General features: G+C 41.5%; 9 protein-coding genes across 12 annotated transcripts; 3 read left to right on the top strand and 6 right to left on the bottom strand.

The window, feature by feature from the left end:
* The first annotated feature begins 10651 nt into the window (after positions 1-10651).
* CLEC3A (C-type lectin domain family 3 member A) lies at positions 10652-15533 on the top strand. The gene is made up of 3 exons (XM_054269555.1): positions 10652-10766; positions 12389-12469; positions 15142-15533. Exons 1-3 carry the CDS (start codon positions 10652-10654, stop codon positions 15531-15533), a joined length of 588 nt encoding a protein of 195 aa, XP_054125530.1.
* Positions 15534-25951: 10418 nt separating this feature from the next.
* On the bottom strand, positions 25952-45989 carry TDRD12 (tudor domain containing 12). Its single transcript, XM_054269510.1, has 30 exons — positions 45944-45989; positions 44929-45087; positions 44506-44642; positions 43280-43399; positions 42621-42676; positions 41769-41854; positions 40669-40870; positions 40414-40490; positions 40077-40135; positions 39318-39378; positions 38557-38661; positions 37991-38173; positions 37413-37566; positions 36342-36469; positions 35621-35809; positions 34770-34898; positions 33831-33948; positions 32956-33089; positions 32645-32865; positions 32356-32455; positions 31009-31196; positions 30486-30693; positions 29870-29962; positions 28895-29064; positions 28116-28225; positions 27048-27102; positions 26761-26874; positions 26527-26680; positions 26367-26433; positions 25952-26037 (listed from the first exon to the last, which is right to left on the bottom strand). The coding sequence occupies exons 1-30, from the start codon at positions 45962-45964 to the stop codon at positions 25952-25954; spliced, it is 3684 nt and encodes a 1227-aa protein (XP_054125485.1). The 5' UTR covers positions 45965-45989.
* A 3421-nt stretch (positions 45990-49410) lies between these two features.
* On the bottom strand, positions 49411-54437 carry NUDT19 (nudix hydrolase 19). Its single transcript, XM_054296224.1, has 3 exons — positions 53616-54437; positions 51704-51911; positions 49411-50650 (listed from the first exon to the last, which is right to left on the bottom strand). Exons 1-3 carry the CDS (start codon positions 54435-54437, stop codon positions 50424-50426), a joined length of 1257 nt encoding a protein of 418 aa, XP_054152199.1. The 3' UTR covers positions 49411-50423.
* Positions 54383-108748, top strand: ANKRD27 (ankyrin repeat domain 27). 2 transcript variants are annotated; one of them, XM_054296222.1, is made up of 29 exons: positions 54383-54464; positions 76469-76599; positions 77568-77678; positions 78322-78478; positions 80010-80164; positions 80476-80535; positions 80629-80682; positions 80768-80833; positions 80912-80988; positions 81350-81471; positions 82364-82442; positions 83249-83381; positions 87883-87975; positions 88770-88897; positions 89346-89428; positions 90172-90287; positions 91021-91113; positions 91485-91682; positions 91993-92052; positions 92180-92299; positions 95860-95904; positions 98810-98932; positions 100768-100965; positions 102049-102168; positions 102520-102681; positions 103500-103608; positions 105084-105165; positions 105696-105768; positions 107519-108748. In XM_054296222.1, exons 2-29 carry the CDS (start codon positions 76498-76500, stop codon positions 107813-107815), a joined length of 3216 nt encoding a protein of 1071 aa, XP_054152197.1. In that variant the 5' UTR covers positions 54383-54464; positions 76469-76497; the 3' UTR covers positions 107816-108748. The 2 variants fall into 2 exon arrangements, with proteins under 2 accessions (XP_054152197.1, XP_054152198.1); XM_054296223.1 differs by lacking the exon at positions 102520-102681.
* RGS9BP (regulator of G protein signaling 9 binding protein) lies at positions 64045-65970 on the bottom strand. The gene has a single exon (XM_054296225.1). It carries the CDS (start codon positions 65885-65887, stop codon positions 65174-65176), a length of 714 nt encoding a protein of 237 aa, XP_054152200.1. The 5' UTR covers positions 65888-65970; the 3' UTR covers positions 64045-65173.
* A 1165-nt stretch (positions 108749-109913) lies between the features above and the next one.
* On the bottom strand, positions 109914-114749 carry PDCD5 (programmed cell death 5). Its single transcript, XM_054296380.1, has 6 exons — positions 114656-114749; positions 113125-113165; positions 111973-112034; positions 111450-111541; positions 111143-111214; positions 109914-110864 (listed from the first exon to the last, which is right to left on the bottom strand). The coding sequence occupies exons 1-6, from the start codon at positions 114719-114721 to the stop codon at positions 110817-110819; spliced, it is 381 nt and encodes a 126-aa protein (XP_054152355.1). The 5' UTR covers positions 114722-114749; the 3' UTR covers positions 109914-110816.
* Positions 114750-128446: 13697 nt separating this feature from the next.
* On the top strand, positions 128447-187698 carry LOC128932721 (neural-cadherin-like). The gene is made up of 33 exons (XM_054269402.1): positions 128447-129455; positions 143233-143430; positions 144498-144723; positions 147161-147365; positions 149046-149157; positions 150958-151207; positions 153952-154094; positions 156429-156601; positions 157583-157751; positions 158532-158702; positions 159234-159406; positions 160404-160571; positions 160766-161015; positions 161113-161240; positions 162095-162281; positions 163036-163179; positions 164280-164563; positions 165079-166693; positions 167755-167848; positions 169036-169220; positions 169434-169663; positions 172532-172803; positions 173589-173803; positions 174803-174930; positions 175451-175578; positions 176887-177010; positions 177571-177751; positions 178626-178792; positions 179570-179834; positions 181445-181625; positions 182571-182815; positions 184304-184458; positions 187333-187698. Exons 1-33 carry the CDS (start codon positions 128447-128449, stop codon positions 187696-187698), a joined length of 8541 nt encoding a protein of 2846 aa, XP_054125377.1.
* Positions 187699-194130: 6432 nt separating this feature from the next.
* On the bottom strand, positions 194131-227557 carry DPY19L3 (dpy-19 like C-mannosyltransferase 3). Of its 2 annotated transcripts, XM_054296217.1 has the most exons (19): positions 227432-227557; positions 226191-226333; positions 224743-224876; positions 218263-218353; positions 217276-217397; positions 216930-217075; positions 215110-215233; positions 214531-214665; positions 212727-212858; positions 211645-211746; positions 211121-211194; positions 210719-210877; positions 209033-209155; positions 208568-208679; positions 207983-208039; positions 203667-203749; positions 196995-197127; positions 194863-195021; positions 194131-194308 (listed from the first exon to the last, which is right to left on the bottom strand). In XM_054296217.1, exons 2-19 carry the CDS (start codon positions 226291-226293, stop codon positions 194147-194149), a joined length of 2151 nt encoding a protein of 716 aa, XP_054152192.1. In that variant the 5' UTR covers positions 226294-226333; positions 227432-227557; the 3' UTR covers positions 194131-194146. The 2 variants fall into 2 exon arrangements, with proteins under 2 accessions (XP_054152192.1, XP_054152193.1); XM_054296218.1 differs by lacking the exons at positions 194131-194308; positions 194863-195021; positions 196995-197127 and adding an exon at positions 199897-201551.
* Positions 227558-231986: 4429 nt separating this feature from the next.
* Positions 231987-251815, bottom strand: ZNF507 (zinc finger protein 507). 2 transcript variants are annotated; one of them, XM_054269467.1, is made up of 6 exons: positions 251767-251815; positions 246992-249144; positions 245267-245372; positions 240360-240474; positions 234929-235063; positions 231987-234801 (listed from the first exon to the last, which is right to left on the bottom strand). In XM_054269467.1, the coding sequence occupies exons 2-6, from the start codon at positions 249116-249118 to the stop codon at positions 234438-234440; spliced, it is 2847 nt and encodes a 948-aa protein (XP_054125442.1). In that variant the 5' UTR covers positions 249119-249144; positions 251767-251815; the 3' UTR covers positions 231987-234437. The 2 variants fall into 2 exon arrangements, with proteins under 2 accessions (XP_054125442.1, XP_054125441.1); XM_054269466.1 differs by having other exon boundaries at positions 246992-249123; positions 251767-251803.
* Positions 251816-260684: the final 8869 nt, after the last annotated feature.

Below are 260684 nucleotides of genomic sequence, written 5' to 3'. Positions count from 1 at the left end.
GGTGAGGAGGAGTGAGAGGATGAACGAGGGGGAAAATGAATTGTGTGCTCTGCCCAAGAGAACAAGGTAGGAGGATTTGAGGCATGTTTTGATTCATGTGTCTGCTTGGAGGCCTTTCTCTGAAGGGGTTCCACAGTCCCTGCAATACTCAATCATCATGGTTGCTCTCTGGTTACACTTCAGGTGTTGGGAGAGTAGCTAAGAATTGGAAAAGTACAAGGCCGTGGCTAATTCCAAGTTCTGAACCTGCAAGATAGCGTGTCCTTGGGCCTAGCTGTAGTATGATAACAAATAGTGAAAGAGACATGAGAAAAGAGAGATGTAACCCCTAAGGAATGGGGAAGAGCTGATGTTGTGGTGTGGCCAATGGACGGTGTAAATTACAGAATATTCACGAGCTTATTACTTGCTGTAAAAGTGTCTGATGCTTTCTTCAATAAACAGAGCTTGCTGAACACCCATATTGAGGGTCTCGAGCCTTCCCTGCACTGAGACAAATGGCTCATTCTGCAACATACAGGAATTATTTTTTTTTTACCTTCTGAAGGATATGGGTCACATCCACTTCCATTCCCCATAAAGAGACACAGAAACTCCAGGTAGACACAACACATGTGGATTAACCCTTCTCATAGGGAAAGCTTTCTTCTCACTTATGGGAACTGCAGGCATTTTGGGCAGGATGAGGGAAAATAGGGAAGGAACAAGCACTGACAGCCCTCATAGTGATTGTCCTGTCTCTTAAAAACTGCTACACCTGCCATCATGTAAGATCAGCTTTCATTTAGGAAGGAACAGCCTGCACAGTTGGTAAAAGCTTTAAAACTGTCTCAAATGAAACACAATCTAAAAAATCAAAGGAAGATTCTTTCAGCTTCTGAAGCCTCATGATGATTAATGCTTGATACAGATACCACCATTCCCACTGGGCACTCAGGGATTAAATGGGGTTCAATTAAGAGATGCCACTGGCACTTGTTAGTTTAGGACCAGCAGCTCCCAGACACTGAAAAGGGGATGGGGTGTGTGACTGAGGGAGGGCTGCAGGGGTAGGGACTTGCTTCTTTTCCTTCAGAGATTAGGAGGGCTTTGATGTGTCTGGAAGAGTTTTTTTTTCCTTTCACAGTGACCAGGCTGAGATGTTACAATTAGCCCAAAAGAAGTGGGAAAAGTTCTGAAGGAAAATCTGTTTTACTGAGAGTGCTGAAGGGTTGGGGAGTAGGAGTTGAGCATTTCCCTGGGGCAGGTTTGCTCCTAGAACCACAGGGGTGAAACACCTGGGCCTGCCATGCCCAGAGCTCTGCAATGTGACCCTCCTGCCCAGCCCAGCTGCTCTGCCAGTCCTGCTCCATCAGCCTCCAGCTCTGTGCTGCTGGAAGCGCCTCTGCTGTGCCTCTGCTAGAGCTGGAGATGGGCCGTGTTCTGCCAGCCACTGCCAAACATCACCTCCCTGAGAAGCTGCAGTACGAACCCTGCTGTGCCTGTCTGCTGGGAATCTGTGGAAATGTGTTTCCATGAGAGCTGGGGCTCTCTGTGTCATGCAGCAGGACATGATGCAGCATCCTCCTGGCCTGGAAGAGCACAGTGAGATGGCAGAGATGCTGGATGCATTATCTGGGGTAAGGATTTCTCTCCTTGGCTGGCCAGGTGACAAGCTAATAACCAAACATTTGTAAAGGCTGGCGTGCCAGGTTTGCTGAGCAGTGGCTGCTGTGTCTTCTGTTGTGACAGGCATTCTGTGGCCTGGAGCCTGTGAGATCAGTGATGTTTTCCAGAGGCTTCTAGGAGAAAACATTTCTTTTGTTGCTAATGCAGAAGAGAGATGATGATGATAAGTGAAGTGCTTTTCTAAGTCAGTTTGACTTGGCAGATTATTTTTCTGTTTCTCAGCTGCTGTTTTTTTTCCTCCTAGTGTCTGCATTTCATATTAGAAATATTTTCCCACTGTAAAAAAAATGAAGTCTCCTGCAACTCACCATGTATCTCTTTGCTTGTACAAAAACCATCCCTTTGAGTTTCTGAACCATTTCTGCTGTAGAAAGGAAACATAAAATTATTTGTCCAATGCTGTAATACTGCCATTTGGTTTAAGGATTTATAGTTCTTTGGCATTCTATTCTCCATTTATCAAAGGAACCCTGATTTTGGAAGCTTTGCCTGCATGGCTTACAGCTGTGTCTCAAATCATACCTGCTCCAAAACAGTGGAGGTGCACAGAATCATGTTCTAAATGCCCTCTGCTAGGGCCCAGCCAGGAAAGCTCTATAAAAATATAGGGGTTTGAGAGAAAATAATCAAAATTTTCCTTGCTTTCCCATCAGATAACTCAGAGCACTGAATGTGGCCATTAAAGAATTTTCTGCCAGTTTCTGGATCATTCTCTCCATGCTCATCAGGATGCCTCTGGTGAGGGCATCCCAGGGAAAGGGAGACCCCCAAACCCAGCAAGTGCCTGGATTCAGAGGAGGCTGCAGCTCCAGCCCCTCTGGCTGATCCTCCCTGGTGAGTAGAGCTGAGTTTGTTCCATCTGAGGATCAGCTGGGAAATGGTATTGCAGAGAGGGATGGAAAACATGCTGAAGTCTGATTGCCAAGGGATGCTGAACCCACAGAGCAGGGGGTGTTTGGCAGGGGGGCACTGGAGAGGGCAGTGCCAGGCTCAGGGCTGCAGATTTACACAGGGTAAATCTTTAAGGTAAATCTTTAGGGTCTCACTTAAATGATTGATCTGGAGCCCCTCAACCAAACCTGCTGGGTGCCACTGGTTGTCCTGCACCACACTTGCTCTTTCCACACACCAAATGTCCCAATTTCAATACTGTATTTCTTCCAGCACATTCCCTGAGGTGTTGGTGTAGCTGCATAGAGCATGCATAATATGGTTCATGTGAGATCTTAGATCTGTGTTTTTGTTCAACATGTCAGCTGTGGATAAAGACATTACAGGGTTCTGTTCACTAATCAACCAGCAAAACAGGAAAATAAAAGGGTAATTGTTGCAAGCTTCCTTCCTTATTTTCATTATGATGGCAAGCTCAGCTCAGGCTGGAATCTCACAGGTTTCATGCCCCTGGCTTTGATAGGGACAGCATCACTGATTAGTCCTCTAAATGAATCCACTCATAGCTACAGCATTAAAAATTCAGCAAGCAATATTTATGTCCCTGCTGTAGCTTATTTGGTGGGGGGAAAACCCACAAGATTCTTTTTTAAATCCTTGCTCAACTCTCCATGTTAAAATACACATTGCTAAACCCAATTATCTTGCTTGAGGATGCAGTATTGGTTTATACTTGGTGGGTTTGAGCCACTGGGGCAAGTAAATGATCTGAAATGTAAAATCCTCACTGTCAGAGGACCTCAGCTGTGGATCCTTGCTCTGGGATGGACCAAGAGCACATACATCCCCTGTGCTGGGGATGTACCTTGTCACTTTGTTACATGTTCTATTTATTCCATGCAGAGCCCATAGTATTGTTATATAAAGCACTATTGACAAAAGCAGGACAAAGTATTCCCAATTCCTTAGTACATTTCTCCAGCATTGAAACCCCAGCTGTACAGACATGAGTGACCTGATGGGTGTCTGTCTGCAGCTGCTCTTCCAAGAGTAGAAACACCTGGAAAATGTAAAATCAGCCTGAGCCTGATGCTTCACTGGGTAACACTGGTATGAGGCTGTAGAGCAAAGGGGATCTACCCTGAGCATTGAACAGGCAGAGGAGAGCCTGCTCTTTTCTCTTTTTGGATAAGCAATATAAAATCGGAGCTGTCCTGATCATTCCTAGGGCACTGAAGACACCTGCTGGAAATGGGAATAAACTGCAGTAAGAATGTGCATGACAGAACGAATAAGGAACACTTCTGAGAAGTTTATATTTACACAGTGCCTAAATTGTTCAGCAAATGCTACAATATTTTCCATTTGAAAGTATTATTTAAACACATTGGAATAAATAGCCTGCTCATTCCTGCTGTTCTTGTTGCCACTGAGGAACAACATTTCAGCTTCTAAAACCTGCAAGTCTGAATGCAGTCTCTGAATTCCCTTCATCCCTGATGTGTGAGGTTGTGCCACAGTCATACATGGACAATAAGTGGTATAATGTGCTGGCACTGGGTTCCAGCTTTAAATGGATATAAGATGTTTCCAGCTTTAAATAGATGTAAGTTGTTTGTATCTGGATACAGAACAGCTCACAAATCTCTTTCCATCTTTACATACAAATCTTGATTCCAAACCAATTTCATACAAATCCTGTTGTGACTCCGGGTTCTTTTGGAAGCGATGCCTCAGGTTTTAGATTTTCTATTTTTCAGATTCTGTGCTGCTTTACTGTGTAGTTCTGAGTTTCATATCAGGGGGATGGTGAGCTCTCTGCACAGAGTAGGGAGACAAAACAATTCCTGCTCCAGCTGGGCACCAAGGACAAATGATCCAAATCTCAGCCCAAGAGCACAAACACCGTGGGCTGGAGAGAGAAAAACAAGCAGGATGGGACTGCATGGGCTAAAGCTGGAATGGGACAATGAACTGCAAGATGCAAATGGAGCAGAACTGATCACAGTGACAGACCCCCTGACCAGTCATGCATTTTGGGACCATTTACATTCTGTAAATGTTTCCATTTTAGAGAATGGCGCTTTATTTGGGGTACATCCCAAGCTTTCCAAGCCTGGGGCCTGGCATAGGAGCTGATTATGCCTGTGCATGGATGGGGGCAGTGCTGCTCCTGAACCACAGTGAAGCAGGGTCCGCTGCTTGCAGATCCTGTGACTCAAGCTTTGCTTTGGCAAGGCAGAAAACCCCAGCCCTTGAGGAGAACCTCCAAGCCCTTGGTGAGGTGCAGCCACCAAAGGCAGACATGAGCACACTCCTGACAGTCTGAATTTCCATCCTGATGAGGAAAATCCAACAAACATCTACATACCCCAAAATATAATCCCTGCTCTGCCCAGCCCTCCTGGCAGGGCTGTCTGGAGAGTTTCACGGGGCCCAAACCAAGGCTTTGTGCAAATCAGTTTGTCTGGCACACGTAAGGATGAGCAGAACCTGCTGAGATCATGTTCATGTCAGGCTGGAAAACCTCATATTAGGGCAGCTATGATGATCAAAGCCAAAACATTTAAAGGGAGAAATTAAATGCCCAGGATGTCTTCAGGTCATTTCCAGGAAGGTAAAAATGCAGCACGCATTACAAGAGAAAAAATAGCACAACAGGTAATTTGTGTTTACAAAAGAGAAAGAGATACATTCTCACACATATCCTGAGGGCTAAAAGAGCTGAGCTGCTGCCAGGAATTTCCAGCATGGAAACTCTGCCAAGTCCACAGGAGTAGCATTTTAAAGGACACCATTCAACTCTTCTATTTGCACCTGGACTGCAAAGAAACTGATTTAAATTTTCTCCTAGACTCCCTTATCTTTAGAGACACCAGAGCCAGCTGATCTGTAAAAGGTCCCTTTTTTGGGAGGGATTGTGGTTTGCTCTCTGTGCTCATTTCCCATATCCAGCAAAATATTTATCTCTAAATAAGCACCTATTTCTTTGGGATCCTTCCTGACTCAAAAACCAGGCAATGACAGGCAGAAAAACACTGTGCACCTTCTTATCTTTGCAGCTAAAGGCCTGAAGGAAAAAAGATTTGTCAGCTCTGTCATTCCTTTGAGGTACCTGAACACCATCAGAAAGGACCTGTGCCAGTGCAGAGTGCATTGGACAGGAAACCTAAAGAAGAGCTCAGTGGCTTTTCCCTCCTTGCTTTGTGCATGTTTGGTGAATCTCTTCTGCATTCTGACCTCTCTGGCCTGGATCAGCTGTGTTTTCTCTGTTGTAAATCCACATCCAGTGTCATTGCAAGGGAATGACAGGAATACAGGTGAGATGATTTGGTCACATAGACAAGATTATGCTATTTATCTTATTTGTGTGGTAGATGTAAGAGAAGCCTTTCTGCTGCATTTCACAAACCATTTCCCCTCCTCTCTGCTTGCTGAGACCAGCTGTGAGATGCTTTGTGACAAAGACCCCAAAATAAGGGATACAAAAAGCATTTATTCCAGAAGCTCAAAATACTGCCCTGATTCATCTTTTCAGTTCACATACACTATTATATCTCAATTTTTTTTTTTGACTTGTATTTACAGCATGGCAATTGAAAAGCACCTGTAGGACCTGTAGGCAGTAACAGCTCAAATACCACATTGAGTAGCAGATTTATTGATCAATAAGGAACAGGCCACAGTGCCAAGGTGAGGCATGTGATTGGGAGAGCAGAATCACATATCTAAAGAAGACATGACTGTCCTCATTTCAAAGCTCACTGACACTCAGTGCAGGTCACTGGTGGGCAGCCTGGTCCTGCAATAAACCTGGAATCACCTTTAATTCTGTTAGACAGAGCAAATCACTTGTACCCAGCAAATTTCCTTTCAAAACACCAAATTAGCATGACAGAAAAAAACTTGAATCAATGGTAAAACCTCAAATTGTCTTTAGTAAGTTTCAAAAAACCTCACATACCATAAGGCTAGCCCTTCACTTCTCTAAACACAGTTTGTTTGTACAAATTGCCCCAAAATAACTTTGGTGTTGGGATGTCAGCCATGATCCTGCCTCATGCCTCTCAGGACTGAGATCAAATCCTTAAGAAAGGCTTTGCAAGATTTTCAAGGCCAAAGAAACCAAGCATACAGTAATTTTCCAAGCACTACATAATGCTTGACTAGGAGGGTTTGAAAAATTTACTACCTGAAATTGAAACAAATAAAAATCAAGCAATGGGTCCCATTTACCCAAGGCAGTCATAAAACCTGATGTATTGGAGGTGATAAGCCTTTTACTAACCTTTGTGTTAAACCTTTTACTGACCTTTCTGTTACCTACTTTTATTGACCATCCTGGCTCTTCAGATTGCCTCAGTTGCAATTCCTCAGTCTGGCAACAGCTCTGATGTTTTCATTTTCTCTTTATAGTCTCAGTAGAAGGGGCAAGTAATTACTCACCTACTCACCAAATAAATGGCTTCATTTTCCTAAAGCTGAGCTGAATTTTCTAGAACTGAAATGCTGCAAGAACAACAGTTTGCTCTGATTCCAGGAGCAGACAGAGCCCATCCATTTCCCATTTGGTGAAACATCCCACAGCACAGATAGCTCTGGAGCACAAGGGGACTGTAGGTTTCAGTAAAACACAGACAATCTACTGGCAGTGCGTGAGCAGTTCACTTCCCAACAGACTGCAGCACTAAATCTTTTTTAAAGCTATTTTTTACAAGTGCTGCTGGACATCTGCAGCCAGACCTATTTCAGGAGCTCAGCATCCAGTCCTCATCCCACACTGGCTTCTCATACTCTGTGCCCCATTGCATGTTCTTTCCATAAACCCAGGGGTGGCTGAGAATGGAGAGGAAAAAACAGCTGCATGAAGGCTTTTCCTGAGCCAGTTTAGAGGAACATATAAAGGTAGAACTGTCTCTGAAGGGAACAGGGTTTTACCTTGAAGAGTCTCTGTGGAGAAACTGAAAAAAGCCTTTTACCAAAGGATGTTTATGCTCTGAATGGTCTGGTTGTCTGAAAGCAAATGGAATGAGGTGGGGAGATGGGAGCCAGAACCCCAGTGCCACTGCAGCACAGCAACTCTGGCTTTTGCAAGATGTTCCTTATCAGACAGGGCACTTTGAGAGGGCCTCAATGTGAGTTAAGCACTTCAAGAGATACCACAATTCTGTCTGCATGCACAAGCTCTACTGTAGTGGTGTAAATAAAAAAAAACAGAGTCCCATCCTAGTCTGGATGCAGCTCTAAAGCAATGAGAATTGCTTTATATTAAATATTTATATAGGATATATAATTATTTATAAATATTTGTATTTATAAATATATATTATATATGCTAAAAATATTTATATTTATATAGTATATTCTGATAAGGAAAGTGGAATAATTAGTTTCAGGAAAAATTACTTCTATCAGTGTATAATTGTGTTCACTCCTTGGGCTATATTATATTGCTGTAACTGTGCCAGTAAAAGAAAAATTCGACTTCCAAATGACATTATAATGCTGATTTCAAGCCCGTTCACAGCCCAGGTACTCACTTCAGGGAGTGTGTCACTCTGTGTGCCTCCATTTCCTGCTTCCTCACAGCAGCCCTGCAAGGCTACATCTTCTCAGCAACATATTTTGGCTTTTCTCTGGCTCTCCTGCTCACACACTATACCCAGGAAGTTAAACCTGCTTCCCCAGCTGCTACAGGTTAGTTGGTCATAAATGTGGAAACTCTCCTTGGGTACTCCAGAGGAATCCTAGCCCCTATATCCTTGTGGTCTATCCCAGTAGCTGCAAGGGAAGGTTTGTGATTCACTTTTTGGGAGTGAAGTCCAGCAGAACTAGTTGTGGACTGGAAAACTGCTCAGAGAAAATACTGAATAAGGGAGATTAAGCTTTCAAAACAGAATTTCAACTCTGTTTTTGCAAGGACATTACACGGTGTACTCCAAAAAGTAGTTTTTCACCCAGGCTCTTGGCCAAGAACTGTCAGAATACCAAATCCGTGTTTTCTTTATCCCTCTGTTTCTAGTGACTTGTGTGCTGCCCCAGCAGAGTACAGATCTTTCTCTGTCAGCCCTGTTTCACAGGAAGAAAAGGAGCCTGTGTTAGCAAGCACAGGTTCCCTGGGGCAGGAACAAATCCATCCTGGTGCTGAGACCTTGGGCACAAACACTAAAGGGCCTGTTGACCCAGCTACTGCTCCAGCCCCTCCCAAAGCCTGGGGGACAGCTCCAGAGCTTTGCAGCTCCCATACCAGGCAATCTGAAATTAGCACAGTTTAATTTGTCAGGTTGAAAGCGGCAGTGGTTCAGGATCAGCTTCATGTGCAATGCCACAAGATCTGAACAGGCACCAAGTGAAAAACTAACTGGAGGCAGTTATTGATTCAGCCATCTGCCCTTAATTAACTTATATTGATGCCCCAAAACCATTGGGATAAAGTATGGATCAGGCCTGAACTTAGGGCTTGTTCTAAAGGACAGATTAATTCTTGAACTAGACCCTTGCAAAGCTCCTGATTTTCCTCTCTGCCAACTCACATTTCAGCTCTGGAGTGCTGGTAGGATTGCCAGCCCTTTCCACATTTACCATGGACTGAAATTTGCAGCTGTGTGAGATGTTTGGGGCAGTTTTGGGTGGGTGGGACTCACAACAGCCATCTCTGATGTGCTGTGCTCCAAAACAGCTCTGAGGGCTGAGCAATGTTGATCCAGAAGTTTCCCTACACAATCTGTGTTAATACTTCAATATTTTGGAGCAGGACCACTAGAACTAAGTTTGATCATATCAGGATGCATTTATGGAAAGTTTCTTAGCTAATGGGTAAGAAATGTTTGCTAATTGCAAACTATGAGAATGCAGGGAGTTGTTTAAAGATGTCCAGTACAGACAGGGCAGGTGTGGTTCACACTGAAAGTACTGAAGTGCCTCAGTGGGGGTTGGAAAAAGCCAACAAGTGTTCATGCAGTACACCAGCATGTTCCTAAATCCCAGATTTTTGAAAATAAAGTAGTAAATCCCTTGATCTTACTGTCCTGATTTAAAAATGTCAGCAATGTGAGCAGAATGTAATCAAGGCAAAGAGACATGGCAAAGGGATGCCAGGAAGAACAGCTCTGAAGGACATGAACTGCACCAGCCAGCACCCAGCAATGGCTCTGGTGTCCACATTTTAATCAAACCCTCTTTTAATGGGGGAAAAAGGAAAAAAGTGAGATGGATGGGAATATTTTTTGTGACAATTTCATTTGTTCACCAAAATCAGAGAGAAGTTCTACTTCATATAGCAATCCCAATTAAAGGCAGCCCCACAGAAGCCCCCACAGAGCCCAAGAGCAAATGAAAGAGATTCAAACTCAGAGAGTTCTCCAGACTCCAGGGAGACACTGTGCTGCTTCAAGAGCCTTGTGCTTTCCTCTGACTCTACAATCAGAACTTGGGAACCCTTGGGAGATCACTGCTACCTTTTGTTCCCTTTACTAAACCCTGCTGATTGCTGTTCTCAACCAGAAATGCAGTCATACCTATCAGGCATTAATCAACTCTTCATAAATCAATAAATGCACTCCTCACGTGATGTGATTTTAATGTATTTATCCTCGGTGTGGGTCTGTAGTTGCAGTGCTTGCATTTACTGAGGGAGCAGCATCCTGGCAGTGCTTCAGTGGAAGGTGGTGGCCATGTCCTGATTTAACTAGGCTGGGGCAGAGCCGTGCTGGGCCAGGCCCTGGCGCTTGTGGAATCCTCTGGCTGCCCCTCCTGGAGGCTGGCAGAGCTCAGGCACCGTCTGCTCCTCCCCATTTCTGGCTCCGGGGTTAAGCTCACGGTGAGGCAATCAGGGCAGTGCTCAGGGCTGGGACAGCTGAGCTCAGAATGGAAACAGCACTTTCAGATGGGATGGCAGAACAAGGGGGTGTCTTGTGCTAGGGCCAGCTCAGGCATCAAACACATTTCATAAGCACGGAGAGCAGCCCAGGCTGCCAGCACACCTTATAAAGCTGAGCCCAGGCAGTCCCTGCTGAGATGGCTCTGGGTGGCCTCTCTCAGAGCTGCTGAAGGGAATCTCCTCAAGATCCTTCCTAGGGTCTTTCAAAGAGACATGGCACAAACTGGACTTTGGATTTTTCTACTCATAAGCTTACTACTGCTGGACCAGACCATCAGCCAGGCTTCCAAATTCAAAGCCAGGAAGCACAGCAAACGTAGAGTGAAAGGTACTGGGTCTGAACTGGGAGGAGGGATTGAACCTTATAGACTATGCAAATTTACTGTGTACTTTAAACAGCACTGCATGAACCAGAAACTAGCATTACACTAATGTTTATTTATAAAGAACACTTGAGTCTATATCATATCTGTCTTTTAAATATTTTTATGTGAGCTAGCAAAGCCACAAATAAGGTGCCAGAATGAATTATGAAAATAGAGCCATATAACAGCTGCAAATATACTGCTCTGCTCTGGCTGTTCACCTCTGTCAACATTATTTAGAACTCACAGGTACAGCTGAGAGAGGACTCTGGCTGATCATTCTTAGTAATGTCGCTATATTGGCTAAGATCAGAAAAATTCAAATTTGTGTATATGGGGGAAACAAGCAGAAGTATTCAGGCTCCAAGGATTATTGTTCAGATTTTTGCACCATTTCCTAATGTTAACAGAATGTCTGTCTACTCTTTGTGGAAAATTACTCCACTTGTATGAAAAGCACTGTGAAATGGCAAGTCAAACTAATTAGCAGGTCAACATCAATGAATTAGCAGAAGAAAAAGCATCAGTAACCACAGCAAAGCTTAAGAGTAAATAAAAAACCACAGAATGTCGTTTAGAAATGTCTGTGTATTTAATTTAAATATGTATTTCTAATAAAAGCAGGTATGATGGAGGCTCACTGATGGCAAGTATTTGAACTCCTATTTAATTTAAAAAAATGTGGCTTTGATAAAGCCATTATACAAGAAGATTGAGCTGCTCTGGAGCCACACAGTTTAAGAACTTCCTTCTCCTTTGGGATCTCTAGGGTTTTAAGTTTAGGGGTCCTAAGGACAGGCTGATTATACATTTTTTTGTGCTAGCACTGATTGGAGAACAGAGAATTCTGCCTTGGGGAAGAAGGGAGCCCTGAAAGATATTATGATGATTTTAAAAAAATGGGAAAGACAACATGAAAATGGAGTTAGGGGCAAATTATCTTTTTTTCTTGTGCCATCATATTCTTGGTGCTTTTTTAAGTGCTACAAAATTCTGATTCAGAGTGATTTTGTGTGACTGAAGTCCCCAGGCCCCCTCTGTACTGAGGGACAAAGGCTAACACTGGCAAGTAGAGACTGCAGCTCAGCAAGCACACCTGCAACATTCAGACTGTCAGGTTGGGCTTTATTTATCATTCCTCCATGTGCTAAAACAAGAGTTGTGTGAAACTTTCATGCTTATATAAATAACATTGCTCTGAAGAAACACAACTTGTGTCCTGCTATTTTTTGTATATCATGTCATACATCAGAATGTAGTTTCAAAAGAAAAAGGGACATTTTCTGTAAATTACGTACCAGCTCACTAAATAATGATTAGCTGCAAACAATGGTTTTCAAACAGTTTTTAGGGCAACATCCATTATAAAATATGAGAAGGAAAGGTAAAGGTGGGTTCCTCATGTTTTTTATAGAAATCCTAGAGGAATATTTTCATGAAGGACAAATCTTTAAAAATAATCAAAAAGCATTTTAGCAATGCAGCAATATCAGCATGATCTTTTGAAATAACTTTTAACATGTAATTTTAATTTTTTTTTAATGTGTGCATATTTGTTAATCTATATATATTCTTTTTGTGTAAGAAAAAGATGACCTGAAGACCCAGATTGACAAACTGTGGCGAGAAGTAAATGCTCTGAAGGAAATACAAGCACTCCAGTCAGGTAAAGCAGCTCATGCTGGTCAGTGGCTTCCAAAAGTTCTCACTGCCTCTCTTCTTCACCCCCACCCCTCTCTTTAAGGGGATTTTATGACTGAGGGGTGCAGCTCCATAAAACCATGGTGTGCCATAGCTTTACCAGACAAGTGTGGAAGGAAACAATCAAGTAAAATCAGGGAATGAGTGGTGATTCTTTACAGAGAGCAAGAATTACTTTTGTCTTTGCTATGCACAACTTGAAGCTCTGAGTTTTGTGTCACCAAAGGCTGCACAGTGAGGGTTCCTGGGTCTGGGAGTTCAGGTGGTCAGTGAGTTAAGTGCCCAGCTTTGATATGAACATATATTCAAATGTGAATGTTGCCATAAAATTTTAAAGTTATATCCACTGTGAGTTCAGAAATGTTCAGGACCAATGTGCAGAGTCCTTTAAGTATTTCAATAACCAGATGGAAATTTCCAAACAAAATAAGAAGGGTAAATACACATGTACCTACTAGACAGTTGTGCTTTTTCACAGCTGTTGACATAAAACCTGGCATTTAAACATGTACAAGAAGACATTACAGAGGAAATTACATCATTCTCATGAAACAGAATGTATTTTCCTTGAGGTTGGTAATATCTGGGTTGTTCAGTTTTATGTCTTGGGTTACATAGAGCTTTTGGGGCTCTACAAAATATTTTTATTTCAAATGTCTTATAAGAAGGCTTCAGAAGTTTCTTAAAAGAGGGAGCCTGTTCTAGACAAGTAACTCTTGTTTAAAAGTAATTCTTGTGTTGCTTCCAGAAGGAGTTTGAGAGGAAGCATGCAGTGGCTTAGAAATGAAACCAGAACTGGGAGACTTTCTCTCCTCAAAACTTATTTTGAGCTTTATTCTAAATTTATAACCCACACTGTGCAACTGGAATCCAAATCTGGTAAAAAGACACCTATCACCCCCTTAGATCTGACTGTCTTTGTAAATGTCCTTGTAACAACTGAAAAAGGGAGCTCAATTTTTGGCTTATGAACATTTCCAAGACACAACATAAAAATCTGATTTCTTCTTTTGCTTGAACTTCCTGAGCCTCCTTTCTACATAGAGTGAAACATGAAATGCTGCCACACATCATTTTTCAGCACATCTTCCCTCCCTAAAGACATCCAGTTCTTATCATTGCTGAAGTCTCTCTGATCTTTCCCGTAAATATAAATTTGTTAAAGAGTTCCACATTTAATAAATAGGTTCATTACTCAGGCCATTGGAAGGATTAAAATTTGAAGGTTAAACCCTAACAGAAAGTTATGACTCTGAAAATGCAGCTAAGGAATGCAGTGAATACTACAACTGGAAATACTAAAAACTTGAGACAAAGGATGTGGTCCAAAGTGACTTCCATATCCTATTGATCAGACACATAATTATTTTTTTACAAGAAGAGGATGACAGGAATTAAAAACAGATTATAGAAATATCAGGACAGAAGATGTACATAAGTACAAGATGATCTTAAGCAATAAATGAAATAATCTGCAAGTAATAATATGCAGGATTCTAACACTAATTGTTACAGGAGTCTGTTCCAGGCCTTTGGTACCTTCCTCAGCTCCGAAGAAACACTCCACCAAGGAGGGTTCACCTTGCCATCATTATTTTTCTTGGGAGAATCAGTTTTTCACAAATCTGCATTAGGAGAGCAGGAAGGCCAAGTTTAAGGATTCCCTCCTGTGTTCCTGCCCCCACAGACCTCGGGCTGGAACAGCCCCAGCAGCAGCTCTGCAAGGCAGCTCCAGCGACAGAGCAGCTGCCAGATTAACCCTCTGGTCCATTCCGACTTTACATCAAGACTTCCCCAGCAGAAGTAAAAGCAAACAGATTTATAAATTCAAATATTTAGAAAACTGGATCCAGACTATTGTGTAAGCTCAGTAATAAGTGTGCACTTTTTTAGTGCACTTTTAGATTTAAGTCACTTTACCACATTTGGATTTAGAGTTTGAAGGGGAAGACTTTGCTGGAAAGAAAATAAATAAATTCCAAGGGAGGTGAATATCCAATCTTCTACAGGTAGAATTACACTTTTAGTAATCACTCAGAGATTTGTATTACGAATTTCAAATCAATATTTTCCTGGTGAACAGGACACATTTAATACAGCACATTTCTGTCCTGCCTTTGCTTGCTGGAGACTGAGCTTAGATAAGATGTGAAAATTTACTTTACTTAAATATCACCAATATTAAAAGATATCTAGATCTGTCTCTGCTATAAAGTCAAGTACAGATTTCCCAATAACCAAATTATCTGGCAACAAAACTAGCCTCATCCATTCTACCAGTCTCAGGACTGCTGAAATAAGGTAGAAAACATGTGAAAGCAGCACTCTTTGGTAAAAGGGGCACTGAGGACAGGCCTGGGTTATATTTCAGCAGTCTGTTCCCAAGGGCACGCTGATGTGCTGGCTGCACACAGTGTCCTACATGAACTGGCGCACCAGCAGGTAAGCCTGACCTTACTCCAAATTTAGGGCCCACTCTGTGGAGTCAACTTTTCACTTGCTGAAAGCTTTTCACTTGCTGAAGGATTTGTCTGCTCAAGTTCCAAGGTGCTTTTGGAAAATATTCATTTGGAGAACCATCACTGAAAGCTGAGGCCCAGCCTGGTACTGACTGTGCAAACCGCTGTCTGTTCACAGTGTGCCTTCGTGGTACCAAGGCCCACAAGAAGTGCTACCTCATGTCAGAAGGCCCCAAGCACTTCCACGAGGCCAATGAGGACTGCATAGCCAAGGGGGGGACGCTGGCCATCCCCAGGAACAACGAGGAAACGAACATCCTTCGCGATTATGGCAGGAAAAGCGCGGCCGGTGTGTCTGAGTTCTGGCTGGGCGTCACCGACATGGCCCACGAGGGCAGGTTTGTGGATGTCAATGGCATGGCTCTGCTCTACTCCAACTGGGACCGTGCCCAGCCCAATGGGGGCAAGAGGGAAAACTGTGTCTTCCTGTCTCAGGCAGCCCAGGGCAAGTGGGTGGATGAGGTGTGCCGCACTGCCAAGAGATACGTTTGTGAATTCCTGATCCCATAATCACAAACCAGGCCATGTTTTGGGTTATCAACACACACTTTTGCTTAGTAACCCCTCCCACTTAGAGAGTGGTGAGTTAAAGCTATCCCTCTCCTGCCTTGAACTCACTCTTTCCTGAAACACAAGTTTTCTCTGTTAATTTATTTTCTATTCATATGCTAAAAATGTTTAGTGAGTACTCTCATTATGTACAGGGATATATATTATGTTTTGGCCTATATTGTATCATATTTTGTCATATTACTTCAGCCTGATGTTTGGGCTCCTTCACCTCCTATTTCTGCACTTTAATTAGAAAATACTGCTGCATGGTAACCCTTTCTAGTATGAGCAGAAGGGATTCTCTCTGTTCTAAAGTTTAAGAGGGACTCTGGGATTATGTGAGCTCCTGTGAAAAACAAAGATCATCCTTTACAAAGTATAATTGGAATAATCTGTGGCCAAGAGTTTTACCTATGGTTAAGAATGCTGTATGAAACAGAAAAATCTGGTGTTAATTGTTTAACTACATGCAGTTCACAGTGATACACTGCTGGAAAAGGGGGAGTAGCTGTTTTAAAACATCAGTTAGTCTAGACATGTTTGCCTCTAAATGTCTCAATTACGGTTAAATATTAGATGTCATTTGGAACATTCCCATAGAGGAAACCAGCCTGGGACCAGATCACGCTCTGCTGTGTGAAGCCTTGCTAAGCCTTGTCTCCTGCGGGCTCAGACAGGCTCTGCCATTCACAGGGAGCTCCAGAAAGCTCCAGGAGGGAGACAGGAGCTCCCTCCTGGCACAGCATTCCCTCCTCTCCCATGGGAAGGGCAGCACACCCCAGGGACACAGCAGAGTGTGGCCAGACCACATGCAAATCTTCCAATTCAACACCTGGCATTTGAAAATGAAGTAAAATGTGCTGGCTGCTTTTGGCTGGTCAGAACTTCACAACAGAGATTTGCCTTCATGTCATAAATAGCAGTTTCTCTCATTTTGTTTAAATATTGAAATATATTGCTGCTTGGAGGATAATTCCTATTTCTTACCTATTAAACCTGCACGATTTTCTTAAATTATGCAATAAATCTGCAATTACCATTATTTATTTGTTGTAGTATTTTTGACAGCTTATGCACCCCTGTGAAGGCCATTCTTTCTTAGAACTTTTCTTGAGGATTCAAAAAGGATACTTTTTTCTACTATTGTACTCACAGGATCAAATTTGGATCCTTGCTGTATAATACAGCCCAAAAGCTCTATAAGATCTATCTACTCAAGGCCTCTGCAATGTGTTGTGTTTAAATTCATTTTCCATCACTTAATGTATTTGTAAAATAATTTGATGCTGAATTCTCTCATTTACTCCTGAGTCGAAATAGAGCAGCAAAAAGGGCCCAAATATATGCAATTTTCTTTCAAAATCTACCAGCATTTGCTATGGTTGAGATAAAAATTTTTGTACACTATTAAAGGTCTGTATGGCTTCTTTACCTCTGATTTGTCTGAAGTAAGTCAGTATCTCAGCATATCCCTACAGCTACAGTCAAAGTGAAAATTTACCACAAATTCTACACCTTGTGTAACTGGCACAGGACTACATTTTCATGGGCTGTTTTGCTGGTGTGCCCATTCTAAAAAACATAAGCCACTACATGGAGTTTCTCTACAAGGTATAGAATTATCACATAAAAATCTTTTTTTAAAAAAATGCTTTCTGGTTGATCCTGTAAGAAAACATTCCTCATGTTAAGATTGGCAATAAAAGCAATCCTGTGACAGTGGATGGTGCTTGTGGAGAATCCAGCTGAGTTCCTGGGATCAGCCCTGATTACACTGCAGAACCCTGGAATGCACATGGAGGTCTTGAGATCAGAGACAGGTAATGAAGAAAACATCTTCATCTTCCCTTTCTATCCTCTGCTGTAGAAACACTGTGATAAACAGAAGACAATGCACTCATAGAAATTTTATAAGCATATAAACCTTCTCAGAATTTTACCTGCACAGCATTATATTTTTATATATAAAAAATATTAAATATGTTTGCCAATATATGGTAATTAAGTAGCATCCACTGGATCTTGCTAACATACATGGGGTGTTGGGAGACTTGCCTACCAGAGACAAGCTTTGCTGTCTTTTTTCAAAATTTTAAACCCAGATTTTTCAGTCTTCATTAGATGCCCTATGAAACTTGAAATTCTGCTAGTGTTAAAATAAAATGAGATGGTTTCAGAATGTCAGAACTGTACCTGTTCCCACATGTGTATGTTCAGTAATGTTAATGACTACAGCCTAAGTCCATGAGGGCACTTCTAGGAAGGGTTAATGAAGAAGTTGCTAATAGCACCACCCTACCTGAGCAGTGCATACCATAAATCACTGTACCTCAACCTAAACTCTGATGGTTTGCCAGACACCACCAAGCAGGCTGCAAAATGGTCTCTCCCCTTTCAAAAAATCAATCCTATGCACACTACCAAACAATCAAGGCAAAATAAAGAGAGATCTGTTACTATGAATAATAAAAATATAATAAACTCATATGAAACACATTATGGCAATGAGGTACAAAATACTCCATTTCCACAAGACCAGGCAATCAGCATTTTGCTCAGGATAGTAGGTGGCCCTTGGTTTTCAGAAAGGTTGAGAAGTACTCTAAGCCCAACAGAAAACAGCTTTTTCTAGCTATAAGCAATTTATTGGTTGGCTGGTCCAAGTAATAACTATTTACTAAGGAATACATTAAGCACTCTGTAACCTTTAACAAATTATTTATAAGTGCTAATTAATGAAAACCATCCTTTTGTTAGCATGCTGTCAGCATGATTAATCTGTTCTTAGTGTCACGAAAGACAGATGCCCCCAATAGTCTCATTTGGCTTTCTTGGCAAGTGGGAATAAGTAGGAGTGAATAAACAAGGTTACACAGGAAACACTGATTAGAAGGAAATGATTACCATATGAATTGGGTAATTCTGCTGAAATATTGAGGGAAGGTGACCAGAATAGAATGTTCTGGAGACTCCGCCAGGTTTCTTTCCCAGGCGCTGAGTTTGTAGTGTTGCATTGAAAGAAGAGAAAAAGGCCTTTGGTGAATGGGCAGGGAAATGTCAAGCTTTACTCAAGGTACAGATGTTCTTCATTATGCAGGGTACAAAGAAATCTTGGAGAAAGAAGCTCATTAGCAGAGCTGGGTGAAGAATGGATTGTCTGGTTTTGTGGTCAAACAAAAAGAAAATAAAATCGACCATAAGTCTCCCTTAGCTTACATGTCAACAAGATAGTATTAAAAGGTGATTTTAATACCTTTTTTTTTGTCATGATACAATAAACTTTGTCGCAGTGAAGAACCCCTGCTTCTCTTACCTGTGTTTCTTGCCACCCCCCTGCTTGGCAGAGTATTTACACTGACAGGCACCTCTGCTTCCCTCTTGTGTCAGGAAACAGGGCAGGGTCCTCATTCTTCTGTCAGATCAAGACACAGCTGACTTTTATTGAGGAAAAATGAAATAGTGCCTAACCAAGCTCTTCGCCCAGAGGGAGGACACTTGATGCTAGGAGTTAATGAATCATGTGAAAAACATTCAGGAATATGATCTTTAGCTGAGATCTGCTTTTTAACACTCTTACATGCTACATTTGAGTATTCCAACTAGTCCCTGAATATTGTAGCAGAGGATCCCCATTAGATGATTGTGCGTAGCTTAGGGCTACAAAAGTGTGTGCTTGGAGGTATTTATTAACATACTTTGGGAGTTTCTTGTTACCATCAAAGACAGAATAATTGTCAAGAGTTTTATCAGTTTGATCAAAGAGTTAAAAGGCTGGATTCTCTCCAACAATGGAATAGGGGTCCACATAGAAATGCTTGTGCCAAGAAAAGCAATTTAGAAGTGAGTAATGAGAGCACATTGTTAACCATTACTCTTAAAAGATATATTTTTCATTTTTAAAGGCTGCACAAGCACAGATTATTTTTGGAAGTAACTCTCCCTTTGGTCCCTCTTCAAACCCAGAGAAAATATATATATTCTCATTCAGTAAGAAAAGGTCAACACCTTAAATCAAACGTGTGCAATCAAAGCAAGACTTTCAAGGGAGCTCATGACCAGGTTTTAAGGAGTATAATCTGACCCACGACCCAAGGTCCAACAGTGTTCAACACTCAATAATTGAGCCCTTTTAAAAGTCCAGCTACTTGGTGCCAACATGATATTCTAGGCATTGGAAATTTTTCTCTCTGATGGAGCCATACCAATGCACTGTGTTTTCCAGGTCATTATGTACCAGCTGAAATGAAATCCAATGCAGCCATTAATTTGCACTTCCACAAATACTTCTTTTTTTTCTTTTTAGATCATCTCTAAATTAAGTTAGTAGATTAGGCAATTGTGACTGGTTTTTTTTTTATTACTGAATTACAGGATCAGTAGATATCAGGAATGTAAATTACTGTAATGGTAGCCTTTTACTGAATTCAAACTGATTTTCAGGCAGAACAAGAATTAGCTGGAGGTCCATGAAATAGTCCACTGAATTGTTAGCAACATGCATAGGGGAAGAATTCCCACAGTCTTACCAAGGAAACAAAATTATGACTGCAAAGCAGATGTGATGTGTTTTACTGGCACCACAGAGATTCAGAGAAAGATGGAAAGAAAAGCAAGATCAACAGATAATTGTGCACAGTGATCCAAAGGGAAACAAGAGGGGGTGTAGAATGACCTATGGTAATTTTTTATGCAAATGCATTACTTAAATGATTTGAAAATACAAGGTGGATTCAAATCCTCACAAGTGAAATGTCACTATGTCAGTTGTTAATGGCAAAATCAGAATCAGGTCAAGATTTTTCAGAGTATTTAAAAATAAGTTTACTGCAGTCCATACTGCACTAACTTCTCTAAGTCTTGTTTTCCTTGACCTAATGCTGCTGCTAGCCTGTGGAAAAATAAAAGCTCCACTGAAGTGTTTTTGCAGAATTTAACAGAAATATTGTTTTTCTTTGTAATGGTAAAGAAAAATCACTAGGATGCTACCAATTTACCAGGATATGGAGCTGACAAGCACATCCCATGCTATGTTACCTGATTTTGTCTCAAACTGCTCCAAACTGAGACTTGACAGGGTTTTGTGTTGTCAGTGGGTAGTGAAGCCAAACTGAACACACAGCTGAGGCTGCTGTGAAACCCAACTGCAAGCTGCACTCTTGAAAGCAGACAGCAAGCAGAAATGGTGTCAGATAAACCCTGACAGCTCTTCCAAATGGTTACATGAAAACTTGTAGTGATCTTAAGTCTGGTTGTGTTAATTGGTAACCCTAAGTGCATTAGGGTCTTTCAGAGGAGGGGAGAAATTCTGATAATATACAACAAATATTATGATATTTCTCTATTGTGATTTCTTCATTACTTGGTGGGTTTGTAAATGAAGTTGTATGGGTTTTTTTCCCCAGAATATTTTCATGTGTAAACTACCATCTTCAAAGAGAAATGTGTCATAAAGGAAAGTATTCTGCACTGTTGGCTGGGCACCTGCTGAAGGGCTTTTGAAAATCAAAATGGATAAAAATGGTTTGTTAAAGAATTGAAATACAAAGGGCAGAGACAGGGAGCTGTCAGACTGCTTCTAGTCCTCGGGATCCACATTCTCAAAACAATTTTGCCATGTATGAGATAACTCCTGCAGGAGGGATTCCAAAGTGTCTAAAGTGTTAAAAAAAAATTAATTACAAACAAGCTACAAGAGGATCCAAGAGCCCAGACTGTGCCAATTCAGTGCTTGCTGTCAGTGAAAAGTGAACTGAGGTGAACCCAGGTAATGTCTGAGACTTTGCCTGGTGCTACAGGAACTACACTGCAGAAAATCTCCTGAGCTTCGGGGGCACTTGGAGAAGCAAAGCAGCAGCAGGATGGAAAGTCAGGGCTGTGGCTTCTGAGACATCCACTGAGACTCCAAAGGGTCTAAGGGCATTGAACTCTGGTCAGAAACACCCCATTACCTGCTGAGGCAGAGCAGACAGTGAGGTGGGCACTAGCCCAGGGTACTCCAGGAGTGAAAGACTTCTACTATTCACTACTTTCACTATTTCACCTCAGAGCAGGTGAGTTCAGAGCCCCCAGGGGCAGCAGCCCAGCTCTCCTCAGGGATGGCTGGGGAGCTGAGCTGCTGGAACCCCATGCAGGGAATACAGCATGCCCAGCACCTCACAGGATGCACTGGCTGCTGCTCCTGCAGGGACAGGCTTTGCTTCTCCAGGGGCACAGCCTGCTTCTAACAGCTTCCAACCCAGCAGCACCCCAAACCAGAAATAACCCCTAGACCTTGGCTGAATCACCCAAATCTGGGAACAAAGCCCAAAACCAGATGCACCCCACACCTGGCAGCACCCCCCAAACCCAGCAGCACACATCTGACACACACAGAAACACCCCCAAACCCTGAAGTTTCCCCCTAGTTGGCAGCACTCACCACATCCCCAAAACCTGTTGACAATCTCCAAACCCATAAACACCCCCAAGCCCAGGGACACATCTTACACCCACCAGCAGTCCTGTGCATCCAGGAAGAACCACAAGACATCACCGCACCAGGTCCCTTCCCCCAGGGCAGGGAGCACCCCAAAGCTGGCAGCACTGCCCAGCAGGCTGAGGCTGTGCCATGCCTCAAAACTGCTCCAGCCTCAGACTTGACAGGGTTTTGTGTTGTCAGTAGGTAGTGAAGCCAAACTCTGAACTCACAGCTGAGGCTGTGCCATGTCCCCCAGCCAGACTCCCAGTCCAGCCAGGACAGGGAAGGCACTGTCAGTCCCAGGGAAGCAGAGAATCCAATGGTTCCATGCCCTAATATTGACCTCGAGAAAGGCAGAGGAGGATGGCTGACAAATGACAGTGGGGTCACCCGGTGCAGATGAGAAGACTTTACTGAGCTGGGTGAGAGGGGCCCAGCCCCGGGGCCTGCACACGGCTGCTCCGGGGCTGGATTTCGGGGCGGCTGTAGGGCTTCCTGTCCCGCCGCTCCTGCCGCAGGACGTGCCGGGTCCGGATGGGCCCGAAGTGGGAGCAGCCCTCCCTCCTCACGGCCCTGGCGCAAGGGGAGCGGCCCCAGGCAGGGTCCTGCCGCACCATTGCCGATGGCCAGGGCGGTGGTGAGAGCCTGGAGAGCCTCTGCCCAGCCAGAGGGAGCAGCAGGACACGGGCGAGGCCTCAGAGCCCTGCAATGCCCTCCTCCCTCACAGCCCCGGCAAGCGCCTTCCTCGGCAGCCCCCCCTGTCACCTGTGCAGGTCACAGTGACACTCAACATCCTTCCAACACTGCCTCGGGTAATGATGTCACAGTGGCTGCTGTGACACGGCCACTGCCCATCTGTGTGCACACAGTGCCCCCAGTCTGCGACAGCTCCAGTTTGAATTTATTTTATCGATTCCTTGTTAAGTGGTTTGTTCTGTTTGTACCCCCATGTTCTCCCTGAGCTGGCTCACCCCTGGGTTTTACCCTCCCTCAATGCTGTCCCTTATCCCATTCCCTGCCCCTCCTTCCAGCTCTTTCCCTGCCTGTCAAGGCAATCCAGCCCCTTTTGTTCCCGAACCTTCCCTGCCACTGTCACCTTGGGATAATCCCTGACTACACCATCTCTTTGGAATTCCCCTGTTCCTGGAGACCGCATTGGCCCATGTGAGCCATCCTCTTCACCCCCTACCCCAAGTGGCCCCAGACACTTGATGTAATCCCCTCACTGCTCCCCTGAGGAATCCCTATTCATTTGCTGTTTGTATCCACCCCCTTTAAAAAACTGTACAAAAGCCCTTGCACAATAGTGCTCAATGCTCTTTCATCCTGCGTGGTGTTTGCTGGGTCCCCAGGACGGAGGGAGGAATTGAGGAATCTGACTCCATGTTCTTAGAAGGCTAACTCATTATTTTATGATACTATATTATATTAAAGAATGCTATACTAAGCTATACTAAAGAATAGAGAAACAATACAGACAGAAGGCTACAAAGAATGATAATGTAAAACTTGTGACTGACTCCTCAGAGTCCGACACAGCTGATGATGATTGGTCATAAAGTAAAAACAATTCACACAAAACCAAACATGCACCTGTTGGTAAACAATCTCCAGACCACATTCCAAAGCAGCATAACACAGGAGCAGCAAAATGAGATAATGTTTTCATTTTTCTCTGAGGCTTCTCAGCTTCCCAGGAGAACAAATGCTGGCGAAGGGATTTTTCAGAAAATACGACAGTAACAGCCCTGCTCTCTTCACCTGGAGTAAATCCATCCCTGTGAAACCTCAAGACAGACAGCCTCCTCCTTTATCCTCTGCCTGGTCCCTGTCGTGGCTTATCTCTTGCACCATAGAGCAAAGTGCTCTAAGGATTCTGCCTCTGGTAAATGCCCACCCTGAGGCAGTTCCCCACTCCGGGCACAGTGCTGGTGTTTCAAGGGCCAGCCTGGGCTCCAGTGGGCTGTCAGGACAGGAGGCGTGTGCTGGCAGGGACCGTGGCGATGTTGGGCACGGCTTAGTGGGGAGCACAGGGACAGCTGTGCGGGATGAGAGAGCTCTTAGAGGGGGGACCGGCATGTACCAAGCAGGCAACTAGGAACCTTGAAAATGTTGGGGCTTGGTGATGTCAGGAAAATCCACAAACACCAGAAGTTTACATCCAAAAAGGAAACTGACTTTTTTCTTCAACTTTTTTCAAATAAAGGAAGACGTTTCCTCTGTCTGGGTTTCGGAGGACAGTGCCTTCCTTTATCCCAAACTCCTGGCAGCATGTTGCTCTGCTGCTCTCTTCCTTTCCCTGTTGGCCGAGGTACTAGCAAGGTACAGCCTTCCCAACTGCCTACCCCATATTCCCCCTTGAACCTACTGTTCTACCCCAAAGTTCAGAAGTTCAGGCTTGTTGAGATCCCCTTATCTACCTCAGGATCCAGGGCCCGATAACAAACCTGCTGCCCAAAGTCACTGGAGACATTAAGACCCATTTCAAAGACGTTAACACCCATAATACCCATCCAAGTATTTACAAACACTAGGAAAGGTGTGTGCTACCCATGACACGGAAGTGTGCCATGGGCCCATGCAGGCAAATAAATTCCCCGTGCTTGGTAAGCTTGAGGGTCAGCAGCTCTGTGCGAGTGGCGACATGCCGCTGTCGCGACAGGGCTGGGGCGGCTCAGGCTGGGGCGGCTCCGGACACGCGGCAGGGGAGGCTCAGGGAGCGCCGGCGACACGCGGACGCGGCCAGTACCAGCCCCAAGCGTGACTGAGGTCCCCGCCCGAGGACTGCGTGGTGCCCGGAGCCGCGAAGGCCGTGTCGAGCTCCGCCCCAGGACCAGCACCCCCGAAGCGGCCGTGGTCCAGAGCCGGCACCCCCCAGTCCGGCGGTGCTCCAGGCCCGGCACCCCCGAACCGGGCCGAGCTCCAGGGCCCGGAACCCCGCCCGGCCCGGCAGCAGCAACGCGGCGGGCGCCGCTGCGGTACCGGACAAAACCACAGGGCGGCAGCACCCGCTTTGAGGCGCCCGACGCTTAGGCTGTTAACTCCGCAAAACCGCTGCCAAGGTTCTTTAATTACCACAGAAGGATCTTCTTGCAATTTCAAGCAGAGTTTTTGTTAATGTATATGTACAAAAGTTGTATTTGTACTTTCAAACCCGATCGATCTAGGAAGTGTTGACTATTTAAAACCCACATATATAATAACGAATAAAAGGCTATTTTAAAATCGATTTATAATAAAAATGAGAAACCTTAGTTTTTTTCACCTCTCCCTCCTATGAACTGTCAGGCATTTTGGGGCTACAACTTCCTTTTTTGACAGACTCTGCATGACACCCCTTTCCTCACCTGCTTCTCCACCCTCTCACTCCCTCCCACTGACATCAGGGTGCCCTTTGCATGCATGTATATGTATGGCTAAACCCACTTTTTGCTTCTACTTCAAAGAAGAGGCCTTGTTTTTTTGAACAAAAACTAGAGGTAACTTACACCTCTTAAATAACCCACTAGAGACTGATCTACCAGCCCCCAAAAAAAAATCCCCAAAAAAACTCCAAACACCTTACATTGTAGTTAGGTATTAAACAAGTCAAAGAAGAACAGAACTGAGAGAAGGCAAACATCTGCCTTCTGGTTTTTTCAAGTAGGTAATTTCTGTTGTCATCAGAATGCAGAGCAAGACCAGAAATAGATTACATCAGCTCTTAAGTGTTTTTACTCCAGGTACTGCTTTGCCAGTACCTCTTCTCAGGTGAAGGTTGTAATTAAGCACAGTGCCTTTAGAACCTGACTGCAACTAACATTTTTAATTAACAATTACATGAACAAGCCACAATTACATCAACTATCAACAATTACATCAACTGTTTAATTCACAATAACACAATTCTTGTCAGAGGGGAAAGGAATTTCTCTCTGAGTTACTCATCACTTTCTGTATCGCTGTCTTCTGAGGACTCAAACCACTCCTCAGATCCTGCAGGAGGGTAGTTCAGTTTTCCAGAACCTGCAAGTGATTAACAAGGTGTAACATCTATAAACCAGGAAAAAAGGAGCTCCAGAACAAATATATGGTACTATTCAATCCAACCCAGCAAGCCCCAAATGCTTTTGACTACAAACTGGACCAAAACACTCAGAACCAATTCTATCTGCCCTTAGTCTGTGCTGACAGAACAGTGCCCTGCTGCCTCTAGTTTGCTCCAGAGGTCCCCTCAGCTCTTTTTAAAGAATCTGAGTAACCTGCTGGAAAAAATTAGTATTTCAGATGAAGGCAATGCAAAGAGAGAATGCTGATCATTTTAGGTTATCAACTCAGATTCATACAATCCTTACCAACTGTAAAAGGCCTTTCATCTTCAGACTCTTGCCAGCATTCAAAATCCAAGGACACATGAACGTTCTGTTGACAAAACCAGAGTTTGAAACACCTGCTCTGATGCATAGAAAACATGCTCAGAACATTCAGTAACTCTCAAATTAATTTTCACTTCACCTTGTTCTTCAGTAACTTGCACCATGTTCCTTTCTTCTCTTTTACCAGTAAAATCACAGCCTCTGTATCCTTAACCACACATGTGGACTTCTCTGCAATTACTGACTGATACAGCTCCAGGTCAGCCACGTAACGTTTCCCTTCTGAATAAGCACTGCAATATACAGTAAGTTTAAAAACACTAAATCCAAACAGAGACATTTTTCTGATTATACCAAAGTTTCTTAAACCTACCTGAAAGTCACCTTTTCTCTACAGAACTCACATCTACTCTCAGTTGCCCTCAGTATCTGTACCTTCAGTGTCACACTCACATCATCTTGAAACCACTTGATTAGTGGATGACAGCTGAAAGAAAGTTCATTTTATAGGTGTTTTCCAAAGCAGAAAAGCACTGAGGTTTAGCCAAGCTGTCTCACACAGAGCCAGAATTTGCCCACCAAGTCACAACTCAGTCAAGAGGCCTGGGCCATGGAGACCTGACACCAGCACAACATGGGAATGAATCACTATTTTCTTACCCCTTCTGCTGATGCACAGTAGAGTCTTCTGCTTCCTTTGTTTGAATTACATAATCTAAAAAGACATCAAAAAACATCTTTTATACTTCCTTATACTACAGAAACCAGATACTTCCAGAATTTCCCTATACTATCACAAAAATAACTTGCTAGTAACCAAATTACTGTCTTTGTCTTTTATATTGTGTACTTCCTATCCTGAATGATTTCATGAAGTTAACAATTCAACTAAAAATTTTAATTATCAAAAATACTCTAGTTGGTGTTACAAGATTTAAAAACACCTAACCAAACATGCTATTTTCCAGGTCAGGTAAAGGTTTTCTCCAGTTTCAAAACATTATTTGACACCTGAAACAGTTCAGGGAATTAGTGGGGAGTTTCAGGAATGAAATGATTAATGGTGGTGTCAACACCACAGCTCAAAACATGGCATCAGTGTGACTATTAATAGGGGAAACAAACCTTCTACAGTAAGCACTTCAGTCTTTTTATCTGCTAGAACTTCCTTACCTTCCACTCATGTGTCAGCTCCTAGCAGGTAATCCTGTCCCCCTCCTGCTATGCCTAAGCATTTCTAAACCTCTACTGACAGAAAAGTAAACACATCCTTGAGATTAGATGAAAAAGAAATGAGGGGGAGCAACATTTCTGCCATTCTCAGTCTTGGGAAAAAATTACCCTGAGAACAACTTTATTTCAACAGATTTCAATTCCCTTCAATCCTGTGGCCTTGGACAGCAGAGCTCTTGTCCCCTTTACAGCAGAGATGTCCTGCTCACATGTTCCATTCACAGCCAAAGAATTCCAAGCTCTCAAGGACAGAGCATCCCCCAGACAGCCACACAGAGTAGCAAGAGTCACTCTCAGCATCTCCTGACTGCTCACTGAAGGCAGCTCTGGCTGGCTGCAAACAGCAGCCACATGGTGCTGCTCTGTGCACCCAGAGCAGTCTGCAGCTGCCAGGGTGACTGTTAGGTTGGTATCAAGAGGTTGGTATCAACTTGAACTCACATTTGAAAACTTGAATTCACATTTGAAAACTTGTGGAAAGAACTGAAGACTTACTCCTTGGAGGAGTCACAGGACTGTTACAGCTTTCAGCAGAATTTTCCTGTGTCAGTGGATCCTGTGGTCTGGGCACCTCCTCTAGATCAGTTGTGTCCTCTTCTGTGCTTCTGAACACAGGACAAAGCAGTTTTAAAAGAAAACCCACAAATGACAGCTTCACCTTCCTTTGCCTTCCCCTACTTTAATCTGTACCTTATTAGCAAGGCCTGTACTGCAGTTCCCAATTTTTCAACAGTAGTCTCAGGCTCAGCAGGTCTGTAAAAAAATGATCCAAGGAGTTGCATTACATATATTTCAGCACACAGCATCACAGTAAAGCTGTCTGGTCCCTAGCATTAAATGCCTTGGTAATGACATGGAGGATCCTAAAGCTCCTTTCCCAAGATAAAGGAATAAATACCAACAGGTTGTGCCTGAGATATCAGATACTGACTGACTGGTAAGCACCCAAACCAGCTACTGAGCATCATAAACTGGAATCTGAATTCAGACTCTGTACTAGCTATGAAGTTCGTAAGTTAAGAGTTACAGAGTTAGGAAAGTCACTAACTTGCCTGTCTGCATCAAATTCCAGGTTAGTATTTCCTAGAATTAGAATTTTCTTTTCCTTGGTGTTATGGGGCTAAAGAGTAGTTAATGGGAGGTAGACACATTGCAAACACAACTGTTCCTGCATTTAAACGAACATCACTGCCAGTAATATTATTCATGTTCAGTTAAATACAGTTTTTCTCTTAATAAAATGTAAGCTGAAAAAAAAAGTTGGTAACACTTACAAAGGCTCCAAGCTCTGTCCATGATCCACAACTGGTATCTGTGTGCACAGCTTCTGAATTTCTCCTACATGTTCAGGATTGTCAGTTCCCAAACCCATTGACAGAATCTCAGACCGAATGTTGTACTCATTGATCCACATCCTCATCGTGGGAATATGGGTAACCCCAACCTTGAATTACACGACAAAATAAAGGGAAAGCACAGCTCCTCAATGGTCCCCCTCCAACTCACAGCTGCTCTTTTAGTCAGACTTCAAACGTAGCCCTACTGACTTACGCCTACAGGCAATTTGGTTTTCCTGATTTTCAGACAGGAACCTCCCCATGTTCAATAGATGATAATGGCTGCAGTAACTGGCTGTGTGCCCTAACAGAACCAGGATGGCACTTAGGTAAACAGTGCCAGCCCTGACCATGGGACAGCCATAACAGACCTCAGGCAGTACAGAACTGAGTCCCATGCATCCTGAGAACAGCTGAGGGGGTGGGGGACACAATAAAAACCCCAAAGCCTAGAAACTGCTGAAAGGTTGAGCTACACCATACGGGAACTGAAAAGAATGACTTCCAGATAATTTTCTCTTTCCAATCCAATTTTCACTTGACTCACTCCACAAAATCAAGGAGTCTGCTGATGCTAATGGATGTGAAACTGAAAACAAGAAAACTCCAAGAACAAGAGCAGCCATTTTTCCTGTTATGATCAAGGAAATGAAGGAGCAAAGTTTTGACCTTTTTTTATTTGCAGAAAAATGTAGATTAAAACCAACTACAAAGTAGTGTAAGGGCTGTAAGAGTAGAATTAAGAATTTGTAAACAAAATAAATTAAGTCTACTTCTGCGGAACTGATTTCACAAGACAAACTACTGAACACCAGCACCTCCCAAATACACTTTTTTTACTACCTTTGTGGAACAGTCCTGGACCATGTGCAGATATACTACGACTTCCCAGTGCTGCTATTCTGTACCTACCATTGGGTCAACCCAAACTGTCCTTCCCAAGGTTTGCACCACTTTTGCATGATGAACTTTTCCTTTAATTTTGTGATTGATGTGATCAGTCACCTAGGAAAAACAACTTATCACAGCACTTGAGATGTATGGATACCAACACAGCTTTACAGTCACTTTAACTACAATGGAACAACATCTTCTGAGCTTAACAATGAAAAGGGTATTGAACAAATACAGTTTTGAGTAAACCAGTGGCACACTTTAACTTAACTCTAAGTTAGAACAGTACAAGCCTTCAAGGATAATGAAAGATCACTCAAACACAGATCAATTCAGAGAAGCTACACATCCCGTGTTCCTCCCCCAGAATCCAAAGCAGTGAGAACCTAGTCTAAAAAAAAGACATTTAAATCAGAAGAAAAAAAAATCCCATTAAGTCCCCCGTATTATTTCATAGAAAAATAAAAAAAGAAAATTTGCCTTCTTAGAACCTGCCCCAATTGCAGGTAGTGTCAATACTAGTAAGCAATGCAGTTTGGTACCCAAGCTTACAGTTTGTAACTGTTTTCCCATAGAAAACAGAAAGAGAAGGTAAAGAATGTAAAGGAGATAGCATGCAAAACCAGCTTATTACCTTTGGATTCCATTCAACTTCATTATCTATGGGTTTTACCCTACAAACTATAATTTCCACAGCCTGAGGTGGCAGATGCTGAAACTTGACAGGCAAGTGAAGCAGCTGATCACTATTCACTTGACTTGTCCTGCCTTCATCTATGTATTTAATTGTGACCTTACAGGCATTTTCTTCATCTTTTGCTGGAGTCTCTACCACCTGAACCCTTCATACAGCAGGAAAAGAAACAGAGAATTATTATTCATGTAACCAGGTGTGCACGACATTTTTTAATACTGCTCTCATTTTAAAACTGATATTCCTCCAAGCCCACTCTGTAACCAAGTGCATGTGTGGGGAACCATCTTGTTTGCCATTCATGAGCTCAGAGTAGGCAAGAGCTTTTTAAAAGCATTATTGGCATAGCAGTGGTTTTTTTGCTGCTTTTGAGGACTTTTTCTTTACCCAACAGTCAAATTTTTTTAAAATCTTTGCATAAATACATGCACATGAATCAAGTAAAAAGCCAACAAAATTTTACCTGTGGCAAACGGCTCCCTCACGTAACCCATACAACACTGACTTCTCCACAGCAGTCACAGAAATCCTGTGTCCTGGTACCTTGAAGTAATCATTCATTTCTTTAGCAAGAGCTGTATACTGGTCCTTTTCTTTCCTGACTATTTGACCAAAGTACTTTGTTGCATGTACAATGAAGAGAGGCAGAATCTGAAAGGATCAAACACATCCGCAGAAAGGAGGGGTGGGTGATTTCTCAAAGCAATGAAATTTAAGTGATTTAAGTCTTTATATACAGATCACATACCTCTTTCCAGCCCCAAAAGGTGACAGATGTTGTACACACGTAGTTCAGAAAACACTGAGTTGTTATTATTCTCAATCCTAGCTGGCCACAGTTCAGTCAGCAGGACAGCAATGTATGGAACAGGAGCTGTTGTGTCAGGTGATGATATTCCACCTCAGTGAACACCAGTGAGTTCTCACAATTGTCTGCCAGGCTATTAACCACTCACATGTTCTGCACCACTCCAGCTCTGCTCTGAACACTCCCCAGCCTTACAGGGAGAACTGACTGCTTTTTTTGCACCAAAAGGACTTAAATAAAAGCCTACAAACACACAGCTGTGCACACCAATGTGTAAAATGCTGCTTTGAGAGCACCTCAGCTAAAGCCCAAATCTCAAATTGAGCTGGAGACACAAACTCTTACTGGGACATGAAGAATCACTGTAGCAAAGTCAACCCTGTAGCCATGAAGGTTTCATGGATGTGGAACTGCTGAAAAAGAAGTCTAACTAAAACAGCACCCTACAGCAAAAATCTTCCAAAGCACTGATATTTCTGAAGGAAATAACTCAAATGTTCTACCTACAAGACAGGAGCTCCCCATTTCTTGGGCATACTATAAATGAAGATACATTCTCTAACCCCAAGACCAAAAAATGCTCAGTTTTCAGCCAGTTTGCACAAACATGTCCACTAAGAAAAAAATCCTTCCACTTCAACTTCTCCTCACTCCCACAGATTACTCTGTGTTGCCTCTACAAGAAGTGCAAGTTTCTATAAGCTTCCATCTTTGTTAATCTTGATATACAGTCTCAAATTATAAAAGGAATGAATACACAGAACACAAATCCTCTTCCCAAAAAATGTCAATCTTCCAAACAGGAAAAAAACCTGAGGTAAACTCAGAATTGCCTACAAAACACAACACAAAGAACATCTGACACACTGATTTATGCAAGGGAGAGTACATTAATCCTACTGCAGTAGGGTTAATGGAATAAAAAACAGTAAGTAACATGCTAAGTAGCTGTTTAAGACCTATTTCTCTTGGTACCCAAGCCCAAGGAAAACTGTAACTTACTGTCACACGTTCAGGTGTTTCTATCATTTCAGCTGCAATATTCTGGGCCATGTCTACTGATAAATTAATTTGATGACGATCTGGACACTCTGTTCTGTTCCTACATTTAAAAAAACCACAACAAGTTTAGGAAAAAGTTCTTTGCTTTCAGTTGTAAACTCCTGTTAAGTGACTTGCAACAGGCAACAGAAAAAAATCAGGAGCAAAACCCCTTTAAGATAGAAGCATCCAACAGGAAAATTAATCAAGGAATCAGCAGCAATCAAACAAAACACTGACACTCTCTTACCTGCAAATCCCAAAGGTTTTCAGAGAAGCACACAGGGGTCTTGAAAATTTCTCCTCTTCCTCAGATTCCTGCACCCTGGCAGTCAAATCATAGAGTTCTTCTGGAATTTCAGCTTCTGCATGCTTTAAGTAGTAGAAAATCTCAGGTGCATGACAGGAACTGTCCTCTGTCAGCAGAATGATTGACTTGGCCTTCGTGTCTTCCTGATCTACAGCAGAATCCTAGAAATAAAGAATAATATTTGAGGAAACGTTTATGTATCCATCAGTAACAACCCAGTGTGGCACTACCCAGTCAAGGTTCACCCAGACCTTTATGCCAGGGCAGAAGTTGTCACTCATGCTTTGCAGGCGCTGCCCGAAGACTGCTGGAGATGGGAAACTGCAATGGATCACCCAAGTTGCATCTGTGATTCCCAGGGAGGGCAGGCAGTCATCTGTTAAAACTAAGCACAAGTTTCACAGATATGTAACTGTAGTAACTCAAACATGGGAAGCATCACGTCACACACACCACAGATGATATCCATCTCTCAACTGGAAGATGGATTTTATCCCAATACATTTCTATAAGGCTTTTTATTTCCCCAGTCAATAAATCTCATCAGCATATAGCAGACACAGCATTTCATGCCAAGCTCACAGGACTCTCCATTTCCTGTCAGCACCACAGAATACAGAGAATTGAGCACCACTCAGTAATTCACAGGAGTAAGACAGCAGACAGCTGAAATACAGCAGGAGTTCACACAGATCTGTGCAGAGCTAAGTCCACTTTCTTGTTTTTATATAACATAAAGAACAAACTGAGTTTGAAAATGGATCAAGGTCTTTGTTAGTGCAAAAAATTTGAAGAATAACCATAATGGAAGTTAAAGAAAATCATTACAATAAATCTTTGTAGTTTGGAAATTATTTCAGACTTTGTATCTCCTCTGCAGCAGAGGAAATTGTAAAATGATGGAAAATCTTCAAATACATTCATAGTTCTTTAAACTAAGCAGGGAAAACAGGAACAGGAGAAAAGAAAAAAAAAACGCAAAAAAATAAGAGCCTGTAGCATTAAGAAGTAAACGAATTCATAGGGATCTGCCCCTGTGGAAGTGTGAGATAACCCAGTGTAAGCACTTGGTGCAGATCTCAGCTCTGCATTAAGATACAATCCCAACCAGACAGAGAATCCTCACCTAACACAGCAGGAGTGCCAGAACTGTGCATTTTTCTCCACCTCTCCAAGACACACTCAGCATTACACTTGCTCTCTTTATGCTTTTTCAAGGAAACTATTGAGTTGCTCTTCAGTGCCTGCATGGCAAAGTAAAAAGTTACACATTCCTGCAATGCTGTAGTACTTGCTCCTATCAAGTCTAAGAGGCAGCATCTCTTACCAGAATTTAGCACATCTTACTGTAGAGATACAATGAAAGAACTAATGAAATTTAGGTTGCTTATATGAAAGAAGAACATATTAATGGAGATAAGGTTCATTAATTTCCTGTATAAAAAGAAAAATACAAGCTCATGTTCTCATGTTTTAATACATTAGACAGACATTTAAGAAAACAAAAATGTCAAGCTTTTCCCCTCATTAATGTGTTCTCTCTGATTCCATGATCTAACAACATGCAGATTCATGTTTCAGTCTCTCAGAACAAACATTCTTCATCACGTGAACTCTTGAAATATTTTCATAGGCCACGTAAAAGATCTGAAGTTGGTCTGCAAAGAGTTCTTGTCCAACAAGAATTACTATGAAGAGATTCAATCCTCCTTTAACATCAACAAGCACTTTTTTTGAAGTGGTGGCAGGGTTGGTTTTGAAACGCTTGAACCCTCAAATATTCAAGGGAAATGTGTTAGAAAGTTACAATCCCAAACCAGATTTGCTTCCATTAACAATCACCAAAGAATAAACATTCCAGATGCACCACTATTTACATCAGAAATGAATCCTTTAAGTATCACATGATCTATGTCAGCTATTTGTTGACAGTCAGTCTGGGGTTACTTTTAGCAGGCATGATTAACTTCCAAATTCACATCCCACCTTTATTCTCAGAAGCCAAGATATTTTGTTATCAACTTAAAAAAAAACCCTGCTTATCTAAGTTTAAATGCTTTCTTACCTTATAAATCATCTCTACTTCAGTTACTGAGTCAGTGAAGACCAGCACTTTCTGAAGATTCTTCTGGGTAAAATCCAAGATTTTGAGTAACTCAGCAGTTCTGTTGCTGCTTATGCAGGGCTGCACCACCTAAAAGCAAATACAAAACAGAGAGCTGCTACTTCATATAACCCATACATATTTTACCATGTAATTCTTCCTAATCCTAACCTCGATGCATGCACACATTGACACTTTCAGTTCTGCTCAATCATTAAGGCTTTTCACTAAAACTTGGGGGTTTTCAGTTTCTTACATGCCATGGGTATCTACTTTTGGAGATTTCCCAACATTCAAAATCCACAAATGATGCCATGCTGAGACATGCTGTAATTCAAATCAAACTTAAACCATTTTGTGTTACTCCTCAGGGCTATACCACATTGACTGGAAACTAAATTAAAAGATACCTAAGAATATGTAATAGGCCTTCTAGAAATGTGAGGTCAAGAGTTTGGTATTGGGTGAAAGCAGCAAACCAAATGCTTTACTTGATCTGCCTTGGCACTCCTTACCTTGTAGTTCTGCCAGCCTCAGCTAACAACTGCAAACACATTCTGGTCAAGAATTCTACTGTTTGCAAATACACCTCAAATTTAGACTCATTTGCACTAACCACAAAATAGTCAAGGGACTGTCTTCATTTCAGTCCTATAAAAGCAAGTAAGAGACCTGCAGCTTGTTCAGTGACTCACCTGCACATGATTTCTAACTTCAGCTCACACTGGGAGGCAGCACTGCAGCACCCCCTGCTTCCAATAAACCAGCACCAGCCACATATCCAAGCAGTGACACAGTTTCCTAAGTTTTACCTGTTGCACATTTCCAAAGATGGCAGCCTCTTCAATAACAGTTATCACAATGTGAGGATCATTCATGAACTCCTTTATCAAGGGTGTGATATGTTTATTCCACTGAGTTCCCACAGCAATGATCTGATGTGGTAGATTCCCCCGTGGCCGAGCAGTGGCCCTCTTGTAACAATCCAGTATGGTAAACACCTAGGAAGGAAAGAGATTTTTTTTTTTCCTCTCCTCTCATAATATTCCAGCAAAACCAGAAAAAAACAGAGTTTGAGAACATTGTTTTTCCCAGTCACAAAGCCATTACCACAGCAAACTGCAAGTCTCATCCCTCAAAAGAACAGTTTGGTATGTACACTTTTATCCTATTCTCTGCATGACTTCTGAAGCAAAAGAAAGCAACAAAACAGCATATCCATGTGCATGCAGGATTCTGTCCAGAGAAGATGGAAATCTCAAGAAGATGATGTGTTGAAATTTGCAGTATAAAAAGCCTCCACAAAGACTGGAGAGGGCAGAGACATTCAGCAAAAACTAGGTGATAACTACAAGACAAGCCCAACCTGCCAACACAGTAATTTGTAAATACAAAAATAAAAAGTAAAATAAAAAAAGGGGTTCACAATAAACCCACTTCCAGGGTTTTTTTCCTCAGTGTGTGCCACTGTTCCAGACTCATGCACAACTGGAACAGCATTTTGCCAAGTGGCTGTGTAAGCCATTTATTTACCTGTTCAGAAGTGTCAGAGAACAGCACCTCGATCTCATCAAGAACAAGATGGCAAAGCCTACACAAGAGGCCAGGGTTATGTTCCAGCAGTCTCAGGAGGTTGTATGGTGTAGTCACTACTACTTCACCTACAAGGTAAAGACTGTTACTATTAACTTACTACTTTGAAGAGTATTACTGTGACAACAATGGACATGTCAGCTTTATTTAAAAATTATCGCATTTGTATTTCAGATTCATCATTCATCATCTCAAAACTGGGGAGTCTGTTTTTCTACTCCTGCAAGTTTTCCAAGACATGAGTGGGTGAGGCTCTAATATTTTGAAATCCAGTGAAATGTCTGAAGGTTAGCAAGTTTACAAAGCAGGATGGCATCTCATTTTCCAGTAAGGTACTGGAAGTAGAGGTAATAACTTCAGAACCAAACAGCCAGAAAGGAAATATTTATAAATATATGCAAGAGCAATTTCAGGAAAGTTCAGTTTCAAGAGCAGAATAAAGCACACATTGCAGCTTAGGAACTTACACAGATGTGTGTGCATGTGTATCTATCTACACATAGAAATAAAACCACACAAATCTTCACTGGTGCAATTACACCAACAGCTCTGCTGCTTAAAGGCCTGAATTCACCTGCCACACTCAAGCTTGAATGATGGATGAAAAAATACCAACTGCTGAAATGGAGTTTTACACAATTCTTTATAGTTCTGTCCATAGCTCTTAATCCCCTGGCACAACCAAAGCCACTTTTGAAAATGAAGGTATCAAACAAAGGTACCAAACCAGAACACACCTAAATGTTTTCAGTACATATATCCAGGCAGGGCAAGTCTCCCAACAGCTTTTTCATTATTTCTATGCTGCTTCTCTGTGGAGCACCCTGAGCATGCCACCGAGTTAGATACAATAAATGCTCAGTACTTTGTGTAACAGCAAATTGCAAACCACCATTTAAACAAGTAAATCAAGAACCTGAGAAGGAGAAATTGTTCTTTCACATGCTCCTGCAATTAAGGCAGCCCACACTGCCTTCAGGCATAACAAAGATGATGACAAAGTGTTCTTACAGCCTCGGATTTCCATTTGGCTGGCTGCTTCCTTGTTCTGCCCAAGGGTTATCAGCATGGGATGAAGGTGTCTGCAGCCCTTCCTGTATGTTTTCAGCAGGTCAAAAACAAGCTGTGCCTTCTTCCATCCAGGACATAAAATCAGCGCTAGTGGCTACATACACAGGTACAAAAATTGACAACATTTGTCAGACAGAAGTACAGAACCTTAAGAATCTTGTCTTCCTAGGGTTGTAGTGGGCCATTTTCAGAGGTCCCTTACAACCTCAGTAATGCTATGATCTAACAGAAGCTAGAAAATGCATTGTAGTATTTGAAACAGCTAATACCAATTTTAGTTTAATAAGTATATATTACTCATGCAGAAACAAAGCTCCATTGTGTATTTAAGTGCCAGGGCATGAACCACTTGGTGGGGATTGCTTTAAAAGTAAGTTTGAGACTTGCCCCATTCACAGAGCCCACCCAAGGCCTCACAGAAACTGGCAGGCATCATGAAGATACACTGAGATGACATTAATGTATACATTCCAAACATTCAGACTAGTAACAGGTTCTCTGGTCCAACATATACATACCCCACTCATGTTTGGCAAGGCTTGGTAGTGACTTTCCTGCAGCAGTGTAAGAACTGGTGGAATATATAACAAGGGATCATTTCCCTCATGGGAGATGGCAACGACATCACAGCCCCCAGCCACTGGTGGCCAACAGTAGGACTGGGTGAAGGAAGGGCCTGAAAACTTGTTCCAAGCAAGTTCCTACAGAAACAGAAATCAAGAATTTTCCCCTAAATCAGTGTACTTAAACAACAACAGAACAAGACAAAGTGTAACAACAAGTGATTTAAAAGCTTTTGACCATTACATAATAAATGTCCTTAATAGATAATATGAAAAACCATCTACTGGGCTCAGCTGTAACATTACTGTTTTAAAATTTAAATCCACTTGAAGCAGTGACTAATATATCAGAAAAAATGTGTAAAATTGTTACAGCATTTCTCCAAATCTTCATTTATTCAACCATATGAACCTTGTACATTACTCAATCAAACTAAGGTATTACTGTAATATTTACTATGGTAATTTGAGGTATGAAACTTGTCTTAAAAAGATAATCAATGTAGTATCATCACCTCTACCTTTTTCAGACCATCAGAAAGTGGTGCTGCTTCCAAAACTGATGATGGTTCAATTTTCTTGCTTAGGAACACAAAGTTTTTTTCTTTCCCAACATCTTGTAAACTCTAAAACCATGAGACAAATAGATGATAATGGCAATACTTAACAAAAGGAGTTTACAAAACTCAGAAGCATTCACTGTATTTAAAAAAAAAGGAATTTTGATGTAAATGAATCAAATTCTAAATTAAATTTAAACATGCTTTGTACATACTGATAGGTTACACAGACCAAGGGTGAGATAAAAACTGTTAATTATTATTCTTGAAGGAAGAAACATGGTCTTAAGTGTCTTAAACCCCTCAGGAGATGCAGTGGACACTCTGGGTACAGCTGGCACTCGGTCCCACAAGGAGCAGCACGAGGCAGGGACAGCAGTCACAGTGCAGATGGCAGCTTCTCTCCATTGCTCCTTCTCTCCTCTCTGCTCCAATGCAGGTCCTCCACAGACTGAAATCCCCTCAGAAACACCTGCATGGAGCTCCCTCTACTCCTCTGACCCTGGCATTGACTGTTTCTCACATTTTTTTGTTCCCTTCCCTGTGTTTTACACTTTCTTAAATGCAGGGAGGCACCCCCAACTCGGCTGGCTCAGCTCTGGCCTGCAGAGGCCAATGCAGGAGCAGTCAGCCCCTGATCTCCTTCCACAAAGACCCAATGCTACCAAAGCCAGAATGTTTGCAGCACAAGACAAATTAAATAAAAGTAATGTTTGAAATACCTGTTGGTCATCTTCAGCTGTGTGTGTCTGAAAGGAACTGGAATTTAGGAACTGTGGAATCCTGAGAAACAGAGATATTAAAAACAACATAAATTCAAAAGAAAAACATCATTTATAAATACCACCAGTACTTCCCAAGTGTCATGAAGCAATTCACTTCAAGTATTTCTGACATATCTATGCCAATGAGAAAAATCCTCAATACAACAGCAGAAATCAAAACACACCCCTGGGAAAGCAAAATTTAGTGAAAATAATCTTTCAGAATATTTTTCAAAATTAAGTTCCCTGACATTAGAAGAAAAATAAACTGGACTGTAGAAAAAAAAAAGACTTCTTAAAGTTCCAAAACATAGAACAACTCATCTTTGCATCAGCTAGAAACTGACAGAAGAAACACTCCTGAGGTTTACTTCATATGCATCAACTGACCTGCAGCACAGTGAAAGCACTGCACAAACTGACCCACTCATATTTCATTAAATCCAAAAACTTTATAAATCACACCAAAAATAAAATAAAGCAAATTAACACACTTAGTGTGTAGAAAAATACCTCCCCACCACATGCCTGTTGTCAAGCTGCTGTTTAGAAATAACTGGTATTTTTCCAGGCTAACTCCTTCCCCAAAAGCACGTGTATGGAGCTTCCCTTCCCCTCTGCCCTTTAGAGGCCCAAGAACAGTAACTGCAAACACACTACAGCTCCCAACTGTCTGATGACAGAATCATTCTGAATATTGAACAAACTGCACCACACCTCTCTGTCTGAACTGCTTTATCTTCCTTGGAAGGCAAATCTGGCACCGTGCTGACCACCTAGAAATGAAACACATTTTAAGCACTATGATACTGTTCAAAAGTAATATTTAGAACACAAAGTTGAACGTGTTTTTCTCATGTGGGATTCTCCAAATATTTTGCAGTATTCTTTTCCAAATTCAAAGTTGCTTTGACTAAGGCAACAATTTTGATGAAACAAGCTTCAGGAAACTGTCTAAAAATAACAAGCTGGGTGACTACAGCACTCCTAATCTGGCCTATGTATGTTTATGTTAGCTTGCATTTCACAATTCATTACAAAATGTAATACTTACAGGCACTGTATTGTCATTTAGATCTGTGTGGGACCTTTGGGATGGCTTTTTAGGAACAGAATTACAACCAGCAAAACCTAAAAGGTAAATAAAATGGAGATAGCCATTTCTGATTATCTGAACACACAAAAAGCCAGAGATGGACACCATGTGCTCCGGTCACTGTGATCCAAGACAGGACATTCCCATTCCCCACATCCAACTAAACACACCAAGTGCTGCATGCAGGACTGTCCCCCCAGCTGTGGGTCCCACCTGGCCCAAGATGTGGTGACACCTCCTCCCCAAAGGGCAGTTTTGGCCTGGCAAGAAACGTAGGACCAACAAACTCCACTGGAACACCCTCAGCATTTAAGGACACTTCATCATCAGAAACATCTGAGGAACTCCCTGCAGTCCCTTCATCTTCCTTGTAATGAGCAAAGTGCTTTGCAACCAGATCATCATTAACACAGATCTATAAAAAAACCCAAACAAGATCTTTTTTATTCAGTGTCAACAAGCAGTAAGCTACACCAACACATATTTGTTTAAAATTTATGTGAAGATTTAAACAAAAGCAGTACTTTTAATTATGATAAAAACCCCAAACAAAATCCAACTAAACAGAACCCCAGACATAAGAAATACCAACGAATGCTTTCTGTCAAATACTAGTTCTAAAAAAAGCAAAGTCCTATCTTCATGTATATTCTTTCAACAGGTGTTAATTACTGAGTTCCAGGTTTCTGGCCAAAATTCTGTACTGAATTAACTCTTTCTATGAGCCTTGAAAGAACCTTCTGATCCAGTGAAGCCTCTATTTCTTTTAGATTCAGCACACATCAAAATCTGGCAAAAAAAGAGGCAGTATTAGGCCTAAAACAACTTCTATCTACTATACAGCTGTGTAAGTCTGGCAGTAGCTACAGCAGAGATTTGACACAAGTTACACATTTTGGCAAGTGGAACTAGACTTGGTATTTTTTCCAGCTCCTGGAGGACTCATCTGTATGCAAGAGTGTGAAATTTTATTTATTTTTACAGTATGATGCAGCTGCCTTACTGAAACATCTTCAAACATGATACCACACGACGTACACCAAATAACGCACACAGTTATCCACTTAAATACTGGCTGGACTTCATTTGCTTGTCAATGATGAAAAAAAAAAAAGGTTAATGCAGAGAAAAATACAAGTTCTGCCTCTTGGAATTTCTCCAGAGGCTTACAATGAACATCATGTAATAAAAACCTCCAATAAGTTAATGATTTAGCTTCTACTGTATCTGAAAAAAACTTGAAAGCCATGCTTTCCAATCTTAAACTAATAGCAAAGTACACTAATAGAGTTGGAAATACGAAAGTATCTTACCTTTTCATCTTTTATAGACACAAAAAGGAACACCTCTAACACTTTATCTTCTACTGTCTGTATTGTGGCTTTAACCTCGGTAGCCTCTAAATGCAGTAATGAACACAAGAAAAAAGATTAGACCCCATCACACTGTCAGCATTCTTTACCTGCACTGAGACAGACAAAATCAGGCATCACAATTAAAAAGGTGTAACACTTGTTATTGCACCTAAGTGAAATGAGGAATTTAGCAATAAAAACTTAAAAGCTCCAAAAAGGAACTCATCGTTAGTCTTTGGAGGAGGTCTGATTAATGATCAGATTAATGATCTCTGGAGACAAACCATTCTTAGTTCTACACTGAAAGTCTTGGTTTGCTCTTAGACTCTGACAGTCTGGGGCACCAGCACGTGCTTTTCAAGTGAGACATTTCCTTTTCGTGAAAGAAATTGTATTTGCACATCTGTACAGCTTTGTTACACTTCATTTGGGCAAACACAGTTAATCCAAGTCCTGAAGCACCTCTGTACATGCAGGACAGCTGTGATGCACATTCAGTCTCATGCTGAATACACAGAATGGGTCCAATGTTCAAAACAAATGTGACATGAATGCTCCCTCAGTCAGCCTAATCTAGCCTAAACACAATTTAACTACCAAAATTTATGCAGCATGGAAGCCCAGAGTTCCCAAAATACAGCTCCAAGTACTTGTGCCTTAGTCACATCATACTTAGGCAGCTCCTTTCTCATTTTTTTTAACTTACAGCATTTATAAATATAATCAAGCATACTCAACTATAATCAACTTGTACACAAGTACTACATTTCTCTAACAACTGATTTTTCCCAAAACTGAAGTGTTATTTACCTTCAAGAAGCTTTCGGAAATGCTGAATGGCAGCAGTATCCCATCTTTTGGCTGGTCTAGGAAAATAAACACAACCAGTTTTTCCAGATTATCAAACATGAAAACAGTAATTAAAAAAAAAAAATTCTATACAAGCACAAAGCTCTAAATCATGGAAATTCTTACGAAGTGCACAGCTACACAAATCAGCAGAATCTGATTACTCAACACATCACTTTAGTTTGGTAATATTGTTCCAGTTCACCAGTACTATGAATTGATCAAAATTAAAAGATGTTTTTTCAAAGTATCATAGCTTGCACTAAATATAAGATATGAAGAAATCACAGATTCATTTAGGTTGGAAAAAAACCCCAGGATCCAACCACTAACTCAACACTACCAAGGCCACCACTCAACAATGTCCCTTAGTGCCACATCTATACACCTTTTAAATCCCTCCAGGGTTAGTGACTCCAGCAGTTCCCTGGAGAGCTTTGTCCTCTCAGCTGGAAGAGAGTTGATTTTCCTCTTAGTAGCTGGTACAGTTCTGTGTTCTACGCTTACTGTGAGAATACTGCAGGTTTCCCCTTGAAATATAATCCCTCCTAAAAACTTCTACACTGAACCCTCCCACTTCAGAAATGCACAAACAGAAGGTATTTCCTAGCTCTCCTTACCCTATTTTGGCAGTGTTTTCACAGTAGTCAATATGCAGTGTCAGTGGCTTCGTGCAGTGCAGCCGGCACTTCTTTGCTCTGTGTGGGATCTTTGCAAATGCTCCTGGTAAAACTCGAATGCTGCAAAACAAAGTGGAAATTATCTCATTTTACAGGGCAGAATTTGTTCTCCAGAAGTCACTGGTCTCACAAACCACCTCCTGTTACCCTGAATTTACAGTTCTTCCAAGAGTTTGGATCCCACTGGCTCCCTCTTTGAAACTACTTACTCTAAGAGGTGCCATCAGGACCAACAGGTCAATGGGATTGCTGTTCTATTCATTATTAATACATATTCTAGTTACCTGGAATCTTTCTGATCTGATCCTTTGCCACTGCAGCAAGTCTTCTTGCTACTCATCGTCTAAGTATCTTCATGGTATTTTACCCATTATCAAGATATCTTCATGGTACTTAACCCACTATCAAGTTGTTTTCCAACAAAGCAACAGTTGTTTTTCAACAAATCAACAGTCAACTTAAAACATTATTTATTTTAAAATACTTTAAGATCTAATTTTGTGGAATACTACCAAAACCAATTTGGTGAAGTTTCTTGTGCTCCAAGTTGCATATTTTAATAGACAAACTTTAAGAGCTGGACTAGCTTGCTCTGAAACACAAGAATATATTTTTCAAGATGTTAAAAACACAAGGTTTTACACTCATTTCATCAAGAGCTCAGAACCTGTGAAAAACTCACCTTTTTTGACACCATGGCAACACAAACTGTCAGCTCTTAGTAAACAAGCTGTTCAACTGCAGTGGGAAAACCCCCACATATTTCTGTTTAGACCTCAAAAGCTGTTGCAGTAAGTGAAACCCTGCTTCTGTAGATGGTTTTTATGCCTAAACTTCATTGGCCACAATATTTTTTTTTGTATATACCAAATTACTAAAGAAGAACAGAATATAAAGGTAAGTTTTAACTAGCAATCACACATCTCAATCACAACAGACTGACACTTCTATTCTAAATCTTCAAAAAAGCAAAACCTAAAACGGAAAGCATCTTTATCACAAAACAAGGACTGGTTTGCACTTAGTGTATCATTTGGTGAGCAGGTTCTTGTGGACGCAACCTACACCTCAATTAACTAAAAAAATATTAACAGCAGCTGTATCTACTAACAAACGTATTACATGTGATATATTAACAAATACATGGCAATAACAAAAACACATACCTCTTTGATGGAACATAGCAGTACTTGGCATAATCCACGAGGAAACAGCTGAGCTGGTAACCATCTGCCTGGCACCACACTGACTGCACCAGAGCCCTGCACCAGCACTTCAGCTCCTCACTGAAAACCACATAAACCTGAGCAGAGACAAAGAACAAGACAGCAGCTTCTTTCACATGGCCCCAGTCACACTCAAAGGCAAGGAAACAGTATTTATCACACAGCCTTCCATTTTCTTAGCAAAATGCAAACCTTATAGCTCACAGTTAGAAGGCTTACAGATGAGAAAACACAACTCACAGAGATGCTATTATCTGTTTTTGTGTGTAGAATTAAAAAAAACCCAAACTAACATATACTTGATTCTTCACCACCAAACAGGTTCAAATAAGAGATTATTTCTATGTAGAGCAATGATCTTACCTGGCCTTTTTTTATCTCCTCTTGTTTTACTTCATCTGTATCTTTGTAACAGGTATAAAACTGTTCCATTTCAGCATTCAGGTTTTCATACACAGTTTCACCAACTACACCAGGCACAGGTTCTTTCACAGCAATCCAAAAGCAACTTGGATCCTCAGCCTGGGCCAAGGAGCAGAGAATACATAATACTGACTTTTAAGAGTATCTGAGCAGATGTAAAAATAAAACTTGATTTTCACAGGGCGTCTTCAAAATTATGGTGACTGACATTGAGATACAGAATGTTAATACGTGAAACATCTTTCACCTTCACAGCATTAGTTCATGAAATGGCTTCTCAGCTTCCAACTTTCTCGAGCACTGCAACAAACACCATGGGGGGGGGGTCTACAAGGGAGCAGTATTATCTAAAAAGTTGGTTAAACCAAACAGTGGAAAAAGTGCAAAGACAAAGGTTTTTACTTGCACATGAAGTCCTCAGGCCTGGAGAATATCAGAGCAGGAAATCCCATCTATTATGCTTACTGCTGTTGATTGTCTCTTTTGAGCAGCAGAATTTGTGCAGAGGTAATACAGGTGTTTGGAGAGGCTTGGAGGCACTCTCATGGACATGCTGAGCTACATGTTGGGAGAAAGATCAAAGCTCAGAGATCATAAAAAGCACAGGGCAGCTCACAGGGTTCCTGATGAATCCTGCTGGGATGGGCCGAGCCGCCAGTGTCCACCTGGGTGTGCCCCAGATCCTCCAATTAAATAAATTTACTCTCTTTATTTCAGCTGTGGTTTTGTGGTTTTTCTGGCTGCCTGCCCGTATTAATTCACACTCCAACTCACACATTTTACAACAAAAACAATAAAATAAAACCTAAAACAAACCCAAATATGACTCCACAAGTGCAAAGAAATGCTGGTGAATGGAAATACACAGGCGACATCTTTTTTGTAAATGTGACCTCAAGAAAATCACATGGAAACAGACATCAATCCTTTAGATTAAAAATAACGAACAGCATACCTTTAATACTGCGACTTCCATGTTTACCTCCTGTGTCTCCCTTATCACTACTGTAAAAGAAAAACATTTGATGAACCATTCTGATCCCCATTTTTTTCAAAGCCTATTTGAAGATCACACACCTAAAGCAAACCTATAAATTTTTACTACTCATGTCAGAAGTACTAGTTTAAACAACCTATTGTTATGAATTACACATTTCAAAAGGTTCAAACCAGCTTTCTTAATGAGGGACTATGTTAATTACAATCCATGCTGCATCTCCTCCATTCAAAGGCCAGCAGAAATAGGCTGATCACAGACAAGTGCGGTTACAACCTACCTACACGATCAAATGAACAGGAACACCAGAAGAGAATATTTACAACTTTAAAAAAATCCCTCAGCCTAATACAAAAGAGGAATCCAAAACTTAGCAAACAAGTTTAATATCACAGATTTTTATTAGTATTTCACACTACGTCTGTCTGCAGTGGTACATACCAGACCGAGGAGTTACAACAGAATAATGAAACTTCCAGCAAATAACTGGCAATTCATTTTGGCACAAACCAAAACACCGTGGAATCACATCGTGGTATCATCACCGCAGAGTCTAGCTTACAACTTACAAGAATTTACAATTGAAGTAGATGCCTAATTAAATATTTCAGAAAAGGAAAGTGAGTACATTGTCCTTCCATTTCCAAAACTACTGCTGAACAAGCCAGAATCCAGCAGCAAGAGAGCTACCCTAAGGTGACACACGGCGACAAGCGGTAAGCGACAGCAGCGACCATTCCCATTCAACATGACAATGGAACAGCCGAAACGATTGCAGAAGCTTCACCCAAGATCGCTTAACACAAACAAAGCTCCTGAGTTACGCACTTGTTTCGTACCCTGCACCGTTATACTGCACCAAGAGATTATCAGCGCTGCCTTCGATATTTAATGTAGACTTTTCTTTCAGCAGTAACAAGCGAAGGCCATAAATAACTTCAGCTGAAGTCTCAGGTTAATTTGTGCAAACCCACTAAATAGCGCACAAACGTGGCAGGGTTGAAGCACAGCCACACACAGGACTAGCTCTCCCAACCCGCTCCAAGTAACATTCCCGCTTTGTTAAGAACCGAGAAGGGAAACAAACGCTTGCTAAAATCCCACACCTACCACGAGACAGTACTTAACCTGTAAAAATGCTGTGCATTACTAAAACCCTCGCCCCACCTGCTGCACTAACACAGACCTAGGGAAGGCAGAAGGAATCTCTGCAGCCATCCCGGGGCGTGCAGACACTCCCGGACACGCAGCCCTTTATCTCTCTGCCAGCCGAGCTCCACCAAACCCCTGCTCACCCGGGAGGCGCGGAGCGAGGAACAGCGCCTTCAGAAACACCTTCTTCGCTTTACTCCCAATTCCCAGTCCCCATTTCCCCCTGTCCTGCCACAACTCCACGCTCTTTCCCGTAGGAACGAGCCCACTCACCGCGTCCTCCAGCAGCGGCCCGGCCGCACAGCCGCCCGCTTCCCGCGGAACCTTCCAGAATCCGCAGCGCTCCCGCCCCCAGAGCTGCCCTGGGGCGGGTCGGAGCCCAGAACAACCCATCCCCGGCTCCATGGGATGCCCTGCCACTCCCCGCGGAACCTTCCAGAACCCGCAGCGCTGCCGCCCCCAGAGCCGCCCTGGGGCGGGTCGGAGCCCAGAACAGCCCATCCCCGGCTCCACAAGCCGCTCTGCTGCCCGCGGAACCTTCCAGAACCCGCAGCGCTGCCGCCCCCACAACCGCCCCGGGGCGGGTCAGAGCCCAGAACCGCCCATCCCCGGCTCCTCAGGCCCGGGTTGTGGCCAATGGCAACGCCAACTATTCTCGGCCGTAAAAAACACCTCAAACGCTGCGGGAAATCTCACAAAGCGCAGGGAAGTCCGTCGTCTTGCTTTTTGTATAAAATGGGAACCAAACTCATAGCGGAAGAATGAAAGCCTTTGTTACTGCAAGCAACTTGAAATCAAGAATATTCTACTAGGATTTGAGGGAAATTATTACAATGAACCTCTGGGATTTGGAATTTATTTCAGTCTTAAAGTCTCTGTAGTAAGGCAATGGTGAAGTAGTGGTAGTTCTTTGGAAACACTGGTAGTTCTTAACTAATGGAGGGACAACAACCACAGGGAAAAAATGAAAACAAAACAGGTGTAGCACCAAGAAGTAAATGGGTAAGTGGAAAGAGCTCATAGGCATCTGCCTCTGTGGAAGTGGTGAAATAATAGTGTAAGTCCTTTGTGTAGTTCTTAGCTCTGCAGGAAGACAACTCCAAACAGAGGGAGAGCCCTCACCTAACACAAGTGCCCAAACTGCATTTTTCTACACGCCTGGCATCACCCCTGCACACCTCCCCTGCCCACATTCCCATATCCTCACTCTTGCTGTGCTCGAGTGCTAAATGATTTATCAAAAACATTTTCTCATAATACTTTCTACCATAAAAGTAAACTGGTAGAATAACCATGAGGCAGAACAATAAAAGAAATCCTTTGTGTATTTCAATTTGTCATTTCAAGGGATATGGTCCAGATGAATAAAATAATAAAGTGAAGTTTCTGGGAGAGCACACTGTCACTTGTTGAAGGCATTACTGGATGAGAACTGGAAACTGCCCTCGGGGATAAAGGAGCAGGAGAGAAGAGAGCTGGCAGCTCTTTAAGCATCTTTTCCTTGAAGCACAAAAACTCCTTGATTCTCATGTGTAAGAAATCAGGCAGGAGACCAAAGAAGCAGAGTAAAACCCTTCTGTCTGACTGGAGTTCAAGAAAGAAATGAACTGGCACTGGAAGCAGGGATACATATCCATAGGGGAGAATATAGGAATGGTGCATGGGGATATAGGAGTGGGATCAGGAGAGCTAAGGCACAACTGGAGCTGAATGTGGCAAGGGATCTGAAGAAAAAAACCAAAAAACTCCCAGAGATATTTTGATTAGAAAAGGAGAACTTAAACAAATGTATATCCCTACCCCAATGCTTCAGTAATAATGCACATAAAGAGAGATGACAGGGTTTCTTTGACATTTGATTTTATGGCTCAGTTTTTGCTGCAGTCATGCTGCCCATATTTTCCATGTCCTTGAACTTCAAGGTGAGGAAATTAAGTGCTTTTTGTTGTAGGAGAAAACCAAGTTCAATATCTGAGAAGCCTGAACATAGACAAGTGCTTGGGACTTGATAAGATGCATCCTGGGGTCCTGGGGCACTCTCCATTGCATTGGAGAAGTCAGGGCAGGCAGGTGAAGTCTCCAGTGACAGGAGGAAGGGAATGTCACACCCAGCCAGAATATTCAGGTGTTCTACTGCACAATACCCAGTGCTCTGCTTACGTGCTCATTGTTCAGCACAGTTTGCAAACCTCAACAAGGTCTGCAAAACCAGCACCAGCCTGGGTATGTTCTGAGGGAGAAGAGAAAGACACACCTTTTTTTCAGCGTTTTTTAATCCAAATGAATGCTACAAACCAATTTAATCTAATTGTAGCAACAGGTTTTAATTGAAACAGAGAACAAAACCTGGAACAAAGCTTTCTGAACAACTTTACTGACTAATCTGAAGTCATCATTCATTATCCTTCCAGATAATTTACAAAACTGCTCCATTGACTCCACTTATTGAACAAAAGAAAAGACAAAATCAAACCAAACATTAAGCAGCAATCTTTCCTCTGAAGTTCTTAAATCTCAGTTAAATTAGTAAAGTAGTTAAGAAGCAAAAAGTGGGATGTTGGAATATGGAAGTGGGTATATCAGGGAGGAATATTATTCCCTCAGGTTGTTGATATCTTTTTGGAGCTAAAAAATTACACTTTTTATTTTTTTAAATTGCTTACAGCTTGAAGATAAAAAAATATATTGATAAAAAGAATGCACTCAATTCCATAGATGACTTCCTTTAAGCTAAGTCTACCTTTGAAAATGGTAGTTTTGAATTATTACCATTAGTAGAAAGAATTTAAGTATATAAAATATAAAAATTAACTTTATAATATTCTTTTTAAAAGTGCATTATAGTTAATTTATGTATATATCTATATCTATACATACATTGCTTGTCCCCAAAATGAAAGAAAGAATAAAATGGGAAATGTTAACAAATATGGAATGGGAGATTTTGTCCATTTCTAACATTACAGTTATCTAGTGGATAACTTTGGGAAGCATAATAAAAGAATCCTTCAACTCTTCTCTTCTTGTTCTAATCATAATATAGATATATATATATAAATTTTCAATGAGAAGAAGACCTTTGTGACTCAACAGTGGCACAAGTGCTCTGTTTTTAAAGACTCAAGAAATTAGATACACATAGATGTGACTCCACACACATACAGATATAATGCTTTGGCAGGACAGAGAAATATTTTCATGACTATTTGGCAACAGTTAAAAAGCACCAAAACCATAGTGAGCATATATGCAATTAAAAATATTCTAGATTTAAACCCAAGACATATTATAATCTGCTGTTGTAATCTGAATTATCACACTTTATCATCAGTGGATTTATATGCTTATATTTTGCTTGAATATTAACATAAATAGCAAGATTGTTGATGTCTTTCATTACCATCCTGTGAAATACCCCACCCTCTTTCATGAGATCTTCAACCTTCTTATCTGTTGACATATTAATTTTCTTTTCTCCAGTATAATCTGGATCCTCTGGATATAACTCATCTCCTGGGGGTAGAAAAAAAGATTTAGTTATAGATAGCCAACCTTATTTTTCAGCCTTTTCACAGGCAATTTTTTTAGGATTTATCAGTATATGTAAATCAGTGGAAATTTATTTTTCAATGCAAAGTAAATTGCCTCTAAACATCTTCAGATTTAAAGACAGAATCATAAATTTCTGAAGTATGTCCATGACACTGCAGTGCACATTGAATGTTCCAGAGCTCCTGATAATATGCTATTAATATGCTGTAATGACAGCCTGGGCAGACAAGAGTGTATATAATAGGTGGAGCACAGGACAAGCACTTCTTCATGGGTATAAAGATAGGACTAAGAACAGAAATGTATTTTGTTCTATTTTGTTAATGTAAATAATTGATTTGTCATATCAAGGCATTATACTCTTGTGCAAGACTGACAATGAACCCTAAATACAGAAATCCTAGAGGTCAATTGTGATCAAAAGAAAAAAAAAAAGGAAAGCATAATGAAAAACAAACTAAGAAAAGCAGAAAATAATAAATAGTATACACAGCTTTTCTTAATGCTGCATGTACATGATTATGAAATGAGAGAGACTTAAGCAGGAGAAAGGGCAGGAGGAAGATGGCTGAGTGCATGGTTTTAGTCTAGTGCCTTATCACTGCAGCTGGGAGGTGTGAAACTGCAGCTGTGCTGGATTCCCATCTCCTCACAAAGTGATACCTGAAGTAAAGGAGAATTCCCACTGAAAAGGACTAAAGGAAGGAGTTTTTAAACATCCTTCAGATTACACAAAGTTGAAATGCTGGAATTTCTTCACAAATACACATATGATGACAATGGTGAGGCAATGAGATTAGGAGTAACTGAGAAATAACTGTGCTGTCTGATGCCCTGGCTTGTCTCTGACTGCAGCCACCGTCACAACTATAGCAAACAAGGTGGAAACAGCATGCAGTAACTTGACTTAAAGAGTATTTTCCTTCAGTTAAGGATGGTTTATGCCATGTGGCTTCAGCACACAGCATTCAGGGGATGCTGTGCATTCAGGAGAAGCCTCCAGTGTGTCCTTACCCGGCAGCAGCTGGATGGCTCCATCTGCAGCACTCAGCATCACGGGCATCCAGCGCTCACAGCCCTCCAGAGCCCGTGCAGAGCTGAACTGCTGCAGCTCCTCGAGGGAAGAGAAGTTGCACAGCCTGCAGAATTCATAAAACTGAGGTGGAGGAAACCAGATCTCCTGAGACTTAAAGCGTTCGATGGCTTCTGCAGGTGACGACCACTGGAAGATGAAAACAAGTCTTGAAATAATAGTGTCAGCAGCAGATAGGAAGTCTGAATAAACTGAAAAGTCATTTAGCAAGGAAGTCCATACAGCAAAGGAGCTTGCAATGGACCATATTTCTGAATATAATAAAAAACATGTATAAACTACACCAAAGTAACAACAAAGACATTCTTAAAACTGAAAAATAAACAATCGATAAAAACTACTTATTTTTTCCCAATAAAAGTAATTTTTTATTTTACACACAGACATGCCAGGATTAAAAACTGACATTTGTTTTAGGGGCATGACTGAAAGTTTACTGAAACCAACAGAAAACATTAAACTTGCTCTTGCCAGAAGCTGCCACTGATGCTTTGAGATTTAAAAGTACCTCTAAACATCTGCTCCTTAGAAGCATTGTTTTCAGAGCATGAACACCCAGCTATTCATCATAATTCTGCATGTTTAAAACTACTGGTAATCTTGATTTCATCTCACATGGTGGATTTAATAATATATGCATAATTGTTTGCAGTAGATTTATGGTATTATTAACAAAATTACAACATGAGCTCTTGAAAGTAAGGTTTCAGGTACTTTTAAATTTCTGTAGCAGAATTTGTTAAACAAATAAGTACAGGAACATCAGAAATACCAAAATTTTAAGTAGGCTTTTACAGAACTGTCTGGTTTCTTATCTACTTCTAACTTGTAATCAAACTTTCCAGAATCCTAGAAAAACTTAAGGACTCTCATGTACCTGACATTAGAGCTTCTTCATGAAGTTTGTTACTTTTACACACTCAATTAAAAAAGAAAGGTTAAAAAAATAAAAAGTCAAAATTTTTACTGGACTATTTCAACAAGTTTGCATATTACTTAAAATATTCCAAGTAACTCCAAAAGACAAAAATTGCTAGCATCTCATGCAATGCTGGAATATACCTGGATATACTACATGGATCTCTCCCAGAATCCTGAGGAGGTGTGACAACCCTGCTATATTGCAGGAATGAATGTAAAAAAAATTGTATTTGTCAACTGCCTTGGAAAGAGACAGTAATTCACGGTGAAAGGGACCTGATGTGACACGGATCATGTCAACAACCTCACAAAAAACCCTCTGGTGATGGTGGCAGCTCCAGGAGTCAGGGGAGAGGGTGCAGGTAAAAATCTCTTCCCTTGCCTCAAGGAGCTTTATGAGGAGGACTTGGACTGATCTGGAGATGCGACAATAGTGTGGAGACCTCACAGCACCTTCCAGTATCTGAGGGGACGGCAGGGAAGCTGGAAAGGGACTCTGTCAGGAACTGTAGTGCCAGGACAAGGAGTACAATAGGTACAAATCGAAAGAGAGGACTGTTAGATTAGATATTAGAAGGCAGTTTTTTTACTGTAAGGGTGGTGGGACCCTGCAAAGGGTACCCAGAGAAGCTGTGGGTGCCCCTGGATCCCTGGAAGTGTGCAAGGCCAGGTTTGACAGTGGGGCTTGGAGCAACCTGTTCTGGTGGAAGGTGTCCTGCCCATGGCGGGGGTGGGACACGATGACCTTTAAGGTCCGTTCCAACTCCTATCATTTTATGATTCTACGCCTGTTCGAAGTGTAAAAGGGCACAGTCTCGGCGGAGCCAGGAGCTCGGGCAGGAGCGGCCGCTCCCATCTCAACACCCGCCGGGCCGGGCTGTGCTGCATGCCGGGCACCCCGGCCCCTCTTACCAGGACGGCTGTCACCTCTTGGTCATCCTGCGAGACGTGTGGCGGCCGCTGCTGCAGGCAGCACAGGTAGAAAGCCGTGTCATAGCGGCGGCCGCCGGGGCCGGCCCTGCCCACGGGCGTCAGCCAGTTGCTCCACTCGTGCAGCGCCCAGATGTTGGGCGCGCAGCCCAGGTGCCGGCACAGCCGCAGGAAGCAGGACGCGTCCGCCCGCACCCGGCGCCGCCACTCTCGGAGTTCGGCGGCGGGCGGCAGGCGCTCGGCGGGCAGCGGCGGGGCCGGCCCGCGCCCCGGCACCAGCAGCAGGATCCCCGCCTCCTCGAAGGTCTCCCTGAGAGCGCAGATGCGGAAGGCGACTTCCCCCGGCAGCTGCGAGCCCAGGCTCTCCCGGTCGGTGGCGAAGATCGGGGCGCGGCTGCAGCCGGGCGGCGGCGGCTTCACGGCGCCCAGCCCGCAGTGCGGCGAGGCGGGCAGCAGCCCTAGCCACTCGGCGGAGAAATCCGCCGGTTCCGCCAGCCCGCCCGGGAACACGTGGGCGCCGGGCATGAAGCCGCTGCGGGAGCTCCGGCGCAGCAGCAGCAGCTCGTAGTCGAAGGGGCCGAGCGGCGAGCGCGGCGGCCGGCCCGGCGTGCCCGCCGCCAGCAGCAGCGTGGCCGCCTCCCGCCAGTGCCGCAGCCGCGGGTTCATCTTGGCCAGGCGGAGGGCGGCGGGGCTCCCGCGGCGGGGCGGGCCGGCACCGCCGCCTGCGCCCCCGGAGGAGCCACTGCAGCCGCGGGGCGGGCCTGCGCCGGGGGAGGCCCGCGGGAGGCGGGACAGCGCCGGCATGCCTCGGCCCCCCTCAGCCCTAAGCCGGTAAGTAGCGGGTGTCCTCAGGGGGCGAGGGCTTAAGGAAATACAGCGGGTTTAAGGCAGCGATGGCCGGGAGAAACGAGGCGATGGCTTTAAGTGGTTTGGGAAGCTGTGGCTTGGGCTGGCTCGCCCTTGCTGAGGGCTCGGAGCACGGAGCGCATTCACAGCACCGCAAGGTGTAAATGTGCAGGAGCTGCCCGGGAGCCCACAGCCGCCCTGAGCGCGGGGAAGGGTCTGGTGGCAGCCCCGGGAGTCAGCGCGGGGTCAGCAGCCAAGGACTCGGATTTGTGTGGCAGTGCTGCTGCTGACCCGCCAGCTGGCCCCGCGGAAATCTCCTTATCTCAATGCCACAGCAAGCCACGCTGACAGCAAAAGTCATTTTAGGTCTGTAGTTAAACGTGACGTTTGCCAAGTTGTCTGAATTTTTTCTAGTGCATTCCAGACGGGAAGAGTATGTAGAGTTTCAGCTTATCATTACAGAGCTCTTCCTGTTTTGAGGTGTTTAAGTACCTTGTTAGCTGAAAAACAAGTATTCAGCAAGGTAGCAAAACCTTGAAAGGTTCTTTGAACCTTTAGGAAACATTTTATTTTGTTAATTGATTTTGATTCCTCAATTTTCTTTAATTTGTAAGAAATTTAAGCAGAAAAAAGGTGATGACACAGGTTGAGAAGTTTTGAGAGGAATGGTATTTACATGTAACATGGAAAATCCTTCTCCCATCCGTGATCCTTTTCTTGCCAGATTGCATTTGGCAAATACCCGCGTACCTGTACATGCTTCTGACAACCTCTCTATTTGATTTTGTATTTGAGCTTGTACTTGATGCCTGAGATGTGTGTCACTGGAACTGCAGTGAAGTTTAGAAGCAGCTGGAGCAGTGGGATGTTGGATCATGTCAATTGACAAATCCAAAGATGACCTTGAGGTGTGCCCAGACACAGCTGGGCCATGAGCTCACCCTGGTGCCTGGCTGCAGTGGGCAGGGCAGGTCAGCCAAGGCAGCTGAGGCTGCTAAAAGGAATGGCCAGGCAATAGACAAGCCTGCTTCCCTCTCCTTCCCTTGCTTATCACTGAATATACAAGCAAAGCCAATGATATCTGTTAACCTGAGCAGCCCTTTCCTCACTACTTAAATCCTTTTTGCTCACCAGTTATGCAGTTGAAGCACAAGGTTCATTAATTTGTTGTTTTCTACTAAGGTACTTTGAATCTAAAACCATGACATTCATCTTGATATTTCTTTGCCTCTTGCACTCTTTGTGTATTTAACTATTTCACTGTGTTAAGCATACATCTTGTTAGGAATGTGCTTTGCCTAAAAGCTGCTTTACTGGTGAAATATTAATAAACTACTGAGGTTTTTTAAGATTTAACATCCAATGAGCCTGATGGCAGATCAAAAAGATTTAGGGTCCATTATGTCAGATCATTTCAGCATAAAGACATTTTAAGTAGAAAGTACTCATGTACCAATAATGAATGGTGTCACTTTCAAATCAGATATAATACCCACACATATACAAAACTGTCTTAGTATGGCAGAAATGTGATATCTGATATCTGGAACATAATTTCAGAACATATCTAGGAAAATCTGAAACCAGAGAATAGCAGTGATTATAGTGTTAAGTTTCTAATTGGAATATTGGTTTGGGTTTTTTTGTCTTGCACAGTCTAAAGGCTCCCAAGTACTGGTATGTATGTAAAGGATACCCTGGCATATGAAGCACAGGATCATAAAATGGTCTGGGTTGGAAGAGACCTTAAAGATCACCTGGTTTCCCCCTGCCATGGGCAGGGGCACCTTCCACTATCCCAGGTTGTGCCAAGCTCCATCAGATCTGGCCTTGGGCACATCCAGGGATCCAGGGGCAGCCACAGCTGCTCTGGGCAACCTGTTCCAGTGCCTCACTGCCCTCACAGGGAATGATTTCTTCCCAATATTCCACTCTCAGTCAGTGCGAAGCCATTCCCCCTTGTCACTCCAGGCCCTTGTTAATTGTTTCTCTTCACCTTTCTTGCAGGCTTCCTTCAGGCACAGGAAGGGCACAGTTAGGTCACCCCAAAGCTATCACATTTGCAGGCTGAACAATCCCAATTCTCTCAGCCTTTCCTCCTAGCAGAGGTGCTTTATCCCCCTGATTAAAACTCCCCTGGTTTCATTGGCACCCCCTGGTATTAAACCTCGTGGGTCTGGTTCCCAAGGCATTCCTGCAGGGCAGTGCAGATGGGATGTGTGGCTGGCACGGTGCTGTGGCCTCAGACCCCAGAGAATGCCAGGGCTGGTGGTACAGCTCTGTTCAGGACTGAGCTCAGCATCCTGAGCAGTTCCTTGGGCCCAAACACAGCCAGGTGCAAGCTAAGGTAAACTTTCTTCCCTGCTCCATTTGCTGCCTTTTTCCACACAGTTCTGCAGTAGAAGTCACCTGAAAAGAAGGTTCCATTCCTTACCTGAGGGTCAGCAGATTCACCCTATTGCTGGCAGGTTTTTTGACTTCTTTCAGAATTGTCTTAGGAAGATTATTTCAGTATCCATTCACTGCAAAGCTGAAGTCATCTCGTGTGAAATTCCAGGAGAGTTTGAGTCTCTACCTGACCCAGTTATCAGGGCTGGAGGTTGCAGGGGGTTCTGAGCACTCAGAAACTCTGTGAGCAAAGATAAAGGATGCAAAGGGATGTTCTGCCCCCTTCCAGTTTCTTGCTAAGAAAGGCAGAAGATCAGCTCTTGGAGTGTGTATCTGCCCCCTCAAAGCCGTAGCTGACCTGCTGGAGGTAGCTCACATGAATATAGAATAACTCTTAAAGGCAAATTAGGTGTAAGGTTATCTACAGAGCATATTTCTTCATCTCCAACTTAGATGAGTTTTTCTTCAATATATTCTGCTAGAATGCAGCGCTTACCTCTCTTTTACTTAGAATATGCTATAGCTTTATGAGTGATTTCAGGAAAAAAAAAAGAGAAAATCTGAGAAAATCTATCACTAATCCTAAACCAAGCACACCAGTTTGTGACATTGCTGTGTGGAAGGATTCCAGTACAAGGACATGATGCTTCTAGGGCCAGTTGTAGGCTGGGAATCCAGGGCACTTCAGTGTGAAGAGAACTCTCCCCATAGCAAGAATTAGCTAGATACATGTGTGAGAGTAGAGAAAGAGTCAGAGGTCCCCTCCAAATGAAATTATTTAAAAAAAAAAAAGGTGTTTTTGCTAAAAAGTAAAGATTTCAGCTGTCTTTCTAGTTTCTTGTATGCCAGAATATAAAACTGTGTACTTACTGGGCCCCAAATAATTTTGTATTTCAGGTTGTTTTCAAAACCAGATTGTATTGTATTGAAAAAGAAACCCTTCTGAGTGATGCAAAAATTACATAAAATAAAATACCATAAAATTATTGCACTGATAAGAATTCTTTGTGGCATCATGTTTCAGCAATGCAGGGGTTACTTCAACATTTTTCTCTACAGTTCAGCTACTGCTTACAAGAAAAAGTTTAAAAAAAAAGGTTTAGGTCACTAGATATATGGAAATTAATCTCAAATTAATTTTCTGGGGTTTTTTTCTGTGTGATTACACTACTTAGCAATCAAATTACTTCATTCCTTCTGTTACATCATTGCACAAATTATTTTGCCCAGACAGGTCAGTGCAGATTTCACCACTGTAATAATTAATTTCAGATGAAAAACAAGGTCCATCAACATTTCATCATTTAGTTTAGTTTCCATGCTATCCTGGAGTTGGAGATGATTATACTGAGTCAGGTTTAGTTCAGTTTAGATGCATCTTTGTCCCCATGCAGATGCAGTGTCTACAATAATGAGTTGTGACAACTTCAACTATAAAAAAATGCTGAGATTTCTCTAGGTTTGTCTACTGCTTCTCAAACTGGCTTATTTTACATATTGTAGAATCACAGAGTCATTTAGGTTGGGAAAAAACCCCAAGATCATTGAGTCCAACCACTAAACCCAGCACTGCCAAGTCCAGCACTAAGCCATGTCCCCAAGTGCCCCATCTACACATCTTTTAATTGCCTCCAGCTATTTCAAATGGTATTTCAAATACCTCCAGGTCACTTCAAAATGACATGCTAAAGCTTTTAGATTGTTTAGCTCATATAATATCAACAAATAGGCAGACTTAATAATTAATATGAAAAGTAAATAGATTATTCACTGTATTGTTTCCATATTGTGAATAAATGTCACATGTAGGAAATGCAGGTTTATGATTATAACATCATTATATAGAGTAAAAAGAAAAATAGAAAAAAACCCAGCTAACCTCGTACAAAGTATGATATTCCAACAAATTAGGCAGATGGGAAAACTAGGTTACAGATAATATTAACAACTGGAACTGTTCTACTTCCATCATCTAATCATCATCAACAGGCACCAAATGGATTACACATTTTATGGAAATGGAAATTATGGTTCCAATTCTGCAGCTTTTAGTTATGTGAATGGTTTTCACACATGTAATTTCTTGCCAGACTGAGTACTGGTGGCTTGTTTGAGGAATCATTTGGAGCACACCTTCCAAGACCCAGAATTCAAATGTGTATATCTTAAGTTACACCTGCAGTTAGCATATTAGATTTAGTTGCTAAGGGAGTATCATGTTTGCTGTCTCTGGCAGTCCTCAGTCATTTTATATGGTATAAATAGTTAAGTATTTTCTTTTGCCTTTTTTTTCCTATTTCCCCATTCTTGTGGTTTTTTTCCTCCCCAAAGTTTATGCTATTTCTGTATAGATTTTTCTGGATCACACAAAGAAATTGCATTTAATTATTTTTTCCCAAGACAATTGCAGATGACTGTAAGGTAGGAGGTTTATTATTCTTTCAAAAGCCCCATGATTTTTAAAGTCAGTTGTTTGGCTGTGTGGTTTCTTAGTGCTGTGGCACATCAGTGAGTTCAACTGTGTGTGTTACTTGAACATTTATTTGTGTGTGAGACAGACCTGACTGACCAGAGACTGCAGTGTAATTTCATGCACAGTGGAAATGATCAAAACAACAGAGCACATTTATACCACAGCTGTGACTTCATTTCTGTGCAGCTGAATTATACCTAGCTCTGAGATTATTTGTGAGTTTGTTTAATTTGGTGGAGATTTAAGTATATGATAAATAATGCCATGCAATGCAGCGTAAATAAAACATACAGTCCAAGGAAAGAGAACAAAACAAAAACCCACCTGACCCTGTGGAGGGCTGAGAAGTCAGTTTCTGTCTCTCTGGTAAATCACAGTAGATATTCTCACAAATGGCTGGAACTGAGAAATAAACAGAATTGCCTTTGGTGAGTGGCCTCTGTGGGTGGCGGTTTCAGAGAGGTTGTGATGGGATTTGTGTTTGCAGTCACATTGCTTCCAGCATGGAGCACTCGTGCTTGGCTGCCTGAGAGGCTCCACCAGAGCCCTGGTGCTGGCTCAATGCCCTGGGATTTTTCACCTTTGCACAGGTTCTGCAGAGGCAGCTGCTAAAGCCACATCCCAGCTGCACCCTGTAGCACAGCAGTGAGCTGTGAGGATGGGGATGGAATCTAGCCATGTGGCACTGCCTTCCTCCAGGAGAAAGTCATTGTAGTGTGGAGCTGGGGGAGAGAAGGATTGTCTTCTGTAAAATGGATAACAGCATGTAGCACATTAAAATAGTTTTACTCTTACTCTCTGAGACATAATAAGAGAATGGAGTCAGTTCCACTCAGGGATATTTTATATCCTCTGTCCCACTGGGCATAAGATATTCCTTTGCTGTAGTTTAACTTTGGGATGCTGCTGTACATAACAAAAAGCAAACTTTGGTATTTACTACATACATCCATCTCCTTTCATATTTTTGTTGTTCCCTAAACACATATGGATAATTTCATATGAAAGACATTATTTTCTAGTCCCACTTTTATTGTACACTTACTGTAGCAAATGCTGCTCACGTGTGAACTATTTTGTCCAGATCTCTTCCTGTATTAAAAGACTTACATAATCGTATTGAGAGAAAGCACTTAGAGATCTGTAATCCACTGGTCTTACTGAATGACTTTTTACATAATGAAAATCTGTGAAGGGTAAATATGTTGACTAGGAGTTCCATTAGCACTTAAATAGAAGGTATTTCTGGAAAGCAAACATAAACAACACAAACCTTCCAGAGAAGGAAAAGCAAGCCTGTAACCAATCCTCTCTACAAACAATAAGCACATGTTTAATTTTTAATCTGAAAGCTAATTACATCAGTCATTTAGTCCAGTTTTAAATAATTGCATTACTGTAAAAAACATTTTCGTACTTACATGAAGAATTTTGAAACTAATTTTATTTTATATTCATAGTGCTGAAATTTGATGTTACATTGCTTGCAACATCAAGAGAAACACTTTAATTATGGTCCTGTATTTCTAAACTAGAAAAAAGGGTAATGGGTTTTTATGGTGATAGACTGGAAATCCTGGAATGAAATTACAAATTGCTGCATTTAACAGACTCAGTTCTGATGGTTTGATACAACTGTTGATCATTGTTGCTACCAATAGCACAGGACCAAGTTTCACACTCCTTAGGTTGTGTAAATCTTTGCTAAAGTAAATGCCAGCTTTGCTGGCTGAAAGAGACAGTTTGCATCCTAACACAAGGAGATTCCAACTGTTTGTCCAGCCTAGTCTGGTTTTCAGGTTGTCCAAGCCAATGGTTCTGTACTTAACTCTGGACATCCAGGGCTGAAGGCAGAATCATCTGTTAGCCTAAATGTTATTGTAGCTGTTTCCTAGGGCAGCATTTCCTGGCTTTCCAGACTGCTGCTTCCCTGGCAGTGTAAGCTGCATCACAATTCAGCTTTGGGAGCTTGAGAAGGCTGTGTTGATGTTTACAAAACTAATGAGAGGGCTTAGCACGTTACTTTTAATACTGTGGTTGAAACAGGAACTGTAGTTTAGAAAAGTCTAGTACAGATAAGCTATATTAATATTCCAGCTTTTCAAAGGGTCATAGAATGGTTTAAAATGGAAGAGACCTTAAAGATCATCTGGTTTCTACCCCTGCCATGGGCAGGGACACCTTCCACCAGACCAGATTGTGCCAAGCCCTGTCCAGCCTGGCCTGGAATGTTTCCAGGGATGGGGCAGCCACAGCTTCTGTGGGCACCCTGTGCCAGGGCCTCACTGCCCTCACGGGGAACATTTTATTCCCAGCATCTCATCTGAACCAGCTCTGTCAGTGGGAAGCCATTCCCCCGTGTGACTCCATCCCTTGTGAATAAGCTCTCTCCATCTTTCTTGCAAGCTCCCTTCAGGCACTGGAAGGGCACAATTAGGTCACCCCAAAGTTTGTCTTCTGCAGGCTGAACAGTCCCAATTCTCCCAGCCTTTCCTCACAGCAGAGGTGCTTTATCCCTGTGATACCTTTGTGACCTCCTCTGGACCTGCTCTGACAGATTTTGTTTTATTTGAATTACTACTGCAAGCAAACCAGTAAGTTATAAGGAAGTACTTTATTTTAAGTTAAATAAATAGTGACAGTAACAGGTTTGCATTATTCAAAGTGTAGAAAATACCACCCATGCACAGGCAAAACCAGTGTAATTCAAGTCAGGAGTAAGATTTTACCATACAGCAAATTTAATATGTGTATTCTGTGAATAAAGACAAAAGAGCTGAAGTAGATCAACACTGATATTAAGCAATGACCATCTTTTCTTGTACTATAATTACATTCTCACCAATCAATATGAGAGTATGTGCTTTTTTATCGTGCTGTTTCAATATAGAGTATTTTAAAGTATGAATTCCCATTTTTCATTTACAAAGCAGCATTTCCAGTCTCCTTCCAGTTGCATTCCAGTAGGGGGGAAAATGAAGACTGCAAATCTATATCTCTATTTCTTAATTTAAAGGAAGCTTCTGTACTTTTGGACAATGGAGGTTTCATTTAGTTTTGGTTTTGTGCAGTGTCGTGCCAAACTCTGTCACGTGGAACAAACACGTGTAGGAGATGAGTGGCAGCACTTTATCCATGTAGACAGTGCCAATCCTCTGTTAGAATTCTACTTAATCTATTAATTTCAGATAGATAGGCTAAATATAAGATGATACAGATTTTTAGGAACATACTAATGATGAATTAATTTGCAGCCAGCTTTGTCTTAAGATTTGAAAATTCTTTTCCAAGGCCAATCCTTTAAGTAGTAATTCTGTACATATTCATAATAATGCAAGACTTCATACTTATAGGCTATTTATATGAATTCTTTGAGTCCTATATAAAAAATCCAAGTAAAAAACCAAAACTGCAATGGACTGAAAACATAACAGTTTACCAACCCGCTGAGGCTTGCTTTCAAAGATGACTTATTCTTAAAAATTCTTCTACACAACTAAGCATGAATAAACTGTTTATCTATGGTTAGGTGTGTGGAAGATACTGAGATAAAAGATAATGAATGTTGTCTTTGTTACCATTTACTTAGCCACCAGAAAACAGACTTGCTTTCATGACTTGGGGGTTTGAGAACATGTGGTTAAATGGTCTGATTTCACAAGGTTGATGGAGTTTTCAGGAAGCACAGAACAGAGCCCAATGGCTTCTCTACCTTCCTGTGAACTGAGAGTGCAAAAAGTGAAAACATCCACAGGTCCTTAATGACAAGAGGTGGCAATACAATAGGTACATTCTTCTGCAGCTTTTACTGTATTTTCCTTAAATATGTTTACTTATTGTGATTGTGAAGGAGATCATCCAATTTAAATGAACAGTCAGCAATTCCAGCTTGTCTAGGCAGGCTGGAACTGTAGCACCGATAAATACAGACCTGGCTTTGTTAGAAAGCTGTCAGGGATCTCTACAGACAGAGAATAACTACATTTAAACCATATTCTATGGTATGAGTGAGACACAACAGAAAGGAATGTGGAGTTGTCTTGGAACACTCTGAATTCCTGAGAGAATGGAGTTAGACTGGACCAATGTACAGAGCTCACATTATCCTTCAAAATGAGGATAATCTACAGCTTTGAATTCAGGCCTCTGCCTTCTATTTTTTCCTCACCTACAAGTGACTAGATTCAAATATACTTCCCCCCCATAAATCCAGTTAAGTTTTAAAGATTAAACTGTTTGCTGCAGTTTCTTGAAGTATGTTTAGTTCTTAACTCAAAAATATTAAAAAATATGCATGTTGTCAATTTTATTTAACAAGAATGAAGACTGTTCACAAAACATGTCTGATTATTACTGATTATTTTTGATAATGTTCCTGTAATAACCAAGAAAGAAAAATAATTTCTTAAACCCGCAGTATTTTGGGGTCTTTATATTTGGCTGTGGAGTGCCCCATACACCTATGGCACTGTAGCACATGTACCAAGCATTCCTGAACAGACAGTGTGTGTTCACAGCACGAGAAGGTATTTCCAGAAGTAAATAATAAATACCATAACACATAAATCTTTTTTATAAAATATTGTACAGCTTCTCTGCTAAGTATGTTCCCACAGTTTTATGTTTAAATGTTGACAATTCCACAGGGAAGAACTAGAAAGTTTAATGCTGTTGTATTTCCCTTCCAGAATTGTAATTTTATCAAATGGAACCAATCCTACAGGCTTCCCGTTTCCCAGATGATTAATCAGAAATGACTGAGATATGAAACTGAGACACATTTTTAACTTTGTCTGGATTTCTGCTGTTTGGGAGCTTGCAGAAATGTGGCTGTACACATACAACCATCAGTCCCTCTGTGTCAACAGGAGAGGGGATCCCATTGGGAAAGTCTGCTTTAACTTCACATCATTTCTTTTTGCTACAATCTATTTTCCCATGTTACTGCATCTGCTGTGGGTAGATTCATTGCTCCTGTTTTCATAATTAATCACAGAGTACAAATTGCTGCTTCAGAAAGAAAAATTAAAATCAGTAGCAAGAATCAGTCTTCCTGCAGGGAAAGCTAAAATCGTGGTAAATGTGAATGAAAACCATGAGGCTTGCTAGTATTTTTCTGAATATGCAACTCTCCCTTTTTTCTCTCTGGATTTGGAAAGCGATTAGTCATTGACATGTGCTGTGCCAATTCATGCAACTGGGTTCCGTACACTCCAGTCGAAATCAACAAACAGTACTTGGTATCAAACATCGTTCTGTTTTCTCCCCCCTCCCCAACCATTAACTTATTTAAAATAGAGCTGGGTTACATTCTTGTATTGGGGTTTTCATCCTTAGCCCTTTCCTCTGCTCAAGAAATACGTTTTGTATTTGATGAATTCTATTCACTTGGTCAGACAAAACACCCATGTTAGCCATCAAATTTATGTTACCCTCCTATACTGTAAACAGTGACCAGCAGCAAACACCAGAGCCTAGTGAAGAACAAAAACCACAGGCTTCTGAGAATATTGACCTATTAATAGCAGGCAAATCCCTGTTACAGCCAGTAGTGATAATACCCTGGTACTTCGCTTAACTGTTCCAAGTCCAGTAAACGAAGACATTCTATTCTGCAGGCTGATTTGCATCCCTTTTCTTCAAAAAGCATAGAAGAAACAAATAGTGCATTTTAGGCTATCCAGAGGCAAAAGTTCGGCTTTGTTCTTTCAAGTGCTCGTTTAAAATTCTCAGTTGATCCAAGTAACACACTTTGGAAGTGAAGGTGAGGCATGAAACACTCCAGAGACAGGCTGGAGAGGGGTCGGTCGCTCGTGTCAGAGCTTGCACCACCCTAAGACAGTTTTACCACGCACACTGCCAGGACAATAGCGATAATGAGCACAGCAGTGAAAATAATCCCAGCTAGAACCTTGCTGATATCGCAGAAGGATTTATTTTCCTCCACAGAGATCATGCCAATAGAGGAAGCGCCCACGCTGATGGTGGATTTCAGTTCAGCCCCTGGGTCTTGCTTAGCCTCTACTGTCCACTGGGGGACATTGACCTTCATCTCCATCTCGTACATCATCTCTCCTACCTGGTTGATCTCGTTCTCGAGGTCTTTCAAATCCACCACGTCTATGTTGTGCTCAGCCTCGTATTTCATGTTCTGGACGCTCATGGCGCGGGCGGCCACGCCGGAGGTTCCCCCGCTCATGCCCGTCTGGATCAAGTGCTTTTTGGGGACGTTCAGAGGGAACTCGTGGCCCAGCTCCAGGGCTCTCCTCATATCGATCTCCAGGATCTCTAGGCACGTGGAGAAAATCACCCATAGCCTCTCGAACTCGGCTTTATCTTCCTTACTCACGCTTTTGTCCTTCAGGACCGTGGTGAGCTTGTTCCTGTTGGCCACCGCCAGCTCCTGAGCTTTCTGCCGGGTTTTCTTGAGCTCCTCCCGCAGGTTCTGGGAGTCCGAGGTGCCGCCGATGGTCAGCACCATGTGCCGGTAGCAGGCGGTCACCTTGTTGAGCGCGTCCAGCAGCGCCTTGCACTCCTCCTTCACCATGGTGGCGGCGGGGGCCGTGCCCGGTGCCGCCCTGCCCGGTGCCGCCCTGCCTTACCCGGTGCCGGGCCCCGGGCGCTGCCACAGCCGGGCGCTACCAGCACACATGGCAAGCGCTGCCTGCGGATCGCGCCTGCATCCAGCGCCCCCTTCCCCGCTGTTCAGGCGGCTCCGGGAGCCCGGGCGGGCGGCGGGGAGCCCGGGCGGGTAGGCAGCATCGCTCCCCGCGCCCCCGCCGCCTGCAGCGCCGCCGGGGCGGCTCGGTCCGCGCCGCGCTCAGCGGGGCGCTGCTGTTTGAAAAGTGCCCAACGCCAAGGATGGAGGAGAAAAAAATAAGAAATCAAAAAAGCCAAGGCTAAAGCTCTGGGGAGCGGCAGCCGGGCAGCCGGCGGTCCCCGCCGCCGCCACTTAACTCGCCCCAGCTGGGCGCCCGCGCGGTCACATGGGGGGGGAGCGCCCGGCCCGGCCCTATAAGCCCTCGCAGGCTCCGCCTCCGCAGGCAGCGATTCCGCCGTGCTCCAGGCTCTTCGCCCGCTCCCTCCCGCCTCTGCCCAGCCATTGGCTTCGTGCGGCCGCGCCGGGCCCGCCCTGGACCCCGGTAGGGCTTGGCCGGGGCGCGGAGCGGCGGGGGAGGCGGGCGGCAGCGGCTCTGCGGCCGGGGAGCCGGGAGGAGGTGGTGTCGGTGTGAGTAGCGCTCTCGCCCCGGGCAGCCTGCGGCTCCTGCTGGGACCGTCCCGCCGGGATGGGAGCGGGGAGCGCTGCCGGTCCGCCGTGCCGTGCTGTGCCGTGTCCCGGGGACTGCTCGGCCGCAGCCTGAGCGGTGACGGGGCCGTGCTCGGCCTTTGCCCGGGCCGGAGTGCGGCGGGGTCGGGCCGTGCGGACACATGGCCTGGTCAGTGACTGCCGCGGCAGGGCCGGTCCTCGCCGCCTTGAGCCCCGCTGTGCACGGCGGGTCGGCCTTGCCCGGCCCCCCGGTGTCCCGTGTGTCGCAGACCCGCCGGGACCCGGCCGGGCAAGGAGCTCGCTGCTGTTGTCATCCTTAGGAAGGGCCGGTGTGCGGTCCGGGGCACCTGCAGTTAGCTCAAGTCAGGCCACAGCACGTCAGGGATCTCAGGACACACAGCAGATGTCACTGTCAGCAGCGATGCTCCGCCGGCTGCCCTCGGCAATGTGCTGGGTATGGTACGGCACGGTGAGCCCCGGTGGGCGCTAGGCCGTTCTCGGTGTGCAGCCAGCAGCAAGGAGGTGATGTGTGTGCTGCTCAGTGACCTGAGCTCTGCTGGCCCTGGCACCTGGTGTGTCTGCTCAAGTGTGCTTCTGGAGAGCTTGCTTGCCCCAACATATGCTACCACATAGGCCCCAGCGTTTGTGGGGAGCTGAGTGGTTTTGTGATGCTACAGTGGCCTGAAAAAGCTGTGAAGCCACAAGAGTCCCACAAGAAGGGAGCATGACCCAGTCCCTTATCTTTTATCACTGCCTTTGCAGGGCAGTGTGTGTTGTGAGCAAGATAGTTTGCTAAGAGGAACAGAGTCCAGGCAAACTGGCTTTCTGCTGCTGAACCCAGCTTGAAGAGTCTTGTCTAGCTTGTGTTCCTCTTTCTGGATTTTGGTAGCTTGGACTCCACTGACTGGGGATTTTTTGTTTGTTTTATCTTGCTTTTATTTTGGCCCTAGTTCCAAAGGCTATGTAGCTTCTGCTGCAGGTTACTTACTACCTGTGGAAGAAATGCCTCTTAACTTTGTGTAGATTATCTAGTTACTACCAACTAAACTGAGTAGCTCTGCCAATTTGCATGGTGGTAGCCTAGAAGAAGCAAATCAGTCATGCCTGTTCTTTGTAGGAATAAAGAAACACAGGATGATTTTGATCTGATTGTAAGTGAAGTCTTGTAATTGCCTAATCATTGTCAGGTGGAAAAAGGATTAGGTCTGGGTTTGAAGCTGGAGTCCTATGTGATGTAAGCGTTAAGCTTATTGCTGACTAAATTATGCATATTTGTGTCTGTTTTAGCTATTTTTAAAGTCTGCCACAGAGCACTAAAGTTATGTGAGAATCTGGAAGCCACTTCTGCAGATGTGTCTGGGAAGGGGAGAGAGAGAAGATTGGTTCAGAAACATGTGACTATTTAAATCTGAAGGTAGCAGCAGTCATAATCTGTATCAAGTAATACCTATGTACATCTTTAGGTGTGTCATGTGGGAAGAGCCTGTTATTTAGATTGCTTCTAATTTAAGTTCAGCTGCATGCAGTTATACAACTTGCTTATGTTGTGGGAACTCTTAAAATTAATTTGTTTGTCAGTCAGGCACAATGTTCTGAAAATCCAAATCTTGATACTGCTTTCAAACAAGATGCTGACTAGCAAAAATACTGTCCTGGGAAAACTATTAGGATGGAGGTAAAAATCCTTAGAACTGACTTAGGAAGCAGCATAATGAGTAGTAGAATAAATGTATTTCCTGGTTCTGTGGCAAGGCTTTCTTGCACTAGATGTTAATGATAATATTCTTTCTGTGCAGAACTCTTAAAGCTGTTTGCAAAGTACTCTGTGATGCATCTTGAACATTACTAATTAAATGCTATAGTCTCATTTTAATACTTTTAAGTAGAATTTTAGGTAAATGCAGATTTATTTTGCTTTAATGGTTGGTAAGCCTTGTCTGAGGGACTTGCTTTTAAAGTAAGCTCATATACTAAGTTGGGTCTGTAGACTGCTATGGCTTGGCAAAGTTTGAAGCCACTATGAGATGAAGAAGGAAAGTAAGGATGAAATACAGTGAAAATAAAATGTGACATCAGCCACTTCTCTCTCCCTGATCACTGATAAATTGTGAATTCTTTGAATTCTGTGGTTTGCTTTTTGCTTGTAGAGGTGAGAGGATTTGATCCATATGAAGAATCTTAATTTATATTTTGGGGGAATGTTAGACTGATACTTCTGTATCATGATGTTTACTTTCAGGAAGCTCTTAATTAGCTTGGGCTGTTATGTGTTGCATTGTGTAGTATTTATAACACAGTAGTGGTTAAAATAATTTATTTTGCTTGTTAGAGCTTACCTGCTGAATTTTCCAGCCTTCTAACCCTTGCACTGGTGCCTAAATAAATAAAACATTTGGCTTAAGCAAACCTCTGTGTATTTCAGCTCCATAAGAATTTACCCCCTGCCTCCACCAAAGAAGGGGAGGGAAGTACCGAAGTACTGAAACCTCTGAGAGCCTGAGGAGGTGGTGACATTAATACAGCTCACTGGTGTTTGAAGGAAGCATCCTTGTTTGAGAAGCTGTTGTGGAAACTTTGTGTTTGCTGTTAATGTTCTCCCTCTAATGTTCCTTGTAACTCTTGGTGGTTCACTGAACAGCCCTTGCACTTTGTTCTAGGGCTTGCTTGGAGCAGCTCAGGGCTGCCCATCAGAGAATGAAATGTAGCTCAGCAGTGGAGGCAAGGAGTGAAACTTCTTTGCAGCCACTTTGGTGGACTTCTACAGCTGTGAGAATTGGGAATCTAGGGTCTGCCCTCTTGTGAAAAGAGGATGCAGCTGCTTCCTGGTGCTTGGCTAATGACAAGCAAGGTGTTTTTGAATGTGTTGGAGTAACTGGGTACAAGTGGGAAGCTTGGCTGTTGAAGGATCCACACACATTGAAATGTGCTTCCTCTGGAGAAAAGGAACAAGTGATGGGGGAGACTGAAACCCCAAAGTCTGGGACAAGTAAGGATGTGCCCATGTCAAACAATAGTCCAAATGCACTGCTAAAATATAAAGGATGACTCCTCTCACCACTTCTCACGTGTGAGAACTCAGTTCTGGAGTTGGAGGTGGGGCTCATGAGAAGCTGCACAAGGATCTGGTACAATCCTGTGTGCTCAGTCCTGTCCAAGGAGTGGAGCAGTGGTAGCAGGGCCAGAGCTGTTAGGCTTAGAAAAGGCTTGGGAGCTCTTGGGGAGAGGCAAAACCCAAGCCATGAGATTTGTGCCAGCTCTTAACCCTGCAGTGGAAGAAATGTGTGCCTGGGAGGAGATGCTGAGAGAAATTAGCATCTTCCTGGAGTGCTTGTGACCCTTCCTTTCCAGACTCTGTTCCATTGCTGTCAGGCTGATGTTGTGGGATAACAAAACTTAGTTTTTCACTGGTTGCTAGTAAGCCTTGAGCTGACTGATGGGAATTTACCACTCACCACTCTATCATCTGGTAATTTGAAGGTGCTACTATTGCATACTTCTGTTTCACAGAAGTCAGTACAAGCTGAACCTGAATCTAGAAGGGGTGGGAATAGATTTACTTATTTATTCCCTCGTGGTGACCAAGGCATACTGGAATGTGTCAGGTGTTTTTCACAGGATGCTCAACACTCATCCTTTAGAGTTTTCAAATGCTCAGAAAAAGAAATTATCTTCTGTTTTTACTTTGAGGTGAATGCTGATGTAGGGCTAAAGTTCACATGGTAACTTTTGCCCAGAAGCAGAGTAACCAAGGAGTAATAGTGCTGTAAAACAGGAACTGCTGTGGTAACTTGAGTTTTTGGACTGAGTCTATTTAAATTCCACTGTTAGATTCCTGTTTGCTTGTCAAGAGCTGTAAGACATGCTTACCTTTGGCTGTTCCTTCTACCAAGTGCTGCTCTTAAGGTGTGTGAGGGAAGTGCTTCTGTTAAAAAAAACCCCATAAGTTACAACTGAGGAGCAATTGCTTCCTTCTACTTTTGTGTTTTTGTGGATTTTGTGGGGTTTTTTGAGGAGCTGTGTCGTTTTGCTAGAATGATACATTTCTGATAAAGTTTGTATTGTATTTATCTGCTACTCTGAGATAAAATTTTTTTAGTTAGGTAATGAGTTGGTCCTCATTTACAAAGCCTTAGTTGTTCCTGTTGTAGCTGTTGGGAGCTAAGGTGAAGTTGGTGTTATCATATGAAACTTGACAATATTGATACAATAAAATTGAGTGAATTTATGCTTCTTGCCATGCTATTGGATCTGGTTTTGAAGGTTTTGGAGAACTTGGCATTCTGCTCCCTTGAAGCTGGATGTGTGTGGAGAGGACACTGAGGTACTTGGTGTTAGTGTCCCAGTGCAACATCCCAACTTGCTGTCCTGGAGACAACTGAGGTTACTGAACTTGGCTAAGAATTTTTACTGATTTTAGTAGCTGTTTTTACTTTCTAATAATACTAATAAGCTAATAACTTAGTTCTGCTAAATTATTATTAAAATGCCATGGTGAAAACACAGAATATTGTGCTGCTCAGCATTGACTATGTAGTGTTTGTATACCCCATCCCTCATGCTGGTATGAAAGGTGTTTTCTCTGCATAATGTTCTGTTTAGTCTTTAGTAGGGATGTAGCAGAAGATGAGGCTAAGGTTTGAGTAAGTAGTTGTACAAGTTGAATGTGGACAGGAGGTAACTGCTAAGTAACAATGCAAATACAGTGACATCATCCACTTTGATGGCTGTTTCTCTAAATTTCAAAGTACTTCTTAAAAGGAACTGAAACTTGCAAGCTCTGGAAGAGGTTCCTTACTTGTCCATCTCTAAAGGAAAACACCATCAATGAGAAAATGAACTCTCAGAATTTATTCCTATTCACTGTTTTCCCTACCAAAGGTAATTAGGCCTCACTTCAGTGTTTTAGAGAAATCAGTGGTATGCTTAGGTTGCATGTTTTTCACTTGAGCTCTCCTTTGTGCCATAGCTATATTGTTAAAATTATCACTCAGCTTTTGATCTAGAAAGGATCAGTCTGTTGTAAGATTATGATTATAGTTCTTTTTTAAACTGTAACATAATGCTTATTAGATTGTCTGATCCAGCTAGCTTCTGTTCTTCCAGCAATTTGAGCTATTTCTGTGTTTACAGGCATGAAGCCATACACTGAAGTGATTCTGTTTAAACCTTTTATATAACATTAGTGCTTGAGTATTGCTTTACTGCTCAGCATGATAGAATTTGGTAAACTTCATAGTGCATATAGCTGGTGAGAGTTTTTAATGAGCATTCTGTTAAGCATTAATCACTTCTGGTAATGTATATAAGGCTTTGTGCATTTTCTGTTTTTACTGTAAAGCTAAAGCTGTCCAAGGTGCAGCTACAATAGTAAATCTGTATCACCCCCAAGTTAAATTAGGTTGAAGCTGGGTGTTGTGTTCTGCCAACAAACTCTTAATGGAGAATTCTAATGTGTTCCTAGAATTATAGCAATGCATTAGCCAGTATTTTCAGATGCATTTAACTTTTGGGGTGGAAAGAAATTGGCTTAATCTCAAAAAAATGCCTGAGCTTTGGGGAAGCTTTAATGTACTCTCTTGAATCTGTAGACTAAATTCCTTTGGTATGGTTTTTCTTGATGACTTAAATTGCTTCTACATCCACACTTCTGTGTCTCTGGAGAATGCTGTGGGAAGGTGATGGAGGGCTAAGTGAATACACTAACTAAACTGCTTGGGGTAATAAGTATGCCACCTGTTGTTGTTCATAGCCACGTTTTAATCAGATGTGATACCTAACCCCTAACGAGACACTGAACAGCTGCAGGGGTGAGGGAGAGGAGAAGGGAAGGAAATTAAAGTTGTGATTCTCAAAACAGTACCAGTGTGGCCAGTGGGGGTTGTTTCCTGCTGTGCAGAACATGCATGTGAGGAGCAGTGCAGAGCTCCCATCTGCTCTGCTCAAGGAGGGTGACAAACTAGAAATTTACCTTCCTTCCTGGGGTGGAGCACATCTATGGCACCTTAGGGGCTTTACAGTTACTGAAATCCAGAATTTAATGTTTGAATGCAGTTTCTTTTCACTCCTTGCTGGAGTTCCAAGTGTGATTCAGCCCTGTCAGTAGTTTTGTAATAAATGAATCTGTGGCTGCAGCTAACAATCTGTGGCTGCACATCACTAAGTTACTTGTGGTGTGTAACTCATGAACTGGAAATTGAAGATTATAATCTTCAAGCTCTTCCTATGATGGTCCATCTTTAATGATTCTTAAAGCACTCCAGTTGTTCATGTTTTATTTTTTTTTCAGATACAGAAAGTGTTTTAAGAGGACAGACAGACAGCAAGCTTAATGAGGTCAGGCCTTCTGTGGGAGCTTCTCGTGCTCACATCAATTTCTTACACCTTTTATGCCAGGGAATGAAGTGTTACTTTAAATGTTGGTTGGGGGTTTTTTTTGATGATGAGGAGGATTTATGGTATGTGTTCTCTTCCCCTCCTGCTATGGGAAGAAGTCTTTGGACTTGAAGATTTATTAGGCTGAAAGACTGGCAATAAAGCTGTTGGAGACATTTGTGCTCTGCAGTTTTAGCACTGCAGTCTGATGCTTGGTTGCCTCCTTGTGTCAATATGCCTTTTCCCCTGGCAGTGTGTGGTGTGCTAACAGCTTCTCCATTGCTGTCTTGGGGAGGATCTCAGCAGTCTCATCATCTGCTGCTTGGGCAGATACACAAATGCACCAAACTAAAGGCAGATGAAACTGCCTCAGTGGGACAGCTGCGTTAATGAAAGCTTGGTTTGGAAAGTGTCTCAAAAGGCCAAATCATCCACCCTCCCAGCTTTATGTCCACTATCACCTCTAGTAGAGGTTTGTCTGACACATTCTTGGAGATTTACAACATGAGAGACTTGATAGCTTTGCCAAGCAATCTAAACCATGTGCTTACCTTCCCTTTTGGAAGCTTTTCCTGATCTGTAACCTGAGCCTGTTTTCTTCAGTTAAGGCCTACTTCTTAGATGTGGGAAAAAATGCCCTTCACTGAAACCTTGATCCACCTGTGGGGAAAAAAAATCCTTACCTGCTTCATGCACTTTTAGTTATAAGCGTCACTGCCTTCCATGGATGGGATTCTGCCTACAGGGCTCCTTTGCCTTTCTTACTTCAGGCCAGTTTATCTGCTGTGATGAGGACAGGAACATCCAAAACCATCCCTAAAAAACCCCATGTAGGATTCTCAAGTCTTGCTGTGGCAAACTATTGTGCAGGTTGCACATGTATGTACATACAGCCCTGCTCAGTGCTTGACTTATAACTGAAAACAATTCAGTGTATATACTAATTTGTCACTGAGTCATGTTTGGACTGCAAGCTGCAGTCATTCAGACTTAGTTGGAGTTGTGGCCTAGCCAGATGTTCAGCAGGCAGGTTTTCTGTAGCTAACTAGTCCTGCCCATGAAGTCTCAGCCCTGCTGTTGTGTGGATCAGCAATCTGTGTTCCTGCAGCAGACCTGGACAGGGCTTATGCTGCCTCTTCTCTTCCCTCTGTGCTGGCTGAGGAAGGAGCCACAGCTTGGACTTGGATTGCAGCTAAATGCCAAGAAACCTTCATAGTAATCATGTGGTGGAATTACTGGTGATCATCCTGTTTACCCAGACACTGTGGCAGGACAGATCAGGGATTATAGAATTGGTTGGTCTGAGTTGGAAGGGACCTTAAAGCCCATCTTGTTCCAGCCCTGGCTGTGGGCAGGGACACCTTCTACCAGAGCTGTCCAGCCTGGCCTTGGACACTCCAGGGATCGGGCAGCCACAGCTTCTGTGCCAGGGCCTCGGCACCCTCACAGGGAAGAATTTCTTCTGTGCATTTAACACAAATCACCCTCTTTTAGTGGGAGGCTCTTGCCCTTGTCCTGTCACTTCAGTTCCTTGTCAGAAGTCTCTCTACAGCCAGTTTAGGTACTGGTGTGCAGCAAGGTCACCCTGGAGCCTTCTCTTCTCCAGGCAGAGCCCCCCACCTCTCTCAGCCTGTCTCCAGAGCTTGAAGCATCTTTGTGTCCCTCCTCTGGACTTGCTGCAGCAGCTCCATGTCCTTGTGCTGGGAGCCCAGGCCTGGAGGCAGCTCTGCAGGAGGGGTCTCACTGAGCAGGGCACAGGGACAGATTCCCCTCCCCTGACCTGCTGCTCATGCAGGGGGATGAGCCCAGGACATGGGTTGTTTTGGGGCTTCAAATGCAGATTGCTTGTGTTGAGCCCATAATAAGCTGGACTTTTTATAGGTTCACAGTCTTTAATTACTCAACTTGGTTGGTGTTCTGAAGATGTTAATGAGCAAACATTTTCTTCCTCACTGTATTAGCAAACTGTATGGCTGTGCTGATATGGGAGCCCTGGATAAGAAGTCTTTCATGGAAGCTCTTTGTGTTACTGTATGCTTTGAAAGCAGAGGGACCATTTTGTCTGGCATTGTGCAGGAAAGCTGCTTGAGGCACTTACCTGCCACTGCCAGACTTCAGTGGTTCAGGCTGAGGTTGTCCAAGCTCTAGGTAACTGGTGATAAATTTATAGTGGAAATGACTTCTACTTTAACTGGTGGTGTTTGTGTTTAACTCTTTAAGGGGACTCTGCTTGTGCCTGGTCAGGGGATGGACCAGAGCCCAGCTCAGTTAGCAGGCTGCAGATCAGCTGATAGCATGGCTGAAACTCAAAGGCTATCTGGAATCCATGGGAATTGGGTGTATATTTTTCCACCCCCTTGAACAGTGAGCTCACACTGAGGAAATGATGTGCTAAGAATAATTCTGCTTTGGAGGTACTGATTGTGTAAGGGTGGTGTGCTCAAATTCAAGTCTCTAGCTGTGCTCACCCTTTCTTGCTAGATACAGCTGAAATTGCATGAGGAAATTCAACTTCTGTTGATTACTAAGGAAACCTGCATGAGGGGAAAGATAGAATAAGCTTGTTATTTAAGCATTTTTATGTCTGTTAATCTCAATTCTTGTTAAAAAAATAAATTCTGAAGTTACTCTAGGAGGGACCTGTTAGGGTTTTTCCTGCCCTTGTGTATGATATGTTACAGAGAATTGGAATTGAGAAAGCAAGGAGGTGAAGGTCTGATTCCTTAGGGATCATCTTCTCCAGGGCACTGTGACACCTGGTGACAGCATTTCCAATGTTTACAGGTTGGATTTTCACTCTCCAGTTGCTCTTTTGCTCTGTTTAGCCAAATGTTACTCAGCAGCCTGACCTCAAATCACTGAGAGTCTTTTCATGGGAGTAGAGATGACCACAAATTATGATAAATTTCACGGTGGCTTTTTAATTATGGCATGGATATTCGTATCTCCTTGGTGTGCCTCTAACTTTGCCTGGAAAGTTGAGGATTGCCTTACATGAGGGTTTCTGTTACACTGTCTGAGTGTCTCATTGGTGTGTGTGAGCAATCCTTATACAGGTGAATATTAAGACTTACATGAGCACAGAGCAAAAGCATCAATGTCCTGTGGTGCAGTAGAATCTGCTGTGAAAAGGCTGTTAATTTATCTCTTGGCTTTAGATCTCAGCAGGAGAAGCTAGTTTGTATATCAAAGTGGTAATAATTTTGATCTTAACTTCTCTCTGATATTCACAGTTAGACTCCAATACCTGGAAGGCCTAAGGAGACATTGAGGAGGACTGTGTGATTGGAAATGTATAATCATGAAAAATATTCTGTCTGAATAACTTCTTATCCTAGTTTAGCAATGTCATTGGCTGCTTACATCAAGGCCTGAAACTGCTTTTCCCTTTTGTACAAGGAGAATCAAACTGCCCCTAGGTATTCCCAAATATTATGTTTTAACAGATACCATGTATGATACATCAGCCATTCTCCATTTGTATTTTAGAACATCTCCTTGGAATATCTGAAGTCCATATGGCTATGTATGATGAAGATATCTTGAAAAATCCCTTTTATTTGGCCATTCAGAAGCGCCGTCCTGACCTATGCAGCAAAGTTGCAGAACTCCATGGTATTGTAAGTATGAAAAAGTATATTTAAAAGCTGCCTGGTGAATAGTAGCTGTTTGAACTTATATTTTATGTCTGCTATGAAACATGTAAAGATTATTTCAAGCCTACAAAACTTGGAAATGAAGCAGAACCATTTTTAGTTTAAGCTGCACGTTATTTACTAATATGGACCTCTTGATATATTGCAAGATAGTAAAAAGCTAAGGTTGGTGTTGTTTCTGAACACTACAGGAACCTGATTTTCTTTTCTGTGAACTGAAGTTACATATTTTCCCACAAGTTTATAACTTAAATGAGATTGACCTTTTGAGATGCCTGGTGGACAAGCAGTTACTCATTTGACAGCATTTTACATAGCAAAATAAAGCTATTAAACTGACCTGGAATAAAAACTTCAGTCCTTAATATTTACTAATCTGAGTGTTTTGCAATTAATTTTCATTCACATTTAAGTGTGTAGAGACTCCATTAAACATGGAAATTATTGTCACCTTTTGATAAAATTTGTTTCTTTCTAATTAGGAATTTGCCCCAAATTGCCAATCTGCTGGCCTAAACCCAAGATATTTATCCTAGACCTTTTTCTGATGGATTTTTATTTGAGTTTGAAAATATACTTCACTTTTTTATTAGCTGCTTAATTTTTAGTCATCTGTTGTCATTTTAAATTATTTGTGACTGGTGCTAAGTAACTAAAGATTTCATTTACTTCCCTTAGTATTATTTGCTTCAGTTGCATGTCAGCCTTTTCCAGATAAGTTACTAAGTGAGATTTCTGGGTTAATTATCAGGCTGTGTGTCTAGTGATAACCTCTCCTTTTTTTAAAAATGAAAGCACCTATAGTTCCTATATGTTTGCTGTAAATATTTAAAAGCCTGATTTAATTGGTTGCCTCATAAGGACAAAAGGTATTGATAAACAGCTGGCAATACACAGCATTTCTCTCTTTAACATGATTTAACTTCTTTTAGGTGCTAGTTCCATGCAAAGGAAGCCTTTCAAGCAACAGTCTTTCTACCTGCCAGTTTGAATCTTATGTTCTGAAGCCTCTGGAAGAAAATTTTCAAACCTTAAATGGAAAGGTATTTCTGTTTGATATCTGAATGTGGCTTGGGGACACTCCAGGGAGTGATTCACTGCTGCTGTGAGTGATTGTGTGAACTGATGGTTACAGACAAGGCAAGCAGGGCTGACACTGCATAGGATCCAGGGTTTTCATTTCTAATTTTGCAGTACAGGCTGAGAACTTGGGCATACAGCTTGCACTAGAGATAGTTTGCAGGCTGCCATCAGGATTTCCAGATGTCCTCACTGGAGCTGCTGGGGAAAGAAAGCCAGGTGTGAGAAATGCACACAAGGTGTGAGGTATTTTTCTGAGCCTGGGATTAAGTCCTGTTCTTAAGCTGCTGGGGTTTTTAAATTTCCTTTCTGCTAAAAGTGCTCTAAAATCTGCAAACAAGACCTTGGTGATTGTCTGAAACCTCCTCCAGCAGTAGACTTGTAAAACAAATTTCTGTAAGCAAGGTTCAGCCAGCCACTGCCCAATGAAGGAGCCTTTGTTTCAGTGTCAACACAGCATGAAAATGTGAAATTTCTCCAATTTGGAGCTTTCTCACCTTGCAAATTTCTCTTCTCCCCCTTTGAAATGTGACTATACAAGGCAGAAGCCAAAGAGCACTTTTTTTTCTAGTAGTTTCACACTTGTTCTGCTTTGTCTTGTTTCAGGAGATCTTCATTCAAGGCAACCTCATCATTCTAGGAGCTGGTTTTAATTACACTCTCTCAGTACCTGTTCTCTTTGAGGAAACCTTTTACAATGAAAAAGAAGAAAGCTTTAGTATATTGTGCATAGCTCATCCACTGGAAAAAACAGAAAGCTCGAGTATGTATTGGTGGCTGCATATTTTCAGTTTGGTGGCTGCCTTGGCACAGTGAGCCAATTAGCGTTTGTGTTTAATAAATGTGTTCATTCTGGAAAGTGTTGGCTTGGTTAAAAACCCTTGGCCTTTATGAGCTTGCTGGGCCAGATATTGGTGTGCTGCTGCAGAGAAATGCCAAGTTGCTCCCAGCAAAACTAGTGCTGAGAATGGGGCATAAATCCTGTAGAATTAAGAATTATCTGTGGAATACTTAATCCAGCATGATTTTTCTTAGCTGTGCTCAATTTATTGCTGACTGCTTAAAAAAGGGATTTAATCCTGAATGTTGTCATATGTGTCTTGAGATGCAAGGTGGATGCACAAAAAACTGGAGAGGTAAATTCTTTCATGATTACTTTGCAGGGGGATAGAGGTTGTCTGGCAGAGTTGGGTAGCAGTCTGCTGATGGTGGCCCCATTTATGAAGTGGAATGTCTCAATTTTTGTCCTGCACTAAAAGTGTTCCTGAGGGCTGTGACTCTTTCCAAGACTGCAGTCAGTACTGTGAATGTTAACAGCATGTCCTTGTGAACTTGTATAACAATCAATGTTTACTAATTAACAACAGAAGCTCCTTAAGAAGCTTAGAAGCTTCAGCTTTTTCTGAAGTAAAAACATTAGTCTTCCTAAATAAATAAAAATATGTAAAACAAGTGAATGTAAAGAGAGGTAGTACTAGGGTAGTGTGAAAGTATTATTGTGAGGGAAGTATGGAAGGCTTTAGAAAAACAAAACAACCCCACTGCCATTCTTATAGCCTTAAATTCTGTATGTGTTAATGTATATCTCAAAAATTATTCATGTGATACTCTTTATAGCCATTATGTAATATAGTCATATCACAGTCTTTCAGAAGTGAATGAGTTTCTAATTTCAAAAGTAATTTGAAAATAATGATTTAAGCCTCTTATTAGCTGGCTGCCTTTGATTGAAGATGAAAGATTTGCCTAGAAATGCTTTTTGGAGAAACAGCATAATTTCTAAGTGAGGGATTCAGTTGTTTTAGTCAGGAAAAAAAGTGGATTTGCTTTAATGTTGCTTCATGTAACTTTGCTCTCCCATTCAGAGAAAGCATGTCTAAATAAAGAATAGCTTATGTAAAAGTCCACGATGGGATTTTTGCAGCTCACTTAAAGCACCCTGACTTCCTGCACGGTCACTCTGTCAACACTCTAATGTGCTTTTCTTCTGCTTCCAAGCTTGACTTACACAACTCATAAGCTGAGTGCATGTGGTAAGAAATGATCCCAGTGTGAAAAAAAAAAAAAAAAATAAGGGAAATCTGTGTTAGCTATTCCAAATAAACACTTGACATAGAAAGCAGGGGAGCCTGCTCAAATGTGACTTCTTAAATTCTTTAATTAAAGGCAATGTGTCTTGTTAAAGGTGCAGTCAGCTGAGTTCATGTTTCAGTGTACACAAGCTGGCTGTATATGTAGGGACCAAATGCATACATATATTAAACCTGTGTATTAATTCTTGGCTTTTGTTTTAGGTGAATCTACAGCTTCATCAAACTCCTATTCTCTTAAGAACATTGAAGATGTTAGAGAGTTCTTGGGAAGGCACTGTGAGAGATTTGATAAATACATAGCATCTTTCTATAGAACATTTAAAGAGCACGAGAGGAAAAGCCTGCGCCACTACATAGTCAGTATCTTCCTTCCTGATGTCTAATGTGCTAAATATAATTAGCTGCACTGGTGCTGTTATCTTTGCCTTATTGAGCTTTTCTGTGTCAGAGCAGCCTAGAGTTGTGAAGGGGGAGGAGGGAGAAGTGGTAATTTACATTTAAGAATTTCACTATCTGGACTGTTTAGTAAATGCAGTTATTATTGCTGAAACTCTTACCATACTGTACACTTCTGAGACAGGGAAGAACTTACATTACTTATTTAGGCTTTGCTCCTTCAAGTCCCATTAACCTGAACCTGATGGCTTTTATCTTTTCTCTCTCCTAGGATTCTGTCAATGCACTTTATACCAAATGTCTGCAGCATCTTTTGAGAGATTCGCACTTGGTAAAGACTTACTCCCCTAAATGCATAGTCCAGTGTTACTTAGGCAATAAATTATCTGACTTTCTCTTGCTGTTTATGGCTTTGCTTTTCTAGAAGATGCTTGCAAAGCAAGAAGAGCAGATGAATCTGATCAAACAAGCAGTTGAAGTAAGCATCTGAAATGAAGGAAAATAATTAGCAAGCTGTTTTTAATTCTCCCTTTCATGCCTAAAATACTGTTTTTTTCCTACAGATGTATATCCATCATGCTATTTATGACCTAATCTTCAAGTATGTGGGGACAATTGAGGCAAGCGAGGTAAGTTTCTTTGATTGCTCCATACTACTGATACTCATCTAAGGCATTTGAAAAACCTGTTGCCTTTCTATTAATTAGGATGCTGATTTTAATAAAATCACGAGGAGCCTTCAAGACCTGCAGCAAAAAGACATTGGAGTGAAGCCTGAGTTCAGGTGAGAGAGATGACTGTGGATTCTTGAAGAGTCACTGAGATCCTGTCTTAAATAGAATCATGCCAGCCAAAAAGTGTTTTCCTTCAGATACTAGCAAGTTTTTTTTATACTTTCATTTGAGATGTAAAATCAAAGCTTTGCAAGTGTCATAGGAGGACAGTCTGTGCATTGATTGTTGACTCCTTTACTTTTATATTTTTAAGCCATCTAGAGGATACAGAAATGCAGGTGCACTTGGAGTAGAAGTGGGCATATTTTGGAACCATTCTTTAACTCAGCTCTGTATAGGTTAAAACTTGGGCTTTGGACATCCTGCAGAGGAACTCTGTATGCTAATCATTCCTTTCTAATTATTTTGTAGTTTTAATATACCACGTGCAAAGCGGGAGCTGGGCCAGTTGAACAAATGCACTTCCCCTCAACAGAAGCTGCTTTGTCTGCGTAAAGTTGTACAAATTATTATGCAGTCTCCAAGCCAAAGAGGTCAGTAATTAGTCAATTCATAATTTTAAACTTAACCAGCACACACAGAGCACTTCAGTATATAAACAACTGTTTGGGTAACTCTTGGGGATCAAACACAGCTGAGCTGGAGTCTCTAAGGTCTCTGAACAAGGCAGAAGGGAAGGGAAGTGAGGTAGGTGTGTCAGCACTGGTTCCTGTGGGCTGGGGTGGGGTACTGGGTTAGCTTGTGTATGTTTTACCTTGGACATGTAGGAAGCTCATATCTGCCAGGACACTGAGGGTGATCCATTTTAAACACTGGAGATTGTTGCTGGATCATTCTTGTGTATTTGTCCATGTTTCTCTTAACATCTTGAAATTGAGACTCTTGAGATGCATCTTTTGCAAAATGCACTGTTGGTTGGGGCCACACAAATGTGCTGCTGTGGATTGCAGACATGATTGTGTGATACAAAAGCACAGTCCTCTTAACCTGGCACTTTATCTAGCTTTAAAAGAGAAGGTACTTCTACAAAGCAAATAGAGTAGCACAGCGAACTCATGCTTTCCCTACTTCATCTCTTCTCTAGGAAGACTGCTGGGTTATGGAAAAATGTATCAGCTGTGAGCATAGTCTTTGCCCTCAAGAATTTCAGAAATCTTGAGCTAATGCTCTGGCCCTTGCTGTGTGGGAAGGGAGGGATTCTAGTCAAATATTGCAGTGTGTACTGCACAAACTGCATCTGTGTGTTGGCTCCTGGCAGACTGTTTCAGTGAGAGATTTGAGAACATTTGGAGGCCTGCCCTGGGCTCTCCATGCCTTCTCTACTAGTAGAGCTGACCCTTAGTCTTAAGAAGCAGAATTTTAGAGTTACTACTCTTGATTTGAACCATGACATGACTAATACCAAATGTGAATTCTTTTTTTTAGTTAACATGGAAACCATGTGTGCAGATGATCTTCTCTCTGTTTTGCTGTATTTGCTTGTAAAAACAGAAATCCCAAACTGGTATGTAACTGTTCTAGCTATATAGAACTTGTGTAGTGCTGCTATAGAGACAAATGTTTCTGAACACACAGTAATAACTTCCTGAAAGTGTAAGAGGTCCTGTTGAAATGCAGAAAATGTTTTATAGGATAAATAACAGAGATGTGTTATATGTAACTAAATGAAAGAGCAATCAGGGATGCGCCTTTGTTTTGATTCTCAGCCTAAAAAATGTTGTAGTGGGAGGCCATCTCTCAACCAAATCTATGTGTCAATACAGCCTTCACAGATTGGTTCTTTCATCTGTGTTGGGAGCTGTGACACCTTTATGCTTGTCAAGATTTGGTGCATTTCTTACAGAGAAACTAGATGTGAATGTTTCATTACTTCCTGCTAGCTTGTGCCATTGTGTCTCCTCATTTCCAGTAAGAGTCTGTCTAAACCTTCCAGCTGTAGCTGAACTGATTGTCTGTGCTGTTCTGTCCTGGATCTCTGAGATCAGCATTTGGCCTTTAACTTGTAGCTATCACTGTGGTGCTTATGGTGCTGGAAGCATTGCTTCACTCACTTCAAAGATGTTCATCTCCCATTATTGCCCTTATCCTTCCATTCCTTCCATCTAGTTGATAACTCCTCATTGAATATTTAAGAGATCAGTAGAGTCACTCTCCAAGCTCAGAACAGCCATCTTGCTGGCCTAACAAGCTTTGTAGAAGTTTTTTCCCAACTCACCCCATTGTCTGCCTGGATTGCCTCAGGTGAGCTGCAATATGCCATGCTAGTGTCTCAGTTTCAGTGATTCACAACTTTAATTTTTTCCTTTTCAGGATGGCCAACCTGAGTTACATAAAGAACTTCAGGCTGTGCAGCTCAGTGAAGGATGAGCTGGGGTACTGCCTGACCTCCATCGAGGCTGCCATCGAGTACATCCGCCAGGGCAACCTCTCGGACAGACCCACAGTAAGCTACTCAGAGTCTGTCACATGCCTGCTTGATACACTGTAGTACCTTTGTGGGTGTTAGTCCTGCCAGGGGATACAAGTAACTAACTCAAGAATTTCCTTCTTTTGCTTAAAAAAATGAGTAGAGGTGACTACCTGAAGCAAATGCTAAATTTACCTAAATTATTATAATGAAGTCCTATAAACCAGAAAAACAATATTTTTGTTCATTGCATACTTCTTGAGGAAGTACTTAAATGTCAAGTCTGCCTCTTTATATGGTTAGAGGAGAAATGGCAGCACTGTTTTCTACAGATGAGTCTCCAGTATGTTTATGTCCTGTACTCCACCATGATTATGGAAATGCAGTACTTGGGAGGAGGCACAGCTTAAATTTTTGTGTAATGTAAAAAAGCTTAGCTATGCTAGCAGAATGGAGATAGCAGTGTAATTTAGAATTTTTCAGTAGATCTTCATAGTGGAAGAATTCCATGTGTTTGCAGTGTGGGTTCCAGTGCTGCTCTGAGCTGATGGCTTAGGGGGTGCAGGGCTGTGATAAGGTGCTGTTTGAAGGTCAGTTTGGCTCTTGGGATCTCTGACCTAGCAGGGGCAGGAAATCTGTGGATGCATGAGAGATTTCCTCCTGGACCTAGACCTGCTGTCCATCTGGTCACATCCCTGCAGGCCAGTCAAGGGTGATGCTGATGTGACTTTAGAGACTTCTGTAATTTAAGAACTTTGTAGATTTAGTCAAGGAATCCAGTCTTACCACTCCTGTAAAATTTTCTACTGTTGTAAAACTAGGTTTTCCTGAGCTGATGTGGACATCAAAAGGAGTGAACGTGGGACCAGAGTGAATTCAGTGTGTCTCAGTCTGCCCAACTGCAAAGCACTGGAGTCTAACTGCAGGGGCCAGAACAATGGTTCAGTGTGCAGGGCTTGGGATGGGACAACCTGGGGCACAGACTTAAGAAGCACTTAATGTAACATTTTGGCCTCTTGATATTTCTGGTTTTGTCCTTTTCTGGGATTTTTCCATGAACTTGTATGAGTTTGTTTTGTACACTCAAAAAAAACCCCCAAAAAACAAATCAACACTTCCATATTGTGCAAAGAGAGTGGTATTTCTTGTCTGTAATTGAATTATATTAAAAAAAATAAAAATGTTAGTTTAAAAGAAACAACCTGCTATATGATTTTGCTTCCTGCAGTCACTTGGCTGTCATTCACAATTAATACACAAAGAGCAAAGCTGGTGCTCTGAAAGGAAACTGAAACCAAAGTAGAATCATCTTCTACAACAATACCAGCAAACTAAGATAGAATATGATGCTCTTGAATTTCTAGAATAAAGACTGTTTCCTAATAAATGTCTGCTCCTATCCCTTTTGCTGTAGTTGAGGATAGCAGTTTTTATACTGGGATTGCACTCAAATGTTGTACCTTAAGTGCCACTTCCATTAAGGTAGAATAGGTTGGGAGGCACCCGTCTTGAAAGACAAACTGTATATTTGAGAATCTAAATGAGGAATTCAGTGTCTGCACCATGGGAAGAGCAAGCCATTAGTGTTTCTGCCCATACTTCAGCTGGATCAGCTCCAGACCCAGAGAACTTTATCACTTCAGGGTGAATGTGCAGCACCAAGTCCTCTTGCATTTCCTTTCCTTGGAGTCAGCGTGGCTGGAAGGCAGCAGAGCCCTGAGGATGAAATGAGGGACAGGTGGAAAGGAAACAGCCAGAGCACCCTTTGCTCCTGGGCAGGAGAAGGTGGCACACAATGAAAAGAGACTGAGGTGGAAATGGAAGAAGAGTAGGGAGGAGTTGGAGGAGCATTGCTCTCCCTTCATGAAGTTCCCAGTTGAGAGTTGTCCTTTTCTCTCTGGTAAAGGGGATGAACTTTGAAGCAGCAGCTGTCATCTTGCTGCCCTGTGATTTCCTTCTCCAGATTGTGCTGGAAGGGGTGTGGGATTGAAGTGAGCAGGAGCATTGCTGTGCCCTGGGGCTTCATTACAGCCCCTTATGTGGTTATGCTTAATTTTATAGCTGGCTTCAGATGGAGCTGCTGGCAGCTGAATGCTGCTGTCCAATCCCTAATGAAGATTACTGCAGAAAGAAACTCAGCAGGGGACTAATGTACCCTGAGGGATAATGGGCACATTCTCACCCTCCTGTCAGTAAGTGAAATGCACTCAGGACGTTCTTGCCAAATCCCTCCACCCAAGGTCATGCAAGTCCTTGTGAGACACTTTGTGGGGAAGAGAGGAGCCTGTAAAGCATGAGAGAGTCAATTTTATTTTCTGAATTGTCAACATTATTCAATTAGAATTCCTGTTAATAAGTGTTGGATACCAGCTCATTCCTTTGCTCAGCTAATGTGTAGTAAGACTCTCAAGTTCAGAGGGTTCAAGTGAGGTATAAAAAAATAGGGAGTCAGAGCCAGCCATGAGGGAATAGGCAGCATTTTGTTTCATGTGTGGGAAGAGCTTCAGATGGGACATGATCCTTACTTCCCCTCCTCACCAAACACTTCACTACCCTTAGTTTGTGCTCAAGAGTTCCTTTTCTAGCTTCTGCCACCTGTATTTTCTCCAAGTTATCAGTTGTAATCAGGGGGAATGACTTGGGATAGATGATTACAAAGGAGCACTCTCATAGATACAAATACTTTCTTTTTCTGCACATTGTAGTATTAGATTAAAAAGGTCATTAATGTTTGAGTGTGTATTTTCTAGGCAACATACCCTTAAAATACCTGAAAGTCTCACTCCAAGCAATCTATTTTTAAAAGAAATACAAATTCTTGGGCTGTGAGTAAAGCTGATACAAGTGGATTCTGACTTTGAAAGCCCAAACTTGGTTAATCCTTCAGTGAATATTTGATTCTTGTCATTCTATATTTCACTATTGAAGCTATGTGGTTTCACCTGGGCTCTTTTTATTCTGTTTATATAATAAATATGTAATACTGCTACATTAGGGTTGCTGTCTCATATGACTCTTAAAATAATGATTCCACTTGGGGAATGCTTCCCTTGAAGACACACACTGTGGAAGGAGCAGTTCTAAAATGGCAGTATTTCTTGCTAGTGGTTACTTAGATTCTCCACAGTGAAAGTATGAAGCTGTCTGTGAGCATCCATGCCAGAAATTCTGAGTAGGGATTAGGGAAGTTATTCCTGTTCAGAGTGAAGAATCTATCTAAGGAGACCAGTGTTACATGCCTTGCAATTCTGAGAAGATATGCTTGGGTATCCTTAGTTAAAGTACAGAGATTTGAAAAGATTGGTGAATGTTTGTCACCTTCATGTATCTAAATACAAACAACTTCCTGTCAAGTACAGAGAAAAACTTTCATCTCCAGACCTCACAAACATGTTTTAATGACGTTATTTGCTGAACTCTTAAGGGTTTTTTGGGCAGCTTTATGAGAGGCATCTGTGTTGATTTTGAAACATGAATAGTCTTAATTTCTAGAAAGTCTGAATCAACTAATGTTGTTTATTTGCAGTTTATGAGGCTCAAATTTCATGCTGACTTTCTAATGTAAGAGTGGAGTCAGACTGGTTTTACTCATTTACATCTGGTCTTGATAGACTTTAATTGCAAAAGCCATAGCCCAGATCCTAAACCATTGAAGTTTGCCTGATACATGGGTGTGTGTCTTAAATGCAGTGGTTTTCTGTTTTATGGAGGCTGAAGTCTTTCCATTTCTGGAGAGCCATTATCCTGCAACAGCACCACTGCCAACCACAAGCAGCTGTGGATCAGAACCAACCACATGCAGAAGTTTCCATCTGCATTCTTAGGAAGTGTTTTCCTTGGGTTGTTGTTTTATTTCATGGGAGAGTCAGTAGTGCCACCTCAAAATCCACCTCCACTTAGTAATTTTCACCTGGCTTTAGAGGCATTTATATTCTTTAGTGCATCCTGAAGTGTATCTTCAGCTGTCTCCAAGGGCTGATGCTAGGTTGCAGCTGTATCTGCCTGGCTCAGACCAAGTAGGAAATTGCACAGATGGATCTGCTGCAGAGCAATGCTTTGCCTACTGCAATCTTCTATTTTTCAGCCAACAGCAGAGAGTTAAGAATTCTTTGAGTCAGAGTTGTATCTGGGTCGTCTTTTTTAGTAGCCATCAGTAGACATATTTCATGTGAATTTCCCTAATTTCTCCTCTTGAGAAAGCTGTGTTCTACCTCTTACAGTTCATGCTTTCTTTGATATGTATTTTTTAATTTTGCTGTGTTCTTTTTTAGATGGCACTGCCATAATTTCATTAATGTTAATTCACAGTGAATTTCAGTAAAGAAATATTCTGGTAAACATTATTATTTCTATGGGTGCCCAGTCTTTTAAGTCTCAAAATCTTAAAAGTGAAATTGATTCAGATTTCCCATGTGTCTGATAATTCATGCATAGTAAATACATGTTTCATATTTTTAAAAGTTAATTCCCTGTTAAGGTTCTGCCCTTTTCCTACAGATGACTGTATAAATAATCAATCTATCTGTTTTATTTTCAGGAATCTGAGAGTCTGTGTGACAAGCTGCTCTTAAGACAAAGGATGAACTTGTTGTCCCAGATGTCTGCTGCACCAATAGACTGCTTATTTAAGGTTAATAACTTTTATGGCAGAATATGTATGTATTTGCACATTTCATGTTTATATCCCTCCCTTTCTGCAGTTTTCTGGAATGTAATGAAGGGTTAATTACATTAGTACTGTGAAATGTTCTTTAGTAGATGCTAAAAGTGTCTTTTGAACAGAGTACATCTCTGTGCCAAAGCCTTGCTAACATAATATAATCTTATGGATTTCAGTATGTCTTATATGAAATATAGAAGCAAATGAGGATGAAATGCTACTGCTGTTGGTATTGTGTGGCCCATTTAAATCACAGATGTGACACTGCTTGTGTCTCCCAGCTTTTAGTGCTTCAAATTGGAAGAGCTTTCTGAAATAATTTAGATGTAGTCACCTGACAGCTACTTCATATTATCTGTTAATCTCATACTGTCATTCTAAAAGAATTTTGCTTATACAAGGACACAAAGCAGAGCTTCTAATTATATGTTCACAGCTTATGGCTGGAGACTTAGTAATTTTATAGACATGTTTTTGCACAGAGGGAGCTCAATTTCATGATTGAGTCTAAAGGGGACAATAGGAATTGTTTTAATTTTTTTATAGAAAGTGAAGTAAGCCAAGAACAGTTTCTTTTTAATAGTGAATGCCTATTAGGGGGTTTTGTGCTGTGACATTGTTCATTTCTGCTTTCTAATGCTTGAATACGTCTTTCATAATCGAGTCCTTTCATTTTGTGCTTCAGTAAATTACTCTTGGCATTTTGTCTTAAAAGGAGGCCTTTTATATTGGTTTCTCATTCTCTCTTCTCTTGTTTTTTGTAGCACATTGCTTCAGGTGATCAGGAGGAGGTGGAGCGGCTGCTCAGTCAAGGTGACAGTGATAAGGACACTGTACAGAAAATGTGTCACCCGCTGTGTTACTGTGACAAATGCGAGAAGCTGGTTTCTGGGTGAGCACCCTTCACCCCATAGATGCACAGAAAGCTGTGTAGAAGCCTTTATCTAAGATTTCCTTCAGGAAGTATGCTGCTTTTGGTTATAGAGGAATTTGGGAGCACTTGAGGATGTAGTGGAGAGCATGTGGGTGTGTGTGGTTTGAAGTAACAGAAGAAATATTGGGAACATACAGAATTCTTTGGAACCCACCCATTCTGTGATGGAGCCTGTGTGGGCTTTGGTAAACATGGTGTTTCTTCTGTTGAATCAAACTTACAGATCTGGGACTAACCCACTTCTCTTAACAAAATGTAAAGTTCTCTGTGGAATAATTTGTCAATGTAAAAGGATAAAAAGTTCCAAAATAATTTTTTTGCCATCCTTGGCAGCTTTTCCCTTTCTCTCCTCCTTCCTGCCACCACCTGGGTAATTAAGCTGCTTTCAAACCATTGTGTTTTAAAGGAAACTGAACGACCCTTCCATTATCACCCCCTTTTCCCGAGATGACCGGGGGTACACTCCACTTCATATAGCTGCTATTTGTGGTGAGTGGGCTTGCTGTTCTTCACCAGTGTTTCCTCCTCCTTTTGCTTTTGTGTCTTTATGTCAGTCTGTTTCCCACCTTTGTATTAAAGTTGGAATTCTGCATTAAGTTGTTTTTTTGCTTCTTTGCTATTGAAACTTTGCTGTTTCTATCTGAGCACAGACTGAAGTTGTAGTGTATTCTTTTAAGCTCAGTTTCTTATGGCTGAGTTAATCTTTGGGTTTTGACTCTATTTTTGCCATAGTGGTTACCACAGTGGTGCTTTCTTCAGCTTTGAAAAAAGTAAAGATTGTCCTCAGAAATCAGTCTTGTTTTAAAGGACTGGCAGATTGAGAAACAACTTTTCTCTTTCCTGTAGTTGGCTATGCATTGTAGAGCTGTAACACCTATATTATAATGGTCATTATGTAATTGATTTTCTTTTTATTAGAAGCTGTATTATTTTCTTAGTGGGTGGTTTCTTATCTATAATTTCCTTTCTTGTTATTATATTGAATCCAAATATTTTATTTTGTTACTTGTAGAATACAAATATAGCTTGCTTTTAGCTGGAGGTTCTTTTATGGGGCTTTGAAATATCTGCCACAAAAAAACCCTAAATACCAAGGCAGTGAATATGCAGTATATAGAAACATAGTATGCAGAAACGCAGGGTCTCTTGGTTTATAGTCACTGTTTGAATTTGATAAGTAGCAGTGTTCTTGTACAAAGTTTACACCTTTCTTTGCATGCTTATTTTCCAAGGTCAGACTTCCTTAGTGGATTTACTGGTAGCCAAAGGAGCCATTGTCAATGCCACAGATTACCACGGTTCAACTCCCCTTCACCTCGCCTGTCAGAAGGGATATCAGAATGTTACAGTAAGCACAACACCTAACCTAAATAATAAATACATGCCTCTTACTAAGCTCTGCTACTGTTACTGCCATTTAGATCTTCTGGGGAGCTTTTACCAGAGCTGTGTAAGCTGTCAGAATGGAGGATCTTCCGTCATTGGAGTTTGCAAGATATTTTATTTTTTCTCCTACTGGAATGTTTTCAGCCATTGGTAATAACCAGCTGGCAGCTCTGCATAATTCATCCACTTTATTAACCCAAATGTCCAATACATAATGCAGATGGAGAGCAACTCTGCTCTTGCTTGAGACAGAACAACCATTGCAGCCATTGGGCTGAGTTAAATGCTTCACACTGTGTTTAGGATAGACTGTGTAACTACAGTAATTATTGTCTGCTGGAATTTAATGTATGTGATATTCTTCAATTAGCATTGTTGAAATAAAGTTGTCTTCACTTGCCTAGGCTCTTGAAATGTGAGGTAGATGATGTAGTGAATATATTGCACTGTTTGCTGCAGTAGAGATTTCATTTTTTTCAGTTAAAATTCTGAATATGTAAGAGCCTTTGTGATTCTCAGGGTAGGGCACAAACAGTGCTGCAGTGCCAAGAGGGTGGTGTCTGAAACAGGAGGCAGAGCTAGTGTCTCATGGAGTGCTTCATCATGCCAGACCCCTAAAGGAATCTGCAGAGCAATAATTGTTTGTACATTAATTTTTTAGCTACTTAAATGTCTACTTTTGCTTTTCTTTTAAGCTGCTCTTATTGCACTACAAGGCAAGTACTGATGTTCAGGACAATAATGGAAATACTCCACTTCATTTAGCCTGCACTTACGGTCATGAGGATGTAAGTAATTGTTTTGTATCAAACCAAATGGGCATTCTAATGCAATGGAATTAAACTGATGCAAATTAGCACTAAACTTATATATTTTAAATAGTAAATAAAAATATTTGAAGGCTAAATTGTTTAATGCTCTAAATGAGGACTTTATTTGGTAGTTTGTAGCAATTTTTAATATGACTTCACATTAAAGATAGCAGTGCTTTGCAAATCTAATTGTTTAACTCTATTTAATGACACTGAACTACTGAAGCCTTCTCTTTAGGTAATGGCTTACATAAGCAGCAATAAAAACAAACCTTTCAGGATTGTGCCTGTTGTCTGAGCTGAGACACAACACCATAATTTATTGATAGCTTTCCTTTTTTTCCCAGTGTGTCAAGGCTTTGGTGTACTATGATGTGCACTCCTGCAGACTGGATATTGGCAATGAGAAGGGAGACACTCCTCTGCACATTGCTGCTCGCTGGGGCTACCAGGGCATCATTGAGGTGCTCTTGCAAAATGGGGCAAACCCAGAAATTCAGAACAGGATGAAAGAGACTTGCCTGCAGTGTGCATTGAATTCCAAGGTATTCCTCTTCGTCTTCCAGCCTGATTTCTTTCTGATGCAACACCACAGAGGTGGAGATGTTCACTGCTAAGAGGGTTTCACTATTAAAGAGAAAATGTGTGTTTCACTCTTAGGAAAAAGGGTCCCATTTTAATTCCAGCAGTGGGAATACACTCTGTGGGATAGAACATGAACTTGTAAATGGTTACTTCTAATCTGCCTAGTCATATTCTGTTCCTAATTATTAGGTTGTCAGCTCATTTGTGTTTCAGTCAGTAGATTCCTCTATGAGTGGAGTTACATTGGTTCTCTCTAATATTTTTGTGCAGATTTTGTCATTGATGGAAGCAAACTACCTAACATTTGAAAGAGGACAGAGTGCTTCTGAGGTAACAGCCCATGCAAGCTAAATTGTTACTTGTCTATGCTTAACCACCTTTATTTGATATTTCACCTTTTCTGGTTGGTTGGTTGTTTGATTTATTGATTTTTTATTTGTTTTTTTCCAACTGTAAGTCACCACTTAGGTCTCCTCAGCACTCAACAGAAACTTTCAGCAGAGGATCATCTGTCTCAAGCCTGTCATCAGCATCAACTGATATTAGGCAAGAAGAAGCAAAAAACAGTTATAAAGAGGTAAGATTGAGGTATAGGTTTTGACAGTAAGCAAAGTGAAGGAAGCTAGAAGAGTGATAATTTGCCACAGTGTTTTAAACTGCTTCTTCAGGAATAGCCTCCTGTCTGGTTTGGAAAATGGTAACTGCTGCCCTCAGGGGCTTTGTCATCTCAGTGCTTATTTTTGTATGGCTTCAACTGCTCTGTTGGTTATTTCTGGGGGAAAATTGACACCATCTCTGAAGTAGTTGTTCATATTTATTGAAGTTAACTATGTAATTTAGAATTTGTTGAGGTTTACCAAAGTACAGTAGCAGTCAGTGCCCCAAGGCCCTGGCTGTCCCATCCAGTAATTAAGTGCCAATGATAGCTTAGAAAATCTGTCAGAGAAAAGAGACTTGTACAGCCATGCTGGCCAACAACAAACTGGAAGGTTAAGACATAAGACATGCTTTCAAATAGGTATGGGAATCAATTTTGTAACGAGTGAAGGACTACAGATATATTAAATATCTTGCATGTGTGTGTTTGCTGATTTTGCTCTGTCCACACCAGATGGCATCCTCTGAATTTTTTCCTGTGGGATCTCAGATCCACACTTGTTACCCCTTCCCAAGTCTCTCATATCACCACTGATTCTGATGCTTCTTTTTGTTTTTCCTAGTCTGTCTTTTCATTATTTTTTTCCAAACTGACCTCCTAAGTATGTTTGTTTCTCTCAACATCACCACTACATTCAAATTCTTCCTTTTCCTGGTATTAAAAGCTTCTTTTCTTGCCAGAAGTTTCAGTTCTCTAAGAATATTGAAGAAACACAAAGATGCAAATTTTGACTGTCAATATGATTTCACATTTGAATTGCTCTGTGAGAGGCTCAGTGTAGGGCTGGACCTCCCTGTTTGTACAGAGTCAAGCACTTTAAATAAGTTCTCCTCGTAGATTGAGGATTTATTTTTCTTTGAAGGAACAAATTTATCACACCCAAGTGCTAAGACTGTAGTTCAAACCAGGGAAAAAGATTACAAACTGCTTACACCTGAGGTCCTTGGGGTTAATGACCTTCTCTGTAATCCAGCTTTAGCTGATTTCTGTTTGCCAGGTTTCACCTGGGCTCCCTGCTCAAAGGGGCAAGAGCCTGATGCTGAGAGAGCTCCATGAAGGAAACACCACTGGAAGTAATGGGAAACTGATACAGTCAGTTTTCCAGATTTCAAGGTTTGCACCTTGGATTAAGGGGATCCAGTCAGATCTTGATTAATTAATACTGAATTAAACTCTTAAATGAGCCAGTCACAATGGCTTGTTTATTATGACTTAGAAGAGAGCGAGTGAAAGAGCCAGGATTGTAAATTGGGACCTGCACAGTTTCTGTTCAGCAGCTGAAAAACTGGCCATGCAGGTGAATTGTAATAGATTTGTTTCTTCTATTTTTACATTTAAAGGAAGGTTCTGTTCCATGCAAGAGTGAGAAAACAGACTGGAAAGATGGGGAAATGCATGTAGCAGACATTTTGCCCTAAGTACTCTTCATAAATTATCTATAAGCTGCATAACAAATGTAGCACTGCAGGGGCCTGAGACAGCTTTTAGTACTTTAAGAAAGTTTTTATTTTTGGAAAGAAATTATCAGAGCTTGTGGAACACTGCTGTTACTGTGAGGCATCTTGTATGGCAGAAGGTGACTCCTGAAAAATCCTGAAGACCTCTACATTCTCCAGTGGCATTATCCTGTATGATCAGGGGAAGTTTAGGGGAGGCACAGACCTCCCTAGTGTATATAGTCCATTTTAGCTGTATATGTGGAGAGATTGGGATTCAGCCAAGTTCTGGAAGAAGTTGTCTTCACTTCTGACATCTATTGCCCCTCCTCAGTCAGTGGAGGGAAATTCACTTCAGGGAGGAATTAATCTCAGACATGCTTAGTTTGACCTGAGTTGCACTCAGGTGTTATTTGTTGACTGTATTCTGTTCTGTAGTTACCAGAGAGGAAGTTTAAAAATAAATGCCTGTCTGAGGTTTAGACAGCTGACTTTCAGACATTGAAAGTTAGGAGAAAAAAAAAAAATCAAAGAATCATAGATTCTGCCCAGAATGACCAATTTATGACTCCAAGGACCTTCATCCTGTATTAGAAAGGTGGTAATAAACCCAAACTTAGCAGTGTTCCTAAGAGATAAAAATGGAGAGATTTAATCTGGCCTCTGGTCTTTCAGGTGTTTGTGTCTGTTCTTCATCTAAAACCCTGAAGAAAGAGATCAGAGCAATAGAACACAAATTTCAGTCTTCTTCTTTGTTTGCCTTGCCAAACATCACTGTCACACTCAGCAAGGTGGTGATTTCCATATGAAGATGGAAATGTGACTGAAGCTGTCACTCCATGACAGCTTGCAAGGTGTTCCTCACTATAGAAACAAGTGTGTTTATCCATTAGCATCTTCAGTGATTGTAGCACAGTGCTGGAATAATTTGATATAATGCTAAAACAGACTTTCACAAAGCTTATTAAATGATTCTTGACACTCTGCAGAGGCAGGGGAATTGTGAGAGGACTGATGGACTCTCCCTGCCCTTTTACTGGCACCTTTCCCATTCTATCAGGTTGGATCTCAACTCCTTCATGTGAGAGTAGAGACTTAGAGAAGAGAAGAGACAAGTTAATCTCCTTCTCCTGCTTTCACAAGCAGCCTGAGGGCTCAGGGGAATGGCACCAGTGCTCTTCAGAGCTCCTTCCACCTCTTCTTCCCTCACATGTCTGTTCCCCTGCAGAGCTGTGGACAGGCAAGCACCTTCCTTCCCCAGCACTGGGGCCCTGGCCTCACCTTACACTGAAGTGGGCTAATTCTGGTCCCAATGTGTACCCTTTAGTATTTATACTTTTCCAGATTTTAAGTAAGAAAACAAATTTCATATTTACAGTCAAGTTGGATTTGTGAATGTTTGGTTTTAGTGCAGGATTAAACCAGTTATCTGCAGCTGTAAAGGTAACAATTGGAAAGCATCTTTTTCATCTTAAACTGTTGTTTCTCAAATAGCTTTGTGTTCCTGTAATTACACTGTTCACTCTAATTATAGAGATGGGCACAGGAGTAGTGTGTTCAGGTTTTTGGGAGGCACTGGTACAATATTTTGGGAGCTGTGTGCTGGATAATGAGAGCAGCACAGAGCAGCTCAGCAAGAGTGCAGCCAGTGTTGGTGTATATTAGGGCAGGAATTTGCCTTGAGCAGGCATTTTTAACATTAGGTTCACACAGAAATGCACAGGGCAGTTGCTGCTGGAGCAGCATCATCAGATATATCAGCTTACATGGCTTTGTTTATGGGTGGGCCACATATCCTCAATTTAGATAAATACTGTTTAACTGAGCAGGTCAGAGATTATCAAATGGCCACAGGCCTTGTACAGATTCTCTATTTCATAAAGGAGGAAGGTTTTTTCTTTAAAACTTTATCAATAAATATGAAATGGGCCAGCAGTAATCCTACTGCATGAGCTTAGGAGGTTAGCAAAGGACACAGGATTTTCTGTGTTCTGCTTAATGCCCATACCAGCAAAGCAAATAAATAATTTTCTTCATATATAGGTGGAAAAACTCCTGAGAGCAGTGGCTGATGGAGACCTGGAAATGGTGAGTAGTAATGTGGCTATTGAATATTATTGAATTCCATTTATCTCACTCAAATTGAGGAAGTTGCTTGTAAGTAGTATCAAGTGGAGAATGCTTTGGGTAATAATCTCATGTAAAGAGGAAATTCAGGTGACACAGAGATGCTATTTGTGGGGCACACAACAGCATGGAGTTTAGATTTCACATGGATAGCTGATGATATAATAATGCCAGTTTCAGATGTGATGTTCTGTAATTTGTGGTACCACCTGTCTTGACTATTCTTTTATTTATTGTTGCCTTTATTCCTTAAAAAATGAGATACTGCCAGTGTCATTCTACTGAAAAATTGAAGATTACATGGGAATCTTTAGGAGTTTTGCTTTTGGAAATGTGTGTAAGGCTATAGATTTCTTGCTTTTCTTGTAGTTCACAGCAAAAAACCATAAAGCTGTGTGAGAGTGCAAGTTTAATCTGCTGGGTGCATGTTCTGAACAACCTGTTTGGGTTTGGTTTGTACCAGGAGTAGCAAATACCAACGAAGCCTCATAGAGTCATCAGAAAATAGAAAACTCATGTCACAAAGTATGTGCCATGTTAATACTGTTTCTCTTATGTTTTATTCCACTGAGATGATGGAAATAATTTATCTGCTGATAGAGCAAAGAACTGTTCAGTTGTTGAGTACATTTCATTATCCTAGTTTACAGTGTGATTTAATATAAGTAATTATTTCCAAGCCAGCCCTTAAGTAATTTCCAGAAGCAGTAACATGTGCAGTGCTGGTATTTGCCATTCTCCTGGCCAGTGGTAAATGTGCATGTATTACAGTTCACTTTTCACCCACTTTGTGAAAATCTAAACTTCATCAAGAAAATTAAATGCAGTGCTATAACTTGCTGGGAAATTAGTATCTAGCACTGCTCAATAGATACCAGCAACGAAAATCATATAGAAAAAAATCATGTAGAAATCCAGTCTGTGCATTCAGATGACAGAATTACTTTCTCTTATGTGGCTTTACTTTCCTCATTACTGAAGTTCATGTGAAGCTGTTCAGAAAACAAGAATCATCCAGCTGGATTACAAAGGTTACAGATTGCATATCTGTTAAAAAACCACAAGTATTTAAAAACTCTGACCTTGTTCTGACAGCCTGAAGTCTGTCTGCATAGGAGCAGCCACAGCAGCCAGGTCATTAGGGCTGCTCGAGGTGTTTGCTGTGACAGCCAACTGAGCTTTGCAAGGAGGAGGCATTAAAAAATGCTGTGAAACTGGAAGATTAAAAAAAAAAACAACACATTATTATATGATTGGTGTTGTCTCAGCACAGCTAGTGGATTTGGTGCTCTCCTACCCAGTCTGTCCAGTGGGAAGGATATGTGCAAATCTACCACAGAAAAACCAAATCTCTTGTCTGCAGTGAGTGCTGTGGAGCAGCTGAAATGTTGGAATGAGGGTACAGAGACCCAGAGTGCTCAGCTGAGTATTCCAAAGTAACCCAGCAGTGTAAAGAACCTTTCAGATGACAAATTACCTGGTGAATGGAACTGGGCAATCTCCTGAGGTGGTTCACTGTGTGTCTGCTTGAAAGCACAGTTAATATTCTGACAAAAAAATACCTTTAAACCAAGAAGAATGGCCACTGCACTGTAATTATAAAGAGATGGGCACAGGAGTGTGTTCAGGTTTTTGGGAAGCACTGGTATCAATATTTTGGGAGCTGTGCACTGGATAATGAGAGCAGCAGTATTTGGCTGTCCCAGGAGGAGGAGGAAATCAATTGTGAGAGTCTTGGTGAGGGTGCAGGGAAAGGGGGGAGTGAAGTGACAGTTCTGCTTATTTTAGACATGTACAAATGTGGCAAGTAGTAAAGCTATGCTGAACTGGCCTTCCATGAACAGGCAGGCTTGAGAGAATATTTCCTTTGTTCCAGAGAACAACATGGAGTTTGCAGGGAAAGCAAACAAAATATTCTGTAAAAAATACAATATCCCTTTTCAGGTTCTATTATGTCATCATTCAGAATCAGGTACAGGGCCCTTCCTGGCTTCCCAGGATTTGTTGTAGCTGCATGTGTTTAAGTGGCTGAGACATGGGTGTGTTGTTTTCCCAGAGCTCAGTGGTGAGGAGCAGAACCTGTGACAAGTGTGAGAGTAAACAGAGTGGGAGGAATGTCTCAGAAATCCCACTGTCCCCATTCCCTGCAGCTGCAGAGCTCTTGGCTTGGTCCAGTAGTAATGGAGGCTTATACACTCACTGCTAATTCTAAAATGTCTTTAGTGAAATTAGATTAATGAATTTCAAGGTAAAAATGTACTGCTTAAACATTTTTTTTAATTGAATGAAATGTAAGGTAAAATTTAAATGCCCTAAGCATCACTGCTTGCAGATTGCACATGAATGCCCTGAGCCCTAAGGCTTTACTGAAGGGCCCCTCTCTCAAAAATGAGGCACTGCACATTGAGGAAAAGTCAAACTGTCCAAGCCCTAAGTGACAGACCTAAGGAAAGTCAGTGCCCCTGCAAAGTTTTGGCTATCATTAAATGTTGTCATCCTTGTCATTCCTTATGTTCTTTAAAGCAAAAGATGAAGCAAAATTCACATTGATATGAGCTGGCACAAATCATCTGAGCTGCAAGGATGTGGAGTGTTTGAGAGTGGGTGAGCACTGCAGTTGTGATTAGGCAGCAGGAAGTCATTTATAATTCACTTCACTGTACTTGGAGAACTTCCTAGCTGCTTTGTCAACAATAACACTTGATTTTTTAATTTGCCTGTGGGCAGCTGATGGCAGGAGGTAGCTGTGTGCTCTCCCTGAGAGAGTCACAAGTGTGTGTTTGTCAAATTTGACTTGTCCACATGTGCAGATCTGGTAGGACATGGAACTTTGGGACTCTAAAGAAGGATTTTCTTTTTATGCCAGGTCCGTTATCTCTTGGAATGGGTGGAAGAAGACTTGGAAGATGAGGATGACACAGCCAGTACATCAAAACCAGAATTCTGCCATCCATTATGCCAGTGCTCAAAATGTGGGCCAGCACAAAAGGTTGGAATATTCATTCTGTAAAAATAATAATTTATATTCTTGTAATGTAAGTTTTTGCTTCAGGGAAATAACATTCATATTGCCCAGCACCTCTGTCTCTCTTCTAAAAATAACTATATACAGATTTTCAGACTTCATCTGATGGTATGAAATTGGTTTTTTTTAATGGAATTGTTGAAAATGTTGGATACAGGAACAGTGTTCATGGACTTGCACAATGTCTAAAGGATTGAGAAAGCTTCACAGTTTGTTTTTAGGATATGTGGAGTGCTGTCAGGAAGGTTTGGGCCACTTTGAATAAACATTCATTCTTTTCTAAGCCTCTGATTCTCCTCAGTTTACACTGCTACTGGCACAGCATATCTACTTACCTGTTAGTAATCAGTTCAGCAAGGAATACCTGCTAATCCCAGAATCCATGTAATGCTGATAAAGTCTTTTTTTAATTGCATGGCATCTTTTCTACCAGCCATATCTAAAGCCTCTTCAGAGATCTGAAATAATCACAAAGATTTTCTTTTCAGTTGCAAAGATTTCCTTTCCCCTAAATTACCACACTCTGTAGAATAGAATGAGGCTTTGCAGTAGACTCTTTCTGTGGGTTTTTTGGTTTGTTGTTTTTTGCTTTGGGTTTTTTTTTTTTTGGTGGTTTTTTTTTTTGTTTTTGTTTTTGGGTTTTTTTTGTTTTTTTGTGTGTGTGTGTATGTGGTTCTGGTTTGGGTTTTTTTGTTGTTGTTTTGCATAAGGAACAATCCCAGCTCTTTGGAAATAGAAATTCCATACCTTACCTTGCAGGAGGTGTCTGAAGGGATAAATCATTGCAAAATAAACCTAAGTACAAATTTTCACTTTATTGGCTGCTTTGGGGCTAACAGGACTGTGAGATGGCTGAACTTCTGAATTCCCCACTGCCACCACACGTTTATTTTGTGCAGTCTTAGAGTGTTCTGTTGTCCTCGAAGGCTGCACATTCACACTGTGCTGTGTTCTCTGGTAAGGGTTGTCCCTGTGCCCTGAGGACAGGGATCAAGTGCTGAAGATGCCAGAGCTGGAGTCCATAAAGCTCATTTTATTGCTGGCAGGGAGGGGAATGGCATCTGCTGTGGAATTTACTTGTCTGCTGAGTGAGAAGAAGAAGGAACTTGTTAATTAATCCTAACCCTGTGCTAGGCAGGCACACGGATAAAGCACAGGATGAAAGAAAGGCTGTGCACCACTGCAAATGTCAGGCAGGCACAGATTGCAAGAGGAGTGAAAGAGGATGTTCTGTACAGCTGGGTAAACTGTCCTCCACATGCTTTCCTTATCCTGACTCCCCAGGGGAGTCTGTTCTCTGGGCCACTCTTGCTTCCAGGTGAATTAAATTAAATTAATTTTAGTTTGTATCCTTATTACTCCAAGCTTCATGTAGCATTGAGGTGTTTATTGTCTGTTTCAAAGAGCATAAATATCTGTATAAATCAAAATAACTCATTAACACTGCCTCATATCCAGTATGAGCATCCTAGCAGCTGTATAAAAACTTTCAGTTTTACCTCTCTCTCAAACTGTGCTGCTTTAGCCTCTTTTTAATACTGTGAATACTTTGTCTAGAATTGCTCTCCATGAAGTTATCATGTTGAAAGAAAAGAGGTAACAATAAAAGTAATTTTCTGTTGAAAAATACTGCCAAGCTGCTCTTCTTCACTGACTTTTTCTGAAGGCCTCAAATTAGGCTCCAGCAGAATTCTTGTAATGCCCATCTGCCCGTTTTATAAGAACTTAGCAGGTATTTGGCTACTTCATTGATTAAAACAAAGCCTGATTATAGTTTCATTGTGTGTTTTCCTCAACAGAAGTTTTCCAAGATCTGTGCCAACGGGCTGGGGGTGAATGTGTCCAACCAGGATGGTTTCACCCCCCTGCACATGGCTGCTCTGCACGGGCACAGCGAGCTGGCATCGCTGCTGCTGCGCCACGGTGCCAGTGCCAGCGCCAGGAACACACAGCTGGCATCTCCCCTGCACCTGGCCTGCCAGAGGGGGCACTCCCAGGTAACCCTGCCTGCCACTGAGCTCCCTGGCACCTGGCACCATGGAAAGCTGCCTGGGGAAACGAGCAACCACACTAAGCCAGGAGCAGAGAAAATGAGTTTGGCGGTTCTGGTTTTTGTTTTCAGCGTCTAAAATCTCCAGATGGAAAGGGGAACTTTGAGCTGAAATCGTTTCAGAAGACACCTTTTCTTTAGGAAAGCATATATGACTTTTATATATAAGCATACATGACTTAAAATACTGGTTTAATGCAAGGGGTGCAAAAACCTTCATTGTATTTCAAATGCTTTAAACATGCCTTGTGCAGCTGAATCTTCTGTGTATGTTCCTCTGTACTTTCTTCTCTGGGTTATGTTTGTGTCTTGGTATCTTCAGTAGCCACAGTACTAAATACTGTGGATTCAACTGTTACTGTAGATTCAACTCCTCACTTAGATCATGAGGCAAGTGCAGCTTTGAGGCAGCAGATAATTCATCCCTCACTTCAAGTCAGGGAAGCAAAAGCAGTGAAGGAGAAGCATGAGCCCATGGGGGGTGGATGTCAATACAGGAGAGAGAGTAAATGAGACAGGAAAATAACAAACAGTTTGAAAAAGCAGGGGGAAAAAGGCAAATGGAAAGATGAAGAAAAGCAGAAAATTAGGAAAATTAGAAAAGCGGAAAATTATTTAAAAATAAGGAGCTGAAGACTGCAGGAGGGAAAAGAAAAGGTTGTTGGAAGTGATAGGAAGACAAAGTACTAGGGAAGCAAGAAAAATCAAGAATACAACTCAGAGTTGTAGGCTAATTTATGGGATAGTTGTAGATTAGTTCATGGGGTAATTACAGTATAAAGAACTCCTTCCAGGTGTTGTGATGAGTTTGGAAAAGGGTGCTGCTGCTCTGGTGGTTTGATTTTGATGTTTTGTTAAGTTACTGGTTATATTTGTTTTTCACCCACCTTGAGTTTTATTTTCTGGCCTTTCTTGTAGTTCCTTACATTTTTCTTTTTAAAAGTGGGTGTTAAAAAATGAAAATTAGTTTCATACTCAGTTACTCAGTACTCACACTCAGTAAGACTGAAGTTGTTATTTCTTTCAATAGGTGGTAAAGTGTCTGATGGATTACAATGCAAAACAAAATAAAAAGGATATATATGGAAATACTCCCTTAATTTATGCATGCTTGAATGGTCACTATGAGACTACTGCCCTGTTGCTGCAGGTAAGATCACTGCAGAGTGTTCTGCTGGTATTTCTCATGTGATTTTTGTGCTTACCCAGTACTCAGGATCAGTATTTTTAGTTATGCTTTTCTCTGTCAGAGATGTTAGATAAATTTTAGATGAATATTACCTTGCTATTAGATAAATATTACCTTGCTATTGTACGGGTAGCTGTTTTTATGGAACTTCTGTGTGGCAGGTGGCAGGGATTCTGTCACATCGGGTTGGGGGTTTCTAAAGTATGTCTAAAGCTTGGAGTATGTTCTTGTGGCTCTTGGCGCAGCTGCCCCGGGCCCTGTGCAGCTCTGGGGCTGCTGCTCCTTTCTAACCCGCTCTCCTTTGCTGTGCAGCACGGAGCCTCGGTGAACCTCTCCGGCAGCAGGGGCAGCACGGCTCTGCACGAGGCCGCGGCGGGCGGCAGCGAGGCGCTGGTGGCGTTGCTGCTGCGGCACGGGGCCCTGCGGCACCTGCGCGACGAGCGCGGCTGCACCGCTGCCGACTGCGCCGAGCCCGTGAGTGCTGCAGGGCTGCCAGGGGAAAGGGCCCTGTGCTGGCACTGCAGGGCTGCACACACTGAGCTGCACCAGCTCGTGGGGGTATAAACACTGACATGCTGCTCCTTGTGCAGCCTGGCGATGGGGCCTGTGAAGCCGGTTGGGTTTCCAGAATAAGTTATCCTAGACTAAAAGGATGGGTCCAGAAAGAGTGGAAGCACAGACCTAAATAAAATGAACATTAACATCTCTGTAATGGCAGAGAGAGCAGAAGTTGGATGTAGGCAAATGAACACCTTGTACTAATCAGTTGCTCAGGCAGCAGTGTTCGTTGCCCTACCCATTATCTTCTGTCCTTCAAGGCTTTTGATTTCTTTTATCTTGCAATAGATCACTCTGACCTTCCCCTTTATTAATAGCAATAACATTATATGTAATATTAAATGATACAGAATTATTTCACTCTTTAAAGGACTCCTTAATATGCTTAAATGGCCTCTGAGATGTAGCTTAATGACCACAAAATTCTGTACTGAATCAATTTTGGTATGTATGTTACCATTTAAACTGAAATTGGCTTAACCATAAGTAATACAGCTTAAAATAAGAGGTCAGGACTCCAACATCATCACTGCATTACAGTGTAACTTGTGGAACGCTGTTTTTGCCCTACTCAGAATGATATAATTTTGTTTGTATAATGAGTTCTTTTATGTGTGTTCTATTGATTCATAGAAGCATTAATTAACATGCTCTGCATAGACTGAAATACTAAAATGTACTGTTGTTTTTCTTTTTCTTTAATAATGGTGAAAATGGAAACCCTTAAAATCAAGAACTCAAACATCATGAAGTTGCTAGAAGCAGCACCAAGCTGTCTCCCCACATCAGCAGAGGGAGAGAAGGAGAGTGAGCAGCATGTTACTGGCAAGATAAGGAAAAAAGGTACCTATGATATTTCCACTGGTGTGAGTAAAAAGGGATTTAGGAATTCACTGGTGACTATATAAAATATTTTATGTAATTGCTATACATACAATAATAGAACAATTATTTTTCATATTTATGATAGGTAACACCTAAAACACTGTAACTAAATGCAGCAGACTTTGTATTCTACTCATGACATTGCTTTAAACTTAGTTTTCACCTACTTTGGGGTACGTGTGTGAATTTTACCTACAAAAACATTTCAAGGTGAAAACACACCACATTTGAGATTATATAACTAGCCATGTAGGAGCTGTGCATATCAGTGCAAAGCAAAACAGATTTAAGTGACTGTTGGGTGTCATTTATATGACAATTATATTGTCATATAAATGACACCCAACAGTCACTTAAACATTTATATTGCCCTAAAACAGGTCAGGGAGTGACTCTTCATTATTACTGTCATGTTTTGGGACAGAAATGAGAGCTGCAGAGGTGACTGTGAACCTTCCAGCCCAGTTTGCAGAGGGCTTTGAGCAAGTGGCAGGAGGGGCAGTGACAGCACAGCTGGGCTGCAGCAGGGCCCTGGTGCCTTGGGAAGGATGAGTTACCATCCCTTTGCTACCTTTTATCTTGCAGTTTAAACTCTGACCTTCCCCTTTTTTAATAGCAATAACATTATAAGTTGTATTCAATGATGCAAAGTTATTTCACTCCTTAAAGGATTTGACACATGGCCCTATCTTAATGTGCCTAAGCAGCCTCTGAGATGGAGCTTAAGGAGATTCTCCCTCCTCACCTCTCACCCCCAGCTTCTGATCTGCCTTATCCACTGCTCCCATTATGCTGCCTCAGAAGTTTTTCAGGTGAATTTTCAAGTTCACTGCCCTGGGGATGTAAGAAATGCTGTGCTCCCTGAGCTGGACAGCTCAGCAAAGGACCTGATGCCACCAGGGCTGTAGAAAGAAAACAGGGAGGCTACAAAGCAGGAATCAGGGTAGATGAGGAGTGTGATTGCCCATTTCAGCACCCATGAGTTTTCAAAGTAACTCTTGCTTCCTTCCCTCAGAAAGATTGTGAATGTCTGCTTAATAGAAAATCACAATTAATCACAGTGTGCTGACACCTAAAATTGAGAATAGTTCTTCCAATATTTTGAATAGTTCTAAAAGAGCAATAGAAGATATGAGTAATACTAATGAAGAGGTGGTTTAGCATCTGTGTGTTAATTCAGATTGGTAAAAACTGGAATTCAGGGCCTCAAAGTCCAGAATTACAGTCTCTTCAGAAGCTTGGCCAGTTTTATCTGAGGAAGAATGGTTATATCTGCAACTTAAATTTTTAAAAATTTCCAAAGATAAATCACCACTTTAATTCAAGTTAGCACTGTTATAGTTTTATGTTCAATTTCAAATCAGAATTGTGTTTTTTAATTCCTAAGTGAGACTGAGTTGTAATTTTAGCTGCCTATTCTCTTAAACCCCCAGTGCATCCTAAGCCCTGTGAGAAAGCCGATGATCCCATAAGCAGACAACTCCAACTGCTCCAATCAATTCACAGATTTAACAAGTAAGCACAGAGGCTTGCTCAGAGTGGGTTTGTGTTCCCATAAGCAGAGGAGAAGTGCAGCTGCTAGCAAAGGCCCAGAGTGGGTCAGGGCTGGTTACACCTGGCATGGTGGTGTGCCAGTGGGTGTTAATCCTGCAGGGCTGGCACAGTCACATCCCCAGGCAGATGTTCTGGGCATGACAGGCTCACTGGGGTGGAGAGGGAGGGCTTGGAAATGTATCTAAAATTGGGATTGCACTAATACTTGGTGTACCATCAGTTAAGCATTTCAGAGCCAGACTGCTTATAATACTGTAGTGGTGTTCACTCCTTGGTTGGGTTTTGCTCAGTATCTTTTTAAACCCTTATGTATACTCCATAGTAAAATACAGGGAATACAAGCAGGCTGCAGTTCTGGAGAGGATGTGTTGTCAGGGAGCTGCCTGTCTCTGGTGAGACAGTTCCACCTCGTGGAGCTTCTGAGAGAGGCTTTTATGAAAGGCTTATGCAAAGACATGTAATTTCTTTGATTTCTTTAAAATTTTCTTTAGAGAAAAACACCTACGGAGAACAATAACAAGAGATAAAAGTGTCCCTAATTTTGACTATCACTTACTGCACCAGGTAAGTGGAAATACTTGCTCAGATTATTCTTATATTACAGCAATGTTTGTTTGCTCTGCTGTCACTCTGGGTACATGTAAGAGAAAGTTTACTAGTGGTGATCATTGAATCACAGAGGTTTTGACCTGTTTGCCAAATTGATCGTTTCATCATTGTTCAAACTTCAGTGGTGCTTCTATGACACCTCTTGAACACTTCTTTCTTTTGAATCTCTTAAACCTCTTACTGCAGGTTTCAACTCTGTCTTATTTTCTGTGTCCTGTGCACCAAAACCTAAAACTGAAAAGCTCTGCAGCTTCTTGGAGCTGTATCTTGCTTTGGCAAGAGAGATATTTTTCAGTAGATTGAAATTGGGGTTTGCTTTCTAAGAGACTATTTGCAAGGGTTGACAGCAAGCTGCATTTGCGTTGGCAGCTGTGACACAAATATATGTGATAGATTCAGCTTTGCTTGGGATGCAGTGACACCCACACCAGCTGCTGGATGCTGCCTTCCCCAGAGCTTGTGCTCTTCCTCCTCCTTTGCACTGGCTGTGACTCTCCTTGCATCTTCTGCTAGGCCATTTCAGAACACTCAATCAACAGAAAAAGGACCTGTCCAAAACAAAACAGTTTTTACCAGGTTAGTCCAGCAGCTGCCCATCATTAGACTGACACAGCTTGGAAAGGCAGACTCTGCAGCTCTTGTCCTTCTGGAAAATGGAATTCTCTTCCTTTTCCTACAGCCCTTAAAAGGCTGAGTATTTGCCAAAAGCCTTGAGAACACTAAATTAATTCTATAAAGCTGTAATATTTTATTAATTCTTTCTAAATGATAATATTCCACTGCTTAACCTGGGATTTACATTTTATAACTGGATCACTGAAGGCAGTATGTCATTTCAGTACACAGGTGTCAGAAAACTAATATGTGACCCTGATACAGAGCACTCCAGCCCTGTTCTGTGGTTGTGAGTTCATACAGCTGTGGCTGAACTAATTCATGAGTCCCTACAGCTCTGAATTGTTAGTGGATTTAAAATTTTTGTGGATTTAAATAACCTCTGTCTGCAGCTTTTTCAAGACTGTTGCCATTATTTCAGTAAAAAAGCTACTTTCTCCTTTTGTTCTTGTCTTAGAAGATCTGTCATTAGCATGCTTGCATTCTCTTTATTTCTTCTGGTTATTTTAACATTTGCAGAGTGGCAGTAATCCAGACCAGCCATCCACTCTGTGCAGCAGAAACAGGAGGAGGTGTGGAAATGGAAGATATGAATAGTGGGATGACCGGAAAGAGGCACTAAGGGGCTGGGGAGGGTGGGTGTCTCTACCCTGACAGGTGACCTCTGGAAGCAGGGAACACTAAAACTGCCTTTGCCTTCAGCAGTACCTGGGTCACCCTGTCTGTTGCTACTGCCATTTTTCTTAATAGTAAAAGAAATGGCTGTGAATTTCAAGTGCATTGAGACTTGCATTACAAATGGTGTTTAGAAGAGCTGGGATGCTGTTGGGATAGTGAGGGGAAAATAAGTTTTGGAATGTCTGTTTTCAGGTCTGGTACTGATGTGTGTGTAGCCTGGGGCAGGCTGGCCTCTTGTTTTCTCAAATGTAGCCCAAATAGAATTACTCTCTTACAAAGTATGCTATTTTAACCTTGGCTGTGTTCTCAGTGTCATGAAATTCATGTGATAATAATGTTCAAGAAACAATATATTAATGTTCCTTCTTAAGAAAGCAGATGCTTTTAACGTACCATTTCTCTCTCCTCACAGATGGCTATTAAAAGCTTTGATAAAAGCAAATTGAAATCTTTTGGAATGCTGGAGCAGAGCACAGCTCAGGTCACGGACTCGGGGTGCAGCGGTGAGTTTGTGGAGGATGATGATGACACGGCAGCTCCTCCCCGGAGTAAATTACTGCAGCGCAGGCACACGGTCACTGTGCCACTGCCGGCAGAGGGCAGCGACAGCGACAGCGGCTCCTGCCACAGCCCCGGCGGCTCCTGCAGCCCGGCGGCCCCAGCGGTGCCGCAGTCCCCGCACTGGCAGGGCTCGGGTTCTCACCACTGAAGGGAAGCACGGAGCTGAAGCCCGGAGCTGAGGAAGCTGGTGCTGTGAATTTCAGTGGCCCTTCACTGTGTGTTACTGTCGGTGACATTGACACCCCCAGCTCAGAGCAGGCGCAGGCTCTGCAGCACAGCTGGAATGTTCTGGCACCTGGGGCCTGGCTCCTCTGTTCGTGTTGGAGGTGACCACACAGCCAGATCATTACTGATCTCACTAACAGGGATGGAATGGGGTAAAGACAGCAAATTACTTTCCTATTATTATTAAAAAGTTCTATGTAACAGTAAACCAAATGAAACCCTGTATTGTATTTTTCAGCCACCCACTTTGTTTTAAAAGTCTTTGAATAATTTTTGCATTTTCAGTTTTTATCACTACATTCAGAATTAAATATAAATATATTTATATATATAAAACGATATATTGGATAACAAGGTATTTATTGCCAGAGGTAATTGAAAGTCTCTATTTTTATTGTAATGTTACAACCATTATAGTGTATATTTGTGTATATTTCAGTAGCTGGGCAAACAACAGTCCATAACATCTGCATTACCAATGTGAAGGGATGTGATCCTTGCTAATATCTCAGCAACGCTCCCCTGTACTGGAGCTGCAAGATCAAGTTCTTACAGAGGAGCCAAGATACTGGGGAAAAGTGGAGAGCCCTTGACAAAGCTCAACTTTGGGCCTGCTGTTCACAGCATAATAAAAAAGCAGAAGCACAAGGTGCTGCTTGTGTTTTATTGTAGCATGCATTTAAGTTGCTTTTCCCCTCCTCCAAAGGAAGTAACGCAAAAATGCACAATTACTCATGATTCTGATCCTGGGCAACATCCACAGACAAAACTGCTCCAGAGCCTGCTCTGGGCTGCTATTAAAGAGGTGAAATTGCCATTGTGAAAGTACTTCTCACCCCAGTGAGCACTGGCTGCAATAGGCCAGATCCTGCCCCATTGCCAGGGGGGATCACTGAGGAACTGAAAGCTGAGGGAACCACCCAGGGGCTGCTGAGATCTGAAGTTCATTTTCTACTGTTCAGTTATGGGAGGCCAATCTGTAAATAGCACAAGCCAGGTTTTGCTGTGTAGGATTTTTTTATTCTTGGCTCATCACATCCAGCTTACATTTTATTTCATGAACTATTTGTATACATAATTCTCTTTCTTTTAACTGTGGTATTAGTAAATTACCTGGCAAAATACAAAGCTGGAAGATAGAGTGCTGGGTTTTTCAGATAACTTTTTAATCTAAGAGGTAAAATGTCAAATGACATTTGGATTTGAGGGTAATGTGTTTATTTTTCTAATAATTTATGAGTTCATCTGATTTTCTGATGTGCCTTGGATTTGTGCCAAATGATGGAAAGAAAAACTAGTAAACGAACTCTTGAAAATGCTGTTTCCTTTGAGTGCTTTTGTCCAAGCATTGAGTCCATTAAAGATTTTCTTGCTTGGCTTTGTAGGCATTTGAAGACTTTACCTTGTGTTTATTCCTGGACTTTCCTTCCTCCTGCATTTACAGATAATTTTATTAGATTTTTATGCATAGAGGTGTACAAAACAGAACTGTTAGTGAAACTCAGCATTTTCACATAACCTCCTTTTCTAGCTCTATGTTCAAATTTTAAAAAAAATGTTCAGCTATTACAAGTCAAAAGCCACAAAAGGAAAGAGGTAAAACAGGTTTTTCCTTCATGTGACACTATAAAGATGAGTCAGAGTAAGTCATTAGTCCTTACCTGTGGCAAGAATAATCCAGATATTTAAGATCTAGGAGACTATTATAAATCTGATTTCCAAATAACAGAATGAGAATTTTGCTTGTGTTTTATTGTAGCATGCATTTAACTAAATGAATTATTCTTCAGATTTCTCAACCATATAGATAAGAAAAATCAGTTCACCAAACTTTGGCTTCACTCAGTAGGGGTTGTAAGTCTGAAGAAATTTGGCACACTCAGGGTATCACTAAAGCTAAGGCATCCTAATCACAAACACAGAGAAGCAAAGTGCACAGTCTAAACCAAATGAAACAAAAATAACAAATGTTTCATATTTTAACCACATTCAGACAAGATGAAAAACACACCCACTAGTGCTCACTTGAAACCAGTTTATTCTGTTCCAAAAAACAGTGCAGTTGGAATCATACACGATCCTGTTAAATTATGTCAGATAGGGGGGTTGTGGTGGGAGAGTTTATCAGCACATTACAGTATTCATCCTACTGATTTCCATAACCATATTCTTGAATAAAAGTACAGCACAAGTTCAGTTTCACTTTAAGCATGCAGGAGTTGCAGAGTTTAGGAAAATGGTCTGTGTTTTTTTTCCAGGTAAGAAAGTCTCCAGCCATCTGATAAAAGTGGAGGTAGTTGTAAGAATACACGATAGCAGGTGTGTGAACAGTGCTGTGTGTGACACAGGTAACTTGCTTTGTGTGAAAGCCCAGGAACTGACAGGGGAACAGTTCTGCTGTTTGCTGGTAACGTTTCTCTACACAGACTGCCTGACAGGAGTCCCTGAGCCAAACACTATTTGGATGCCTTCATTTTTAAATTTCCAGTAAGGCCTTGGGAGCCAGTGGCTGCTGGGCAGGCATCCTTCAGGGGCTCAGGGAATCTCCTTTCCAACACTTCTGTGCCAGTCTGGACACACTTTAACTCTGAGTGCCTGTGCCCTGTCTCACCTGGCTCCTGGGTTTGCACTCTCCAGTAACAGCAAGTTAAGTGTGTGCAGTGGCTGAAAGCAGAGCTTACAGTGAGGAAGGGGCAACAAAACACTCATGCTAATGAAGCCATGGGGAACCCCACACTGCTCAGGCCTCTTATACTACAAAACTTGAAGTTATAAAATCCCCCTTCTCAGATTTATTTTACAAGTTATTTGTTGGCCTTTTATAATAATAAAAAAAAAGTCAAGAAGCGTAAACATTTTCAGATCCTGCATTCTGCCTGCTAACAGCATTTTCCAGGCTATTGTTTGGCAGCCTTACAGTAGTATTAATAATCATCCTCTTCATCAGAATCCAAGACTTTCCTTCTGTTGAACTAGAATGAAATAAAGTGAGAATTGAAGGGTGATGGTGGATGCAGGCTGGCACAAGCCTTTCCCAGTCCATGCCCGTGGCAATGAAGGCCCTGCCTGGCACAGGGCACAGGGCAGAGCTGGCCAGGCTGGCACACACCAGGCTGGCCCCAGAGTGCTCTGATGGAACCCAGCAGGGCAGGGCAGGAGGTGCAAATCCAAACTTCCACCCTGAACTGTCCCACAGTGCAATTCTGCTGCTCTACTTTATACAACGTTACATTTAGGAAACAAAACTCACCTTCACTGTTGTTTTCTTTTCTGTTTGCTGACTCACTTTTTCAAGAATTTCTATCAAACCTTGTTCTGATACCTAGGAAAGTCAAACAAAATGTGGATAAACACACTCTGAGAGTATCAAACTGAATTGCCATTTCTTTTCTTACAAAAGCTTTTTGATGGAATTACATAGTCCTTAAAGGAATTTTAATAGTCTTTAGGAGCTATTTACAGTTAATTTAACTTATATCTATTATAAACATATTTTTGTAGAGTTAATTTGGTTTAAAAATAAATATATGTGAGAAAGAATTAGGAAACATACTCACCTTTCCAGCTAGCTGTCCAAATCTTGCCATCTGTATAAGATAATTCTCTACTGCTTTTGCTTTGTCTGGTTTCACAAGTGCTAAATTGCTTACTGCAACAAAAACAGGCTCTGTTCATTTGGGGTTAGAACATTCTCCAGTACCTTCACTAGTAACAAAAAAGTGACACATGTCCCTAGGAAACAATCTTCTTCATGCCAGGGTCATGAAATAAATTGAAAAAGGCATTTTCATTTATGCCAGGTACAAGACAGTTACATTTCTTACTTTTAAATATTTGCTCCTCATTAAACAACTTTGACTCTCCATATAATTCCTTCTACTAATTTAAATAAAACCCAAAACATGAACATATTCAGATACTCATCAGCCTCTCCCTGCTAATCACTGATTAACCAACTGAAAAGCTGCAAGTTTTATCTTCTCAGCAAAAGCAGTATTTTTCTAGTCTGGCCTCTGTACAACACTTCTGAGGAGTCACTTAGCTGAGTATTTTTTATGAGGAAGTTACTTGGATACTCACATCTTGCACGAGCTGCTTGATCAAGAACTTGAGCTAAAATAGTATTCCTTATCTCTGCCTCTCTGTAAGGGAAAGTGAGGCACACATGAAAAGTGGGATTTCAAACACCTGAAATAACATGCACAGAACAGCAAAGCACAGAAGATTTTTGATTCATGGAAGTGCTTCTTGAGGTCACTTCAAACCTCTCATTTACATGATAGCTTTTACAGCATTTCCTGTCCTGGGAATGTCCTTTCCTTATGGACATTTCCCATTTCCCATCACTGAATTACACAGCTGGAACATCTTCCAAGAAATCAAGGTGGAGTTTCATCCTTACACCTTCTCACTGCTCATGATGACATTTTAAAAGACAAAAGCTGTGCTACCCTTTAGAGCCTGCATTTATCCATGTGGAATTCACTCCATGGTAGAATAGGCACAAGGAATTGTCCATGCAATTCCAAATCCAAAGCAAAGCTCATTTGTGTATTTAGAACTTTCACATGGAGACTTCACTAAGTCTCCACATATTTATAATATTTGATATAAATATCTGCAAAACTGCAGCTTTAGTTTATGAAAGTTTAGTTCATACAGGCTTGGACTGTGCACAGTCAGCTCTTCACACACCTGTTTACAATTTTCCCCTTAGCACAAATACTGAACTGTTCCCCCACTGAGCTTCCAGAAAAATAATTTTGCTTCAGCTTTTTAAGTGGAATAGTATCCCAGAAAAATCCAATCAACTGGGAAAGGCTCTTCCCCCTGCAATAGCAGCCAAACCCGACCCAAACTCAGCACTGACCAAAAGCACCGGTTTGGGAGGAGCTCTGCCAGCCTGCAGGACTTGGATGATAAACTCCCACCAGCCCTGAGGAGCCAAGGTGACAGTGGCAGGGGTGATGCTCCCCAGGGCACCCTGCTGCATCCCTGCAGCTCAGGAGGTCACTGAACTCACACAAGGGCCAAGGGACATGAGCTGCTGCTGCTTCCTCATCAGCCCTCCCACCCCAGCAGGGCTCAGGCACTGTGGGCATGGCATGGCAGCCACACCTGCAGCAGATCTTTGATCCATTTCAGCTCCTTTGGGGGTGGTTCTCCCAGCAACAAAACAAATAGTTAAAGATGATGAGATGCAAGACCAAAATTCAACAGTGTCATTCATACCTCTGCTTTGCTTCCTGTTGTGATGGATCAGCAGAAGGATCCTGAAGGAGATCAGAGCAAATATCACAACCCAGAGTCATTCCACACAGGACAGAAAGTTCAAATATTCCAGCAGTGTTGATGGAAGATAAAGCTGCCTGCTAAACCTGCTGCCCATGGATGAGATCCTGGAAATGGGAATCTGCTGCCCTAGCACATAAATGTGCCACCCTCTGCTCTCCTCACAGCCAGTCCTGGCAGCAGTGGGGGAGCTGCTCCTGGGGCTGGGGCAGGGAGAGCCTTCCCTTGGCTCCAGGGTAACAGGCTGCCCAGAGCCCAGGAAAGGGACAGAAGCATTACAGACCCATTGGAGTAAGTTAAGGATAAGTAAAATGAAACAGAACACATTCTCAGCATGGCAGCTGAAATCCCAGAATCACAGAATCATGGAATATCCTGAGCTGGAAGAACCCACAAGGATCATCAGGTTTAATTCCTGAAACCAATGAAAAGTTAATGAGGGGGTTCTACAAGAGCTGGTTCCTGCATTAAACACTAATACATATGAAAAACAAAATGGGGCAAATTTCCAAGTCGCTATTACTGGTGACTTTTTAGAAACAAGTAACAAAAAACCAAAAAAAACTGAACTTTATATGGAATCAACACCTCAGATGTTACAGGTAACAATTAAAGGTGTGAAAGGATGGAAAACCACACGGACAGGAAATGGGGATGGCTGGAGGCAGAGTTCCTTCACAGGAACAACAAAATTGACACTTCATATAAATCCATACATGGATTGTATCAGAGGATGGTGTCCAACTCCTTTCAGTGGTGCCCAGCAGAGGACAAGGAGCAGTGGCCATAAACTAAAACACAAGTTTTACTTCAACACGAGGAAGAACTTCTTTCCAGGGAGGGTGGCAGAGCACTGGAGCAGCAGCCCAGGGAGGGAGTGGAGTCTCCGTCTCTGGAGACATTCCAAACCCACCTGGACATGCTCCTGTGTCAGCTGCTCCAGGTGACCCTGCCCTGCTGAGAGCTGGACTGGATGATTTCTAGAAGTTCCTTACAGCCCTAACAATTCTGTGATTCTGTGATTCAGCTCTGAAAACTGACATGGCTGGAAAGGCTAGGGAGGCAATCCATGGAACAGTGAGTGGTCGGGGGCGGGCACGTTCCTATACCGAACCTCCCGGGGCAGGGGCGGAGGGAGGCGGCGGGGCCGGGGCTGCGCTCGGCGCCGCTTCCAGCCAAAGCTCGGGCACGGCCGGGCCTCTTCCCGCTTCCCCCGGCCTCGCACCCGCCCCTGCTCTTCCCCTCCGGCCCCCGAGAGGCGCCGAAAGCGCTGCGGGCGGAGGGGCAGGCGCTGCCTCAGCCCGTGCTCGGCCCTGATCCCCCCGCCCCCTCACCCCGTGCTCGACCCCGATCCCCCCGTCCCTTCAGCCCGTGCTCGACCCCGATCCCGCCGTCCCCTCACCCCGTGCTCGGCCCTGATCTCGCCCGTCCCCTCACCCCGTGCTCGGCCCTGATCCCCCCGTTCCCTCACCCCGTGCTCGGCCCTGATCTCGCCCAGCCGCCGCTGCCGCAGCGCCTCCAGCTCCTCGTCCGCCATGGCTGAGGCCGCCCGCTCCAGGCGCTGCCAATCCACCGCCGAACGCCGTCCCGTCCTGCCGCGCCCTCGCCAGGCGAAGCCAATCCACCGCCTATGCTCGAGCCCGCGGAGCAGGGCCGGGTCACTGGAACAGGGGACACAGGGACACGTCCGGGTGTGTTTGGGATGTGTCCAGACAGAGAGGGGGTCTCCACACCTCTCTGGCAGCTCTGCCACCCGCAGTGTAAAGAAGCTCTTCCTCATACTGATGTGGGATCTGTGTTTTAGATCACCGGTATTGCTTCTCGCCCTGTCTCTGGGCTCCACTGAACAGAGCCTGGCCCCATGTCGTATGGACTGGTGAGATCCCTCTCACTCTTCCCCAGGCTCACGTGTCACAGTCCCTCCTCATCACAAAGATGCTCCAGATCCTTCCTCATCTTTATGGTCTCTGCTGGATCCTCTCCAGCAGCTCCTTGCCCTTCCTGAGCTGCCGGCGGGACCGGGACGGGGCCAGCCCGGAGTGCGCTGTGTGTGAGGGAACAGCGGGACCGGTCCGGAGTGCGCTGTGTGTGAGGGCACAGCAGAACGGGACCAGCCGGGAGTGCGCTGTGTGTGAGGGCACAGCGGGACGGGACCAGCCCGGAGTGCGCTGTGTGTGAGGGCACAGCGGGACCGGTCCGGAGTGCGCTGTGTGTGAGGGCACAGCGGGGCCAGCCGGGAGTGCGCTGTGTGTGAGGGCACAGCAGAACGGGACCAGCCGGGAGTGCGCTGTGTGTGAGGGCACAGCGGGACGGGACCAGCCCGGAGTGCGCTGTGTGGGAGGGCACAGCGGGGCCAGCACGGAGTGCGCTGTGTGGGAGGGCACAGCTGGACGGCGCCATCCCGGAGTGTGTGAGGGAACAGCGAGACGGGCACGGTCCTGCTGGGCTGCTGGAACACCGAGGCTCTGCCGTGTCCCTTTTTGCCAGTGACTGCTACAAATCTCACCATGGACTGGTGGTGACCTGGGCTCTGAGTCTGCCACGGGCCCTCCGACTTCCCCTAAAAAGCAGTGGGGACGCGATTCGGTGGATCATCCCACGGGAGCAGCAGCGAGTGGCGCTGCCCCCAGCTCTGCTCTGCTTTCTGGGGGTCCCCAAAAATGCCTCGTTGTGCTGAGCCCCCCTCTCCGCAGCTCGGTCCACAGTCTGCAATGGGGACTAAATCCTGACCTGCAGCCACAGCCCTGTCTCTGGAATCAAATAGAAAAAAAAACCCCGCACTCCCCCAAAAAGCTGACAAAGGTACTGGCCTTCATCAGACTGGGTACAAAGACACTTTAATAGCGTCAAAATAGCAATGCAGCTATTACTGGCACTCTCATTTAATAGCTTCAATCACGTTTAAAAAGGAACTTCCACACCTCAAATTTCAGCCTTTGTTGTTGATTGGTCACACTCTTATTACAGGCTATAGGTTTTCCATTCGTACTTTAAGATTTAATTTGCCTGAAGAAAAACCCCAAAAGCTGCTCTGTAAGGATGAATAAGCCACAGCTCCCTTACCACAGGGAAAATAAATATTTTTTTACCAAGTATTTCTAGTCTAGTTTTAAACAGTAACAAAATGTGTCAAGTGCTTACTTCTTTAACAACTTTGGCAGCGAATGCAGACAAAATTAGCAGAGTGGAGTTAATTTATTTTGGATTTTTCCATGTCGCACCTTCCAGATGGACCACAGGAGCCCATCCGTCCTGCCTGAAACCCTCGCATCCACCCTCGTGTTCTGAGAAGCATGTTCAGACCGATTGAAAATCTGGGGTGTTTCGGCTATTTAGCGGTTCAGAAGGTAGGATTTGGTTTGTCCTTCCCCTTGGGCAGCAGAGGGAGCCCTTGTTCTACACAACAATAAAGGTGCTCATCGTTAAACCAGAAAACAAAACAAGAAATTGTTTGGGTTATTTTGGGGGGTTTTTTGTTAGGTGTTTTTTGTTCTGGGTTTTTTTTTTTTTGTTGTTGTTGTTGGTTTTTTTTTGTTTTGTTTTGTTTTTGCCGCGCAGTATGTTCTCCCAGATGAAGCTTTAATCTATATCGTACATCTCTGCTGCTGTAAATTCATGCTCCATTATGCCACCATATGCTGGGCTTCGCTCAGAGAAAGCTGCAGTAATCCTAATACTTCATCTCGCTTTATAGACATTTGTGTTGCGGCTTTCACTGCATATTGTTTGCTCACACACTTAAAGGTTATGTCTTAATAAGTTGTTCTGGGTGAGTTTATTAGCAGGGAGCTGGCAGCTGATGAGTTTTTGTGTTTTGAGAAGGTGTCGTAGTTATTGCCAATTACGATGTGAGGCTCAGGGAGCAAAAGAGTTTTTGGTTCATTAAAGAAATCTGGAGGCAACAGTGCTTTAAGCTGTGTGTTGTTTTTGGCTCCTCAGATGCCTGGTTTGTTTTTCAGCTGCTCCCAGGTACAGATCATTCCCTCTGCAAACAGGGCAGCTCTAACTGCACAAGCATGGAAGGCTGGACCAAGGCTTTTCAGAGTCAGTTGAACCATTTATTCTGTTCAGGACCTTTAGCTGTAATGCAGAAATAGTGGATTCCTGAAAATTCTCAACATTTTTGATATATCCACAGAATTCTGTCATTTGTATTGATGAAGGATGATAAACAGAAAAGAGATGCTTTAAAATGACTGTTTCTTCTATTTTTTAAACTTATACTCTGTATTATTTAGGAATGTCAGCTGTCAAAAATGCTCAGTATGTATTGGTCTGCAAGTAATAATGCCCTATGTGTAGATTAGTAATTCAGCACAGTTCTCAGGACTACTTGAGATATGTGAAAATCTCCAGGAGATCACTTTCAATAAGCAGGATCCTTCACAAGTCCTTTGAGGCCCAATTTCAAACACTAGAGGGATCAAGAAAAGCTGCTGATTTTTCCCCCAGGTTTTAATCACTATAAATGGTGTCTTTATTTAAGTAATGCTCACACTGACATTGTTATCACCCTTGGAATGACACCATATTGGAGTCATAACAGAATGCATGAAAAAAGTCATGAACAAAATGTCCCATTCCTCAAGCAATTGTAAATAAAGCAAAATCTTGATGGTTGTGACAGCACTCTGCACACTCTGTGTTTGGCACTTCTGCTTGGAAGATACACTGGAAATCCTCACTTGATGAAATCCTTGCTTAGTCATCTCTGGCCTAAATTAAAATTTTAAGAAAAATTATTAACAGAAACATTGCTATAAAAATTGGCAGACATTGCAATGTCTTCAAAATAAACATTGCAAGATTTTTCCACCTTACAGAAGCTGAAGATACTATAAGAAAAGTAATGTTAAAAAAAAAGAAAATTGAATTGTATTTGATGAGAAAGAAATTAAGAAAAATTTACAGCAAGAGTAGAAATTACAATATTCAATAATTAACAGTGGTTTTAAAGCATCTAATTAGTAATTATGCAATAACACTGTGCCTGTTCCAAATCTTACTGAAGCCATAGAAGATTTCCCCTTTCATTTCCATTGTCCCATAAACAAACACACCAATGCAGAGAAGGATTATTTACGTTGCAACACTCTGAATGGTGCCTCAGCAGTGGGCTCTAATAAATAAATAAATGTGTCCTGAGAATCATTGTGCCCAGGCTGGATCATGGCTTTACAAAGAGTTGTATGCAATAATAGCAAAATAGAGTAGAATGGATTTGGAAATAGAATGATGTCCATGTGTGAAGAGATCTCAGATTGTAAAAGACAGGAGTGAGAAAAGGAAAAATATTACTCTTTACAGTTTTATTGACAGACTTTAAAATTACATTTATTTTCAAAGACTAAATAGCAAATGTTTTTTTTGGAACATAATCCATATATTGCCATCAGATGTGAGGAGCACATTCAGGTGTTTCCTTATGCTATATATATATATATATATTTATATATTTTATATATATATATTTAAAGTGGATACAGAAGCTGTGATTGTATCTTACAGATTTCAGCAGGAACTGAATTGGGGTTTAAGTGCAACCTGCAAACTACTTGAGTTCATGTGTGATTTTCAGTCCACTGAAATAACTATATATATATATACATATATATATATATATATATATATGTGCATATTTCCTATTTTAGTTTTGTCATCACTCATGGATTTGCTCTGCTACACAGCTGTCCATAGTTATTTTAACCTGGCTGAAGCCATTAATGGGATTTCTATTGCTATATAGATATGTGCTCTGACATCCTAATTTTTTAGAAACATCTGGTTTGAGGTTTTTGTTGCATTAATAAGAAATAGAACATTAAAGCCTTTGAATTTTTTGGCTAAAATCTTATACTTCAGGTTGTTAATTCTCCTTCTGTGTGTTGTACTTGTCCCATGGGAAGCAGCTGTGTGTAATGGGCTGGAGCACAGCAAAGCAAATGAAACAGGAACTCTGCATTATCAGCACATACATGAAGTGAGACTGGGCTGTGGCTTAAGCCAGTTCCTGGTTTTCTTTTGGAATTGTGATATTTTCCTCTGACAATATTTACTATATTGTTAAATTCCAATAGGATTAATCACTTAGTCACTTGTTTGTTGGTTTGGTTAATGAGGAATGTTGACTGCATTGCTTTACTGTCCCTTCTTAAAGACTTTTTCCCCATATTTCAGGTTCAGAGTAGGAATTAACTTGAATGGGAAAGCTGTAACTGTATTAACAGTTTAGAACCATTGCATTCAGCTGAGCAGGTTCAGCACTGCCTGTAAGAGATCAGAATTGTCTTTCTTCCTTAGCTCTCCTTGCAGCTGTACGTTGCTTGTTCTGAAACACGTTTCCCAGCTCCCCAAAACATTTGAACTATGAATTACAGGGAATTGACAATTTGGAATTATCCCTCTAAGTTAAAAGGAAAGCAGTTGCTGTTTCCAGTAGTATTATTTTATTTGATGTAGTACACAGATCTAGTAGTACATAGATACACTAGTAGTACACAGATACACATAGATCTAGTACATAGATATCTAGTACAATTAGATACTCTCAGTTTTAAAGAAGTGTTCATTTAGGAGTTTTATACCTGTCCCTACATATAGATGTGGAAGTGTGCCCTTGTTGTCCACAAGAATTACTTTTGCTTTAAAAAAAATCAAAATCATCTGAAATTAACCCTTCCATATTCTTTAAACTACATTAATTTGAAGCATTGCTCTATTAAAAGATATTACTGTGTAAAAAAGAGATGCACTAAGCCAGCAGTTCTCTCCTGGTAGTAACAGACATGAACTAGTGCTGGTTTTTACTTATTTTTGGAAATGACACAGGTATGAGATGCACTAGGTTATTTTTGTTTTCACTGTTAAGTATTTATTGCATTCCAACTATGAAATTTTGCTGTAGCCTATGGAAAAATGTCTGCTTTAAAAGGTCTGCAACACGATTGGTTTCAATTATTTATTTAGGAGACCATGGGATAAAAGAAGCACATTGATATTGAAGTTTCCCACTTTATCTCACTGTTTCCCCTTTTAGCTGCTGTTTCAATGAGATAAAAAGAGAGACAGAGGAATAAATGGAGGGCAGATTGCACAGAAAGCTAGAGGGGGTGATTGAAAGACTAGAACAGGGAGAGAAAAGGTGAGACTGGGGTAAAAAGAAGTGCTTGCTCACGTTTTGCTTTTGTCATTTGCCTTTGCTGAAGTCAAGGTGTGCTGAGAAGTCACACCTCAGCTGACCTTGCAGAGCTTTGGCTCTTCCACAATGCTGAGAGCTGTTATGGGAGAGAGGAGTGGAGTCAGACAGAATGGAATATCCTGAGTGTGTTGTGAGAAAAGCAAGGATCCGCTGCCTGAGCCCTGCTTCACCTGCACTTATTTCCAACAGCACTAAACAAGAGGTAGAATGATAGCCTTCAACTTTTATCAGTACACATTCATATCAAAGGCTGCTTTTACTGCTCTGCCTATGGTCTAGGGTTAGGGTTATGAAAACCACAAAGCCCAGAGTCCCAGGCACACTGCAGCTGAAAAAGGCATCCCAAGGGGAACACAAAACTGTCGCAACATGGCTCCCTCCACAGCTTTTTCCTGGGAATCAACCTTAGACTAAAGCAGTGTTTGCCGCCTAGAGTTAGGGTTCCAGCTAGGGTTAGGATTTGAAACCAGAAAACCCAGAGCCCCAGGCATACTGCAGCTGAGAAAGGCATCTCATGGGGAACAAAAACTTGCCACAACATGGCTTCCACCACAGCGTTTTGATTGGAACCAGCCTTAGAATGAGTGGCCAGCTGGCACCTGAAATTCTGCATTGTACAGGATGCCTCAAAACCCAAGGTGGCACCAGTGCCAACTCGGGCAGGTTTGACAGTACCAAGTGGCTCCTGCAATCTGCCCTCAGGAACCTGGTTTGGTGAGTTTTGTTTCCCAGGGAAAAGGGCCAGCATTGGTGATCAGGTGTCTGTGGCCCAGAGTGGCCGGCTGGCTCCTGAAATTCCGCATTGCACAGGATGCCTCAAAAACCCAAGGTGGCACCAGTGCCAACTCAGGCTGATTTGAAAGTGCCTTGTGGCTCCTGCAATCTGCCCTCAGGAACCTGGTTTGGTGAGTTTTGTTTCCCAGGGAAAAGGGTCAATGTTGGTGTTCAGGGCCTTGTGGCCTGGAGTGACTGGCTGGCTCCTGAAATCCCGCATCGCGCAGGTGCCTCCCAGACCCAAGATGGCACCAGAGCCAAGTCAGGCTGGTTTGAATGTGCCTCATGGCTCCTGCAATCTGCCATTAGGAACCTGGCCTGGTGAGTTTTGTTTGCCAGGGAAAAAGGCTGGAGTTTGTGTTCACTTTCCTGCGCTGCTAAGTGCCTGGCTGTCTGCTGGGGTTCTGAAATCCAAGTCACCTCTGCCTCCTCTCTCTTTCCTCACCCCCACCAATGACCCCCTGCAGCAGCATGTGGGCACCCAAACAGGAGCTTTGGGGTGCCACACAGACATTGCAGGCTGAGAGGCAAAGATGGGGGCCAGTTACAGGTGGAGAGCTGACACTGAGGGTTAGGGGTGCAAAGGACACTGGGTACCAGGTAGGGTTAGGGTACAGGTTCCACCCTAATGGTGGGACAGCCCCAGAACCCTCCCAGCAGGGGCAGGCAGTTACCCCAATTAATAGGTAGAGATGATGTTTGGAGGCCACAGAGTTACAGGTAAGGGTTAAGCAGTTTTTTAGGGGATTTTTTTAGGGTTTTTTCAGGGATTTTTTAGGATATTTTAAGGGTTTTTTTTTCCAGGAATTTTTTAGGAATTCTCTTGGAATGTTTAGGATACCTTTAGGGCTTTTAATATAAATTTTAGGATGTTTTAAGGGCTGTCTTACTACTAATTGGAATTGTTAGGGTTGGGTTTGGGTGTTCTTGGGGCTTTTTTTAGGACTACTTAAAAGTTTTTAGGGCTTTTTGAGGACTAGGGTATTCTAGGATTTTTGAGGGAATTTTTAAGCTTTTTTAGGGTCTTATCAGGGCATTTGAAAGATTTTAGGTGTATTCTCAGAACTCTTTTAGGACTCTTTAGAGATTTTTTAAAGGTTCTTTGGGGATTTTTAGGGGTGTTTTAAGGGCTTTTTAAAAGTAGGGAGACACTAAATACACTAAAAAACATATTTTTAGTGTATTTAGTATCTCCCTACTTTTTTTTTTTAGTGTATTAGACACTAAATACACTAAAAACATATTTTTAGTGTATTTTGAGGCTCTTTTTAGGTTTTTGTGGGGCGTTTAGGACACTTTGAAAACTAGAGCTTTTTTAGGGCATTGATAGGGTTTTTTAGAGTCCTTTCATGGCATGACAGAGGCTGAGGGGCAGCTTGAGGAGCACTGTGGGGGTTTGAGGGGGGCAGAGGCTGGGAGCTGAGGGAGGAGCAGGGAGAGGGGACAGTGGGTGACACACAGAGATGCTGAGGGTGGCAGGGGCAGCTGGAGGGTGACACTGAGAAGCTGGGGCTGAGGGGCAAAGGAGAGGGATTAAGGGTGACACACAGGAGCTGAGGGGCAGCTGAGAGGGGCCTTGAGGGGCACAGGGGGGGCTTGAGGGTGACAGAGCCTGAGGGGCAGAGGGAGGGCTTGAGGGGTAAAGGGAGAGGGCTTGAGGGCTGGGCAGTGCACTGGAGATCAGGGCTGCAGGGAACAGCTTAGGGGGCAAGTCAGGGTACAGGTGCAGCACCCCCCAGCCCAGCCAGCCCCCCTAAGAACAGCCTTTCCCCCAAGAGCAGCACAACACAGCAACCCTGACAGTGACACCAGACTGGAACCCACCCAATGAGACAGGACAGCAACCCTCACACCAGGACAATGACAGAACTCTCAGAGCACATCAAGATCCATGGCAGAAAGGTAGGGAAGACATCTCAGGGTTAGAGAGCAACAGGTGGGGCTTGGAGCTTGAGCAGTTTTTTTTCAGGACTTTTCCACTGCTTCAAAGGATATGTAGGGGATTCTTGAAGGCTTCTTAGGCTTTTTTTGGCTTAGCCTTAGCCTAAGGCACTGTTTACTGCCTAGGGTTAGGGTTACACCTAGAGTTAGGGTTTTGAAAACCACAAAGCCCAGAGCTCCAGGCACACTGCAGCTGCAAAAGGCATCCCAAGGGGAACACAGAACAGCCAAAAGATCTTCCTCCATGGCTTTCTTGTTTTAACAGTCTTAGACCACAAGAGTGAGGAAGCTTTCACAGAGGTATTTTGCCTCACTGATCCCTTGGCTGTACAAACAATATTTTCTCTGTATCCCCTTTACAGCAGCCATAAGCTTTGGTTCCTAAATTTTCAGCATTAATACGCTTGGGTATTTTTAACATGTAAGTGCACAAAACAGACATTAGATAAATCAGAACATTTGTTTAGGTTTGGTTCACTGTTGCACTTCTTGAATTTTCAAAGATGAAGGTGAGATAATTACTTTGAAGGTGGTTTCTCCCCTTGTTGGTAATACATTAGTCTTTATCACTGAGTAAACCAGAATATTTCTTACAATAACTGTTCTGATTGCCACCCTTGCTAATTGTGATGTACTGTATAAGGCACCTCAAATGAACCAGACTGTTCTGTGACATTGTACTGTCACAGTGTTTGGAGTTATGTAAACAAATGTCATTTTCAAAGGATTGTTTATAGAAACCTCCTGTATGTACCTTTCTGTTAAATGTGCTGATGTGTAATACTTTACAGTTTGCTTCCTCCTGCCTGGGAGCAAACCCCTCTCAAGCCCAGGCAGTCTCTGTGGAGGAGGGTTGCACTGGACACTGGATCTGGGTCAGTCCATCTGTGGCTTTCAGAGCTGCTGCCCTTGGCAGATGTGGGCTCCCTGATTTTGTAGCAGTTGTCTGCTCCAGACCCTGGGAGCCTTCACATCCCAAGCCACAGGGCTGCAGTCCAGTGATGTCCTCCCAGAGCTGGGCAATCTGGAATGCCAGATTCTCAGCAGCCCTTTAGGCCAGATGCTGAGCAGTTCACAGCAAGCCTGCCTGGCTTCTGCTGAAAGCTGGGCAGAATGGAACCAGATACATTTTCTTTGCCAAATCTGCACATTCTGACCATGTAATTTGTTCTTCTGATATGTTCTGCTGAGTCAAAAATAATTTGGGTTTCACACATAGAGAAACATGATGACCAAAACAAAAGATACTGAAGTAGTGGAGAATTACACTTGTGAATAGGAAAGACAAGCAAGAATGAATGGGTTCTTTATATTTATTGCAAGATACAAATAATTGAAAAAAATCAGAACAAGATTTACTAAGATTTAGTGTTTGGCATATATATTTGTTGTATTTTATGTGTTGAATGTGAAAACAGCAGTCTGCTTCTCACAGACATTTTGTTAAGGCAGTATGGGGGTGGAACACAGTCTTGAGAAAAATTAGCATTTAGAGAATAGGATAAAGTCATGCAAAAATTTTTTTTTTTAAATATTTTTTCTGTGTTAGTCACAAGTCAAAAAAACTTTATCATGTAAAGACTTAGGGGCTTAAGAAAAGCTTTTCTGTAAAGGTTTTCAAACTGTTTAGGAACATTATTAATGATGTGCTTCTACTGGTAAGCAGTAAGGAACCAGCCAGGGAAAACAGAGAATACCTTTAGAGTGTGACTAGAGTGACAATTGATGGTGGCTGTCTTGTCAGAGTTCAGCACATCTCAGGTTTCCCTTTTTGCTGTGGTAGTACAGCTGATTTAATGTGATTATAAGTCATGCAGGAGGTGTTTCCAGCTGTATATGTATGTTATTGTAATTAAAACATTTGCTCTAACCTTGGACTTGTACATAGCACACCATGCTAACAGCAGAAAGGGTCTTCCAGCTGGTTGAAATAAACTGGAAAGTAATTGTTATAAAATAATGAAAGATACTGAAAAAGTCACTAGCTTTTCCCTTTTGGAGGAAGAACTCAGCTTTTAGCATGACAGAAGGTGTTTCTTGCACTTATTTCAGCACTAGATTCCAAGAAAAAATTGTGACTTATAGACAGAAAGCTGCATAAAGAACTAGCAAGGATTACACAACAACAGCTGTACTTCTGAATAATTTAGGTTTAATTTGCAAAATTATACAGGAAAGGATTAGGACTTGTACTTGCATTTGGGAAAATGGAGCTACAAGTGTTGCTATGAAAAGTGGCAATGTACAAAGCACCTCAAAGTGCACTGGGGCTGTTGTGTCACTCTGGGCTGGCTCCTGCAGACCTGCTTGCCAGGACACTTGTAGAATCCTGCCTGGGGAGTAAATAGTGCAGGAAGAGCTTCCCTTGGCTGCACATGCAGCAGAGCAGAGCCCTTCCTGAGGGTTTAAACTTGTGCTTGAGAGGAATGTCTGGCAGGTGCACCTGGTGCCACACACAACATCTTGCTCTGGAGGGGTCAATTAATTCTGTTAGGATTATATATATATTTACAGTTATTTATAGTAAAAGATCTTAGGGGACTTCCAGCCCCTCTCTTCTCCAGGAAAGCCAGCTATTGAGTATGTGGCAGTCAAGAGCACTCACTGCTTCAGGCATATTCTCCTTTTGATCAAAAGCAAAGTTGATTGTCCCACTTTTCCCAAAGCCATCCTGCTCTTCAGCTACAAGGTGTATGTAACCCAGGGAGAATGTCTTGTTCTTCTCTCCTGCCTCAATATTGGCACTGCAGTCCCAGAAGGTTAAGGCAAGATTTTCCTCAGAATGTTTCCTGCTCATATTTCAGAGGAATTCTGATTTCTAAACGGCAAATTCTCCATCAAATGCTTGTCATGATGTTTCTGCAAAAAAAATTTATGTTTATATATAAATCACTAACATGAATTCATAACATTGACAGAGATTACGATTTTGTCTTGGCTTTGCCATCACCTGGTCACATAGATGAACCTCAGTAAGCAACAGGTTGGTTTAGTTTGATGTTGTGTGTGACCAGGAGAGATCTGTGGTGATGTGAAATCTCTGGAAACAATGCTCACCTGCACTCCAGGTTTGCAAGAATCTGCAGCCCCTGAGCCTGGGCAGGAGATTTACTCTCAGGTATGTAGGTGTACCCTGAGGGTTGTAAATCCTGAATTTTACAGAGAGAAAAGAGGGAAACTTCAAGTTACTGCAATAAAAGATGCACACATGTAATTCAAGGTAGGACCAAAAAATCTCTTGCTTTATTGCAAGAACTGGTGCATTTTGACAAATCCAGATTTAGAGGTAACAGAAATAAAAGATTTTGTAAATGGGAGGATGGTCTGGAGCATTGAGAGAACCCTGATGGGACTGCAGAGAGTGCTGTCCAGCAGTCAGGGAAAGGAAGCAAATGATATATAAATGATATATTCTAGATCTCAACAGACTTGTGAAGTAGAAGACCTGAGGAGCTTGTGCTGTAAAGGCACCGTGGTCAGGAGTTCTGGAGGTGGGCTGAAATCAGAAGGACTCTGACTATTCAACATCCAGGGCACCAATTCAGATTCCCACTGATTTGCAGAGCTGGTAACAGGATTAGAGAGTCTCAAGTATTTCTCCATGATTACCATAGGGCAGTGAACTATAAAACAACATACTTTTATTTTTTAATAAACAATGGTATAAGGTCTCTATTTTTTTCTAAAAAACCTTGTGCAATCTTCCAGTTTCCTGTCTATATGCTGATTAGGATAACATAGTTTGAGTTCTGCATTTGAAATCATAATTGGCTCATCTTTAGTCTGTTAAAACCACATATGTGTTTAAATTGAACTTCTGATGCAGAAGTGAAAGACCTTGCAAAATATAGCACTGTTCCTGGTATGTTTTTACAGAGGTAAATCCTAGTGGATGTAGAAAACACAACTCACTAAAATGCTCTCACAAAATGTTTTCATCAAAATTTGATGAAATACTAATTGTAGATTCCTTGTAGTATCCTACTTGCTAGGAAACTCTTGGGAAATCCTTTTATCTTGAAGCCACATAAATCTTTGTGACCAAATTATGGGTTCTTCCTATCCCATTCCATTCTTTATTGCCCCTTGCTCTGTACTCATGCACAAGTGTAAAATTTTCTACTTTAAGGCCAAAAAAGAGCCCCCACAAAAGCACTGAAGATAACATCCCATATAGGAGGTGCTTTTATAGAGACATTTCAATGTGAGGCATAAGTGGAGAGATTGTGTGAAGCTGATGATTTGTTTCTCCCTAATTGCTTGCAGGATGAATGGAGAAGGTCCCTCTCTGTTGAGCGCTTGGATTTTTTATTCTGTCTCCCATAGGCTTCCTACTTGATCCTGGACTGCCAATTCCCCCAAAAGACAACCAGTTTCTCCAAAAGGCTTACAGGAAAGCACAATTTTGTGTCCATGAACTTTTTCACAGTCTTGAGTGGTATACATAAGGGAAATGCACTGTTTTATGAGAAATGTAGACATTATTCATACTCCTGAAATTTGAGTAATGTGACCAATACAGAGTATCTTTTATTATTTTGCTGTTCTTTAATCTCAGAACGATTCTTAATCTTAAATGATTCACGTACTGCATAAACACAGCCAATACCCATTTTGTATTGTTTTGGACTTTATTCTTGAAAGCACTGATCTGTTTTGAAGAGGAATTGCATAATCTAGTGACTTTTTCCACAACATCCCTGATTTATGTAGTCATAACATGGCGAAATTTACTTTTATTGAGTTTTTAGTTTTACTCTAAAAATCCAAACAGGCAAATAAATGTTGGGTTATATTTCTCTCTGGTTATCACCAGAATCATTCTTTAGTCAAGCTACATTTCATCAAGAATTTGTTTACCTTCATAAATCCGGAGATATAAGGGAGCTGATTAATTGTGACCAAAGATGTGACTTCAGGTCAGTGACAGCCCTCAAGTACAAGCTGAGAGCAAAACTGGCATACCTACAATAGGTAGCTGTCTAGAAATCAGCAATTAAATGTTTTCAGGGGGCACCGGGGTGCTAGGAGAGCTTGCTTGACATGTGAGAGACTGCAGGACATCACCTGTGCGCTGCTGCCCGCGGCTGCCGGAGGAGGAGAAGCGAGCGGCGGCGTGTTCCATCAGCGGCATCGTTCGGGCAGTGCCCGGCGGGGACATCCCGCGGCCGGCGCACGGGACGCTTCGCTCCGAGCGCTCCCGGAGCGGGGGAAGGCAGGGCGGGGGCGGGAGCGGCCCCGTGTGCCCCGGCCCCTCCCCGCCCGCCCACTGCGGGGAGCGGCAGCGAGGCCGGGCAGCGCGGGGAGCGCCGCGCACCCGCCCGCCCGCAGCCGCCGCTCGCAGCCGGCATGGGCCCCCGCGGAGCGCGGCGCGCCGCCGGCTGCCTGCTGCTCTGCTGGGCTCTGGCCGCCGCCCGCGCCGCCCCGCGCAGGACACCCTCGTTCGACGGGCACGTCGCGGAGAACCGGCCGGCGGGCACGCGGGTGCGCGGGCTCAGCATCCCCCTGACGCGGCTGGGGCCCGAGCCCTGGTGCGCCAAGGTGCAGGGGCGCCGCTGGCACCTGCAGCTGCTGGGCGAGGGACACTCGCACTTCCAGGTGTCGCTGGACGCGCGCACGGCCCGCGTGTGGCTGCGCACCCGCCGCCCGCTGGACCGCGAGGCGCGGGCGCTCTACTCGCTCCGCCTGGGGCTGTGCTGCAAGCGCTGCGCGCCCCAGGGCGCCGCGCCCGCCGAGCTGGCCGCGCTCACCGTGCGCGTCCTGGACGACAACGACAACGCGCCGCGCTTCGTGGGGCCCGGCTCCGCGCAGCTCCGCGTGGAGGAGACGCTGGCGCTCAAGTCCCAGGTGTGGCAGGCGCGGGCCGAGGACGCGGACGCGGGCGCCAACGCGGAGCTGCGCTACTTCGCCCTCCCGCGCAGCGCGCACTTCTTCGTGGTGCCGCGCAGCGGCCGCGTGGTGCTGGTGAGCTCCCTGCTCCACCTGCGCGCTCCCATCCCGCTGCGCGTCTACGCGCGGGACCGCGGCCGGCCCGCGCTGCTCAGCGAGCCCCTGGAGCTGGAGGTGCTGCCGCAGCCCAAGCGCCTCCCGCCGCCGCCGCCCCGCCGCCGCCGGGCCGCGCTGCCGCCCGCCGCGCCCCTGGCGCTCGCCCTGCCCGAGGACGCCCGGCCGGGCACCCGCCTGGCCACCCTGGCCCCGGCGCGCTTCGCCTCCGCCTGGTTCGAGCTGCTGTCGCCGCCCGTCGAGGAGTCGCCGGTGAGCGTGGAGCGAGAGAGCGGCGAGGTGACGCTGCGCGCCGCCCTGGACAGGGAGGCGGTGGCCGCCTGGGAACTCGTCGTCCGCGTCCAGGAGCGCCGAGGTGCGTGTTAGGCAAAGTCTTAGACGGAGCAGTGGTCTGGTCCCATCGGGGAGTCTGAGGACAGCTTGTCTCCAGGTGACAACAGTTTGTCTCCAGGTGACTGCAGACAAAGCACCTAACGGTGCTTTAGCATCAGGTGTCATATGCAGTGTTGTGGAATGTACTTTTGGTCTTTTAAATCTGTAAACTATTAGCATTAAAAACACCAGAAGTGACAAGAGGCACTATGTAGCTTAGGAAAAGTGGACTGTACAGCTGTGTGAAAATGTTTGGAAGTAGTAAGGTGTTTAGCAGAATTTAAGTGTTTCACCGGTTAGAATTCTTAATTGTTAGTGAGTGGTTGAGACACAGTACAGGGGTTTGTTATTAAAATATTCTCTATAGCGCTTATCCTGTAAGTGCCTAATTTGCAGCATGCAGCTGAAGCCATTGAGTTTTGAGTCATTATTAAAGTTGAGTGTGTTTGACTCACAAGCATGATGTGGGGTTTTGCAGGACTGGAGCCCTTGTGTTTAGGTAGCTGCTCTTTTTAAAAAATACCTCAGGAGTTCAATGTACACCATTAAAATGGCATGTCTGTGACTTATACTGTCATTTTTCACAAGCTCTTACTCAAATTAAATAGAATAGCTAATTTCATTTGCTGATTACATATGTTGCTTTTTAAAATTCTCTTTTCCTTTTAAATTGTGATGTTGGTTAATATTTTTCACCTATGAAAATACAGATTAGTTTAAGTATATTTTTAATTTATGAATGGTGGATATCTCTGCCCATTCGCCATGTCGCTTTTTTAATTTTTATGTTACTTGCGATTGTAGCAATATTGCAGAGATTGCCCAGAACGAGTATTCTGGAGAAAATCTTATCAGAAGACATGAGTTGGTTGGCCTGATTTCATCTTGGAAAGGTTCAGGAAGGGTTTGGCTCGATGAGACTTTTAGTGCCTGTGAGAACGATGAAGTGCTCGGCAGTGCAGCTGCTCAGGGTGATTTCCCTCAGCCACAGAGCAGCGCGGGCGGGAGAGATGAAAAGCTTCCCACGCGATTGCTCCCTTATCTCGCTGCCTCTGGCTGAGGGGCAGCCCATAGGAGTGAGGCAGTTTATTCCTCGGTGCCTGGCAATCCCTGAGGATGCCTGCAGGGCTCTAATTAGCGCCGGCAGTTTCGGTGACACGGATCCTTCCCCCTGTGAAGCGAGGCTACCCCAGCAGCTCCTTTCGCTCGGGTCCTGAGGAGCGGCTCTCAGATCCTCCTCGCCTCCTCCCTGGGGTTTTGTCGCGCCTGTCGCTGTCGCGTGTTGGTGTCAGTCACTCGCACTGGCTTTGTGCTGTGTTCCAGCCTGAGCTTTGGCTGCAGACCAAGAGCTTGACAGACCAATTTCCAAACCGCAGCACTTTGTGCGTCCTACCCCCGCTAGTCACTCTTGAGCAAGGCCGCCTGCCGAGGGGAATGTCATTGCTCCGAGGCAGTGACAGAACCCATCGGGTCAATCCGAGCGTGCTGCTGGGCTGTTCACCACTCTGTCATGTAGCTCAAGTTCCAGCCCTTTGCTGGTGTCAGTTCCCTCTGTCAGGATCAAGAAGATGTTGTTGAAGCAGTGGTAGCTAACCTTGCCCCGGGTTACTGCTGGTCTCACCTTTGTGATCGTTTTTTCCCTTACCTAGTCTGAATATAGAAGTCTGAGATTGCCTGGAACAGAGCTTGTCATTCTGTCATGCCCGAGATTTCACTTCCAGGGCAAGGCTTGCTAATAGAGTTTTAAAAAGTCTGAAACAAGTTTTAACTTAATTTCAGGGATTTTTTTTTTTAGTCATCATATAGTTTCACTAAGTAGTTTGGAGCATTTTCCACTAGCCTAATGTATTAGTGCTGGTAATATGTACTAGTAAGAGAATAAATCTCTAAGAAATACGTGACCAAGTTCTGACTCAGAGATTAGTTAGACAGCAATTAATTGTGGACAGTCCAAATGCCATACCTTAGGTAGTGATGATTTTAAGTTTCTTGGTTTAAATGAGACCAAATTCAAAATACATCTTAATACTACTGTTTTAATCAGTTAAAGGTTAATAAAGACTTGGTACTATCAAAACTCTTTCAAGTTGCAGAATGCTTTCATACTCATTTTATAGGAGTTAAAATACATTTAACATAATACTTTGAAGCAGATTTAGAAAGTTCTGTCTCTCTGCTTACTCACAGTCCAAACTGCAGTAATCTGTAGAAATAAAACCAAAAGGAAGGGATAGGAGAAAAGATGTCTAGCATAATTATGTGTTTTTCTTAGTCTGAAATAGGTGCAGAATATTGCAAAAGCTCCAGGAGAAAACACAGTATTTACAAAGTGAACTTTTAGGATGAATTCAAGTGTGGAGATGGCTACACTGACTTTTGTTGTGAATAAAAGTGCAAGTTCAGGTTCTTCCTCCAGTTTATTTACTTTGCTTTTAGCATTTGTGGTCACTTATTTTACATGACACATAACCATAAACATTTCAGGAGCTGTGGGTTTCTAGTATTAGGGCTTATGATATCAGGTGTCTATTTATTGTCAAGTGGTATAAAGTTCTATTAATTTCTTCAATATTTTTTTTCACTTTCCACTCTTCTTGCTGCCTGGTAACTGTGTACTGAAATGAACCAATAATTAATTCTGTCATTACTCTTCTTTAACCCAGGCAATGATGTTGAGGATAAGACAAGATGTTTAAATACTTTAGCATATAAAGTCTACCCTCTTTTCCTTTATCTTTTTTGTGTAGTTTATTGAGATTCATTTGTAGTGTGCACTTCATTACTTACAGCAGCAAGAAGTGCTTAAAAGCATTGTGCCACAAGTGATCCTAATGCATCTCTGGGCACAACTGTAGTTTTGGTTTGTTTTTTTCTTTTTTGGCTGATGGACCATTCTCAAATTAGTAGCAAGAAGATGGCTATATGGTAATAAAGCAACATTGAACAGTTTATTCCTAGTTTGTGACAGCCCCCACTCTTTAGCTCATAAATGGGGCTGTGTAGATGTCCTTTGCCTGAATTCAGTTTTCTTCAAGTGGCATGTAACAGGCTGTATGTTTGTTTATTTTCCCCCTTTAGCTAAAAGAGAATTTGGAATATTTTTCTGTTTACTTCCTCTCAGTTCTGTCCTGGATAATCAGCACAGCAGTGTGTGCAGGGCTGGGGTTCCAGATGCAGCCAGACCTTTAGTATCTCAATATCCAGGTATCTCCCACATGTTGATGACAAGGAGGGGTTTTCTCTCCCTGAGTTGCATTTTGTTGAAGGTATGAGCTAAGGGAGCTCACTCCCTTGGCCTGGCAGATACCTACCAGTGTAACACACTCACTCACACTGCCTGGGTATCTCTTGGTAGACCACAGGCTTTGTGCTGGTGTATGTTCACCCATGTCAGGGGTAGATTTGAGGGGGTTTTGCAGTCTGAAGAACTTTTCAGCATCCAGGGTAGAGGTTTTTTGGCAAAGCTGCAGTTGAGCTCTAAGATTTTTGTTAGTGATGTGCACCAATCACTACCATAATTATTATCATTACCAGTGCATTGCATGCTGAGGTTGCTTTGTGACCGGACATATTTTGGTTATCAATGTCATGGTTTTATTTTAATGTAGATGCCTGAAAAAAATCCTTTTTTTATCCTTTGAAATAACAATTTGGTCTGTTTTACTGCTACAGTAAAATTAACTGCGATCTGTAGAGGAAATACTATGTTACTAGTTCTGTTTATTCATTGTGTTATTCATTCTCTCTTTTTTTGATACATTGTAGATTTAGTTTTATCATACTTTTTGTTTTCTGGAGGCAGTAATTAGTCACTAAAAAGTAGCAACAGAAAAATGTGGACTTTTTTAATGGAATGGGTTTTGTTTGGTTTCTGTTTTTTGTTGGAGGTTTTTTTTTGTTTGTTTGTTGTGGGTTTGTTTTGGGTTTTTTTTAATGGAATGGGTTCTCCTGCGCCTGTGGAGGAGTTTCAGGGCCTGGACAAGAGAGGACATAGTGCCTTGGTTGGTATTTTCAGCTTCAGGTGAGCTCTTACCCTATCTAAACTTGAACAGTGCCAGGCTGGGATCTTCCACAACCTCCCTGAGACACCTCTTCAAGTCTCTCACCAGTCTCACAGTAAAAGATTCCTTCCTTACATCCTAACCTAAATTTCCTCTCTTCCAATTTGTACCCATGACTCCTTTTCTTGTCACTGCAATTCCTGACAAAGGGTGTCCCTCTGGCTTCCCTGCAAGCTCCTTCAGATACTGGAAGGTGCTGTGAGGTTCTGCCTTGGCACCAGACAGAAAAATCAATCTAAAAGCTGAAAACACTTGAAATTGAAGAATGGCCTGGCATTCTTTATGTTTTTTGTAATTAGCAAACATTTCATCCAAATGAAAATAAACCAAAACACAAACGTTACAATCTCAAACCAAAGGGAAACACCAGGAACACCCTATGCATTAGTTTGTGCCATGAAATGCTAAAGAGAATGCCAGAATTTCAGGGCTTAACGTGTTTTTTGGCACATGGTCCTTGAGGAGGAGTTTCCTCTGGTGACCCCACTGATCACTCAGCCCTGGGTTAAATTCTTCAGTTAACCTTGCCTGGAAGGACTGATGGTTATGCTCACATTTTTTGGTGGCATTTCAGGATTTTATGCCATTCAATTTATTGGGACACAATTTACTCTTTGCAAATGCATAATGCTGTTTTAAGTTTTTACTCAGTGAGCAGAAGGTAAAATTTCTTAGACTGTCATACACATTAATATTTCAACATGGGGTAGCATTTAATTTGAGAAGGAGCCATTATTATTCCATTAGTGCTTGGGGGAAGTGCATTAAAGATCCCACCTCTCTAATCCTGCTGTCTCAAGCTCCCTTGACCTTACTTGATCCATGAGCTTTAGCTTTGTAATCTCCTGTCATTCATTTTTTCTCATCAGGGGATTCACTGAGGGTGATGTTTGACATGCCTTCCAACAGTTCGCAGCATCTCTTGTATGTTAAATATATTTATCCTGTTTAAATCAACATAGAGAGTGGAGATCCCAATTTTGGTAATATTTTCACCTTGAAGGATTTTGTGCTTGGAAGTCAAGGATCATCTGTTTTAATTTTATCTGAGGCCTCAGTCCCTTACTAGCTGTATTGATTCTGGGGGGATCATCCCTAAGAATTAAGTAGCTTCTGGGTGATGTTTTGCCTTTTACATTTCTTATTACCTCTTTCATGAATTACAGCTGTCAACAGTTACACTTCAAGCTGAGCTTAAGTTGAAATCATCATCTATTATCCAGCAGATGGGTTTCAAAACAGAAGTGGGTTTCATGCACTTAAGCTAAAAAGAAGTGTTCTGTGAGCATTCAGGACAGCTCTGGGTGTTTACAGGCTTGGAATGTTACTGATCTGTGGCAGAAAGGAATGTCTGAGGAAGCTGTGGAGCACCATCTTGGTGTTTGATCAGTCTGAATATTTTGAAATTTCCTGCTTTTTATTCCAAGCAGTCAGATTAAAAATATCTTTCTGAGACTGCTGTGACTTGAACACCAAAGCTGTTTAGATCTTCTGGCTGTTTATCATCTCAAACATTCAGTTTCTACAAAAGAAATGAACTTCCTTTTTTCTCAAAATCCAACTAAATTTCAGCACAAATTTGACAATTTGATAGAACAAATAAATTATAGAACATCCAGGCCAGGCTGGATGGGGCCTGGAGCAGCTTGGTTTAGTGGGAGGTGTCCCTGCCCATGGCAGGGGGTTGGAATGAGATGAGCTCTAAGTCCTTTCCAACCCAAACCATTCTATGACTCCACAGTGATCCAAGGATGTTCAGCAGGCTCTGTTGGTGAAGCTACTGATTGTGGTGGCATTTTTACCTTTTTTTTTTCCTTTTTTAAACTTTTTTCCTCCTTGTCCATGAAAGACTAAGGAAAAACAAGCTGGATTTTCCCCAAGAAACTCTTAGGAAGATTTCATGAGAACTTCCCATCTCACAGTGCCACAGTGGCAGCTCCTGCTTTAGCCAAGTCCTCTACTTAGGATAATGCTTTTTGCAATCAATAGTAATTCATTAAGACACATGTTTTGTTATTTAAGGATGTCTCTTGTGATTATTAATTTGCAGTCATTATTTCACATCTGGGCACGCTTGGTTTCCCCGACTGCCACCCTCAGAAGATTGATGCCACACTGGCAGTCCCTGATAACATGGTCATCACCTTAATGCCTTTTAATTGATTATTTATGCTAATATCCTTTCTGCCTGATCATTGAGCTCCTCTGGTGCTTTGTTTACTTTTGTTTTCTGGTTTGCTTTAACTTCTGTTTTAAAAGCTGTATGATGGTAAGGAGCAGAGACATGCCAGGCTGTCATTATTCTGTCTGCAAAAGAGCTGAGGCATATTAGGAGAGAACATGGGCTGTCCCCAGCTTGAGCCCATCAAAGTTATCTCTTTAGAAGGTTTATGTTTTATGAATGAGCAAACTACTGTACTTAAAAGTAGCCCATCATATACCTCAGGAATTTTCAGAAATGACAGTAGAGAAATGTTTGTGCATAATTGTCCTATTTTTTGAAGGATATACAGTAGGACTGGGTACAATAACCAGTAGCTTTTATCTCATGTTATGGTATGAAAATAGGAAAAGAGATTTCTCCTGATTGCAGCTAAAGGCTTAGGGCATTAAGATTTTTTTTCTGAAGATGTGTTTTCCCAAACTCTATACTGAGTAGATATTTTACATGAAGACATATTATAGAGTGAGGTTTTAAAATAACACAATATGATATTTGCAGAGGGTCTTCAAAACTTCAACATCCTCTCAACCAACTCCAAACATTTAACTTGGAGTAACCCAAATAAAACCCCCAAGTTTTCAGAAAACATTTGTCTATTTAGGGTAAAAAGTGGGAGCAACCTAAAAAAAAACCCACAAGCCATAAAGAAAAATACCAGCTTGAATACTTAATTTACTGATGGATTTAGGGCAGTATGTAATAGCAGTAGTAACCTCAAGGCTTGCAAGACTTTTAACACTCTCATAATCTTCTTTTAAAAGTAAATTGTAATGACCTGAAAATGCCAGGAGCAGCCTAGCTTCTCACCCATTGTGGTTTAATCATGATAATATAATACCTCTTCCCTCAGAACATTCAAGGAATGTATAATGTTTGTCCACAATTGCAGAGACATGTTCAGTCAACTACATATTCTCTATTGTCAGATTTTTAAAAATCAGAATGTCTGGCATTGTCAGTTTTATCAATTACACTGATGCAGAGAAGCCTACATTTTGCATGAATATAAGGATTTTATTTCCAAGTCTCGTCTTAGAGAATTATCCATTGGATTTTTGAGAGAAAAGACAGTCATATAATCCTAATGCAATCAGAAGTCTGAGAATACATAGGATTTCACAGATTGACAGCATCTTTTAAAATGACATGGTGAAAAGAGATGGGTTTAGAGGCAGCTCTGACCTACAGTGTTTGAAACTGCAGTCAGCTTCAGCAGGCTTGATTTTCAGGGCTTGGTTTAACCAGAAGAGCCCACAGAAGTTGCTGTTAACTGAATGATTAAGTATTAAATCCTTTGCCTTCTTCCTGCCACCTTTGGTGTAACTTCATTGGTAGGTGAGGGAATATTTTTTCCAGTTGCTGTCTGAAATGTCAGGATGTATCAGTTTGCAATATCTCACTGCAATCCAATGAGCCTTTATAACCAGCTGCAACAGCAGGTCGGAGCAACTGGTTTGTGTTAGTTTATGTTAAAATCCCTTCCCAGAAAACTAATGGTGAACATCACAGAAGAGATTTTTCAAATAAGCCTGGATTCAGTAAAGCTGTAAAAACCTAAAGTAGAAGAGAATCATGATCCCATCAAGATACCTGCTTGCTTTTTGTAATTTTCAGTATGTTCTTCCATTTTGACAAGTCTTTAATTTGAACTGTCCCAAAAAGTTCATGATTTGGAGAGGGCTTTCCCTTCCTAAGTTCCTCTGTATATCTTAAATTTGATGTGGGAAGTGTAACCCAGTCTTCATAGTGTATGAGTATTAAGGCTTTTTCCTGTTTTGTTTGGTTGTTGCTATTGCAGTTTAAATATTTTAGAGACTTTCCCTATTTTTTACTGACTCATCACCATTTATTTCCATTTTTACTATGATTAAACTTCCCAGCAAGTTATTTAATTTTTTGTTTGTTTTTCTTTTTTTCCCCCAAGGGATGAAAATGATGACTGATGATCTATAATATATTTCCTGTGAGCAGAAAGGTGGCCAGCTAGTGTATTACCTCACTTAATGTGGTTGGATTTCAGAGCAAGGCAGTATAATAAATCCTTCTGTTTATCAGTTTTCAACCACAGGTAGGCATGAAAAATAAGCAATTACAGATAGATACCTATGATGAAGTTTCAGCAGTGGATTATGAAGATTGATTTTGCTGATAGGGAATGAATTTCAGTGCTACAGCTTTTGTCAGTAATATGAAGTTAAAAGGAAGTAATTCCAACTGGAGGGAATATCAGAGAGGAAAAAAGCAGACTTCAGGATGAGCTGCCCTAAGAAGGATTTTTGATGATACACGAATTGACTCTAATAGGGAATTAAGCAGCTAAAGTAGGAAAAACCTCTGGACTAGAGTTTATAATTTTAGTTTTAGTTTCCTGTATAAATTGAAAAGAGAGCTGTGGAGGGGGCTTAGATTTGATACTGCAAAGGGCAAATAAGTGGTGTTTGCAAATATGTGGGAAAAGCAATCTGCTTATAGAACCTGTTTTTGCTATTTTCCATGCTGAAGAAAAATAAGAGGAAATATACTTTCTGATTAAATAAAAAGATGATTTTACCATTTTGAATAGGAAGCATTATTTTCTCTATGACTTTTAAAAATACTCATTTTTGACATAAGATATTCCAGTGTTATGTTACTGTCATGTTCATGAGCAGCAAGGGCCATTTTGTGTTTTATCTCCTCTTGCTCAGTATCTGTGAGAAAGCAATTTAAATTTTTCTGTTGTCTGAAGCTAGGGAAGAAAATCTGTCAAATGCAAAATCTGTGTATGCCAACATTCTAATTAGCAGAACCATTCTTTGAGAAGGATTTCTTTTGAATGGATGACATTGTGTAAGCTATCTATGGTGTGCCTGCCTTGAAAGTCAAACATCTAGCATTTAATATTGAGACAGCTGTAATTGCTATTGTGTTACACAAGAGTTTGGAAATTCTTTTTGGGAAAATGGAGCCTGGGTCAGATTTCTGACTTAGGATCTCAGTAGTGGCTGACTTGCACTGCTGGATGTAGTGGCAGATATCTCCACTGCTTGTCAGGGCCTGGTATTGGGAACAGATCATTTCAGTAGAACCTCTCTGTGTGTTTGTAGGACTTAACCCAAATCCACAGAGGATTATCAGTTTTAAGCTGTTTCTGCTAAGATTTGAGTGGAATTGTAACATATTATTTTCTTCTATAACATAGCAATATTACTGCACATATAGTACTAATAAACTACCTTAACCGTAATATATGAATGCAGATTCATGTTCATGCACTGTTACTTTTATAAACTGATGTAAATATATAATTAATATATCTGTAAGGTACATAAGGGGGATGTTTTGATGGACAGAGGCATTGAGACACCTGAACTGTAGGGAGGTGTATAGTTCTAAAATTTCTATCCATCCACTGTCTTAAAGCACAAAAAATTTTCATAAGTAAGGGAGAAAATTAATTTTATGTGCCTTCTTCAAAATAAGTTGAAAATCTGGTTTAAGGTCTGTTCTGCAGGCAAGCAGCTGTGTCAGTTACAAAACACAAGAGACTGCCTTTTGTGTGTGTCATGGTAATTACAGCCAAGCAAAAACCTGGAAATACTTGCTGTGCTAATTAGAATGTGGAGTTATGCTTAAAAAAATCATGTACTTTGAAATCCTGAATGCATTGTCCTGCTGGACATCCACATGTTACCCAGACATTATTGTTGCTGTCAGTCTCCTCATCACATTGGCTGTCCTCTGGCAAGCTCTGTCCCATCATGCTTCGCTGGGCACCCTGATGTTGTTTCCACAAGTTGTCAGGTCACATTTGGAGGTCTCTGCAGAGAGGTCCAGTCCTGGTCGGTGTTTCTGCTGCAGTTTTGCCATTGATATATGGTATGCAGTCAAGGGAAAGCTTACTTGCAGTCATTTTCCTCCAGACTGCCTTTATCTGGGAAATCATGATGATTTATTCAGCATTTTTTCTTATGAATCAGATTGTCTGTGGTTGATGGAGGAGGATAATATACCAATAAGAGCTGTGGAGTCATATGCAGTGGAAATGGATGCTGGTCAAGAGAGGCACTTAAATGTCTCTTCCATTACATGCACTGCAGTTCCTGCTGACTGTCCTGACTGTCCCAACAACATTCTTTAGGTTATTCACGTGTTTCAGAAGTAACCAACACATTGCTGAAAGCTTTGGTCTTGCCAAGATGTCAGAATTACTCTAAGATCTCTTAAGTGCTAAAATACAAGTAGCTGGAGGAATGTGCCCAAGTCCTTTGAGTTTTTGAATAATAAAGTTTGCTAGAGCATGTGAGGATTAAGCTTGGTGCTTATGCACTTCTGCACAGTTTTCTTACAACTGTTTCTCAGTTACAAATATGTTCTAAGTATCAGCATATTGATTTTCAGTGAATTGGCACTGGTTAAGTGATGAAAGTGGGATTTGTAATCAGATTTATTAATGCTTCTTCAATAAAAATGAATTATTCTTAAATTGGGACTTACTTTCGGACAGAGGGATGCATAATACATGCATGTTGGGAACTCTAGTAGGACTTGAACCTGAGTTCAGGGGCTGATTAGGAGAATGATTTCCAGACAGCAGAGACAAACATCAGTAACCTTTCCACTCCTAGCAGGGTTACCAAGGTAGCATTCAAATCCTCAGTAGGTCTTGCTATTATGGGGGCAGATTTTCAGAGGTTCTTAACCCAGCTTCTAATTTAGGGCTGCTACTTTAAGCCCACAGTGTGCCCAGGCAAACTAGGCTAATGTGGGTATGTACAAACTTGGGGCAGCTTCCACCAGAGCTGTTCTTTTGAGGAGAGACAGGCAACTTTGACATTAACTTCTGCCTTTTGCAGCTTCTCTGTTTGGACACCTTTTAATTAAAATCTTAGGAGTGTTCAAGCAGTCATTATTGCATTTGGCACTTATCATGTACAGCTCACCCTGCTGTGTGCTGCTGTGGTGTATTTTAGCTTTGGATCAATGTCCAGCACATTCCCTCCTCTGCATTTTCTTCAGGTGTCTTGGATTGGCTGACCTGGGACTTTTGGGACACACATTCTGACATGAGAACACAAATATTTAAAACACATCTGGTACTATTTAGTATGGTAGTGAGAAATAATATACATGCTGCTGCTTTTGACATATTTGAGGGTTTTTTAAAGGTTTTTCAGCTTCTTGTGGCTTTTTTTTTTGTGCTACACCCAGGAGAAAGCAAAGCAGCAGCTTTCAGAGTCTGTCTGAATGCTGAAGGGAATTGCACCTGGGTGACTGCAAGGGAAGTGCAACAGCAGAATGGGCAACAGTGCTCTCACCTCAGTTGGTGTGTGGTGAGGCAGTTTGTCTTTAGAAACTTTGGCTTCACAGGCACTGTTTTAAAGAACTTCTGTCTACAGAGGCTGAATTGAGCATCCTCTCACTGGGCCTCCCAACACTTCTGTCTGCAGAGGTACAGATACCTTACACAAAGGGGGTCCCATAGTCAGGAAGGCTTTGCAAGACTTGCATGTACATGGAAACTGGGAATTTTGCTATGAAAATGTCAGAACACATGTTGCATGTATCCATGTTCTACAGTGGTGCATGTTTAATGGACAAACCCCATGCAGCTTCTTTTTCAGGAAACTGATCATTTCTGTAATTTGCTGTTTAATAAATTAGATATTGAGTTTTGCTGTAGGCACTGGTTTTTGGTTTTTTTTGTGCTACTGTAAAACTGATATTCTATTCCCTAGAACATTAGATTCTGGGTACAGGGTATAATTATAAAGAAATTAATTTGGCTTTAACAAGTTACTGTCAATATACATTTTGTTGCTCTTAAGAGAAACAAAAAAAGGTCATGTACTCACTTTAAAGGTTTAAAATACAGATGAATTAATACAATTTTACAAGGTGAACTCAAGACAGCCTCAGTGATTATCCTGGGTGACTGCTGATTTTTTCTGTTAAGAGAATTTTCTGGGTAAAAATAGATGTACTCAAAGGTCATGATGGATTAAGTCTCAGGAATCTAAACTAAGAAACTTCTGTCTGACTTTGCCAGTCACAACACCAAGGAGTTTTCTTTACAACAGCCCACGAGCTGCTTGTTCACAGATGGCAGACCCTGGTGTGCTGTGCTAAACTTGCCACGTGCCAGCAGACAGGAACTCCTGAGTGTGGAAAGCTGAGGCTGCAGGAGGTGCTCCTGTGGGAGTGAAGGGAGATGTCTGTACCTCACACAAAGGGACAGATTTTAGTTGGAATAGGGATGGTTTTTGTAGAAGGATGTCACACTGCAGTAGAGAGGGAGAATGAGTACAGCAGTTCAGCCTAAGTGAACTTCCTGAGAGAACAGGCTTCCTTAGCATTGTCTGCAAGGTTAGATATTTTGGCAGCACTTTCTACTTCAATATATCCTTAAATACTAAGGTCTTTGTATTATTAATCAGCTTTAAATTAAAACTGGTAGTTTTAGATGTTCCTTTTAGCATGTTGTTTCAATTCCCATAGAGCTGTTTTGAAAATAAATGCTTGTCTGTATGTTTTCATGTATGTATAAATAATAAATCAACACTGAAATCAAGTATTAACACCATCAACTTTAGAAACTCTTCACATCCATTATTAAGCTTGTGGCTAAGTGATGCTGTCGGTGTAGATGGCAGCTTTGGCCCGGGCCATGTTCAAGGCTGGAGCACAGTGCAGTGCCAGTGCAGTGGTGCTGCCTTTGGAGGCACAACCATGCTCCCAGATATTACTGATAATTATCAGTTAAAAAAAGCCCTTTGCTCCATCAGTGTCTCAAGTGTCCCTTCTGCCACCTTTTCAGCAATACCTGGCTGATACTTATTACTTGTTAGGAGCTCTGCTATTTCATGAGTTAATTTAATAATGGTAAAAGTATAATAAATATTTTTCCCCAATTTTTAAGGATCTTAAGGTGTTGATTTTTGGAAAATTTTTGATTTCCATTTTGTGGTGATTTGTTCTTCTGGATTTTGATTGGTATTTAATAATATTTCAACTTAAATAGGAGTGAAAACTATGTTAGGATTTCAGTGAACTTTATAGAAGGGCAAATCATTGGTTAGAGTAGATTAGAATTTTTTGGCAACAAGTATTTAACTTTCAAAATTCAGAGTTGCTGTAACTTTGCATGAACAAAGCATTTGATGCTTTTTTTTTTCCTTCTTCAGAAAGAGAAAACACTTTTTAGAAAAAAGGTATTTAAAGTTTGAAAATTTAAGAATGTATGACGTTTCCTAGGAAGAGATCTCAGAAGAATGTGATGTGTGTGGCCCCAGTCTTGCAGTGCTTGTGCTGGTTATTTCTTCCCCACATTGTTCCTGGGTGCTGTTCATTCCAGAAGAACTTCAGACTGCAGGTGTTTCTGGACTGTGTGCCAGCAGCATTGCAGGAGGTGCACACTCAGGTCCTGAGAGGTTCCTGTTACCCTCAGTGCCATGAAGGAGCTGTCCAATGATTTCTCCTTTTGCTGTGCCCTTTAGGGAAGGACTGGTACCTGGTGCACGTGTCACTTACTGTGACAGACGTGAATGACAACGTCCCTGAGTGGGCCATGGAGCCCTTCCCCTTCCTGGCTGTGGTTTCCCCCGAGGCTGCAGGAGGCACTGAGGTGTACAAGCTGCTTGCTGTGGATGCAGATGAAGGGATCCATGGAACTGTGGAATATTTCCTCTTGGAAGGTAAATTTTAACCCTCCCATTCCCTGAGTATCATGCTTCACTATTGTGACTTTTTTATCCTCAGTTTAATTTTCCCTTCCTCCTGCGAGAGGTCCATAAACCTTCAGCTCTAGGTGTGAGAAAAATCCACTTTTATTGATGCATGCATATATTTCTTTGCAAAGTTGAGTTCTTGTCAAAATATATCCCTGGGTATGATGGGGAGAGGAGCAGTCAGTAATCCAAGGCTTTGGCAAGGGGTGGCAATGGGGACTGTATTTATGAGAGTCTGTGGAGGAGTAGTTTGTTGGGTGGAGAGGAGGGTTAATGTTCCTGTTCCTTGTGGCAGTCATGCTTCTGGTTCATTTGTAAAGAACTTTTAAAGGGCTGTGCTGTGCAAAGGTTGTACAGACTCAGTGATAATATTTTGTGTGTCTCCTTTTAAGAAACTTTAGTAATAATTCAAAAGTGTCTGAGCAGATGAGGAGCAGCAATACCCCTCCAGTGGAGTATTTTCTGGTAAGGGACACTTGGGGTCAAGCAACAGCAAAGTTTTGAAGGATAAAAGAAATATGGAGAGAGACTATTCAGAAGAGCCTGGAGTGACAGGACAAGGGGGAATGGCTTAAACTGACAGAGAGTAGGTTTAGGTGGGATATTGGGAAGAAATTACTCCCTGTGAGGGTGAGGATGCCCAGCTACAGAAGCTGTGGCTGCCCCTGGATCCCTGGAAGTGTCCAAGGCCAGGTTGGACAGGGCTTGGAGCAGGCTGGTCTTGTAAGAAGTGCCCCTGCCCATGGTAGGGGGCAGAATGAGATGGACTTTCAGGTCCCTCCCAATCCAAACTATTTTATAATTCAGTGATAAAGAAGAGTGATAATTGTCCAGAGAGTAAAAAAGAATTTTGAAATGCGGTCATGAGTGATGAATGTAATGACTGATATGTAAGTTCTAAACAAACTTTTCAACCTTAGTGTGCATGCTGATCCTAAGCCAAAGCCAACTTGGGAATTAGCACTGTATTCTCCTAATTGTAATCAAATAAAAACACTCTAATAGATGACAATTTGTGGACATGTTCCTTTCAGGTGGTGAAGACAGATTTGAAGTTGAGAAGGACACTGGCTGGATTAAAACCACAGGTTTGCCACTGGTGAGGGACAAGGAGTATTTGCTGACTGTACTGGCAGCAGACAAGCTTGGCAGCAGAGGGTCCCCAGCCTCTGTGTCTGTCATTGCTGGATTCCGGCCGCCGCAGTTCACCAACATCTCGTACTGTGTGTACGTTCCTGAGAGCACCCTGCCAGGAGAAGTGTAAGTAACAGCTCACAGCAGGGCAGGGAGCTTGTGTCCTGCTTTGGACTTCTCTCTGATCTCCCCAAAGCCTTGGTATGTTTGTGAATCATAAATAAATACTGTGAGAAGCAATTCAGGTCTCTTAATAGAAGTGATCCCAACACAGTTTGGTGTTGTACTGTTTTAGTCACCCTTTTACAGGGAGGGGTGCTATTGAATAGTTGTGCTTTCTTACTTTTTGAAATGATATGGAAAGGATTAGAAGTTGATTGTTTCTTAACTTTCAAACAAAATGAAGAATAGAAATTAGTACTGTTACATCATGAAGAAAGATATCCTGTGTGAAAGAATACATTAACTTTACTTGTCAAATTTGGAGAAGTGCCTCCACTCCCAAGAGAAAATTGGAAAAACCAAGATTCTTTATCCTGTCTTCATCACAATGACAAACTGAGCTAAAATGAAGATGCCACAGAACTTGCTATTTTATTTCTCCACCCTTTGTATCTCCATGTCAATTGAAATATCACAGAAAATGTTAGTAACATAAGTCCATCTGAATGCTCAGTCCCTTCTTTTCCAAACTGTTTTTTTTTTTTCTTACAACAAACATTTTCTCTTCCACTTGAATAGAGAATACTTTTGTCCAGTCAATGTGTTCCTTCTGTGGCAGTTCAAATATTATTAATATTATATTATCTGTGGTGCTAATGTTCAGTCTGGAGCATTCAGTTTTACAGTGTCCAAATAACCAAGGACTGTTAAGATTTAAAACAAAATCTTAGTAGATAACAAGGTTTTTTTTTTAAAGCTGCAATAAAGTTAAATTGCACGGGCATAAAAGAAATGGAATAACTGCAAAATACTATAATGTCCAACTGGTACCTGTTGTATTGGGTTCAATAATGTTTAGAATTAAAAATAAAATTATTCAAAACTTTTTTAGCACTATTACAAATAGGTTTGCACACCTTAGGTGATAGTAGATTAGTCAGCTGATCAAATGACTTGGCAATATCCAAAAAGAATGAAGTATTTTGTGTGGTTATTGCATCTACAAAGGCTTGAATATACACAATGAAAGTGTGAAAGTTGTTTCTGTAATGTGTTTTCCAGAAATAGCCATGAAAATCCATCTGGAATCCTAAAATTCTCTTATTTAAATTGGGCCAATTACTCAAGTATGAAGGTGTAGTGGTTTTAGTTTGCCAAACCAGAGCAGAGTTGCTGTCATGCACTGAACTTCTGGGTTTAGGATTTCCTAATTAGAGCCTGATTTAAGGCTGCTGCTGAGCAGAGGATCATTACCAAACCTTTCCCTTCCTTTGGTCTGCCTGTCACACCAATGAGCTACAGCTGCACAGGCAGCCTGAGCTGAGCAGGTACAAAGACAAAAAAGTTTTCAGTTGGGTTGTTAAATGTGCTCCCAGCATGGCCTTGAGATTTTCAGTGCTGGCAGGAGAGGAGAGGTGGCTTGAACATGCAGCCAGGGCAGGGAGATGGAAGGAGAGCAAAATAATTCCTATGGGCAGGAATGCAGTCATGCACCAGCTGAAACTGCCTGTGAGACCTCAGCCCAGGAAAATACAGGAGAAAACTGAAGAGAGATGATGACCCACAGCAGTGCTGTCCATTGGTTCAGTAGTGCACCAGAGGGAAGTGAGGCACAGCAGGATGGCAGTGCAGGGGGGGGAAAAGGAGTTTGCACAAAATGAGTTTGTGTGTTTCTGACTGTAATTGCCACATGATCATGTTGGTGTGTTCTCCTGGGAGATGGAATTCTTTTTCCTAAGAAACTTGCATGTTAAAGCAAAAGAACTTGAGGAGTTAATTTTCTGGTTTAAATATTTTAAAAATATTTAGTTTTAAATTTCTTCTTTTAGTTCTTATTGTGGGTGTTTCCACTTGAAGGCTTTAAATTCATTGCACTTCAGTGGAAAAAAGATAGTGTCAGATGAGCTAAAAATATATGTCCAGTGTAAGCTGTAACACACACTGCTGTTAGGGCCTGGCTTTTATCCTTTTGCTGTTATCTATTGGAACTTTAGGATGGTATGACTGCAGCAAACTTACTGTGCTGTTATTAAAACAAATCTTTTTCATCTTGCTTTATCTTTTAGTTTCCTGCCTGAAAACCATCACTACCACAGAAGGAAGTTGAAGTAGGCAAATTCAGTTGCAGCAAAATTTAAATCCTCTGTTCCTGCATTTTTAATCCTTACTGTGTTCTGCTTCCAAGAATCTTTATCTGTTTAACCCCAAGGTGATAGAAGCTCTGTGTAACAAAATGCTTGAATTTGGTGTTTAGATACAGCTGTCACTGCCTTCATTGAGGATACCTCTGAGCAGACCTGCAGGCTTGCACCATCACTACTGATATGCATTGCTTTTGTCATATTTTTCAGAATGTCGTGTTATGTCCTTGAGTCCTCTCTTTTTATTTCTTTTAATGCAGCTTTCTTACAGTCACTGCTGTGTCCTATCAAAAGGAATCCCTGAGCTACAGTTTGCTCACTAATCCTGGGGCTCTGTTCAGCATTGATGGGGCCACAGGAGAGCTCAGTCTAACTCGGAGTGTGGATTATGAAGGAGACCCCCACCAGTTCCTCCTTTTGGTCAGGGCAGAGGAGAGTGAGGAGCAGTTCAGCACTGCTGCTGAGGTAGGTGTTCCCCTCCAGCAGCCTGGCTGCAGTTCCACTTTCCTTCATCCTTTGGGATCTGGACAGATCCACCAGGAGCTCCCATTTCCCCATGCTGGCTGTTCTGCTGTCCATTTCAAAAGTCTTTCTGTCTCTGGGGAGATGTTGAGGAGTGGTTTAGGTGCTCTTGGATTTCCCTCTTGCAGATGCTCTAAAGGCCGTTTCTGAGGGATCAGTATGCCATCCCATCATGGATCCCAAGTCTTACCTGGTAACACATGGAAATGGGTGTGGCCAAGAGTTTTTGCCTTACTCTGCTTTAATCAAGCATGAGGTACATTTGTGATTATTCCACTCTAAAGCAAAGGCAGGACAAAGAATTACTTGTTTTGTATCAAGAACACAAAGTGAACTCATAAAAGAAGAAAGTAATAAAAATTCACTGATATTAAAAGCTGATGGTTTGTGGTATTTTAGAAAGCTGTTTGACAGCAAAAATATTTCTTAATATAGTTATTACAGTTATTTGAATTCAGAGATTCACTGAGCTAGGAAAAGCATACTATGTGAGTTTGTTCCTGCTGCAGGAAATAAGAGAGGGAGCTGGAGACAGAACTACTAGGATGAAGTGTGAGGACACAGAGAGACAGGAAGCAGTGTGCCAGTGTAGCAAACACTGGCTCTGGCACACCAGAGCCTGATGGTTTCAGTTGACCCTTGTGTACTGCAGGATGAAGAATGGTAAAATATGACTCAAAAGAGGATTATGAGATGATTTTACAAATATATTTAGCCTAGAGGTAGTTCAACTTGTACCTGCTTTACACTGATACAACCGCAATAGTTGAGAGAGCAACTCTAGTTCATGCACAGCTGCTCTGCAAGGGTCATGGAATACAGCTCTGCTTGGTGCTCTGTAATGCAGAATGCCTCCAATGACTGCATAAAGTGCAGCATGAGCCACTAGAAAAGCTCCTTTACACACTCCTTACAGTTGGGAGTGTAAACTGTGGACTCATATTTGACACAGGAATAAGAAAGCATTTGTAAAGATGTTAGAGGCAAAATTGTATCTTCTACTTGGTTTCCCAGAACCATAGAATATCCAGAGTTGGAAGGGACCCACAAGGATTGAGTCCAGCTCCTGGCCCTGCACAGACACCCCAACAATCCCACCCTGTGCCTCAGAGCATTGTCCAAGCACTCCTTGAGCCCTGTCAGGCTTGGGGCTGTGATCACTTCCCTGGAGATCAGTTCCACTTATATCTGATTTGTGCTGCTGTAATTAAATTCAGAACTTGGCCTTAGAGATTTATAATGCTAAAATGTAATATGCTTGGCAGTAGAGTTTTTAGTGTTACAAATCACAGAAGTGTTGCAAGATAAGATAATGGAAAAAGGGTGCTTGGCAAGCAGATGGTGCATTTTCCTTTAAACTAGTAATAAGGAATAATCAATGGAGATGAAGGGTGAGTGGAAAACATTGCTGCAGGGTCAGGGACTTGGCAATTGCTAGTATGGAATGTAATATTTCAGTGGCACTCAGCAGAAAAAGAGCAATCTAAGAAAAATGTCTCATCCTATAGCTGCTGAAGACTTCAAGGATGTTTTTGGGAAATCCTTCCATGTGGTATTTCCATAGCAGTGAGGTTGTTCCCTTGATTCACTTTGCTGTTTAACATTCCCCTCCTCCCCATTTAGGTTTTGGTTGTAATCACAGATGTGAATGACTGTGCCCCCGAATTTCACCAGTCGATTTACAGCAAAGTTGGTGTTCCTGAAACAGTTCCTATGACAACTGCACTTCTCCAAGGTTGGTGCTCCTGGAGCCATTTATTATGTTCACTGTATTTTTCTCCCTTGCACCACTTAGAATTCAGTTCAGAAAGCAAAATTACTTGTCCCAGCGTGGGTTGTTGCAGCTCTCTGAAGGCAAATGACACCTTGTAGATTCGTGTCAGAGTTATTTACTGGTGCCACAGCCCAAACAATTCTGGGGGACAGGAATGCAAAGGAAACAGATTTTCTTTGTGGAATTTTGAAGTATCAGAACTTTGTTGTGGCCGGTATTACAGCAGCAGGCTCATAGTAGCAGTCTTGCCACATTTCTTGAAGGAAGAGAGTGATCCTGGAGTTATGGACACCTCAGCTCTCCTTCTGTGCCTGTCTCAGAGTCCTGTGTGGGCTTGCTGTAGGAGTTCTGCTCTTTTACATTAACAGCCTCTTGCACACTTTAACTGTTCTGTGTGAGGTTTTGTTTGGATGCTTGACAAGACTTTGCTTCTTCCCAGGGAGACCAAGAACTTGAGCTTCAAGTAGTGGTGCTCTGTAAAGTGTAGCAAGAAAACAAATTTGTGTCTATTAAGCAGATGTACAAGGGCCTTGTATTAGTCTTTAACCCTTACATAAACTTTCTCTAAATCTTGAGGGGGGGAAAAAGGAAATTAAACTGCTGGAAAACTGCTTTTCCCTAGTAAACAGGCTTTTATAACCTCCTATTGTTCTGCTTAGTGATTTATCCTGGACTAATGGTAGCTTATTCATTACTGGTCTGGTAACTGTGCTTTTAGCTTAGATTTTTGTAGATTATGAATAGGATCTGACAAACACATAATGGGCATCAGTTGAATAATATATGTAAATATCCCATCTTTAATTTCCCAGTGTGTGATCTGAGTGATTTTGAGTCAGCACTGTAGGTCAGGTGAACATGAGAATATACTTCTCTATGTGAGAATGCATTCTTGATGGCACAGGACTCTTTACCAAAGTCAAGATCTAGCATCTAAATTCTCCCAGGGACTTAACTTTTGGGTTTTTAAATTACCTATTTTTGCATCTGATTCTTGGCTGTTTAGATGGCCTGGAAAGGCCCGGGGTGGCCTTGGACAGCCCGCGCTTCAAAGGACGAGAAGGGACTTCAGATCTTTTCTCGGTCTTTATTAATTGTTTATCTAAAAGATTTTCCCTCTGCCCGACAGAGGTCTGCTCAGCAGTCAGCCATGAGCACACACTGAGAGCCTCTGGGGCGGTCACCTATCTTTATACTCGGAGTTATGTATACAATATTTATCAGTTTTCCCCAATACCTTCTATCCTTATTAACCAGTGCACTTTTAGTAATAACCAATCCCAAAGTGCCAACATCACCACAGAAGATGGAGGCCAAGAAGAAGAAGAAGAACAGGACACGCCCCAATTCCTCCATCTTACTTCTTTAGACCCCCCTGTACAGAAATCTTAAACCCTGTGTTTCACTCTAACTAACTTATCCCTTCACCATTGACCCCAGTGAAATCCTCCTATCCTCATACTGATGTCGTCTCCCATGTAGGATCAAAGTCCAGCCACCAGACACTTCTGGCAACATTCCAGGACTCCCGAGCCCCCCAGGGGTGGTCTCGGTCACTCTGCACCTCAGTCCTGAGAGGCTGAGATCCCACATTTTTGAGTAAGGGTTAGTTCACTAAAAAGCACAAGGGACAGCAGAGTTCTTGACTGATTTCAAGCACCACATGCCAAGGCAAATCCTTTCACAGTACCAGTAAATGCACTTACCATTCCAATTCACTAACTTGGATCTACTCAATGTCTTTCTCTCCTCTTCTGCCAGTGACAGCCACTGACTGTGACTCCAAGGAGAATGCCCAGCTGCTGTATTACACTCTGAGCCAAGATTTCAGCATTACCTCTCATGGCACTGTTTTCCCAGCCACAAGGTTGGACTATGAGCGCCCCAACCACCTCTATGAGTTCATCATTATGGCTGTGGATCAGGGGGAAGAGCCCAGGACTGGCACAGCAACTGTTAGGATCCATGTCTCCAATGTGAATGATGAAGCACCTGAGTTTTCTCAGACTATGTAAATACATATTCCTCAGACTCTGTTATCTTTTACTGTTGCTTTTTGTGTTTTGGTTGCATGGCTGATCACAGAATGGAAATTGGCTTTGGTTCAATCCAAGCTGAGAGCTGGTCTGACAATTGTGGGGTGATATTTTGACTCTGAAATTTGTAACAAAAAAAAAGGTAGCATATAAACAATATATCTTATTACATTTTTATTTATTATTATTTATTATATCTCTTTAATGCACTTTTATTTTTTCCAGTGTGTACTGAAAGATATGGGACAATAATTTCAGATCATACAGTTCAGGAGCACCCCTCCACCACCAAAGGAAATCAGGCAGAAAAAACAGGCAACAGAATTGTTGCCATCAGCCCTCATCTAGAGACATGGGGGAATTCTGCCTTTTAATTAGGCAGTTTAAACTTAGAGTCAGCAGTCTGCATCCCTGGTTTATAGCTGTCAAAAATGCTTAGATGACACAATGCTAAATGGCAACTGAATTACAAAACCCACAAGATAAGTACCATTAAGTGGAGTTCACTTAATTTCACTTTCCATCCTCTACAAATTGTATGTATATATTTTTTTCTTCTAAATACATGTGAGCACTTTTCTTCCATAGCTGGGACTCAGCAGCATCCAAAGCAATGCCAAAAGTGCTAAAGACTTGCACTGAGGCTTAGTAATGGAATTTCCAGTCAGTTTCTGCACCGAATTCTACTCTTAAAAGTAGAAGATGCCCAGAACAAAACCAAAGCAAAGATTTCAGTGATGTTAAGCTTGGGGTTTAGCTGAACAAAGCATCAAAGCTTTCTGACAGACCTTGTTTTATGTGCAGATAACCTCTGGCTTCAAAATCTTGTGCCTCTCTTTCTTTTCTAAACATTGCGGAAGAGATATGACTTGGAAAATTTGATCTTTTGGAATTTATTATTGCATTTATCTATGTTTTCAAATAAACCAGGTTATGTTTCTCACTCTTCCTATTTTTCATTTAATTTATTTTACTTTTCAGAGATATTGAACATTTATCTGCATCTGTTCCTAATATTTTAATCAGAAGCCAGTGATACTGTTTAAAATGCTGTAAACATCTCTAACAAATTGGAAACAGAAAACAAAGTTTAAAAAAAAATCCCTGCCAGCTCTTTTACTTAAAGTTTACTGAAGAATAGGATTAAAATTAATATTATTTGAAATTACCAAACCTTCACAAGAAGCTTTTCTGTTCTCTGTGCAGTAGCAGGGAAACTACTGTTGTGTGTATGTGTAGATAGGCATTGGAATTGAATTTATCCCCTGGAATACAAATTATCTCAAGGTTTTGGTTAACTAGGCTTTAATTTTTCTTTATCTTTCCTGTTATAAAAAAAAAATCCTCAACCCAGAGGTAAATTTCAGACAGAACTTAGCTGAAATTTTCCATGAATTGGAATCATTGTGAACAAATGTAAATTGGGGCCTGTCGAGAGACTGTTTGCAGTTAATGCTGTGCTCTGTGGCAGGCTAATACAAATCTAGGTGATGATGTTGTCCTTCTAGCCCTTTGCTCAAACAGATTTACAGCCCAGTATAAACCCATGATTCCTTGCCATGGGCTCTCTTTCATCACAGTTATTCTTTAGCTCAGTTAGGAAATGCTTAAGGCTACCACTCTCTTTCATGCTGTCAGTTTTTACTTTCTCTTTTTGAAGAGATCTCTTCTGAACTCCACTCTCCCTGCATTTCTTGTAAAAAATTATCAGTATTATTGTTCATTTGCTTTTGAGATGCACAGTTAAGACAGTGTCTTCAGGTTTGTGACTGAGCTAAACCAGAATGATTTACCTCTTACTCCATTGCATATAAAACTGGGGGAAAAAAATAAGCTGTTTCTGTGGAGGTTTCATAGAAAACACACAAATCTCTACAACAAAAGTGAAGGAAAAGGTTTCCTGTGCATCCATTTTCTTTTCCTTTTAATTTTTTGCTGTTCTCAGCATCTGGCCAGTGTGTCCATGAGCACTAACCCAGTGGTGCATCTGTGTTCTGGTGGATGCAGCCAGTTGCAGTTCCTCTTACAGCTGAGCTTTGGGATATCTCCTGTGGGCAGCCCTGGTGGGTGCTTAGTCTGCCACTGCTCAATGCAGGCAGATAAAATAATAAATATTTGGGACTTTGCTAAAGCAGGGGGCTTTTCTACTCCAGAGAGCATTAAGCTTAGGCTGATAATGCCTCTTAAGAGCTTACAATGTCAGTGATGTGTCTGGACTTGAGCAGAGATTTTTGTAAAACTGACATTATGCACATATCCTCCACATCTCACCCTCATCTTAGTCCTGCTGGGGCAAGGACTGCACTGAAAGTCCTTTGAGGGCTTCTGTCAGAAAGTGCTGTGATGGGAACTGCTTTAACTTAGCAAATTTAACTTGGAGTCTGTGCATCAGGAAGCTCATTTTTTAAAATAAATAAAACCCAAGTGAATTCTTCATTTAGCACAAGTCTGGTTGCACAGCTCATCTTCAAGGCTGTTGAAAGTTTGGAGGGAAATATGGGAGTAACAACAGAAGGATGTGGATGGCTGGATAGATCATCAATGCTATCATTTCACTGCTTAACAAAAAAGCAACATGTCAGTATAATTCTACTAGAAAATTACAAATTCCTGCAGTGCCCTTTGAACCGCTAGTTAGTAGGTGTTGTAAAGCTTAGTTCTGTACATATTATACCCTGGTTAAATTCATAAATGTGCTGTTGTCTGGGTTTTTTAACAGCTACAGGAGCTTTGTTTCTGAAGATGCAGGCCCAAACACACTGATTGCCACAGTTAATGCTGTTGATCCTGATGGAGATGGTGTGACATATGATATTCTGTCTGGGAATGAGAGAGGGAACTTTGTTATTGACCCTAAGAAAGGTAATTGTGTGTTAGCTCTTTGCTGCTGTGGTCATAATGTTGGTTCTGTTGTGATGCACCTTGAATTTGGCCCTATTATCTGGATAAACTGAATGGCATATGCTATCTTTGAAGCTTAATTTTAAAAAGTGCAAGGGAAGAATGCCTATACTTTCTTATAAAGATAAAAAATTGTATAATTTCCTCAAATCTGTGTATAATTGACCTCTCTTACCTGTTCAGTCTTTGCTTTCAGTTAGTAACTTAATAGAGGGCATTATTATAGATAACAGGTCTCTTAAGAAACAGTAAATTAACAGAGAATGTTATTATTGATAACAGGATGACATTCCAAAATGTCAGGCAAGTATCTGAATAGAATTTAATATAAGAAACTGGACATCTGGGATTTTAAATGAGGCTTTTCTCACCCCATGCTTGTGTCAATGTCCTGATTATGCTGGTGAGAGCAAACATTTCTTGGCTGGACTTATCTGTGCTGTGTTGACACAAAATGAAGTGTTTGTAGGTGGAATGAGACTACCACTGTTTTATTTATATAAAATCTGAACTAACCAAGTATATTTTTCATTTAAGATTAATCATTCACATGACCAGTGTTGTTTAGCCAAGAACACTGCATGCATGAGAAAAAAAGATGTGTGGAGGATACTTTACAGCTTAAGGCATTTGTTCTGAAATGCCAATTTTTCCATCTTTTAAAGTTCTTTTCAATAGTCACATATTTTCAAAACAAGAGAAGAAAAAAGGTTCCCACCACATTGGTGTCCTCATTAGGAAAAAAAAAGTAAATAAGTTCACAAACACCAACATCTGAGTAGGTTGGCATATCCCTTTAAATTAATAGGATTTATTTGCTGTTGATTGCTTGAAAAAACAGAAGAGGATGTTTTGAGATTGAAACAGGCAAACAAATTGAAATCCCATTGAAGGATTGAAGTAACTTAATTAACTTCAGTTAAACTACTTTGTATTTTGAACTGCAATCAAAATCTGAACTTAGATTTTCCAAAGCAGGAGCATTGAATGCATAGGAAGGAGCAAGCTGCCCTTAGTTATTCCTTCCCTTTACTTCATAGAGTTCACTTAACATGAAATTTTAATTTCAATGCAATCATGGTTTTTGCAATATTAATGTTAGATTCTGAAACATTCCCAAAAATACAGTCTGCAGGTAACTTGCAAGCATTGAATCATGACCCTGAGTTTACTGTGAGCTCCTTCACTTCCTTTCTGACTTAAAAATAGAGTTGCAGGTTCCAAGAGTTAAATTTCTACAGATGCTTTGGCACCTGAAGAGGAACAAAGGTTTTGAGTGTGTTTAAAAGCTACAGCATTAATATACATGACACTTCTGAAGACCTTTTTTGTGAGAAACAGATTTTTTTGGTCAAAGCATTTCAACATTTGATTGATAGCATCTCTTGGGATTAGCTCCACAGTTTTAATATAGAAAATCATGTATACATGATTTTCTATATTAAAGTACAGTTATACTTTTTTGCCAATTAATTCTATAGTATTTGAAACTTAACTTTAGGAACATTAGCATTTTTACCAAAACACTTTTAGGCTGTTGTTGCTGAATAAACCAGTAAAGGTTTATAGAGTGGCTTACAGCAGTTTCTTTTCAGGAATGATGTCAGGGGAATAGTCTGTACCTTCTTGTAGAAATGTGGAGGTACAGTGGAGAAGTGTCAAAGATAAGTGCTGCAGCTAAAACAATACATTTTCAAGCAAATTTAGTGTCATTGATGCTGTGAAAATACTCTGCTGTGATGACAATTGTGATTATTCCTGATGAATAACAGATGTGATGCATGGTGGAGCAAAAGAATGGCAGCCCCTCTCTGCAGGATCTCAGGCACCTGTGGCCCCTTCTTCAATGCAGCACCTCTTTCTGGCAGTGCCTGTGTGTCCCACCCAGCAGGCTGTGTCCTGGGGGAATTCTGAGAGCACAGCAGAGATTTCTCAGCCTGTGCCTCTGGAGCTCAGTGCTGCTGTGTCTGAGCTGCAGGAAGGTAAACTTGAAGGAGTCTCAGCTGAGCTGTCCATGGCAGCTGCAGATTGATGAAAGCCATTATGTGCAGGGCAGCTGAGCTGTGGCTGCGGGCTCAGTGTGCTCTGTAGGCAAACCTGCAGACAAACCTGTTGTGATGTCTTTATTTTGCTTTAATGTGGGACTGCAGTAAAAACACTGTCGTTAAATTAAACAGCACAGCCTTTTGCTTTATTGGTGAATAGGAAAGCCAGAATGCTTTGTTGTCATGTTCATTAGTGAGGATAATGGGAATGGGTTAATGCAGCAAAACCCACAACCTGTTGTTTTTACAGGGCTGGTTAGACTTCGTGCAAGCCCATTTCCTGAGCTGCAGGGGACAGAATATGTGCTGAATGTCACAGCTACTGATGATAATGCCTCTGGAGGGCCCCATCCTCTCACAAGTACTGCCCAGGTTGTTGTGAAAATCGATGATGTCAACAACAACAAACCTGTCTTTCAGAAGGTAAATATATGAGCCTCTGGCATTTGTACTGGACTGTGTAAAATGTTTTAGCAGTGTTGGCACTGCAGGTGTGCAGCAGGTGAGCTGGTCAGGAGGTGCTCTGCTTCCCTCTGGGTCCTGTCTTCTCCTCCTTTTCCATCCCTCCCTAAGGCTTTCAGGGTCTGTTCTGCTCTTGTGGCAGCACAGCTCCTGTGAGCTCCTGTCTGTTCCCTGAGCATCCCTCATCCCTGGCATTTCAGAGGGTGAGGCCAAGTGAAACACTTCTGGAGATCCCATGTGAGCAGGAGTCCACAGGGATAGCTGCCTGTGCCATGGGCTTGTTCCAGAACACCTCTCTAAATTACACAAGTTTCCTTTGCTGATTGTGTGTCTGCAACTAAAGAGAGAAGAATGAGAGTTTTAGCTTAAACAGTGAAGTACTGTAAAAAATCAATGTTTCAATTTGGTTTCAGAATGTTAATTCATATTAAAGATCTGTTTTCTATATTCAGGTGTGGTACTGATGGCTCAGATGTTGATGAGCAATGTTGCATATTTTGAAAAGTCAGCAACTATTCATGTCAGTCTTAGAAATTCTCAGTAGCCTCTCCTTGACAAAATTACTTTGTGTAGAAATCCCTTTTTGAGCAAAACAGTTCTGTGGTTTGGGCAAGTGTGTGCCCTCTTTTTTATTAGACCTTTGCTAATATAAAAAAATATTTGCATTTGGAAGCAACTTTAACTTTTTCTCCAAATATTTGCATTAGCTGGAGATGCTCAGTGGTCTCATGTTTTGTGTTGTTTGTATAACTACAAAATACCAAGGGAAATTTAAATTAGTTGTGCTAAGATAAAGCTTTAACAGCTGTGCATGGCAGTGCAAGTGTAGCTAAATAATTATTTTTTCCTCTGCTAGTATACCTTTGAATCAAATGGCAAGGGAAGTCCTGGATTTTTCTCTTTTTAAAATTGTTCTTTCTTTCTTTTCCTCCCCTCTCTTAGTGCCAGTATTATCGGGAACATGCTTCTGTCCTGGAAAATCAGCCTTCAGGGACTGTTGTTCTGCAGGTTGAAGCCACTGATGCTGATGAAGGGGTCAATGGAATAGTGAAATATGGCTTGATGCACAGAGATGGTGTCCTACCAGCATTTAGCATCCACCCTGACACAGGTAAAGCAAATGTCAGTGCTGAAAATGGCACAGAGAAACCACCTTGTGACGCTGTTGGGGAAAAGGCTTAGATAAAATCAGGCTTCATGTTTTTCATTCAGTGTTTTGACTGCAGACCAAATGCAAACTGTATTAACTGCATGAACAAGCCTTCCATGAAATTAAGTTTCAAACATGTTCAGTACTGAACTAAAGCTGATGCTTTCCTTGAAATGTGGAAGTTCTGCTTTGTGAAGTAACTTGTGTGATTTTGTAACTAGATTTAAAAACCCAAACAAACCTATTTTAAGTGTACATTACCTTGCAACATTGCTAATGGCATATAAGTGATTTATCCAAATGACAGCAGTCCTACAAACAGCAAAGGAATTAAATCTTAGAAGGCCAAAACTAAGTTCAGGCTGAATTTCTGGAGGATAAAAGATATGAAACATTCCTTTACTGTACTTACTGCTCTTCAAAAAAAAAATTTTTTTGAGAAACTCATTCTCTTACTTTGTACTTACCTCCATTTTCTTAACTTAAATTACACTTCCATTCTAATTCAAATTCCTCTCATGTGTGGATGCAAATGTAACTAAAGTTTGAGTCTGTCTGAGCAGTAAAATGTCAGCTGTTACAATTGTTAAATCTCAGGATTGGATCCTTGAACCTGATATTATAGGTGTACTTAATCTACTGCATTGTTTCCCAATGTATTGACAGAAAAAAAAACATCTGCTTGAAGAATGTTGCCAGATGCACAGAATTTTAACTCTTTGATATTTAATTTGTTTTCAGGAGTTCTGACAACTGTTCAGGTATTTGATCGAGAAAAGCAGAGGGAATATCCCATCACTGTGACAGCAACAGATCAGGCAGCGGAGCCACTCATTGGGATATGTCAGATCAATATTGTCATCCTGGACCAAAATGACAATGACCCCAGATTTGAAAACACCCACTATGAATGTAATTGAGAGTCATTGGATAGAGTTTCAGTGCCCTGAGTGTGAGCGTACCCCATGTCTCCGATTTTTGGGTTTTTGCCTGTCCTGGCAGTAGAACATGTGACAAATTTGATGCATCCAGAGATGCACTTTGCTTATTTATTGCAGAGCTGTTACTCACTGTAATATGTGTTATGTAACATGTACAGCCTTGGCTCATAGGCCTGCATTATGGGAAAGTTCCTTGAAACAATAGCCATGTCATTCATACAGAGCAATTATTCTCTGGGTTAAAATACAGTTAAAAGAAGTATCTTATAAGAAATAAGAATTCCAGGTTATGAATGGGGTAATATGAAGTTTAGATATGATCTGTAGCTCTGGAGTGATAGCAGCTCTTTAAAACACTCAGTGTATGTGGCTATTGTTACAAGGAAGAGAAAATTATACTAGAGTAATAATGTATGGCATTTATTTCTTAATGAGTTACTAAAATGTCCATGGTAGTTTAGCAAATTGATGATCAATTTGAACTATCCTTCCCTTCCATCAGATTTCCTTAGAGAGGACACAAGAGTTGGGACCAGCTTCCTGCGTGTTGCAGCCCGTGATGATGACCACAGCTCAAATGCTGCCATCACATATTCCATAGCAAGTGATGAACCAAATTATTTACAGATTAATCCTACCACAGGCTGGGTGTTTGTGAACCAACCCATATCTCAGGTGTGGTGCTCACTTTCCTTTTTAAGCTGACTTTTTCAATATATCATAGGAGGGACTGAAGTCATGAGTTTGAGTTACCCCTCAGGTTAAAGGATCAATACATCTATTTAAATTAAACATGAGCCTAAGGCTTTTAGCTGCTCATTGCATATGAGCAAGGCTTGCTTTCAGCCAGGAAGCAGCAGCCCCAGCGCTGCCTCTGAGACTTGCTGTGCCCATTTCCCTGGCTCTGGCATGTGGATTCCAAGGGCTGGAGGGCTGAGGTCAGAAACAGAGGAGCAAGGACTCAGGTGTAGCGCTTTGTTGTGCTTACAGGCATTAAGTCTAGACACAAACCTGAATGGGAAGAAGTGTGAAATGTTGGTCCTGATACAGATTCCCAACTTGACGTATGTCAGTTGTGGTGCATTAAGCATAGCTGTCCCTCAGGAAGGTGAAAGCACAATTCATGTAGTTATCTAAAAGTGATCAGTTTCAGCTACTTCTAAATAATGACACAAGCAGTTTGATATTTTAAGGTTTTAAAATAATTTGTTTTGAAATTGAACTATTGTTGTAGATGTCATTCTTTAAATAGATACTTTTAATATTGAAATTGAACTTCCAAATAACTGACCCACAAAAGTTTGGTGAAGGTGTATCCTTTTAATATATTTTCTTTAATGAATCTAAGAACCCTACAGACCTAATAACAAGAACTGTTAATAGGTAAGCTGAAGAACTCAGGGTCTCCACAAAGTGGGTTTTTTGGTTCTGTTTGGTTTTAAATTTTGTGTGACATTTGATTAGGTTTATTGAGACATATAGCAAAATCTTCCAACCCTCTTAAGTAAATAGAATTTTTCATCAAATTTACACCTAGTTCATATTTTTACTTCATCTTCAGATCTTTTCCTTCTGTGAAGGTTATTTTTAAGTGTACCTTTAATTGTGTGTATTAATTTATTTTGGAGGCCTGCTCAAAACCTTCTGTAATGAAACCTTTTTTACTGTTCAGAAGTCATCTATAATTCGAGAGATTACTGCTACAGATGGAGGCAACAGGAGCAGTAAAGTTGAACTTGCTGTAACTGTAACCAGTGCAAAAAACCAACCTCCACAGTGGGAAAGAGACAGCTATGAAGTTGTTATTCCAGAGAACACGACACGGGATGCCTCAATTTTGGTAAGGTTGTTTGTCTGTCTGTAGCTCTCAGGCTGCAGAGTAATTGAACATTGTTTATTTGCCTAAATAGTGAGCTTTTATAGGAGTTTTGTGTTTTGTAGCTGAATATCTGGGAGAATGAAAGCACAAAAGCTTTTAGAAATGTTGCTGTACTTGCAGAAGGGTTGATTACCCACACTTTTTGAACTGTGCAGACAATCAAAGCAACTTCTCCCCTTGGAGATCCCCGTGTCACTTACAACCTGGAAGAGGGGCTTGTCCCAGAGACCAACATGCCAGTGCGTTTCTACCTGACTCCAAACAGACACGATGGCTCTGCTTCCATCCTGGTAGCTGAGCCCCTGGATTATGAAACAACAAAGAGCTTCCAGCTGCGGGTGCGAGCTCAGAACGTGGCTGCAGTTCCTCTGGCAGCATTCACCACGGTCCATGTCAATGTCACAGGTGTGTCAGCTGCTCAGTGGTGCCACAGTATAATCCTGCACTGTTTGCCTTTAAAGTTTTATAGTTTTCTCTCTGTGTGCTCTTTTTGATGTTCTAGATGTCAATGACAATGTCCCATTCTTCACTTCATCCATTTATGAAGCCTCAGTAACAGAGGGAGCTGAGGTGGGGACGTTTGTCACTCAGGTGTCTGCCACTGACCTCGACCTTGGTCAGCATGGGGAGGTAAGAAAGTGGGCACCTTCCTCTCCCCTGATGGAAGCTGTGCAATGGCTTCTGCAGGAGCAATGGCTAAATACTCTAGAAATCTTCAGCCTAGAAAAGGGATGACTAATAGGGAAATGTAGAATGAAATAAAGTAGATAATTATATGCTTCTCTGTGTTGCCAGGTGAAAAATGCAACTAAAACTAGTAGGTGTGAGGCAGAAAACAAAGAGGAAATATTTACACAGCCTGTAGCTTAGTTGAAATGCTTGCTGTAGAATTCCTTTGTGTGGAAAATTCTGCATAGACCTACAATGAGATTGGATAAATGGATGGAAGAAAAGCTGTGTTAAAAGCTTCTGTGAGTTGGAAATAATTGGCAATACTGCAAACTGAGTCCTTACAAAATATGGCAAGTTAACACCCAAAGAGGATGTATTCCTCGGTGATTAAACAAATTGAAAATAGATACATCCTTAGAACAAGAGTGCAAACTGAAGTCAAGTCACAAAACCATGCAGATAATAGAGGGTAGAACGTGGTCTGTGGTCCTGAGCAGGTTCAAATGCAGCTCACCTGTGGATGTTGTAGAAATACTTGGGAACTTCAGCTGAACTTTAGTCCTGCAGCACAAGTGAAATCATGCTAGTGAAATCAGGAGCTGATTAGACAAATTATTTTCCTTACAGATCAGCAGTCAAGGAAGTTAATTGGCTTTAGACCAGATTGCTGAAGCTGCAGTTTTACCCAGCTTCCTTGGCCTGATCAAGTACTTGGACATGGGACAGTTCTTCCTCTCTTTAAGTGCTATTCTAGTTGTTACCTATTCATCAACAGGAAAGTATCTATTAACAACTTCTTTTCAATCCTGTAGATAACTTACTCCCTGTTACATGACAGTGGCAGAGACTACACCTGTTTTCGCTTGGACCCCCAGACAGGCTCCATTTACACCACCTCAGTGTTTGACAGAGAGGAGAAGGGCTCCTACCTCCTGGAAGTCAAGTCAGTGGATGGCTCTGAGTCAGCTCGACCTGGAAAGCATGGGAAGCCAAACTCTGGTAAGGGACAGATGGCTGTCCTAAGTGTGATATTACTTGGATTGTGTCTGAAAACAGAAGCTCTGGAATACAAGATTAAATGGTAATTTCCTTTTTTTTTCATGTCTTGTGGAAGAGTGCCTGTTCTGATTTCGTGGTGGCTTTTTTACTGTTTAGCTGTGCAACAGTTGTGTCAGAGCTGAAAGATAAGCTTTGCATGATGCTCAAGCAAACTTTTTGTTCTGGAATTAAAAAAAAAAAACAAAAAAACATATAGACCTTCATATTTAGAGTTTAGAGAGTGTTTTCTAGCTGGCAAAGATGTGCCATTATCTGTAGGATGCAAATCTTTGGGCAGGGCAAGTGTTTCTCAAAGCACTGCATATGTGTATGGTATTCAGTTAAAAGTAATTATGGAGCAGGAATATGCAAGATAGAAAATCATTTTTTCAACTGATCGCCCTGCTTAAATAAAAAGTTAAAATTTTGTGGCTTCAGAACAAAAAAATTATGACTAAACACTGTACAACTATCCTATTAGGCATCAATGACTCAATTATTCATGTAGTATGTGTTTGAACAATTTGGATGTGACATTTATTTGATACCCAAGTGCTTTTGAGTATTGTTGGTATACAAGCAGCCCACAACCCTAAGGGTTTGTTCCTGTGTTTCCTGCACATTTGTCCTACTGAAGGTGCAGGCAGACAGGTGAAGGGATTGCAGGTGACAGCAGTGGCACAGCTGGGGTTGTGTGTGGCTCTTGTCCCTGCAGACACGGCGTACGTGCGCGTGTCCGTCAGCGACGTCAACGACAACCAGCCCGTGTTCGCGCAGAGCGTCTACGAGCTGAGCGTGGACGAGGACCAGGATGTGGGCTCCACCATCCTCACAGTCACTGCCAACGATGAGGATGAAGGTAAAGCACTGCAATCCCCCCCCAGCTCTCTCCAAAATATGGATCAGTTTCAATAATCTCCGCACTCCAAGGCGTAGTTGGTGGTGTGAGAAAAGGGAATGTCCTTCTGTCCCCAGATTTTAAAACTTCTTTAAGCGTGCACTGCTCAGGCATGAACATTAGTTCATAACTGTGAGCTCTGAGATACAATCTCTTATTTCAGGAGACATGCACTAATGTGAGATGATAGGAGATAATTTCTGTGCCCACAGATACAAATTTTTTATAGATCAGATAATTTTCTTACAAATAAGTGCCAATAAAAATGTCCTGGTTAGCTATAATAAGTCAGGCTTCATTTCAGTGAGATTCATTTGCTTCCTCTATGATGGACAGTATAGTTTGTGTTTGCTTTGTTTGTTTGTTTTATTTTAATCTAGACTTCCTAAATGCATATGATGAATTTTAGCTACACTATTTTATCCACAAATCAGCCAGAAATTCAGCCACTAATCATGTAAAAGTACATAACCAGTGCTTATAAAAGGGAAAGGGATCAGTAAATGCTTCCATCTTTTGACCTTGTAGCACTGCTAATTCAGCTTCCCTATATGGTGAAACACTGCTTTTTTTTTTGCTGTTGCACAAGTCCCAAGGACTGTTCTCTGTGTGTCTGTAAAATGCAAGGAAATCCTGACCGCGCTGGATTCCTCCCACTCTGTAGGAGGCTGAGGCAAATGTGGTGAAGATGTGCTGCAGAAGGATTTGCTACTCAAGGAACTTTTAGTTTGGGACTTAGGCTGCCTGTGAATCTGCCCTGTAGTGTTGGACAGGGGACCTGATGTGACGGATATATGGCACTTCATCTCTGCCCTCTAAATAAAGTTAAAACAGAATTATTACTTTATTGCATAGACACATTTTGTAGAGACAAACTCCAGTTAGACACACCAGAACTGAAAATGCTGCTTAGTAATCTGACATCTGCATGTTTTAAAAGACCACAAAAATGATAAAATAAAAATAATACCACTAATCAGTTATTGTGTGATTTGTACTTCATCTCACCATCAGCCTACTTCAAGAAATGTGTGTTTTCTGACACTGTTGGTAATTGACAGGAACAAATGCTAAACTACGGTATCAGATCACAGCTGGAAACACAGGAGGGGTGCTGGATGTAGATCCAGAAACAGGAGCCATTGTCATTGCCCAGCCACTGGACTATGAAGAAACAAAAATGTATGAGATCCACTTGTTGGCCTCTGATGGGAAATGGGAGGATTATGCAGTTATCATCATCAACATCATGAATAAGAATGATGAGGCTCCAGTTTTTTCTATCAATGAATACTATGGAAGTATAATTGAGGAACTGGATTCGCTGCCAGTCTTTGTACTTCAGGTAGTGTATGCAGTTCCACAGATTATAATATTTCAATGAGAAAGCACAGATTACTGTGGTACAATTATGTTAAAAATAACTCAGCACATAGATATTAATGAAGTTTATTTTGACTTAAGTTTTTTTATCACTGAAGAGAAGAAATGGACTTTTGTGGGAGAAAAAAAAATGGGGATTATAAGTGGGATAAACAGGATAGATCATTTGTTAATCCTGAAAAGCAAATAATGGACAACTTAAAGTAGCTATCAGAATGTAATATTTAAATTACCTGTATGAATATGAAGAATATAATATTATTTTAGTATTTAAATTGTTAACATTGTTAAAAATGCATATTTATCTGCCCTGAATTGTCCCTGGATTTGCTATTTCCTGGCATGCACATGTTATTACCAAGTCATACACTTTTGCTTGAACTCCTTTAGACTGGAGCAGCATATAGGATGTGATGCAGTCACTGCATATTTCACACTTCCTGTGTTTGGTTTTTTTGTTTTTCAAAACTATTGCAGGTTATGGCCAGTGATCCTGATAGTGGTGTTGATGGAGGAGATTTGAGATATTCCTTGCACGGGTATGGTGCAGGTGACATTTTCACAATAGATGAGAAAACAGGCAGCATTTACTCCCACAAGAGGCTGGACCGGGAAGAGAGAGCCCTGTGGAGGTTCATTGTGCTGGCCACTGATGAAGGTGGAGGAGGACTCACAGGCTTTGCTGATGTGATCATCAACGTGTGGGATATAAATGACAATGCACCCACGTTCACATGCATGCCTGATGACTGCAATGGGAATGTCTTTGAAAACTCTCCTGCAGACACCTTGGTCATGGAGATGGCTGCAGTGGATCGTGATGACCCGAACGTTGGTGTGAACGCTGTCCTGACCTACAGGATAACAGAGAATGTGAAGAACGAGTTTGGTACTGACATGTTTAACATCAATCCCAGTACTGGCACCATCCACGTGGCAGGGGGGCTGCTAGACAGGGAGAGGACTGAAAGTTACTTCCTTACTGTTGAAGCAAGAGATGGCGGAGGGCTAACAGGAACTGGCACTGCCACTGTCTGGGTTGCAGATGTCAATGATAATGTTCCCAAATTCACAAAGAAGCTGTGGCAGGCAGCAATTCCTGAGAACAGTGCCATCGACTCAGAAGTCCTGCAGGTGTGTGCTACAGATGCAGACATTGGGGAAAATGCAGACTTAATGTTCAGTATCATTGGGGGAGACCCAGATGAGAAGTTCTACATTGAGAATGACAAAGAATGGCAATGTGGCACTGTTCGACTGAAAAAGAAGTTAGATTTTGAGAATGCCCGTGAAAGACAGTTTAATCTTACTGTTACTGTGGAAGACCTGGATTTTTCCAGTGTTGCAGTGTGCCTGATTGAAGTTGAAGACTCAAATGACCACAGCCCAGCTTTCCCTTCTCAGTTTATTCAGACAAACCCTGTGTTTGAAGATGTGCCTGTAGGTACTACAGTAACCACAGTGAGGGCTACAGACAAGGACTCTGATTTGAATGGGAAGATTATCTATTCTATAAAGTCAGACTCAGACCCTTTGAGACAGTTTGTGGTTAACCAGTTTGGTCACGTGGTTGTGGCAAGCACACTTGATCGTGAGGCCGTTCAGAAATACGCTTTGATTGTCCAAGCTGCAGACCAGGGGACGCCTGCCCGCACTGGAAGTGTCACAGTGTTAATTAACTTGCTTGATATTAATGACAATGGACCAAGGTTTGAAGCACCATACATGCCTGTAGTTTGGGAAAATACAATGAAGCCTGAGGTAGTGCATATGAACCATACCTCAAAGCTGCTTCATGCATTTGATCCAGATGCTGAGGAAAATGGGCCCCCCTTTACCTTTTCATTGCCACCAGAATATAAGAATTCCTTGGACTTTTCTCTTACTGACAACAGAAATAACACAGCAACTATAACAGCTTTGAGGTCCTTTGACAGAGAAAAGCAGAAGGTGTTTCACCTGCCAATAATTATAACAGATAGTGGGATTCCAGCCATGAGCTCCACAACCACCCTGACGATAACAATTGGTGATGAGAACGACAACTGCCATGAGTCTGGCCACAAGGAGGTCTATGTGTACAGCTACAAAGGTAAGTGCTAGCTGGATGTGAGATCAGATTCATGAAATAGTGGAGTTTTACACTTAATTTCTTTCTTGTAGTCTGTTAATTTGTTTCTTTAATGGTTTGCATACTTCAAAACTGCAGCTGCTGTTCTGTAAACTACTAAGTAAGGTGGAGTAAATGAACTATATTTCACTTAGTCCACTTGTTAAACTTAGACCTTAGTGTGTAGAAGATTGTCTACCTAAGAACTGTTAGCTGCAAACAGGTATATATTGAACTTGCAGTAAAAGCAGTGTTTTTATAAATCCATAAGATCTATTTTCCATTAGTGAGTGTTCACCTCCAGAAGGTATTTTGCAGTTACATTTTCTGAGTTTAGTATGCCTAAATTACAAAAAAGATGTGACCAGATCATACTGTAGAAATGAGAGAATGAAGCATCCAGGTTGGCTTGGCTCCAGATTTGAACCTTAAAAATCTCCCATGTTGCTGAACATGGATTATGGATTTCAAAAGTCTCTTTCCCTGGATTTGCTCCTCTAGCTGTTTTAGAAAAAATAGTTGTAAATTCCACTTCACTTCTGTGCCAGCCTCCAAGGGCCTGGAAAAATCACCAAGACCTGGCCCAGCTTGGTGTCTTCCTGCCCTTTTCCTTTTCCCAATCATGTCCTTCTCTCCCAGCTGTACCCTATCAGATGCTCTCCCTCTTTTGCTGGGTTCCACTTGTGTGCTCTTCAAAATAACAGAGTAGCCATGAAACATTTGGAGTTAACTCCTGATGTGGTGATTTTTAATTTTTCTTTTGCCTGAGAGTTTTTTAGAGAGTTGTATTTATGTATTCTAGTGCTGTTTTGTGCTGTTTGCAGCTTTTCTTCTTTCATGTGGCATCTCCAGTGTGCTCACATTTCCAGAACTGGCAGAAATCATATGACAGGCTATGCATTGTTTTAAGAATCTTGGATCATAACCATCACTAAATCGAGCAGGAGTCTGAAAATAATAAATGCAGTAATGAATGTCACAGAATATAAAGTGCACTGAAAAGCAAAAATTAAATGCAGATTTATTATAATTTATCTCAACAGGAAAATGGTCAACAACAGTGCTTGGGGAAGTGTTTGCACCAGATCAGGATGACTGGGACAATAAAACATTTCTCTCTGAAGGAAAACTGCTCAAGTGAGGATTGTATTTCTGTCAAAATGAGTAATATTTATGCTTCTGTAATTATTTTCTCACCATGTATTTCTCTGTGTTCAGGATGTGCATAAAGCCAGGGTTATTGAATGTATTAAGGGATGTACCTTTTGAATATTCTTTTTCTTTTTCACTTGAGTTCCTAGGTATTGAGAAATTTTTGCATTAAATATTTTTTCCAAGACAATGCAGGATCACACCATGATGTTGATTTTTAGTCAGATGTCATAGTTAATTTACTTTAAAATGCACATTCTGTAAGCTCCAATTTAAAAATAGACAGAGTCCTAATGCTTGCTTTCAGATGTTAGGGTTGTTGGAATACAAATCCTGAATTTAAAAGCAAAGAATGGAGTAATTTCATCAAAAGTGGAAGGGAATTTGGTGCTCTCCTTTGATGGCTAAATTTACAATTGCATGTGAAAACCATGACTCAGATTAGTGGAGGGTTTTGTTCTGTTAATTGAAATGTTGAATTGGACCCTTAATTCCTACTTAGATATTATTTGTTCATATCATAAAGTGAGATGGTTTATGGTATAACTGTATGCTGTCTGAAAGGGAAAAAAATGGATGTGAAAGTGAATTTTAGTCTGTGCTATGACTAAAAGTGTAAAGCTTTATGCGGCCCAGAATTAAAGACTTTCTGTCCATCAGCAGCCCCTGGGCCTGTGTCCATGCTAAGAGGTCACTGTTCCATGACAGTGGAATGACCAATAATGGTCATGGAATATTTCCATAACTGCTGGTTGCTGGTCCTTTGAGATGTCCAATGAAGATGCTCTGAGAGACTTTCTACAGACTTACCCTGTTCCAGATAGAGCTGTGAGAGCATGGAATGATCAGAGTGGGTTTGTTTTTACCCCTTTTACTGACCTCAGAGGCTTGCCCATGATGACTGTGCTGAACCACCTGGTTCAACTACACATTGCTTTTGTTCAAATCTGGGAGAGGCTGAGTGGCAGGAACATCTCTTTATAAGATCTGCAGATTGTCATTTCTCAGTTAAGGTGGCTGAGCTGCCTTTCTGAGGTTGTTGGCTAATTCCCATAAGTTTTGGCCCTACACCCTTCACAATAACCTTTAAGCCCTTCTGAATTATGTTAATGAATAAAATGAGTCCTCGACTTTGATTTGTTAAGATTTTCTAATTGAAGGTTTCTGTCTAGATTTTTCAGATTAAATCAGAGGACTGGGTCTTTGCTGATGGTGGATAACACTCCTCAGGGAATATACAACTTAAAAGTTAGAGTTTCTGATGGAATTTGCCCTGATGTTATATCTACAGTACAAATCCATGTCAGAGACCTGGAAAATGAAGCCATACAAAACTCAGCCACTGTGCGTTTCTCAGGTTGGTTTTGTTTTCTGGTGAGGGTTTAGATCAGCTGCTTCTCTAACTCAATGTTTACAGGGTGTAGGTATTATTACATCAATATTTGATTTGCTTATCACTGTAGGCTACTTTCTGGTATGTTTCCATATTGTTAAATAAGAAATAAATTGAGAAATTAACCCATAAGCTCCCAGGTGTTCAGGTTTGTCTATTTTTGAATCCCCTGACCAGGTATCACAGCAGAGGAGTTCATAAGGAGAGATGAACATGGCAAAACGAGACATGGAGAGTTCAAGGAGTTCCTTGCAAAGCTGTTGCCTGCCAAGCTGAGTGATGTGATTGTGTTCAGTGTGATGGGCAGGGATGGACCACAGACAGATGTGAGGTTTGCAGTCCGTGCTGGCTCAGCCTATCACACACCTGAGAAGCTGCATGCGGAGATGGCAGCGTTCAAAACTGAGGTTGGTTCTCACCTGTGCAACTCGGCCAAACACTGAGATTGCAGGGTGTACATCCCAAACCTCGGTGGAAAACTACACTGCATCTACAGATAAGGGTTTTATTGCTTCACTCAGGACACAAACAAGTGTTTAATTCAGGATTTCTCCCTTTTTAGTGCCATGCATACTGGTATGGTGTGGTTGTACTAACTTCTGGTTCAATGAATAGTCACTGGAGAGCTGCAGAATAATGGGGCTGCAGTGCTGCCATGGGGCAGATAGTGTGTTTTCTCCAGTCAGTGTTTCATTGTGTCATCCCCAAATCCCCACATCAGCTTGTGTTTGGACACTTAGAGTGGAGGCTTGATGTCACCCTAACAGAAATTCTGCAGTACAAAGAGGTGACACTTCAGAGGAAAAGTCCTGCTGGAAGGAATGTGTGGCTTAGGGAACAGTTGCAACAGGTAAGTGAGATGGAGACAACCAATCCTGTTGTTGCATTTATCTCACCAAAGGACAGCTTCAAATACAAAGTGACACTGTCCCCCAACTTCTTTTACTGTTTTCAAGGAAAATATTTTTGTATGGAAGATGTTTTCCTCCCCTTCTTGGTGTTCCCCAGCTGTCCTGCTTTCTAACTCAGTTACAGACACAGTCTGTCTTGGCCATGGCTGTATTTTTCTGTAGCCCTGCACAAAGGCAAAGTGACTCTGCTCAGCTTTTCACTTGCCCTGGCCATATTTGGGTTTTATACATGGTACATCATATGGATGATTTTTCCAAAGAGAAAACACCACTTTCCACCTGTGTGAGTATGGTGGAGTCTGCCTGAGTCTGGGAACCAAACAGGGCTGTCTTAACTTACTACCTGCCTCCTCCTTGGTGTATCTTGAATGGCTCTGTGGGTTATGAGAGCCTTCAGAGTGACCAAATAGGGAATGCCAGAGACAGAGAATATTCATGAAGGGTAATGACTGCTTCTTTTGCATATTTATTGAATTACTGCTACAATAAGATAGAAAATACTATAGATTTCAAATATTATCTGCCATAATACATGACACCTGAATTCATCAAAGTGGTAACAAGGGGATTGCTTCACGTATTTTAATGAAAAAATATGTTTTTGTTAATTATATACCACCTTTCAATATTTAATGAATAGTTCTAGTGAGTAATCACTAATAGTTTACAGAAAACCAATCATAGCTGGAGAATTCCTCCAGTAGTTTTTCTATGTGTATAACTATAAATACAGAAAATAAGTAATTAGCACTGGAATTATTCATTGAATTTCTACATAAATAATATGTTTGCATTACCTCCTGGGGATATAGTTTTACAACAGCAATTTTTATTTAGCAAAAAAATAATCCATCCTAATACTTTAAAGGAGCCAAGGTTGTTTTTATACAGTTTTTCAATAACAGTATTACATAGATGTCTAAATGTGCATTACAGACTCTCCAGTGACGGTGATAAACGTGGGCAGCAGACACAGACCTGCATTGACAGGATGCATCATGTAATTACAAAGTATACTCTGTGCCTTTGGGGCAGGGCATCAATACTTGTTATGATATTTGAGAATATAGAGACAAAGCATTATAAAGATCAAAGTTCTTACACTGGTGAACTGAGATGTCTACACAAATGAGAAAAAAATAGAAGCACTTGAGTATTTATGTATTTGTTTTGATCTTTCCAAAGCTTATTTTTAAGATATTTGTCATATGTTTTACCATTTGGGAAAAAAACCTCCACATTCAAGCTCCAGTGTTGTTAGTTTTACATTTTTATACCTTGCTCATTTGTGTACCACTGTGAGAGTAGTGAGGTCTTTTACCTCACTAACCCAAACTCAGGTTTTGGGTACACATTTCAGTGTATTTGAATCATCAAATACAGATGAAATTCTGAAGCTTTATAACAGACACCTATGCAAAATTCCCAAATAAGTGGAAGGAACAAACTGTGATAATTTAGGGGTGCAGGCTGAAGGACAAAAAGCCAGGACTGATGACAGCTCTGTTCTGGCCTCTTACTGTGAGCTCCCTTCCCTCCCTCTCTGCCAGTGCTTCCTTGCTCCATTTGGAGTGGAAGTTGTGCTCTCAGAGTCACTATTCCTGCATTACCAGTCCTGTGGTTACACTGAGGCTCTTTATATTTGGTACTTGGCCTTTCAGGTGCAAGCCAAATTAACAATAAAAACAGTGAACCAACAAAGATGAATGTAGCATAGAGTACAGTATCCAGTATGCTGAACTGTGTTTTGTTGCAGACAGCTTGACATGAAATGTAAATTTATGGGACACAAATCATTAGACTAAATCCAAGTTGCTACAAAGTTGTCTTGTCAGGTCACTGTCTGTGGACATGATTATTGAAAGCAGCTCAGCTGTTTGTTTATTCTTTTGAGTGAGAGAATGTAAGGAATGATATCTGAGAGTTGCTGCTGAGGAAGGTTTTATCCTGGCTTGAGCTGAAACACTCCTGTTGCTGCTGTTGAAGTGCAGAGAGGTGTGATGCAGATGCTGCAGCTCAGAAGGTGGAGTTTCACTGCTCTCAGAGCTTTGGAAATAATGTTATTAGACCAGTACAGATGGTCTAATAATGTCTAATAATGGTCTTGGAAATAATGTTGTTAGACCAGTACATGTTCACACTGTCACGTCAGTGATCAAGTTTTTAGGAAATGCCACTGCTGTAATTTTTTAATGAAATGTTTCCTGAATTTTTCAAATTATTTTTCTTGCCTACATAATCAGGGATGTTACTAAGTAATGCTCAAGAAACAAAACCCTGCATTAAGTCTCTGGTGGCTCCGATTTTTCAGAATTGAGGCAAAAGCCTTCATTAGGATAACAGTGGTGCTGTCTTTTCTCTCAGATGCAGTCAGCTCTGAAACTGAACATTTCCCAGATCGACGTTGACGAGTGCAGGAGTGCCAACTGCAGTGAGGGCTGTACAAACCACCTGAGTGTGAGTGACATCCCCACAGTGCTGGACACGGGGAGCGTGTCCTTTGTGTCCCTGAGCACCTCCAGCCACGGGCTGTGCTCCTGCTCCGCCCGCGAGCGCCTGCACCAGCCCTGCTCCTCCTACCCCCGCAGCCCCTGCCTCAACGGGGGCCTTTGTGTCGACACTCTGAACGGCTACAGGTGAGCCAGCCTGCTCTGCACATCATTTCTGCCCTCTGGTTTTAAGGTGCTGAGTGGTACCTGCCTCAAATAACCATAAATGTGCATCTGACTGGAGAAGAAACAGAAAAACCCCACCCGTGCATTGGGGTGTGAACCTGACAGCAACAGGGGCTTCCTGATGGCCCCGATGGGGCTGTGGTCCCAAAAAGTGCATGAGGAACAAAGAAAACCCTGGGGAACACAGAATTAACACTTGTCATTTGTTAAGAGCACCTAATTCAGGATGAAGGCATGTGCACCCTGTTTTTTTTCTCTTTTCCAGCAGAGTAATAATAAAAGTGAGTATCAATGGTAGCAGCAGGGATGTAGGAGTGAAATATAGTTCAAACAATGGGTAATAAGGAGCCTAAAAAGCATTAGATTGTAAACTTGCTTTATTATAGCATCACCTGGCATGCAGCAGTATTCCCTTAGTGAAATTAATTCCAGCTAGGAATTAACCTCCCCAAGGTTACTCTGTAATAAATTGATGTTTGGTGTTCTGTGTTACTTAGGAAAAAAAGTTTGTTGTTCTCAAAAACTTGGCCTCAAAAATACTTTTTGTTTGAGGGAGTTAGTATAAGGAACAAAAATACTTTGTACTCTTAGAGCATTTTAAGAATTGCCAAACAAACCTAAGATTCCGCTAAAATCTTTGTTTTGCTGATTTTTTAACTGTGATTGAAGTTCTGCATTTGCTGAACCAAAAAAAAAAGCTGAACATGGAGGAATTTTGACTATTTCTTTTGTTTTTGGTCTTTCAGATGTCTTTGTCCTGCTTCCTTTCATGGACCAGACTGCCAGCAGACGAAGCACAGTTTCCATGGAAATGGTTATGCATGGTTTCGTCCCATCAGACCTTGTTTTGAAAGCTCACTCTCTCTAGAGTTTATTACTGTGGTTCCAGATGGACTTTTACTATATAGTGGCCCTTTATCAAATCCAGAACCTGGGAGCACAGAAAACTTCATTGCAATAGGTACTTCTGCAAAAGGATGTGGGAAAATTAAATGTCTTTTGGGAATGGATTGTTTGTGACCACTGTAACAATTAGACTATGGATTCTGTCTTTCCACTTAATGAGGTAATTTATTTTGTGGTGTAAAAATATTTTGAAGCATTTCCTAACAAGTCTTTCTCCTTTGATGTCTATTTTTGTAGCCTGCACCTCTGGCTTTGGGCTCATCACAGAATTGTAGAAATGAAGGGGAAAGCAAAACAGATGGATATATATAAAAAAAGAACCTGCCTAGAAAAACTGTAGTGCTGTAAAGGAATTTAGGTGCTTTGAAGATAGGTATTACACGAGTAGTGCAGTCTTAGTTGGATGTCATTCTTAGCTAGTTTGGTGAGAAAAAAATCCACTTAAACTCCCTTTGGTCTTGGGGCAATTTTGCAGATTTTTTTAAACTGGCAATGATGTGATGGGTGAATCCAGCCCCACCTGCCATTGTGGGAAGATTCATCTACAAGTAGAAGTCAATGCTTTATGTTGACACATATTTAAAAGGTTACTGCTGCTTATTTTTTGTGAATTAACACACAAGATGAACAGTATGGCTGGCATTTTATATTCTCCTGATTAATTGAAAGGTCATGTGGTTGAATAGTTAATAATTTACCCCCCTTTTTTTTTGCCTTGCTTTGCAGTTACTTGTAAATTTGAGTAGAAGATGGAAAAGAAGAAACCTGCATATATTAATTGTTTTAGAGCATCATAAAATTGCAGATTGCTTCTCAGGAATTAGTTTCAGTGTTTTGACAGAGAAGTGGAATAATCTGAAGTGTATAAGTAAACAATATTCTGAATGAGTACTTCTGCTTAATAGAAGACATAGGGTATAATTCTAGTTATTTCTGTAGTGACCCCCCTGTATGTGACTAGCAATAACCAGTAAATCAGTACAGTCACTAACTGCTGAGATACCAAAAGTGACATTTTGTAGCTGAATTTAATTTCTTGTTCATATTGTATTAGAACTCTCTAGTGGTGTTCCTGTGCTGAAGATGAGCCATGGCTCAGGTTCTGTGGTGCTGCAGTTTCCAAGTCATCTGAATGTAGCAGACAAGAAGTGGCATCGACTGGAAGTCAGAACTAATGGTCAGGTCAGTTATTGGATTTTTTTTTTCATATCAGGATATTAATATTTCTAAAAATATTTCCCTGTGCAGATACAGGAGGGTAGAAAGAACAGACTTTCAATAAAGAACAGACAATAGCTATTGTCCTAACTGCTTGTGTAGGTTTGATGAGTAATAGAAATTTTGGGACAGCCTCATTGTGAATTCATATCCACTGATGTTGTAATCCATATTCTGTTATCTTTACCTTTTCTAAGCTCTGCTGCAGCACATGTAGAATGTGGCCACTGAAATCCATTACTTAGGAACAAAAAGCAGATATTTATTTACTTGCAAATGCAGTTAGAGGTCTTGTGCAAGTGGTTGAAATACTCAGAAGCACAAATAAAGTTGAGAAGTTCCTACTTTGCTAAATGGTTCCATTTTGGCTTTACTGGTTATTGCAAGATGAACAGAACAGGGAACCCCCCAGCCCTTTCTGGATGACAGTGTGCAGGAAGCTGAGGCTGGGTGCAGCAGGGCCAGCTCAGTGTGTGTTGTGCAGGCTGTCAGGTTCACTCTGGATCGCTGCAGCGCCACCGTGCTCTCCGAGATCGAAGGCGTTGGCCGCTGGCTCTCCACCGAGGATCGCACGGACTGTGAAGTCCTGGGTTCTGTTCCACGGACAGCAAGGTACATTCCTGCAGCTTCCCTGGCAGGCACTTGGTTCTAAGGCCTGTGAACGTTTGACCTGTTAGACTGAAGGCGAGTTATTGATGGCTAGGAGCATAAAAAGCATTTCCCCTTTTCTCAGGTCTTCTAGCCCAAGCCTGGACCTCAAAGAACTAAATAAATTTTAAGGAACCAGTCTTCCACTGAGTAGTGTTGCAGTACTAACTGATAGCCCCAAAACTCTGTGGCTGTTACTGGAGCTTTTGTGGGTCCTGTGTACCACCCTCCACCCACAGGATTTCTCTTGTTTATCAACTCACTGTGAGCCTGCTCTTCAAAACCTCACAAATTTAGGCCAGTTGACATCAGAGTCCTGGGTACAGTTGGTGCCTCACACTGCAGGGTGGACAAGGAGCAGGGGGGTACAGTCCAGAGAAGAGCAATGACTGATCAGCTCACCCTAAGAGTAAGAATCAAGAATGAAGGAATTGAGGTCAGTTAACAGAAAGAAGGGAGAACTAAGGAGAGATATGATAAGTCTCAGTGTGTACAAAAGAATGGTACAAAGAGGATTTAGACAATCTCTTCTGTGCAGGGCCTAAAGTTACAGTGAGGAATATTCAGGTTATATTTTAGGGAAACCTTTGTACTAACAAAGACACTTTAGCTGTGGAATAGATAGTCCAAGCAAGCTTTCTGATGAGCATTGGGATTAAGCCTTGTCCACAGCTGCATGGAGCTCTCCTGGTCATGAAAGGAGCACAAAAAAAGGGAAAAGTATAAGGATAAATGGAAACAAAAGAAATGACTTGATAACTCTGGGAAAAAGAAAGTATGAGGACTAAAATGCATGGAGTTCTTTGGCTTGGAGAGATGATTATGAGACAGTGCAGAGCTTGGACATGTTTACCATGCCTTTTACACCACATGGACCCAACTTTTAGATTTCTGAGTTTTGTCATACACAGAACAGCCTTTGTTGTAGTATTCCTACAGCATAGGATGCCTGTGTACACACAGAGCACTTGAAGGAGAATATGGTGTCTAGAATATCACAGCTGTTTCTGACCTGAATGCAAACATACCCAAAATGTAATAGTGCCCCACAGTTAAACTTACAGCAGGTTTCACTGTCATGTTTAAAAAAATACACTTTATTTTAAAAGGCTTTATTTCAGAAGGAGAAGATAAAGTAATTGCATTCTAGTTATGTTTAAAAGTCTTTGTTATTTGGAAAAGCCATGTATTTATTTATTTATTTATTTATTTGTCTGCCTATGTTTGAAGGTAGATGCCCATCTATTTTCATTATTGATATGATTTTTAAAGGTATTTGAATGTGAACCATGTTCTGCAGCTGGGTGGTGTGAAGGAGTCCATACCCTACTCCTACCCACAACTGCTACACAAACATTTTTCTGGTTGCTTGCGCAATTTCATCTTGGATACTCAGGTAAGAGCAGAGTAATGTTTGCTTTAGCAGAGAAGAAAACTTCTTTATTCAACTTTTGGGAGATTGATATTGTACATGAAACTTCTGCTTCCACCAATGTATTAAATGCCCACATGCATCAGTGTAAAATACAAGAAAATTCTGGGTTTTCCTGTGATAATTAGAATAAGTACCTTGAAAAGTTATTTCTCAATAGAAGGAGATGTATTAGTGAGCAGGAACTGTGTGTTTGTTTATCCCCTGTTTCATGCAGCTGTTTTCCAAGCTTCTTTGTGCATTCAGGGAACTTCTGAATGGCAATTGTATAATGGTATATTTATGCCAGCTGTCTGCTTTGTTAGGAAGTATTAGGGATTTTTTGTTTTCATAGTCAGTTGAGTTTATTCAAAGGCAAAAGATGGTCCTGATAAAATCAGCTGAAGTCTGAATGTCAAAAAGCAAACTTAGCAACTTAAGCAATGCAGATGAGTAGCACACAGTGAAGTGGTGCAGCTATTTCTGTTTAAAAATGAAACATGTTTCTCAAATACTATTTTTGTGTCATGAATTGTCTTTTGAAGGTATACGACCTTCAGTCTCCTGCAGAGTCCCTGAACAGCTTCCCTGGCTGCTCCCTGACGGATGGGAGCTGTGAGACCATGGGATCTTCCTCCTGTGGTGCCCATGGGAGGTGCCTTGGGGACTGGGGCTCCTTTGCGTGTCACTGTTTGCCAGGCTACCACGGCTATCGCTGTGATAAAGGTGAACCTGCTTTTCTGCTTCCTTAGTGTAGGCTGCTAAATCTTACAGTACAGGAAACTTCAAGTATTTGCAGGTAATGATTGTTGAGGTGGCTTTACATTACATGCTGTAAAGCCATGTTGCAGTGTAGTTGCCTGTGATTGTTGACAATTTCTTTTCTAATTCCTTTTGAGAAATTGCTTTCTCAGTGCAGGATCATTTCTTTAAACCTGAGAGTGTTTGTGCAATGACTGTATAATGACATGGCTGCATGACAAAAAAATTGTGAGAAAGTATTTTATTTTGCTACAGTTGTTTGATTTGCATCTGTTTACACTTTCAGAAATATCTAATAGCCTAAAAAATATGAGTGTGCCAGTACCACTTTCTGTGCAGAATAAGAACCATGCAACTGGAATTAGAAATCTCTGCTCTTTTGCTGTCAGGAAGAGACTCTGCTGGCCTAAGGATCTATGCTTTGGGAATAGTAGGATTTTTAGTTCTCATAGAGCCAAAGTTTGCAGCAGAAAGACAATTATAAAATAGCAGCTTGTGAAATTTGATGGTGGTACTTGGTCTCCAGTCTATTCTCTTGGTCAGAGGTGCTGCTTCCCTGCTGTCATCCCATGTGAGCATTGTAAGGAGGAGTATTAGCAAGATCTAGTTGGGTGGGAGAACACCTCTTTACAGAGGAAAATGAAGTGTGAGAGTGACTGGAGAAGCTGTGGAAATAAATACAGGAGTGTGTCTCAGAGGACAAATTGTCTCACACATCCACACTGTGCATTGCAATTGTGCATCGCAATTGTTCCTTTCGACTCTCATTATGACATTAGGGCAATAGCAATGTTTCCCTCTCCCCAGGAGCTGGTTTAAAGGTTTCTCTCCCTTGCAGTGGCCAAGGAGTACAGGTTTGAGGCGGGCAGCCACATCCGCTACCAGCTGCCTGTCAGCGTGTCTGCGCGCAGGACGCTGCTGCAGGCCCTGGTGCGCACGCGGCAGCGCGACGGCGTCATCGCCTCCGTGCTGTCCCGCGCCAGGGACGAGCACATCACCCTGCAGGTGAGGCCACCACCCACACAGTGACAGGGACACCAGAGCCACACACAGCTCAGAGACACACTCACTCAACAGGTGGAAACAGGACAAAGGCCTTATGCTGAGCACCAGAGTCTGGGATTGGTTTTATGGATAGACACATCTGATCCTTTACTCGAGATACTGACCACTCAGCTGTGGTATCCCATTGGGTTTCAATGCCCACATCAATACAGAATCTGTAAAGAACAGGATGAATGGGGTGTGTACCTGCTGTCCTTGTGAACCATGTGGCCAATTCTGTGTAGTTCAGACTGCCAAGCAAGGTGCCTGTGGCAGTTCTAATCATGTCAGGCTCTGAGAGTGACAACCTTCTCATTTTATACACACCACTGAACAAGTCACCTCTTCAGCCATGTTGGTTTGAGCTGTGACTGTAGCTGTGATACACCCGACTCTCAACTATTAGAAGAACCCCATAAATTTATGCAAGAGAGATCAGAGTAAAATTACTCCTAAGGTGACTTAGATACTACTGTGAGTATATTGCTACCACATTTAGGTTGTCTAATTCAGTAGTATTGGTATTTCTGTATTACACCTAAATGTGTAGTGGTATTGGTATTTCTGTATTACACCTAAATGTGTAGTGGTATTGGTATTTCTGTATTACACCTAAATGGGCAGTGTAAACATACCCTAAATTTAAGCAAATACTGTAAGATTGAAGTTACAGGTCAATAGAAAATGCCAGGCAATGACTTTTCTTTTGTTTCTTGCTATTTGTTAATTATCCACAAGGTTGTTCAGGGATTCTTAGTGGTCTCATACAATCTGGGTGATGGAAACTATTCTGTAAGCCTTCCCTCCTACCACATTGATAATGGTGAATGGCATCACATCACACTGGAGAGAAATGAAAATGAATTTACTCTTCGCCTTTATGAAGGAGGTGGCAAGAGAGAGATTACTAAAGCAGCAGGAATATACAAAGAGATTGTCATTGACCCCAGCAGCTTGGTCCTTGGAAACACCTACCCATTCAGTCAAAACAGGAGTTTTCAAGGTAGGAATTCTCAATCTCACTGTTCATAATACGGACCTGTAAAAATAAAAAAATAGTGCAGGAAACTTTCTTGTTTATGTAGAGGCAAAGTACACAGATTTCCTGCATGACACTTTGCAACAGGGATGGATAAGCTGTTCTGACCAGAAGGTGCAGCAGGGAATTGCCTGCAAATACACCTGGCTACTGGACCTGGAACAATGATGGTCACCTCCTGCCTTGGCTGCAGAGTTGGTACCTGGAGATCCAGAAGCTTCTCACAGACAGACTGTGCATGGCTCCCTGCCTTGGATAGGCAGAGCTGGTTCAGTGCATGGTTCTGTCTGGTCCATTTGCCAGCTCTCCTTCCCTCGCAAACACATCTGTTCCTATGCTAAAAGCAATTTTTCCATCTTATATGTGCATTGCATAGCACCCACCAAACCCCGGTTTATTACCTTGCTATTACTGGATTTTACACTCTGTCAAAGCATTAACTAAAATTAGAAATAGTTTATTGAATTAGAGCTAAAAATCTGAATTTTTAGCAACTGAGTGGATAAGGTCACAGTGTGTATTAAGAGCAAATCAGTTTCTGGCCTGGAAACTGAGTAATTCCACAAAGGAGAAATATAAAGAACTGGAAGTTTGGGATATCCATGGCAGCTCTTTGCTCTGATCTCAGCTGGAAGTTTGGCCTTTGCTTAAACCCACAGTGCAAGTAAAGCAAATCAGCTTTTATTGCCAAGGAACACACATCAGTGCTGGTTAAACCTGCCTGGTGTCTATGGGTCACCTCTCTCCCATGCCCTTCACCTCTTTAACCAGGTCCTAGCAAATCCATTCAAAGCAAGCTGGTCATCTTTTCACCACACAAAAGTACTTCAATGAGTAATACAAAGGTGCCTGGAGAGAAATTAAATAGAGTAATAATTTACAACTTAAATGTATCACAAATTATTTAGAAAAAGATTGTTTTCTATTGCTTTACTAGAAGTATTCCAATAAAGTTTATGATATGGATTAGGGAGCATATTTTGAATTTTTTATTTATGGGAGTAATAGTGTTTGTTTTGAAGTAAATAAAGAAGTCAAATGGTTGCAGGAAGATAATTTTAATTAGGATTATTAATGTTGCTGTTAAGTAGCTGAAACTTTAAGGACTTCAAAGTCATAAAATGTACTTAATTAATCAAAGTGTATGTTTTCATGCTGAGGCATCTCGTGCATACAAAGTGAATGTCACACATCTTCAGTACAAATTTTCTATCCCTGATTGAAGACTCTCTCACCATTATTTGTCAACCCTGTGTTCAGCACAGTCCCAAACACAGCCCCACACCAGCCCCTGCAAAGAGAATTAAGCCTGTCACAGCCAAAATCAGCACAGACCTGCAGCAGCACTTGATTCTCATGGAAAGCGCTGGGAATCTTGATCTAAAACTTCAGCAAATTCAGTCCAAAACTGAAGGACAATGCTATGAGAGTTTAAGTGAATTCAGTCCTGGATTTAAACTTGGATAGCCTGTGTCCTTTGTTAAGCATAAACTGCCAAATCTTACAGCTGCTTCAAATGGTTCTTACAGCCTGCTGAATGGTTTTTAAAACTGTCTCTTTGTGCCTTCCTGTAGGATGTATGAAGGATGTCAGATTTAACAACTACAGAATCCCTCTGGACACTCACGGGAAGGAGCTGGTGTCAGTACTGAGTGCCCAAGGCATCAAAGAAGGCTGTTCTTCGGAGGCCTGTAGGAATAACCCTTGCAACCAAGAATTTATTTGTATTGATTTGTGGATGATGCATGAATGCAGGTAATTGGTGGAAATAGAAGCACAAAACCCTTCAGAATGAGGTGGGAAAGGGTGCATGTTGAAGTGTGCAGCTTGAAGGCTGGCACTGGCAATCTCATCAAATCCCTGGAGCCACAGTGGCACACAAGGCTGGACACCTGCACAGTGAGCAGGATACTGTGTCCTTAGAGACACCAGCACAGCTGATGTAATCAGCCTGGCTCCAGGGATTGTGGAGCAAATTCAGCTGCCTGTCTAATGGAAAACATTTAAAGAGCAGCAGCACATCCAGAATGCTTGTAAACCCTGGAAGCAGGACAGCCGGGTGTGTGAGCTGGAGTGGCACAGTTCCCTGGCTGTGCTGTGAAGCTTGTTTGCTGTGCAGTGTCAATGCCTGCTCTTGTGAGGATCTGATTTCCTGCACTGCCCCAGGCTGCTGCCTCTGTTCCCTCCCAGGCTCCTCCAGCTGCTTTGGGAACACCACACTATTGAGCTCAGATTCCTGTGCTTGTGCCTGGGGTCAGGACAACACTAATTCCTGTGGTGTGCAAATGAACACTTTACTTACACACACCTTAATGTTTGCACACTCTCCTGACTGTCACTGTCCACACAAATGGAGTTCTCTAACTCTGGAGACTCAAAGAACTTAGCACAGCTTGTCCTGCCTTGCCAGAACTGCAGAGGCAAACCCAGCTGGCTGTCACAAGGATAATCTTTCAGAAAGCAGTGGAAATACCTGAGTTCTGAAAGCCCAGATATAAGGGTCTGAAGTTGTAGAGCTCACGCTTACGGCTGCCTCAGGACAGCTATAACCTGTCATGATTTCACACAACTTAGTCCCAGTAGTGCTTTGGAAACTGTGCCAAAAGTGTCAGCAGAGTGTGTTTTAAACCCTCAGTGCTGCCTGTCACGGCTGTTCCCTCTCACAATAACCATTCTGCCATTGTGCCCCGATGTGTGCAGCTGCCCTGCAGGACACATGATCCTGGAGAACGCCTCGGGCCGGCAGTGCGTGTACACGGCGTGCGCCGAGCGGCCCTGCAACGACGGCACCTGCGTGTCCCTGTCCCCCAGCACCTTCCAGTGCCACTGCCCCGACGGCTACAGCGGGCGCCACTGCGAGGTCACGCTGGCCATCTTCCACAGGGACACCGGCCTCAGCTTCACCTCCCTCTTCGCCATCTGCGTCTGCTTCCTGGCACTCCTAGGTAGCTACGGCAACTACGTCCTGTACTACCTGTGGTGAGGCACGTGTCCACCTGTCCTGAGCGGCCATTGCTTCATCTCCTGCTGGAAATCCCCAGGGAGACCCAACTCTGCCTTCGTTCCCTTGCCCTCATCCCGTCACTGATTTCTCATCCTTCTGTGCATCCATTGCTAAGTGAATCAACATTTGTGAGCTGTGGAAGGTCTCTGCAGTTTTGTTTTCTTCACATTTTCACGTCATTGCTGAGGAACTGTTCACATGCATAATTGGAAGCAAATGCAATTAAACAGCAAGAGTGGAAATCAGATAAACATTGTTTAAAATACTGCTGAGTATAAAACAGATTTTTCAGTCTAGGAGAAACTTCTTGTCTGATAGGAATACACTGGTAAGGAAGGAGCAAACTTTGCATCTTGCCAGTTGTGTCCCAGCTCCTAAACAGCTGGTTTTGTTTTCCTCAGCCATGTCCAGGCTTAGGTATTTGATCTAAAGAGGAAAACCAGAAGGATGTTACTAGGAGAAAGGATCACATCTTGGAGTCTTGTTTATTCAAATGTTATGAAGTTTGCCTGAGTAAAGACATAGGGTTTTTCTCCTGGCTGTTAGCATTGAGGCAGTTTTGTTCAAAAGTTGCAGTAAGAGTATGAAAATACCATAGTTTTCCCCAACTCTGCTAGATACTATGTTTGCCATGCAAACATGAGCAGCAAATTTGTGGGAAGCTAAGTGGTATTGCAGCTCTTGGAATCCCAGATAGCTGAGGTTGATAATAGATCTCTATGTTAGAGGAGTGCAGGGCATGATCTCTGTGTACCCCAGTTTCAGTCCCAAGGCCATTTAGATGCTGCTGCACAGAACTGCTGCCACGTAGATGTTCCATAAGAGATTATAGTTTCTTTAGTTCACTGCACTGCTAATTTATGGTACTCAATGCTTTGAGGTCCTACTCTGAGCTTTTATTGATTTTTATAGAGTTGGTAGCAGAGTGATACACAATTTCTATTTACAGAATGTTCAGTATCTGATGTTGAAGCTTGTCAGTTGTGTAAATGCACTTCGGCATTTAAGGAAAATGTTTAAATTAATGAATGCTAAGGCAAAATGTGCCTGATTCTTGTTTTCTAGTAAAACATCTAAAAGTAATTTCCTCTTCTGTCTTGTGTCTTCTTGTGTTTCATTTGTGTGTAATTGTGTCATGTTACTGTCAACATGTTATTTCTTCTTTGTCCCCCTCTGTAACGCATTTTCTGTGACAAAGTTCAACTCCACACAGGACAGAGACAGGTCAGAGACATCACTTAGTCTTTAACCAACTTCGAGTTGAGCTTTAAAGGGTGCTGCAAAATGCTCTTTAAAGGCTGTTTTCCTTCTGTGTTTGATGTTCACCACACTGGACAGTGCAAAGCCCAGGCATTTGCTGGGAAGCCCCTGCTGTGCACGGGGGTTCTGGTGCCTGCATCACCTGTGCTCTGCTCCTGTGTCCCCACAGCCCTGCTCAGTGCTGCCTTCCTCTGGGCTCACTGGAGAACGCGCAAGGCTCTGCACGGAGGCGTTTACCACGGATCTGCTCATCCCGAGGATCTGGAGGACATCAGGGAAAACATCCTCAACTACAACGAAGAAGGGGGTGGGGAGCAAGATGAAGTAAGGATCACTGTTATGTTACAATTAAGAGGGGACCAGTGGCTCACTGTGCTAAGGAAAATGCATTTTGTGCTCTGTCTTCAGTCTTTGTTCTGCTGATTCAGCCCTGCAAGGGCCAAATGAATTATTTGGATGAGGGTGCATGTTTCCTAAGCAGAGATAAGTGCCTATCCATTTTTAATTTGTCTTAGAGCCAGTGATCCTGAGTCCACATTGATAGCAGCCTGTAGGATGGGTTTAGCAGCAGGGAACAGCTGCTGGGTTTGGTTTTGGGGCTCAGGAGTTCTCAGGGCTTATTCCTGCTGGAGCTCCAAGGGCTTGGAAGAGCCTGGTGTGAGTGTTGCTCATGGCCAGGCTTTTCCAGACCCTGCTCCCAACAGCAGGTGTTCACACCTCCCTTGCTGGGAAGGGGAGGTGCTGCATTGGCTCCTCTGAGGCCCTGGAGCATGTGGTGGTTGGGGAAGAACCTCTCTGCATTTTTGTGTTTAGAGAAAAATACACCACTGAACACAAGCTGTTTATACTTAGAGCAGAGCAGATTATGCCCAAAGCAGGTATTATTAACATTCCTGCTGGCTGTTCTAAGGTTTTCATGTGTCAGTGAGAGGCAGAGCTTGGAAGGAAAACAGTGAATATTATAAACAAGTACTCTTAATAGATTATTTATTGACCTATAGATGAGTTCTATATTTATATAAGGCAGGAAATGTCATTGCCAACTGATCATTTAATGGATTCAGGGGGTGGTGTGACTCTGCAGAGGTAATAATAGTCATGGTACCACTGTGAAAGCCAAAAAAAGTCTGATTTAAAAATATTCTCACTTGCAGAGTATCCTTATTTTCCTGGTGAATTAGTGGGAACGTAATAAACACAGACATTTCCCATGTGATAACATAGACAGCTCTAAAGCCTGTTTTCCTTAATCAGATTAACTTCCTCTGCAATATTTTGCAATTTTACACCCAGAAGGTCTCTTTGAGGAAATCTACAGTTACTGTATGACATGTTTAATTACTTTTGGAGAGTTCTTAAAATGCACTTCTTATTTTAAGCATTGGAACCAAATTAGTGACTTGATGATCTCCATCTGAGGTTATTATTCTGCCTGAAGAAACAGTGCTTGGAGTGAAGCCTCTCTGGGTTCTGTGTACTCTTCCTAAATTATTCAGATTTAACAGTTGCTGAGACTGTTTTAAGGTAAAACCTAGTTGTTTGTCTAGATTTAAAAACCCCAAACAAACCAGCCCCAAAATACCTAGAATTACACCACCTTAGTTGTGTTCTAATGTTACTTCAACAAAAGGATCCTGCTTGCATAAGAGAGTTTCATTTTTGTAATGTTTGTGGATGGTAGGGCTATGAGGACAAGGGGTTGTCATATGAAGGAGTTTCTGTATCTGAAATAAATAAAGTTTCCCCCCAGAGAAATTAGGAGTTTATAAAAATTGCAGGAGGTCAGTGCATTGTTGATTACAGACTGAACTCAGCTGACCACCAGATGTTGTTAAAAACCAGCTCTGGACTCAGAGGCAAGGCTTGAGCTGGGTTTGTGGATGGCCAGCCAAGAAGGGTTTATTATCAGAAGAAATGTGTCATTTTAATGAACAATTAGTAGCAGTGAAGAATGCTTTTATTATCACCCAGTTCAATGAGGGGAGGATCATCAAGTCTGCATTGGAACAACTCCCACTTGTGCACGATGCAAAGCTGCTCCAAGTCATGGATTCTCCTGGTACCCCTGCTCAGAGTGGGGCTGGACTGGGGCTTGCACTAAGTCAGGACATGCCTAAGGCAGGGATCTGGGCTGCAGGTCTTGGTGTACATCACCAGCTCTCCTAAGTCTCTGGAGGAATGGGAATAAGCAGCTCCTGTCCCAAACCCCATCCTGCCACTTAGGCAGCTTCTTGATTGCAGGTGAGGGGAATTTAAGTTGTTCTCAGCCTCCAGGGGAAATTCAGCAAAGCTCACTGAGATTACCTTGGTTAATCTCATGATTATGCACAATGCCACATGCTGGACAGCTAAAGAAATCTTTGGGGAAGTGCTGATTCCACACCTCTGTCACGGGTGGCTCCTGTTACCATGAACAGTATTAGCAACAGAAATAATTATTTCTTTGCTCTAATGAATTCTGTCCTCCTCCACCTGTCTGCATTCTGCTTTGGCCTGTAAATCAGTCCAGGGATGCAACCTTTGGTTGTAGGGAGGCAAAGGATGCTGGGGACAAGACTTGTTCATTGCAGGTGGCACAAAGATTCTGATCACTGAATGCCATTAACTGCTGGCATTGGCAGCTTTGTGCCAGAGGCTGTGGCACAATTCCCAGACAGCATTTCCTGCACTGAGCTGGGAGGGAATTAGTGACTTTTTTGGGAGTTAGTAGTTTTTGGCTTTTACACTTGTGCCACTGCCATGTAACATAATTAGGCATTATTCCAGAGACTGGTAAAATTTTATCAGAAATCACAGTTCATTTTTTAACTACTACAGCAGAAAGATTTCTTTACCATGCTGTTTGTGAATAACATGCTGTTTCTTACGTCTTCTGCTACACTTGTGGGATCAGTGTCCAGTCACGATAAGACACTTTGAATTTCAGAACAAAAGCTGGGGTGTTTCTGTCACGTTTATTTAGCTTTTGGATGAAATCAGACTCGATTCTGAGCGTGCCCGCAGCAGTGCAGAGTGCACAGGTGTTCCTCAGGCTTCCTCAGGTGCATGGCAGGTGCCAGAGCTGGCAGAACCCCCAGCCCTTCAGGTGCTCACAGCGGACAGACTGACTTGCCATCATTCCTTCTCTATTCCCACCGGAACACGAACTGTGGGACCTACAGAGAGTATTAACTCGCTGTGCCCCGTCTCTCCCCGCAGGACGCCTACAACATGGCAGAGCTGCAGGTGTCCATCCAAGGCAGCCCGGCGTACTCCGCGCACAGGAGGAAGGAGCCGCCGGCCGCCGTGAGGGCGCGGCGCGGGCCCGGGGGGGGCGCGGCGCTGGGCCGGGCGCTGCCCGCGCTGCTGAGGGAGGCCGAGAGCCGCGCCCCGGGCCCGCCGCAGGACTCGCTGCGCGTCTTCTGCACCGAGGGCGCCGGCTCCAGCGCCGGCAGCCTCAGCTCCCTCAGCTCCCTCAGCTCCGCGGGGCTGGGCGGCGGCGCCGGCGAGGACATCCACGAGTGGGGACCCAAGTTCGAGAAACTGAGGGAGCTGTACTCGCACAGAGAGGCGGGAGACCTGTAGCTCCCCAAGGCTGCTCTTTGCAGGTCTGGAGGCAGAGGTGAGGCACGGTTTTTTATATTCCTGCTCTGTATTACCCCCACACGGCCTTTTTTCCTTGTTACAACAGAGATTCAGATTCCCACTAAGGAGGCACATTGGTTTTTTATAGTCCTGCTCTGTATTTCCCACACCCGGCCTTTTTTCCTTGCTACAACAGGGATTCAGATTCCCACTAAGGAGGCACATTGGGCAGCAAAGGTGGGTAGGGGCTCACCTTGCCACATGCTGGACATCTGCATTTTGGTGTATAAACCAAATGGGAGGAATAAAGAGAGAATCTAGGGTATGCAGTTATTCACATACTGTGGTTAAGAAGTACAGGTCTTTTTTATCACTGAAGTAAGTCAGGACTCTTGAGGGATCCAGTGCACACGGCCTGAGGTGAGCTGGAGCTGAGGGAAGCATGCTGGATGTGCTCCTTCTGGTGCTTTGAAAGTTATTTGAAGAAAAAAACACCTTGTCTTTTTGTCATATAATGAAGTCCATGGTGTATTATATCTCTCTTGTTTCCCACAGTGCCCAGTGACAGCCCTGCTCACTGATCACAGTGCAGGTGCCAGTCCAGGGGTACAGGAAAAGGAAAGAAGCAGAAGGATAACTGGAACTTCACTTATACTGTGCTGAAATCCCTTTATGCTGCCATACAAAGGCAGAAACTGGATTTAGGCATAACACATGAACCCAGCTGCTCACAACTACATAATTTTCCTAAGGAAAAGGCCAGGTGTGCTGGCTACATGCCTCAAAGGGGGCTGGTCAGGAATTTCAGTAGCAAACACCACAGTACATCACAATCTCTCATTCCTAATGAGCTGCTAAACTGAGCCTAAACCAGCCTGAACTGTGCCATTTACATCTACAACTGTGTCCCTCATGTTTCCTTAAATTTCCTTTGATGGAATCATTGCAGGACATATCTGGGGACAGAGAAACACAGGGAAAAACTAACAGCAGTAGCAGGGGATGGAATGCTATGCTCTAAATTAATCAGTCCCTTTTGGAAACCATTTAATGTCCAACTGCTATGCCTGACTTTTCTTAAACTTGACAATGTTTGGAAAAGGTGCCACTAAATTAATTTTAATTATTATTTTTTTTTAATTGAGACCACTTGTACAGATAAATGGAGTACAATGCAGCAAAACCTAAATCTTAAGCTGTGCTGTTTCTTCTATGTATCATATGTGTATTATATCTATTATAATATGTAAACTATCTGTAATATGTACATTATATATTATGAGCTAATAATAGGAATATATCCTAGTTTCTAATAATGTTTCATTAAAACAAAGCATGAAACAATGTATTGTAACAGACACTGAAACTGCTTTGCTCAGTAGCTTGTTTTGGGAGGTCTGGCTTTTATTTTTATACATCTATTAAAACCCTTAAGTAGGTGAATGCTGTGTGCAGGCCAGCTCAGTTTGCATGTTTCCCAAATGAGAAATGTTCACACAGTACCTTGTTCTCATGTGCACTTGTGCCACTCTCTGGAAAAGCCTGAGTGCACCATTAAGCACTGTTACACACTGCAGGTGCTGGGCATTGTCCTCTGGAAAACCTAAACCCAGTTTTTACTCACACCCAATGGTTTTGGTTCACAGACAGTACAGTCTCTGTGATTTTGTGATTTTACTGACCCAGTTATTTGCCTGGGAGGAAACCTCGGCTGAAACATCTTGCAGTGTTCACCAGGCCAGTCTGCCAGCTCCTGTATTCCATCATCTCAGCAGTCACAAACAGGGTATGCAAAATGAACTAAATATATATAATATGCACAAAAATCTGTTCTTTCCTGAAGCAGCAATAAGTTTGTCTTCATACCTTGTGTTCTTCCCATACCTATGGACATGCTGGTGCTTTGGCTGGTTTTAATTTAATTTAGCCTGTAAGCTGCTTGGGGCCAACACTGTCTTTGTTTGCCTGTGGAGTGTCCTGCCTATCTCAGGCACCATATTAATAATAAACCAGCCTTCTGTCCCGGGTGTCTGTGCCTTGTTTGTGTTTAAGGATCACTGAAGAGTGGACTCTGCTGAATTATTTCTCTCTCAGCTGTGATCAGATGTGAGTCATGGGTGCTGTGCTGCCTGAAAAGCTGCTGCTGGTGGGCTCAGGATGCAGTTACCCCCCCAAAAACCACTCTGGGTTTCCCCAGGGGAACAAGACCTCACCAAAGCTCTTCCTCCACCCCTGAGGAACTGGGTGAGAGTGACAACAAGCACAAGCGGTGCCCAGGAACCCTAAAGGTGACAAACATGGGGCACACAGAGCACAGAGATGTTCAGGTGTCTCAGTTCCAAATGTTGCTGCCCTGCTCTGTAACCAAACATGGAAACACCCCCAGAGCCTCAGAGCTGCCTCTGCACTGTGAGCCCCACCTTGCACAGAACATGAGAGACTGAAACAAAGGGCAGGAAACATTTCCAAACTCCTCCAGGAGCTCCTGTCGATACAATCTCAGTAATAGGACACACTCATTTGCAGCTGTCATGCCCTATTAAAGCCTACTCTTCCTCTTTCCAGAGATAACTAATTAGTTCACTTAATTTATCTGTTTTAATTTGCATGCTGCTCTTTTAATTACTGTGCAATTGCTGAAATCGTATCCTCGGTTGTTCTGCATTTGCACAGGCACACACAAATATTTCAGTGCCTCTGCAGGAAGGCTTATCCCAGCACTGCCCTGGCTCCCAGGGAGAACAGCTGGCTTTCACAGAAAGCTCTGGGTCAGGGGGGAAGGAAAAATATTGAATAAAAAACCCCATTGGGTCCCTAGGTAGTGGGATTTGCAGTAATCTAGTACTTTTATTAATCTTCTTCCATGTTCTTTACAGACTTTAAACATATAGTAAGAACATTTTATTTAGCATAAAATGTTTGTAAAGGTCTGAAATTTAAATAATCATGTGGATATTAGTATTTAATCTGGCTGCCTGTCAACTACATTAATCTTGGTGTTCTTCCCCTGTTAAAATAACATTCCAAGTACATAACATGGAGCCAAGCCACAGGAAAGCTGATTGCCCTTAGGTCTGACCTACTGACCAGCAGGTTTAGGAGGGAAAACAGGGCTCTAAAGAAGCAGGATTAGGTGGGCAGAAGAAAGTTGAGCATTTTCTTAATTACAAGAATGCTAAAACCCATGGCCATCTCCTGGGGATTTACAGGAGGAGGTTCCCTGGAGCACAGAATCCCCTCTCGTGTGGCTCACATCCCATCAATTACATTAATCTCTAATTAATGCTGGTGACAAACTCCCCCAGCCCCCTTTAGACCAGTCCTGTACGTGGGCAGTTTTATCTCCAGCCCTGCATTTCCTGCAGCTCCTGCCACAAGAGTCACATCAGGACATCCTCCTGCACACAGAAATGTGCTCTGCACCCCCAAAGAATGCACCTTTCTGCTACAGTGTGGAAACAAGCAGGTCCCTGGTGGTCCAAGCATTTCATATATGATTTTATAGTGATATAATACACATAACAAAGAAAGAAATAATATTTATTTACATGGATATACTGCCTCAGTCTACTGACCTTACTGGAGCTGACATGCATGGGGTGATGACTGATAAAAATTATGGCTGTACCTTTAGCTTCTAACAAAGGAAGCCCAGCAAGCTGTTAAAACACAAAGGTGATTCCAAAAGTCAGTGCTATACACAATATAATGAGCTTGAGAAACCAAAACTTGCTTGGGAAAAATATTTTGCTTTCCTCCATATGGACTGAAACAAAGCTGATTCCCAAACCAGGTCTCTCTCAGCCCATCCCAACATATAAACAAGCAAAAAAAGTGACTTTCAAATTACACAATTTTATTTAGTATACAATAATCATTACATCTCTTTACAACAACATATTATAAAATAACTATGTTAGATCCCACCAGCAGAACACTGAAACAAGAAATTAAAATACACTTCTGGATCTCAAAGGCTTTTCTCTCCTAAAAAAGTCCTGGCTCCTTGACAGCATTTTGTCTCTGCAATCTAAAAAGCAGTAATTGGTACCACAATGCCACTGACCACATGCAGCACAGAGTCCTTGTGGCCACCAAGGAGCAGCCAGGAGCAGCCTGGGGAACCTCAGGAATGGAGGTGCAGCTTCTGCCCAGGCCTGGCTCAAACAGGGCACGAGGAGCTGGGACCTGCCCTCTTGGATTTACTGTCTGAATAACCCTTAGTGTCAAACCTTTCTGATTATCTCTCATAATGCATCTTTGTGTATAAAAAACCCCAAACAAACCAGATTGCACTTGGTAGTGTCCATGAAAAGGTTAAATTTCTCCTTTGGCAATATTAGAAACTGCATTTTTGAAATTGTTTAAAAATAATGACTGCTCCAGTCAGGACTTCTTAGTCTCAGCTGTTACTAGAAGTAAATTGTGAAGACAACAGGCGATCCCTGGGCCTGGGAATCCCTCCCTCCACCAAAGGGAAGCCCCTCCACCTCTCCAGAGAGATCCAGCTGCATCCTAGAACAAGCCTTACAGCCCAGACATCTTTCACCTTCTGTGTGCTTGTTTTCTGTTATGAAGGCACTCACTGAGGGATTCACTGACCCAGGCTTGCAGCAAGAACCATGCATCATTACAGGCCTAATTAAAGTTTTAATACTGATTAAAATGTTTTATTATTGTATTATGTTAAACTGCAGTGGTCTCCAACCTCATTAAAGGATACAGGCTAGGAATTACTCAGGAGTTTCAGCTGCTCAGTGTAACCACCCAGCTCCTGTCAGCATGTGATTTAACACAGCCTTCTGTGCCACAGAGAAAGGCAGAAGGATGTTGAACATTGTTTAATGAGTATTTACTGAATATAAAATTGTTTGAGCATCTGACATAACCATCTCCATCTCTTTGGTAATTTACCTTGGTACAGCTGAAAGGGAAAACACTTAAATCATTTGGAATTGGAGCCCAGCTCAGTTGTGACAGCTAATCTCATTACACATCTTGATTAAATTAAATGGGGAGTGTGCTATCTGTAGCACTTTAAGTTTCCCATCATTAGAAATTAATTGCAGTGGTAATTACTATAAGTGAGTTATTTGCACAGGCCACAGACAGTCTTACAGGTGTTCAAATGTTAATTCAACCTGGGCCTAGAGGCACTTCATTATTACAATTCTGTTTTTCTTAACAAACAAATGAGCCTAGTGGATGTCTTATTCAAGATGGAGAGTACTGTGAGGCTTCCAAATTTGATTTTTGATTTCAATCTAAAACCAAAGCAGTGCTAAAAACACAGCAAAAGTTATATGGTACCTTCAGAACATTTAGAAATCCGATACAAAGCACAAAGTTCAGGCTGGTAAAAAGACAAAAAGTACAAACAAACCACAAAATTCTCAGCATTGAGGTTTGGCTTCACTTAATCTTCCACATCATTTTAAAATACTGGTAGTCTCTGTTTTAGGCTAAAGAAAAAGGACACAGTGATTTTGTGCTAAAATGTAGAGCTTTGTGTCTGAAATAATACAAAACAAAGCTCTACCATCTGAATGTATTTGAAATACTGGTTTCCTGCTGCTTTAGAGATGAGTTTTTCTTTTGTCCAATTTTGCTATCCTAGTGGGATTCATACAAGGAGAAAAAGGATCCCCTGTAGCTCAGAAAGTATATACAGGAAAGTGTTCTGAGAATCCAAACTGAGAAATTTGGACTTTTGTTTGTTCTGAGTATTTTACAAGGATACAAACATGCAACATGTATCAAGCATGCTCCAGCCTTTTTTCTCACTAAAAACACATAACACTCCATCATTAAACACTTAATGTTATAAACCAGTTTGTTCCTGATCACTAAAAATGCTGGACCAAAGATTATTTTTCTTCAACATTGTTTCCTTAATCCACACTCACTGATTCTGCAATCACACTCACAAAATTGGAAACTCATATCCACATACATTCCCAAAGAATTAAAAAAAGAGGCACTGAAAGAGCACAGGGATCTGTCAAAAAGGATCAGACTGTAAGAGAAAACTTCATTTTGTGACTATGTTTAGGATTCACAAAGGCAATGCTTACCCAGGGCAGGAGCAGCATGGGCTGCTCTCACTGAATTTCTACCATTTGTGAGGAAAATCTGAACTGCTGAGCAGATTCACAGGCTGGCACTCAGCAGTGCTCCTACTGCTGCCCTTATCTTCCAATCAGTTAAACTGGGAAACAATTACAACCTAACTATTCTGAGGGTCAGAATTTAAATCAAAATGGTCCCTGCTAGCATTTATTTATGAAAATGTTGGCAACATCAATAATGTTATCAAAATTAAACTGTCTAAAAAAAGAATCACAGTAATTAAACAAAACCATCAGTGTAAAATGTCTTACAAATGTAACCTGTGTGTAAACTTCATCTGCATTTCCTAATGTGGTCCTAGCAGTCATGGTTGGAAATGTTATTTATGCTTGGCAAGTTTGTAAACGTGGAATGTTTTGTTCTGAAACACCCTGGTGAAGTGCATGGTGTAAGAAGGAAGGTTTTTTTTAATTTCCTCACAGAAGCGAGGATACAACGAAGGTTTCAAATCAGGTTCATTCTCTCCCAAGCCATCCATGATCTGCAATGAAATGGAACAGATGGGTGAAATTTCTTCAGCCAACTCACAGTTCCAGGCAATAACAAGTTCATAAAAACCTTAACAATACATTCACTAGGTCAGGCTGGCCAGGTTTGTTCACAGTACGAAACAAGTGGGAGGAAGAAAACAGCTTTAAAGCAGTAAGACTTATTGTCTCTAAATGGATGAAGCTGCTTTGTCAGAGGTCCAGGTCTGCTTGGGCTTGTGCAGCCCCAGAACTGCCTGAGAACTCCCCTGACACTGAGTGGTAACAGAACCACACCTCGGGGAACTGAAGCTCTGAAGTGATTTACTGAAGGGAGGCTGCTCTGTGTGCTCCTTACCTGCAGCTCTTCAGGAAGTGATTACTGACCCAGCTCAGGCTGAAATTCCACTTTTTTTATTCCCAAATACCCTTAAGAGCAAGCAGTGTTAAAGTGGCCATTTTGAGGTTATCTAAAGGCCCCAGCAGGTTTTCCTTCCCACAGTGCACAGCTGTGTTTCAGAGCCAGGGCAAGCTCTGGCTTGTCCCTCGCTCCGTGTGTCACACTCACGTGGCCGTTGGCGACGTCGAGCAGGTCGCGCAGGCGGCAGCCGCGGCTGTGGCGCCTCTCATAGCAGATGCTGTCCTCCAGGATCACGTAGTCCGTGCCAAAGGAGCGCAGGATGCCGTGCACCTCCCCTGGGGAGCGCTTGGCATAGATCTGGTAGATCTGCACAACAGGGGAGCTCAGCTCCAGCACACACAGCACACACATCACAGCACAGCACAGCACACACAGCACAGCACAGCACACACAGCACAGACAGCACAGCACACACAGCACAGCACGCACAGCACACACAGCACACACAGCACACACAGCACAGACAGCACAGACAGCACAGCACACACAGCACAGCACACACAGCACACACAGCACAGCACACACAGCACAGCACACACAGCACACACATCACAGCACAGCACAGCACACACACACAGCACAGCACACACAGCACAGCACACACAGCACACACAGCACACACAGCACAGACAGCACAGCACACACAGCACAGCACACACAGCACACACAGCACAGCACACACAGCACAGCACACACATCACAGCACACACAGCACAGCACACACAGCACACACACACAGCACAGCACACACAGCACAGCACACACAGCACAGCACACACAGCACAGCACAGCACAGCACACACAGCACACACAGCACAGCACACACAGCACAGCACACACAGCACGCACAGCACAGCACGCACAGCACAGCACACACAGCACACACAGCACACACACACAGCACAGCACACACAGCACAGACAGCACAGCACACACAGCACAGCACACACAGCACACACAGCACAGCACGCACAGCACAGCACAGCACGCACAGCACAGCACACACAGCACACACAGCACACACAGCACACACAGCACAGCACACACAGCACACACAGCACAGCACACACAGCACACACAGCACACACAGCACAGCACACACAGCACACACAGCACACACAGCACACACAGCACACACAGCACACACAGCACAGCACACACAGCACACACAGCACAGCACGCACAGCACAGCACAGCACACACAGCACACACAGCACACACAGCACACACAGCACACACAGCACACACAGCACAGCACACACAGCACAGCACAGCACACACAGCACACACAGCACCCCTCACTGCTGCTCTGTTTGCTCTGAGCTCTATCTTGAGCCAAACAAAGAACTGGCACTGAGAAACTGTTACAGTGGTCAGAGGGGTCTTAGGATGAGGGAAGAGACGAGGATTTGACTCCATATTTCAGAAGGCTTGATTTATTATTTTATGATATATATAACACTAAAACTATACTAAAAGAATAGGGAAAAGGTTTCACTCAGAAGGCTAGCTAAGCTAAGAATAGAAAGAGAATGATGACAAGGCAGCTGTCTCAGACTCTCTATCCGAGCCAGCTGACTGTGATTGGCCATTAATTAGAAACAAGCACATAAGACCAATCACAGATGCACCTGTTGCATTCCACAGCAGCAGACAACCATTGTTTACATTTGTTCCTGAGGCCTCTCAGCTTCTCAGGAGGAAAAAATCCTAAAGAAAGGATTTTCATGAAAAGATGTCTGCGACAAGAAACCATGTGAATTAAATATTATAGAAACAACCTATAAATGCTTTATTCAGTAAAATCCCCATGTGGAGATGTGCGTTATGGTGAGGATGCTGCTGGGGTACACATCACTGGATGGTGCTGTCAGGCTTTGCGAATGTCTCAAGTGCAGAGAGGGTAGGTGAAAACAGTCTCCCAGCAGGGTGGTTTCTATATCAATGCTTGTGCTGCTCTGGGAACTGAAGGGAGTATCAGGGAATGCTCCATGTAGGTTTAACAGCCCAAGTGGGCACCAGGATCTACTGATGCCACAGTAGCCAAAGCAGTGCCCTTGGGGCTAGCTGGGCACAGAGCTGCTCAGACACTCAGCTGCTGCCAGAAGTGAGTCAGGAGATCCCAAAGCAGTTAAATCCTGGGTCTGTGCCTTACAGTGAGTTATCCATGAGTAAAGCACACAATGCCTTTTGCAGTGTGCCATGAGGACATTACTGTGTTCTGGAGTGGAGTCAGTGACATGGGCAAGGATTACTATAAAAAATCAGAAATCTCTTACCTGCTTTGTTCTCTCTCTCAGATTCTTATCCTCATAGTGGGGGTGGTTGGTTAAGGTCCGTCCAGTGCACAGTTTGACTCCTGCCAACAGCTGCATGCTCCCAGCAAACACTGCTGTGTTGGGAGTGTTTGACCTAAACAAATGTTGATAAGTCTGAGGAAGTCTCTGCAGGGGCATTTTTGCAATGCTTGGGACAGATCAGAAGGAAAAAAAAGACTGCAAAAGTATTTTTCTGCTTCTCCTCTATTCAAGGAGCAAACTGTTCAAGCAACTGTTTGCTTCAAATGCCAAGTGGATAAATTATGATAACACTCAACTGCAAATAAAAAATTTACTAAGCACTATGAGGAAATCTAGGGAAAACATGATCCTAACAATTTCAAACTATTTCTGCATTTCATATCTATCTCAGGTTCATAACGCCTCTGAATATTTGTAGGTTTCTATATTCTATTTATTTTAATATTTCAAGAAACTTACTGTGACTTAAGTTTCAGTCTGATAAATATAAGGTACTTTACATAAAATGAATTATTTAATCTCAGTGGTAAAACTCTCTGTTCTTGTCCTGGCATTCACCATTTACTTGGAACAAAAACTTTGTTCCATGAGACATTACTCTTCCTATTCTGACAGCTGTGGGAGAGAAACTATGAAAAAGGAAATTCCAGTAGCAAAAAAGCTGGGGCAGGGGGATGCAGAAGATGTCAGAACAGTGCTGTCACTTATTTTACTGTAACCTTTGAAATTCCAAATAGCAGTCCTGGTATCTCAAGATCACTCAAGTACCAATAATGAAAATAATTATTTTGCTCACCTTCTTCCCAACAAGTTTACAATCTAAAATATTTGCAAAGACACAACAGAAGGGCAGAGCAAAAAGAAAGAGTAAAAATGCCAGGCCATGGACACTCCTGTAATCAGGCTAATTGGAACTGGCCAGAGTATGCTGAAGTGTCTTCTAGTGCTTAGCAGGCACATAACCATGCAAGGGTCTGGGAAGACTAAACCAACAGAAAGCAGCACACATCAAATCAACTAAAATGGAATTAGAATGTGAATAGGTGCCTAACATCCCCATGCACACACTAAAGTACTGCAGTAACTGTGACACTTTGGGGTGCACTTCAGGGAGCCTTGGAAACTGCAGCTACACACTCAGTCATCTTTAAGCTCCATGATCAGCTTGAAAATGTTGAGACAAGGATTAAATTTTATTATCGCCTTTCAAGAGATTATGCTTAGCAAATGAATTAATAATTACAAATCCTTCCTAAAAAATCTTGTGCTGGTACATTAATCTCATCTAGGAAGGCCAGTATTTTAATAGGTCAGTTTAACTTTCCTGATAGACCAGTCCTTCAGCACTTTATAAAACCAATTTCATTTTAAAGCCTGAAAATATTTAATCTGTTAAGAAATTATTTATTACTTAAAATATTCAAAGCCACGAGTGTCGTGAAGTACATGTTCCATTAAAATAAATTAATTCCTGTTAGAATTTAGTACTATGCAAATGGGGTGGCCCTGACAGGCTGTCAGGCAGGATTTCCCTGGAGCTGTGGGAAAGCACAAGTGTGCAGGACTGAGCTGCAAAGGACACGGGCTGGACTCACCGAGGGACTGGGAGAGCTCAGACACCCAAATAAAAATGATGATGCTTAAAGCAGCTTCAACATGTTCCTCTGTTTATGCCTGGGCCAGGCAACTTCTAATGTGACAAGTAGGTTTCTGTGGTTGTTCAAGATTAGTTCAAATTTTAAAATCTGTCTGGCCTTACCAGGGCAACCCTGCTCTTCTGATTGCAGATTTGCATTATAATGGGCTCTGCAGCAGATTCAAACTTTCTTAAACCCACTCACACAGCCCCTCCCAACAAGGACCAGAGGCAAAACCACAGGATAAAAATCAAACAAACAAAAAAGCCAAACCATCCTGCAGGCTCTTTAAAAAGAAAGCTAAAGGTGATTGTGCCCTTTATTAATAACCTACTGGTAAAAATGCTTGTCAAAAATGTAGAATCACAGAACACAGTGAGTTGGAGGGGACCCACAGGGTTCATCCAGTCCAATCCCTGTCCCAATGCCCCCTGTCCATCCCTGGTGTCCAAACCCTTCTGGAGCTCTGGCAGCCTCAGGGCTGTGCCCATTCCCTGGCAGTGCCAGCACCTCTGGGGGAAGCAGAACCTTTCCCTGATCACAGCCTGAGCCTGCTCTGGTCACAGGGAGCAGAGCTTGGAGCTGCAGCCCCCAGGGCATCTCCCCTCAGAAAATGGATCATGCAGAGGATTCAGGGCTCCATTCCTCCCCTTTCCAAGAGCATTCACTCCTGCCCAGAAGGGGTGAAATACAGCTGAGTTGCATCTTTACTAGACAGAAGGAGTTTTGCCAGCACTTCCTGCTCTCCCTGTCCCTTGCAGACAGTCAAGTGACCCTTGCTTGCTTTTCAAACAACTGCCTTAAGTGCTTTGGTCGGGGTGGAGTTTAAGATCTGGTGTTCCAGGTAAAGGCAGATGTTTCCCTGAGATTTACAGGTCTGAAGTCCTAGGAAATGATTCTCCTTCAGACACATCACTGTGCATGTTTTACTGGGCAGCTCAGGTGTTCCAGAGCAGCAGGAGATACTGAAACCCCTCTTTCCCTGTGCTGCAGTGGCACTGCCAGGAGCACCAGTGCTGGATTTCAGTGCCAGGGCAGAGAGCTGGGAGGTGACCTTGGGAGGTGACACAGAGCCCCAGGCAGTGTCTGCCCTGTCCAATTCCCTCCCCATGAGCTCTTGTGGGTGCCCCTGCTGAGTTCTGGGGACACAGGAGCCCTGAGGAGCATTCCCAGGGCCAGCATGGCTCCTGCAAGCCAGGGATGCTCCTGCCTGAGCCAGGCACTTGCAGCCAGGGCACCTCCTGTGCTGCAAACCCTGAGTGACACTTCTCTATTACTCTAAAACCAAACCATTTTTACAACTGTCTCAGCAAATGATGTATAAAATGAAAGGATAATTTGTTTTTATAGCTCTCTGCCAAGCTCCATACCACACTGCCCAACCTGCAAACAATTTATTCTCTAGGAAATGTCACTAAATAATGACAAGGACTTACAGGTCAAACTGATTTACATTATATAATTTAAATGCCATTCCAAGCAGACCTGATGGCATTTTGAACAAATAATCTCATTTATTTTTGAAGCTCTAAGCTTTCAACAAGTTAATTACAGCTGAGCTAATGGGTAAACTAAGCACTATATTATAGTGTAGGAACCTTTTCTTTACCTTACACTTAAGAATTTAGAGAATTATATAAATACGAAAGAATAACTCATTAAAAATAAAAGGGTTTTACAGGAAGCACTTGCACAGCCTCTGAAAGTGGTAGTAATTCTTTCTCTTAAAATACTAAAGAATTATTGTGTCGTGGTTTTAGGAAGCACTAAGGAAGAAATGGCCAACATTGCAATTACAGGTTATATCATCAGAAATAAAATGGCTATTTCTGGTAGAAATCCTCCAGACTTGAGCCTTGGAGTTGACTTTCAAAGCCATAAAATCTAACAAGTCACAGATTATTCCTTTACTAGTGCCTGAGTATGGTATGAATCAACAAAGTGAAAGGATTTGAGAAAAGGAGATTCTGAAGAATATGCCATGATAGATTTTTCTTTTTCTTTAAAAGAAAATCTTTTTATTTGCAGAATGCAATATTAAAACATCACAGATTTAGCTGCAGATGATAGGCAGTAAAGCATATTCAGGCATACTGTCATGGTTCTTTTTTTTCCCTCTGGTTTGGAAAGACTGAAAATTGCAAAAATGGAAACGGACAGTCACAAAGAAAGAGCAACAAGATGTGAATCCCAGCTTCAATTTTATGCATGCAGATTATGCTCACATAAAGGAGTGCACCTACACAGCTGCTATAAACCTATTTGTCAGCACTCCCAGGTTCATGCCTGAAATTTACTCACATGTCTGTCCAACAAAAGCCCAAGAATTTAAGAACAATAATTTTAAAAAAAAGTGTAATATTGCCTTTAAAGTCTGGAACACAAGTTGATTTCAGTGTGATTACCCTTGAAAATCAGGAATGTAAGTAATAGAGTTAAACTTTAGAGCTGGCTTGAAATTAAAATATAGACATTAACATAAATTAGTATAAATTACTAAGAAAGAACTGCCATTGAAACATGGGTGTTTTATTTGCATAAGCTGAGGAAGTTTTTGGAAATTTGTGGGGTTTCCACTAATATAAAAATTTGCCTGTTTGTCCCCACACCTGGTTCAGGTACAGCTGACATCCAACCATGCTCTGCTCAATCTCAGTCTCAGTTAACTTTTCCATTGTTTTTGGCTGTTGCCCAAGATTTTTAAGAACTTTTTCTGTGAGTTTTGGCAACTGCTACTGATATATTGCACAACTGTAGACAGATTTCCCCTTTAAAGGCAGAAGTCATTGCTTCTTTAGCACTTACCAGGAGTAAACAGAGAGGGAAGTTCACGCTATTGATTTGCTCATTCTACTGATATTCTTCCCCATCTCACAAATGAGCATGTTGTTCCTGTTGTCTTAGGGAGAAAGACCAAAACTAAGAATCTTAATGTACCTCCCAGCTGGGAACAGAACTGTGAACTATCCCTGGAGCATTGGATTCTTGACTTTTTTGTTGAAAAAAAGCTAAGAAAATGAGACGGTGGGTAGGAAAAAAAGCAGAAGACTGGGATATGCAAGATCATTATGGAAAAACTTGTGCTCTGCAATTGTACAGATACAAAGCAGTAGATCTTCCTGAAAATGCTGTGGCAATTTTAGTGAGGGGAAGAGTAAGAAATGCATCTGCAGACACTTCACAGGGGACAGACTAATAGCTGGCCATTATTCAGATTGTATATTTGGACAACTTAATATGCATTTAGAACTATGCAGACAGAAGGGTTTTCTTGTTGTGGAGAGATTGCAAGACAGATGAGTTATTCCTAATTCACTGCTATATACATGACAAATTAGAGCTTTTCATACTGAGTTTTAATAATGAATGATTAGTTCCTGACACCAGCCTTGACAGGTCATTAACTACAGCACAACCATCAAGTGTTGGTAAAGTAAAAGTGTTCTCTTACACATCAAACTTAACAAAATCTGTCCCACTTTGAGAAACTTACCATAAATTTTGTTGACTGGTATTTAAAGCACAGATAATTAACTCTTCTTCACAGGAATAATATTTCTAAATACAATAAATTCCAAGTAAAAAAATGCCCCTCTGTAATTGTCTGTCATGACTTGGAATGAAGAGATGACAAGGACCAGTTTAGCATTCTCAGCATTAAGAACACATGAAAAATTATTCTCACTGGAGCCAGTCAAATCCAGTTCATGGCTGGGAATAACTCCACATGCATATTTTATGTATAAATCTATATATAACTCTATATATTGCACACAGGAGACCTGAACTATCAGACATTTACCATCTTTTAATAAAACAGTAGTGCTAAATGGAACTGGCTGGTAAACATTAGTCACAAAAACATGTCAATAAGGCTGCAAAGATTCTAAATGATGGGAAAAATCATGGCCTGCTTTCAAAATAAGTCAGTGAAGGCTTGTAATATATTTTACTTCTAAATTACTCCTTCTAGTTTATGGATTAAAGAAATACAACATTATGGAGTGTAAATATGTTGCTATGGGGAGAACAGGCTGGGTGACTGGTTTCACTGAAGTTCATTGCATATGAAGGAAATACTCCAAGGAAATACTTCAAACAGTTCAATATTTAATGTTGTATATTCAGATTTACTTTCAAAATGTTTTCCTCGATAACATGAAACCAATTTTCTTTTTTTAAAATAATTGCTGGAGTTGCAAATAAATACAAGTCCCAGGAATATCCCTGTTCAGAAACTTAACCTGGAAGTTTTTAGTGGCTGCTCTATGCTAATAGAGAACATATCCCTGCAGTTCACAGCCCTCCAGAGAACATCCTACCTGGCCTTTTATCGCAGCATCTCCTACATGAAGTATTCCAAACTGTTTCCACCTAAAAAACACCTTCCTATGCTCTGTGAGAAAGCAGAACTGATGAGGTGGGGCTGGAATGATTAACTCACACTCCTGACAGACTGCACCTATGCTTAGCTGTAACAAGTTCAAGTTCAATTAAAAAGATTTTGTTTGCAGTTTGAACACATGCTGGGATTAATTCTAACAAGCAGAAACAACTTAGATTGTTTTCAAGTCCCACAAACAGAGTGCAGAGTACGAATTTTCCAAGCTTTTTAACATTTACAGAGTTGGGAACGACAGGTTGGGTGGGGGCTGGAGAATAAAATCATTTCACTGCAGAGGTCTATTCATGTAAAGTAGCTATAATATGATGAGAGAAGCTTGACACCTCCAAATTCACCTCTTTTGGCCGGGAGAACTGTGTCCTTGTGGGAGCAAAGGGATCAGCTGGTGCCCTGCTGCACACGGAACACAGCAGTGACACTGAGCCCCAGCATGGAGCTGCTCTCCACAGCTGCTCACAGCCAACCTGCTGATAACCCGCTCACCCTGACTATCCTCATGGGTCACCAGAGTTCACTGCTGAGCTGGGACAAATAAGGAGAACACTATAACTAAGAACATTAGATCTACATAAATAGCATTTAACTGAAATAGAGAAAAAATCCTCTTACTTAATCCAGTTCATCAGCTCCACAGTGTCTGGGTCATAGAATTCTCTCAGCTCTGACAGTTCATCCATTATTCCTGGCCAGAACTAAAATGGAAACAAAATAGAACAACCTGAAGACAGAATGACCCAAACAAGTTTTGGATGCTGAAATGTATTATTTCCTCTTAGCTGGCAAATAATCTTGTCCAGTTCATGGGCAAATTCCAAGACACAAGAGTATCTATCTACCCTGCCTAGGAGGGAGAGGGGGCTGTCACTGCAGGATGAACACACAGTTTCAGAGTGGAGATCTGCAGCTCCTGCCAGATGACCAACAGGACCAGAACTGCCCATTGTCAATGATGACAAGACAAGGAAAGGCCCCAGGAATTAACCTTAAGTTTGGAAAGGAAATTTAATACTAAATCAAAAAAGGTAGGAAATCTGTATCAGAAGACTATTAGATGTGCTGCAGATGCTATTAATGGTATTTCAGAAGTCTGAATTAAAAGAGAACCACTGAAGGCAAAAATAAAACTGTGACTGAATGACAACAACAAATAGGCCATCAGGAGAAAGCATTTAAAAATTTACTATAGACAAAGAATACATAAATCAAATCCAGAGGAGAGAAAAAAGGATGGAAACTGATTCTGAAAAGCTTAACCCTCCTGTCCAAAAAGCTAAGGGAACAATGATTTATTTAAGAGTTTATTGTTTAAGCCAGTGAATATTTCAGGGCAGCAGGGAGCAATTAAGGAAGATAATGACAATGCTAATGACAGATTGCTGTGCATCAGTCTTTACTACAGAGGATGCTATGCAAAAACCTATTCCAAACCTGCTTGCTTTAGATAAGAAGGACTGAAAGGTTTGAAAATTGAAATGCTACAGGACAAAGTCTAAGAAAACTCACCTGATTATCTAAAAAGCCATTAATCATCCCATTTTAATGCTCATCCAAGAGTTCAGAAGCAATTTGAATGTGGTGCTGCTGAGCCCCTTAGCAAACACAGGCATTCCTTCACTAAAACTGTAATTACATGGCAGGCCTGGGGGCAGGAGGTGTAACTGGGCCAATTGAGAGTCTCACCAGTGTACCTGCTTGCTTAAAACACTTGTTCCAGTGCTCCTGGCACCTCCCAGGTGGAGCCATGGCAGCATCACAGCTGTGGGGAAGCTCTAGGAAGTACAACAGTACAACAGATGTATTTCTGCTCTTCAGAAGCTCTCCCAGAGATTAGTAAATCCAGCTGTTGTGAAAGGAGATTGTGGAGTCTCATCATGAATCAAAATTGCCTCTCTTCATTACTGAAATGCCCTGGATAGCTGCACATTCTGAGAGCTTGGTGTTCTTCAGGGGAGACAGAAGGAATGGGCTCTGCTTTGCTTTTCAGTGCACCCTGCCCTGTAACCTCCTGAGGAACCAGTGGCTGTTCCACCAGTGCCACAGCTCCCTGCTCACTGCTGGGGCTGTTCCATGGCATTCCCTCTGTAAAGGTTTCTTAAGTCACAATACTGCAAGTTTTGAGTGAGTACAAGCACTTTCCACTGGAGGAAAATTTTGGTCATGGGGCTTGCTATTACTGAATTGAAAAATTTCCAGGTAGTGTTACATTTGATTGGCAGAACCAAGAGAAAAGTAAGGTACTTGAGGAGTTCCAAACACAAGATAATGCCAAATAAAAAGTAAAGCATATGAAAATATGGACCAATAACAGTGACAGAACTTTGTCTTGTACATCAAGTATATGTCAGATTGAGAAAAAGTCTGGTGACACCAGGAGAGGGTAAAAAGAACAGATGGAGCACATAAGGGATGTACCAAACTGCTCAGAAGAGAGAGGGAAATGTGAAAGAGGTTTCCAACTTGTAACAGTGCTTGTCTCTGGAGCTAAAGTCTTCAGGAAAAGAAACCAGTTGTCAAGTGGCTTAAATTAGCCCTGAACTGAAGCTGTTCATACACCAAAGACTGCTCAGATCATGGGTATTTGCTGTAGTATTTGCTGTAACAAATGTCCATGTTTGAAGCAAAAGGACTTGGCCATGATGAAGATAAAAATGCAGCTGCAGAAGTAATAGGAATAGAGTGTTCACTCTTAGAGAGAAATCAAGATTATTTGACAATCCTTGGAATTAGAATGCTCAAGCTCAGAAACTCACCTTAAGTACCAACAATTTATTCAAAATTACTGGCATGCAAACACAAATTGATGAGCATTATTATGAAGTTAAAATACAAAATATAGATAAAGGTGAAACCTACCTAAAAAGTGTAAAAAGTGAAACATAAATACTACTTGGTACTGCTTTATGCATGTGTTGTGTTATCTGCAGCACAGCTAAAGTAGGCATGGAAATACTTCAGAATTTTCACTTTATCTGAAAGATGTTTGCACTGTAATAATGAAAATCACATGAAAACAGGAATACAGATGTCTTACAGGTCTCAAAACCTGTGCCTGAAATCTGAAAGAAATCCAGCATTGTAGCTGCATCTGCATCTCAATAAATTATTGTTCAAGTGATGTATTTGGGGCTGTAGTAACCACATGCCTCAAAAGAGGCTTTCATTGGCTTATTCAGGATTAGGTTAATAATCCCATAAAAGTCCTATTTTGAGGAACTGCACTGAAGAACAGTTCTGACAAATGTAACAGATAATGAAACACCAAACTGCCTCCCTACAAATTCAAGAGAAGCAGCCCTGATGGCCAGGTAACTTTGTGGTGTACAGAGAAACTGCCCCTGCAATCTGAGCAGTCAGTGACTCAACAGAGAAATTACTGTCTGGAAAATAAAAAGATAAGTACATCTCTGTTCCAAAAATCTCCTTCCACTGCCTGTTTGTAAGGTGTTAGAGAGAGAATATAAAAGCACATTCTCCCAGAAGCAATGGGTCCTTTCTGGATCTCTGTAAGAATTCCTGTCTGACCACGCCAGGGCACCTGGGACAGGAGCCTTGTGGGTCCCTTGCAGCTCACAATATTCTGTGATTCCCTCAGGCTTCTCATCAACTCTTTCAGCTTTGCAGGAAAGACCCACAGAGAGATCCTCTCTTCTGGTAGCTCAACTGCAAGAACTGACTCAGGACAAAAAAACAACAGAGGGGTGACGAATTTCTCATTCCTACTGTGAAATTTGAAAAAGAATATTTTTAATGTCAATAAAAATTATTTCCTCTATTTAGAAGAAACATGAAAATGATTCTTTTCAGGCAGACTGAGCACAACTAATGACTGCTCTAAAGCCCATGAAATCAGTGTTTTCTATTGACTTCAGAATTGAATCTGACAGAATTTAGGAACTTTACATCTGCTCATGAAGAGTGGGAGGAAAATTATTCCTAGTGATCTGTCACATTAGACTATCAGAATGTCATGCTCCTGGTATCCCCATGTCAGAAGGAATGACATTTTCTCTGTCATATTCAGAGATGATGAAAATAGCAAATGACTTCCTAACCATCACATGGGTGGACAAAAAGAGTCCTCTAACAGAACAATAAGACAATTTAAGTGGAAAACAGTATGTTTTTACTTTTTGTTTCAGTTTTAGAGGGGGGAACACAATACTGGAGTGAACTCTATTAGCAGCTTTCTTAACTGCCTCACTACTGCCTTTTGAACTGCAACAATGAAATGAATCTTGCCTTTTTCTGAAGGGAATTATTTAACAGATGTATCTTCATCTCAGACTAGTTATTGCAGAAACAACTTCTGCATCAAAGCAGACTCTGAAATTTTTGTCTTTGTGACTACAGATGAAAAGAATGGTTTGCCCATTAAATCAGTGCTCTAAATCTCACTGCTATGACACACTGATAATCTTGCACATGTTATTGGCTTAGGTATGTTTGATGCATTTACATTTAAGTGTTTGACAATAATAATATTCTGTTTCTGGAACAAACAGAAGACAAAGCAGGTACTTGACCATTTAATAATTCTGTACCTTAAAACATATGAGATGAGACACAGCAGTAGAGATTACTATTATTTCTGCTCCTACAATAAATCATGACACAATGTGACAATCTGCATTTTATCCACAACTTAGTTAAAACCAAAAGAGACAACTCTCCAGAAAATTATGCCTTTAAATAACACCTGCTATTACACATACAATCAGATAAACATTTGTATCTATGAACAACTATTTTGGATCAAATTAGCCCAACTGATCCTTCACAGACAATTCCATAGGCACAGCTATCCTCATTTTAAAAATTCAGTTACAATTCTTGTATGTAGTTACTAATAAGACAACTCTTCTAGGAGAAAGGAAAAATTTCATGCAACTAAAATATGCCAAAACATTGAGAAAAAAATTTCTTACCTTAAATGAAATGTACAGTAATGTAATTATTGGTACAGAATACTTAATCACCTGTGTCTATGAGAAATTGAAAAAAAAAATTGGTTATTTTGATGATACATTTAATAGGCTTAATTTTTAATGTATTGATATCTGAAATATTTAACATGTAGTGGAATTTAAGAGATTGAATTTTAAGCCCATATTCTGATTTTATCTTCAAGTAAAACCCTAATTACAGACTCATCACAAAAGATGGATTTATATCTTTAAATCTATATTCTACAAGGTGGAAAACACTGTCACTCAATATAATTGACTGCAAAGGTCCCCTCAGACTGCTGATAATTTCTTAATATGGAGATTTTTTTAGTAAAATTATGGCCGTTTTTCATAGCCACATCTATATTGCCATCTAGTGTGTTCCAATGGAATTGTTTAATATAGAAACCACCAGAAAATCCATTTTACTGACTAAATTTATACAAACATCCAGCAGAGACACCTGGTTTGAGAGAACTACAAGCAATAAATCAGCCCTGAGCCTTGACTTGGTTCAGATGCAGCCCAAAGCCCAGTGGATGAAAGGCTGAGTACAGAGCTCACCCTCTGGGGTGTGTAGAGATGGAGACACTTGAGGATGAGTTTCCAAACCTCTGCACTGCACAGGCCAAAGGATGCAAACACACACATGTGGGATGTCCAGAGGTACTTCATCCTGGAAGAACACAAACTTTTCATGATCACTGGGAGCTCTGCAAAGCTGCTTGTGAGAGCAGTTTGTGTCTAGAGAAATTCTGAACAGTTTTCTTGGACTTTCATGCCTTTGAAATAACTGAGTACAGGACTGACACTGCACTTTGCTGTGCACTCTTGAGAACATCTCAGTTCCCAAACTTCCATTCTTTCTGGCAGAATTTTGGGAAATGCCTCAGTTTACAAGTAGAAACACATCAGGGAGAGAAAGAATGTTCATGATCCTATCAGTTTGTGGTCAACATATTTTACACTCTTATAAAAATACACTCAATCATCTGAACAAGCCCTTAGAATAAAAAAAAAAAAATATACCTCATTGTGCTTAATGCCAGACATCCAAAAAGAACTGTGTGAACCAAGCTGTAGGCAGCCTCAGGCTTCAGTGTCACTGTGTATTCTTCCATTTTGTCCTTCAAATGGACTTGATTTGAACCACTAATTGAAGAAAAAAAGTGTTATATTAAGTTCTATAACATATTTCATATAATTATCTGCATTTTAAAAAGTACAGAATCTTTCTGGGGCCACAAACAACAACCACTGCTATAAGCCCACAACCTTCTAGGATCTAATTTAGCCTGGACACCAACTTGATGCAGCGTCAGGTATTTCTTTTCATGTGTAGATTTCTGGAAATGCAATGGGTTTAAATGAGCTGGATTAGAATAAGATAAAAGTCTTTAGAGCAAGGCAAGCTTGGTTTCTTGTTGGAAGCAGCTACTCCCATGTTCAGAGGGCTTTTGATGAGTGAAGAATTTAGAATTTAACTGTGATTTGTGGGGTTGCGCTGGTCTGTCTGGATGTTACCAAAGTCATAGATTGGAAGCAGAGTTAGGGAAAATGAGCCCTGAAAGATGTGGTTATTGCTTGAGGTGTCAAGCCTTGTGGAGGGTCCTTCAAAAACACTAAGAAGCTGCTTCAGTTTGTGGGGTATTCCTATTTTCTTCAGAGCAGGGAATAAGTGAGATAAAAGCATTAAAAATTAGGGACATGTCTGGGATTACATCTAGGGTGGCAGAAAATAAGAGCTGCAGAATCTTTATTTTTAAAACTGACTGATCCAGTAAGTTTTTAAAGAGGCTGGTTGAATAGTACCAAAATTCCCTCAGGCTTCTCATCAACTCTTTCAGCTTTGCAGAAAAGTCCCACAGAGAAATCCACTTTTCTGGTAGCATTTACAGATGACCGACATTTGACAATTACTATTGCAATATGTAATTGTCATATCACAGTTTTGGAACATCTTGGATCCTCTCCCTTTCTCTTGCTCTCTCTCCTTTTTATCCAGTCTTCCCTAAAATCTCTGATACTGACACTAATCATGTGACACTCCTTGGATTTTTGCTTAACCAGGTTTTATATGATCCCTTCTACCTTTTGCCCAGGTTGTGCAAGTAAAACTGAGAGCTCTATATGGAACCTTATTTTCTGGAATAACATTTCTGTCTGATTTTCTTCTGTGTTCTGTAGATAGCTCAGAATCCCACAGATTAGCTCTGGGAACTGCCAGCAGTTCTGCAGTTACAGCTCCTGCCCCTTCACACAGACCACAAAGCTCAGCACAGACTTTTCCAGCTCATTTCTGGGCAGGTAACACCCAGGGAAATCTGGGTTGTTTTGAGGGTAACACCTGGGAAATCTGTGATTTGGAGTGCTTTGCACAGGGAAAACGGGATGAACTAAAGAAACTAACAATGTTCTAGATAAAAACACCCTTCCCCTGCTTCTCCTCATCCCAAAAACCCCAACCAACGTTATACATACTGCAAAACTTCATCATCAAAAGCTTGAATGAATCTAGGGAAGGCTGTTCCTTTGGTTACATTTTTAGCTTCAACAGGAAGTACTTGTTCTGCCTGATTTCTCTCTCCTACACCCCACTCCTCAGTAGCTGTGCAAAGCAATCCTGCATTTGCTGCTGTGTTCACCTGCCAGTTCCTCACCAGCTGAAGAAAATAAAATTGATAAAAATGTGAATTTTCCTAAAGCTGTACTTACCTGAGGTTCCGAAAGGCAACAATTACAGCTGCTGCTGTCAGAAGGAAGAGAACAAATCCATAGACGTAAAACAGTAAGGTACTGGAGAGTCTTGAGAAAGTATTTAAAGGTAATAAACCAAAGGCTTCTTCACAAAGATACAGGTTAGCATCAAAATCTCTAAAAAAAAAAAAAAAGCACCTTTGTCCATCATGTATTTCATAACTTGATGTCAAAAAGGATCAAAGTTTCCTTTCTTCTCAAGAAATTATATAGTCACACTTGTGCAGATTATTCTTAGGGCAAGTATGACATAAACATGAGGTGAAACTGTGATTTATTGAACACATTTGAAACAGGAACAACCTGAAGGCTTCAATTAAAGAAGTCAAACAAAAAAGCAAAACTGCAGCTAAATCATACCTTGTTGCTCCAAATCCAAATTTTGCTTTCAGGAATTTGAATATATGCTCATCTGATTCAAGATTAAGAATTTTCTATAAAGGGGGGAAGAGAAAGGAAATTATATTTTAAATATCAAAAATGTCACACAGTAAAGAGCAGTTTTTTCATTTAAATGAAACTGTGAAGCAACACAGGCTTTACTAAGATGGGTGCTTTGCAATCAAAGAAGCATTCAGTTTTAACTGCATGCTTTGAAAAGAAAATTTAGTGAAACACTTTGCAAATGCTCAACAGTATAGATCTACAACTGACATAAAATTACAGGTGACCTTCAACACCAATTATTTGGTGTTAATTTATGAAGTTTTCAAATCCATGTACCAAAGATTAGCAAAATTATCTTTAATTTCTAAAATGCAGTTTCTGAGATGCAGAGAAATCTCACAGCAGTTTTTGTTTAATGATATTCCTGTAGATGGTTAACAAATAGTTTTTAACATAATACAATGTGTAATTTTTGATATTAAAAATTATTTGCCTACCTTAATGAATTTATTTATTAGGAGAGTCAAGCACAAGACTAGTAGAACATGGAGGATAAGTTTCCCAAGCCTATTAAGCAAGCCACCCTTTTTTAGGTTTTTCTACAAAGAAGAAAATATTAGTATTTCAGTTCTTTTTTTATTTTAATGTATTTGGAACAAAAGCATCACAGGCTATTTGCAACAGCTCCTCTGCTAGTCCTGAGCAGCACCAACTTTGCATTAGGGTCATTTATGCAAAAACAGACACAGAACCAAGTACCCAGAATAAAGATAAACTTCTTGCACAAAACTGAAGGGACGATGCCATAAAAGCTTTGATGGGGCAGAGTTTTGGAAGCAGCCAAACAGCCTTTCTTTGGCAGCAGCCCTGGTGTACTTACAGAACTCATTCCCTAATTTCCACAATCCTGTGTGCCTTTTGAAATACCTACTCATTACACCTTCCACTAAACATGGCAAAGGGATCTTCTGGCTCTGTCACTTGATAGCATTTTGAGCAATTCTCCAGTTTCAAGCTCCAGATCCAGATAAGCTGCTCACAGTTAACTGGGAGTAGGTGCAGAAAATAGGAATGGCCCTGTAAATGCCTTAATGGAGTCAGAGGCTGTCACCAATGCCAGAATCAGAAAAAAAAAGAACTGTAACTACATTAAAAAAACCCCTAATCTTTGAAAGAACAGTGGATTTCAGGAAGCTGAACTCGACATGAGCCCAGCTGTCCAAGTTGTTACAGATTATTTTTTGGAGGCAGATCCATAAATTCAAGCCAAGTCCTGCTGAAACAGGTGTAAAGTCCATTTATGCAAACTTTTTTTCAGGATCCAAAATGCAGCTTGCACAATCATTAATGTTAATAGCAATCATGGAATTATGATGTCTGATGTGCTTGGTTAAGCTGCAGTTAGTGTAATGGAATTCATTATTTGATCAGGCAATGTTTGGGTTGCTATATGCTATAGTAATTCCTTTTAATTAATATTACTAAATGAAAATTATAATGCATCTAAATTACTCATTCACACACACACACACATAAAAATACTCTTTATTTAGTACTACAGAAATATTTTGGTACCTACCTGGATTGTCCTTGCTATTAAGACAGAAACATTAAAACTTATAAGTAATGATCCAAGAATCATAGAATTGAAGAACTGTAGGACACAGACCAGCAGTAACCCAGAAATCTGAATGATATAGAGCCATGTAACCTGTAACAATAATGAGATTTTTATGCCTACAAAACTTTACAGTCATAGGTGCTTTTCTCTCAATATGCTTTATAATTTATTTCAACATCAATTATTTTGCAAATAATGTATCATCTTGCAGTGAATCACTACATTTAAAGCCATTACTGCATTCTTTTTATATTTATGTCCTGAACTACTTAGGTTAATATTTTATGCCCATTTTATACTTAAGGAAGCCTGATCCTATAATCAAGCAGATTAACTGCTGATTATAGATGATTATAACTGCAGTGTGAGGAAAATATTAATTACTTAATATTTGGAAGATGGTTTTATTTTCTGTAGTCCAAGAAGTGTTTCTGTAGCCTCTGTGATGTCTTTATGACTGAAGAGTTATGGCTCAGTGCAGTTCAGCAGTTCAACATCACCTACCTTCTCAAACTTTCCAGTAATGGTTCAGTATAGTCCCTTTTGGGTTATGCTAAACTCTTATCAGAGTTCAGCTCAATGTAAGCACTAAACCTCAGCTGATTTTCTACAGTGGTACCAAAATACACATTTTACCTCACATAAAGATCCCAAGTTCAGTCTTGTGTTACAGCAGTGGTGTAAATCAGTATCAGAGAGCCCAACAAACTCCATCAGTTCTAAGTAGTTATTTTTTGAAAATGAGTACAGACACAGTGGTGTGGTGAGTCTGTGTTGGAATAACTCAGCATGAAGCTGGGCATTTGCTGACTTTTAAGGCAGCTGCCCAGTGACATTAAATGTTGACTTTAGCTTGCAGCTGCTGATATAATAAAGAGTTAAGAAACTTAAGTAAGCCACATTTATCTTGATATGCAGGCCCTATACTCCTTTTCTGTTAAATTAATACAATCAGTAAAGTTCAAGTCTGCTTCAAATTGAAAATGAATTTACATGAATTACTCTTCATCCTCCTGTAACCTTAACTAAAGTTAGAACCTTTCTCAACCAGTGCAAGCTTTCACCATGCCTAAAATGATCTTGGTAGAATTTCACAGCTATGTTAATGTCAAAGACAGTGTTTTCATCTTCTACAGTACATTTCTGTTTCATAAGATTGACTGCCAATGATCCCTGACCTTCTTAGTAAGACTTGTTTTATTTTCTGGCTTATCCAGCTCAGCAACACAGCAGGGGCAATGCTGTTATTTTGTGGTGAAGTCAATGCAGGCAAGACAACAATTGTTTCTGCCCAGCAACCTGGTGTTCTGCATCCTCCCCCTGTGCACAGAGCTTGGCCCCAAATGAGGATGCACAATGCTTGAGGCAAAATTCATACACTGCTTTGACTGCAGCTTGCACAAAGATTCCCTGTGGTACTTTTTCCTTCTGGCAACTTTGAGAGGCCATGCTAAAGCTGTGGTATCAGATCAACTGTTTGGATGGTGTTTGGAAGTGTCAAATAGTGTCTAAACAAAAGCAGACAAAAATTAAATAGACATGAACTAGGCTCAAGTGAACAAAAACCAGAAATGGTGTTGTTTCCTTCATTCACTTTTAGACTGCAGGGTTTATACACTGGGATTGATTCAAGGCACAAGGCACACAGCACAATCTGTATTACTCTGGCCATTCAGGCCACTGGTTAGGAAAACACCTTCAAAACTGTTGGCTTTGTGAAGGCAAAGAAACAAAAGTAGGTTCTTTCCAAAAAGAAATTTACCTTTGCTGTGGGAATCATGTCCAAGGAGTCCAGTATGAACAATGCCAGTGCTTGTATCAGCATCATGAACTGGTTAAATTGCCAAGTCAGGCTAAAGAGAAACGTTGCTATGAATACAGCCATGAGTGTGAGCCTCTGCAAGGAGGGAACAAAGTTTTATTTTATAGTTTTCTTGGTTAAAACACAAAAAATCAAGCAAAAAAACCCAACCCAAACAAACCAAACCAAAGCCCATCTTAATCTGGTTTTATTTTATATCAATTTTAAAACACTGAATTTTCTAACTGCAATAACAGCTTAGAAGATAACAAATATTTTATTAGAGTTACAAATTCTTGACTTATGCCTGTGTTTTATCACTGTAACACCATCTGCAAGAAAACAGGGAGATCTTGGATAGTTTCAGCCCCCAGATTAAAATGCAATACCTGTTTTACTGTGGTATAAATAGCAGTTAGTTGATCAAAATGAGGAGTGGTAACTTAAGAACTCTTGGCCAAAGAAACTGTATCAGCCCTTTGCTTGAGGACAGTTCTCTGTTCCTGAGTTTACTGTGTCCCACTTGTCAGAAATACTCACCTCTTGAGCAGGCTGTAAATGAGCTCTGAGCAGGTATGTGATGGCTGCTATCTGAACAGCAAAGAAAGGCAGTGCCCAGTTCTCCCTTAAAGGAATGGTGAATTCTACCCTTGTGGTATCTACTCTGTACAAAACAGAGAGTTTCACAAATTTAAAATCAAACAAATACTTGGTGACAGACAGCTTGCAATTTCAGGCATCTTTGTGCTATTTTAACTCCTTATTGATAAAAATGGAGGCTCTACACTCCAGTTCTTTCAACACACCTGGCTCTGAAAATAAATCACTGTGAAGGTTCTGCAAGTTATCCATTGTTTCTGCATCTCAAATGATGGACTTCAGCTTCACTAACTAAAAAAAAATATACTATGGATTACATCTTACTTATGTATGGGTAATTTAGAAATGACAAATACACCCCAAACTAAAAGCACTAACAAAATCCAGCTTGTGGATTTCCACACCACAGGTCATGTTACTTCATTTTCTGGTTTGCAAATGCACATACAAGAACATAAACAGAATATAATTTTCACTGTGATCCCAATGACTTGAGCATGAAGACAGTTTGCTTATGAGCTTTGGGTCATTTTTTGAAGCTTTTGAACATAAGAAGTATGTGAGGGAAGAATTCCCCAAGGAATGGTCATTTGCAAAACCTGATTGAAAAGTTAAAAACACAGAATAATTCTCTTTCTCCCAGTGTAGAGAAAATATTTGCTAAAACAATAATTCTCTTTCTCCCAGTGTAGAGAAAATATTTGCTAAAGCAGCAAGTAAGCAACAAATCTGAAACATGCTTAGCTGGAGGAAGAATGTGTCTAAATGGAATTACTCAGCAGCCTCAGATGTAATTAATCTGGACAGAAAGTCTTTATCCAAATCCATTCTATGCACTTATTATACTGCATAAAGTAAACAAGCTCTCACTGTTCACCAATTATTAGAAAGATGGACAAATTTGCTCCAGATATTCTGTAAATGGAAGAGATGACCTCATGAAAGAAATGTGTGAAATACTGTACATTGCATGTGGCTTTTAATTCCTTTTATATTTGGAGAAAGAAACACCCTGCCTCCATACACCTGTAATTATTCTGTAGTGAATGTGCTGGCAGATAAATTCCTTTAGAGCTGCTCATTAACATATCAAACACTTCTGGTAGAACCAAGACTGTACTTTTAATTTCTTGAGTAATTTACAGGAAACAGCCAATGTCACCAGTCTTAGCTTTGTGCCAGAGGCTTCATTCTGGCATAAAGCCAGTTCTTAGGGTTTCATCTCCAAACTGGTCACTCTTCAAGTGATAAAGCACTGCAACAGCCCAATTACCATGGCTTTTCTCTAAGGCCTAGTGCAGGAGGTGGCTACAGGAATGAGGGGAGAGAGAAGCTGAACTTGAGCTGAGGCTGTGCAAGGAACCCCTGAGGCAGGTGTGGGGCAGTGAGGAGACACCTGAAGGGCTTTCCTGCAGATGTCTTTGCCACCTGAGAGATCCTAGGCTGGAGAAGACAGGGAACATCACCTGGAGCTCCAGACACATATGAAAGATATACTCCACTTGAAGAGATCACTTTAAGACAAAATTTCCTACTCAAACTTCCAGAACCTTTAAAAACCCAGTCTGATACGTCAGTTCATTTCTGATTATTTTCTAATTATTTTTTGTTATTTAAAAATTCTTTCCATTTTCTGGCTAACTGGAGAGAGGCCTTTTACTTTCATGTTTTGTCCAATGAATCATGTAGTTAAAGCTTTAATGCCTTACCTTTGAAACTAGGCAAAATATTAGAAAGATTAAATGTTTCATCTCACTTACCTGTTCGTAATATACCAGCAAGCTGCCAACAACCCTGAAAGCCATGTTCCACTAAGAAGCCAGCTTGTTACATACAGAGCAATGACATAAACTGCCTGAAGTCCAAACAAAGTGTAGATATAAAAATAAACAGGCTCTAGGTATTGCTGTAAAACACAAGAATACTGATGTTGACATTAAAACACTCACAGGGGGGGATTATACTTAGTATGAATTAGGTTTTGCTTTTACAAATTAAAAAGGTATCAGGAATATTTCTAATTAGAAAATATCTACAAAGGGGAGCTAGGATTCACTGCAATCTTCATAATGCACTTACAATCTAAAGCCAGAAATAAATGCCTACCTGAATTGGAAGAATCCTATACAGAATGCTGAGAAACACCTCCTGGTAAACATTCATTCTTTCAAGTATGTTAATTGTCCTCACAGATTCAGTTTTATTGTCATATACTAAACCATGTAAACCTTAATGATAAAGAGAAATTGAAATAGGAGATTGTCATTTTCCCCCTCCATCTTCATTTGAACAGTGAATAACTTTTTCAAAGGTATTTTAGGATCTCTCATCAGAAACTGCAAACTTTGAGTCAACGATTCAGAACATATTACCTCTGAATCAACATGACCTTCTGAGGTCTTCAGCTTCCCTGCTTCAAATGTGACTCACAGTGCTAATTCAAGTACTATATATTTAGTAGTGTATAAAACATTTATTTTTACACTTCCATCCCCAGCATAGAATCTGTGGTACATTCTGGATCCTGAGAACTGTTCTTGGCACTACTTTAATCACAGGTGAAGTCATTATTGAAAAATGTGTAGTATAAGCAAAATTGCTAAAGAGCAACAGCTAAATGTCTAGAAAACACGAGACTGTCTGAGAAAGCCCCATCACTGTGTATGATTTCCTTGGAAGCTGCTCCTTGTGTCACTTACTGTCCAGGAATACAGCAAAAAGCATTGCCCCTTCCCAGAAATAGCTCCTACCTCAAATTAAACAAGAGAAGAATAAAAATGAAAGTAATAAACTGTATAAACTGAATAAACCAGCAAGCTGAAACCTGAGCAGATATGAAAGTTGTCTCTTAAAGTGATTGCCTTCATCAGCATGGGAAGGTGTGGCACAGAAATCAATGCATCATTGTGAAATTTATTATGTCCATAACTTAGTGGCTCCCTGGCATAAGAACAGAATAAATCTGTCTCCAGTACATTGTTACACTATCTTTCATAGTTATGGTGTGCCTTGTTCTCAATTATATTTGGAAAAAAAGCCCCAACCAAGCCTACAAATAGTCAGCTGCAAAACTTACTTTACAGTTTACAATACCTTGCTGAATGGATGCAGCCTGAATCATCTGTTTGTAGTACGAATAATAAAGTCCACACTCAGTTCTGAATGAAATTTCCCTTTCGACCTCCTGCAAGTGAAGTTCAACAGGAAATTCATTTTCCATTTGCTTTTCACCATCATCCAAAGCTGCCTTCAACTCCAATTCCTGCAGCACCAGAGAAACTGACCTCCAGAGAGGCTTCAGTCCTTGGGTTTCACATCCTAAGCAACTCGGTTCAACCAAAGGTGAACACACAGGGACAAATCAGGGTGAGAGGCAATGGGGGTAAATGACTTTTAACTGGGGAAATGTACAAGCTGGGGTGTAAATGACTCTTTAACTGGGGAAATGTACAAGCTCTTTGTGATTCTGATCTGCTGCTTGGAAATACTGTGGGCATTTCACTATTTCTTTGCAATATGACAAATTTAGATTGGCCCAGTGGCCCACAGCTGGGCTGTAAAGCTGCACATCCCTGCTTTGAGCATTTAACCTTTTCTCCCAGATGCAGTTATCCCACTGTGCTCCATGGCTGTGCCAGCTCAAGGCTCAATTAATTCAGTGCTCTGAGGGGGCTGCACCATGATGTCAAGGATATTTCAGCTGGCAGGGGATGCTGCTGCCCACTTGTTCAACACTGCTTCTTGCAGAAGCCAGCTGCCATCACTCATTCCTAAGCTACAGCTGAAAGGAAAAGGGACTCTCTACTTGGCTTTAGGGCTAGGTGAACTTCTTATTTCTACTCAAAAATGTTCAAATCATTTAAACTAGGTACACTTCAAACCAGGTACATTTCAAACTATGCCTTTTTCTTAGCCAATATTGCAGCAGATGGGGTCTAGTAAGATCTGAAAGCTCTTTGCTTTGGAATGCATTTCCTTTTGTTACCTCATTAGTTGTGAAGACCTAATGAAATTTAACAAATCCACAGCTTTGGGCAACTACATTAAAACAAAGAAGGCATGAACAACCAATCTGATGAGAACTAACAATTGTCTTATACAGAATTGTTCTATTATTAGTGATCTTTTTAGTAGTTTGTATAATAACATCCCAGCAAATGTATCTCCTAAGCAGTAAGTTAGAAAAGGTCTCTATCTTGTTAGAAAGTTTAAACTGAGATTTGAAAATCCAGTGAAATCCCTGTATGTGGTATATGCAAGTCACTAAAAAACTTGTGTGATTTATAAAAATAACCTTATGAATTCATCTTTCTGTACAAAAGAATGTTACTGAAATAACAGAATATTACTTTTTCAGAGACTTTTATGAATGCCAATCTTGTTTATGCAAGCTTGCACAGATCCCCAAGACTTTCAACCTTCTCATACAATCCCAACTATTACACTGGAGAAGAATCAAATCTATTTCAGAGCTAACATAAAGCTTGACAAAAACCCATGTTCTTCTCTCCTCTGCTGCCCAGTGCAGGTTCATATCTCAAAGCATGTGTTTTATTGAAGTCACTTGTTGACAAAGCAATATTAGTTCTGGTCTGAGAAAAGTCAATAGATAAAACCACAAGTGATTTAATCTAAGTTCTCAATTAAACTCTCCAGCTGCCCTGTGACATATAAATCATCATCACACCAAAAGCCACACACTTAGCACACTGAGAGTGCTGGATTTTAAACAAGCTCTACTTTCAAGTTCATCACTACTGGAAAGTTTTCTAATACCAAAAAGTGGCTGACTCTTAAATGCTCATAAAGGCAAAAAAAAGGGAATGCTAACATTTGGAATTTATTAAGGGGGAGAAAGGAGTCACAGAGGGGGATCTAATTAGCAAAAATGCATTCAAACATGATTAATTTGTAATCCTGGCACCAGCTGTATTCAACCAAATGCTATACTTTATGAGACAAACTCTAGTGAGTTTTACATCTGTTTCATGCTAAGATAACATCTGTTTGATTCACTGAAAATACTTTTCCAGTTCTACAGCAATTTATACTTTTCCCAGCCTTCCATGTCAATAAAAACATACAGACTTATGGGTAAACACTGTGAGAGCACATGCTTATCTGTCTGTATCTTCACTTTGTGAGGTGGTAACAAAGAAGTTATCACTGTTCCAAGGGAAAAATAAAGAACACATTCCTCTGGGACACACAGAGAGCTGCTTATTATTTCAATTTATGCAATTGCAGCCTCATAATATTAAGCATTCACAACCAAATACAAAGGACTTTCTCTCAAGGGCAGTGCAAAATTTTAGAGCTTATGATTTCTCAAACTCCTTAAACAAGTCCTTCAGAATGCTGAGCAAGCAGCCAAAGACTGAGTTGAGTTTTTCTATAAATAATGAGCATAAATAAAGCTCCGATTACTTTTCTTTTTTTGAGATTGCTAAAACAAAATTTGTGTAATTGAAACTATTTATTAGTATTTCAATTTAAGACCAGGGAGATTTGAACATTTTCTCAACACACAGCTGTTGTCAATGTTCCCAGTTGAGAACAAGCCTTCAGCAAATGTATTTAATCCTTTGAAAGCCCTCCTGGATGGTAACCTAAAGCCCATCTCTTGGAGTGGTGTGCTCCAGATCAGATCTGACCCAGAGTAAAAGCACCTCTAGCACCTTGACAGGCACCTCTGTGCCAAAGAACTGCCCAAAAGAACTGCATGCCCTCCTTCCCTTCATGCCTGAGCATTCCCTCTGTGCAGTTCTCATCACCTGTTTCCCTGCTTTTCTTCATGCAGTCATTTTGTCTGGGGCTGGAAGGGACCTGAAAGCCCTTCAGTGCCACCCCCTGCACCATCCCAGGTGCTCCAAGCACCAATGTCCAACCTGGCCTTGGACATTTCCAGGGATCCAGGGGCAGCCACAGATTCTCTGGGCAATGATCTTTGGTTTGCATTCAAAATGTAGAAAGGGAGAATATGAGCAGTTCACAGACTAAATCCTGGCACTCCTATCCTGAAAGACTTACAATCTTCTATTTTCATTCCTGACTTCCTGCAAGCAGCAATTTTATTAAAAGAAAAATCAATACCAGTGTCTAAACTCTTACTCAGAAGGGATGAAGAAGAAATGAATGCTCTGAAGTTTATCTGTTTTTCTCACAGTATTAATTTGCTACGTGGCCTTGGCTTATTCCTGTTCAAAGTGTCTTCAGAATCTGCAGTTGAACAAGCAATGGCTGACAGGAGAAATGGCCCCTCATTTTGCTATTTGCACAGCAGATTCTGTTCCCAAAAGATGCTACACTGGAGGGGCAGCCACTAAACTGCTACTGAAAATCACTGAAAATAGACAAGCCATTTCAGATGTGTTATGCCAGAACATTTACAGAAAACTGAGAAAGGATTTTTGGATAAGAAATCTGTTTTGACTTCCACCATCACAAACAGAAATGTTTGTTGGTTTAATGTATATGAGAAGAGATTCAAAATTTTTTTCTCAAAAATTAGTTGATCAATTTAAGTGATTGTAACCTGTGATCCCTGCTGGAAGGGGACACAAACACAGCTCCTGACTAGGTATCATGATATGCTGAATCTTTTCTGTTTCTTGTATTTTGGACATTCTTTCAGGAGGTCTTGAAATTAAAAAAAAAAAGGAACAACTATGTATTTCCTTCATTGCATAAACCACTCTTCAGGATGTGCTTTTTCAGTTTTTCTGCTAAGAAAACAATGGTACATCTTTCTCCTGTGACCATGGCTAATGGATAATAGCAGGCACATTTAGCAGCAAACAAGAACAAGGCTCACACACAGAGCAGCAGCTGAAATCAATGCACTGTTGAAAGCAATATTCAAAATACAGCACAACAGTTGAACAAGGACCAGACAGTTTTTCTACTTGGGTGAACCATTGCTGGAAGACACCCAAATCTGAACTGGCTTTTGATGAATTGCAACTGAAATTACAGAAAGGCAATCACTGCAAGTGTGTGTGCAAGTCCTGACTCCAATTATTTAGGAGTTAGGAATCATGACTTTGCATAATAAACTCTTTTTACTTCCCATTTCTGCCTACTTTTTAAACATGCAGTTGTGGTGTTCATGTATCAGTGGGGTCTTCAGAACAAAAATTCCACCTTTTGCACCTAAAAGGTGTTGGTACAAATATCTGCCTGGTGCAGAAGTGTCAGGAAAACACTGCAGATCTTCTTCAAATAAAAGAGTACTTTCATATGAAAGAAAAGACGACAGAACAGGTCTCCCATTACATCTCTGCAATAATTAAGTTGCTACACAGATCCTTTTGGGCATGAATTCTTATCATCTGACTAATTGTAGCTTATTGGATGAAAGGAAAAAAGTTCAGGGGAATAATAACTGTTACATAATTTTTGTATCAGATTTCAACAACATAAATCCTCAAATTTGCCCCATTTACAGCCAATTCAGAGTGACTGAAGTCAGTAGTTTAAAATGCATAGAAATAGAAGTGATTTAGAATGTTTCTTTTTTATGTTGCATAGCAGTGATGTTGCTCTACAGTATTTCACAGGCAGAGGGGTTAATAAAACACTGGATGTGCATTTGTAATGCACCTATTTATTCTATGTTATGTTTAATGAAAATATAACAAAATGAGATTACCTCTGTATTTCACTAAGGCAGGCAATAATTGTGGGGCAAGGATTAGACTGCAGCTCTCCCTTCTGAGAATCTGGGCAGGGGTATGGACTAAAATAAAACTTACACTTTTCAAACTTTTGGAAAGTTCAGTTGATACCTGCAAAAGCTTTGGCCAAACTATAAAATGTTAGAGAAGAAAGCACCTTTTCCACTTATTTTCCATGTGATTTTTGAGGGTCTTATCTTTCTTAGTATAAAGTATGTGCTTTAATGAAAAGACTAGCCTTTTGAGAATTGCTGGAAGACACGGACACATCCCTGGAGAGACCACACTCCTACACAGGCACAGAGACAGCTGTGGATTGTTTTACAGATATTGGGATGAACCTTCCTGCCTCAGCTTTGCAGCAAAGTTCAGACTCTCCATATGCACTTTTCTCTTCCCCTGCCACTCCTAAAGCAGAACTTTGTTTGAAGTGAGCAGTGTGCAATCCCCACATGCATGCTCTGGTGAGATCACATCCCTCTGAAGAAGGGACACTGTGAGACCAGGCAGTGTCTGCAGCTCTTTCTCCTTTACCCTGCTGCCAGCTGAACTTGATGCTTTTAGAATCTTCCCATCAAACTGGCTGAAATTGCTCTTGTTGCAGTGTTACCAGCTATCCATCACCTCCATGGGGTGAAAGAACAGCTACAAAGACAACAGAATCCAGACTCCAAAAAACTAGAGGGGTTTACTTCAGTTCTGATATCTAGTGGCATTCTAGTGTACTTAAAATGAAACCAGTAATCATCAAATAAAACAACTGTTTCACACATTGAGGGAACAACTTAATTATAACTACAGAGCTGCTTATTTCAGTCAACTCTGTGCTCCTCTGGGTCAGCCTGACAGAATAAAAAAGATGCATCCATTCTGTTCATACATTGCCACAAGCCCATGCCTGCCTGCACTTGGAAATATTCAACACCTTGAAATTATTCACTACTTGCTTTTGGAAGGAAAAGGCAAACCCAAGGTGTACCTTCAATATATTGAGCACAACCTCTCTATATAATCAAGGGAAGAAAAGGGTGGGCACAACACAGTGTTATAGGTATAATACAACAGCAATTGTTGCAGGAAATGCAAATTATTTGCATTAGGGGAATATAAATGTTTCTGGGTCACAAAAAGTGTAGTATAGAAAAGACATATTGCAAGGCAAGTATTCCAGTTAAATAAATGTATTCCAAGTTAAATAAATGTACTCTTTGAACAATACACTACACAGACCTAGCAGAATGGATTTGAGGCATTTGAAAGGGAAATGACTCACCTGTTCTTTTCTCTGGTTAAATTTAGCTGTGGGTACAGCTGCATTATTTTCTCTGCAGTGATTCTATGAAAGAACTAGTCAGTCCTGGGTCTTGGGAATGATGGGGTTGGCATTAGTGAATGGCAGAAATGTGTGTTGAGGTTTGCACGTTCAGAATGACATTATATAACATTAGTTTTGTCCCTAAACTGTATTACAGAATAATATTACAACAGTGGAAATACAATTCAGGAACCGTGTGCCAAGATTTTGCATACTTTTAACTGTTGGTTTTTATTTAAATTTTAGATTGCTTTGGATAAAAGTAAGATGATTATAGAAAAAGATATAGCAAAATGTTGAAATTCTATTGTAGATAAAGATCAATTTTTGGAAGAACCATAGCTACAACTCAAACAGGAGCTCTCTAGCAGTATTTTTAGAGAAAAAATTGGGGACAGGTATTTATAGAACTGATGAAGTATGGTGGGAAGGGAAGCACAGCTTTTTTTAAATGGAATTTTTAAAAATGAAATATTCTGGTCTTGAGCAGGTTGCAAGACAAGTACCCAAAAAAATGAAATTTCATAATGCTCATATTAATGCTGCACAAAACTAGGATGAAACTAGGAAAATGATTGTTACCTTGATATTGGAAAACCACAGGTCATTTTCATGCAGTGTAGCTACATAAACAGAAGTAAGGAGTCCAAGAGAGATGGCAACAATTCCACCAACAGTTACTGAGAGTATGTTCCGGAGCTTTCCACCTGGAGGATCTTGGAAGAAAAATATTTCAGTCTGTAAGTGTGAAACATCCATTGCCTAGGTTAGCACAGTTTACATTCTGCAGGTTACAGGACACCTGGTTTTAACACATCTTTTGTTTTTATTTTCCCATATTAGAAAATCAGAGTATTTTATTTACATACCAAGTGAAATAAAGTGTGCCTTAATTGGTATACTTTAAATTTAAGGACACCATGATCCTATACAAGTTTAGCTCCATGCCATAACTAATCTGTAAATCTGAATTGAAATATCTTCCAGATCTTTTTAAATTCAAGCAATACAGCATGACTGATGACAAAGCAAGAAATTCACAAGAAAGGTCTAAAAATAGCTGCCTTTTTGGGGGGGGGGTTGCTCAGTTTTTGTAAAAAACAACAGTGAAGGTTCTGAAGCCTCAGTAAATACTCACAAAGAGACTGAAGGGCAGCCAAAGCAGCCTTTGATGGTGGTGCCATGCTCTGAATTGCAGATGGGCTCCTGGAGCAAGGGCAGGGATGAGGTGATGGCAAAAAAAGGATGTGTGACCCTCCAGGCCTTCCCTGTGCACTGACATTCCTGGGGCTTTTGTATTTTTAGTGTTAATGTAAGGATTAATATGGATTTGAGATCTGGAATTGTATATTTGAAATGGCTATTTCATACTGTGTGTGACATCTGCTTAAGGGTTCCAACTGCAATTCCCTGGAACTGAGGGCTGGGCTGCAGGAGAGCTATGAGCTCTTATTCTTTTTGTACATAGCCTAAGTGAGTTTGTGCAGAAACAGCAACAGAACTTTCCTTTCATCTGCCCAAATGCAGAGAAACATTTAGAATTTAGATCAAAATAGCCCTTAAAATAAATTAATCTAAAAATGTCCCCAAAAAACCAAGGAACTCTGTCAGCTCTAAAGCTCTAATTCCATACGAAAGTTTACCTAACCAGTTAAATTCAAATTTTATATGCAACCTGCCTATTTATAAGTACATTTCATCAGTTCTCTTCAATCCTTTTATGTTACCAATGATTTGGACTGGGATTCTTTGAAGAACTTTGGATGGCTCCAAAGTATCCAGCTGATAGCGTGTCACCAATAATATATTGAAACAATTGTTCTCACCAATTTAAATTAAGATTTTAAAACAGAGATAAGATTGACATGCAGCAATCTGCATGAAACCCTCTGTCTCATGCAATTAATTTTGGTGATATTCAATTATGGAAATGCATTTGTCACATGCCTAGCTCTGAGCTGTGCTTAGGACAGATCAAAACCAAAACACCACTAAAAAGCCATAATGTCACTTTGTTTTTCATTACCCACCAGGCAGAATTTTCCCATCAGGCTTCACATTTGTCTCCTCTGAAGGCTGATCTTCAGCTGCTTCTGTGCCTTTTCCAACCCTTCTCTGTCTCACGGTTGTCATGGTGTCAGTCACTTTAATTCATTATTCTTCAGCCTGACTCCTAAATGGACACACACAAGCAATGCATCTTCCTACCCAAGCAGTCACTTGATACTGTATGAAACATGTGAAAATAAAACCACATTTACTGACATCACAGACTTTGACTTCTACAACTCTACTGTACATAAAGGCTGTCTTACCAAAATGCAAGGTTTTTCTTTAAATCTGTACCACTCAGCAAATTATAGAAAATATTATTTTAGAATTATAAAGACTAACGTTCACCATTTTACATACTCTTGAACAGGTTTTCAGAATGATTTGTTCTTTTGACTGCCCTCACTTTTTTAGCCCTTGACTCAACATGCCCAACAGGCTCCCCTTTTTGAAAAAGTCTGAGCCCTTCAAAGAAAAATTAGTTTGTTCAGCCTAAAATATGAAGCCAGTCATTTAAATCCTGACTTTCGGGAAACACCCAAAAAAGGGGGTCAAAAATGCAAAAATGGTGCCAGAGAACACCTGTGTTACAAAAAACTAGAAACGGCATTAAAAGAACACTCGATGTTTTCCACGCCGTAGAACTGAGACCATCACAAGCGCAAAAGCTCTTGCAGTCCCAGCCCTGTCAGTGCCAGGTGCTCTCGGCTCGGGGCGCCGCTGTCACCGGGCACGGGCGGGCATTGCCATCCCTCCATCCCTCCCTCCCCGAGGCATCGCCCGCTCCATCCCGGCAGCAACAGCTGCTCCCGGTGCCGGATCCGAGCCGGCAGCCGCGGGCAGCGCCGCAGGATAGCGGCGCCTCAGCCGCACAACTTTGTGTGCAGCTCCGGCAGCGGGTGAGCCTCGCCGGCCCCTCACACACCTGGGGAACACGCGGGGAGCCGCGCGGGCTCCCGCTCTGGAGGAGCGGCTCTGTGGCACTCCTGACCATTCATTAATTCATTAACAAAGGCAAGGTGCTCATCCCCGCCCCGCCCGCGGCGCCGCCGCTCCTCGCATGCCGCTGCCGCAGGGCTCGGCTCGGCCGGGCGGGCAGCTCGCAGCCGGCCCCGCCGCCGCGGAGAGCCGGGCCCGGGGCAGGGCAGGGCCGGGCCCGGGGCTCCCGCGGCCTGCGCGGCCCCGCCGGCTCCCCCCGCCCGCTGCCCGGCCCCGGTACCTGCGGCCGCTGCTGCCGGCGCTGCTCCGGGAGCCGCCCGGGCCCCGCCGCGGGCACGGACGGGAAAGCGAAGGGAAAGGGGAAGGGAAAGGGGAAGGGGCGGGCGCGGCGCCGGGCGCTCGGCCCTACCGGGCGGAGACCGAGAGCCGGGGCGGGCACAGGCGCCCGTCACAGGCCCGGCCCCCGCCCCGGCTGCCGCTCCATTGCCGTTCGAACGGGCCAGGGCGGGCTGCGGCGGAAATCCGGCACAGCGGGCACGGCCGGCGCTCCGAGCACCGCATCCCCGCGGGAACGGGGCTGCGGGGCCGCTCCCCCAGGGTCGCGCTGTCGGAGGATGCTCTGCTCAAATAGCGCCCTAGAATTTACTGGTAGTGTTTTTTAAAATGTGTTTCTCACCGCCCCTCTCCCCCCCGATATAGTTCCCTATGTGTGTGATTTTAAAATTGAAGTTAGAGCTGAGTGTTCTGTTCAAGGCATTATACGCTCCCCTGTATTTCTTGCTTAACTGCCTCATAAACGTTTAGAGGGGAAAAGACCTTTTGTAGCTGGAAGATAACGGCAATGCCAGACTTTGTTCTACTTAATGGGAACAACCTACCCCTGCAGTAAGTCTTGATTGTAAGGTTTATTTGCGCTGTCTTTAGTAATTGTAGAAAAAGCCATGCCCCATGAAGCTGTAACCAACAAACCAGCTCCAGGTCCTATCACAGGAGGCTGATTTCCCAAAAATCCACACAAATTCTGTGGAATTGCCAGGGAGAGAATTCACTGCTTCAGGACAATATTTAGTTGATTTTCCATCACAACTTTTTAGTACAGTAGTACTTTTACTTACTTTTACTTTTTTTTTTTTTTTTTTCCACTCTCATTCCACAACCTTGGTTCATTGAAAAACTTAGTATTTCGAATAGGAAGAGCCATGAAATTCACAGAAAGCATGCTCAGAGACAGCAAGAAAATGATGTACTAATCATCCTGGTCATTCTGAACTTTGAAGCCATTGACACTAGAAATCAGGAAATTTTTCAGTATCTGCTCTGCTTGCTTATTTTGTTTTGTAAGCACTTTTTAGAACCAACAGAATTATCTTCCTCTGATCAAGTCTTCCAAATATTTAAGCATTTCTACTGTAAGTCAATTTACAGCCATACTTATTTTGGTTTTTTTTGGGCAATAAGGCATGTCATACATTTGTGGGAATGCTTATACTAAGAATGAAATCTAAATAAATACGTGCCTTACCATGGGCAATAGATTTACCTTCCTTTTGTCACTGCCACATCCTAGGTGTCATGTGTTTGTTGAAATGAACACATTGTATACCAACAAGAAATTTTACAGTGTAGATAAACACCTTGAGTGCCTGCAGGTTTTTGTGCAAAGCAGATAATGTACTTACATTTCTAAGAAGGGCATGCTGTGGAAGATATTTCCTGGAATAACAGTTCTACTTCTCCACTACTTGTAAAGAGGCCAATGAAAAGTAAATTCTACAAAAACAAGCAGTTACTGAAATGGTTTAGAAAACATAATCAGTGAAGAGCTTTAGAAATCCCAGAGAAAGGGAGAGTTGTCTTAATTCTCCCGTGTTTTATGACCCCATGCATGGATGTAATGGATTTGTAATGTTTCAAATATGAGAATCCAGAAGAACTAAAGATCTTCCAGATGGATATTAATATCATTAATATCTAAAACTTGTATTATAAAATGTAAATTAAAAGTCACCAAATTGTAGCTTGCAATCAGTAATACTGATGATTATATCATAACTGTATTGGTATAATACTGTTGCAATGCTGGCTTCTTACTTGCCAAAGTAACAAAAGGAAATTTAACAATATTCTGTTTGCCCATTCTCTTCCAACTAGATCACAGTAGCGGGGTGTTCATGTTGGCACCAAATTAGCCATAATCCCAGCAAATGCCAAACATCTACAAACAGGAAATGGTTGGAAGAAACTTTAAATTCAGTTTATTTGCGTTTTCTCTTGGATTGTACTCTGGAAAGAGCTACCATGAGCTGGAAAAGTAGGAGGACTCAAGTTCTGCCCCAGTAAATTTTAAGTCTGCAGTGTTTTGAGTTCTGTTCAGCAGCCTTGTGGTTTGTGGCAAACTTGCCAAATTTCTGGGTTCTCACTTTTCCCAACTTTTAAAGCTTTTCAGGCTCCTGAAGTTTTTGCTTTTGGGCAAAAAAAAAAAAAAAAAAAAAAAAAAAAAAAAAAAAAATCTTGGCTTGAGCAATTGTGGATTTCATTAGCCAGGTAATCTTAGGTCAGGTCTAATGGTGTATCTCCCCTTCCTTTGTGTGACAGCTCTCCAAACCTGCCTCGAGGGATGCAGAACAGAGGCTCCCTGTGGTGCATCAGCTCTCTGCAGCAATTCCAGCCCTGAACACTTGCCAGAGATCTGGGACAGTGACTGAATCCCAGTGCTGTGTGCCAGGGCTCAGGCTCCTTTCCTCCCAGTTCCCAGGGCTGTTCCAACCCTCACAGGACCCTCGGTGCCCAGTCCCCCCGTGGTCACTCATGGCCAGGTCATTTAGGGGGGAGAAGCTCCTGAGGAGGCTCCTGGGCTTTGTTCAGCTGAACAAGGAAGGTGTTTTAGCCCAGTGAACAGGATAATACCTGGACAGTGCATCCTACTACAAAGAGCTTTTTCCCCAGGTTTTGCATTAGAGAAAATGTGAAAAAGCTGCCTAACACAGCATTCTGTAGTGTTGCATCTAAAGCCATTTGTAGTTCCAGCCTTTATTTCAACAGATTAGGCCCAAGGCCCTAATAATAACAATGAGAAAATGGTAAGATTGCTTGTTTATGTAACTGATACCAGCAGTGGGTATCCTGCCCAAACTCTCTCTTTTCTCCCCAGCAACACCAAGTGACTTTATTTTTTCCTGAGAAAGATGGGAAGAAAAGCTCCAGCAAGGCCAAGAAATATGCTGTATATTTAAAAATAGGTTTCAAGATATGTTTTAGCTTATGTGGTGGAAAAGCAGAAGTCAATCACCTGAAAAAAAGCTGATTAAGGCTTTCACTCTTATTTAAATTAGGGAAAAAATTCCTACTAGTTTCATTATGAATTTTGAATTTGCAGTTCTTCAGCATGGTGCCACCCTAACTGTATGCAGGCTTACAAATATTTTGACTTAATAGTTTCATATTTCCTCACCACAGTTACTTTGATAAAACTTGTATTAGCAGTATTTAAACTAGTAATAACATCTAATACTAATAATTTCATATGACAGTAAGAAATGGCAGTAAAGTATTTCAAATACTTTTTGTCTCAACAGATTTCCCTCTCTCTAAACACTGGTTCAGTGTTTGGATTTTCTATATTCATATTTCATAGAGGCCAAATAAAAGTGACTAAACAGTTTAACAAAAAAAGTTTATTACCAAAATACAATATTAAAGTCAATACGTGACAAACTCCTGTAAAGCAAAATAAATTATTCTACCATTGTACAGTATTCCAGAAGGTAGTTAAAGTGGTACTACAGACTTTGCTTCATCCTTCCAAAGAGTTGCCTATCAGGAACACAATCCTAGAGAGAGCTTAAGGCATGCAGCTTAATGTGCTGGATAACTTTATAAAACAAAACTCATCCTATTTAATAAGATACAGTATCAGAATTAACTGCAGTCTTTACATGTCAGTTTTCTAAATTTTTTTATACTTTGGCTATAAAAGCAGTGCCATAGTGTTACAATACCTTTTCTTAAAAAAATACATGTACCCATGTCCATGAATATCAAATGCAAATGTAAATTTCTATTAAATATATCTTAACAAATGTTACTTTGAGCACCAACTGTACATTTCTTCAAATGATTAAATAAGTGCTTATGAAAGAGGAAATTACAAGAACTCTGACTGAATCCCACTCTATTTTTCCAGGTCAAGCATAAATCAGGAAGATGAAATATGCACCCATTTTTCAGTACAGCCAAGTGTGAATGAAGTTTGCTCTTTAGTGGAAGTACAGGCATTGCAAACAAAGCTGCAAGGTACAGTTTGTATCACAGAATAAAATCTAATTTAAACAAACAGCACATGAATAGCTGATATAGCTGATTTTGTCTCTGAAGAGACAAAAATAGTTTAAAAGCTTAAAGAAAGGGGAAATTTGCAGTGTCAGTGACTCTGAAATGTGCTTAAAACCCTTTACAAAACATGCAACCAGGCCAGCCATACACTTTTGAAAGCAGATAACCTGAGAAACAATTTGCTTTCAGAAAAACCAAGCCCATAATTATTTCACATGCAGGACTTCTGACAAAGTCCCTGAATTGTGAGTGGGTAACTAATTGCAAGCAGCATGGAGACAGCTAAAAAAAGTAAATCTCTGTGCATATGGGAGAGAATTCTTTGTTGGCATTTGTCAGGACTGATAATGGTTTATAGAGGCAAGTAGCTTTCTGTTTTATAGGAACACATGGTCAAAAAGAACAGAGCAATGAGATGGCAAAGAACAACTGTGAACAGCCCCATCCTGCTGAGGGATGTGTGACACTGACTCCTGGGGCACTGCACAGAACGCTGCTCCACACACCAGAGCTGCTCTTCTGCATTCAAGGTTATTGCCTCCTGAAATTTTGGTTCATTGCCATCTCCTTTTTAGCTTATGAATGCAAGTTTTTCCTTTTTTATCTTTCACTAGCTGAGCAACTTTGACAGAATTACACAAAAATAACAGTGTGGTAAACATTGTTTCTGTGAATACTGACTGGTAGTTCAGCATTAGTAGGGATCTCACTGTCCTTTAATTTTTCAATCAAATGGGACTTCTGAGTGAGAAAGCTGAGATATAATCCAGATGATGTAGTATTTTCACATTAATTCTATACTCAAGGTATAATAGCAGTGTCAGTAAGACAATATGAATACCCCATTTAAAGTTCATTATCTCCTCTGGAATTTGGGATCATGTAAATAAATAATGTGTTTATCAAATGTAAAATCCAACTGTAGGAATATGAAAAATAACTATTAACTGAAAATAATGTATAATTAACTTCAAATACATATTTAAAGTATCTCAAAAATTCAACCCAAAAATGCTTTGACCTTATATCCAGACTAATTCTTCAAGTCAAATGTGTATGTGCTGCTATCTAATTTATAAACAAAATAATACCTATTTAACCTAGAAGAAGAAGTCAAATTGAGGAAATTTCTTGAAAACAAGTATCAAATACACTTGAAGTCTTAGTGCTTTTACCCTGGCCTCTGCATTTTGTGCTGCTTCATGAAGCTGTGACTTCTGCTACTGTTGTCTTTTCCTGGTTGCCATTTCCAGGCAGTGCTAGCACAATACAGACACTCCATGTGCCAGCCTCTCACATTTACAGCTGCAGCTGATTGCTGCTGCTTGAAGGGTGTAAATAAAGGAAGAAACCACTGTTTTCCTAAGAGTAAGGAACTTTATAAACACTGAGCTACCAAAGATCAGGTCACTGCATGCCCGTGTCAGCACCAGGCAAGCTGCTGTGCATCTGCCATTCATCAGAAGCAGGAATACATGCCTGAACTAGGAAGTGTAAATCTGGCTGCCAAAGGGCTTCTTTGGAAGTGATACTACACTTAATGAATCTTTCAAAGAAATTAAGTAGCCAACTTAATAACCTCAACAAAGTTGCCAGGAAACTAGCCAGTGTAATAATATTCCACATTGATATACAGATGAGTATCTTCCACTGCCAACTGCTGGAACTGTAAAAATAACAAACCAAAAAAACTCCACACTAATTTCAGAAGCTGAAGGTTTTGAAAGGGTGAGATTTCTATGTTTTCTTAGACAACAAAGTAATCTCTAATTCCTTTTATCAATCCATACTATAGGCACTAGTAAAATTTATTCAGTAAGCGACTGGATGCAGTTTTGGCTTAAGAAATTGTTTGCCATTTCTTTTTTTAAATATGATTTTCTACAGGAAGATTATCGTTCAGCTCATTATTTCCACAGTTGCAGCTCTGACAGACAAGTGGGAAATTTGGCCAGCCAGTGGCATTTCAAAGAATGCCAAAGCACGTAGGCGTTTCTGAAAATCCCAATTTGTGCTCACCTACATCTTTTGGAATCTACATAGATTTCATCTACATCACTTTGTGGCAATTATTGTTAAAATCATGTTCTCATCAAAAACACTGCTCATCCATACTGCAAAACAATCACCAAAAATGGAAAGTGACATTATAAGCTTTTCTTTTTTTATAAGCTTCATGGTGTCAAGAAAAAACAACAGGTTATTGTTATAAAAATAATCTGTTACATACTATGAGTTGAAAAGATAGGAGTTTTGTACTTAGGATCCAATCAAACAAATAGTTATTAACAGAATGTTTCTAGGCCCTTCACCTCCTGCTGCTGTAAATCAATGGAAAGGATGGCAGTCTTTGTTGGAAAATGACTTGGGAGTTTGTAAAGCCTTAAAAATAGACTGGGAAAAACAGAACTCCTGTGTGTGAACACAACACACACACGCCCTGGCCACCTCCCCTCTGCCCACCTCCCAGGCAGGGGGGTTTACCAGATCACTCTGTAACAGTTCTATGTGATCTGCTGCCAGATCAGCTTTCAAAAAAGAGGGTAAAAACCTTCTTTGCTGAATTACATGGAAAACAACAAAGAGGGAGGAAGAAAAAAGCTTTTCAAGTGATTCAAAGCTTTCACACCTTTGGGTTTTAAAGTACTGTGCTAATGCATTATTACTGACTAGTACCTGATAGGAAATGAAAAAACCAACAATCCTACATTCTTGGCACCATATAAAGAAGTAACAGGTTAAAATGGATCCTTCTATTCTCCACACCTTGTATTTATCTCCTAAATGATTCATCAGTCCCTGGTTCAAACACTGTACTCCTACTGAAACAAGAACTCAGGATGGGAAATCAAGTTTTGCTTGCAATTCTTCTCTTTAGCAAGTTTCTCAGGCAAAAAATAGCAAAAAAAGAAAATATTCACTCTAGGAAATCCTCTCTGAACTTACTGCTTCACCTAGTTTGTATTCTGAGTCGTGCTGTGGTCCTTGTTTAGAATGATGTTTATGATTTCACCCTCATGTTCTTTCATATGATCCAGCAGATTTTCTTTGTTGGTAGACTCAAAACCACAAATGCAGCAGCAGAAGAGAAGAACACAGTATTCTGTGCCAAGATGGGGTAGAGTGGAGTTCTTTTCTAAACTGCATGAGGTATTCATCAAGGTAGGTTTTTCATTTTCATCAGAACCTGAAATTTCATTTGTAGTCTGGTTAATGGACTCTGTAAAAGACACCAGGTTGTCTGAACTTCCTAGTATAGGTACTGTACTTTCATCTGTGCCTTCTAATAAGGTCTTGTCAGTGAGTTGTCCTTGAAACCTGAAATAATAATAAAAACCAAAACAAATATTACAATATACAGCTGTTCCTTTTAGATAGGAACTTTATTTTGGGTCAGGGTTGGGTTTTTTTAAAGATAATAGATGTGACAGTAAATCAGACATACCTACTGCTTTGTGAAATTGCATCATTAATAGCTTTGTTCACTTGTTCATAGTTGTAATTTTGGTCACTTGCATGTTTCCACATGTGGGACTTCAGGGATGGAGGATGGCTACATACATATCCACAGAGAGAACATCTGGGGAAAAATGGAGAAGGAAAAGAGAAACATTTCAAAGTCAATTTTATTAGTTTAGTAATGGTTTAGTTCTTCCACAAGGATGAGTAAGCAGAGAGATCCATGTGAACCTTCTTCTTGGTCCCATTTTCAGTTTCATAACTGGGTCAAGTTAGTTTGCCAAGTTGCATCCTGAAATATAAGACTATTTTTAGGAGCTGAGAACATTCTAATTTTTTTTTCATTTCCTAAACAACTGAACTGAAATCTTATCTTTTTGGCCTGATAAAACTGTTCAAACACTGCAGAAATGCAGTACTTCTGCTGAGTGCAGAAACAGGGCATCTTGCAGGAGGTGGTGAGCTCTCTCTGCCCCTGCTCTGAACCAAGCAGGAACTGTGTAATTAGCACTAATTTATGTCAACTGAACTAAATAAATCTTTCCTGGTACAGCAGGTATTAGTTTATTATGGATCACAGAGTTCCTGAAGTTGGAAGGAACCTCTTGAGGGTGCACAGTCCAGTCCAGCCCCTCAGGCAGGATCAGCAGGCTGCTGAGGGCAGTGCCAGATTCTGAACAGATTCACAGATCAGGATTCACACGGGTGATCATTTTCCCCATAGAGTTTTCCATCAGCTCTGGTACCACAAGACTAAATTTTCTATTTCCCTGTAAAACATCATCTTATGCAGTAAAGAACAAAACCCTGAATAATAAATCCTATTGACAGGGAGATGTAGTGGATATTTATGGACAGAAATAACCCAAGGCTGATCAAATCCTGTATAACCCTTTTCATGCACAAATATACATCAGAGGAGGTTCTTGATGTGCTTTTTAAGATGACAAATTAGTCACCTCAGCATGAAGGAGATGAGTGATACTGCATGACATCATTTCAGAGCAGGATCTGTCTTTTTGTCTTTTGGATAAAAAAGCCCTTTTGCTCAGCTGCCTGGGAAGGCTTCAGTTCCCCAAATCCCATGGAAAAGATCAGAATCAATTGAAGGTGACCTTGTGCTAATAAATGATAACCAGGAAAGCAGCTCTGCTCAAGCAATGTGATCCCAGTGTGTTACTATGATGAGTCTGTTAAAATTACCCCAATGCAAGTCAGTTTTTGTAGTTTTTAAGACCCTTTCAGAAATGTAACCTGGAAACACAAGAAGGCCTACATAAAACCACATTATACACTACAATTCAGTAAGGCTTTATGACTTTTCCTAATGACAGTATAGTCCTTAAATGGCCTGCAAATAATCATACACAGAAAACAACCTCTGCTCAGCAGAAGATTGCAGAGAACAGCAAAATTCTCCCAAATGAGGTGAAAGCACAGCACATTACCTTGCTTGTGGAGCAAGGTAATTCTGTCCTGCTGGGGAACAACAGGTGTGTTCTTCTAGCTCACTCTTCCCAAGGATCCTATTTGTCTCTTTTCCTTCTAATTTGGTGCCTCACAAAGAAAATGGATGCTTTCAAAGATAGGTGAGTCTATTCTCAGATTGGGAATCCTGATATCTCTAATGAGGCTGTTACAAAATACATCATTGGATAAAAGGCAGACCTTATAGTTAATTTATAGATAAAATTAGGCCAAAATAATTTTTTTGTAAAACCCAAAGATCAACAAATAATCTTAATTTCATTTAATGTGCCACTAGTCTCACCATACATTTGATTTTCTGTGCCACTAACACTGATTGTGTTCCCAAATCACTGATCAAGCAATGAAGCCACAGCCCAGTGTCCATTTTTAGTCCCTTTTAAATACTCTCATTTTTTGAAGCTCATTAATTTACTCAGGTGATTTACTAATACAATTTACTTTGCTGAGAACAGTATCTTTTGAGCCAAATACTTTTGACTACTTTAGCATACAGTTGAAATCGGACACAGAAATCCAACAGCTTTTAGTATGCTGCACTACAGTTAATGATCACATACTTACAGTATATGCAACTTTCTCAGAGAAACAAAATTATTTACCACTGAGTTTCGTAGTAGAAGCCTTTCAATTCCATAGCATGACCTGCCCTACTGCTTGATTAGTGCTGAATTATGAAACTTCACTGTTCAGGTGTATTCTACATTGATACACTGAGGAAACAATTCTCTTGCAGCTCTGGATAGACTAATTCCTTGGGGATCAGGGACCAAAGTGTGGAGGTTTCCAGTAATCCCTGGTAATACCAGGAGCAATACTGTGGGAAGTATGACAGCTGAGCAAATACAACTTAATGCTTCTAGGAACATTTGGGAAAAATGAAGTGGAAGTACTTTTAAATTGTAGAAGCAGCTTTTCTTGAGAAGAAACCTCTATATGAGTGTGCTTTATTTAGACTTTTCATATTGCCCTTAAAATCTTCCACTGAGAAATATTCAGAATATTCACAATTTTCTTTCCTTTCCCTTCCCAACTTCTATGTTTTGTTACAAACTAGTAGTAGACAACTACACACATTTGTACCAACTTTCACATATCTATAAATCCCCCCTATCTATGGACAGACTGTAAGGGACACTCACCCCTTAATGGCTATTCATAATAAATCTTAACTAGGTGATGCCAGCCTGGATTCTAACTGACATGTACATGCAAAGGCTGTGCCTAGACTGGGATACTAAAGAAAGCCAGGGAATGTTCCTGGATACTGGAATTTACCTGTCTATAATGTTAAATGTTAGAGGTGCCATGGCATGGTTTTGGCTCATACAATCTCCTAAACAACTCCAGGTAATTAACATGGTGCAGAAACTACTTGCAATGGGCAGTGTGTGTGCAACCACCACATTCTGCAAAGCAAAAGCTGAACCAGAGGGAAGTCATGGACATGTTTAATCAGCCTGGGAACGCCATGGCAAATGCATCAAAAAACCCCAAACAAATCTGTGGACCAAAGAATGACTCTAGGAGGGAAGGGAACAGGATCTGAACACTGCTTTAAGAGCCCCATTACATACTTGAACTGTTCCAAGAGCTGCACTGCCTGATGCTCCTGGGGGTGCTGCCTCATGTGGCACTTCAAGCTATTCATATTTGTGGTGGCGAAGTCACACACGCGACATCTGAAGAGACAACAACAAGTGACTGCTCTGACCATTCCCTGCTGGCACTGCTCCAAACCCCAGCAGCTCCCAGACTGCAAAGGTGCCTGGAAAGGCTGCAGCTGAGGACTAACCATATCTGCAGAACTCCAAGGTATGACATGAATCACTGTTGGGCAGTGAGAATCTTTTGCAGCCCAAAAAAGCCTGCACCTTTCAGCAGGCATCACCAGGCTTACAGATTGTGCTTCTTCCTGAAATCTCCCTCGAGCCCCTCTCCTGATGTGGGTAAGCAGCACTAAGAGCAAGGGAGGGGAGGGTGCAGGTGGCTGGGTGCAGCCCTTCCAAAGGCATAATGTGACCCTCAGAGCTGCAGGGGAGACAATGTGCTCTACTTAATGCACCAGCAATGTTCTCAGGACATTGTAAAAGCCAAACCAGTAATAAAACACCAAGTTTCAGGGATTTATTGCTGAAAAAGAAGTCAATGACAAGATCAACATATTCAAATTTAAGTGCCCTAAGCATATCACATCATGCCATTCAATTTTTTTCTTTTTACTTCTGCCACAATATCTTTGTATAAAACCAATACATAGAACAGTCTGGATCTAAACTCAGATAGATCCATGGATTTAGATCCCAAAGTATTACACAAATTCCTTATTCATAAATATCAATATACTATCACACAACCTTCCTGTACCTACCATATTAAAACAGAAACCATCAAGCTCAGCTAAAATTCTTACGTATTTGTTTGAACTTTAGGTCCTTTTTTTTTTTTCAAATGGTAAAATGTCCAGTTAGAAAGTCTGTTCTATAGTGTGAAACAGTTTGAGACTGCAGCATACTTAGCCTGAGAATACTCACTTTATTTTTGAAAGGATTTAATTGTGCAGTATTAAAATCCAGAACATATCAAATCTACAGAAACATATCCTTCAAGGCTCAACACCTTAGTTTCCAGGAAGTTTTGTCAAACAAATCTAAAGTATGTTTACAGCTCTCAAAAAGGCAGCAATGCAGTAGGTTGCTGTTTGACACTATGGAAGGCTTGAGGAATTCATGTTTCAGAAGAAGAAATACCATAAATACTGGATCATTATGGTGTTCAGATGTGGCTCAAGTATCCTGCCAGGTTTTCAGATTTGTCTAAGGGGTTTATGAAAAAATAATAAGAGAAGCAAGGCAGATGGGTTGATTTGTATTTAGTATGCAGCAGTCTGTATCACCAGTGGAAAATTTCCAAGGGTTCCTAAATCAAAACAGGCTGCTAACACCAATTTGAAAACTACCACGTACAAGACACTCTACAGTATCTGCTGCTCCAACCCCACTAAGTAATAAATAATGGTAACAGTGAAGGTTCTGAGGAGAAAACGATCTATTTGTATTCCACACTTGCTGTCTGAATAAACATCTTGTGAATTTTTGCTGGTGTTATGGGATATCATTATAATGCACAAATCAAAATACAACACATCTTCAGGGTTTATTTATCCAAAAGAGAAAGTTCCTGGCTTGGCTCAGCCTTTCAAGGTGTTGAGTTCCCAGAATTTACACTAAAGACAGGACTTGACATTAAAGATCAGCTCAAAAAAATCTACTGACTCAGATCTACTTTCTAGCCACTAGAGAGGGACAGAGATCCACACTGTATAAGCACAGATTGAATCTGGGGCAATTTATGCAGCAACCAATAGAAAAAATAGAGAATTTATTTTTTTGCTGGGGACCTCAACAGTAGTATTACATGTGATTTTAGGTACCCAAGTTCCTATATAAATCCATATGATACCCCTGTAGAAAAGTTATAAAATATGATCCTAAGTGAGTATGTTACTATTGTTAGAAACCAGTGATAAAGATGAGGCACTTGGTGACAAGGGCAGCATTTCCCCACACTCTGTAGCAGCTGATGTATAAAGCAGTAATATGACAATGGAGAACATTTTGCAATAAAGCAAATCCAAAATGAAGTTAGGTGTGCAAGGGTTTTGAGAAATATATTATTACTGTTGGCCAAAGTCCAGTATTATAACAAAATTATCTTCCTCTCCACATGTGAAAGCTTCAAACTGAAAACACGCAGAAGACTGCCACAGCAAAAGATGCATTCTGGAAAAATTAGCAAATCTTAATTACATAGTTTGAGTGAGGCAGCAAGTGTGTCTCCCTCAGTAATTTGCAGTCCAACAGTGTAACTGCAGCTCCTTTCCCAGGGCAGGAGCAGCAGTGCCCTGGCAGGCTGAGGCTGGCACTCACCTGTAGGGCTTGTCCGAGCTGTGGATGCGGCGGTGGTTGCGCACCCCCACGTACGTGGTGCTCGTGTAGTCACACACGTCACACCTGAACAGCTTCTGGGAGGAACACTTGCTTCCTGTTGGAACAAAAGGCATTACTTTAGAGAGCTGCACTCAGCCTTGTAAGGAACTCTCAGATTATAATTTCATCACAACTGAATTATGAAACACAAATTTATATTTAAAGTAACAGTTTTGAATGTCGATAAAGAAATATTTAATACTTTTAAAGTATTAAGTAACACAGCAGACACAGAGGTAATAAAGGTATGGTTCATTTTACCATTCTGTTCTGCCATTTACAGGAATTATTCAAATTTTAGGAAAACATTATTTTTCTAAATGTGGACATTTCTCTTCTCCCTGCAGTTGGGTGAAGCCCTGTATTACAGCAAAAGGTGATAATATGTGGGACTGCTGAACCCAGCAGTTTCAGCGCTTTGCAGAATGCATCAAATCAAAGGAACAGACTGGGACTGAGAATGGATGAGTGTGACCGTGGTCACAAGGGTTTTCAGGATGAGAGAGAGATGAGAATGTTGGTTCTATGATCAGAAGGCTTGATTTATTATTTTATGATATATATATTACATTATGACTATACTAAAAGGAAATAGAAGGAAAGGTCTCAGAAGGCTGGTTAAGCTAATAATAGAAAAGAATCAATAACAAAGGAGCTCTCTCCGACTCTGAGAGAGCTGAGTCCTTGATTGGCCATTAATTGTAAACATCCAAGATGGGCCAATCACAGGTGCACCTGCTGCATTCCACAGCAGCAGGTAACCACTGTTTACATTCTTTTTCTGGGGCCTCGGCTTCCCAGAAGGGAAAATCCTAAAGAAAGGATTTTTATGAAAAGATGTCTGCGACAGATGAGTTTCAAACTGGCAAACACAGAAAAGAAAAGCAAAAGACCTCCCAAAGCCTCTAAATCCTCTTTATCATCCAACATACACTCACACTTTATGAAAGATAAGAGATGATAAAAAAATAGATATTGACCAGATGTCTTAATAAATAATTTGGAACTTATCCAAATTACTAAAAAGCAATTGTAACAAAAGTAATTTTTTTCCTTCCAGAATGAAAAAGACTCTTGAAAAATTAATGGTTGCAGAGACAAAGGCCAATGACTCCTTACACAGGGAAATGTGTGCCCACCAGTGCACAGTTGGGATATTTTTGAGACATAAGTGTGTGCACTTTAACAGCCCTGTTCCTGTTCCCTCACTGAATAATGGGACTGATTTGGGTTAAGAGATTAACATTTGGGAAGAGGGATGGCATTTTTTATGCAGGTAATTTTCCCATTCCAGCCTATCATGCTGTACCTCATGTACTTTTTTTTTAGGCCGAATTTTCTCTTTATCAAAACAATTAAGAGTCATAATGGTAAAACTCTTTTAAAGAGAGATTTCTTTCCCACAGGCAGGCACTGAATTATGCCAAAAAGGGTTCTAGATATATTATTCTGATGAATACAGTCACACAGCTTCAATATAAGGAAAAATTACAACTAATTAAACTTTCACTTCAAAATTTAGCACTTTTGGTTCAAGATGCAAAGTAATTAGGTAAGGCTGATAACCCCAGAGGGTTATTGAGAAGAATATATAGTATATCATATAAAATAAAATAGCAGTCTGAATGCAAAGATAGGGCAGTAAAATTGGAATATTTGTGTGTACCAAGATAACCACAAATATATTTCCTATATTTCATTTAAAACATGACACACTTCTCACTCTTTAACGCTCTTATAAGAAAAAATATGGAAGTAATACACAGCAGGCACTCTTTGCAAGTCAATCTTAAAGCAAAATATACTGGAATTTTTCCTAAAAAATGCCCAAAATTTATTAGATTTGTTTTTCATTTCATGTAAAAATTATCAGAACAATCCTAATTATTTACTTGAAGACTTTGGAATTTATATTTCTGCATTATTCTTTTTGAAAACACATTCATGTAGAAGACCTCAATGGATCAAGGACACTCACTGGGCTGCAGATCCATGGGAGAGCAGGGGCTGTGCTTTGCTTGAAGGGGTTTTCCATCTTAAATTCTGCAGCTTTAGAATGAACTGCTTCCAAATGTATTTTCTGTTACAAATCTGGTATTTCAGTGGGCAGGCAGTTTAAAACCAACAGTATCTAATGAGATTTTTAAAGCATTATGCAAACATATTTGCCACAGCATAGTTCTAAGATGTTCACACCCAGCAGCACACACTTAGGAGCAATTATTTATACCAATCACTACTTTATATTTATTCCTTCCAGAAAATGCACATAAATTATAATACATCACATACTCTCTTGCTGTTACAAAATAGCATTTGTGTCCCTCATCCCCTCAACTGGCTTATTTCTTGTGGGTTTGGGGCTTGTTTTGCTTTCTGGATGGAGAATATCAGGTCTCCTACAAGTGAATATGGAAATGCCAGATCTTTGCTGCAGCAGCAGTAACAGGTGCTCCTCTAATGCTGCTTATTACCCTATTCCTTCATTATTAGACATTTACAGTCTGATCATACCCAGTGTCATAATGCTCCTTTTAATTTATTGTACAACCATGATGAATAAAGAGACTTTTAGGACTAACCATTTCATAAACAAGAAATGAAACTGTTCCAGCTCAGGCATCTTTCACATAAACAGATGCTGTGCCATAAACTTCTTTGTTTTGTGTGGCTTTATAGGGATGACATCTGTTTGACAAGAGATTGCTGTACTGCAGTGGTGCTGCAATTTGATTATAAATTGGTTCTGAAATAATTTAAGCATTCCACAGTATGAGTTAATAAAAGTTTAAAAGGAGAACTGTTTTCATTCAAGCCACATTACTAAATTACATGTGGGGTAAACAATTAAAGTGCTTAGCTGGAACACTTGTATAAGGTAATAATAAGAAAAAATATTTATAAAACATTTCTAAATTAATTGAAAGCAGGCAGATTTCTTGAACAGAGGCTTCCCTTTCATGGAAGCTAAAGTACAAAATCAGGATATAAACTGTAAAACAACCTCATTAAACATACTAATTTCAAAAGCAGATAGGACTATTGATTTTCACATTACCAGGAGTTGAGCTCAAAAAGTACAGTATTTCTCCAAACCTGAAACTTTCAGGCATTGCAAGGTAGTTACTCCTGTATCAGGACATCTTTAGGAACACTGGTTTACAGCACACAAAACACTGCCAGAAGTAACAGTCCAAGCTGTGCTTGTAGATATTTGTACCCTACAAAAGGAACAATGTTTTATTTCCTATCCCTGCCATTAAACATTTATGCTACTGCTCCTGCAGAAATCCCCCAGTATGTAATAGAAAATGTTCCCACTCCCAGCAGAGCCTCCCTGGCCATTTCCCTGTCTCCCCCTGGCTCTCAATGGCTCTCTCAGGCTTAGGTCCTGGGATGGACTGAGCACTCCAGATCAATTTCCTGAGTTTAAATGCCTTCTGCATTGATGAGAGCAAAAAGGAGCTGGGAAGGGTCACTCGACCTGTGGTTGAAAAAGTAATTAACTTTTAACTCATATACTGAAAGCCAGAAAAGGAGGCAGTGTGAGCTGAGAGAGCAGCAGGCAAAGCTGGGAACTCATTCTGGTCTGACATGTTCCAAGTTGTTTTGGGCAAACCATTGCCCATCCACCCTGGCTCCTGGTGGTCAGAGCCTTTTTTCACAAGAAATTGCATCCATTTCAACAACTTTTGCACTCACTGAGCAGCTGTAGAGGAAAGGGTAGAACCCAGAAATTACCACAGCAACCTAAGTACTATTAGAGTGCACATTTTGCTGTCTAAACAAACGAGAGAGCACAGATAGGACAGAAAAGAGCTTTGTGCACAAAATGGGAATACTTCAGCTCACAGTTGTTTAGAGACTATCTAATTACTAGTATTTATCCATAATGCTCTAAAATTGCAAAATGCTAATAATTACAGTCTTGCCTTCAAAATAAAAATGCTGTAAATATTTTCAGTAGCTGTAACTCACCAGAGAAGAGGATGCATTCACACTGCAATGATAGACAGTGGCTTTCCAGGACACACAAGGGATTTTAAGGCCACATTTTCTCCTAAACTTCAGAATTTGGTTATTTTTTCCCCCTATTTAATTACCTTAATGCATCAAGGGTTTGTTTGGCTTGTTTTTGTTTTGTTCTTTTGTTGCTGTTTATGTTTTGCAAACAAACCCAATTAAATTAGAAGCAGATACACAATTAAACAAACATGAGGCTCTAAGCAACCAGGTCTAGTGGGAGCTGCCCCTGCCCATGGCAGGGCTTGGAAAGAGAGGAGCTTTAAAGTCCCTTCCAGCCCAAACCATTCTATGTCTCTATGAAAATGCATACCTACTGTTACCCAGGCAACTCTTACAGATACAGGTTGCATATTTACAATGTCTTACATTTGCCTCACTAGGGCCAAAATAAATGACTCATTCTGGACATTACCATAATTAAACAGAGATTTCTAAACTCAGAAAGGGATGGCATTGTATGCATATGCTGACAGTAAACTACATTACCATAGTGATTTTAAAAAATAGGCTTTCTTTTGTTTAGGTCATTTAGGAAGGAAAAAAAATTTTCTTCTTAAAAATCCAGAATAATATTGCATATGAGTTGTTTGTCACAAGAAGGGTTTAATTACTGGGGCTAAAAATATATCAGCTAACAACAAATGCCACCTCAAGACTGACTATGGTAAATTCTGCCCTCTGGAAAGAACACGCATTTAAGGTTATGAACAGGCATGGAAGCATTTCAGCACAAGAGATCTTAAAACCAGTTACACAAATACAGCAAACAAGTAATGTTACGAGTGAGTTTTTGTAATTTCAAGTGTAAATATAAACAGTACCTTCTCTATCATCTGCTTCATTGGAAACTATGAGTTTGTTAGCTGAGGCTGTGGAGAAGAGATCAGGAAGACTGTGTTGTTCTCTTTCATGGTTTCGCAGCTGGCTCTGAAAAAACAGTTCCTAATGTTAAAAAATACATTACAAACATACAGTGACAAACACACAGACTTGGGATATTGCAATCATCTGTGACATTGTTACTCAAGCTTTAATGACAACTGGTCTGAAATGCATGTTAATGTATATACAGATTGTCCCTTAGGTAATTTTACTACAAACAAAACAAGTAAATATCATGGATTAGTAACATAAAGGACTGGTGAGAGTGATTGAGAGGATTCTATGATTTGTGTTTATTTAGAAAATAGATTTCCTTCTTTCCCCATTGCCACAGACAAGTGGCCACAGTTCTTCCTCCAAAATTACTGTACTCCAAAAGCAGTATGAGATTAGAGGCTTGTGTGAAAATTACCTCAATTTTCATATTACTGACTGACTTAAGAATACACCAGTTCTGTTTCTACTTGCTTGAGGAGGAGAAAAGAGAGCCTTTTGCTACCCTATCTGTGTATTTTTTCAAACTAGGACTAAATGACAATAAATATGGGAAAATTTGCATGACCAGTGCTTCCAAGAGGTCCAGCTGTACAGCTGGGTACTGATGCAATCTGTTCTATATTCCTGACTACTGAGCTGAGTGCATAGGAACTCACTCACTAATGCTTAAAATAGCAGTTAGAAAAAGGGCAGAAATGTATTATTCTGCTCTGGTTGTAATCTTTCAAATCTAAGTTCTACAGAACATCCAGAGCAACAAAACAGCGGAAAAAATACAAAAATTCTGCTTCAATGTTACCCCCAAGTGCCACACTCACAAGAGGAAGGCATGTTTGAGCATTCTTTTAAAATTTCAGCTATTAAGTTCTTGGATGTTTCCATTTCTTCCTGCAGTTGCTATGTGTGGGCAGAAAAACAACACGGTATTATTATGTCCGTAATACAGTTCTCAGGAAAAAAGTTCTGCGAGGAAAAAGCAAGGCTATTTCAGTGGGTAAAGCAGAATAATTACAGGTGGACTGTATATTCAGCATGTGCTGCTGGCAATAATCCCTAACAGTAATTACAACAAAGCCAGGATGTCAGACTGAGATAAGTTAGAAAGAGGGATTGGAGCCGGCCCTGAGCCTGCAAGGGCTCCCTGGTGGTCAGAAGCCTAAGATGGGAAATGCCAAGTCATGGTGAATGGGCTAGAAGCCCCTCTTCTGCCTTTGGACCCCTGCTAATCTCTCTGTAATCTATAGGTCACTTTCCTCTAACCCTTGCTACTGGACAATTTCTGTACCCCATGTGAAGAGCAGCTTTTGCCCAGCTCAGGCAGAAGAGCTGTCACTGGGAACCTCCACAGAAGAATCAATAAAGATGCTCCTGTGGAACCCCACACAGACTTCTCCTCTCTCTCACTGGTGTGCCTGCCTAGCACCTAGCAAGCTGAAGAACTGAAATCACAATGAGCTGATAACCCTAAAGAGCTGATATCACTTAAGTTTGCTAAGGTTGCCTGTGGCTAAGAACTGCTTGGGAGCTTGGTCTGTCCTGAACTGCGCTATCTGAACCCCGTGCAGCCTGCTGGGGACACCCCAAACCCCAGGAAGGTTGCAATAAGGATCACCAGTCATGAAGAAAGCAGCGAAAGAGGGTATTTAGGGATTGCAGAGAGGCTGTACCTTGTAGTGGAAGGACTCGTCGCACTGCTTGCACTGGTACATGCGGGCCTTGCAGTGGTTGATCATGTGGCTCTCCAGGCCCTTGCTGTCGCCGGCGATGTGCTCGCAGATGGGGCACTGGTAGGGCTGGCGCTGGCGGTGCACGCGCAGGTGCTGCTTGATGTAGCCCTTGTTGCCGCTGCTGTAGTGGCACAGGCGGCAGCGGTACGGCCGCTCGGCGCTGGGGATGAACTCCACCAGGCTGCTCCCCGCCCCCGCCGCGTCCCCCCCGCCCTGGCACTGCGCGTTGTCCTGCAGCTCCTTCAGGATGTCATCGTCGGAGGCGTTCTGGTCTGTCCTCTCCTTCAGCTTTTCAATGACGGTGAGCAGTGACATGCTGATGCCCATTTTAATTGGTGTTTCTGATAACTCTGGTCTGTCTTTCTTTATCTCAACTATTGCACATTCACTTTGGTTTAAGCCGTCGAACTCCTCTGAAGGATCCTTAAGTGAGGACACCACTTTGGAATGAGCCATGCATGGGCCATCAGCTCCTCCCTGGCCTGCACCTGCATCCACAGCATCTTCTCCAGTCAGAGCCCTGAGGCTGGACCGTGTTAGTTCTGCAGCTCTGATTGGCATTGTAACAAGAGCTTCTGCTGCTAAGGAGTGCAGTCTCAAAGATTCTGAATTTGTCCTCCTTCGTGCAGGAGGCACATTTTCGTCAGCTGTTACATTTTTATTAGCGCTTAATTCGTTATCTTTCTTCTCAGTGTTATTCCACTCTATTATTACTTCCTGAATCGCATCTGAATGATAAACTTCAGCAGGTTCTTCACAGGTAACAGATGACTCCTCTGAGATAAATTTTTTTTCCGTTTCAATGTCAGTGTTCATTAAGAATGGCTTTTGTAAAACACTTTCTTCAGCACCTGGCAAACGCTCTACTATGACATTAACGTGACCCTTTTTATTTGGACTACAACTGATGATTTTCTGTGCTGATGAAAGCAGGCTGTCAGTTATCATATTATCTGGTTCTGTATCTGATACAGTCTCCTCTACAACCTCTGTAGTAGGAGAATGCACCACAGGGTCACTTAATATCTCTTCCTCTTTTACATTTGTTCCTACAGGCGATTTACACGACAGCTGCTCAGAATTGCAAATCTGAAGCTGAAGAGAAGGCTCACTATGGATATCAAGTTCACTGTTTTCTAAAGAGAGGACAACTGTATCCACACTCTGAGGTGTGTGAGCTACAACTGTCTCTGACAAGCTGGTGTTTTCATTTTCTTCCTCAAAGATGGGGTAGGAGCAATCAACCTCCCCCGCGTGTTTCCAAGCGTGTGTTTTCAACATCCTCTGCTGCCCACAGGTGTACCTGCAGATTAAACACCTGTACATGCCATACTGCTCGTAGGTGTACCACTTCCTCCTGCCCATTTCAGGCACAGAAGCAGACTGAGCTGGATCCTTACATTCCACATTTCCTGTCTGATCAGTCCCTGATTTCACATTTCCTTCCACTGGCCCTTGCAGAAATGAGCTGGTGACATTGACACACTGCTGCGCTTTTGTCTGGATGCTGTTTTTACCACCATTCTCGTGGTGATTTTGGAAGTGGGATTCAAGTTCTTCTTGGCTTTTGGAGGCAAAATGACATTCTGAGCACATTAATATCACTTCATTTTTCTGCCCATGTTGTTTTATATGTTCTTGCAGAGTTAAAAGCGAAGGTGACAGAAAATTACAGAGACCACACTGATAGCATGTCACCTTTTTTTTGCTTGGTGGAAGACATTCAGTCACAATATAATCTGCTTGCAACTCTTCAGTCTTTTTAGTAGCAATCACAGAGAGCTCGATGGCTTTAGCTGGGATTTCACAGAGCTCAGCTGCGTCCAAGGACTGCACAGAGGCGTCGGCATGGGAACGTTTCTTCCCTATTAAAAGGCACCTTTGTGACTTCTCACTTTCAACTATTTTGCTCAGCTTCTGGATCACGTGGATCAGGGGGTCAGTTTTACATTTTCTCTGCTCTTCGCTGCTCTGCAGTGTTGGGCCAATGACTGTTTCAGAAATCAGCACAGCCTCCTGCTCCCCAATATTTGGCATCAATACTGCAATGCTGCTTCCTTCTTCCATAATACCTAGGAGGGTTACAAAAATACCTGGGGGTTACAAAAATAAAGATTTATACCTGCACAATAATGAAAACACAGCCCAGTGCTATTTACATTGCTCTCTCTACCAAACAGGAAAGCCCAATTCCACTAAACTAATAAAAATTTTCAGAATGGCTACAGAAATAGCCAAAGATATTGGGGACATTTAGTGATGCTTTTCAATGCAGCTGCACAAAATAATTCCAAAAGAGCCTCTAACAGGCTGCCTCCAAGTTGTACAAGGGTAAGACAAGTATTTTCAAGTGTAAGCTGAAGAAAAGTGTTACAGCTATTCTCTTTTTCCTTACAAGCACTACACATTTAAATGCTCAACATTAAAATATCAATTGACAATAACTGGTATATTGATATTTAAAAGCACAGTAGAATATGAAAATATATTCCTAATGTACTTTGATGCATTGATGCTCCTAAAGCAAATGACAATTTGCAGCAATATCATTTACAAAAAATAAGCAGTTTTTTCCTTGAAATGTTAAAAGAAGGTAATTCTGCCATTTACTTGCATTAGTAATTTCACTATGACTATTTTAAAGACCATTCAAATGTCAAATCATACTTCTCATTATAAATGTCATTTTCTAGAAAACTTACTAATTGCAGCTACAATTTCTTAATTGCAGGAAAATCAAATGGTACTAAAGTTATAAAGAGCACTTCTTTTCTGTTTCGAGGGAAAGCTACAGGCAGTTACTATTTCCAATTACCCCTCCTTTAAAAATATCAAACCATAAGCCACAGGCAATAATGTGCAGTGTTTGAGGTCAAATTAGAAGCCAATATACAAAAATGTACATGAAAACATACTTTGTGATGTGGGCAGAGCTGTGGGGTGAGGGGTGAAGGAGCTGGACAAAAGGTCTTACATTCAAATTTACTTCTCTAAAAATGTCTAGAAATACCCTATTCAATGCTTATACATACACACACACATATATTTTATACAAAGTTCTTATATGCTACATATAAAACTGAGAACATAAAGAGATGAGGGATATTTATCAGTCATCCTTGAAAAATTATGCCAAGTAAATTCATGTGGATTTTTTTTTTTTGCAAGAAAGATACAGAGGCCAAAAAAGAATTTCCAGAATTGGTCCTAAAAACCCATGAAATCCACTAACTTCTACTTGTGGATTTAGTGTAGAGAATGCACAGACACATGAGAGCAGGGTCTGTGGTGCCCCTTTCCCATTACAGAAAAATTCTGGGCAGAACTACATAAATTACCTTACCTGCCATTCAGCTTACAGTTCAGGTTATCATCAGAGCTATCAATATAAGCAATGCTAATTTTTTAGTATCATCTGCACCTCATGTTAAATACTTCAAGTTGAAAGCTATTATTTGAAAACCCTAATTCAGTTCTATAAAAACACTTTGGTGTTTGTTTCAAACTGCCTGTAACATGTTTTGAAACCATTGTGAGAAGTGAACAAACCTGCTTTTTCCCCTGAACACAGATTTAACGAATGCTCAAAGCAGTAATGTCTACTTGAAATATTTTCAAATTGAAAATGAGTTAAGGAAAATTGATGCTACCTTAAATTACCCTTGGTACTTTAAAAACTTTTTAAGTAATGCTAAATTGGCAAATATTTTCTCTACCTGGAAGCAAGATAACAACTAAGATGAAAAATCACTAACAGAAGATCATAAAGGAAATATGCTGCCATGTACTGTTGCTATATCAAAAAGGCAAACAGAGAGAGGACCTGCACCTGTATTATCTGGGATGCTTGGAGCCGATTCCTGTTACTAGGTGCATAACTACAGTATATATGTGTTATGCCACTCTGCGCTTAGAGTTCAATTCTTACTGCTGCAGACTTTGGTTTTTAGAGGGATGGTAAGAACTGCACACAAATTATCACAGATTAAGTTGGAAGAGACCCACAAGGATCAGCGAGTCCAGCTCCTGTCCCCGCACAGCACCAGCCCCAAGAGTCACACGTGCCCGAGGGCGCTGTCCAAACACCCACACAGTAATTACACAGCGATGTCTGGGATGCCAAAGGACGGGAGGGAAGATGCAGCCCCGAGCAAACGCCTGCGAGCTGCCCATTCCAGCCCAGCCCAACCCCTGGGCCGAGCAGGGCGAACGCCTCCAGGGCAGGAAGAGCCGAGCACGCTTCGCCCAGCCTGTCTGGCAGAGGGCGGTGCGATGGTATCGCGGCCCCCGAGGGCAGGGAATGTCCCCGGCCGGCCGCCACCCTCCCCGGGACGGCCGAGCCGCGCTGCCCGCCCCGCTCCGAGCCCGCAGGCGCCGCTCCGGCAGCGCTCCGGCCGCGGGGCAGCGGCAACCCAGAGGCCCAGAGCAGCGAGGAGCAGGCCCGCCGGGGCGGCCAGGAGGGGTGAGGGAAGGAGGGAACGGAGGCAGCTCCGGGCCCGGGAAGGCTCCGCCGGGAGCCGCTGCCGCCCGCGGCTCCGCACATGGGCTGCGGCGCGGCGCCCCGGGGCCGGCTCGCCACCGCCGCGCCTGGCGCCCTGCCTTGCGCCCGGCCACCGGCCGCTGCCCGCCCGCCGCCACCGCTGCCGCCTGCGGGCCCCGGGCCGGGCCGCGCCGCCGCTCGCCGGCACTAACGGGGAAAGCCCCGTGAGCCTCACCTGCGGCCGCCGCTTCAAGATGGCGACGATGGAGCCTCTGTCACGTGACTCGCGGGCCCGTGTCAGGTGACCGGCGGGGGGCGCTGCCGCCGCGTCAGCGCCGCCTCCCGTTACCATGGAGACGGGGAGGGACAGGGATACGGCCGGGGGACACGGGACGGGGCCCGAATGTCTGTCTGTCTGTCTGTCTGTCTGTGTGTGTGTGTGTGTGTGTGTGTGTGTGTGTGTGTGTGATACAGGGCCGGGGGACACGGGACAGGGCACAGGAGGGTGCCTGTGTGTGTGTGTGTGTGTGTGTGTGTGTGTGTGTGTGTATGTGTTTGTATGTGTGACATAGGGCCGAGACACGGGGACAGGGGACAGGACAGTGTGTGTGAATATGACCGTGTCACCGTGCACGGGCAGCAGTGTGAGCCAGGACGGTGTGTCCCGTCCCGGCGGGGCAGTGTCGCAGCCCTGCTGTCCCCGAGCCCCGGGCTGGCCGGTGCCGCTGAGGCTCGCTCGGGCTCCGGGCGCTCCCTGAGGGCTCGCTCGGGCTCCGGGCGCTCCCCGCAGCTCTCGGGACGGCTCCGGGCGCTCCAGCCCAGCGCCCTCCACATCCCCAGAGCCAGGGCCACGCTGGGAGCGCCACACGTTCCAAAACCCGGAGAATCTCACAAAAGGTGTTTTTCTCCCAGCACGGTTTTCGATGGTAAACACCTGCAGTTAAAAACTCCCCAACCTCCAGGTTTTGGGTATTAAGCTGTCAAGAAGGTTTAGCAGTTTGAAGTGGGCAGAAATTGAGAGTTTACATACACACTGCTTGTCGGGGCTACCTTGGCAGCTAAGTACCAGCGATGGTACATGTGAGATATTTCATACAGACTGAAAAGTCAGGGGAATGGTGAGCTTCAAAAGTGGCTGGGTGATGGCAAGTAAAATCCAATCTTCATTTCCAGAACAGAGACTGAAGTGTATTGATGTGGAGATTTGGATTTGGAGGGATCTGGTAAAATTGTAGGAACTTTTTGCAATGATTGAACTTTTTGTTAATGATTGTATATTGTTTCATAGACTTATGGTCTTTCTGAAGTATATGATCTTTCTAAAATATTGTCAAATCAGATATTATTGAAGAGATGGATTTGACCATCCTTTCAATAGGCACCTCTAATTTTACTTTTCCCCTTTGACTCCTTGAATTATGAAGCTCTGTTTAATTATATAAAGTTTTAGACAATTCAAGTAATATCCTAGAATCTCTAACTTGGTTAAAAAAATGGTAAGCCTTTGATACAACTTTGTTATAAAAAATAAATTGCTGTCAGGAAAATGCAAGGGTACAAACTATCTCCTTAACACCTATTGAATGCATTTAACTTTAAAAAATTAAAGTAAAAACATTTAAAAAATTAAAGTAAAACTTTAAGCTGTATAGTATTCAGAGTGTCAAAGATAGTAATAATAATCACGGCAACTTGTTTCAGCTTTTCCTGCCATATTAAGTAGAGCCTTTTAATAGAAAATTATTATTTTTCGTGTACCCTGTTCTTTTAAAAGCTTTGTTTCCACGTGTGTATATTACAGGTTAATTAATAAGTCACCTGAATTGAATCACTCTTGTAGATACAGGATTCTCACTCTTCTTTTTTCAACCAAAATATGCTAGGGTCTGATAGATCTGAATTAAAAATGCTGGGGTGATAATGAGTAATCACCTCCATAGACTCTGTTATTCTTCTTTGCTGTAATTAAACCTGGACTAAGTTAAAGATTTCATTCTCTGTGCAGATATGAATGTACCAAAAGACAGATTTAGATTTTACACTTTTACATTAGTTTGAAAGGCTTCTTAACTCACAAAGCTATTTTCCTGTTTTTCATTTTCATTGCTTTCAAGTTGAAGGAGACATGAAACCAAATGAAATCTGGATAAGGCGCCTCTCCCTGAGCAGTAGAGATGAAGCTCTTGTTTTGAGGATAATATGTTCAGAGTGTTGATGTTTTTGTAAAAGTTTATAGCAAATTGCTTCCTAAGTACAGTAAATATGTACAGAATGTCGGTGGCATGAGTTTTATGGTAAACATTACAAGCTTAATTTAAAAGAGTAACACATAGCCTAGAAACGCCAGGTGAATTTCGAGCTACATCAGCAAAGATGCAATCTGGAAGTGAAAACATGCAAAGTGTGCACAGGTTTTTGTGTGCACTTTTAAAATAACAGAAATCTACAGGTAGCAACTTTCCTATAAGGTGCCTGTTTATTCTTTGTGGCCTCAGTCTTGAAACTCTTTTTCAGTCCTCAAATGAACAATTAGGCTTGTTTTCATTAATGATTTGTACCAGCAATGAGTTATATAATTGTCAATGAAAAATCCAATTTAGCCCGTGAGTTTTGTACATTTTCATGCCTGGCAGTTCCCAAACCATTCCAAAAGCTTTGTAATTTTCACATTATTATAATGTATTATGTAAGTGGAGTCCCTGACTGTATTGAGTGGGCATTAAATAAACTGATTTGTGTAGAAGAGAAGTGAACCTTGCATGGAGCCCTGGTGGGAAGGGAGGCTTTGGGTTGTGCATCCCTTCCTGGGTGAACACTGCCAGGAGTGCTCTGTGAGCACTTGGAGTGGCATGAGGAGAAGGAGAATTTTAATGTAATATTTCATCTAAATTTCAGTTCTTGGTAGCCTGGAGTTGACCTTTATAGTGAGGTAGATCCACCATAAAAAGATGAATTTGCCATTGCATTACAATATGATTGGCAAGTAGGGAATGTTCTGCTATCTTTATAAACTAACTACCACACAGAAGCCTGGATTTAGTTTTTTAAATTCTTTTTGGCAGACAGGATGTGTTTCATATTGTTTGTATCTGCTCATAGCTGTCCTGTTTCTGGGTAAAAAAAGAAGTTTAGAGTGCATAAAATACAACTCACTATCACATGAAAAATGAAATATTTGGTTCCTCAGAAAATTTGGAAGAATTTTCACATTTTCACATAGGATACAAGTATTGTACAGGTACTTTGATTTATCAGACCAGCATTGTGGGAACCCTAATTGTGTAATGGAGTCTTAGGGACATTTTGACCCTCTAAATACAGAAGTTTGCAAAGGTGATGCATAATCTAGGAAAATGCAGAGAGTGTGAGAAGAATGGTAAGAACATGAATTAGGAAAAATGATATTGTGTTATTTGTTTATGAAATAGGACTACATTGTATTCTGAGAGAAAATCCTGCCGGTGGATTGAGAATTGTTAGGAGTAGAGAAATTATGCAGGGAAGAATGAACACTGTGTCTCTGCGTTTAGACAATATTATAGAACATGATAGACATAGATGGATAATAAATAGTATAAAGGAAATAAATTGCACTTTAAATATGCTTCTCCTACCATTAGACTAATTAGTTATTCAGGGGAGTTGAATGATGGTTGCACTTTCAAAACAGGTACAGGGAGTTTTAGATTTCTTTTTTTTTTTTCTTGTATAAGTGTAATAAACCTCTGGAACTCATTGCTACAATAGATGGTAGAAAACAAAACTTTGCAAGAATTAAAATGAGTATTTAAAACCAAGTTTTTGTCCATAATTAAAGAACATGTAAAAGTGTTCCAGATAGAAGCAGAGATGTAAATATTGAAATAACATTTCAGTACTATTCAATATATTTAGATTGTTATATGAAATAACATTTTTAGCATTGAGGCTAGCGTTGATGGGAGTTAGGAAGGACCTTTCCTTGGGACAGGTGTGTATGTTTTGTGCTCTAAGGTTTAGAGTGCAATTTCCTTCGGGCTGGTTGTGCTTCTCTGCTGCCCAACCTCACACACAGCCCTTTGGTGTAGTTAGCCTTAGTTATCTTTTTGTTACAGCCTCAGAGTTCTTTGTGCCTTGGCAGTGAGGCATTAAAGCTGAGCAGAATTTATATTACTTAGATGGTTTATTTTGTTTTACACTGCCTTTTCTGCTGTGAATTAGGAAAGTTCTGTGTTAAGTGATATTTCAGCTGCAACAATGACATCTAGGGGCTGATTTATATTAATTTAATTTAGATTCATATCTCCTAGTTTTGAGAAGATGGTTACTAATATGTTTACTAAATCTAAATTATTAGTATTAGCTAAAAAGCTGTGAATCTGATATATGTCATATATTCAGAGAATAACCATGACATTTTTAACTTCTTATCTTTTTGTCTTTTGTTTCCCCTTGATCTGTCTTTTAATTATTTTAGTACTGCTACCACTGCAAATCAGTGAATCTCTCATTACTTTAGACCTTGTATTTTTCCATGACACGTTATCAAATGATGAGATTTTTTCACTCTGTACTTTAGGTGTACTTTTCTGTGAATTAAAGGGAAAACACTTTGCCTCTGCTTTCCTCCATGACTTATTCTGTCTCCTAGAATCACATCTACTTGATTTTGTACAGCAAATGAGACCAAAAATCCCTGTATTCAATCCCCTGCTTCCCCAGCTTTATGGGAGTGTAGACATAGGATTGAGTCCAGATTTAAACCCTGTGATTCAGGGCCACCTCTAAGCTCTATGTAAATCTAATTTTATGTGTGCAAGTAAGTGTATACGTAAAATACGTAATTGCAATTTAGAGATGATTTAACAGCATCTGTCCTGTTATTGGCAAACTTACTCTCATTCCCTTGAATCTTAGTTATTTGACCATAAGTCACTTATTTGGAATTGCTTTTTACAGAAAAAAAATTCTATATTTCTTTCTCATCTGCTTCTTTACTTATATTTACAACTTTTTCTCAGGAATAAGAGAATGTTATTTTTTTCCCCCAAAATTCTCCTCATGCTATTCTGTGGAATATAATTACTATTTTCAACATACTCCCTTCTCATTGGTCTTGAGCAGAAGAGGCAAGCAGGTGAGTTGAAAAGTGAAGCATTGTGGAAAACTTCACTTTGGCTCAAGGCAAGGTGCTAAAATGTTCTCTGCAGTAAATAAGGAGTTTTTTTTAAATACAGCTATACCAAAAGCAACTTATATAACTTATCATTTATATAGAAGTTACACTAGCACAGCAATGCTTTTCACAGTTGCTGTATCTGTTGGTTTCATCCATGAAGGAAGTGAAAGCTTATTTCTGCCAGTGATGCTGGCAAAACATAATTAGAACTGCATTCTGTGTTCAATCTTACATAAAAATGTCACCCAAAATCACATTCCTAACTGCTCTGAGTTTGTTGGGAGATGATTTTGATGGACTTGGTCAAAGTACTGCCTTGGCACATCTGTCTCTTGTTGGAAGGTGTGCAGTGAGTGGAGAGCAGGATAAACCTGGGCTGCAGTGAGCGTGAGGGAGCAACGACCTTACTGCCACCTTGTTCTTCTTCTTGGAGGGGGCAATGATAAACTTGCAGATTCTTAAGAGTGTTTTGCCACTGTCTGCCCCTCTCAGGGCTTCTCACAGCCCTCAGGACAGGCAGTTCCCTTACACCTGGGTTAATATAAAGTGTGGTCTGTGTACCTACACTGAGATCTGTTTGAAATTAGTAAAATCATAGATTTTGTATGGGATTTTACTGCTGAATTGGCCATGGAGAAACTCCACTTAGAATAGGGACAAATTTTATTTATCTAAAGAGAAAATACCAAGGCAGTGCACAGAGACTTGCCACATGATGTACTATATTGCAATGTCCAGTATTTTTTCCCTTTATATCACTTTGCACAGATACTGATATTTTTGCCAGCTCTTACTCCAAACTGTGCTTTAGGTTTGTAATCCAACTGAGGGAGTGCAGAATGGGATTTATTACTGTCACTTGGAGCAGGGGGAGTCGTATGCACAAAAGACTCCAACAGCAGTGACAGCAAAGCACCACTCTTTTTGTCTTGTTCTAGTCAGAGAAAATACAGAAGTACCTTTTGCATTCTTAAGAGAAATTCTCAGAATGTGAAGTGTTGCATTAGAGCAGGTACATAGTGATCCCAGTTGCTACATTTGCCATTCAGAAATGCCCCAGTGGCTGTGCTCAGTGTATATTTACATATCCAGGAGATTCATTTGTGAGTGATAAGCTGCAGTGAGCCTGGAATCAGATCATGCATTACATAAATTAATATTTCACCTGTAAAAGGAGATTCCCTAAAAAGAATTGGACTCCCTGGAGTTCTAATATAGCTTATAGTGCCATAATTGATTCAATTGGTGATTTTTTTTACAGTTGTAGTTAAAAGGCATTACTTTTCCCTCCTTGTTAAATTGCTCAGTGTGGACTAAAATACCCTAATTTCTGGTGTAAGCAAGAAATTCTGGTGTAAGCAAGAAATCTAGAGTATGTACTACATGCTAGCTTCCAAAAGATAAAATAGCACCAAAAATTTGGAAACTCTGGTATATCTATGACTTAATTTCAGTATTAATTACCAATGATGGACAGAATCAAAGTGTTAAAACTTTCTGCTCAGCATGGAAATGAGATAGTTTAAATCAAGAAATAAGAAATGCCTTTGGGTACTTCTCATATCATTAAAGGGAATCATGGACCAGTCCTCTGTCCTTCAGTGAGCGGTCCTGACAACTTTCCTTGCAGGTTGATCTCCTGCAGACTTTTTTACTTGAATTGCAATCTGTTTTTTGCCAAATGGGATTAGATAGAGTTTTTAAATCAGGCACAGAGCTGCTTGAGGTGGGTTTTAAGCAGTAGATTGTAATTTTTGAGTGTGACATTTTTCAGATAACTTCAGGGTAGCAGTCACATTAACTTAACCATGATAAATTTTACAAAATTTATATAAGTGACCACATATTTGTCATGTGGGTGATGGTGTGAGGCTTTTCCTATGCTTCTGTAGAACTTTTAGGAGTACAAACATATTATTTCTGAGCATCCATAGAAACACAGAGTACTGCAGATATTTTATAGTAAAGATGTGGTTCTTCATTGAAATATTCATTTGCTTTACAGAATCATAAAAAGGAAAATTTGCACAACTTTCCTATTTGGGCTACAAAACTTACTATGCACTTGTCCCCTCAAAATCTCTGTCAAGATACTGACATAAATGTGACAAAATGGAGTTATTCATCCTATTGTGATGTTTATCTGAAAGCTAAAAAAACAACAAACAAACATACAAACAAACAAACCAACCAACCAACAAACAAACATTAACCCTGAAAAGGTAATGGACTGAAACTCCTTTGCAATTTAGCTAAGTTTAAATTCTCATTGAAGTGTAAAATTAGGACTGCATGGTTTGGCTCACTTTATGAACATTCCTTGGCATCCAAAGTTTGTTTTTGCCTCTACCCCTCAGCACTGTGCCTGCCTGCAGGTCCTGTCTGTGTGTCTGTGCCTGTGCTTCCATGTACACAGAGGCAGAAAATCAGTTTTTCATTACAAATATGCACATGGAATCTGCACATAGTGAGCATCAAACAACTTTATGAGAACAAAGGAGCTGTTCATTCTTAGTTATTCAATCTTCCTACTGTTTATTAGATAGGAGGAGACCAAAATGAACCATCACAGTTTTCTGTAGTGACCTTGAGGTGGCAGCAGCATTACATTCAATTTTGCCATGCACCAAGTCCATTAAAGGTGAAAGTAAAAGTTGCAATAAATCAAAATAATACTGATTGTTATAATTTTATTACCAGAGCATTAAGTCAATAAAACTTATCTGAAATGTCATTTGCATTGTATACAATTTTTACTAGTTATCAAGTATGTTTTAAAAGCATGTTTAAAGCAACCAAATGAAGAGATTGGTGATAAATTGTTGAAAATCTGGGATTTGTCTAATGATGTAGTAAAACTAAAGTCTGTTTTGATCTCTTGTATTGTAAAAGATTGTTTCTGAAAGCATTTGTTAGTACAATAATGTCTTGTGTTTTGACTAACTATATTTAATGTCCTAATGTCTGATTAAATATTTTTCTGCAACTTGTCAGGTCTTTTTTCATTCATGAGTTTATGTAGGAAGGTCATCTAATTATATGACACCCTTTCAGTGAAGGAGAATGTGTTTGTTTCTTTTAATAATGAGGAATAATGAAACTTATTTATGTTGGAAGTCAGGGAAATTTATTGGAGAATTACAACATGAGAAACATGAAAATTAAAAAACCCTTTTAATAGCATATTCATTACTGAGAAGCTTACAGGTAATGAAATAGTTGTGTGAAAGCCAGGGTGCTGGGTGATATAACTCTGCTCATGGCAGCTTTCAGGCCAGGGTTATTTTGCATTTCCATGCTGTCAATTACTGTTAGGTTACCAAATTATGATTAGGTAATTAGTCAAATAGGAGGCACTGGGAGAAAAGGAATTGACAAACTTGTGAGCCAACTTTGGGCTGGGAAGGCAGCTGGGGTGTTGGGATTTTGGGGTGTTGGGATGCTGGGGTGTTGGGATGTTGGGATATCAGGGTGTTGGGATGTTGAGCTGTTGGGCGTTGAGATGCTGTGGGGGCATCAGGAGCTGCTGCTTTGCAAGACCAGCCCAAACCTGAACTAGAATCCAAATTACATTTCTGTTATCCAGTGAAATGATGGGGAAGCAGCAACACTCAGAAGTCTTTTCCCTGACAAATGGAGAAAAATAATGATAGTGGTGTGTTTATATCAGTTAAAATCTGGTGTGAAGGAATCCTTTATGTAACAGATGCTAAAGGAGTCCCAATGATTGCTTAAAGATTGCTTATGTAATACATAAAATAATTCCATGTAATTCAATGAAAAATAAGATTAACTTTTTCATTTAAGTTTTAAATTTATCCAGTCTGTATTTTGAAGTTTTAAGATATGACCTTTTAACCTATTTAACCTTATATTAATTTTTTTTCCACTTGTTTTGTTTGTTGACAACTTCTTCAACTAAGCAAACAAAAGTATTAAATATAAACAAGTATAGAAGTATGTAAACAAAAATGTAAGTTGAATTATAGTTCTAC

Source organism: Melozone crissalis, unplaced genomic scaffold, assembly GCF_028551555.1.
Source record: "Melozone crissalis strain CALT ecotype California unplaced genomic scaffold, PUWL_Pcris_2 ptg000007l_1, whole genome shotgun sequence".
NCBI lineage: Eukaryota > Metazoa > Chordata > Aves > Passeriformes > Passerellidae > Melozone > Melozone crissalis.
The sequence above is the reverse complement of the archived record's forward strand: the minus strand, read 5'-3'. Positions and strand labels throughout refer to the sequence as shown.

What these genes read in the sequence shown, in the direction of transcription:
- RGS9BP (XM_054296225.1), bottom strand. Translation starts at nt 65,887, where the DNA reads ATGGTGAAGGAGGAGTGCAAGGCGCTGCTGGACGCGCTCAACAAGGTG.
- ANKRD27 (XM_054296222.1), top strand. Translation starts at nt 76,498, where the DNA reads ATGGCTATGTATGATGAAGATATCTTGAAAAATCCCTTTTATTTGGCC. An exon ending in ACCTCTCGGACAGACCCACA is followed by an intron (nt 83,382 to 87,882) that starts GTAAGCTACTCA and finishes TTTTATTTTCAG; the next exon opens with GAATCTGAGAGTCTGTGTGA. An exon ending in TCAATTCACAGATTTAACAA is followed by an intron (nt 105,166 to 105,695) that starts GTAAGCACAGAG and finishes AATTTTCTTTAG; the next exon opens with AGAAAAACACCTACGGAGAA.
- PDCD5 (XM_054296380.1), bottom strand. Translation starts at nt 114,721, where the DNA reads ATGGCGGACGAGGAGCTGGAGGCGCTGCGGCAGCGGCGGCTGGGCGAG. An exon ending in CAACAGGAAGCAAAGCAGAG is followed by an intron (nt 112,035 to 113,124) that starts GTATGAATGACA and finishes TTTCCCTTACAG; the next exon opens with AGAGGCAGAGATAAGGAATA. An exon ending in TCAAGCAGCTCGTGCAAGAT is followed by an intron (nt 111,542 to 111,972) that starts GTGAGTATCCAA and finishes TTTTTGTTGCAG; the next exon opens with TAAGCAATTTAGCACTTGTG.
- DPY19L3 (XM_054296217.1), bottom strand. Translation starts at nt 226,293, where the DNA reads ATGACAACCGTGAGACAGAGAAGGGTTGGAAAAGGCACAGAAGCAGCT. An exon ending in TGTGGTTTTCCAATATCAAG is followed by an intron (nt 218,354 to 224,742) that starts GTAACAATCATT and finishes CTTCACTTGCAG; the next exon opens with GAGGTCGAAAGGGAAATTTC. An exon ending in ATTTACAGCCTGCTCAAGAG is followed by an intron (nt 214,666 to 215,109) that starts GTGAGTATTTCT and finishes CCCTCCTTGCAG; the next exon opens with AGGCTCACACTCATGGCTGT.
- CLEC3A (XM_054269555.1), top strand. Translation starts at nt 10,652, where the DNA reads ATGGCACAAACTGGACTTTGGATTTTTCTACTCATAAGCTTACTACTG. An exon ending in CAGCAAACGTAGAGTGAAAG is followed by an intron (nt 10,767 to 12,388) that starts GTACTGGGTCTG and finishes TTTTTGTGTAAG; the next exon opens with AAAAAGATGACCTGAAGACC. An exon ending in AATACAAGCACTCCAGTCAG is followed by an intron (nt 12,470 to 15,141) that starts GTAAAGCAGCTC and finishes GTCTGTTCACAG; the next exon opens with TGTGCCTTCGTGGTACCAAG.
- LOC128932721 (XM_054269402.1), top strand. Translation starts at nt 128,447, where the DNA reads ATGGGCCCCCGCGGAGCGCGGCGCGCCGCCGGCTGCCTGCTGCTCTGC. An exon ending in GACAACTGCACTTCTCCAAG is followed by an intron (nt 149,158 to 150,957) that starts GTTGGTGCTCCT and finishes CTCTTCTGCCAG; the next exon opens with TGACAGCCACTGACTGTGAC. An exon ending in CACGGGATGCCTCAATTTTG is followed by an intron (nt 160,572 to 160,765) that starts GTAAGGTTGTTT and finishes TGAACTGTGCAG; the next exon opens with ACAATCAAAGCAACTTCTCC.
- ZNF507 (XM_054269467.1), bottom strand. Translation starts at nt 249,118, where the DNA reads ATGGAAGAAGGAAGCAGCATTGCAGTATTGATGCCAAATATTGGGGAG. An exon ending in TGAAGCAGATGATAGAGAAG is followed by an intron (nt 240,475 to 245,266) that starts GTACTGTTTATA and finishes TTGTTCCAACAG; the next exon opens with GAAGCAAGTGTTCCTCCCAG. An exon ending in AGCTCGGACAAGCCCTACAG is followed by an intron (nt 235,064 to 240,359) that starts GTGAGTGCCAGC and finishes ATTTTTCCCCAG; the next exon opens with ATGTTCTCTCTGTGGATATG.
- TDRD12 (XM_054269510.1), bottom strand. Translation starts at nt 45,964, where the DNA reads ATGGAAGTCGCAGTATTAAAG. An exon ending in TGTCTATAAAAGATGAAAAG is followed by an intron (nt 40,871 to 41,768) that starts GTAAGATACTTT and finishes GTTTTTTTATAG; the next exon opens with ATCTGTGTTAATGATGATCT. An exon ending in GGACAGAGCTTGGAGCCTTT is followed by an intron (nt 28,226 to 28,894) that starts GTAAGTGTTACC and finishes TCCTGTGTTCAG; the next exon opens with AAGCACAGAAGAGGACACAA.
- NUDT19 (XM_054296224.1), bottom strand. Translation starts at nt 54,437, where the DNA reads ATGCCGGCGCTGTCCCGCCTCCCGCGGGCCTCCCCCGGCGCAGGCCCG. An exon ending in AAGAGGTGACAGCCGTCCTG is followed by an intron (nt 51,912 to 53,615) that starts GTAAGAGGGGCC and finishes TTCATCTTCCAG; the next exon opens with TGGTCGTCACCTGCAGAAGC. An exon ending in AGCCATCCAGCTGCTGCCGG is followed by an intron (nt 50,651 to 51,703) that starts GTAAGGACACAC and finishes TTCTACCCCCAG; the next exon opens with GAGATGAGTTATATCCAGAG.